Raw genomic sequence first — 231,891 nt, forward strand, 5'->3', positions numbered from 1 at the left:
GGCATCACGATATAAGGACATAAAAACTATTACAAAGTGCCCAAAGGAGGGCTACACAGATGGGGAAGGGTCTGAAGGGCGAGGCGCATGAGGAGGAGCTGAAATCACTTTGTTCAGCCCACAGACGAGGAGGCTGGGGGGAGGCCTCATGGCAGCCTGCAGCTCCCTCACGAGGGGAGGCCTCATGGCGGCCTGCAGCTCACTCACGAGGGGAGCAGAGGGGCAGGCGCTGAGCTCTGCTGTCTGGGTACAGCGACAGGACCCGAGGGGATGGCATGGAGCTGGGATAGGGGAGGGCCAGGCTGAGTGTTAGGGAAAGGTTCTGCACCCAGAGGTGGTCGGGCACTGGGACAGGCTGCCCAGGGATGTGGTCACGGCACTGAGCTGCTGGAGTTAAGGATCGTTTGGATAATGCACTCAGACATAGAGTTTGAATTTTGGTGGTCCTTTGGGACCAGCCAGGAATCAGACTCGATGATTCTTGTGGGTCCCTTCCAACTCAGGATATTCTATGATTCTATGAACTCCATGAGGTTCCTGTCAGCCCTTTTCTCCAGCCTGTCCAGCTTCCAGATGGCAGCACAAGCCATTGGTGTGTCAGCTGCTCCGTCCCAGTTTTGCGTCATCCGCAGATTTGCTGAAGGTGAGCTCACTGTGCACCACAGAGTAAAGAATGGTTCCTGATGTTCAGACAGAACCTCCTGTACTTCAGCTTGTGTCCACTGCCTCTTGTCCTGGCACCAGGCACCACAGAAAAGAGCCTGGCTCCAACATCTTTGCACCCTCCCTTCAGGTATTTACAGACACTGATGAGATTCCCGAGCTTTCTCTTCTCCGGGCTGAACAGTGCTGGCTCTCTCAACCTCTCCGCATATCAGAGAAGGTGCAGTCCCTTCAGCATCTTTATGTCCACCAGGCCCCCCAGGTCCATTTCTGTCAGGCAGCATTCTACCTGGGGGGCTCCAAGCATGTCCTGGTGCCTGGACTTGTTCCTCCCCAGGGGCAAGACTTTGCACTTCTTGATGAACTCCATGACGTTTCTGTCATCCCATTTCTCCAGCCAGTCCGGGTCCCTCTGGAGGGCAGCACAACCCCCTGGTGCATCCGCCACTCCTCTCAGTTTTGTGCCATCTGCAGACTTGCTGAGGTTACACTCTGCCCCATCACCCAGATCATTAATGAAGATATTAAACAGGACTGGACATGGTATTGACCCCCAGGACTCGTTACTGGCTTCCAACTAGCCTGCTGACTACTGACCCTACTCGCGCCACTGACCACTGCACTCTGTGTCCCATCATTCAGCCTGTTTTCGATCTACCTCACTGTCTGCCCATCCAGCCCATACATCGCCAGCTTGTCTGCAAGGATCGTATGGAGCACAGCGTCAAACGCTTTACTGAAGTCTAGGCAGACTACATCCACTGCATTCCCCTCATCTATCAGGCCAGTCACTTCATCATAGAAGCTTATCAAGTTGGTCAAGCATGAGTTTCCCTTGGTGAATCCATGCTGACTGCTCCTGATGATATTCTTGCCCTTCATGTGCCTAGAAGTGGTTTCCAGGATGAGTGGCTCCAGCACCTTCCCCGGGATCAAGGTGAGGCTGACCGCCTCTAATTTCCCAGGTTCTCCTTGCCCTTCTTGAAAACAGGACTGGCATTTTCTTTCCTCCAGTCTTCAGGCACTTCTCCCAGTTGCCATGATTGATCAAGGATTATTGAGAATGGCCACGCAATAACACTAGCCAGCTCCCTCAGCATTTGTGGGGGTACCCCGTCAGCACCTGGAGACTTTTACGTGTCTGGTGAGCTTAAGTGTTCCCTGACCAGTATCCTCTTCCACCAAGGGTACATTCTTCTTGCTCCAGATTTCCCCCCTGGTCTCAGGGACCTGGGATTCACGAAGGCCCGTCTTCCTGGTGAAGAGTGAGGCAAAGAAGAGCTTCAGTACCTCAGCCTTTTTCTTGTCCTCTGTCATCAGGTCCCCAACTCATTCAACAACAGGCCCACATTTTCCCTGGCCTTGCTTTTATCACCAAAGTACTCATAGAAGCCCTTCATGTTCTTTTCAACATCCCTGGCCAGATTCAGGTCTACCTGGGCTTTAGCTTTCCTAACCACATCCCTGGCTGCTCAGGCAATACTGCTGTGTTCCTCCCAGGTTACCCATCCTTGCTCCCAGCCTCCGTAGGCCTCCTTTTATGTTTGAGTTTGGCCAGGAGCTCCTCAATCATCCATGCAGGTCCCCTGGCATTTTGCCTGGCTTCCTGGCTGTTGGAATGGGCTGCTCTTGAGCCTGAAGGAGGTGATCCTTGAATCTAACCAGCTTTCCTGGGTCCACTCCTCTCCAGGGCCTATCCCACAGGGCTCTTCTGAGCAGGTCCTTGAAGAGGCCAAAGTCTGTTCTCCTGAAGTCCAGGGTTGTGAACATGCAGTGCACCCTCCTCGTTGCCCTGAGGATCTTGAACAACACCATCTCCTGGTCACTGCAACCAAGGCTGACTTTGATCTTCCCATCCCAACATGCCCCTCCTTGGTGCGGATGAGCTCCAGTGGAGCACCTCTCCTCATTGGCTTCTCTATTGCTGGAGAAGGAAGTTATCACTAACACACTCTGGGAACCTCCTGGATTACTTATGCCCTGCTGGGTTGTCCCTCCAGCAGATGGGTACAGCACAGCGTGGCACGGCTGTGGTACGTGTATGGGTGTGGGTACAGTACGGTGCATTCTGGTCTGACCCAGCACAGCAGGGCAGGGCGAGCACAGCCTGACATCAGTCAGCACAGCGCAGCACACACTGGGTGGTGCAGCACAGCACAGAGCAGTGTGGCATGGCAAGGCCTGACACAGCCACGGGCTGCCCCCCGACATCCGCTGGGACTCCCCTGCGGCCCGCCCAGGGCACCCTACTGGAGGCCCCACTTCCCCTGGGGGTGCTTGCCGCCATGCCCCAGCCTGTGGGGAGTAGCCCCCAGACCTATGTGGTAACCCACAGGGTATCCACAGAGGGATAGGGATTCAACTGGCAATGGGATGGAGGCAAGGACACATCACAGTTGTGCTGACCCCCCCACACTCCTTCCCCATCGCAACAGCCCTGGACAGATCAGAGCAGGGTCTCGGGGGCTCCCTGGCTTTTATTGCATGCTCGGGAAGCAGGAGGGGCTGCGGTCACTGCGGGCAGCGGAAGAGGTCGACAGCAATGCTTTTGGGGGGGGCAGGCAGGCGCGCCCCCAGTAGTTCGTCAACGCTGCGGTACTGGTAGTAGCTGTCCCGCGGAAGAGGAAGACGCCATCGGCAGTACACATGGCGCCATCCACACCATCGTGGGGCAGTTGCAGCAGCTCGCCCGCATGTCGCGGCATCTGTGTCAGGTCCACACGCCGCATGCGGTCCCCTGTCGGCACAGCTGCCGTCAACCGGTGCTGTAGGGCCAAGCCCGGGGACCCGGTGCTGCCCTGCACCCACTCTTGGCCCCAGCATGGTGCCGGCACACCCACTGCCCACCTGCGATGATGTAGAGCTCTGCGGAGCTGGGGCAGGTGAAGGCAGCGTCTGCAACAGGGACGCCCAGCTCATCCTGCAGAGCCTTTGGGTACCCCTCCACCTGCCGGTGGCCCTGGCCCGAGAGGTAGATGGAGACCTGGGAGCCCTGCGGAGAGTGGTGAAGGTGATGGATGGGCACGTGAATGGTCATGAATGTCCATGGGGACAGGGATGGGGCATGGGACAGGGATGGGGTGGGCAGGGACATCAGGGATGGGGAGGGCCTTATGGAGGCCCCCGGCTGGAGGCAGCTCAGGAGTGGCTGGAGGTGCTGGCTGGGGGCTGGGGGAGAGAAGTAGTCGTGGGTGGCACCGTGCCACTGCCTCCCCCTGCCCTGGTGCCAGCAGCAACGTCCCCTCAGCAGCCCCCATGCCAGGGGTGATGTCCTGAGCAGCCTGTGCCGCGGGGGTGTCCCACCTGAATCAGGTACGTGCTCCATCCCAGGCGAAGGCAGCATCCACCTCGCCCTGCAGCCCTGGCCAGCTGTGTCCCTGGGGCCAGGCGTGCCACCCGTCCCGCCACGAGTCCAGCCGGAACAACAGTCCTCCTGCAGGATGCATCAGCCACGGCCCTGCCCCACAGCCCCCTTCCCTTTGCCCCACAGCCCCATGGTGCAGCCAGGACCACAAACCTATATCCTACAGCCCACAACGCCCAATCCCACAGCCAAGCCCACAACCCATGGCCCCATAGAGCAACCAGGAGCACAGCCCTCCACCCCACAGCATGGCCCTGCAGCCCCCCGCATTGCCGCAGGCACTGCCGACCCCATGGCCCGTCAGCACCCCTCACCGCGGAAGGCGTAGATGCGGCCGGTGTCATCGGAGATGACGGCTTGGAAAGGCAACCCGCTGCAGCGGTCACCGGCATCCCCCCACGAGGCGTTCCCGTGACCGTGGCCTGTAGGGCAGTGGCAGCAGTGGCAGCAGGAACAGGGAAAGGGATGGGATGGGGGGGGGGGCCAGGACAGCCAGCAGGGACCCTGCTGCAGGGTGGGGACCTCAGGGTCCCTTGGCCACCATAGTCCTGGAGCCCTGGCACCCAGGGTCAGGGCCCTGCAGGGGGGAGGGGTCCCCAGAGTGCACATCGCAAGGGTAGGTCATAAGGGTGCAGGTCCCCAGGGTGAGTCCCCAGAGTGCAGGTCATCAGCATGGGACCATGGGATAGTGCCCAGAGCAGGGGTTCCCAGGACGTGGGACCCTGGGACTGTCCAGGAGGGGCCCTCACCTCGGCCTGGGCAGGGTATGAAGTAGTCGCGTAGGTCACGGGGGTACCCGGGGGGCACCTCGCCAGTGAGGGGGTCGAAGCGCTGGAAGCTGGTCCCCTGCAGACAGTAGTAGCGCTCCAGCCAGCGCAGCGCCGCGTCACAGGGCCCGAGCCATGGCCACGTGTGCTGCTTCGTCACCCGCAACGCCAGGTCAAAAGAGAAACACCTTGTCCCCTGCGCAGGGGAACGGCACGGCTCGTACAGCTCGGCACAGCGCGCAGCACCTGAGCCACTTCCAGCCCCTCCACGCCCCACGGTGCCCCCGCCACCACCCTCCCACCTGGGCCATGCTCACCCTTGAAGAAGAGGATGGTCCCCGCCACACTCCTCGGGATGACACTCCACAGCAGCGTCCAGGCCCCCGGGGACCCCTGGGAACTCGTCCCAATGCGCGGGGGAAGCCAGGGCGCAGCTGGCCCCCAGCATAGGCCCAGACCTGCTCGCCCTGCAACGTGCCCCACAGCCTGAGATCCACGGGTCTCATCCATGCCCCAGCCAGCCCCACAGGGCTGGTCACAGACAAGACCCCCAGCACCCAAACTGTGGGATGGGACCCCAGGACTGTCCCTGCCAGCACCACCCACCCACGGGCCAACCCAAGGGCAGTGATCAACACAGGGTCAATCCCCCTGACCCCAGGGAGCAGGACACCGGGAGGCCCCCAGCCCAGGCCCCCCCAGCCCGGGATGACCAGCCCGCAGCCGTGCCTGGAAGAGGTAGAGGTTCTGGTGCTCCTCAGGGTGCTGCCGGTGGTGGATGCGCAGCGCCGCGTCCACGGGGCCCTCCAGCTCCAGCCAGGACACAGCCAGGGGGTGGCCGTGGGGCGGGGTCCTCGCGGCGAGGTCTCCCAGACCTCCTTGCCTGGGCAGAGGCACTGTGCTTGCCCCACAGCAGGCGGCATGGGCCCTGGCGCTGCCCCCCCGCACCACCCCAAAGCCCTGCTCCTAGCCCAGCCTTGGCATGGGAGCACCCCCCCCCCATTTTCTCCCAGGGCCCCACCTCCACCCTCATTTATCACATGCCCTGTATCCTCTGGTCCCCACCATGATCTGCCCCTATGGACTCCAGCCCCCCCCGTTTCCTGGACACTCCCCCCACCTTCCTCCCCAGACCTCCAACCTCCCAGTGCCAGACCCACTCCCCCCAGCACCCACACCCCTCCTATTCCTCCACCTCCCCAAATTCCACTTCCCCACAGCCCATTACCACACTCCCGCTGCCAGCCCCATCCTCCCCAGACCACGTTTTCCTCCCATCCCCTGACCCCGACCCAGGTGCCCCAGCCCCACCTCTGAAGAAGAGCATGGTGCCGTTCTCGGTCAGTGCTGCGGCGTCAAAGCCACCCTCATCCCCACAGAGCTGGGCCAGGGCTGGGGGGCAGGGGGGCAGATGGTTGGCACGGACCCTGGGACTGACCCCCGGGTCCTGCCTGCTGCCCCAGAGCACCTAGCGTGCCCCATGGCACCGTGTGCCTGGACCCTCCCGCACCCCCCGTACCTGTGTGACCCCATGGCACCTCTACCCCCTCCCTCCCCACGGCTCTCACCGGTTGTCGTTGCCGGGGGACTCGGCCCCAGGGGGTGCCCTCCTCCAGACGCATCGGGTTTGCGGTGGGTCCTGGGGACAGGCAGGTGGGTCCTGGGGACGGGGGCGGCCGCGCACCCCTCCCAAACGGCCACATTCGCGCCCCGCGCTGCCCTGTAGCCCCCTGCCCCGCACAATCCCCGTCCCCACAGCCCTGCCCCGCGCAGCCCCCGCCCGCCCCTCACTCACAGGGGTCGGGCGCACCCCAGGGCCAGGGCGGCGGCCAGGCAGAGGGCAGCGGCGGGGACCCCCATGGTGTGCGCGGCCGCCGCCGCCGCCGCCGGCCCTATATAGGGGGGGCCTTGCACAACCTCCCTGCCCCATTGCTCAACCCGGACCGCCCCGCGCAACCTTCGGCCGGAGGGGCCGGGGCAGGCGCACCGGGTCGAGGGGGGAAGGGGAGGAAAAAGGGGGAAAGAAAACCGCAGCCCGGCGGGGGGGCACACGGGGGGCGCGGCGCGGTGGGGACCGGGGCAGCCCCCGCTCGGGGCCGAGCGGGCTGGGCAGGGCCGGGCAAGGCCCCCCCGCAGGTGCGCGGCACTGGCGCCGTCCCAGCCCCTTCCCATCAGCTGCCCCCGTGCTGGGAAGCGCCTGGCCCGGCTCTGTTTGCTCTGGCACGGCCCCGCGGGCAGGAGCCGTCAGCCCGACCTGTGCCGGGCAGCCCGGGGCGCGGCGGGGGGGCAAGGGGGCGGGGGATGGGTGGGGGGCACGGACCCCGCGGCTCCCGGGGCACCCCCGGTACTGCCACCCCCCCCAGTCCCGGGGTCCCCGGGGCGCACCCATCCCGGCAGAGCTCCCCGTCCCGTCCCGTCCTGTGGGATGCCAGCCCCGAGCCCCGCGGCGTGGGGGGGCCGCAGCCGGTGACACGTTCCGGGAGCGACGGTACCCTCAGAATACTTTATTTTGTACATACAGAGCGTGCGAGCGCGGCCGGGCGTGCGGCGGCAGCAGGGGGCTGCAGGGGGCTGCAAGGCCGCCCCATGCCCGCCCCACGGCCCCCTCGCCCCGTGCACCTCAGGGAGCCCCGCGGGCGCTGCCGTGGGGAGAACACGGCCACCCCCGCCCCACGCCAGCCATGCCCATCCTTGCCCTGCTCTGGGCCCGGCTGCCCTGGCGTGGGGATAAAGTGCACAAGAGGGGCAGTGCGGGCGGCGGGGGCTCCCGCGTGGGGTGGGCACCATTGCCCCCCGGGTCCCCGCCGCCCCTACTGCAGGTAGCGATAGGCCTTGAAGCAGTGGTTGCCCGAGTCAGCCACCACCACGTGTCCGTCCGAGGTGAGCGCCAGCCCCTGCGGCCCGTACAGGGGTCGGCCGCCGTGTTGATGTAGGAGAGGAAGGAGCCTGAGCTGTCAAAGACCTGCAGGGCGGTGCCAGAGCATGCTGTGATCCCGGCCCTGTGCCCTCCCGTGCACCCATCCCTGCCCCTGTGGTCCCACGGACCCGGGGATGGCCCTGCCCTGGCTGTCCAAGCCTGCCCAGCAGCCCCAGGGCCCATCCCCACCATGAGGGCCCCCATGGGCAGGATCCATCTCTGTCCTGCGGCTTCCCATGGGCACGAGGTCCCTACCCCCACCCCAATGGTCCCCGTGGGCACACACCCTTCCAAGCCCTTATATCCGTCATGGGCACACTCACCCATTCATGCCCCAGATGTCCCAGCAGTCCCCATGGATGTACAGAGCTTGTCACCGCCCCAGTGACCCCCCCCGTGTGGGTGCACACCCTGTCCCTGCTCTGCTCCCCGATCTGCCCTTTGTTAAGTCACTGTTCAGGGCCACAAACCCTGCTCTCTGCCCAGGACCCCCTGCTGGCAATGGGCTGTGGGCACAGGGATGGGGCTGCCCCAGCCCCCCACAGGCAGGACCCCGCGCTGGGGCCGCACTCCCACCTGGATGCGGCTGTTGCCCCAGTCGGCCACGATGATGTTGCCATTGGCGTCGACAGCCACGCCCGTGGGGGCGTTGAACTGCCCGTTCCCTCCCGTGCGACCCAAACTTGAAGAGGAACTCACCGTCCGCGTTGTACACCTGGGGACGAGGGTGTCAGTGGCTGCTGGCATGGGGCCAGTGGCACAGTGGGACGGGCACAGCGCTGGGGCGCCGCTGGCACTGCCTGCCGCAGCCGGGCTCACCTTCACGGAGTGGTTGTGGAAGTCTGTCACCACGATCTCGTTCTTGTTGTTGACCCCACGAAGTGGGGCCCTGGGGGAGCAGCGCTGAGCCCAGGTGGGGATGGGGACACCGGGCGCCAGCACAGGGGTCCTGCCCATGGGAATGGGGATGCCCGGGTGCTGTGCCAGCACCAGCACCAGCACAGATTAGTGGGGTTAGTGTGTACAGGCAGCCATGAGGCCATTGCAAGGGCGTTAGTGCAGGCAGTGCTTGGCCCCGGGGTGGCTAGAGAGGGTCCCAAGGGAGCCCAGACCTGAGGGGGACCCAGTGCCCCGACTGCCGGGGCAGAACCAGGGACCATGGCCAGGACCCAGAGCCAGAGCCCAGATCCAGGACCCAGAACCGGAACCTAGAACCCAAGCCCAGCCCCAGCATCAGAAACAGAACCCCAAACGAGGACCTAGAACCAAGGCCTAGAACCCGCACCACATCCAGAACCCAGGACCCAGAACTGGAACCTGGAGCCCAGCCCCCCCACCAGCGTCAAGACCCAGAAGAAGACCCAGCACTGGAACCTAGAACCCGGGCCCAGCACCAGCCTCACCACCCGAGCCCAGAGCCCACACCAGTCCCAGCCCCAGCCCCAGGTGCCGTGGTGCCGCTGGGTCGGCTCCCGCCGGCACAGGGAAGGCATGCAGTACTCACCCAGCCCGGCCCCGAGCCAGCGGGCAGCCAAAGGCATGCAGTAAGGAAGAGGGAACTTGCCCATCGGTGTATTACCATCGAGTGTACCTGCAAACTGCCGCTCGGCCGTGCCGCGGCTCCCAAACTTGGTGACCAGTTTGCCGTTGGACTGGAAGATGAAGACGCAGCAGGCCTTGTTGTCCACCACGATGATGTGCCCGTTGCGGTCCACAGCAACGCCCTTGGGGCCCATCAGCCGCCCGGCCCCGATCTTCGTCTGCGGCATCAGAGACATCAGGGGGGTCCCGAGCCGCGCCCCCTGCCCGGGCCCCCCCCTCACCTTGAACTTGCCCTCGGGGGAGAAGATGCTGACCCAGCGGTTGTCATAGTCAGCGATGATTATGTCCCCGTTCATGTCCACGGTGACGCCGGTGGGGCGCTGCAGCTGGCCCGGGGAGCGGCCTCGCACGCCGAAGCGCAGCCGGAACTGCCCCTCGTTGGAGAACACCTGGGAGAAGGGGGGGGCTCAGCCAGGGCGGGGGCCAGGGGCCCGCGGCGCGCCATCAGCTCCTACCTGCACGCACTGGTTATTGCTGTCGGCCACCACGATGCGGCCGGCACTGGAGGTGGAGATGCCCTGCAGGTTGGTGAACTCGCCCTTCTCCCGGCCGCGGCTCCCTGTGGCAGGGACACGCAGCTGTCAGCGGCGCCCCCCGCGCCTCCCGCAGCCCCTCCGCCACCGTCGCTCACCGACACGGAAGATGAGCTCGTCCTCGATGGGGTTCTCCTTCTTCTTGCCGCTGCTGTACATGCTGGAGGGGCGCCGGAACGGCTTCTGCCGGATGTGCCCGCTGCTGGGCGACTTCACGCGGCGCTTGACGTCGTCTGGGGAGGGGGGCACGTCGCAGGCCTGACAGCGCGGACGCGGAAGGGGCTGCCACGGATGGGCTGCCCGTAGAGGCAGGATGGAGAGCAGGGAAGTCGCCCTCGGCACGCGGCGTGTACAGCAGCTCGTAGGTGCCGTTCTTGTTGTCCAGCACCTCGCTCTCAGCCACGCTGCCGTCCGGCCCCGTCACCTGGAAGCGCAGGCTGGCGCTGCCGCTGCGCACCAGCTCCCCGTCCTTGTCCTTGGTGGTGACGCTGAGCGAGGCGGGCTGTCCCACCACCGCGTGCCGCAGCCCCTCGCCGGTGGCCACCGTCTTGTGCGCCGTGGCGCTGGTGGTGATGAGCACGCCCAGGTTGAGGATGGACTTGCGGACGCCGTCGGTCTCCACCACATAGTCAAGCTGGTCGTTCTCGTGCTGGTGCTCAGGGAACTCTTGGCTGGCCAGCTCGCTCAGCCGCTCGCATCTACTGTTTCTTCACCGCAGCACCTCGGGCGCCGTGCCGTGGTGCAGCGCCTGCTCAGTGAAGGCGCAGCTGCTTGAGGATGTTCTCCTGGCCCTGGCGCAGCGCGTCCAGCTGTGCCTGCAGCACCTGGGGACACGGCAGGGTCACCGGCAGCCACGTCCCTGCAGGTGCTGTGCCGTGACAGTGGCGGCTCAGGGGAGCATGGCAGGGGCGGGCAGCGCTACCTTCTGCTTGGCCCCGCAGATGGCCTCCAGGTCCCGCACCAGCAAGCCCTTACGCTGCTGCAGAGCCTTCTCCAGCTCCTCGAAGGTGCTGCCAATCTCGGACACGGCCTCGTTCTTGCGCTCCACCAGCTGCTGGCTTATTTCTGACACCAGCCCAATGGCGGCTGCCAGCTGCGGGAGCCTGCAGAGCCGGGGCTGGGCACAGGTACGCGGCCGGGGACCCCGGGGCCCCCACTCCCCCACCGTGCCCCCCCCACAGTATCCACCCTAACCTTCCCTGATGGCCTCCAGCTGCTGCTGCAGGGCCGCCTTGTGCTGCTCCACCACGTCGCGTAGTGGCACTGTGACATGCTCCCGGTGCTCCCCTTCCGTGCACTCATGACACATGGCTTGTCTCGCAGGACTCGCAGTAAAACTCCATCACCTGCGGCACCGGCACTCAGGGCCCCCCCTCACCGGTACCCCCTGCCCCCCCCTCCCGCGACCCACCTTGCCCTCGTGGTTGGGGCAGGAGAGGGGCTGGCGGGACGGCGCTGACGGGGGTCCAGCCCCTGGCCAAGGGTGGGGGCCACGGCTGTCAGGGTCACGCTGCAGGCACCCTCCATCAGGTTGGTGATGAAGAAGTTGTTCTGCAGGGCCGCGACGCCCCGCTCGGCAGGATGGAAGGTCTGGGCGGCAGACGGGGCAGGAGAGGGTCAGGCTCTGGGGCGGGATATAGTTCTGGAGACACCTGGGCAGAACGGGACAACGAGAGGGTCAGGGCCACCGCCATGTGGGCGCAGGGCAGTGTGCGGGGCAGCAGGATGGGCTGGGCAGACAGACAGGGGCCGGGGGGACAGGCGGACAGACATGGGGCTGTGCCACAGTGCACAGAGGCACACAGGGCAGGAGCCAGGGATGGGGCTGGGGACAGACGGATGGGGGCTGTGCCAGCATGCATGGGAGCATAAGGCAGGAACAGAGGAAGGGACTGGAAGGTCAGACAGACAGCGGGACAGGCAGATGGGGAGCTCCATCGCAGTGCCTCAGGGTGCACAGGACAGGAGCAGAGAAGAGGCTGGGGAACAGAAAGACATGGGGCAGAAGGATGGATAGGGCTATGCCACAGTGCATCAGGGTGCATGGGGAAGGAGCATGGAAGAGGGCTGGGGTATCAGACAGACAGCAGGACAACCGGGGGTGAGGGGGCACAGCGCTGCAGTGCCAATGGAGAGCTGGCCACTGGGCCCCGACATGGGACTGGACCCACAGATAGACACAGACAGGATGGGACAGGACCATGCGGGTAGGGACAGGGAAGCGCCAGGTGCTGCCAGGGGCCTGGGGGGCACAGAGAGAGTAGACATCAGTACAGAGTCCCCGGCCATGCCGCAGCCCCAACCAGCCAGACCCTGCACTGTGGGGCAGAAACAACCCCACTGCCCACGGGGTGAGGGCTGTGGGGGCAGTGTGGCCCCCACCCCGGGTGGGGGGGCTTTCACCCCATCTTGCAGTCGAGACATGCAGGGGGCACAGTGGGGCTCTGCTCCCCTCTGGCAGATGGGGGGCAGGCATACTGGGAGCATGGAGTGGCCTGGGGCAGTGCATGGGGTGCTGCAGTGCAGAGCAGTGAGGGGGCAGGGGCGTGTGGTGCTGCACAGCCTGGAGGCAGCAGTGCACTGCAGGGGTGCAGTGTGCAATGCAGCGGGGCACAGTGCGGGCCATGGGGACATGGTGGGGATGCAGCCTGAAGGCAGAATGGATGTGGCAGGGGGCAGTGGGGCAGTGGGAACGTAGTGCAGTGCAGCTGGGTGGCAGCAGGGATGCAGCGAGGCGCAGCGTGGGCTCAGCAGGGATGCAGCGGGACAGAGCAGCCCCAGCTCAGCTCCTGCAGGAGCTGCGGGAGGGGATGCTGGGGGGATGCAGTTGGGCACAGCACGGGTGCAGCGAGGGCGCTGCAGGTATGCAGCATGAACGCTACGGGGCGCAGTGACCCAGCCAACCTGCAGGAGGTGCAGTGAGGGAAGCGGCCAGTACAGCTGTATGGGGTACGGCAAGGGGGTGCAGTGGGGCTCGGGGTGCAGCGGGGGACACAAGCAGGGACACAGCTGGATGCAGTGGGGACACAGCGGGGATGCAGTGGGGCCCTGGCAGTAGGCGGGGGTGCTGCAGTGGGGAGCATTGGGATGCAGGGGGCCCATCAGGGGTCTGGACATCCAGTGCAGGCACTGGGGGTGCAGTGGGACCCTGGTTCAGCTCTGGCAGGAGGTTTGGGAGGGAAAGTGTTTCAGAAGATGCAGCACAGCACACGGTGAGTGCTGTGGGTAATGCAGCGTGGTGCAGGGGGAAGCATCAGGGCACAGCGGGTAGCAGTGGGCATGCTGTGAGAGACGTGCAGCGAGGCGCAGCAGGGATGCAGTGGGGCACAACAGGGATGCTGTGGGGTGAGGTTTGGGGGCAGCAGGACAGAGGGGATGCAGTGGGGATGCAGTGTGGGTGAAATGAGTGTGCAACAAGGTGCAGCGGGGATGCAGCAGCGCACAATGGGGATAAGGTGGGGTGCAGTGCGGATGCAGCAGGGGTGCGGTTCGGGGTCAGCAGGGCACAGCGGGATGCAGTAGGGCTGCACCAAGACGCAGCAGCGATGCAGTGGGGCACAACGGGGGTGCAGCAGGGACACCACGGCATGCGGCACAGCACCATGTGGGTGCAGTGGGGCACAGCGTGGACACCGCACGACTGCAGTGGGGAGTGCCAACCCCGCGGTGGGGTGTGGACGGGCACCGTGGGGCAGGCCTCACCTCTCGCAGAAGGTGTGCAGGCAGGCAGCACCTTGGGGTTGCGGTAGCGGTCGAGGCAGATGCTGCACACCAGGAACTGTTTGTCAATCTGCCGCACCACCGGGCTGGCGCTGGCCTCCCGCTTCGCCATGGCAGCGTTCCCGCGGCCCCACGGTGCTCGGCCTGGAGGCGGGGGTGGTCAGGGGTCAGCAGCCCCACGTCACCCCCAGCCCCACACCGGCCCCGTGGGCTGGGCACGCAGCATGCACTCACCCCGCAGGGCTCGGGGCAGCCGCAGCCCTCGCCCCATGCGCCATGGGCAGGCAAGGGCGAGCAGGGCCGCTGGCCCCCCCACTCCCACCCCAGGCGCAGCGCCCCACGGCCAAGACCCACAGTGCGGTGCCGGGGGCCGGCAGCAAGCACACCCCCCCCCGCGGAATGCTGCCCCCCACGCAGGACACCCACCCCCCGCCCCACGGAGCCCTGCGGCCCGCCCCCTCCCAGCCGCTCCCGGACCGGGGCCCGGGCCCACGCCCGGCGCCTTCGCCCCCCAAGGACAGCGCCGCCCCCCCGCCCGCCCCACGGGTGCCCGACCCCACGCAGGGGGGCCAGGCACGCACCCGCTGCGCCGCCCCCGCCCCACGACGAGGCTCCCCCCCCGCCCCGCGGCCCCGCGCTCCCCGCGCCCCGTGGGGCCCCCCACGCGCCCCCGCCCCACGGCGCCGCCCGACCCCCCCCGCCCCGTCCCCGCTCACGGCGCTGCGGCGGCCCCACGGCTGCAGGCCCCGGCGCGGCCCCGCCCCGACGGCCATTGTGCGGGCCCGGCACCGCGACGTCACCGCCCGCCCGCCCCGCCCGGGGGGGGCACGGGGGGCACCGGCACCGGGACGGCGCGGGCCTGGCCCTGGCGCTACCCCCCCCGCCTCCCCACCCCCGCGCCGGCCCGGGCCTCTCCGCACCTCCGCCGCGCTCGCCCCCCCACACGCGGGCCGGCGCCGCCCCGCATCCCCGCGCAGGCCGCCCCCCATCCCCACCCGTGCCAGCGCTGTCCCGGCCCCAACCCGTGCCAGCCGCTTTGCCCCCCCGCCCCGCCCTTGGCCGCCGCTGTCACCTTCAAGCCCGGCTCGGCTCGCCTCGGCTCAGCCCCCGCCGCGGGCAGCCGGAGCCGGCGGGCGGCAGGGCGCATCGCCGCGGCTCTGCGCTCGGCTCGGCTCGGGCCCGGCGCGGGCAGGGACTGCGCCAGGGCTGGGCACGGTCCGCAGGCCGCATCTGCCAGAGCGGCCCGCACCACTGCGGGGGGGGCGCCCGGCGCCGGCTTCTGGCACGGCGGCGCGCGGGCACCCCCCTCGCGGACCCCGCGGGGGCGGCAGCGCGCCCCAGAGCGCCCACGTCCCGCTGCCCGGCCCGGGGGGTCCCCGGGTGGTTCCCCGCGCGCTGCCGTGGGGAGAACCCGCGGGAACGCCCCCCCCGCCTCCCCCGCCCGCCAATGGTCGCGCCCGGGCTGTGGCTCTGCAGTGGGGGGGCTCCGGGCGCGCCCCCCCCCGCATCCCGGGGTACCGGCTGTCGCCACGGCAACCGCATCCCCGCCCCGAGAGCATCCCGAGCGGGGGGCTGCCGCCAAAGAGGGGGTGCGCGCCCCGCGCCCTGGTGCCGGAGCCTGCTGCTGGCCGCGCGTGGGGCGCAGCCGGGCAGTGGTGTGGGGCGCAGTGCCCCGCCTGCCCCCCGCTGCCCTCCTGCCCCGGCCCCCCGCAGAGCGCGGCAGTGCCGGGAGCACCGGGGTGACACTGCTGCCCCCCCCTGCTGCCACCGCCCCCCAGAGCCTCCACGCTGCTCCCGCTCACCTCGTGCGGCGGAGCCAGGCAGGCACGGCCAGGTCCTCGCCTGTGGGGACGGGAGAGTCCCCAGCCCTGGGACCTGGCGCTGCAGGTGCCAGCTGATAGCGAGGAGCAGGCAGGCGCGGGGTGGTTCAACGCGTGGGCTGCTGCCCCAGTCCCATGGGTGCTGTTGGGGCCGATCCCCACCAACGCCTTTGCGACACGGCCCTGGCCTGGGGCTGCCCAGGCCTCCGCAGAGGAACCGGCTGGGCGGCATTCCCACCCGTGCCACCAGCACAGCACCCGCCACTGCCACACCGCAACCGCCGCCTCTGCCGTTGTCCCCACCACCCATGCTGCCCCATGCGGCAACGCCATCGACTGGTGCCCTGGGCCCTCTACTAGCCGAACGTCTTCAGCATGGCCCAGTGCAGGCAGAGCGCCCACTCGTGAAGGTTATGGGTGACACCAGGGGCGTGGGGAAACTGCTCCAGGGTGCACCAGCTGGGGAAACTGTCACCAGGGCAAAGACTCCACCCCGAGGGCCTTGGGCAGGTGGGAAGAAGGGGGCCGACAGGAACGGCGTGATGTTCGTAGGGACGAGTGCCAGTCCTGCTTTCAGGAGGACACAGCCCTGTCACAGCACCGCCAGGACTGCCCAGCTGGGAAAAAACAGCCCTGGGGAAAATGTCCTGGGGGGTCTTCGTGGCAGCAGGCAGGACAAGGAGCCGCAGGACACCCTGGCGAGCAAGGAGAGCCTGGCAGCACCCAGCCTGTGGGCAACAGGGGCACAGAGATGCCAGGGGGGATCAGCCCCCTCTCCACATTGGCACCTGTTTAAACCACATCTGGACACTGCTGTGAGTTTTGGGCCCACAGCCATGAAAGACCCTCAACAAACTGCCCCAAGTTCAGGGGGGAAGGCATGGGGATGGTCATGAGCTGAACCTGCTCTAAACATCAGGAAGCACTTCTCTACTGAGGAGGCGATGGAGCCCTGGCCTGTGGGGTCTCCTGCCTTGGAGATCTTCACAAGCCACCTTGAAATGGTCCTGGGCAGCCTGCTCTAGGCGGCTCTGCTCGAGCAGGGGTTGGGGCAGATGACGTTCAGAGGTCCCTGCCAACCTCAACCATTCTGTCATTCTGTGATGCTGTGAGCACTTGCCCTGCAAGGAGGGAGCTGAGGAGAGACTGAGGCTTGCTCAGCCTTTAGGAGAGAAGCTTCCAACACAGCAGCAACCTGATGGCTCCGACAAGGAGGTTACTGAGTCAGAGCCAGGCTCTGCAGCGTGGTGCAGGCTGGAGAGCCCGCAGACAGAGGCAGAAAAGCAAGTTTTGGGCTGGATCTTGGGAAAGGCTTTCCCCACGAGGACTGTCCGGGAGTGGAGCAGGTTGCCCAGCGAGGCTGTGCAGCCTCCATCTGCGCAGGTTTTCAAGACGCTGCTGGATAAAGCCATGAGCAGCCTGGTCTGACCCCACAGCTGCCCCTGCAGGCGTTGGAGCAAAGCCCTCCCGAGGTCTCCAAGCCCCCCGCACTGGTACCCTGCCCAGGCTCCAGCTGCCTCCGGCCCCCGCCCGGCCCCTGCACCCTTTCCCTCCGGCCACCTCCGAGCGCTGCTGGGGGTCCCCGCGTGCCCTTCCCTCCCCCCCCGCAGCCGGGGCAGCAGCGGGGGGGCGGGAGGGGGCAGACGGCAGCGGCTGGGGCGGGGCGGGGGGGGCGCCCCCAGCTGCCCCGCACGGCCTGGCACGGCCGGGGCACAACAAAGGGCGCAGTGAGCGGGGAGGCGCAGCTGGGCCGGGGGGGCGCTGCCGGGCGCGCGGGAAAGCCCGCGGGGCTGCGCCGCTGTGACAGCGGCCGGGGGGGGCGCCGGCAGCGGGCGATGGGGCTGGGGGAGAGCGGGGGGGGGTGGTCCCACAACGTTTATTGGCACTCGGAGAACAGACGCGCGCACGGGGAAGGATAAAACCCGGTCGGCTCGGGGCAGACGCCGGCAGCCCTCGGCTCCCGCCAGGCCCTCAGCTGGGGGGGGCCCCGCGCGCCCCCCGGCCGCCAGGCGCCGCAGGAAGCCGAGCAGCGCCGAGCCCTCGGAGGGGGAGCGCGGGCCGGGCCGGGGGCGCCGGGCCCCTTCCGCTGGAAGAGCCCGGCCAGGCCGAAGAGGGGCGCGGGGGCTGGGCGGGCGGCTCGGGCTGCCGGGGGCTCGGGGCCCCCCCGCGGCTCGGGCGGCTCGGGCAGCGCGGGCAGCGCGGGGGCCGTGTGGCGCCGCTGCAGGGCCGGGGGGCCGGCGAAGGGCGGCGGCAGGGCGGGGAGCAGGGCGGGGGCCGCCCGGCTCCGCGTCCCGCGCCGAGCAGGAGGCGACGGAGCGGCGCTTCTGCCGCTGGAGCTCCAGCTGCTGCCGCCGCCGCCGCGCCTGCTCCCGCGCCCGGTTCTCCTGCGGGGGCGCGGCGGCGTCAGGGCGCGGCGGGGGCCGGGGGGGCGCGGGCGCGGGGCGGGCGGGGCGGGCCGGTACCTGCACGGCGCCGAGGAAGCGCCCCGCGAAGCCGTGCAGCACGGCGCACAGCTCCTGCAGCCCGCCCCGGCGCCGCCTCCTCGCAGTAGAAGTCGAGCGCGGCGGCCGCGGTGCGGTGCAGCCGCTCCATCGCCGCCCGCGTCCCGCGCAGCTCCTCCTCGGCCGCCCCGCAGGAACGGCGGCAGCCGCGGGCCCCAGCCCCGCCGCGCCCAGGCTCCGCGCCCCGGCCAGGCGCCCCGCCAGCCGCCGCGCTCCCCCTCCACCTCCGCCTGCTCGATCCTGCGGGGCGCGGGACGCCCCGTGGCACGGCCCCGCCTCGCCCGGTGCAAGCCCACGCGGGCCGCGGCCCGTTCCCCGCGGCAGGGCCCCGCGTGGCCCGGGAACCCCTTACCGCGAGGCCGGGCCCACGTGCGGGCAGCTTGCTCGGGAAGGTCCAGCAGGCTCCTCTGCATCCTCGCCGCCTCCTGCGGGGCCACGGCCAGACAGTGTGGCCCCCGCAGCACTGGGACAGCCGGGGGCACCCCCACCGCCAGGCAGAGCCGCAGCCCCACGGAGCAGAGCAGCGGCTGCCCACTTCCCCGTGGGGCTAGTGGCCAGAGCAGGGCGCACACCCCAGGGCCCCAGACAGATGCAACACGAGGATGGTGGCGGGCACGACCTGTTAACACCTGCACTGAAAGCAACTCGTGCAAGTAGTAGATTTGTTTGGAAAGGACAACATACCCTTAAGGGTACACAGGGATTTGGGGGGATACGTAGCAGCAGTGGCAGGACGGTCCACACCTGGCCACAGAAGAACAGACCACTGCCAAGGGACAGCACGGAAGTAGAGGGGTTGCAAGCATGCTACTGGCAGAGGCAAGGGTGGAATGGCTCTACATGGACAGAACTAGGGAGTGCATAAGCTAAAACACGTACTGGAGCTAAAGCACGTGCTGGAGCACATCTGCCAGGAAAACAGCCTCCTCCACATGTGCGGGCCAGGCGTATCCTGGCCAGGGCGGCATGGGAACGACCTTGGGCATGGCAGGGGAAGGAGTGGGAGGCTGCAAGCACACAGCGCAGCATGTGGGGACACTGTGCCCCTACTCCCGCTGCACCTCATGGCAGCCTGAGATGGAGCTGAGGCAGCACACATTGCTGCTGCCCAAGGTGGCACACGAGAAGTGCAGATGCCACTGCTGGGGTAGTGGGTTTGGACAGCAGGTCTGAGGAGAGCAGAAGAGCAGTGCAGGCAGTGAGATCATGCCTATGGCAGCCAGGCCTGGAGCTGCTCCAAGGGCCAGGGAGAGGAGCAAGGGGTGCGAGGACCCCTCAGCAGGGAGAAGCTCTCGGTATGAACCCCAGTGCTCTGCCATGAACAAGCCCATCACCTCTAAGCCCTTCCCCAGGAGCAGCGTGCCTAAGCTCACCATGGCCACGAAGTGCAGCAGGTCCATGCTGGCTCATTGGCCTTGGTGTCAGGCAGCTTCAGCAGCGAGGCGATGCGGAAGCCAACAGCGCTGCCGGCGTAGCCGCCCTGGGTTGGAGCATGGCAGTCACCACGGCCCTGCGAGCGCAGGGTGGGAGAGCGCCCGCAAGTGCCAGCTCACCGAGTTGAGGTGGTGTTGCCCGTGCTGAGGATGAGGTGGAGGATGGGTGTGCAGCTCCTCACACTCCAACAGCTCTGGGGAGGGGGCAAAGGGTGAGTGGGGCACAGGACAGTGCTCCCACAAAACCCATGACACGACTCACCCGTGGCGGCATCCGTCAGGGTCTGGATGGAGCGCGCGCAGGGCGCTCAGCCGGTGGAAGAACTCCTCCTGCAGCACGAGCAGCTCCAGGCGCTGGGTGTAGCTGGGGGCAAGGGCAGGGTGAGCGGGGGTGAGGACATGGCCCCCCCAGCGCGTGGGGACCCCCCGGCTCCCACCTGGGCAACCTCCGTGAGCAGCATCATGAAGAGCTCAGGGTCGGGGAGCTGCCAGGGCTGCCGGAGAAGGCGCGCAGCCGCGCCACCTGTGGGCAGAGGGGGCATCAGGTGGGGGGCGCCGGGGGCCCCCTGCTCCCCAGCCCCTCACCTCTGCGGCACCAGGCAGCAGCCGGGACAGCTCCAGCAGCTTCTCGGCCCCGTAGGGCGCCCCGATGCCCTTCCTGGATGTCCGCACGATCTGGCGCACCGGCCTGGGGGGGAGCGCATCAGCCACGGGCTGCTGCCCCCCGGGACCCGGACCCCCCCCCCGCTCCCGCCGGGGGCCACCAGGGAGCAGACAGCCCCGTGTGCCGTGCCCCTGCTCTCTCCCCACGCGTGGGGCCGGGGCGGCCACCTCCCGCCCCCCCCCGCCCAGCCGCGCGATGGCCCCGAAGGGGCGCAGGTTGCCGCCCGCGCTCCGTGTGCGGGACCGGGGCTGCCCGGGGGGTGCGGCGGGGCTCCGCTCACCGCTTCAGCTGCTTGAGGAAGACGCCGAGGGCGAGGCTCCGCTTGGGCTCCGCAGCGCTGCCTGCGGGGGCGCGGCGCGGTCAGGGCGGGCGGGGGCGCGACCGGCGGGGACCGGGGAGGGGACGGGACGGGACGGGACCCTCACCGCGGGCGGCGGGCGCTGCCCCGGGGGCCGCCCCGCGGGGCTCCCGAACAGCAGCCGCAGGCGGGGCAGGTCCAGCGGAGGCGGGGGGGGCCGCGGCGCCCACACCGAGCGGCGCCCCCGCCACCCGCGCCGCGGGCAGCGGCTCCCAGTGCAGCGCCCGCAGCCGCTCGCCCCGCGCGGCCGCCGGCGGGGAGGGCAGCGCCGGGGGCGGCGGGGGAGGCGGCGGTGGCGGCGGCGGCTCGGGGCGGCGGGGGAGCCCATGGCCGACGCCGGGGGGAGGCACGGCCGCCCCGCCGCTCTTACGGCCCGGCACGGCCCCGCCCGGCCCCGCCCCGCCGGGGGGCCGCGGGTGCCGGCCCCGGCCCCGGCCCCGACGGCACGGCGCGGCTCGGCACGGCCCCGGGAGGAGCTGCTCCTGGCCGAAGCCGCCTCGGCCGCCGCCCGCCGGCCCCGTCCGGGGGTGCCCTGCTCCGCAGCCGCAGAAAGCACCGGGAGCCGCCGGGGGCCGGGGGAGCGCACGGCGCGGCGCTCCCGGCGGAACGGGACCTCTGCCGTCCCCGCCTCCGCCCGCAGGACGGGAGCTGCCGTCACCAGCCCCGGGCCGGTCCCTGGAGGAGGGCGAGAGCGGCGGCGGGCGGGCGGGGAGAGGGACCGACCCCCGGGCCCTGCTCCCGAGGGCCAAGAGGCGCCCGGGGGCCGTCAGGGTGAGCGCGAGGCCCCCGCGATCCCATCTCGGGCCTGGGGGGCAGCGTGACCCCCGATGCTGCTGTGCCCCCGAAGACCCTCTGCTCAAGCCCCACAGAAGCGGCAGTGGGACACAAGCTGCAGCCTGCAGGAGAACCGGCCACTGCCATCGGGAACTGCTGGCACCCCGGGGAACCCCCAGGACCAGCCTCCAGCCTGGGAGCTGTGCCCACAGCACCACACGTACAGGCGAGCTGTATCATTATATTCTGTAGTTTTATTCTGATCCGTACCGTTTTATTCTGATTCGTACCATTTTCTTCTGGAGTCTTACAGAAGTGGAGAGGGAAAGAGGGGCAGACCTTCACCAGGAAAGGGGGGGTTGTCAAGATCCAGACATTAAATTACCAGGAATTAAATTAGCAAGAAAAACAAACTGTCTTGTCTCAGGAGAAAGTGCCCAAGTGCTGCATGTGGCCAGGGCGAGAAGCAACACTCAGCTGGAGCGGGACGAGCTCTCCCAGGCGTGGGACGCCGGCCGGAGCCCCAGCTCTGCTGCGCATAGAAACGCACCTGCGTCACACACACGGACATGCACATGCACCGGCCCTAGGACGTGGCCGCCCTTTGGTCCTTGGTTCAAGTCCTCGCCGCCCCTCAGTGGCAGCCAGGTCCCTGTGGGTGCTGGGGAGCGGGGCTGCCTGGCTGGCCCCGAGCAGAGCGGGGTGGGAGCACATCCACGGCTCCTCGGGACAGCAGCACCCAGTGGCCGTGAACACCCCATCCCCCGTCTGCCCACGGAGCTGACGCGCAGGGCCCTGGCCAAGGGAAAAGCAGGGATGGGCGCCGTGGGCATGGGAGGCAGCCCGGCACAAGCGGCCCCACCACGCAGGGGAGTGTAGTGTGTGGCCAGGGGCACCAGCCATGTCGGGGGGAGTGCAAGAGCAGCTGCCTGGGAACACCAGGGATCAGCCAGGAGAGACAGGGCAAGCCCAGAGCTGGGGGGGGACAGCACGAGCCCTGGCCACCTGCCGCAGTGGGGCTGGGACCCCCGGCCACCCCTCTCAGGGACTGGGAGGGGACTGGGAGTGCCAATGCTGCCCCTCTGCAGCTTCGTCTTCATTTCAAAATAAACTTTTTTTTTGCGAGGGGGCAGTGGTGTGCCTGGCCTGGCCCTGCAGAACCTGGCTCAGGGCAGCAGGGGAGGCCAGCGGGGGAAGCAGCAGGGACACGTGGAGCCCACGCACCCTCCTGCCCCGTGGGGAGGCAATGGGAAGCTGCAGTGAATCCCATCCCATCCTGCAAAGGTGCCTAGTGGGGTCTGAGCGTCCCACCCAGGGGAGGTGGGAGCTGTGGCCCTGTGGGGGGCTGGAGAGGGGTGCCCACCATCCCGCCAAGGGCTCTGCGCTGGGGAGGGAGCACGGGGCCAGGTAGGACAGGACTCTGCCCCAGGGGGAGGCGCAGGCCAGGGGAGCCCTGTCCTCTCCAGGCTCCTCTCCCCAGGCAGGAGCAGCGACCCACTCAGAGCCCCTGCCCGCACCCCACCAGGCTCCCGCCCTGTCGGCGCCCCCGGCTGCAGTCGCAGCAGGGCCGAGGCCGCGTCCCCCGCTCACCACTCGTGCACGCGGTCTGGCCCTGCACCAGCAGTCAGAGGTCTGAGTTCAGGCCCATGGCTTCCCCGGCCAGAGCACAAGGTGGGGCAGGCTGGGGGGCTCACTGCTCCTCTCCAGCCAGGAGGGCTTCTCAGCACCAGGGGTCTTCAGCTTGATGTTGAACTGCTTGAGGGTCTGCTCCAACTGCTGCTGGTTCCCAGCAAAGTAGGCAGAGATGGCGTTGTGAAAGAGCAGAAGCTGCTTGTGCATCACCTTGATCTGGGGAGAGCAGGAGTCAGTGTGCATCCTCCCAGACCCACTGCCCAGCACCCAGGGATGGTGGGAAGGGGCCAGGGCGTGACCTGCCCAGCACAGGGGGGTATGGGACGGGACCAGAGCTGCTGCCACCAGCCAGAAAGCAGCTGCCTGCAGTGGGCAAAAGGCAGGCGGACGGACAGGCGCTCACCTGCCCTTCCCCTCACGGCTCCCAGCCGCTGCATGGGCACTGCCCATCTGAAGATGCACCTCGGGCACACGGCGGTGAGGCCGCGCAGCCCACGAGACAGGGCCAAGGGACACGCGTGCGCAGCACAGTCCCATCTGGCACCCTGCGGCCCTCCCCACCTTGTTCTCCTCCAAGAACTTGAGCTTGATGGCCACATCAGCACGCAGCTTTTCATACTTGTCCTTGTGGCTCTGAAACTGGCTCTGGGCTGCGTCCAGCCGGCACAGGGTGCTGGCGTCCCGGGGACCCATGCTCAGCTCCTCCAGGTCCGTGCGGTAGGCGTCATACTCCAGCCTGCACAGGGGCAGCAACAGTCAGAGCTGCACAGTGGCCCCTCCGGCCACCTGCAGCAACCCAGCCCTGGTCCGTGCTGCTGTCCTACCTGGCTGTCTCGTACTGCTTGACCGTCATGAGCGTGTCCTCCATGGTCTTGTTCACCAGCGTGTTGATGCTGGAGACAAAGAAGTTGACGGCTCCCAGTAGTGTTTCTCCATTCTTGCAGAGCAGTTTCTGTGTCTCCGCATTGTAACCAAACTCCTCCTGGGGCAGAGAGGAGGATGAGTCAGGGTCTGCAGCAGCACAGCTTGCTGTGCCCCTGCCCTCCTCCCACGTGCCCAGAACCAGCTTGGCCCGGGCCGCACCAAGGAAGGGCTGTCACAAAGTCCTGCACCTCTTCCCAGCCCCGTGGCATTCACCAAGCGCAGCTGCCTCAGCCGCCTCCTGCTTTCCCCATGTGCCTGGGGGTGCTGTCCAGCAGAGCGCTGCCCAGGCTGTGCTGCCGACCCCGAGGTCACTCTGGGTCTCTCGGTCTCCTTCCCAGACACAGCAGACCACAGCACCAGCAGAGACAAGGCATGCACCACCACCCCAGCGGGCATACCTGCAGCTCAGGAGACTTCTGGCTGAGGTCCGCAAAGGCATCCCCCAGGGCATGCTGTGTCTGCACCAGGCTGTAGAAGTGGTTGGTGAGAGCCCGCGCAAGCTGCAGCACGCACTCGTACTTGCGCTTTGTCTCCCGAAGCAGCTCGATCTGCGTCTCCAGCTCCAAGTCCACCGTGCGGGAGCCCCGGCCAAACCTCTCCGAGATGAGCTGCTTGGTGCACTGCACGCAGAGGGAGGGGGTGTCAGGGCCCCGTCCCTCCATCCCTGTAGGTCTGCTGCACGGAGAGGCCTGGCCTAGCCCACCCCCTGCCGCGTGGCCGGGTCCCCCGCTCACCTTGTACGTGTTGATGCCCCACTTCTTGACAATGTCAAACTTCTCCACAGCGATACCACGGACGACCTCCTCCCCTCCAACTGGCGGGCTGGGATGGGGCTGGTGCAGCCCAGAGCCTGGAACAGACAGCGCGCTGGTGGGGCTCAGCGCGGGATGCAGCCGCAGGCCAGGCTGCCCGCTCCCAACCATGGCTGGCACCGAGGCTGCTCCCAGGGGTGGCACCGTGCTCCCTGCGGGGCTGCACCGGGGCCTGACAAAGCACAAGCGAAGAGAACTCAGGTATGAGCAGCACCTGGCGCTGCACAGCCCACACCAGGCGCCTCACCCCACATGGGGCAGGGCAGGCGATGGCTTTCCCCTGCCAGCTGGGCACCGTTACTGGCACTGCCAGAGCCCGCAGTGCCACACGCCTTCTAATCCGCCCGCAGGCACCTCAAGTACACAGCAGAGAACCTGGTGCCCAAAGCTCTTCCAGACAGGTCCCAACACAGGCTCCAGCGCCAGCAGCAGTGGCTGCTGCTCAGATGGGGTGTGCTGTCCGCACCCATCCACCTGCAGCGCTGCTGGTGGGACCAGCCCTGGCACTCCTCATGCCCCCAGGCACAGCGCAGGTGGAGGTGAGACCAGGAGACCGCAGCAGGCGCACGGTGCCTCCCGCAGCCAGGCACAGCTCGGCATCACCACCCAGCCACCGGGCTTCAGCAGCACCACCTGTGCCCCCAGCACCAGGACCACGGCCGGGCACAGCTGCTGGGGGTGGCGTGTGCTGGGGACGCTCCCCACCACGACAGGGGAAGAGGTGAGCTCTGAGGAACCCCAGAGCGCATCAGATGCCCCACGCCTCAGGCCCAAGGCGGGAAGACCCCAAAGGCCACGTGGTGCCACAGTTGGGCCGGGGTAGCCACAGTACCTGCTGAAGCACCAGCCTGGCTGGCCATCCTGCTGGCGGCAGATGCACTGGGGGAGACGGATGGTCCTCGGGGTGAGTGAGGTTGGACAAGACAGCCTGGAAATGGAGGGGCTGGCAGGAGGTGAGCAGGGAGGGAAGAGGTGGGATGGTGCGAAGGGCACGAGAGCAGGAACAGCCAGAACAGAGGATGAGTGTGCAGGGAGGACGGCAGCAGGGGAGCAGATGAAAGTGTGATGTGAAATCAGAACACACAGCTGGCTGCCAGACAGACAGCACCGCACCAGAGGTGCCCAGGCTCCTCTCCCGCTCCCTCCCCGCCCCTTGGCACATCCCTGTGCCACTGAGCTGAGAGCTGGGACAGGCCAGGGCTGACAGACATGGGGACGGCAACCACTGCACACGTTCTCCCTGCTGCAGCGGCCTGTCAGCAAAATCCCACGTCCCCTCCGTCTGTGCCAATTCACCTGTTCAGCCTGGCACAGCACGGAGGAGCCCGTAGTCAAGCCATCTGTTTGCTGAGGAAGGGATGCATCGGCCAAGAGCTGGGACACAGAGACTCACGCGAAATGGGGACAGGGCGAGAGTGGCCGCTGGGACCAGCCAGCACTTTCCCTGGCTGCAGGCATGTGGCACCAGCAGCAACCCGGCCCCCCACAGGCACTGCCCCAGGTGGTGCAAGGTGCTCGCAGCCAGGCTCTGCCATCGGAAGCACCCACGACCCCCAGGCTGGTGTCAGCCACAAGAGGCAACAACCGCAAGGCCTGGGGCTCAGTCACCCTGCCCTGTCCCCCCCCCGCCTGCAGGGAACCCCTTGTCCCTCAGGCACAGCCACCACAAGCCCACGCCAGCACTGTGCACTTCCAGGACCTGGGAGGAGCCGTGACACCAGGCTCTTCCCCACCACCAGCAGAACTCCCGAGAGCTGAGCCCACGTGCCACAAGCTGCAGCCCGGTGCTAGGGGAACCTGCCCAGGGGGCAGAGCCCCCAGCAGGAGCCCCACACCTGCGGAAGAGATGGGCACCAGCGGCCCGGGCCCATGGCACTGCTGTGGCTGCCACGGGCCCGAGAGCAGGGGCTAAGGCTTGGGGCTGGGGCACAGGCTGCTGCTACAGCCTGCCCTGGAGGGGGAGGCAGCAGGCACTTTGTGCCGGTGAGGGACATGACCCCAGCAAGGGGCCCCACCAAACAGCAGCTGGGCCGCAGCAGGGCCACATGCAAGGGCTGCGCTCTGCAGGGCCACGCCACCTCCCAGGGCGGCTGCGGCTTAGAACCGCCTCTGCCTGTGCCCCCGGCCTCCTGTGAGGCCCAGCTGCCCCCGCTGGGCGCCGCACCCCGGGGCAGGACCGGCCTCGACACACGCCCGCCCCCAGCAGCAGGCAGGACAGGCAGGCAGCGCGCTCTGCTCTGCACCCCCACCAGAGCCCTCCCCTCCGATGCCTGCCAGGCAGCCCACCCCTCTCCCAGCCCTGTCCCTGCCTGCCGGCACAAGGCCCAGCCTACCTTTGATCGTGCTGGTGGGGATGATGCCTTCGGCGGTGCCCCCCGTAGCCGCCAGACACGATGCTGGTTTCGTTGAGGTTGGGCCCTGACACCATCACCTGCTGCAGGTCCTGGGGGAGCAGAACGGGGTGAGGCGCAGGGACAGGGACAGGGCCTGGCCTCCGCAGCCACCGCAGCCCCCACGCGGGGACCTCGGGCCACGCACCCCTCGGCTGCCAGCGGGCCCGGCGCGTCCCCCCCCGGCCCAGACCTGCTCTAAGCCGTCGTCCTCGGGCAGGCTGCCGGCGTCCCCGTTGCTGCCGATGGGGATCTCCATGGTGGCGGCCTTGCTCATGATCCCCTCCGACATCGTCAGGGCCTGCGGGGACACAGAGGCCGCGCTGGGGGCCGAAGGCTCGGGCAGGGCCGGGGCGTCCCAGCCCCGGGTGCCGCGGGGACGGCCCCGCTGGGCTCCGGGCCCCGGGGCGGGGCGGCGGCTGCTGGCCCCGGGCCCGGCGCAGCGCCGGGAGCCACGTCGCGCGGCCGGGCCGGTCGGGCCCGTTGCGGGTGGCACCGCGGCCGCCCGTTAGCCGGGCCGGGCGCGCGGCCCGGGGGCTCCGGAGCGGCGGCTCCGGGCCCCGCGGGAGGCAGCGCACCGGGAGCGCGGCACGGCCGGGGCGCGGGGCCCCCCCCGGGCTGCTCCCGCGTCCTGCGGGGGGGCGGCCGGCCCGGGCCGCCTCCGGGCACGGCGGGGCCTCGCGGGGGCGGCCCCGTGTTCCCGCCCGGGGGCGGCAGCGACCGGCGGGACCGCCGCCCGCAGCTCCCGTGCCCGGCCCCCCCAGGCCGGTCCCGGCCCGGCCCGCCCCCCCCAGCCCCCCCCCCGGCCCGGTCCGGTCCGGTCCCAGCCCCCCGCCCCGCCCCTCCCCGCCCACCTGCGCCGCCCCGGCCCCGCCGGGCCCCCCCGCCGCCTCGGCCCCGCCGCCCCTCTCCGCCTCGGCCCGGCCGCGCCGGAACCGCCGTGACGCCAGGCCCCGCGTGCGGGACGCCGGGACCGGGGCCGGACGTGGCGTCAGGGGGCGGCCCGGGGCGGGCGCGGCCCTCCCGGAAGCGCGGGCGGCATGGAGCCGGCGGCCGAGCAGCAGCAGCAGCTCCGCAGCGTGAGGGGCGGGGGGGGGCCGGGGCCGGGAGGGGGTGGCCGGGGGGAGCTGGGCCGGGGCGGGGCGGGGCGGGCGGGGGTGCCGGGCCGTGGCCGGGGCCGGGCCGTGTCCGTGTCCGTGTCCGTCCGCGCTCTCGCTGCAGCGCCGTGTCTCCCGCAGCTGCGGGACTTCCTGCTGGTGTACAACCGCATGACCGAGCTCTGCTTCCGCCGCTGCGTCTCCGACCTCAACCACCGGCTGCTGACGCGGCGCGAGGTGAGCGGGGGCCGGGGGGCCGGGGGCCGGGCCGGCCCCGCCGCGCCGCCCCGCGCTGAGGCCCGTGCCCGCAGGAGCTGTGCCTGGACCGCTGCGCCGGGAAGCTGGTGCGCTCCAACCACCGCCTCGTGACCGCCTACGTGGCCCTGATGCCCGCCGTCGTGCAGCGCCGCGCCGCCGAGTACCGGGCGCAGGAGGGACCGGCGGCGCCCGCTGCCCCCGCGCCGCCCGACGCCTCCCCTGACGCCTCTCCTCCCGCACCGGCGGCTGCGGCCGGCGGCGGAGCCTCGGCTGGGCCCTCGGGTGCCAGCACGTAGCGGAGCCGCCAGCCCGGCTGCGGCTTCCATGGCAGCGGGGGGCCGGGTGGCTGCAGGGGGGCCATGGGCTCTGTGCTCGCGGTGCGAGATGTAGTTCCTGGGCTGCAGCAGCCCGGGCCTCCGCGCGGTGTTGGTAGCCCAGGTCTGGAGCAGCAGAGCTGCTCTGCGCTGGGGCCAGGCCTTGCAGATCCATGCCCTCTACCGCATCTACATTGACGGCGAGGTCTGCCTGTCCCCAGGGGCATCAGGGCAGGGACAGCCTCCTGGCCCTGAAGGTAACGAGAAAGGGATCTGCGGCAGCCGCCGTTCTGGCCGGGAAGAGCTCCCAGCTGAACTCTCCATTGCCTTAGCAACTCCTGCACTGGGCTCTCACGCTCCAGAACGGGGGTTCCTGTATTTCCAGGAGACCGTTTCCTGGTACAATTAAACACTCTCTTCATAATTGTCTCACTGCTAATATGTCACGAGGGAACGCAGGTATTGCTCCACAAACACTCCCCTGCACACTGCATCCTTCTGGGGCATGGGTGCTTTCCCTGGGGCAGGGATTCACGTTGCTCCCTTCTTTTGCCACCCTTCTTTTGTCCACATTGCGGCTCTGGCATTAGAATAGGCTGCAGGATGTGATGGCGCTGGGACCAGCCCTTTCTCGGGGTGCTGGGGTGCCCACTGCAGCATGGCTGGGCCCAGCCCCCAGCCAGGCAGGGCAGCGTTAGAGGTGGCTTAGCCTGGAGAGAGTGGGACCAGTTCCAGCACCCTGCGTGCCGCTACAGGGCTGCTGCCAATTGGAGTTGGCTGCATCCAGGTTATGAGGCTGAGGGTACACAGACGGTTCGTAACAGACACCTGGGATCAGCACTGCTGCCCACATAACACAGCACTGGCGTGAGCAGTGCAGGCTTCCTGCTCCTGCCTCAGTGGCAGGGTTGGCACAGCACGTGCAGGGGCAGCCTGGGGCTGTCTGGACCTGCCCTGCGGCTGCTGTCCCCAGACTCAGGATGTGTTCGAGGAGCGGCGTGGCCGCGGGCTGCAGGGCCGCACTGCCCTGTGGGGCCGGGCACATCCTTGCTGCAGGAGGTGTCCGCAGAGGCTGAGTGGTGACGTGGGAGTGAGACCTGGTGCCAGTGCTGTGCGAGAGGAGAGGCGGCCCTGGCTGTGCTGGTGGCCCAGGGTTGTGCCTGCCAGCCTGGACAACGCACCCTCGCGTGGGTTTACAGCACAGTAACAGCTAAGAAAGCAAAGTGAGTGCTTGATGTGATTTGATTGGCTTTGGGCAAGTTTTTAAGGGGAGCCTGGTCCAACTTGTAGGCATAGGCCACCAACAGTGGCCGCTGAACTTGCCAATCTATGAGACCTGTACCCCAGTCACTCCTGGAAGCCAAGGAAGAGCATTTATACAGAAGAGAGATTGGGGGAGCCTGGATCGTGCTCACACGGCTCCTTGTGCTCTTCTCTGCTGTCTCCGAGCCTGCCCTGGCCAGCCATCCTGGGGACTTTGCACCAGCTGTTTTCCTGGGGGCACAGACAGGGCCAGGACTTGCAGAATCACAGCATGTTGAAAGCTGTAGGGGCCTCTGGACGTTGTTTGGTCCAATTCTCCTCAAGCAGGGACACCCAGAACTCCCGTCAAACCCATCTTCCCAGATTATGGAATACTGGTGCAGGTGTTTCTGTGATGACGCCTCTGGAGCATGGTTGCTGCCTGCATCTGGGGAAATGTCCCCTAATGCCTGCAGGAGGACTGGGAAGCAGAAGCTTCTCGCACCCTGCTGCTGCACCACGGGGTTTGCTGAGCTCTGGCTTATTGCTCCTCTCGCACCTTGCTAGAAAGCAGGATTTGTGGCACAGTGCTTCTGCAGTTAACTGGCTCTAGGAATAAACATGGAATGTAAAGCCCGCCTTCTGAGTGGGGAAGAAATGCCTTTGAAGGGTGGGTGTGCCACATGTGTGGGCTGGGGGCACATCACCAGCAGGACATCTGCTGGTGCAGGACGTCGGTGCGAGGCCTGCAGTGAGGTGGTGCCGCGGGGGTGGGCTGCTTGGCCGGGGCGAGTGCACCAGGCTGGGCTCTGCGGGCTCGGACTGCAGCTGCACAGATCGTCCCATTCAGGAAGCCCTGGAGAAACAATGGAAAGAAGAATGCAAAGTTTGTGAAGACTAATGATATTTTCCAGAGCATCTGTTCCATGTTCTGGAAGGCCTGGTGGAGCCGAGTGCGGGTGGGTGGCAGCTGGTCAGAGCTGCGAGCCTTGTGCTGCCGGCTCTCGTCTGGGACGCACTCCGCTCCTGGCCCGGGAGCACCAGCCGTACCCATGGACTGGTTTCAGGGGTGCAGGGGGCGGAATGCAGCACGGCTCCTGTCCCCCCGCAGTGCCTGGGGGAAGCGGCTGCAGCAGGGGGTGCCCCTCACTGCCACGGGCAGGCACCGTGTCCCTGCCCAGCACCAGGCCCCTTTCCCAGGCCTGGCAGCACGTCACCCAGCCCCAGCGTAGCCCCAGCTGCCCTCATGGCACCCGAGCACCCCAGTGCAGATGAGGCTGCCCCAGGGGACAGGGCCCAGGGCGCCTGCAGCTGGAGGCTGCACAGGTCTGCCGAAAGCTGCGTCAGTGGCTCCTGGCATGTCCCAGGAGGTGACATCTGCACAGGCCGTCTTTCTCTCCTCTCATCGCAATAGTCCTGTCCTAGGAGCTCACGGCTGCCTCCTGCACTCGGTGGCCTCGTGGCCTCACCAGCAGCAGTGGTTGCAGGCTCTGGAGCTGCTTTCTGGAGTTGGCCTGTTGGTGCATCTTCTTGGTTGCTTTTTGTTCCAGACACCTCCCTTCTGTGAGGCTGTCAGTTTGCAGTTTGCATAGGCTGCACTTCCTTTGTTTTCCGTCTCATTTTTCTGAAGTCTGTCCGGAGGCTGCAGGTGATGTGTCCCACTGAGTATGTGTGACCACTATAGCGTGGTCACCATTATTTAGTGGCTGGCTGACTGCAAAATGGTAATTATACATTTTCATATAATTATAGAATGGTTTGGGTTGGAAGGCACCTTAAAGATCACCTAATTCCACCCCCCACCACAGGCAGGGACACCTCCCATTAGAACAGGTTGCTCAAAGCTCCATCCAACCTGGCTTTGGGCACTGCCAGAGATGGGGCATCCACAGCTTCTCTGGGCAGCCTGTGGCAATCCCCTAAGATTTTTTCCACGTTGTGAAAAGGTATGAGTTTAATATATTACCTAGCATATATGTAATTTGTCAAGGAAAGCATTGAGCGTTTGTGCCTGGGTGCTTGGGCTGTGCCTTGGTCCTCACCTGCTCCTGGCTGCCAGGAAGCCCAGTATTGCTGCTCTCTGTGCAGACGCAGCGCCCTGCCTGCCTGCTCAGCACCTCTGGCACTCTGGATTCTCCCACAAAGCTTTTTCAAAACACCCCTTTAATTGTCTTAAACCAGAGCCTTCCTCTGCAGCCACGCAGGACATTCCACCGCCGCCTTCCTCTCCACAGCTTGAGGCACAATCCAACCTTTGGAATGTTTTTGTCATTTTACAAGAGATTGCCTGTGTTCGCAGGCCTAACTGTGCAAGAGTGTACCCGAAGTGGTCAGGAATGCAAGCTCAGGCTGCGATATGCCGGGCTGCGTCCTGATAAACAGCTCAGCTGAAAAGGGCCTGGGAGTAACCATGGGAGCAGCAGCACGTTGGCTCCTGAGCCAAAGAGCAGCACATCCATTAGCGCCCGCAGGATGAGTGCCCCATGCATGACACCTCTGGCAGATGGTGCTCAGGGACTGGAGGGCAGTACAGAGAGGACTGGAGGTCTGATGAAACCCTGTTTGGGAACCAAGGGCAGACATACCAAGCATGGACTTGAGCATACTCAGTAGGTTTCGGCCAGGGAGGTTGCTCTAGGCAGTGTCCAGACAAGCATTAACTAGCTCAAAGGATGGAGATTTCCCCTTACTCATCTCCCTGCTGCGACATGTGACCACCCTTATGGTGAAAAAGCTTTTCTTTGGGTCTACGCTTAATATGGAAAAGCTTTTCTTTGGGTCTAGCAGCAATTTTCCATGTTCCGATTCATGTCCGTGGCTTCTCATCCTGCCACCAGGCATTCTTCATCACTGTCTGGCCAAATTACAGCAGGATTGTTCTTGTCCCCACACGGCTCCTCCAGCCTGCACTGTGCAAGATGTCCTGGCTGCCGCTGCACCGGAGCAGAGCCGGAGCCACCGGCCAGGACACAGATGGTGGATGGATGCCGGGGGGCTGTGAGGGGTGGCGGGGTCCTGCTGTCTGTGGGGATGGGCAGGTCGGTGCCCCTAGGGCACACGGCAAAGCCGGGGTTGTTGTGTCTGTGCCTCAGGCAGCCGTGCCATGGCAGCATGGCAAGCACAATGCCCTGTCCTGCGGGTACATCTCGTCTGTGTCCGTGGAGGCCTGTGCCATCCCGTGGCGCCTCAGCATCTCCCGGTGCGGGCAATGGAAGCCTGAGCTGAGAGCGCTGGGCACTGCTGGGGACACAGCAGCACGGTGCTGAAGGTGGGCAGCCGGGCACCGCTGTGCCCCCGGCCCCTTGCAGCGCTCTGCAGGGGTCCTGGCCCCAGGAGCACCAGGAGCTGGTGCCTGGGCTCGGTCAAGGCTGGTCCCAGTGTCTGTCCCTGAGGGACGCTGCCGCCTGTGAGACTGTCGTGCTGACCACTACCCTCTGACCCACGGGCTAGACAATTTTCCACCTATGTTCTTCTTATCAAGCTCGTATTACATCCATCTGTCTGCCAGATGCCACAAGGACAGGAAAAAGCATTGCTAAAATGAAGGTAAATGATATTTATCACACTCCTTCCCGCTCTGAATGCTGTTGTCTCCCTGAACAAGCTGTCCAGGGAGATGAACAGCTTCACTGAGTACTTCTTGAACCAGACCCGGTGTCTTTGTATTCAATAGGCTCAGCTAGATTTCTTTTTTTTCTTTTTTTTTTCATTAATTCATAGGTTTTCTTTTTGAATCAGAGCAAATTTTCATCATGGCACCTGCAGCAAGGTTGTCCAGGCTGTAGCTGGACTTTGCATGAAAACCATTGTTTGTTCTCAACTTGCCCATGACGAGCTCCACTTGAAGCCTTTTAACTCCTGTGTGGAAAGAGCAAATATTTGACTCCTCTCCACCCTCTCTCTTGTTCCTTCCTGGCTTTAGAGATCTCTTTGATCTTTACTGTGTTGATTAAATGAGTCACCTGCATTTGCAAGTTGTTCCTCGGATTCTTATTTTGTTGTTATGTGTGGCCTGACATCTTCTGGTACTTTCCATTTTCCTTACTTGGATTCAACTTCAGTTTCTTGAAAGATGCCTCCTTGACCAGAGCTGCTCCTCCGCTTTCAGCCATTTCTTCTGTGTCTTCTCAGGTCTCTGCCTGGAGCCTCCACTGTTACTGTCTGGAAGGATTTAACTCTTATTTTGCCCTGTGAGCATTTGTTTAAGACTAGATTCCTCATTTGTGCATTGTTCCCTTTCTTGAACCAGATCCCAAGATAGATGTTTGACATATGCATTCACGTGGGGGCCACTGGCTTTGCCAGGAGTTACTACAGTGTTGGCAAAGTGAGCACCTTGGATTGGAAATAACAATTGAATGTTATTACATATGTTTGGCTTAATCAGATTGCTCAAAATGCTCTGCAATCTATACAGCCAGATATCTTGTCTGGGCCATGTTTCTGAATTATCATTAGCACTCAGCTAACCATTACTCTGTGAACTGCAGCACATAGATTTGGGGTACGTAAAATCATAGTATCTCTGGCAGCTCATATTATTAGCATGCCATGTAAGATTCCAGAGTTCCAGACTATCAAAAGTATCTTTTGTAATTGCTGATTCATTACTACAGGTCCATGAGGTTTCCAGGTCAGAATCACTGCAAGCTCATGCTCTGTTGTTATATTTAAATTGGAACTGCACTTGGGTGCGATTGTAATGCGGAATGTAATTACAATTCCTTGCCCTCTCCAGCCAGGTTGAGTTTGTGCCCTGGGGCATTCTAATGCACCATGGGGCTTTGTAATACAGATGTGCCCTGAAAGGTTGTCATCGATAATTTGGAGGTGCTGGAGAGTAATGTGACAAATGAGGCTGATACTGAGATGCTTTGGGAACAGGTTCTGCCACCCAGGTTCAGCATCTAATGATAGAGGGTGGTGTAAGCACAGCAATCTGACTTGTTACCCACTTGAGAAACTGTACTCACAAATGCGATTGCAATACCATCCCTGGTACAAGGAAATGAGCATTATGCCAATTAATAGATATGACCCAATAATTACATATATATATATATATGCACACATATAGGTATATAAATAATTATGAAACAGAAAGGAACTTAAAGGCGTTTTCCTCAAGAACCCTTCTTAACCCTGGGATTCTTGGTTGCCCAAGACACTGTTTCCTGCTTGGCTTCCTGTCAAATGGCCAAACAAGCAATCAGGATGACAAACAAGGTAAGGCCAAGGAAGTTAATTTGTGTTCCTGGTTGCCAGTGTTGCAGCTGGGGGTAACCTCAAAGAAAACACAGAAACTGCTTAATTCCCTTTGGATATTAGATAGTTTGGATATCCACTGCTCAGAAGTGAGATGTTTGTTACCCTGGTGGCTGGGCACCTTCCACATGGCACTTTGCAGGGGTATTGGTGACGTGCAAGAAAAACTTCCTTTTTGCAGATGATTAACCTCGGAGGTTGGTCCAATAGATATTTGATTATTATCACATATGTCTGAAGTAACACCGCAGTGCTATGACAAGCTTTCCAGATCGGATGAGTGGCCAGGATCTGTTGATTGTTTAAAGCAGCAACTGCATCATCAGGGTCATGTCGTCACCTGTGGCACAGATGCGGGCTGAGGCTTTGGGCTCCCTGGTCTGACTGTGAATGCATTGCTGAGTTTTAAGATTTCCCTTCCAGCATTCCATAGCACCATTGCACTGGTGATGACAGAGGATGAGGAAAACCCACCTAATTCCATCTCTGTATAACTTTATTTTAAAATGTGATATGACTGAATCTCAGAGGGTAAAGGTAGGTGTGTAAATCATTGTTCTAATCCTCAAATGTCGTATTTTGCACTAGCTTGTGGGCACATATAGGCCAAACCTAAACTGCTAATAGTCTCTACCTCTATTAAAATATACTCCCATTTATTGGAAGTTCAGGATAGGGCTCCTATAAAATGTATTTTGGGGCTGCAACTGTTGAGGTTCAGGCTGGATATCAGGAAGAGGTTCTTCACTGAGAGGGCGATCACGCACTGGAACAGGCTCCCCAGGGACATAGTCACGGCACCAAGCCTGTTGGAGTTCAAGAAGCTTTTGGACTGTGCTCTTAGTCATATGGTCTGAATTTTTGGGCAGACCTGTGTGTTGCCAGGAGTTGGACTCAATGATCCTTGTGGGTCCCTTCCAACTTGGGATATTCTATGATTCTGTGATTCTAGATATTCACTATCCCTCAGGTTGGTCCACTGCCACCCAGCCAAAAATTTGGCTTGGGCTTCTGCATAAAATGGGCAGCTAGTTACAAAGTCTAGACATTGTGCTTTAGAAATGGGCTACCCTTGAAGGCCAAATAGTTGATACAGGTCCAGCCACCCATCTGTCATGTAGCTAACCCAGCATAGGGTCACAGAATCACCTAGGTTGGAAAAGACCTTCAAGATTGTGGTCGGACCATCAACCTGACCTGTTGAGTCCCATCACCAAACCATGTCCCTCAGAGCCACGGTCACGCAGCTCTTAAATGCCTCCAGGGGTGGGGACTCCACCACTGCCCTGGGCAGCCCGTTCCAGTGCTTGACCACTGTGAAGAAATTCTTCCTCCCATCCAATCTAAACCTCCCTGGCTCAACTTGAGACTGAGCATCACATGATCAGAGATGTGGAGAGTACATATATGTGGAAGAATTAAATCTCTGCTAGTAAATGTGTGCTTGCAGCCCAGAAAGCCAACCTTATCGTGGGCTTCATCAAAAGAAGCATGGCCAGCAGGTCAAGGAAGGTGTTGGACCTCTGCTCTTGTGAGACCTCACCTGGAGCCCTGCATTCGCCTCTGGGGCCCCCTGCACAAGAAGGACATGGACATGTTAAAACAAATCCAGAGGAGGCCACAAAGATGATCAAGGGGCTGGCGCGCCTCTCCTACAAAGGCTATGGGAGTTGGGGTTGTTCTGCCTGGAGAAGAGAAGGCTCCGGAGTGACCTTATAACAGCCTTCTAATACCTAAAGGAGGTGCCAGGAAAGCTGGGGAGGGACTCTGTCAGGGAGTGTAGTGATAGGAGAAGGGGGAATGGCTTTAAACTAAAAGGGGATAGATTTAGATTAGAAATTAGGAAGAAGTTCTTCCCTCTGAGGGCAGTGAGGCCCTACCCAGAGGAGCTGGGGGTGCCCCATCCCTGGCAGTGCCCAAGGCTGGGCTGGATGGGGCTGGGGGCAGCCTCGGCTGGGGGCAGGGGGCTCTGACCAGGGCAGGGGGGTTGGAATTAGATGATATTTAAGGATCCCTCCAACCCAAACGATTCTATGATTCTATTTCTAGATTGTTTAAACAAGCTATCTACTTCATGGTTCCAACTGCATCTCATATCTTTGCCCTTCATGCGTGCTGATACACACGTCGTTCAGAGAGGATTCCCGCTATCCTGCTCCTCTTGAGCTGTTACAGCTTTTATCACAATTCTTTTCTGCAGACTTCCCTTCCTTTGGTCTTCCACCTCCAGTCCCCAGCACAAACAGCCGCAGCCGTGCCTCACAGGGCCCCATCTGAGCTGACTGCCCAGCCCTGGGTGTCGGATGTGCTGCCAGGGGGCCGCAGCAGGGCCTCCTGCTCCTTTGGCCCCATCGGACGTCGGACCCAGGCTGCGGACCCGTTTGGGGCATGTCGCCCATGCAGGGGGTGCCTTGCCCCCACCTGCCATGCTGGGCACCAGAAGCCTCCGAGCTGTGGGGTGCAGCCGGTGTGCCCCGAGCCCTGGGGACAGGAACAGGGCCCCGGCTCTGGGGGTGCACCCCGTGCGGTGGGCTCAGCTCCCAGCTGGCCCTGAGCAGCCAGCAGTGGATTTTCCCCGGGTGAGCACCGTGCCCGGGAGCCTTGCGCCCTGCTGACCTGAACTGTGTGGAGTGCGTCAGGCCTCGTTGGGAACCCACTGCCGCAGTCCCCTCTGATAGCCTTTTTCTGCAAGTCCAGTACACAGGCTAAAGTTGGCCCTGGTACTATTGGGCCCATGGCCTGGTACTCTGAAACTCTCGGTATTAAAAAATTAAGGTCTTCTTTGTGAGTCACTGTCCATTCCCAAGCAGCATGCGCTTCTTCAACAGATCACGTCAGGGTTAGGCAGTTCTACAGCCCCCAGGATATGGGCTTGCCGGAATCCTGGCATTCAAAAGTCTCAGCAGAGCCCCTTATTGCAGGGTGAGCCACCTCGGCTATTTGCTATAAGGTATCAGCGGAACACACCACCTCACCTGTCAGCTTGTCTAGCGATGCCCAAATACCAAATTGAAACCCTCCTCCCCCAGAGCATACATCTTCTGAAGTCTCCCTCTCTGAGACCAGAAGAGTACGCTCTTGTTCTGGTGTTTGTGAAGCCGGGGTCTGAGGATGGCTTCTAGCCTCTGACGTGGCTCTGAATACGACCACGGCAGTCAAAGGCAGCTGCTCGTGCCTCTGACCCTTGGCTCACTGCTCGGCGGCTTACAGCAAAGTGCCTTCAGCTGCCAGTGCCTCTGTGAGAAGCCCAGCGCAGGGCCCCTTGATGTCTTTTGCTTTACATCTGGAAATCCCTTGCCACTTCTACAATCCTGCTCACGAGGTCTCCCACTCAAGACAGTTTTCAACAATCCATTTCCTCTCCCCTTGGTGTCTCCCATCCCTTATTCTCTGGGCATTTTTACTGGTCTCCTACAGCGTTCTCCCAGGCATCTGTGACCTGTGTATTTCTAGGAGCCCACTCCTGAAACCAGTTGTAGTGTCACAACCTGTAGGGGATACCCAGCCCACACGTACGTAAGGATTGTGACCGTGGGTCATGGGATTTTAACAGCTAAAAGGACACAGAGGTTTTTTTTCCTTGATTGTAAATTAATACTAGCAAAGCAAGTCCTTACTCATGATTACTCACTTACACACTTACCATATACATTATGTCAGGTGTTACCAGTGCTATGTGCCTCAGACTGCCCAGGAGCAGGGCTGGTTGACAGTGGAAATCTCCTGTAGATGATTGGGGTCAGAGGATCTGGAGGCAGCCAGGCATCCCCACAAGGCTCGGTCTGCCCAGGGGCCTTGCGCAGGGAAAACCACCCCGGGCAGGAGAGTGCTGCTCCTGTGTCTGTGGCATAGAGGTGCAAGGGGGCACAGGGCACCAGGGCCTGGAGCAGCTGTGGCTGACATCTGCTCTCGTTCTTTCGATGGTTTATTTGTTCTGCACTCATCAAGGACACCCTGGGCTTCCAGCTGGCCAGGGTGCCCTGGGTTCCCTGCTGAGGAGACATCTTCCTCTCCTGGTGTGTTTCCATTATGACTGTGTTGCCTTTATGCCTGCCCTGTCACACAGTGGGATTCGCCTCCTCTGAGTTGTGCTGCACCTACAGAAAGCTTCATGTATGTCGACCGTGCACCAGACAGCACCAGCCCAAGGAGCGCCACAGCTGAGCGCCACCCAGCCTGGGGTGCAGCCTCCTCCAGGGTCGGTTTCCCAGCTGGCATCTGAAGGGGAAATTTGGGAGGTAAGTGCTCAGCAGTGGTGCTTCATGGTCAAGGGATTACCCAGCACAGAGGGCAAGGAGGCCCAGCTGCAGATGGGGGTCTCTCTGGGAGCTGGCGTGCCAGGGGTGGAACGACCCCACTGAGGGTTTCAGCTTTGTCCTGCAGCAACACAAGTGCTGGGGGCTGCCTGCGGGGCTGGGGCCAAACTCAGCCAGTCTGAAGTGCTCTGTGCTGAGCTGCCGCTCTCAGGGTCGATGCTGCCACTGCTGTGTGTGGGAATATGCTTGTGTGCGGCCTTATGGACCCCCCTGGCAGTGTGAGGGTCCTGTCTCATGCATCATCCATTAAATCTCTTTGTGTTCAAGCACAAATGAGTGTTTATTTGTCTCCAGGGTGCAATAGCAATTCCCTGACACCCCTCTCCAGATTCAGCACATGGGGGCCCATTCCCAGGCACGCACAGTTTTTGGGGCTGGCGGTGGTGACAGCAGGGCTGCAGTGAGGAGCCTGGTGCCAGATACCAGAGAAAGCAGGCAAGCGACATGCTCAGCCTGGCCAGGACCCCTACATGGGAGATGGGCTGAAATGAAGCCAGCGTGCTTTCTTCTACTGCAGCAAATATTTGGGTTTTATATGGGGAGACTGGAAGCAGTTATAAAGGAAAAACATAAAAATAAAGTAACATAAACTTACAATAGGTTTGACGTCAGTCTCCAGTTCTGGCCATGACTAAGTAAACTTTGATGCATTTTCTGAATTCTTAATGATCAAGTATTTAACTTATCGCTTAGTGCAACAGAGCAGAAAACTTCCTGGGTTTTAGACTCGTGCTCACTCCCGAGCCCCACTGGCTCTCCTGCAGCTGCCTGAGCCACCTCAGTGCCTCCGCGCTGCAGTGCTGCCAGGAGCCACTCAGGGCAGGGAGGCTGCAGGGACAGCTTTGACAAGAACAGGGGAACTCAGGCCACTCGGTATGTTTATCTGTTCTTTCAAGTAGTCATAAACACTGTAAATAACACATCGGGAGCAGCTTTTGGCTCTGTGTACCATTTGCCTCTGCGTTTACTAACACTGTGCAGACTGAGTGCATGCATATCAAAACACGTGTTTTGTTAATAGATGGCTCTTTTATAAAGGGTGTTCATGCAGGGATGTGTGGAAGCAGTGTCTGCTCCTCTAGGGGTATTCGGGCACAGGCCGTTTTCAAGGCCATGCTGGACAACGGGAAAGGGAAGAAGCCATGAACAAGAACATACAGCACATCAGCCCTGACCAGCAAATGATAAGGAAGGTGGTGATGGGAACCAGACCTGGGCAGTCACACTAATTAGTGAGGGCACGTGAAAGTGTGAGAATGTTTATTCCAGCAAAGTTACCTGATCAAGGACCTTCTCAACAGGGAAACTAAGGGAAAAAAGGGGAAGGCAGAAACAGGAAACTAAAGGAAAAGGGAGAAGCAGCAGCTGCGTCCCCCGGTTTGGGCAAGGACCACAGCTCCCCCGGCACTGTGCTGGACCCCAGTGGCCAGGCAGGACTGTACTGAATAGCACTGATCTGTATTGGACTCCAGTGACTATGCAAGACTGTCCTGGTTGGCACTGGTCCATCCTGGCCCCAGCAGCTGGCTGGACTGTACAGAGCAGATGGAGGCAGTGGCTATGTTCCTGCCAGCCCTTGCAGTTTGGGCATCCGTCAGTCTTATTCCCTCCCCTGTTCCTCAGAGTTAGGTAAAAACTTTAAGCATGGACATGGGCTTTTCGTCCCTGGGAAGGGAAGGCATCACTGCAGTGCAGTTCCTCTTTGGCATGCAGTTACCTTGGATTTCCCATCTGTTGCATTTCAGGAACTAAGCTGTTGCAGATGCTGAAAATAATTCGTAGTTACTCCTTGTCACGGCACAGCACCCCCTCTGATATTTTCCAGTGGTCTTTGCTCCCAGAACAGCCTGCTGCCAGATTACAGCCCCAGCGAATGCTCAGAACTTTTGCCCCCCTCCTCTCCACTGCATCGCATGCCCCTTGCCTGCTCATGGCCACGGCTCCAGCAGGAGAAGCACCAGCACAGCTCCAGGAGCAGAGCATGGTGGGAGCTGCCCCACAGGCTTCTCCTCTGCCATGCCAGCTGTAAGGCCCTGGGCACACTGTCACGTTTTCCCTTGACCTCATGGTCTTCTCGTAGCTGGGTGATGCTCTGCCTGGGAGCAGCTCCATCAGGCTCCTGCTTTGCTCCCCTCAACACTCCCTTTGCTTCCACCCACTGCTGCTCATCTCACCAAGCCCAGCCGCCTCTGCTTCCTCTGCAGTGGTGCAAAGCCCTCCTGGGCTGGAAGGACATGTGGCAGCCAGGTAGGTGTGGGGGCAGCCACATGCTCAGCAAGCTGCCCCCATGGTGTGCACTGAGCCGTTGCCTCTGCAGAAACATCCATCTCACCCTGCTCTGCCGGACTTGCTGTGTCCCACAGTGCCAGAAAATAGAAAGTACTCATTTTTCAGAGATGAATGTAAGACTTGAAGATCAGACTTGAAAATACGTCAGAGTAAGTTAAACATGATACTAGCCCATACCTAGCGGTACAGTGCTTTTATGAGTGTTCTGCAGTATGCTCCCTAGACTCTTGGCATATTTCAGCCCCTGAGCCACATGAACTTGCTTCTGTGAACCCACCTACACCAGGGCTTCCATGAGGTCTAACAAAACCTTTCTCTCTCGTCCCCCTTTCCTATCAAAAATCCTGCCTCTGCCCTATACTGGTGCAGCACCTCTGGCCTGTGGGCTCCCTGTGCCTCACACCTCGTCAGCCCACGGCCAAGAGGCTGCAGGAAGTTCCACTCCACAGAGCGTCATACCGCATGAACCACAGCTGCCCTGGGACACGTGCCCATTGCAGGAGTGCAGGCATCACAGCAGCGCCCAGGTGCTCAGCCCTCAGCTGGTGGGGAGCTGGAAGCATCTTTCCCCAAGTGAGCTTTCAGGATTTGGTTTTGTGGTTTCCTCACCTGAGTGACAGATGTGCTGAGAAGCCCAAGGCTATTTGCAAGTTCATGGGAACGTTAGAGTCTGACCTTGGTAGGACTATGCTTTATCCAGCATCAGGCCTCCTTAAATCTAGGGTCATTCTTCCTTTCTGCCTTCCAGAAGCTGATTTTCTACCCAAAGGTGAGCTGTCCAGTAAGCTGTCTGAGATGCTGCCCTGTGCGGTGCTGAGCAGCAAAGCCTGTGTTGCTGTGCCACGTCAGTGCTGCATCTGCTGCCCTGTGCTGGAGGGTCTGCACTGCTGCAGTACTGCTGTGCACAGTGTCCAGCAGCTGCAGTCTTGTGCTGCAGGCTCAGCAGCGACTGGAGCATGGAGCTGGAGAAGGATGTGGAGGACAAGGAGCTGCTGACTCCTGAGTTGCAACCCCCAGAAATGGGCTGGTGGCCTGGGGCCTGTCCCACAAGGACTGCAGCAGGTGCTGGCTGCCAGTGCAAGGCTGGGGGCAGCGCTGCCACAGCAAACAGGATGCACCCTTCATGCACAGAGGGCACTAGAACGGGGCTGAAGAGAGCAGGAGGACTGGAGTCCCACAGCAGAGCCCGGCAGGCTCCCGCAGCCACATTTTTGTTGAAGTACTACAGCAAGGACTGTGGCATGTCCTTTAAAAGGTTTCCTTACTGCACAGCACTCTGAGGAAGGTAAGCTTGGAAGAGGAGACAACATTGCCCTTCCTGCTGGTCAAAAAGCAGACCAAGGACTGGAAAAAAAGAAAACATCTTGGAGGACAAACCAGAACATTGTTGCAGTCCATTCATTGACCTGGAAGAGGGTCAGAGAGCAGCAGCAAGGGTGGTAAACACCCTAGCACAAGCAAGCAGGATGCAAAGACTTGGCTGGAAAAGATGCTTGTTCTGTTCCTGCCCTGGATTCCTGGTCTGACCCACAGCCGAATGGGGCAGCACTTGCTTCTTCAGTCAGTCCCAGAGCAAGGCTTTAACAAAAACTGCTTTGTGCAAAGCAAATTACATAGGCCTCTTTATTTCAAAGAATTGTTATATTCCAGTGAGCGTTTAGCATCCTTCTAAGTTTCTTGTTCTTCTTTGCTTGCCAAGAATATACAGTTTCACAATCAAACAAGCTGAAAAAAAAAATCCCAAGTTTCTCGTGTCTGAAAATTTCCTCCTGCATAATTTTAATGCAGGTTCTCTTCAGCTGTGGAAAATTCATCTTTTTTTGCAGTGTCAATTACAGCTGTTGCTGGCTGCCCCATCCTCTGCTCACTCATGCAGATTGCAGCTAGAGTGCAGTCGCCAGCCCCACAGCAGCCCCTATCCAGGTAATCTTGCCTAAAACAATGCTTTATCTGCAGCACTTTTTGTGCTAAAAAATATGGATTAAAGTATTCCAGGCAATCCAGTGATAATTTAGAATCATAGAATATCCTGAGTTGGAAAGGACCCACAAGGACCATAGAGTCCAGCTTCTGGCTCTATAGAAGACTACCTAAAAATTAAACCATATTTATTCTGTGCAACTCCAGCATCCATCTCCCAGACTGAGTCCTCCTGTTACTACAAGATTTTGTTCTCCATATCACAGGCAGATGTTTGCAGAAAATATCCTCGCTCTCTTTCTTACAGACCACAGACCCAGCACACCTGTGCCAGATGTGTGGCTCCAAACTCTTGACACTAGAAAAGACATTGGTGTCTTTAATAGCAATTACGTAATTTTCCTCATGCACATACACTTATTTTAATCCACACTGTTGCTCCTAATCAGATTATCTGCAGAAACTTGGCAGGCCTATGTGTGAAGCCACGCACCTGGGACTAACACAAGACTCCTGATTGCAACCTTGCAGTTTGACAGCTGGCAGCGGCAGAGGAAAACCTTCCAGGCCTCTGCCATCTTTTGCAAGCTCCAGGCCTGCAGGGAGCAGAGCTCAGGCTGCTGAAATCCCTCCTCCAGAGGGCTGCCTGTTTTCCCCCTGATGCCAGCAGTCAGGCTGCCAGCCCTGTGGCTGTTTTCCCCCTGTGCTGCTGACGCTCCAGCAGCTGGAACCTTCCCAGAGGGCAGCAGTTTCTGCTGAGGCCAAGCAGGGCTGCCTGAGCTGTCCCTGCCTGCAGCCCTGCCAGGGCCCGACGGTGCCCAGGTCCCTGCTTTATGCTGGATGGCTTCGGGCTCCATTCTAATACGTGGCGATGATGATCTCTGCTGCACTGGACCCAATCCCCCACGTGCCACTGGTGCTGCCCCTGGCTCCCAGATGCACTGCTGTGCAGTCAGGGGGGCTGGCTTGCAGCACAGCTCTTCACTCTGCCCAGTGCCACCCATCTCGTGCCACTTCTGAGGACAACACTTTTAAGAGCCATGTTTTATGAGCTGTTGTGTTGGTGGAAATGTTTCTCTGTTGGGATAGAAGTGCACAGACCTCAGCTCCTATACAAAGGGCATCACTTACCAGTTCTATGGATCACTCATCATGTGGATAACCAGGAGCTGCTAGAGAGGGTTCCTAATTGCTTTCATACTTAAAAGAAAGGATTTGGAGCCATTGCAGAAGTCTCTGACAAACTGTAACATCCTCCATCAGGAAAGATGGGTTTTACCCATGAACAACTAAGAACAATGGTTGAGCCATGATCTTCTGACTAGGCTTTCATAGCATATGTTTAGGAAGAGCACAAAGATTCTTCTCTTGAACTCGGTTCCTTCATCACTGACATTTTGCAGCTGTCTGAGAAGGCAAAACTATCCAGAACAGTTGTGAGTAGGGGCCCTGGTGATTTATATTATTTGGGTGAAATAATTTACCCTACGGGCAAGCAGGCAGATTTGTTTGGCCACTCACTGCCAAATCACTTATGGTAACGAGCTGGGTGAGGGCAGCGTACAGCAGCTGATGACACAGCTTCATGCACTGCAGCTTACACAGCTGCTTGGGATTTTTTTTTTCTTACAGAAGATTTTGTTTAGTGCAACAGGAACTCACAGGCAGATAAGGACAGTCACGGCACAGCTGGTGACTAATTATTCAGGTGATTGTGAGCCTGTGACCTACCCAGCAATGCCAGATCTCACCCTGCTGCATAGACCTGCTGGTTTCTTGGCTAGGCTTTTCGCTGTTTCTTTTTTTGTCCTCCAGATAACAGCATGTTTCAAGTTCCTGGGCTTTTGGCTCAGCATATCCTACAGTAGCTGGCCACCCCTTTTTGCTCTGGATTTCACCAGGAGGCTGCTTCCCCCTCCCACCCTCCCCCAGCCTGCAAAGTCATCCAGTTCTCCAAAACTGGAGAACAGAGAGCAGTAGCTCACTTGATGAGATGCCAACCACCACCCAAACAGCTCAGTTTGCTTGTCTGAGGGCACAAAAATATATTGCATATGTGTGCAACCTTGTGATAGGCAAAGTTGAGTGAAAGCCCACCCGCTGAAGCACAAGGTTGGCTCCAGCCTTCCCTACCACAGCCTGACCTGCTCCTGTTGCAGGGGCTACCAATGCCCATGGTGCCAGGCTGTGGCACTGCCGTCGTCCCGTGTGTTGCTGGACGGCCAGAACCTTCCTTGGCCGGGTTATTAACAGTACCAACATCTTCACAGCTCATCTGCAGGCCACCACCAACTGCACTATTTCACCTGCACCCTCCCATCCTGCTCCCAGCTGTGCCACCGCCATCATCAGCACCAGGCACCACAGCCCACAGGACCCTGTGGTTGCTCTGCACCGCCCCTGCGGGATGCACGGCTGGCAGCCCACACCCTGCAGTGCCCGCATGCTGGCACCACCTCCTGCAAGATGCCTGGACTGGACGGTGCTCCTGCTGCGCACCCGTGGCCAGGCACTGAGCCAGCAGACATGGTCAGGGCAGCAGGGGCACGGCAGGGACTGCTGAGCTGCACAGAGCATGGCTACGTGCTGCTAACGCAGAGTCCCCAGCACCAACAACCCCGCTAGGCCCTGGGGGCCGTGCCTGTGCAGGCGCCCCCAATCCAGTCTCATGGCTGCTCTCCAAGCTCCACCATCGCACAGCAGCAGGAACTGTGCCTTCAGGGGCTGGGATGCTACAAACCAGCTGGTCTGACTCAGTCCCTTCTAGATGCAGAGTCTGTTCCTTATGGAAGCTTTATTCTGGATGGAGACGTAGCAGCAGCACAGAGCCTGGCTCAGCCATGCCCTGGCACTGCACCCCAGCTCCTGCTGAATCCCGAAGCCTCCTCACCCCTGTACAGGGCTGCCTCAACACAGGTAACAGTGAGTACCTACCTGGAGAAGGTGGGCGGCACGTGTATTTGGGGAAAGGCAAGGCTGGGAAAATGTGCACCTTATTAGCAATAATGCCTTTTGCAGCAGAATGAGCGAGCCGTCTGCTCTGCACTTTCTGCCTCCGCATCTGCCCAAGGATGGGGTGACTTCAGAGACCCAGATGTGCATTCAGCAACTCCTCAGCCCAGCAGCCATCCTCCTCTAGCATGGCCCAGGGCTTGTGGGATGAGCCGCTAGCAGCCCCAAGCTTCAACGCACTCTCCCATCTCCTCCGCTGCCAGCAGGCCTGGCTGCCTGCCATCCCTACCCAGACAGCGAGTGGCTTCCAGCAGAACGGGGACCGGTGCTGCTATGAGCAGGGCTACAGAGGGCAGGAGGCAGAAGCTATCTTCCACAAGAGACAACCCCAGCCCAAGCCCTGACCCTCGCACCAGCTCCTGCTGGAGGAGAGCGGACGCTCCCTGACTCTACGCACCAGGTGGAGGACCCAGCTACGTGCAGGACTGCCTGCAGCAGGGCCAGCCAGCCACCCCACAGCAAGGCTGCCTGCCTTGGCCACAGCTGTGCTGCACCTGCAGGGCCCAGGAAGTGGCTGGAAACACAGTGTAGTCACCACCAGCTGCTGCGCACCCAGAAGGGTGCTGCAGGAGGGCCGCCTGCACTGCATCCCACTCTGCCTCCCAGCACCCTGCTGCAGGCCCTGCCATGGGGCAGTCCTGGTGGCTCAGCAGAGCTGCACCAGCCCCAGCAGGGCGGCAGGCCTCACCACCCTCCCCTCAGTGGCTGATCTGCACCGCATGGGGCTCAGGATGCATTCGCCGCCAGACACTGCCCAGCCTGCTGCTGCCAACTGCACCCCATGCTCATTGCACTGCAGAACTTCTGTCCTGTCTGCTTCCCTCATCTGGGCCAGAGCAGCGCTGAAGGACGAACATCTACTCCTAGCACTGCTCCCTCTCAGACACAGTGCTGGGGCCACATCTTCCTGCAACACAGCTGGCCAGACAGCAGGCTGCACTACATGCAGTGCTACACACAGTATTGCCCTGCAAGATCTCCCCGATGCAGTGTGCTCAGCACCTTATGCATGTGGTCAGCTGGCCACTGTCCTTAATAAAGAAACCAGAGTCCACAGGCTAGGGGACTCCATGCAGAGGATGCTCCCCCAGACAAGAGCATGTGTGTGCAGGAAAAGAGTTGGTCTCAGAGGTCAGACCCTTAGGGGAGAGGCAGGAAAGTCCACACCATCCCTACTCCTGCCTGGAATCCAGAGATGCTGCAGCCACCAGTTGCTTCCCCGAAAGAGACAAGCTCTGGGAAGGAAAGGCTCATGGAACAGCAGGGGTGGAGAAGCAGGCCCCAGGTACAGAAATAAATCGATATATTAGTGTACAAAACATGCTGCTTCCTCTGTACAGTGCCCCAGCCGGGCGCAGGCTCCCCACAGGGAGTTCACACATATATAAATAAGGCCCAGACAGCTGCAAACAGTATTTACAGCCCGCGGGGAGCTAGCGCCTGCTCCGGGGCCAGCCCCACCAAGACCAGCTGCTACGCCCAGCCCGCGGGATCCTCCCTCCTAGCCTGCACCAGCCAGGTTCATTTCAGGTCCACATCGAAGTCCAGCACCAGCAGCTTGGTCTCCTCTGTCCCATTGCGGCTGCCCACTGCACACACGAGCTTGGTGTTGGAGGCACGGATGCGCCACACTACACCCCCGCTGCCCCCGCTCTCCAGTGCAACCAGGTTGCGCACAAATTCGCCCGTCTTGAGGTCCCAGAGCTTGACAGTACCATCATCCGAGCTGGTCACCACAAACTTGGAGCTGAACTGTAGGCAGGTCACCGCACTCTGGTGCTTGCTGGGCCCTGGAGGCAGAGGGTACCCGTTAGTCCTCCTGTGCTCCCACCTCCAGTCCCAGGCTCTTCAGATCACCCACTGCTTGGCTCTTCCACCCCTGGGCAGCATCTGTCGTGACCCTGCCACGTCTGGTGTCCAGGAACAACATGACGCTGCTCCAACTCCCCTAGCAAGGGAAGTTGTTCCACCCCCCTGCACTTACCCTGCAGTGTTTGCAGGCATTGGCCCGTCTTGATGTCCCAGATTTTCACCGTGGAGTCAGCATTGCCAGACACAAGGATGTTGTCACGTAATTCCATGCCACTAGTGAGCGACTGGTGCCCCATGAGCGTGTGTAGACAGTTTCCACTCTCTACGTCCCACACTCGGATTGATGTGTCCAGAGAGCCACTCACAATGTGCGTCCCATCAAACTGCCAGAGAGACACTGGTCAGCACGGCCTGCCTGGAAGGGGAGGCTTGTTCTCATAGAATCACAGAATATCCTGAATTGGAAGGGACCCACAAGGATCATCAACTCCAACTCATGGCAGTGCAGCACCAGAGGCTGGGGCAGGCCACGGGGCTCAGGTAGCACCCTATGGCCCAGCAGGGTGCACATGCCTTGGCAGTGCCCTCGCTCTAGGAAGACGACGTGGTTTGTGTGTTCCTACAGCGCACACACATGAGAGGGATCAGGGCAGAAAGGCAGAGCGCGTCGTATGCAGAGCACAGTCTGTGTGCCTCTGCAGCACATGCATGCAGAGGGGAGATGGCCTCTTATGTGCCAGAACAGACAGGCTCGTGTCCCTGCAGCAAGGGGAAGGGGCCAGGCTCTTACCTGCAAGGAGTAGACGCGGTTTGTGTGTCCCTGCAGCGTATGAGTGCAGCTCTCGCTCTCAGGGTCCCAGACTTTCACTGTGTAGTCATATGCGCCGCTCACCACCTTGTGCCCGTCGTACTGCACACAGCGCACGGCAGCCACGTGCCCCATCAGCACATGCAGACACTGCCCAGTCTCGATGTCCCAGAGGCGCAGAGTGGCATCCCGCGAGCCACTCACAACCCTGTGAGCAAGGGTGCACTTGGAGCCTGCATCAGCTCCAGACCTCACCCAGCTGAGCTAAGCCTGGGCATACCAGCTTTCTGAGGGGCAGCCCCAGCTCACCCTCCCCAGGGAGGCCTCTTCCCACCCAGCATCCTTTGGCGGCAGATCAGTGTAGGCCCAGAAGACCTCTGCGCTTTCACTTGCACCAGATCTGACCCCACAGACTGGCCCAGACCCTAATACTTCCTGACCTTCACCCACCCCACCCCACCGACCAGACCCCAAACACCTTTGACCCCATACCTGTTCCCATGCAAGTGCATGCAGCGCACTGTGGACGTGTGCCCATACAGCGTGTGCACACATTCGCCTGTGTCTGCGTTCCACACTTTGAGTGTCCGGTCCGTAGAGCCACTGATGACAATGCTGTCCCTCATCTGGGAAGACCAGACACCCCCTGTGTGGCCAACCAGCGTCTGCACACACTGCAAAGAACAAGGAGATGTGAGGCATTGCTTTGGGAAAGGCTGAACAACGCAGCAAGAAGGGACAGCAAAGAACAGGACTGCTCCTGGGCAGGAGACTGGTAAGGCACTTCAGGTCGGAAACCCACCTCCCTGCAAACTCAGGCCCCCACCAGAGTCCTCCCACAACAGCCACTTGCTGTTCTGAAACCAACCAAGTTTCTTGGCCTTTCCAGTCTTCAGGAGAGTGGTCCACACTTGCTGACCACTGGTGAAAACACGTGTGGCCAGCTCTTGCTCATTTGTTACTACACCAATGCTGACTCCTAGCTTAAGACAGCTCTTCCCACTGCTCCTGCAGTCACAGGATCTGCCAATTCCTCCCCCCAGCTGTACTTTGTCAGAGACCAGATAAACCCAACAAAATGGCCGTGATACCTCCCATACTTCCACCCTCTCTGCAGCAGTGCAGAGGAACGGCACAACTTTCATTGTGCCGGCGGAGCAGCCCTGTGACAGGATGTGGGACAACAGCTCACCTCTCCAGTGACAGCCGACCACACTTTGAGTGTGTTGTCATCTGAGCCACTGACGATCCGGTTGCCGCAGAACTGCAGACAGGTGATGACATGGTCATCGTGTCCCTTCAGCACCTGCACAGAGAAGACCATGAATGAGAAGGGAGGTGCGCAGTACAGATGGGTTCTTGTAACAACAGCCACCTCCCTGCTGCTTCTCTGCTGGGTAGCAGCTACAGAAAGAGCCAAAGGGGGCATTTGGGAGCTAATGCTGGGGGATGATGGGCTACAATGAAATTCCAACACATGGACTGACCCTTGTGGCTATTAAGGCTGCACTAGCAATCGAGCTCAGAGACAATGCTTTGTCCTAGATCAAAAAATGGTGTCCATGAGACAGAGCACATTTAGGACCACCAGCTCCACCTTCCCTGGGAGGCAGGTAGAACACAAACAGCTCTGCGTCCACTTCCACCTCCCTGAGCAGCAATGCAGCAGCAGGCAGAGGAGGCAGGCGATGGATGAGACCCCCTGCAGGGGCAGAGGATGTGCAGCTCAGGCAGGGCCCCCAGGCCAGGCAGACCTGGCCGAGCGCAGTGAGGAGAGGCTCGGTGTAACGGCCAGCCTGGAGCTGCCCAGTGCGGGGACGACACTGTGCGAGGGGGTGGTACAGGGCAGGCATCCCAGTGGCAGGGCCCTGGGGAGTTTTGCTCACAGCTGACGCAGTGACCAAGGGCATCAGGGGCTGAGGGTTGCTGCCACTACTGCAGTCCCCACAGCATGCCCAGCACCGCTGTTCACCGGGTGCTGCGGGGGTGTGGGGAAAGGGCTGGGGACACTGGGGGCTTGGAGAAAGTCTGGGGATGGAAAGCAGCAAGACAGAGACTATCACCTGCGGGATCGGCTGCAGGGGTGGCTGGGGCTCTGCTCTGTTTGCTGGATAGGGATGAGGGGCAGGAAGGGATCTCAGCAGAGAGAGACAAAACCAACATCAAAGTGCTCTGCAACACACTGCTATAGAATGTACTAGGGACAAGGCTTGGCTGAGCCTTAGGAGGGCTGTACCATTCCCTGCATGCCAAGGTTAGCTACAGCCCTGCAACACGCACTCAGAGAAGGGGTGAACAGGTGGAAAACTCCCTCTCTGGGGTTAAGGGCAACCCTTTTCCCACTGGTAGAGCTGCATTCCTGTACCATCCACTGTGGCAATCCCTGACACCAGCTGCACTGCCAGCACATGCAAAAGCTCCAAACAAGCTGTGCTGTGGATCTGCTCTCTGCAGGCAGGGACAGGAGTTGCAGGAAGCTGGCAGGACCTACAGCTTCAGGGAAGTTTAAATTCAAATACTTGCAGGTGAATTTCTCTGGCTTATGTCTCCTGAAGACAGGCGAGCCACCTGAATGTTTTCCCAAGACGCTTTTAAAATTTTTAATGATCTCATCCTGTTGGTCATGGATATTTTTCTGCTGCTTTTTTCTTGCGCCAGATTCCTACATGTCAAAGCTCTCGAGTCTGCTTCTCAGCATGCACTGCTGAAGGCACCTACCTTGGGGGCTTTAAGCTCCCCGCTGCGCCAATTCATGTCGATTTTGTGCTGCCGCATAAAGGCGAATTTCCAGGGGCTGTACATGAACCCAGGGCTCAGTAGGCGCCGCTTCCGTAGGTTCAAGGGCTCCTCAATGCCTGTGGGAAGAAAATGCAGCGTGATGCAGACTTCCTCGTGGCACACAGGTGGTCCGTGTCCCCACCCTGGCAGGAGCCAAGAAGATACACACACAGCAGTGAGAGCTGTGGGCTCCCCTACTGTGGGTACCATGGCTGCAGATTCCAGCCGCAGTGTGCCACATGCAGGACGGGTGTTTACCTTCCTCACGGCATTTCTCTCTCCAAAGCAGGTTATCTTCAGCCAAGACCCTCCAGTAGCGGCAGGTCTGGGCAGCACGGAGCAGGTCCCGAGGCTCCAGGAATGAGAGGACATAGAGTGCCAGCTGCGGGATCAGAAGCCAAGTTACAAGGGCACAGCAGGCTCCCAGGGTTGGTAACCAGCGCACGGCACCAGGGCGAGCCCGTCACTTGCTTCAACTCACCTCCTTGGGCAGCAGGGAAATGAAGTCTCTTTGGAACTGTGGTTCAATGACCTGCATCATGTACTTGATTTGTGAGGGCTCGCAGCGATCAATGAGCTCATCCAGAGCAAGCAGCTTCTCTGGGCCGCTCCACCGCTGAGGACAGGGACATCAGTCACATTGCCTGCACACATGGCAGGCCCTCACAGGCTCCTCTGTGGCTGCACAGGGCCCATGCCCACCCCAGCCGGGACACCAAAAGGCACAGGGGCACCTGAGCCGTAGGAGAGCAAGGCCTCTGGAGTCAGCCAGGGCTCCGGCACTTACACCCCAAGACAGGAGCCGCAGAGGTGGGGCTGGGAGCTCCACCAGTCACACACAATGTGACACAGGTGCTGTGTGATGGTGGACAAAGCAACACTGCCCCAGAGGACACACTGCCCAGCGGGAACAAGAGGTGGGCCAACATCACATCTGCGTTCCTTTAGCTAAGGGCAAAAACTCACTGAAACTCTACCGTGGGACCCAGAACCCCTGCCTACGGCAGGCTGCACAAAGACAGACTCTGCAGGGCTCAGCACCCTTTGTGCTGCCCTTCAGCCCCACAACTTCACGGTGCCACCCCTGGCGAACCCTTCGGCAAGGCTCTGTGCCTACCTGGAAGGTGCGGAGCCAGTCCTGCAGCTCAGGGGGAGGAGCAACAGAGGGGATGCGGCGGCGCCGTGCCTGGCCTGCCTTAGCATTGCGCAGGTCCCCAAAGGTGGTGGTGGGACTGGGCATGCAGGGACCCAGGGTCCTGGGCCGCAGACAGGGAGAGATGAAAGCAAAGGTGAGAAATGCCAGCACTACTTTGGGCCACGCTGTGTGAGCAGTTCTCAGAACGTCGGTCCCCAGATACTACAAACCCTGAGCCTCCCCTAGGCTAACTCCTTTCCCCAACCCTTCCACAGGGACCACGGCTACACACACGTTCCCCTTACCCTAACCCCCTCTACGGAATGACAGAATCACAGCGTGGCTGAGGCTGGAGACACCTCTGGTGCACCTACTCCCACCCTGCGCCAGCAGGGCCACCCAGAGCTGCTTGCCCAGCACCACGTCCAGGCACAGCTACTGGAGATCTCCAAAAAGGAGACTGCACCACCTCAGCAGGACTTCTAGACGACTGAGGGATGGGACTGCTGAACTGAGGTCCTCCCACTCCCCAGGCCAACATGCTGCTCACCACAGAGAGCACTCATCTTACCTGCTGTACTCAGAGCCCTTGCACAGCTTTTTACCAGGGGAGAGGGCCCTGCCGTCCAGGCCATTCTCCGACTTCCGTTTCATCTGTGAGGGGAAGGACAAGTTAAAGCAGGGTGGAGCACAGCCCTCTGGGCACGTTCTGGGTCACTGATTTTCTGCCAAGAGTGACAGAGTAGGAGACCCAGCCCAGCCAGTCTTCCAAGACCACGCTCTTGCTGGGAACCTGCAGAAGCTGAAGGCCAACTGAGCTCTAGAGCTGGCAGCAGAGTTAATTTCTGGGGGAAAAACAGAATTTGGTCCTCCCAAGGGCAAAATCAGACCCAACATGGAAAGGTTAACAGAGCAGGTGCACAGGGACAAAAGGAGTGGCTGAAAAAAACAGCAGGCCTGCTTTGCCCTTCTCTAGGCACAGTCCAGTGGGGAGCAGGCAGAGCTCCATGCACACTGCAGCCTGCTGACAGACAAGCCCTATAGCCAGGCCCAGAGCTCGGCACACCACGCTGCACCTGACAGCTACAGGGAGAGCCAGGCTGGGATGTGACAGACCAGGGCCGTGCCTGCAGCAGCGTTACCTTGGGCCGCACGTGGCGGAGGAGGGCACCGTCCTCCGTCCGCTGCAGGTAGTCTATCCAGCGCTCGCCAATGGTGTAGTAGAAGTAGACATTGCTGCCATCTTCTCCTTCCTCGCTGCAGCAGCTCCCCTCTTCCTCTTCTTCCTCCTCCTCCTCCTCCTGCTCCTGCTCCCCACAGGCCGTGGAGCTGACTGGCTCCTGCTCTTCTTGCCCGCAGGAACCATTGGCCTCTGGTCCTGACCCCGGACTCCCTTCCCCAGCGCGCTCCGGCTCCCAGGGGCCCGACACGTCTTCCTCCTCGGCTGCTGCCTGCAAGACAGGGAGACGCAGGATCACTGCCCCAGCCCTCAGGTGCCCGGGGGCACCAGACTGGGGGCGTGCTGTGGGGCTGAGGAGGCTGCCAGCCAGAGCAAGGGCCCAAGGCACACAGGGGCTTCCCTCCACAGTCCCAGGGAGGGAGCAATGAGCCGGGCACAGCCAAGGATGGGAAGAGGGAAGCAGACGACCAAGCCAAGGTACTCTTTGGGGACAGGCGGCCGTTGCCAAGCCAGGCCTGGGGACAGGATGCTTCCCAGCCCTAGAGGAGGGCACAGCTGCCACACGACCAAATTATGCAGCACCAGGCCACTCCACGGCTGGGCAGCACGCACAAATGTTGCAGGGTCAGGGGGTCACTGAACAATACTGAACCCACCAGTACTGGCTCCACTGTGCAGTGCCCTTCCCTGCTGCAGCGGGAGCAGCCCTTAACCTGATGCTTGGCAAAGCAGGGGTCAGAGCTGCTGCGTGCGTGGGCAGCACGGGCTGAGCATCAGCCTTCACGGCAAGGCGGGTGCCCCTCCAGCCCACCCAACCTGCAGCAAAGCCAGCGGAGGGTGCGAGTACTGCGTGCCCACCCAGCACCACCTGCACCCCTTCTCCCCAAAGAAAATAGCACTGTGATTAACTGCGAGCACACACACAAAAAGCAGAAGCACTCAGTAATTACTTGGAAGAAGCAGAACAATGCCCTTACATCACAGGAGAATGAGGAACTGTTTCCAGTACACCAAGAACACATCTCAATCAGCAGACCAGGGTAATCTGCACCAAAGTGTCCCAGTGAGTAGTACCAGCAGATCACTTGCCCACACCAATTATTTTTAATACATCTTGGAATACAGGAGGAATTGCAAGGACTGAGAGTGTGAAAACTGTGCCAAAACTGAGGAAAGCAGACGACTGAATCTTTACATGGTTTTATATCTGGTAATAGAGGGGCTGGTGCAGGATTCCACTGGGAAGATGACAGGGACACGCTTTGCACCAGCTGATGAGACTTTGAAAATGTCTTTTCAAATAAAGTTGATTTTATTCTTTGAAGTGTTACAGTTGGTTAACAAAAGCAGTTACATAAATCACATAAACGAGACGTACTCGTACACTGAGTGGGGCACAGCCTTCTGATCCCAACACTGGCACACCACAGCCTCGGACGTGCTGTTTGGTGAGATGGGTTAGGTCAAGGCAGCGCCAACGAACAGATCTCTGAAGGTGTGTGTTACTGGGAAAATTCACTTTCTGCTGATGGGCGGAGTGCAGGCCCACAAGGGGGAAAAAACACTGGTCAGTATTTGTTTTGCTCATAGTAAGGAAGTAGATTTTTTTTTCTGATTACATTTTGAGATCAACATTTGGGTAGGAGGCAAGGACGGGACAGCCACACAGTGATCTGCATCACTTGGTAAACTGGGCTCACTCAAATAAAATGCATTTCAGTACACTCAGAGACAATGTTCTCCATCTAAAGAGAAGGAGAGCAGGACCAGCAAGACACCAGGGACTGCGCATCCTGTAAAGCGGTGACTGAAAAGGACTGAGGGGTCACACTCCACACAACCTTCAGGCTCAAAAATCCAAACAGGGAAGAAATGCAAGCAGGAGTGCAACACTACCACAATGCCCAACCCATATTTTAAAACAGAATGCTTAAAACTAAGACATAGGCTGATCCTCTCCCCGACATGATTCAGAGGCCGGAGAAAACATCTCGTAGGAAAAGAAAAGAAATGGAGAGATGATTTGGTCACAATACAAAAATACACCTGTGGAAGGAAAAACTTTGGTGCTTTAAAGGGCTCCTGCCAGGCACTAAAACATTTAGGGCAGCTGGGGCTGGGTTTGCTTACATTTAGGAACAAGGCCTTGGCGTCTGTGTTCTCAGGAGACAGCCCGGGCAGGCTGCCCAGCCCTGAGGCTGGCTGCTTGCTGCCCCACGGCGCCCCCGACCCCTCTGCAGGCCGGCTGGGGGCAGAGGCAGCGGCCCAGGCCGGGTGCCCGGATCTGCCTCTCCGGGAGGCAGCACCGGGCCCAGGCTTCTCGATCAGCTCCTCTGGCATCCAGGCCTGGGGCTCAGGCCCGGGTCACAGCTAACAAGGGACACTGGGACCATGCTGCTGGGGTAGCACTGGGCACCCCGAGCTGTCACTGACGGCCTCCAGGCAGTCCAACACTTTTCAGCAACCCCCTTCCCCCCCCAACCCCGGCTCGGCAGAACACTCAAGGGCTTGGCCAGGCAGAGCTTTCCTGAGCCCCGTGGAGTTTCCTCAGCCCCACAGGGACCAGCAGCAGGAAGAGGCACTTCCTGAAGAAGTCCCCAGCACCAGGCAGGCGGCGCGTGGCCACTGCTCCCGCGGATGAGGACGGGAGGGCAGGGACCTTGGTGAGAATGGGCTCTGGCCTCCTCAGCTGCCAGCCCCGGGGAAGAACTTCCATCCACACCCAGTTCTGGCCTCTGATGATGAGCAATTATTGGAACTCAACAACTGGCTGCAGAGGCCTGCCCATGGATAGCTGCTCTGCAGCTGGGGGGGGTGCTGACAAGCCACAAGTGTCCTCTGGGGTCAGAGCACTGCTCCTCTGGGGACTGTGGGACAGATGCACCGAGCAGAGCAGCTCCCAGCAAAGCTTGCACCCAGGGGCCACCACACCCGCCCTACAGCAGGGCACACACAAAGCCTCTGCTCTGGGGAAGGTCTGGACAGCAAAATGCCACCTCACAGGGCAATTATGGACTGAGCGCTCAGTTGTTTGGGAAGGCGCAGCCTCCTCTGGACTGCCTTGTCGCAGAGACCAAAGCAGGTGTGTCTCCTGCCCAGCAAACCTCCCCATTCCTGCACCAGCTGTCCCCTCTCCCAACACAAGACACTTCTCCCCAGCTCCTGGAGGCAGGATTACATCCCTGTCACACAGAAAGGAGCCCTAACTTTCTTTTCCTACCTGAGGCACAGGAGCCTTACTGTCCCCCTGCAGACCAGGGCTCACCCTAGCAGCCTCCTCGCTGCTTGGCCTCCTTCTGCAAGTCATCCGCTGACTGTTCAGCTCCAAGATGCGGGTGGTGATACCTTTGACGTGGAGAAGGTCATCGAGTGAGTTGAAGCCCTTCAGTTCCTGTGAGAGGGAGAAGTAAGACTCAACGTGGAGCTCAGGATCAGCCTCCAGGGAGGACCAGGCTTACTGACACGCTCGTCAATGAGGCTGTTTCCCGGCAGTGACCAACCAGCTTCCATTTCATTTACACCCACAGCTCCAGTTAGTACTTTGAGGTGTTGGGGGAAGGAGGCTCGGGGTCCCACAACAAAGTGGCACCTTTGTATTTCAAGTCCTTACTACCGTACCCATCAGGAGTAAGGAATGCCTTCTGCCTAAAGCTGCTTCTCCCATGCAGTCCCTCCCGTTTCCACAAACTGCCCCTGCTCTGAGCAGCAGCGACAACGCCCAACCACACACGCCTGCAAGGAACAGCAGTAACACTAGAGCTGTTACTAGCAGGTGGAGAAGTCACCCAAAAGCAAACGACAAAAGCTCAGAAAGGGGAACTGCACCCTCCAGCTCGCTAGTCCCAAGGCCGGGTGCATTTGCTGGCCCACACAGTCAACCTCCAAGGACTGGAAACAGCCCCGACCTTCTGCCAGGTGTGTGCACACATGCACGTGCAGGGCACCGTTCGCTCTGTGAAACACCAGGTCAGGCACTGCCCGGCCCCGCAGGCACGAGGACCATGACTTACAAGGTATCACATCTACACCCTGCACAGCCTCCATGTAGCTTCTGCCACAAACCAAAGTCAAAGAGCCTAAAATCATCAGGAACAGTGGGAGCGTGATGTTACTGGCTAACAGAGACCTCTGGGCCAAGACAAGGCTCCTACCATCCTCTCAAAGCTGTCAGGCATCATTACAGCGCTCCTCCTGCTTATCCACAATAAACAGTTTCACCCCAAACCACTGCTCTGACGATAAGCCTTATTTCTATGAATTTTCCCTCACCTGTTCCCATACTAACAGCCCTGTGGCTGCCGAGCCCCGTGGCTCTTCTGCCTCCCTGGTGTTTACATTCCTGCTGTATTTATAGCTGGTGACCCTGCCACTCTCAGCCTCCTCTTTTCCAGGCCAAAAAAAAGTCAAGCCCTTCCAGTCGTCTCCTGTGAAACTGGCCTTCCATTTCCCCGCTTCCTCCTGCCTCGCTTCTCTGCCTCTTTCAGCAGGGATGCCATGTTTCAGCTACGATCCCGCCAGCTCTCCGTGGCATTAATTTTCCCGTCTCTGCTAAAAGCACGGTGACAGGCACAGCCTGTGACCACACGTACCTGTTTCACGGCTGTGTCACGCGGGCGGCTCAGCCACCCCGTGAGTGACTACGGCACGCAGGCTTTTCGCCGGCTCCGTCATTTCCCAGCGGCGGTCAGACAGCGCACGCAGGGGGCGCGGCAGGACCTCCGGCCCGCGGGGACCGCACCGGGCAGCTCCCGCCCCCGTTTCTGTTCCCGGCAGGCAGCAGCACCGCCGCCGGCCCACGGGACCCACCCCGGGCGCGGGGCGCCGCCGGCACACGGAGCTCGCGGCCGCGGCCCCGACCCCCTACGCGGCGGCTCCGCAGGGCCCGCACCGGCCGCCCCCGCGAGCGGCAGCCCCGACCGGGACGGGCTCCGAGGGCCTCGCCCCGCCGCAGGCCGCGGGGCCGCGCCAGGAGAGGCTGCGGAAACGGGCGGCGGGGCCCGGCCCGGCCCGGCCGTCCCCCGCCGGCAGCACCGACAGCGCCCCCGGGGCCAGGCCGCGCCGGGGCCGGCCGACGGGAACGGGGCCGCGCGGCGGGGCGCTCCCCTCCCGGCCCCCGCCGGCACAGCCGGGCCCGCCGCCCCGGGCCCCCCCGACACCCCCCCCTCCCCGGTCACCGGCCGCTCACCTCTCTCTTGCGCACGATGCCGCGGGCGCGGCGACGGCCGATGCCGCTGAGCGCCCCCTCGAGCTCGGCCACGCCGGCGCGGTTGATGTCCAGCTTCCCCCCGCCGGGGCCCGGGCCCGGCCCGCCCGGCCCCGACATCCCCGGCAGGAAACGCCGCCGCCGCCGCGTAGGCCCGCGCGCACTGCGCACGCGCCGCCCCGCCCCGCCCCGCGCGCGCCCCGCCCCGCCCCGCGCGCATCCCCCCCGAGGCGCCGGGAGCCTGTACGGAAACAGCGTCTTTATTAGAACTGCGCGTGCGCGGGGCGGGGCCCGCCGCCCCACTTGCCGAAGGCACAGGGCACGGCCCCTCCCCCCGCGCTCCCGGCGGAGGGCCCGAGGCTCCGCCCACAGGTCGGGGGCGCGCAGGCCCCGCCCCGCTCCCTGACGTCGGCCGGCCCCGAAGCCCCGCCCCCGCGGCGGCCCCGCCCCTCAGCGCCGCTTGTAGCGGCAGGGCCGCAGGCGGAGCCCCGCGCAGGCCCGGGGGCGCGGCGGGGCCGTCTTGGAGAACTCGAGGAGGAAGAAGAAGGGGCTGGAGAGGTCCTGCGGGGCACGGCGGGGCACGGCGTCACGGGCGGTCCCCCAGCCCCAGGCCCCTTCCCCGTCGCCGCCCCGGCTCAGCCCCCCCAGGCCGGGCCGAGGCACCTCGCCCCGCCGAGCCACCGCTGCCGGGACCCGCGGGCTCTCCCCCGAGCTCCCCGGTTCCCCCGGGGGAGCCTCACGCCCTGCGGCGCCCGGTGCGCTTGAGGACGCACCTTGGAGACGCTTTTGAATCCCAGCTGCGCCATGGCGCTCATGAAGGCTCGGATGTCCTCAAAGCGGCTGGCGACCTCAGCCACCAGCAGGGTACCGCTGTGGGAACGTCCAGCCATGAGGGGCGGCACTGCAAGCAACCCTGCGGCCTCCCCCCTCGCTGCCCACTAAGAACCCGTCCGTGTCCCTGGGGTTCACCCCTGCACCCTGTGTGCTTTGTTATCCCCGCGCCCAGCCCCAGCTGCACGCACGTCTCTGCCTACCCCTGTTTCAGCACACGATTTGCCTCTTCCAGGATCTCCTGCAGGTTGGTGCCCATCAGTGCTAGGCAGAAAACCGCAATGTCCACTGACTCGGCTTCCAAAGGCACCTATGAAACACCAACACAGAGACCAGCCCCAAAGGGGGGATGGCAACAGGGACAGGCAGCTCGTCCCTCTCTCTGGCACTCCCGTGGCTCTCGAATTCACCCAAGCACCTTCTCTGTGGGAGGAACAAACAGCGGTACCCCCGTATGAGAACAAACATATGTTCCTTTTCACACACGAGGTTCCCATCCATCCCACAGGTGCTCCCAACCACCTTCTCCTGTCCCCCACAACTTGACACCTCGGTCTGTACACCCTGAAACCTTCAGCAGGTTTTTCAGTTCGTGGCAGCTTCAACGCCACGAGCCACCATGAACATCCACATGGGTGCACGCTGCTCTCCCACCAAGCCTGGAGAGCCACAGAGCTCTGCCACCCCTCACACACAGCCTCCTCTCCTGCACCTCCCTGGCTCTGAGCACGTGTGCAGCTCGCTTACTCTGCACGATGTGGACCCTCATTGCTCAGTGTGCCACAGGCACAGCCCCAGCCCCCCTACCTTGGCCATGTCGCACACAGTGACAAGCGGGCTGAGAGGTACCAGGTCAAAAGAATGAACCTTGTTTCTGACACTGCTCGCAATCTTGCAGTCGCCGCATCCAAAATCTGCCACGACCAGAGAAGCTGGCCTAAGGAGGAGCAGAGAGCACAGACTGATAACGCCGCTCTGCCCACCACCTCAGCTCAGACCAGAGACTTCCCTGTGCCTGGCCCTCCCCACAGAGCCCCTGCTTCTGCCCACACTCACCTCTTGCGCAAGTAACGGATAATGCGATCCACGGGATTCTCCGGCCAGCGCCCCACTTGTTGAGCAAAGCCGCGGTGGTAGATTTGGAAAGCTTCGGGATCGTTCTGGAAGAGCTTTACAGCTTCCTGGCTGCTGGAAGTGTAGAGCTGCTGGTTGATGTACCGGAACCGGGCAGAGAGGAGCCGCTCTTCCATCCGTGCACGCAGGGCTGCCGACCTCCCCACAGGGGCTGCTTCCAGGGCAGGCGGCTCCGAAGCACCTGCTCCCGTGCCTGCTTCCACGTCTGCTTCCTTCTCCTCGCCAGGTCCTGCTTTGAGCTTATTCTTCTGGCGCCTTTTGTTCTTTTGCTTGTTTCTCCACTGCTGCCGAGTCAGCCTCCGGGCCGGTCCCGCAGCCGAAGCCCCTGTCCCCGGCCCCTCCGGCTGCGAGCTCCGCGCGGGCCGGTCCACGGGCGGCTCGGCCGGGACACCGGGAGGCACCGGGGGGGCGGGCACCGCGGCACGGCGGCTCTCGGCGCCGCTCCGGTCCCGCTCCGCGGCCGCGCGGCCTCCAGCACCGCATCTCCGCGGGGCGCGCTGGGTCCCGTTACCAGCGGCCGCCCGAGTCCCGCCCGTCCCGGTTGCCCCGGAGGGCGGCCCCGGGGGCGGCCCGGGACCGCCCCCGCCCGGGGCCTCCCGCCCAGCCCCGGGCTCCGCGCTGCCCGCCGGGCGCCCCTCCGCCTCAGCCCGGCACCCGGCGGCCTGCCGCCGCCTCCGGGGCCGCTTCCGCGCAGGCTGGCCGTCCGCCGGCGGGCACGGCCGGGTCCCGGCCGACGCCTCGAGGCGCTGCAAGGTGGCCAGGAGCCGCTGGCGCCGCTTCCGCTCCGCTGCGACGGGGGCCTGCGGAGCGCGGGGCGGCTCGGCCCGGCCCCCCCCAGCACCCCTTACCGGCCGCCGCGGGTCCTCGGCGCCGCCGCGGGGCCCCGGCGAGACCCGGGCCGGCGCGAGGCCGTCCGCCCCCTCGCTCCAGTCCTCCTCCGCGAACATGGCCGGGCCCCGCGGGTCCCGCCGGCGGCCCCGCGGCCCGGCACCGAAACCACGTGCGCCCGCGGGCCCCCCGCGCCTGCGGCCAGAGCGGCGCCGGCAGCGCTGCCGGGAGGGCGCCCCCTGCGGCCGGGAGGACGGGCGGCCAGGCAGCCCCGCCCCGCCCCGCCCCGCCCCGCCCCGCCCCGGCACAGTTAGCCACGCCCACAGGCACGCGCGCCCCGCCCCTTCCCACTTACCACGCCCCCGCCCCGGTTAGCCACGCCCGTGCCCATTTAGCCCCGCCCTGCCCGGTTGCCCCCGCCCCTGCCCGGTTCGCCCCGCCCACAGACCTCGGCCCGGTTGGCCCCGCCCGCGCCCGGTGCCCCCCCCCGGCACCGCCCGGTGCTGCCGCCCGCAGCGCCCCGCCCGGCGCTCCCGGTGCTCGCTCCCGTACCGGAGCTGTGCGCCCGGCGCGGCCCCGCGCGCGGGGTCTCGGTGCGGGCCGGCGGCTGCCCGGCAGGGGGCGCTGGCGGCGGCCCGGGGCGGAGCCCACGCGCCGTCCCGCGCCCGCCGACCGCCGCCCTGCGCCGCCGCCGGAGCCGGTAAGGGCGGCCGGGCCGGGCGGGGGCCGGGCCGCGCCGGGAGGGGGCCGGGCGGGGCCGCGGGTGGGCCCGGGCGGGGCTGGGCCGGGGCCGAGCGGGGCCGAGCGGGGCCGGGGCCGGGGCCGTCCGGCCCGGCCCGGGGCAGGAGGTGCCGGGGGGGGGGCGCTGCCTCCGGTCCGCCGCGGGGTTGGTTCTGCAGGTCGGGGGCTGCGGGTACGAGCGGGGCCCCGGCAGCCGGCGCCGGGCACGGGTCTGGGCCCCGACCCGACGAGCGGCGGGGGCGGCGGCACGGGGCTGGGAACCGCGGGCGGAGCGCCGGGAGCGAGGGGCCCGGCGGGGTGCGGGGAGCCTCGGGCCGGGCGGGGCCGGGCCGGGGCCGGGGGCAGCGCGGCAGCCCCGGGACGAGCAGGGCCCCGGGCCTGGGAGGAGGGGGGGGCGGCGGCGGCCGCGGCGGCGGGGTGCGGGACGGGGACGGGGACGGGGCGTCCCCGGGGGCCCCTCCAGGGGCGGGCGAGGACCCAGCCGGGGCAGCGCCGCCAGCTGCAGGCGGCCCGTGGGAGCCGTGCGCAGCGGGGCTCCCCCAGCCGGTGCGCCGGGCTGCCCGCACCGCGGCCCCTCGCGGGGTCTGTCCGTGAGGCCGGTCCCCCCGCCCCTGGGGCTACCCGCAGCGGGGCGCTGCGCTGCCCTTGTGCCTGCCGCTGCCACGGGCCGCGCCGGGGGCAGCCCCAGGTCCCCGCTTGGAGCCCCAGGGCCCGGGCAGGAGCAGTAGCGCAGCTCTGGGCCCGTGAGGCTGCTGGTGTCAAGGGGCAAACAGCGCAGGCAGGACGTGTGCTCCCCGCCCGGCTCGGGGCAGCAGCGTCCGGTTGTTAGAGGGATGTGAGGGAGCGTGGGGACCTTCAGGGTCCCGTTTCTCGAGCGTGATGCTGTGCCAAGCCCAGACAGGCCTGGCTGGGAGCAGAGGGACCCACGTGGGGCGGTGCTGGACCTCCTCCAGCTCTGCTCCCCAGCCCGCTCCCCCCGCAGGAGATGCGGGCGCCGGGGCTGGCTGGGCTCGCAGATAAGCCTGTGGATGCCGAACCCGCTTCCTGCGAGCGGCACCAGGCACCCGTGACGCTGGAGTCAGCCGTGAGCTTCCCCTTTGGCTGCACATCCTGCTCCATCGCCCGTCTTTGTCAGCCCCGTAGCTTTCCTCGGGACAGCCCAGGAGGGGTGCGAGCTCTTGTCCTCAGCCCCAGGGGGCAGAGGGGCTGTGGGAAGCAACATCTGGGTGCTGGGCTGGGCAGATGCAGGGAGCCCTGCTGTGCAGCAGGGCCCCGTGCCCTTACAAACCCCTCTCTGCAGCAAGAGCCGCGATGGACGACATCTTCACGCAGTGCCGAGAGGGCAACGCGGTGGCCGTGCGCCTCTGGCTGGACAACACCGAGAACGACCTCAACCAGGGGTGAGCAGGGGGGACCTGTGCCGGGGCTGCCCAGGCCCAAGGGCGCTGGAGCAGCTCCGGACTCGTTTCCGCTCCGTGTCCAAGGGAGGGGGTGGGATTCGGCTCCTCCCCGCCGGGAGGAAGTTACCGCATCGCAGAGGCATGAGGGCTGCACATCCTCCGGCCGCTTTCTCGGCCACTGCTGCTCCCAGCCACAGGCAGGGACGCATCCTGGCCAGGCTGGGGATCTGGGGAGACCACCGCTGCCCCAGGGTGGCTGCTGCGTCTGGGTGACCGCGTCCCCCATCCCCGGCCAGAACCTTGTGCCAACCCTGCCCGTGGTGCCCTGGGGCTGTCCCCCCCAGCACCCGCTGCCCCAGCAGCTCCTGCAGGGCTGTGTGGCCCCGAGCACTGCCCCCCCTCTGGGTTAAGGCCCGGCACAGCCGTCTGCCCTGTGCACCAGAGGCCCCACTTCCAGGCCACGGCAGCGCCTCTGCTGAACTCCTCCTGGGAAGAGGGGCCTTTCTGTGCCCTTGGGCTGTATCTTGCAGCCCCTCCCAGCGGATCCCAGTCACACGTGGCAGACTGGGGTGTACCTGGGGAGCTGGGGGTCACTTGCTGGGGCATTTGGGCTCCAGCTGGCTGTGCTGGTGTACCCCTGTCCTGTGGGGCCAGGGACTGGGGGGGTGGGGGGTGTTTCTGTTCGACTCTGGCTGCTCTGCCCTGCCGGAGGTGGTGACGGTGGGGATGCAGCGATGCAGCGTCCCCGCCTGCCAGGCCCTAGTCTCCTTTTAAGGCCTGGCTGGCGCCTCCTCCCTTACTTGGCCAGGCATGGCTGCGAGCAGATGGGGGGGGGGGGGGGGCGGAGGCTGGGGGGACCCAGCCCTTGCCAGCCTCTCGATGATGTAGCCCTGAGGAAGATGGGACTTGGCTGGGGCCCTCCTGGGGACGGGGCAGAGCAGGAGCGCTGCTGGGGTTGTCCCGCTTGCGGCAGGCACACAGGACTATGCCGTACCTGCCTGGTCAGGAGCTCGCAACCACGCGCTGTGGCCACCTGGCAGAACCCTCACTGCCCCTCTCTTCAGGGATGACCATGGCTTCAGCCCCCTGCACTGGGCCTGCCGCGAGGGCCGCTCCAATGTGGTCGACATGCTCATCATGCGGGGAGCGCGCATCAACGTCATGAACCGTGGCGATGACACCCCACTGCACCTGGCTGCCAGCCACGGCCACCGCGACATTGTGCAGAAGGTACCGGCCTCCCCAGGCCCTGCCCTGCCCCGCCATCCCCGCACCCGCTGGCACCTTGAGCAGCCTTCCCCACGAAGCCCCTGTCCAGCCTCAGCCCCCTCCTGACAGCTGTGCTGTGCTGTGGTGGCACTGCTGCCCTGCCCCAGTACAAGGTGTGGGGTGGAAGGGACCTGCTCCAGGTTTACCAGCACTGTCTTCCTGCCCCCAGCTGATCCAGTTCAAAGCAGACATTAATGCCGTGAATGAGCATGGCAACACCCCTCTGCACTACGCCTGCTTCTGGGGACACGACCAGGTGGCAGAGGTGAGCAGCAGCACCTGGACACAGGCAGGAAGGGGTCCAGGGCAAGGAGGGGGCATGGGGAGGGAGAGGAGGGGTGAGGCAGGAGTCTGGGTGCGTAGACAGAGGCTGAGAAGAGGACAGCGACAGCAGGTACTCATTATTTCCTCCCTCAGGACCTAGTGGGCAACGGGGCCTTGGTCAGCATTGCTAACAAATACGGTGAGACACCCACTGACAAAGCCAAGACGCCGCTGCGGGAAGTCTTGAAAGGTAGGGGGCTCCCATCCAGTCCCTAGGACCTGCCTCTGGCTCCTGCTGCAGCTCCCGTGCTCAGCACCAGCAGGCTCCTGCTCATGCTGCCCAACGCCTCCTCCCTCTCCAGAGCGCGCCGAGAAGCTGGGCCAGAGCCTGACCAAGATCCCCTACAAGGACACCTTCTGGAAGGGCACCACCCGCACACGGCCCCGTAAGGACAGAGCCTTCCCCAGCAGGGCGTGCTGCTCAGTGGGGGCACGGCTCTCTGCGGTAGGGCAGATGGGGTGGGGGGCAGCAGTTTCAACTGCACGTGGCTCAGTGGGGAGGGGAAAATCCCCTCACTGCAGGAGCAGGGCCTGGACCCTGCTGGTACTGCTGCCCTCTGTGGCCCGAGGGAGCGGCAGGAGGAAGGTCCCACAGCCACGGGCTGAGCTTCTCCTTTTCTTACAGGAAACGGGACCCTCAACAAACTTGCTGGAATAGACTTCAAACAACTGAGCTTGAGCCAAAAACTCAATGAGAACCAGTCAGGAGAGGTATGTAGGCTGTTGCCTCCCTAGGACAGGCAGCTGCGCCCCAACCCCTGGCTGGCTGCGTAGAGCAGAACCAAGGCACAACTGCTCAGGGGGCTTCCAAGCCTGAGCACAGGGACAGCCCACACAGAGGGCACCTGCACAGGTTTCCTCACGTACTTTGTCACACTCACTGTGCACCACTGCGGGCGTGCTGGTTCTAGGAGATCTGTGGGCCCCACAGCCCTGCATGAGGAACCAGCAGGTGCTCAGGGACCGCGTACCCCTCACAGTGACAGTGTCCACCTGTCTCCCTGCAGCTGTGGAAAGGACGCTGGCAAGGCAACGACATTGTCATCAAAATGTTGAAAATCCGGGACTGGACAACTCGGAAGAGTCGAGATTTCAATGAGGAGTACCCGAAGCTGCGGTGAGTGCCAGCATCGTTTCCCAAGCAACCAAAGCTTTTGAGGGTGGGCATCATCCCCAGTGGGGTGGGAGATAGGCAGGAGCCCACCAGGCCCACGGGGCTCCAGAGAGCAGAGGCTGGTGGGTGCGAGGAGGCCCCAGGAAGACAGAGCAGGGCAAGGCAGGAGGTGGGGGTGTGGGTAGCACCCCAGGTTTCAGGGCTGTCACTTCTCTTGCAGGATCTTCTCTCACCCCAACGTGCTGCCGGTGCTGGGCGCCTGCCAGTCCCCCCCCAGCACCCCACCCCATTGTCATCAGCCACTGGATGCCCTATGGATCCCTCTACAATGTGTTACATGAGGGGACAAGTGAGTGCTGATGGGGGTGACAGAGCTGGGGCAGGGGCTAGTCCCACTGTCCTTGGGGAGCTGCTTCTCCGTACGTTTGGGGCAGCAGCAGGGGCCCTTCCTGGGCATGGGAGGAGTTCAGTCTGCAGCCCGCATGCCTTCCACACACTCAGTCCAAGCACTGCCATTGCCACTCCCTCCCCACACGTGCAGCACTCCTTCCTCAGTGACCCTGATGCCACCTCCCTCCCTGCAGACTTTGTGGTGGACCAGATGCAGGCGGTGAAATTTGCCTTTGACATTGCACGAGGCATGGCCTTCCTGCACACGCTGGAGCCTCTTATCCCACGCCACCACCTCAACAGCCGCAGCATCATGGTGAGTGCCAGTGCTGAACGCCCCTGCAGACGGGGATGCATGGGCTGCTATAACCCTCCCTCTCTCCTCAGATCGACGAGGACATGACTGCGAGAATCAGCATGGCTGATGTGAAGTTCTCCTTCCAATGCCCAGGGAGGATGTACGCACCAGCCTGGGTGGCACCAGAAGGTGAGTGCCAGGTAGTCACGCCTCTCCTGATGCTTGCCCCCTTCCCCACCCCCTGCTTTGATGAGCCCCCTGTGCTGGATTCCCTGCAGCCTTGCAGAAGAAGCCCGAGGAAATTAACAGGCGCTCAGCTGACATGTGGAGCTTCGCGGTGCTGCTGTGGGAGCTGGTGACCCGCGAGGTGCCATTTGCAGACTTGTCCAACATGGAGATAGGCATGAAGGTGAGGAAAGGGCTGGTTAAATTGCACCAGTCCAAATCACATCAGCCAGGGCACAACTGGGCCTACAACCACCAGCAGGGATGGGGAGGCAGGGCCCAACAGAGGCAAGCCTGGCAGGGCCCTGTCCAGAGGTACCTGCACGACTGTCAAAGGCGGGACCGGGTCTGAATTTCTGATCCTGCTCTGCCCTGCTTTGCTTCCAGGTGGCACTGGAGGGGCTACGTCCAACCATCCCACCCGGCATCTCCCCACACATCTGTAAGCTGATGAAGATCTGCATGAATGAGGACCCAGCCAAGCGTCCAAAGTTTGACATGATAGTGCCCATCCTGGAGAAGATGCAGGACAAGTAGAGGGAGGTGCCTCCCAGCCACCCGATGCTGCCATGCTCCCTTCCCCGCCACCCCCAAGTGCCTTCTTTAACCCCAGAGCCAAGGCGGAGCAGGGACTGCCCCCTCCCCCTGAGCCAGCCACGGACACGGTACAGACAACGCTGCCTTCCCTGGAGCCACTCTGCAGGCTTTGGGCTCTGTAGCACCGATCTATGGCAGCACCTCCACCCTCCCTGGCAGCTGTGGGCAGACTGAGCAGGAGGCCTGGCCCAGGGCACTGAGTGCGGCTGGGCTCTGCCGCCCACGAGGCTGGGCTGTGCTGCACAGCCACCCTGCCCTCCCCGGCCCAGAGCAGCTCGCCCCCCCCAAGACAACGCCCAGCCCTGGTGCTCGTCCCTGCTAAGGACAGTGGGGTGAAGCTTGCCTGTTTGCGCCCAGCACCACCCCAGCTTCGCGCTTCACTTTTTATCGTTTCCATCCAGGCCACATGAAAAAGCCGCCAGCATCTGAAATAAACATTTGTTACGAAAACTGGCTGCTGGCAGAGGGGTGCATACTTGTGCAAGCTGTTGTGAAAGGGGGGGGGGGACTTGAGGCAAGGGTTGCCTAGCAGTCTACAGAGCCCTAGGCCCTGCAGCTGCTCCCACGTCAAACCTCCTCTGGTGCTGGGGCAAGGCGAGCACGTGGGCCTGGCTACAGCTGCAGTAGCATCTATGCAGGTCCCTGAGCATTCCTCTTAAGAAAGAAGAGCAGAGCTAGGGGGAAAGAAATGAAGAGGGTTGGGTACATCTATTCCCACCATGCCTAATTCCCTGCAGTGCCTTGGGGCAGGCTGAGACCTCCAGGAAAGGTGCAGCTGGAGTCTCTCTGCTGTGTCCCACAGCCAGCAGCTCTCTGCATCGGCTTCCAAAGGCACAGGACCAACTTCTGTTGGTGCAGTGAGAGAAGAAGCCCTTGCAGGCCAGCCAATGCTGTTTCACTTACTGCAGACAGGGCATTAGCACATGAGCAGGAAACAAGGTGTCTTTCCAAAAAAAAAAAAAAAAAAGACTACCGAGCTGTTTAATGGCACAGAAGCAACCCTAAAAAAGTTCCCAGAGACAATCCCTCAGTCTTTATGTGAAGTAATGTGGCTTTTTCACATTGATGCCATATTCTGCGAGTGCTGGTGTCAGGTCCTCCATGGTCAGCGTGTACTTCTTATCCTAAAGGAACAATGAGTAACATCAGTCACAGCAAGGACAGCTTATGCTGCCAGGTATTCCTCAGACTCTTGTCGGTTTAGGATTTTTCTCCTACAAGCTGTGGCAACCTGTACCTGCACAGTTCCCAGCAGCTACAGAACAGTGGTTGCAGCATTGACCAGCATTTAGCTACTGTAGGTTTCGTTTGCTCTGCCCCCAGTTGCAGAGAAACATGCTGAGCATTACCCAACGCTATGAAAATAAATTACGCGGCTGTCATGAAGCCCCTGAACCACAAATAGATGGTGAATGTGAGACTTCCCAGAAACTATTTCTCCACACTTTCTCCCTACACACCAGAGTCTGGTCCCTGTCAGAGGGGGTGGCAGGGCTAGGTAGCCCTCAGTCTGACCAAGCACAGCTCCCTGCATGTTTCTGCAGGGCCTTCAGGGCATGCCCTGTGCATTCCACTGCCCACCTCCTTTTCTCACCAGTGTCCCTTCCCAACAGCAGAGCCCTTACTCGTCAGTACACACGTTGACCTTTTGGGAGCACAACGGGTCAAAGATGTTCTACAACGCACACAGCCACATCTGATGGAAGAGCGTTTAGCTCCTGCAGCCCCGGGAGAGGATGCTCTCCCTCACCCCTGCAGCCATTTTCATTTTTCCTCACCTTGCTCTTATTGCGGGAGCTGCCCGAGGCTGTTCCCTTCATCTTGCAGTGCTGCAGCGCATCGTTGGCAATGTCAGAAATAAACTTCTGTGCGGCCAGAGAGATCAAACGGATGCTACCGCGCAGGAAAGGAGAAGCGATAACGTCAGACGGGGAGCACCGCGCACCGCTGGGACGAGGGGATTTCTGCAGGCCCCCCCCGGCCACCCGACCCCGCGGGGATCCCCAGGGCCGCTGCGCCGCACCCCCCCGCCACTCACATGCGCGGGTCAGAGGCCTCGAAGCCCGCTCTGTTGAGGTAATAGCCGGTGACGGCGTCCGGGATCTGCGCGGGAGAGAGGTCAGGAGCCCGCCGCCCGCCCCGCCGCCCCGCCCCACGGCCTCCCGCGTACCGTGGGCGTGTAGTCCTCCAGCTGCATCAGGAAGTCCACGAGCGGCGTGGTGGACATCACCGGCTTCACGTCCCCGTTGGCGGCGCTGGGCGGCACGTACACGCCGTTGGACATCGCCCCTTCGGGGGGAGCCGCGGCCACGGCCGCCGACACGGGCGCTGCGGGCAGAGGCACTCAGCGACCGCCGCCCCCGCCCCCGGCGCCCCCCAGCGGCGCCCCGCGGCTGCGGACGGGCCCGAGCACACCGGAACCGGAGGGGAACCGTCCCGCACCCACGGCCCGGCCCCGCAGCCCCGCTCCGCCTTTGCCCCGCTCCGCCTTTGCCCCGCGCCGCCACCCCGGCCGCTCCCCCCCCCCCGTGCGCTCACCCGGTCCCCTCCCGGCGGCCGCGCCGCCCTCAGCTCCCCGCGCCGCGCCGCCCACCGCGCCCGGGGGCGCCCCCGGGACGCCGCTGCCGCCCGCGGCCGGGCTGGGCTTGTTGTCGGCGGCGGGGGCGGGCGCGGGGGCTGGCGGCGCCGGGGCGGCCGGGGCCGCGGGCGCGGGGTCGGCCTCGGCGCTGCCGCTCATCGCCCGCCGCCGAGCGACGCCGGGCGCCTTCAGCCGCGCGCCTGCGCGCGGCGCGCCGCCCCATTGGCCCCGCCGCTCCCCTGGCCCCGCCGCCCGCCGCTCGCCATTGGCCCCACCGGCCCCACCGCCCGCCGCGTCCTATTGGCCCCGCCGCTCCCCTGGTCCCGCCCGCCGCTCGCCATTGGCCCCGCGCCCCCTGGCGGCGCAGACGGACACGGACACGGACACGGACGCGGAGGGGCCGGGCCGGTGCCGCGGGGCCTTTACTGGAGCCGCGCCCGCCCCGCCCGGCCCCGTCAGGCCTCGAGCAGGGCGCGCAGCAGGCGGGGGAAGTTGGGGGTGCCCCAGCCGGTGACCGGGTCCCAGGCGGGGCCGGCGCAGAAGCCCTGTCCCTGCACGGCGCCGTCCAGGCAGGAGAGGTGGCAGCCCTGCGTCACCTGCGGGGGGGTCAGGGCGGGCACCGGGACCCGCGCCCCCGTAAGAGGAACGGAGCCCGCCCCACGGGGGGAGCCCGGCCCCCTCCCCCGAGGCCCCCCGCCCCACTCCCCTTGGGCACGGCCCCGGCGCCGCCCTGTCCCAGGCCTCAAGCCCCCCCCAGCGCCCCCCCTGCACACTCCCCCCCCCCCGCCCCCCCCCCCCCCCCGCCCCCCCAATCCCCCCCTCCCCCCCCCCCCCCGCCCCCCCCCCCCCCCGCCCCCCCAATCCCCCCCCCCCCCCCCCCCCCGCCCCCCCCCCCCCCCTCCCCACCCCCCCCCCCCCGCCCCCTCCCTCCCCCGCCTCCCCTTCCCCCCCCCCCTCCCAGCCCCCCCCTCCCCCCCAGCGCCCCCTTCCCCCCCACTCCCCCGCAGCCCCGCTCACATCGTAGAGCGCAGCCCCGTGTCCCCGCTCCCGCAGCTGGTAGAGCGCGGGGTTGAGGAAGCCGAGGGGCGCCAGGCCGCGCTGCAGCCGCCGGTCGTTGACGAGCGCCAGCATGCCCGCCACCACCGGCGTGGACGCCTGCGGGAGGCAGCGCCCGCCTCAGCCCCGGGCCACCGGCACCGCGCGCGGGGCCCCGCCCGCCCCGTACCGAGGTGCCCGACACCCAGGGCAGCGGGATGCGGTTTGTCACCACCCAGTAGTTGTCCGAGAGCGCCGCCAGGTCGGGGTAGGCGCGGCCGCTGCTGTTGTAGTAGGAGCTGGGGGGCAGCTTGGCAGCCGAGCGCAGGAAGCTCCTCACCGCCGCGGCCTGGGGGCACAGCAGAGGGAAGGGCTCCCGCCCGCCCCGAGCCGCCCCAGCCCCGCACCCCCAGCCGCCCGTGGTGCCCCCACCAAGCCCCGCGCAACTCCGACCCCGCACCTGGTAATCGGGCATGGGGAAGACGTTGCTGAAGCCCCCGCCGCTGATGTAGTCCGTCACCTCCGCGGTCACCAGGAAGGGGTTCTTGAAGGATGTTCCACCCACGGTGGTCACATAGGGGCTGGGGGACAGGCAGGCTTTGGGGGCAAGCACACAGCACCCCACGCAGCAGCCCCTCCGGGAGCTGCTCAGCCCCCACCTCCGGGCCTGCCACCTTCCACCCCGTCCCACCACGTGGCTGTCCCGAGCCCCCACAGCGGTCACGAACAGCATTTGCAGCAGCCCAGCTGCAGGCCAAGGTGGAAGAGCAGACAGCAGCTCCTGGCGCCAGCCAGGTCAGTGCAGAGCCTCACGGACTACCCCGTGGTTACCTCGAGGCCGGGAAGCTGGGCCGGAAAGTGTGGTTCCCCCCCTGGCACTCTCCTGCAACCAGCACCATCATCACCTGCCAGCAGAAACAGGTGAGGTGGTGGCCTGCAAGCTGCCCCCCGGCCAGGGGGAAAGCTCCTGCCTCCCAGCGGGGTCCTGGCAGCAGCCCGTGCACCCACCCCACGCACAGCCACGTCACCCTAACAGCACCACACACCCGAGGCAAACAGCACAGTCAGGCCACGGGCAGCCGCCTTCATGAACTCCACATTCACACGCTGCAGGTAGGCCAACGACAGGCTGTCCTCGTCGTCCCCATAGCTGACGGAGTGCACCCACGGCAGCGATGACATGTTGCTGAGCAGCAGCAGCCAGGCCAGGAAGGGCTCCTGGCTTTCATGCCGCCCTGCAGAGACAAAGGGGCTGGTCCAGTGGAGTGGCAGGAGCCACCGTGCCTCAGCAGCACCAGCAGGAGCCGGAGGTCCTGCCGGCTCCTGTCCCTGCCTGCAGAGCACAGACATGCAGCACGGAGCATCTGAACACTCCCGTGAGCTCCTGCTGGCAGCAGGGGCAATGGCAGCACGGCTGACAGCGGGGATGGCTAGCTCTGCCCGTGGCTCTGGTCAAAGTGTGGCACCCACGGCACGATGCCTGCGTTCACTCGCTCTTTCTCTGAACACCTTCCACAGGGCTGTAGCCACCCTCGGCACCAGGCAGTGATGCAACCCAAGGCTCAGCCAAGCTCTGGGCCCTCCACCCATAACCACAGACCCCAAAGCAGCACGACACCAGCTCACCTCACCCTGCCCAGGTCCCTTCCTGCTTCTCTCCATGCAGCAAGGAGCGCGAGGCCTCAGCAACTCCTGCTGCCTCACAGCCGCCCAGAGGGGTCTCTCTGCCCCCTTCTCACACCACAGGCACCACAAAGGCAAAAGCCAAAGCCGAGCTGCTTGCGTCGGTAGACTTCACCAGCAGGATGACAGAGCCAGCAGTCCTAACTGTGCTGTCTCTCAGCCAGGCAGCTTCTGATCTGGACAGATCACACTTTATCCCGCAGTATAGCAGCTATTTTTGTGCAGGATGGTTTGCAACCTATGTTCCTCAAACTGCCTCACTCTCCTTTATCCACTCTACTGGCAGATTCACGGGCAAGAGATCATCTCTCTCTCCGTGGGAAGGCAGCGTAGTGAGATGACTGCTTTCCATTGTGCAGCCAGGGCATGGAAGTCCTTGTTGCAGGATGCTGTGGATGCTTTAAGTTCATGTGTCCAAAAGCAGCTATAGAAATTAATAGAAGATGAATCCCCTGACAGCCATTAGAAACCTGCTCCAGCTCTGGAAGCCCACATGCTACATGCCCACAGCAGCTGTGAAAGCACCGTACTGCACCCAGTGTGCCCCTGTGACAGGTACCAGATGGACTGGGTGCAGCCTGTTACGTGCCTGGCAGAGAGCAAGCACTTCCCTAAGCAGCAGTCTGATGCGTCAGTGCTACAGCAAGTGGGATGCATGGGAGTGGTCACAGGGCAGAGCAGACCAACTCTAGCAGGGGATCAGTACCTGCATTGCTGAAGACCCACGTGGAAATGTTGGCACCCGTGCTCATGATGTATTCCACGTCCAGGCTGGCCTCCAGCCCAGCCTTGCCCCAGCCCTGGTGCCCAACAACTTGGTCGACCTTGGAGTGGTGGGCAAAGCTGCTGCCAAAGAGCTGCATGAACTCAGCCAGGTCAGCCTGGTGGAAGTACTGTTCCAAGAACTGGTGGGGACAAGGAGGGACACTAAGACTTTTTTCCCGACTTGGAAAGTTGGCTCAGCATGCGTGTGAAATGCCAGCCCCGCGGTGCTCCCACAGCTGCGGAGGCCTCCCTGCAGCGTCCTGGAAGACCAGACCAGCCAAGTGCTGGAGGAGCACCAAGGTGCCCCACTCCCAGGCCTCTGCCCCCATCAGCTCTGGGAGCAGTTACCTGGGCGCAGGCCTGGCTGTTGTTTGGCAGCAGCCCAACATCTCCTCCTGTCATGTTGTATCTTTTCCGAATGACAGATGGCGTCACTCCCAGGTGGAAAGCCGCTCTCTGTCCATGGGGCTGTCCTGGCTCTGCTTGCTCCTTGGCCCAGGCTCTGCTGACCACGTTCCTCTCCGCAGGGAACCGATGCAGGCCACCCACTGATGCACAAGTAAGGAGAAGCAGCAGGTGCCAGGGCCTGCTGCTCTGGCACGACTCAGCGATGGCCCCATGCTCCCCCTCCCCACCCTCACTCAGGCTTCACGTCAGAGGCCTGAACAGCAGCAGGGCGCAGGAGGGCACCTGACCAGAGACTGCACCTTTGGGTGCCTCCCCAGTCCTCATAGGTGCTCCCAGGCTGCTCAGCCCCATTACCCCACTGCTGAGCCACTGTCACCGCTTGACACCCCTGCACTCCTTGTGCAATGACTGCGGTTTCCTGTTGTGAGGAGTGTTCCCGCCTCAGAGGCAGCTGCACACCCACAGACACCCACACAGACAGCACTGAGCACCCGGGGCCGAGAGCACTATGAAAAAAACACAGACTTCGGACGCTGCCTGCCCAGACCCTAGGCACAGACCTCCTCAGGAGGGTCCAGGGCAGCTGAGACCATGGGTGGAGGGCCAGCCACACTATCCTCTGAGGTACTGAGGTGGCCCCTCCTGGCTGGGCAATGTTCAACCTTGCACCTGTACCTGAGGCAGCACAAGCTCTGGGCAGCCTGAACCCCCACGCATACTGTACCGAAGTCAATGTGCTCAGCCAGATCCTCGGGGATGGTGTAAGGGAGCGGGGAGCGCACAACGCTGCGCTGGTCCTTCACGTACCGGTGGAATTCAGCCCCAGGCAAGAGGCGCTCAGCCGTGCTGCAACACAGGGACACACAGGGGCTCACGCCGCAACTGCTGCCAGCCTGGCCACCCGTGCCCATGCCCTGCTTCCCCTTTGCACCCCGCTTGTTGCTGGGAGGACACAGGGACGAGTGCCCCTTCCCATCAGCACAGCCAACCTTATGAAGCAAAGAGCACTCTGTACCTGACCCACTGTGTGTGTACTGTGACCCCAAAAGCGAGCAAGAGGAGGTGTGGGCTGGCCTGAGCACCTATCGCATATATGCACCTGGCCCCCAACGTTCCAAGCCGCCGGGCTGCAACTCCCCCAGCACTAGGACAGCACGGTGGCAGCCAGCTCTTGGCCACAGCCCCCGCAGAAGCAGGGCTCTGCCTCCCGCCGCTCGCCTGTGCCACGGGGGCCAGGGGACGTCCCAGCAGGCAGGGCAGGGTCTGGCATCTCCCGTCTTCGCAGGCAAGGCGCAGCCACCACAGCAGGGCCCAGCGCTGCCCGGGCTCACCTCGCCGGCATGTGGCACTGCAGGAAATCGAGCGTGGCAACGCTGCTGCAGCTCTCCACGCCGTGCCCCCGCAGCCACTTCAGCACCGTCATCAGCGTGGCGGGCGACGGCTGGACAAGGTCCCGCAGCTGCTCCAGGGACAGGAACCTGCCTGCGGGCACACAGCGGGCTCGGGTCACCCTGCCCGCGGGGCCGGGCGGCCGGCGGGCCTCGGGCGCGCAGCCGTTACCGTATCGCGGCGAGCGCGGGTCCGAGACGGCGCGGACGAGGCGGGCGAGGCGCGCGGTGCCCTGCTGCCGGAGCGCCAGGGTCAGCTGCACGTCGTGGACGGGGCTCACGCGGCCGGCGGGGGCCCAGCCGGGGGGCGGGCTGCGGACAGGCCGTGAGCGGCGGGCACCGGGCCCCGGGCCCCGGGCCCCGCGCCCCGGCCCGCACCTACCGGCACGGCTGGTCCCGCTCCAGGGCCACCCCCGCGGCGCAGCAGCTCCAGGCGGCCGCGCACAGCGACAGCACGGCGGGGAGCGCCCCGCACCTGCGGCGGGCCGTCAGTGCCGGGCGGCCGCGGGCCCCGCCGCGACGGGGAGCCCCGGGGCCGCCGCCCCCCCGCCCCCGGCCCCGCGCCCCCGTTACCGCCGCGCCATCCCGCCGCTGCGCCCGGTCACGTGTGCGGCGCGGGGCGCGTGACGGCCGGTCACGTGAGGAGGCCGCCGCCGCCGCCGGGGGGGGCGGGGCCGGGGGCGGGCTCTGGGCGCGGCCCCGGTGCCGGTCCCGGTGCGGGCGGCGGGGCCCTGCCCCCACTCGCGGGCCGCCCTCAGGGCCCCGCGGGGCCGCCGCGGAGGCGGCTCGGGGCACGGCAGTCCCGTGGGGCGGGCAGCGGCGGCGGCTGCCTCGGGCCGGGCCCGTGTGGGGCGGGCGGGTCCCGGCGGGGCTGCGGGCTCCGTGCGGGCCGGGGCCGGGGCCGGGAGCTCCGGGGGGTCCCGGGCGGGACCGGGCTGGGGGCGCGGCCGGGCCGGGCCGGGCCCTGCCCTGCCCAGCACCCGGGGCCGGGCCGCTGGCGGGGGGATGCTGCCCCGGGGAGCGGGCGGGGGGCGGGGCCCCCCGGGAGTGCCGGAGCCCCGCTGCAGGGACGGGGCCGGAAGCGGGAGCGGCCTCGGCGCTGCGCCTCCGCGCCCCGCGGCGTGGGGCAGGGGCCGGCCGGGAGGGTGCAGCCGGGGCCGGGCCGGCCGGGCCAGCCGCCCGGAGCCTCTGCGGGGGCAGCGGCAAAAGGCGGCCGCGTCCCCTCCGCGTCCAGGGCTGCGACCGCCCGGCCTCGGCGACGTTCGCACCGCTGCCGCCTGGCTGCGTGCGGGGGCCCGGCACAGCCGCGGGTGCCGGGTGTCCCAGCCAGGGGCGCGGGGGGGCTCGGACGTGTCCCTGCAGGGCTGCGGGCGGGGGCCGCGCGGCGCTCGTGGGTCGTGGAGTGAGCGGGGCAGCCCGCTGTCCCGTCCAGCTGGCACTGTCACCGGCAGCCGCTTGGCTCCCAGCGCTGCTGAGCAGCAGCTCTCGGCTTCCTGTGCTTGTTCCCTTGGATGCTTGTTCCCACACTAGGAGCCCTCCTAATTAGTATCACAAAAGTGGTATCATGATACTTGTGGTCTTGGGGTTGTGGAAAGTTCAAGCAATTATTGCCAGTGCTAAAGAGAGCTCTGGAAATGGTGCCGTGGAGTTTGTTACCCTAAAGCAGCCCAGGAGGGGCCGTCTCAGAGATGGCTGGTGAGGAATGGGGTGCTGTGACCCCATCTGAGCAGGCCAGCTTTCCAAGTCCAGGTCCCAGCCCTGGCCACATGTACAGACGTGCTGCATGCCATGGCTCCAGCAGTTCCCAGTTGCTTTCCTGCTTCTGCAGAGCAGAGTCCAAGTCAGAACGAGAGGGACAATGGGAAAACCTCCTGCCTGGCCCAGGCTGCCATCTCTCCCACACCAGAGCCGCACTGTGACTGTCCAGAGCAGCAGCTACTGGGTAGAGGCCAGAGGCATTCTCCTGCTGTGGTGTGTCATGAGGTACTGCTGAAGAAGCAGACTGATGCTTAAACTGGGGCAGGGTAGGTGAAGGTCCTTTGCTGGAAGGCCAGGGCTGTAGCAGTTCTGTTCTCCTTCCTGCCTTCAGACCTGCTGTGCATGCAGTGCTTTTTCACCTGCGCCATCTGTGCAGCAGGGAGGTGGAGATGCCACGTGCTCAGGCAGGCGGTGCCTGCCGCTGACTTTGGCCCCGCTCCCTTTGGGTGAGGTAAGGCAGCAAGGAGATCCAGTGGGGCTTGAGCAGCATCTTTTCTGTTCACAGAACAGCACTTAGCATCTCTTTGAATCTGGGACCTCAGCCCGTGTTCATCAGGCCCACCCAAGCTCCCTGTCAGGCCTTCAGGGTGCTTCCCCCACCACTGTGAGGCCAGGTCTCATCCTCCAGGAATCCCCTGCTCCGTCCCCATTTCCTGCGGGACTCCAGCACTCCTGCTTGGGTGTTGCCCATAGCGTGAGTGTGTGTGCAGAGCCCTAGGGCACTTCTGGTCCCTGAAATTGGAAGCACATGTGGGCCACTCAGAGTTTCCATGCATGCGGCGCTGTGTGGTTTGCAGCAGCTGCAGCTGGTTGCCCGCCCGAAGCTGTGCAGTTGCACCCTGCGGGGCTCGGGGGACGAACGGGGGAGCTGCGGGAGACAGTGGCCAGGGAACATGGGAAGGGGCTGGGCATGGTGGGTGCAGCCGACAGAAGACGCAGGGCCCAGCGCAGCAGGGAGAGCTCAGGGGGAACGTCTCAGCTAAGCCCTGTCCCGCAGCCCTGTTGATCACAGAATCACAGAATCGTCTAGGTTGGAAGAGACCTATGGTGGGATGAACTTTCTGCTGTGCCACAGGAAGGGTCCTGAACCACGCAGGGGCAGCTGTCTGCCAGGGCTGGGAGTTGCCTGTCCTCGCGTGTAAGGGTCTCCCAGCTGGAGGTGGCTCTGCTTACCGTCCCTTACCAGCACCCTGCAAGTGCTCAAGGCGTGCAGGGAGGTGTGGGCAGCAGCAGGGTGGGTGGCTGCAGGCAGAGCGTGGTCCCCATGCCCAGGCCATGCCCAGCGGCTCCCAGCTATGCAGCCCCAGCTACTTCCTTGTCCCACACCCAGGCACACAGCCCCGGCACATGCTGGCCCCCATCCTGTCCCACCCTGCCCCTCATCCAGGAGTGGCCCAGCACCCTGGTGCTGGCTCCTGGCTGTCCCAGTCTGCATGGACCTGACCAGCAGCTGCAGCCGCAGGGAAGGGACTCGCTGCTGCGCAGCCTTGACGCACATTGGCTAGGGGCCTGGGGCACTGGGAGGCGCTGCCAGAGTGCTGCAGCCCACCCAGCTGTCCAGCTGCTTACAGCTTTGGGTAGGGCTGTAAGTGGGATGAGATTTGCAGATTATTTCCTGGATCTGTCTGGCCTGCAAAGATTAGGGTGCTCTGACAGAGCTAATTACTCTAACAAGCTGTTAGTCTGACTAGCTGGTCTGCAGCAAGCAGGGGATGGGATCGCTGGAGCAGCCAGCAAAGCTGCCAGGGTGTCCTGGGCACACCCACCCTGGTGTGCCGTGGGTGCTGTTCCTGTGGATGGAACCAAGGGTGCCCTCGTCTCCAGACTGTCAGGGTTACCTGCAGTTGGGCAATGCTAGAGAGCAGTACCATCAGGGCCCTCCCTGCTCGCAGGGACCCCCTCGGTCTCAGTCACAGAGCAGCAAGCATGCCCAGCATGCCCAGCACGGCGATTATACCAGTCAGGGAGATGGAGGTGCTAGGTTATGTGATAAAGCACACCGAGAAGCAGTGGCAGGCAGGGGAACCCCGATAACCCAGGGAAGGGGATCCCTGTGCCCAGCTCCACCCAAGGCTGTCTCAGCAGCGGTCACTCCAGGTCTGAGGGCGGCGCCCATCACAACAGGAGCAGGAGTAGCTGCCCTGAGCAGCCACAGGTTTTGGGGACGCTGCCTGGGACATGGGGCATGTTGTGAGAGGCAGAATGCAGAGCATTTTAGGGTTGCACAAGACTTGTTATGGGATGTGTAGCAGAGGAACTACACAAGTGTAGCAGAGGTGGGGAAAGAGAGGGATTGAGGCAGCTTGGAGAAGAACAAAAGTGGAAAAAGAGGGAAAAGGATATAAAAGTTGATGGTTGCACGTAAATGGATTGGTCAGCACATGTGTCTGGCCATGCGCTGCGTCGGGTGACTGTGCAGCCTGTCCCGTCTTCTTAAACTCCACGGCAAAGTATTTTTCTTGGGGACCCTATTCTGTGTGCATGTGTGTCCATGGAGTCTAAGCGTCAGTAGCTGCAATCAGATCACAGGTCCCAGGACCTGTGGTGCCAGCAGCTGAGTGGGAGATGCAGGGCTGTCAGCCCCCGTCCCTGCTAGGGGGTGTCAAACCGGACTGGGCAGTGAGCAGCTGGAGTGGCCTTGGAGCCGGGGTGTGTGTACCTAGGGGCAAGCCCACAGCAGGGACTGTCAGAAGGACCAGGGGGTTCCCAGCCTACTGGCAGAGAGAGCGCAGAGTCTGGGCTCAGCTGAGCCCCTCGGGGTGCCTGTCTGTGTCTGTGTCAGGGAACTGCAGATGAGCAGATCCAAATGAGAGCTCCTGAGCTGGGGGCAATACCAAGAGCTGGAGTGGAGCTGTGCCTCAGGGGCTTGTATGTTGGGGTGCCAGCAACTGGGGGCAGCTGCTGGGCAGACTGGGTGTCTGAGCCTGGCTGCCAGCGGGACTCACCTTATACATGTGCATTCCCGATGACAGACTTTGTCAGCCAGAAAGGGGAGCAGGACGAGGCTGCAGTGCTGTCAGTGTGAGTGCTGAGCGTGTCTGTACGGTCCCGTGTGCCCCTCTGTGTGTGTCCACTTGCACACTGGCACTGGGCTGTATGGCTGTAGGGGAGACATGTTCAGCCTCGCCACTGGTTAGACCTGGATGCATGGTGTGGTGCAGCCTCACCTGCTGGGTTTGGCAGCTGCTAAGGGGAGGAACGTGCAAGATGCAGTGATGCACATGGGTGCTGGTGGCTTGGCCTGGGCAGCAGCCAAGCTGGGGCTGTGTGCGCAGCAATGCAGTGACAGGTGCGGCTGCAGCACACACTGCTGGAGGAGCTAGGCACCTGGGCCAGGCCCACAGTTTGTGATCAGGCTCTCAATGTCCTCTGCTGCACTAAAGCCTAAAATTGCTACACCTCCTGTGCTGGCCTGACAGATTGCAGAGGCCAGGAGGCAGGCAGCTGTGGCTGGGCAGCAGGGCTCCTTGTGCTGTCTGCCCCAACGGCACAAAGCGGTCTCTCTGCAGCCCCTGTGCCCCGTGTAGCCCCAGCTCTGCCACCCAAGCTGCTGCCCAGAGCCAAGCGCAGGGTGCAGGTTCCCCTGGCTGCCCTCAGCCCCCAGCACGTTGCCAGCAGCTGAGCCATGTGCTGAGCCCCCAAGTGCCACAGGTCTGTCCTCCACCCGCTGGCCCTGCTGGTGCTTCTCCCCAGTACCCACAAGGCCATAGTGCCAGCGCAGCACAAGCCCAGAGCAGCAGTGACAATGTCTAGCTCTGTACAAACAAGTGTGGTTTATTAAGGCATTTCTTTGAGAAGTTGGCACTTGGGTCCAGGCTGTGCTGGAGCGGCCCAGTGTGCAGGCCGACGAGCAGCGCCCAATACATGCAGCTCAGCAAGACACGATACAAAAGGTACAAACAAAGTAGAAAACAGGAATCGTAGTACAATGTGTAAAAATAAATAACTGGAGGCTTGGCTCCTGGCTGGGCTCAGCAGCACGTGGCTATATCCCCCCAGACAAAAGAGGGGCCATGTGTCTGCCCCTCCTACATGGCGTGCAGGGGGTGACCCATCTACACCCCACATCCTGAATGTGCAGAGGGGAGCAGGGCTGCTTGGCCATCCTAGCCCCATGCAAGGCTCACAGCACACCTGGCTCCTTGGGGGTGCCTCCCTAGGCTGTCCCTGTGCCACGTGAGGCAAGAACTGTCCTCCCCTCCCAGAGCCACCCTGGCTCCCTCATGGGCCCCAGACATGGCCCTGGTGCCACCACTGCTGCTGCAGATCCCAGCCCTGTTGTTGTCCAGGGCAGCTCCTGGGGCTGCCAGCACTGAGCACACACTTGCATGGGCATCACAAGGACCACGGGGGCAGGGGCAGCACAGTGCCGTGTGTGGGGCACCCATTGCATGGGCTGGGCTGGGACCCATGGCGTCTGGGGGAGGTTGGAGCTGAGACACTAGCGGAGATGTGGCTGCAGTCACAGGAGGTTCTGAGTGGGAAATGGGCAGTGGGCAAAAATGGTTGTTTGTGGTTGCTGTGATAAAACATTTGGGGCTGGGATGACAGATGGGGACGCAGCTATGGTGCTGACAGGGTTTGGGCTGAGGCTACAGAGCGGGTGTAGGAGAAGTGTGATAGGAAGGAAATTCCCAAATACAGTAAACAGCCCCAGGCCCCCTTCTCAGATGTCTGGGTGTCCTCCCAGGCTGACTGTGTAGCTGGGGCTGCCATGGTGCCCCGAATGTCCTGCTCCCAAGCCTCGCCCTGCATCCTGTACCACCTGTGTGTGGGTCACAGCGATCCTGAGCACCCAGGGCCATAGTGGCTGGCACAAGGACTGCACTCCCAAGGTGCAGGGCCATGCAATGCCCTGTGGGCTGTGGGTGAGCACTGGGGCAGGGGCTGGCCCCAGCATGAGCTGATGCCAGCTGCAAGCAGTGCTGGTGTGAGGATGGGGACCAGCCCCAAGGAAATGTGGCTCTCCCCCATGATCACAACACAACATGAAGGAGTGGTGCAGAGCAGCCCCTGCACAGAGGGCTGGGGGTTCTGGTAACCACTCACATTCTGGAGGTGTTCCTGGTGGCCCAGCCTGTACTGGTGAGCAGGTTGCACTGCAGGGCCCTGGGGGAGGCCTGCCACCCCGTATCCCATACTGTGGCTGCAAGACAACATGCTGTTTACCACCATGCCAGCCTCAGGCCATGTGGTTTTTCAGGGTACCCCCCCACCCCTGCTTCCTTGCAGCTGCAGGCTGGCCACCAGGCCTGGGGCAGACAGAGCGAGAGGTGGTCCCTGGCTTGTGTCCCTGAGCGGCCACATTGGTGCCTTTCCTGGGGGGCTTGGCATCCTGGGACCAGCTGATACTCTTGCCAGCCCTACCACAGCCTGCCCAGTGTCTGTGCCTGATGCTCCAGCCAGCCCACAGCTCAGAGAGGCACTTGGGCCTGGGAGCAGCCTCTCTGTGCTGGGTAGGGCACCCAGCCTCCCAGCCAGCCCCTGAGGAGCAGTGCCCTCCAGCAACTCTGGGAGGGAGAGCCCTTACAAGAGGCAAATGCAGTGGGGGCAGGTGGAAGGGCTTGAGGGACCTGAAAGGATCCCCCTTCCCCCCCATCAGCCATGGATAGGCAAGCAGACAGTGGGTGATGCCTTCTCCTCCCCCAACAGCTTGGCCTGGGATGCGTTTCCCCATATTATCAGCAAGCAAGTTCAGCCATCCCCATTCCCACAGGCAGCATGGGCAGACCAACAGGCAGCTGTGGCTGTGCCGTCTGAGCAGTGCATCCCTGTCCAGGGAGCATTCCTCCCCGGCCCCGTAAGCTCCCACAGAGACAGGGCCAGCAGGGATGGGCCAGCCTCCTACTGCACCCAGGGTGCTGCATGGCTTGGGCAAGCAGCCAGGCAAGAGCAGGGTCTGCAGTCTGCAGTGCCCTGGCCCAGCAGGGCAGGGAGCACCCATCTGCTCCTGGCCCCTCTCAGAGCACAGAGTACCACGAAGCACCAGCGTGCCAGGCGCCGATCTGAGACACCATGAGCAGTACAAGAAACCATGCCCTGGGGTGCTGGTACTAGGATCAGCAGTCCATAGGGCATCAAAACTAGCACTGAATCTGCCAGACCACAGGGAGTCACAGGAGCCGGCAGTCCCAAAGGACATGGGAACCTGCAGCTCATGGGGGCTCCAGGCCAGGCAAGGTGCTGGGAGAGCAGGATCAGCACCCATGCAGAGCAGCCCTGGGCTTGGCCCTGCTCCTGGCCCCATGGCTGCAGGTCTAAATCCTGAGCTCGGCCTCCTCAGGGGGCTCCAGTGAGTGCTCGGCACTGATGGCAGAGGCCGAGGGCCCCTGTGAGATGCCAAAGGGCGAGACCACGGGGGAGCGGGCAGCCAGCGGGGACAGCGAGGGGGAGAAGCTGGGTGACATGGCAGAGGACGAGATGGAGCCCTCGTGGCTGATGGGCGAGCGGCGCAGGGAGGAGGGGTGTGGGAAGGTCCTGCCTGCTGGTGGCTTGGGGGGCACAGACTTGGCACCTGGGTGGGCTACTGAGGTGATGAGGGGTGGGGGATCAATGCGGGGCTTGGGCTCTGCCTTGGGCTTGGTTGGAAAGGGCTTGCGCAGGGAGCTCTCATCCTTGAGGCGGGCGATCTCTGTGAAGACGCTGGCCAACGGCTGGAACTGGGGGCACCAGTTCAGCAGGTAATCCCAGTTGTAGCTGCCGCGGAGCTCCTCATCACTGGCCACGATGGCGGTGAGCGAGCCCTCCACAGAGGGCTTGCCATCCTCTGGGAAGGCATAGTCCTGGGGCTGGGAGGACACACTGAGGCCGCAGCGCACACCGAGGAAGGCGCTGCCTCCCCCATCCTCACGGTACAGCTGCGGGGGTGGTCCCGGCAGCAGTAGCCCGGAGCCCTTCTTGCTCTTGAACCACTGGGTGCTCTCCAGGGCAGCTGGCTCACAGGAGATGTCGGAGAGCTGGTCGGCATCTTGCTGGATGCCAGAGTCAGGGCCACGGGCAGAGATGTGCTCCTGCATAGAGGCCGTGATGCTGGCCACACGCGGGTACTCGTTGATCATCCGAATCTCGTCATCTTCAGCAGCCTCGGCAGAACCTCTGCCACTGGAGTGCGAGGGGTCCAGTGAGCCACCTCGTGTGTAGGGCCCTGCTGGCTCACCCCCGTACCCTGGCAGGGCCTGATGGTAAATGTGCTCACCCCCAGGAAGCGCCGGTTCCTCGCGGCCCAGCTTCTGCAGGGAGCCGCTCTGCACGCGGGCCAGTGGCCTGTCCCCCTCTGGCTTCTCATGGCCCCGGCGGTGACGGGAGCGGACCAGTGCCAGCACGATGGCCACAGCAGCCAGCACCACCACGACTCCCAGTGAAGCAGCCACAGCCACCAGCAGCAGGTTGAGGTCCGGAGCCAGGCCGAAGGAGGTGTGTGTGATGTCAATGGTGACCTGTGCGGAGGCTGAGCGGGAGGCAGGCAGGGGGCTGCGTGCCTGCACCTCCACACTCATCTCACGCGGCTCCCTCTTGGCGCGCCCAGCCCCAGCCTGGGGCTGGCTGTCCACACGCAGGTAGATGGTGCCGGTGGTTTGGTTGATGGCAAAGTACGGTGATGGCTTTGTCAGGGAGTACAGCACAACGCCATCAGCCCCCTCATCCTCGTCTGTTGCCAGCACTCGCCCAATGCTCTGCCCTTTGCGGGCACCCTCAGGGACCTCAAAGCTGAAGGAAGGGCTCAGGAAGATGGGATCATATTCGTCCTCCCCAGTCACCAGTACCCGCACAGTCACCGTGGCAGAAGCGTTGCCAGCATCGGTGGCCCTGACTAGGAGCTGGAAGGCTTTAGCTCGTTCATAGTCAAAGGTGAGACGTGAGCGCAGCTCCCCAGAGCTGCTGTTGATGGCGAAGGCATCCCGGCCCTCTGCCACACCAGGCTCCCCAACTGGCTGCTCCAGCACTGCATACCGAAGCTCCCCAAAGACGCCTGTGTCTGCATCGATGGCACGCAGGGTGGTGACCAACGTGCCAGGAGGCAGGTTCTCCCGCATGCTGGCACTCAGCATCTCCACTGGGAAGTACGGTTTATTGTCATTGATGTCCTTCACCTCAATGGCTACAGGTACCAGTGCAAAGTGGCCGCCCGGCTCGTCCGTAGCCTGCACCACGAGGGCGTGCAGTGACTGGGCCTCACGGTCAAGGGGCTGTGCCAGGCACAGGGCCCCCGTACTCTCATGAAGCTGGAAGAGCCCATGCTGGTCACCTGAGCTGATGGTGTAGTGAATGTGGCCGTGGGGCCCCGAGTCAGCATCATGGGCCACCACCCGCAGCAGCTCTGTGCCAGGGGGCACACTCTCACTCACTGCTGTGCGGTACTCAGCTCGGGTAAACACAGGTGGGTTGTCATTGACATCCTGCACAGTGATGAGCACAGGCACTGTGGCACTGCGCTGTGGCAGGCCCCGGTCCGAGGCTGCCACGGTGAGGTTGTAGACTGGGATGGCCTCAAAGTCCAAGGGCTCCACAAGCACCAAGGCACCCTGCGTGCGGAGGTGTCCTCCTGCCCAGGCCACACGGCTCTCCACCTGGAAGGCATTGCCACCATTGCCACTGACGATGGTGTAGTCAAAGCCAGCGTTCTCCCGGGAGAGATCGGCATCACCTGCCTCCAGTGTCAGCACAGTGGTTCCCGGGCGCAGGTCCTCAGGGACGCTGGCATTGTAGCATGGCACCTGGAAACTGGGGCTGTGGTCATTCACGTCGAGCACCTGCAGCTGCACAGTGGCCCAAGATGAGAGGCTGGGAGAACCACGGTCGCGGGCCTCCACCACAAGGTCCAGGGTAGGCTGGCTGGCATCGAATTCCACCCGCCGGATGGTGAACAGGGTCCCTGTGAGGGCACAAAGCCACAGTCAGCATGGGGAGCCAGCAGGGAGCTGGGCATGGTGTCCTGGGATGCTGTGGTGGTGGGCCTTGATGGCTGCCACCACTGTGTCTGCCTCCCTGACCACCCCAGCCGTAACAAGGGGCCAGCATGGGGGCCCCTCCCTCTGCATGCACTGTTGGATCAATCCACAGCATGAACCCTCTGTAGCAGCTAGCCCCACGCACCATTGCTGGGGTCGATGGCAATGTCAGGGCTGGGCACAGCCAGGTGGAAGGTGACATCCCCGTTGCTGCCAGAGTCTGGGTCAGTGGCACTCACAGTGAGAAGGATGCTGCCTGCAGGTGTGTGCTCTGGCAATGTCACCTGGAAGAGAAGAAAGCCCCAGTCAAAATTGTGTCCCTCTGTGGGCATCTGTTCCTGCTTGACTAAATCTGGCCAGCAGAGCTGGGAGAAGGTCTGGGCTGGCTAGGGCAGCCATGGCCAAAGTAGCTCAGTTCCTCACTGACCAGGGCCTTCCCACCTCTGTACCAGGGCCATGGTTGGCACACTTCAGGTCACCTGTCCCACATGCACAACACCTAGCCTTGTAAGTGTGACTTCTGAAAAACTTCAGCATCCAGTTATCGATCCTTTTCTCTACCCTCCTCTGCTATGCTGAAGAACTTATTAGCTGATTTTTTTTCTACAAAAGGTATTTTACACAACTCAAAACACCTCTCATCCTCTTGTGCCAAACAACATATACAAACAGGCAGTCTTCCACTGGTCTGTGCTCTCCCAACCTTCAAGCATTTCTGTGTCTTCCCAACTTCTTGCATCTCTGCTCCAGAGATACATCACACGGTACTAGTCAGCTTTTGTCCACTGACCTCCCTATGGGGCCTTCATCTAGGTCTCAACAGAAACACGTGTCAGCTTGTGACCCATCTCCCACCAATCTTGGCCTTCCTGCTGGTCCTACTTATTCTGGCACGTACCATCTGCATGCAGCTGGGCAGGCCTGCAGCTGCTGATCCCAGTGCTGCATGCCTAGTTTCAGCCTCCTGTTCACACTGCAGTGACAGCAGGAGGGGTGTCAGGATGTGGATAGAGGCTCAGGAGGAGAGGGGCTAGGATGGGCTCAGGCCCATCCTTGAGGGGATCTCTGTGCCTCATAAGGTCAGGTGAGCCAGGCAGTGTGCAGGAGCAGCACAGGGGCTTATGCAGGGGAGCCAGCACGTGCATGTTCAGGAGTGTGCGTGTACAGTACCTGGTAGAAGCCCTGGCTGAAAGACGGTGCGTTGTCATTCACATCCTCCACGACAATGGTGAGGTTGGCCTCGGTCTCATGGCGGGTGTCAGAGGCACGCAGGGTAAGGGTGTAGTGGCTGCGTTGCTCGTAGTCCAGTGGCCCCGTAAGGGCAATGCGTCCCCCATACCGCAGCACACCGAACGTGCCCACAGCATCACCATCCAGCACGAGGGTGTAGGAGAGTGTGGGGCCCGAGTCCACATCGTTCCCTGTCAGCTGTGCTATCTGGGTGCCTAGCAGTGTGTCTGGGGAGAGGCAAGGCATGAGCAAGCAGCCCCATCTCCTCAGAGAGGACCCAGCTCACGTGGGGGAACCAGCCTGAGCACCAGGGATAAGGGAGAGGTCCTAGTGGTCAAGGAGCAGGTCTTGGGAGCCAGGCAGGAGGACTGGGCAGGCATACCAAGGGCAGAGAGCCAGCAGGGCACTCGTGCAGCCAGAGCCCCCATGAAGCGGGCAGAGACCAAGGAGGAGTTGGGAGTTCAGCTGGTTCCCTCAGGACACAGCTGCTGCATCACAGCCAGCCATACAACCCCCGGCCCCAGGCCATCACAAACAGGGCAGTGCCAAAGGACTTGGGGGAGCTCAGCCAGTGGGTCAGCACAAGCCATCCCTCATCAAGGGAATGAGCAAGCCTCTCTGGGGGCTTCTCTCCCACCCACAGGTGTTCATCATGCCTCAGCTCCTGCCACTGGTGACGCGCTAACCTGTGGGGCTGAGCTGCACTTACTTTCTGGGACCCGCACCTCCCAAGGAAACGGGATGGTGGGGCTATTGTCATTGATGTCCATCACCACAACGGTCAGCGTGGCAGAGCCCACAAGAGGAGGTGTCCCTCTGTCCATTGCTGTTACCACCAAACTGTGGGAAAGCACAAGGGCATGGCACAAGGTTCACAGATGCGGCCATATGTGTGAGGGCCAGTACATGCATGCACAGCATCTGGAACATGGGGCAAGGGGGCACTGCACATGTGTGCAGGGTTGGAGTGTGTACACATGGTAGTAGAACTATGTACAGCATTTGGAGTATATGGGGCAATGGATATGTGCAGAGCATCTGGAGTACATGTGGGTCAGTGGATGTGGGCCCATAAGGAATATGGGGCAGCAGATGGATGTACATTTGGGGTGTGTGTTTGGAGTGCAGTGGGTTTGTGTCCAGCACCTGGAACATATGAGCAGGCAGGGAATGTGGGCACAAGAGTCTGGAGCATGCCCAGCCCTGGCATGTGCACATGCATGGTTGGGGGCTTTTGCAAGGGGGTTACAGTGGATGCATCCATAGCATTTTCAGTCTGTGCAAGAGGCAGGAGTCTGGAATATTGGTGAGAAAAGATGTGGACAGAATGTGTTGAGGCATCAAGGAGACAGGTGACAGCATTTGGAGCATATTTGGGAGCTGGGGAATACATGGAGCCTCTGTTTGTGTGGAGCAGTGATGTGTATGTGAACGGAACAAATCCCCTAGGCCTCCACATGCCTTGGAAGAATGAAGAGCATGCACACGACAGTGGGAACATAGCCTTGGTGAGGTGGATGAAGTTGTTCCTTGTATCTGAACCATGCATGTATAAAAAGGTAGGGGAGGACTTTAATTCATGGTTTGTAGCGTTTGTCATCATCTTACATACTTGTGGTTAGGCTGACTGGAGGATGTCAAGAATGTGCACATGCGGTGAGGGACCCAGAGGACTTGGGGTGAATGCAGAGGGACTTGCAAGAGGGCTGAGGCTGGTGCATAGCTTCCGAAGGGCATGTGGCAGGGCAGGAGGGAGCAATGTGTGGGAGTGGGAGTGGGAAGGGACTGAACAGATATGGTCTGGATTAAGCAGGCAGCAAAGAGAATGGATGCAGCTACTGACGAGTCCACTGCCCCCTTCACAGTCTTTTCAGATTTGTGAAATCCAGGCTGAACAGAGTGCAGGCTCATCTCAAGACTGTCTGCCATGCCCTCAGTGCCATTTGCTACCCATGCTACTACTAAGTCCGAGTTTCTGCTGTTGTTTGGCAATGGCTTTGGGTGGCACCACGTAACAGACTATCCTCTGCAGCCTTGGGGATGCTGCTCCTATGCCCCTCTCATACCTACGGTACAAGTTGGTCTGGCCCTACTCACCGGGTCTGCGACCAGATCTCCCTGTCCAGGATGGCAGCAGTAGTGATAGTGCCGGTCTGAGGATCGATGTGGTACAAGCCTGTCATTGGCAGGGATTGGTTAATGGCATAAGTCACCTGCCCATTCACTCCCTGATCCAGATCATCTGCCAGGACCTGCAAAGCCACAAGAGAGATTCAGCAGTGCAGTTGTGGAGCCCTACAAACCACAGCCCTCCAAGGCCAGACCTACGGATTTATAGGTGCCAGCCCCAGGCCCATGGCACAGCCCCCCACCTCCTCACCCTGGCAGGGGCAGCCAGGGGCCCGGATGTCCCTGTTTGTGCCCCCAGTGCTACCTGGATGACTGGGGAGTCATAGCCCTGTGATTCCCAGATGAATGCCACATAGTTCTGCAGCTGGAAGCGTGGCAAATTGTCGTTCACATCTTGCAGGTTAAGGTTTATGGCCATAAAGCTGAAGGAAGCTGCTGTCTCTGCCTGGACCACAAGGCGCAGCCGGGGGCTGGCCTCAAAATCCAGGCTGCTGGAGTCCTGAACTGAGATGGCACCTGGGGAAACAGCAGGGTCAGGGGGAGAGGGGGTGAGTGATGCACCAGCACACCCAGCCCCCATCTTCTCTTTTGTTCCCTTACACTCAACCCATCCCTCTGCCCATCCATCCATTCTCAAATAGAGAGAAATAGCATAAAGAGCTCCTCTGAGCCCTCTCCAAACTGAAAGCCTTCTCATCAGCTCTGGTGAGCTGCTCTGGTGATAAATCCTGAACACTGCTCAGGACAGACAGCTTCCCCTTACATTAAAGCATGCAATAGTCCACCCACTGGAGACACCATCTGGTATTGTCAGTTTAGAAAAGAACTGCCCCGTGTCAAGCCCCATATTTTGGAGCTAACTGCAGCTATTTGTCTAGGCTGAATCCATAAAAAGGCACTGAAGGACCTGCCAGCAGTTCGCCTGCTAGGAGCCTGAGGACAGACCCCCAGTCTTACCATTCTGAGCCACTGTACACATGGGATCTGGCAATGACAGAGTATTGCTGTCCCACCTAAGAAGGTAGTAGGCACCCTCAAAGGTCTACTAAAATAGATCTAAGATAGATTGGAGTATTGGGTGATCAGCAACAGCATAAAGTTCAACAAAGGAAAATGCCGGGTTCTGCACCTGGGACAGAGTAATGCTGGACACAGGACTAGAATAGGAGATGAATGGCCACAGAGCAGCTCAGCAGAAAGGGCTCTGGGGGTGCTGGTCAACAGCACACTCAACATGAACAGCAGTGTGCCCTGGCACCTGTTCCATGTTTCCTGTGAAGAAATTCTTACCAATATCCAAACTAAATGTCCCCTGGCACAACTTGAGCCCATTGCCTCGCATCCTGTCTCTTGTGACCTGAGAAAAGAAACCAACACCCTTCTTGCTGCAACCTCCTTTCTGCAGACTAAACAGCCCCAGTTACCTCAGCTGCTCCTCATATGTCTTGTTTTCTAGTCTTCACCAGCTTTGTTGCTCTTCTCCGCACACGCTTGAGCAACTCAATGTCCTTAGTGCAGTGAGGGGCCCCAACCTGAACATGATATTTGAAGTGCAGCTTCACCAGTGCTGAGTACAGATGGACAATCATTTCCCTAGTCCTGCTGGCTGCACTATGATGCAGGCCAGGATGTCCTTGGCATTCTTGTCTACCTGGGCACACTGTGGGCTCATATTCAGCCAGCTGTTGAGCAGCATCTCCAAGTCCTTTTCTGCTGGGCAGCTTTTCTGTCAATTTTCCCCAAGCCTATACCACTGCATGGGTTTGCTGTGACCCAAATGTAGCACATGGCATTTAACCTTGTTGAATGCCATACAACTGGACACGGCCTAGCTTGCCCGATCCCTCTGCACAGCCTTTCTACCCTCAAGCAGATCAACACGCCCACCCTACTTGCTGTCATCTGCAAACTTACTGAGGGTGAACTCAATCCCCTCATCAGTATCATTGATATTAAACAAAACTGGCCCGAGTACTGAGCCCTAGGGAACACCACTTATGACTAGACTCCAACTGGATCTAATTCCATTCATAATGACTCTTTGGGCCTGGACATCCAGACATGTTTTTACACACTGAGAGAGCCACGCTCTCTTTGCAGCTCTTTTCAGCCTCTACAGGCAACCACTGGGTAAACTAGTTGGGCGACAGGGATGCAATATCAGCCATGCAGAACAGCTATGTTGCCTTGGACAAGCTTGGCTTCTAAGGGCTCTGCTAACAGCTTTGCATGAGTTCCAATGCACACAGGCCATACATCCAGGAATAGAAGACACTGGTTATAGTGACCAGAATGGCAGCCTGGTTTGGAGAGCAGCTGTATGCTCACCACCTGCAATCCAAGGGCTGGGAGCCAGCTGGGTACCCCCGGGCCCTCTGGTACTGTTTGGCTTCCAGGGCAGGCCCTGCCTCCAGGGCTGGCTTGGCCCAGGGCGAATGCAAGGAAAGTAGCCAGCAGCAGTTCTCCATCTGAGGGGTTGTTCTTGCCCTGGACAGGAATAGTAGAGCCCACGGCACTGTTGTGTGGGACTCGGGATGCTTCTGGCCTTCCCCTGCTCTGGTCAGGCACTTTGGTGTGTAATCCAGTGAGCAAGAGTCCTTCTCCAGCACTAAGCTCTCATACATGGCCTGTGGACAAAACTCTGGTTTTCCCTGGAGAGGAGACAAGCCTGGGATGGCTGAGGACAGTGAAGGACTGGTGCCTATGCACTGGCTTGTTGCAGCAGAGCTGAAGGTCAGGGGCCTAGGCAACTGGTGCAGGGCTGGGAGCTGTGCTGTGCCAGCCCCCTCACTGTGGTGCTGCAGCACCCCACATCTAGTCATAGCATACAGCCCCTTGCGTGGAGAGAAAGCAGGGAAGTGTCTCACAGATGGATGCATGGTACTTGAGAAGGACCATGTTTTAAGGGAAAAAAAGACTGTATTCTGGGCACTTTGCTGGAGGGAAATGTTTCCTCACTGAGATGAAGCAATACTGCCACAGCAACTGAGGTGCAACCAGGATGTGTCCAGGGTGTTCAGGGCACCACTGGCAGACATGGCCCAAACACAGACAAGAAGGGATGTGAAAGGACTAGTATCACAGAGGTGCATGTGGCGTGCCATTCTGTTACCCTTACCAGGCCTTCCTGCAGCACACCATCACAGCTCACTGTGCAGACCAGTGCCACAGCCATGCACAGTGTAGCAGTGCCTTGCTCATACTGCCCAGGACATCAGAAAGAGGGGGTCTCACTGCGTGACTGATTCCACTAGGTCTCAGCCTCCTGCACTGGGGAACAAGATCCCTGTGCAGTAGAGAGGGTCTCGCTGCAGAGCTGGGTGGAAAAGCAAAGGGAAGGAGAGGGGCTCTGTGAGGTCTGTCCCGGTTGCATTGTCTGCATGGGGTTTCAGACCTGAGCTGCTGCAGTGGTGGTAGTACTGCACCGGATCTGCTCAGGGGCAGATCCAGGCAGCTACTGTTCTCGGACAGCCTGCCTGTGAACCATATGGAGGAGACAAGGAATGGCTCTGTGGGCAGCCTGGACATTGGGGGTTGCTTTCATCTCCTGACTATAATGGCAGCCCTGTAGGCATTGGCTAAGACACCTGGTAGACTGACTGCTGGCACAGGGACTAGAAGGAATTAGCCAAGGTGCCACCCTTGTCAGCCCCTCCTGCGTTTCACAGACATAGCAGCGCCACTGATACCAAATGCTCACTTCTGAACGGCAGCTTCAGACAGGCAGACTCCTACGGCACTGTGTTAAAACTGCCCCTGCACAGGTGGAAATCCCTGGGACCGAGAGCACACAAAGGACCAGCCCTGAGCACAGCCACTCTCCACAAAGACCTCTGTGAGCTTGACTGGGAATCTCTTGCATCTGCCCTTTGACTCAGGGTTTCAGGAACTGCTGAGTATCAGTTCCTGAGCTCAGTTTAGAATTGGGGTGAGTTCAGATGCTGGCATGCACCAAGTTATGGAGGAGTAGCAGTCAGACTGTGCACATTGCTTCACTGCAAGGTGGCATCCGGCCCTCCGGGCAGCCAGGGTGCAAGCAGCCCTGCAGGTCAGGCCTCCTGGGGCAGTTGCCATGCTGCAAGGCTGTAGCAGGAAGCCGTAGCTGCAGCTCAGGTTCCTCTGGGCTGGGACACCCTTCCTGACATGCTGTGTCCTGGTCTGGCCTCTTCCCAGTGATCCCTGTGTCCATGCTGTGGCTTGCTCACAGCAGAAGCACAGGGTGGTGAGTGGCTTGCAGTGACACTAGGGTGCTGAGGATACTCTATGGCAGCTGAAGGTACAGTGATGACAGTGGGCTGCCATAGTCACTGTGGCTTGCAGTGGCCAGTCATTAATCATGGTGCTAATGTTTTGCATGCCATGCCATACCATGGATGACTCACAAGGGCCGGCACAGTGGCCAGAGGCTGCAGAGGGCACAAGCACTGTGGCCAGAAAGACCTTTGACAGCCCAGAACCCTTTTCCAACCCCAACCATCCATCAGGCCACAAGAGAATGGCATTTTCTCAAGAAGCTCCAAGTTGACCTCTAGGCTCTGGGGACTTTTTCATACCCCAGCCTCTTCTAAACTACAGAGCAAGCACCAATGTCACAGCAAGGCATCCCTCACCCTGCCCTCAGCCAGGACTTCCCCGATGTCAAGGGATACGTAGCCTTTCAAATGCTGCCCTTTGAAGCTCATGGTGCAAACAATGCTTGCCCAGCATCACTGGGCAGCATCCTACAATCTGCCTCACTGCTCTGCCTGGGCTACCAGCCATCCACTAGCACCTCTACTATATTCAGCACCCACTCACTGCTCAGGGAATAGTGGTGCAGAGGGAGGGCTCTTAGAAATGCACCTTAGAAATACCCATGGGAGACTGAGTGGTTCCCCATTTGTTGTCACCTTTGGGACCACACAGAGACAGCCATCAATCCCCAGCAGCGCTGTAGTCATGGCAGCTGCATGCACACCTCTAAGGCCCCAACACAGGATGTCTCATTTAGCTGATCTTGCCATCTAAGGCCAGGGCTGCACCCAGATTGCCTCTTAGCAATGGCCCTGGCCTCTGCTAACTTCTGAACTGGGCCTGCGAATTTTTTGGGGAAAGATCCAGTTAGCAGGGACCAAAATTATGCTAAGAGCTGTGTTAGCAACCTCTGGACAATGATGGGATAGTGTCTATGTCCAAATCCTAATACCATTAAATTTACTGGTAGAGGTGTAGACTGTGTTCCTGTGCCTTTGGAGGGCTCTGAGATTTGTGATAGCTGAGCAGGCACTGACAGAGCACAAGTGACCTCCCCTTGCTGCTTCCCCAAGTGGTCCTGCTGCTGTACCTGAATTGGGCTGGATAAGGAAAGCATTCTTTTCGTTGCCACTGATGATGCTGTATGTGATGCGCCCAGAAGAGCCCCCTGTGTGCACAGCTTGGATGCTAGCGACAGCAGTACCTGTAAGGGAGGGAACAATGTTGAAGGGGCAGCAGAGTCTCAGGGCAGGTGCCAGAGGTCAGGGTGGTTGGTGGGCAGCACATGCTGTACCACAGGAACATGGCCCCGCCTGAGGATACTGCTGCCAAAGGAGGTGAGATCTAATGGTAAACTCTGAGCTGAGAGTCAGGACTTCCGGGGCCTGTCTGCGGCCCTTCTATGGTCTCACTGAACCCTGCAGACCTTCCAGGAGCATCTGTGCACCTGTGACCCACAGGATTACCACCCTCAATGCCCTGGGCACCAGTCAGGCCCTGCTATCCCCTGGATCTACACAAAGCATGATGACTTCCAAAAACCCTGCAGTTCTCCCCAGTCTAAACATCCCCCTTCCTCCCCATCCTCTCCCATTTCATCCCAGCCTGTGCTGGGCACTCTGCTTAGCTGATACCTGGGGCAGCATTTTCTGGCAGGGCCACTTCACTGGTGCTCCGGGGAAAGCGCAGCCCCCGGTAGGGCTCTTCCTGCAAATGGATCACCACCACACCAGTAGAGGAAAGCGCAGGTTGCCCCAAATCTGTGGCCAGGATGAAAAGAGTCCGCTGGCGCTGGCTGAGTGAGCCCAGGGGCTGCAGCAGCTGGATATCCCCTGTGTAGGAGTTGATTGCGAATGCAGAGTTGGGGGTGGCAAGGCGATACAGGATGGAGGCGTTGGCACCTGCATCCCTGTCCTCTGCCCTCATGGTGGCCACAACCTGCTTGAGTGATGTGTGGCGAGACAAGTTGACAGTCAGCGGGCTGTGCAGGAAGGCAGGAGCATGGTCATTGACATCCCGCACCGTGACCGTGACCCGCACAGCTGCACTCTTGGGTTCCCATGGTGCTGAGTCCACAGCCTTGGCAAGGAAGCTGTAACTGGCGTGGCGCTCCCGGTCCAGTGTCTGGGCACTTCTGATGCACCCACTCTGTGGTTCTACTTGGAACATGCCCAGTGACTCATTGCCCAGGTAGTAGGTAACCTGCCCATTGGTGCCCTCATCAGGGTCCTCAGCTTCCAGCTGCAGAACCAGGGCACCAACAGGCAAGTCCTCTGGCACCTCCACCACATAGCTGGTCCGAGCAAAAACAGGTGCATTGTCATTTAGGTCCAACACCCGCACGTTCACTGACATGGTGGCACTGCGCGGAGCGGTGCCATGGTCTTGCACCACCACTGTGAGGGTGTAGAAAGCAACTTGTTCCCTGTCAAGAGCACGTGCAGTGGAGAGGACACCAGAGACAGGGTCTAGGATGAAATCCTGCCCAGGGTCTCCATCTGGAAAAGAAGAGAGGGGACAGCAAGACAGCATTATTGTAACTTGAGGTTGGCACAAGAAGGGTCCTGACCTATGCTGCCTGGAGGGACAGTATGAAGTCCATCCCAGTGTGGCCTGCCAGAGAGGGTAGAGTGAGCTGTTCTTTGTAAGTCCCTAGTGGGACTTAAGTGGGACTGAATCTCCCTGGTCCAGATCTGTGTGTGTATGTGTAAGAACTGGATCCACCAGCTCACAGAGCAGTGCTGTTGCCACAGATAATGCCTGGTGTAACAACAAAGACATTTTATTTAACTATCTGTAAATTCAACAGGCCAGAGCAGGCAAGAGAGGTGTGGAACTAATTTGAGCCTGAGGAACCAGAGAGAGCCTGGGGAATGAGGCAATGTGGCCTGTACACATTCTGAGGTGCTCTTTACTGGGGGCAGTGAAACTAGAGGGATGAGAGGAAGGAGCAGCAACACATGGTCTGGAGCAGGAGAGAGCTGATGTGGAATGGGAATTGCCACAGACGATGCTTCCAAGAGCTCCTAGCAAGCCTGGGTGAACAGCTGCTACCCACCACCAAGAACGAAACGACAGAGCTCTCTCTGTTCCTATGCTCCTCACCTGCCACGTGGTACTCCAAGCGCCCATTCTCGCCTCCATCAGGATCAGTGGCCCGCAGGGTGTAGAGTGCTACACAGCTTTGGTTCTCAGGGACCTCCACAGAACAGGATTCACTCTCTAGGTGTGGTGTGTGGTCATTCTCATCCCCTACCGTTATCCGCACAGTTGCCTTGGAGAGGTTGGGGGGCAGGCCACCATCCCGTGCATAGACTGCAGGAACACAGCAAGAGTGCTGCAGAGTACCCTGCTAACTGGGAGCTACTACCAAGGCTGTCACATGCAAGTCACAGACAATCACAGGGGAGACATGCATGGGATCACTGGCATTCCTACATGCTCAAACCACCCAACAACCTTGCATGCTCTGCAATCCCTCATCACTTCCCATGGCCTGCCCGCCTCGCAACACCACCCTTTCCCAGCAGTGAGGAGCACCCATCTGTCTCCTCTGTGCTACCTATAACCCACCCTGCCATGTCTGCTGCTCCCTTTCACGCACTAGCACAGCCATACCCATCAGCACATGCTGCTCCTGCTCCTCCCGGTCCAGGGCATGTGTGGTGACAATAAGCCCCGTCTGTGGGTGGATGGAGAATGGTCCCCCAGAGAGACCCCCATAGGTCACCTGCCCATTGGCACCTGCAGGGAGGAGTACATTTGAGGGCAGCCCAGCAGCAACGCCAAGAACCTCTCACTTGGCTCCCAGCCCTGCACCTCCTTCCCCTCAGCCTTCCCATCCAGGGGGCAGACAGACTATGGAGGAGGATGTTCTCGCTGTCTGCCAAGTAAAGGTGTGGGTAGAGATGTGTGGTGGAGGGAGGTCCCAGCCCAGTCCAGCTTGTGGAAGGGAAAATGGGACAAGGAACCTCCAAGAAACAAAGCCCATTGACTTGGGAAGCAAAGGGAATCAATCTCTGTTCTCATTCTCAGCTTTTCCCAGGGTCCATCCCATCCCTCTTTACCAGGCCAAGTGATGGTTCCTCCCTCCATGGTCACCCAGGCTCTCCAAACCAGATGGGAGGGAGCAGAATGCACCTCGTCCTGCAAGTTGCATCCCCAGAAGGGCTCCTGACCAAACTGGGCAGCTCACCCTTGCCCTGCATCCTCACCCAGGTCCCGGTCTGTGGCCAGCACCTGCAGTACAGGGCTGCCAGCTGGCAGGTTCTCCATGATGTGCGCTTCATACTCAGGCTTCTCAAAACTGGGAGCCTCATCGTTGACATCCAGCACCAGCACAGAGAGTAGCTGTGTGGCCGAGCGGCGTGGGAAGCCATGGTCTGTGGCCACCACAGTCAGGTTGTGCTGCACCACCTCCTCCCGGTTCAGCGCCCGCACAACAGAGAGCGCACCTGCAGACAGGGGGAGAGGGATGATCTGGGACCGCATGCCATCAGGGCCAACCACTCCCAGGACAGAGCTGTCACAAGGCTGCAGGCATTGGGGTGAGCTTGAGAGACAGCAACGTCACACCAGCCAGGTGCTATGCTTGGGGCTGTCCACACCCCATAAGTCCTTCTTACCTCCAGGTGATCTGTACTCCCCAGCCCACACTCTCCTTCTGTGCACCATGCTACATCCCCACATGTGCCTGCACCCTCCTCAGACCCCACGTTCCCAGTGTTGCTGCTGCCCACCCTGCATCCTCCCAGGCCCTCACCAGTGCTGGGGTTAAGGTGGAAGCGGCCATCACTGTTGCCTGCTCGTAATGAGTAGCTCACTCGCCCATTCTCTCCCAAATCGTTGTCCTGGGCCACCACGTGCAGAGCCACGAACCCAGTTGGCTGATCCTCCATGACGCTGACAGCAGCAGGTGACAGAAACACGGGTGCATTGTCATTCTCATCAGTCACAAATACACGGGCCGTCACAGCTGCCGAGCGGCGCTGGCTGACATTGCGTGCCTGGTCTGTGGCCTCCACCACCAAGAGGAAGGAGGCAGCAGCCTCCCGGTCAAGGCCCTGGCGAAGGGTCAGCAGTCCTGATCGGCTGTCAAGCTGGAAGGGGGCCCCAGGGGGCTCCTGGCGCAGTAGGGCATAGCGCACCTGGCTGTTGGGGCCTACGCCATCCCCATCCAGCGCCTGGAAGGTGAAGATGGACGAACCAGCCTGCACGTTCTCGGGCACCACAATGGTGATGGGGTCTTCAGGGAAGGTGGGTGCCTGGTCATTGCAGTCCTGCACATGGATCTGTACCAGCACCAGTCGGCTGGAAGGATAGCCATGCTGTGTGTCCTCAGCACTCACCTGAAGCATGTGCCGTGCCCCGGCTTCATAATCCAGCTCCTGGGCAGCGTAGATCTCCCCTGTCACACTGTCAACAACAAAGGCGCCATCCCCACCACCTCCTACCACTGTGTAGGTCAGCTGTCCTCGTGCAGGGGCATCTGGGGGTGCCACTGAGCCGATCACAGACCCTGGCTTGACCCCCTCGAGAGGGTGCAGTGTCAGCACGGTGGCATCGGGCCGGGGCAGCACACGGGAGGATGGCAGCACCTGAGAGGAGAGGCAGCAATCAGGGGTGCATACCAGGATCTTGCATGTTGCGGAGGTGGGGTGGGGAGGGGGGCTCTTGGGGAGCCAGTGGGCATGGGGCCTGAGGAGTGCAGGTGTATGAAGGCAAGGTCACAGGTCTTGTGGCCTAACAGATGAGTAACAACTTGAAAAACATGCTGAGAATGAGCACAGGCTTGACAGGATGAAAGACAAGCTCCACCTGGGGAACTAGAGTAGGTAAGGACAGACAGAGCTGCTGAATGAGCAGAGAAGGCTCAGGTAGATCAATGTATATAAATATCTGAAGAGAGGGTGTATGGAAGATGGAGCCAGGCTCTTTTTTGTGGCACCCAGTGATGAGAGGAGGCACTGAGCACAAGGCTGTGAACCTTGTCTACCCTCCAGTTGGAGGCTGGTCACAAGTTGCATCCCTCTTGGCTCAGTATTAGGGCCAGTTCTTTTTAATATCTTTATCAATGATCTGGACAAGGGAAGTAAGTGCACCTTCAATAAGTTTGCAGGTGACACAGAGTTGGGCGGGAGTGTTGATCTGCTCATGGGTAGGAAAGCTTTACAGAGGGATCTGGATAGGCTGGATTGATGAGTCGAGGACAACTGTACGAAGTTCAACAAGGTTAAGTGCTGGGTCCTACCCTATGGGTCACAAAAACCCCATGCAATGCTACAGGCTGGGGGAAGAGTGGCTGGAAAGCTGCCTGTCAGAAAGGGACCTGGGGGTATTGGTTGATAACAGACTCAACATGAGCCAGCAGTGTGCTCAGGTGGCCAAGAAGGCCAATGACATCTTGGCTTGTATCAGAAATAATGTGGCCAGCAGGACCAGGGAAGTGATTGTTCCTCTGTATTCAGCTCTGGTGAGGCCACATTGAGTTCAGCTTGGGGCCCCTCACTACAAGAAAGACATCAAGGTGCTGGAGCATGTCCAAAGAAAGGCAATGAAGGTGGTGAAGGATCTAGAGAACAAATCTTATGAGGAATGGCTGAGGGAACTGGGGTTATTTAGCCTAGAGAAAAGGAGGCTCAGAGGAAACCTTATCACTCTACAACTACCTCAAAGGAGGTTGTAGTGTGGGGGGTCAGTCTCTTCCCCCAAGTAACAAGCAACAGGAAATAGGAAATGGCCTCAAGTTGCACCACTGGAGGTTAGATTAAATACTAATACTAGATTAATACTAATACTAGATTAATTAAATTAATTAAATTAATTAAAATACTAGATTAATACTTTTTTTTTTAGAAAATTTTTTTAGAAAAAAATCTTCAGTGAAAGGGTGGTTAGACAATGGAAGAGGCTGCCAAGGGAGGTGGTGGAGTCTCCATCCATGGAGATCTTCAAAAGCCACCTGGATGTGGTTGTTAGCAAGTGGCTCTGGGTGGCCTTGCTGGAGCAGGGAGGGGTTGGACCAGATGCCTCCAACCTCAGCCATGCTGTGATTCTGTGATTGGGTTAGACACTGTAATAGAAACAGATGCCAGCAGAAACAATTCTGCAAAACATAAGCAAGAGTGGGCAAGAAGAGAGGTAATGCTCATTCAGATGAGAGGTACAGAGAAGAAAGACAACCTAGTGTGACCTGAAGATAAATAAATACCATTACTACTTTTATTAAAGATTGTGAAGTTAATTCAGGGATGATGTACCGCTGTGGACAGGAGTGAGAGAAAAGTAATAGTGTCATCTGAAGGGAAAACATGTTGAAGAACTCAGTGCAGTCTTGTCAAGGAGCTGGGGAAAAATAAAGTCCATCAAAACTGTCAACTCAGAGGAGTATCAGAACTAGTGACTGCCAAGCAAATAGCTACGTTATGGGCATGCAAACAAGCACTTCAGGGACAAAAAGCATGTCAGCCTGGTCTCAGTACTTTGAAGGCCAAGGAAGAACTTGAAAAACAAGAACAGTTAGACATGGCATAAAAAGGAAATAGTTTTAAAACGTATTGTGGAATGGCTAAAGGCAGATGTGCCAGGCTAACACAGTACTTCTATCCTCAAACACAAAGGAAACACAGTAGATCTAATTTAATATAATAATAAAAGAAAGCTGTGTACGTTAAAGGTTTGCTGACAGAGTTAGAGGGCACTGCCAGCACAGAGAAAGAACAGAACATCAAACGAAGGGAGTCAAGTGACCATGGGAACTGCAACAATGGGGACAGGATGTGAAATGGTGTACCGTGAAAGCGCATTGACTGTGGGGGAATCAGAGTCTCTGCTGTAAAATTAAATTCATTACTAACAACAGAGAAAGGACTCAGCTATCTGAGCTAACACATCAGACGGTGAGTGCCAAAGCTATGCATACATGAAGAAATTCCTGCACATCAGGAGAAATGTTTTCAGTAGATGCTGGGAAGAATTAATGCCTCTGGGCAGGGGACTTCTAAGGTTGTCTCTGCAACAACGTGTAGGACTGGTATGGCTGTCCCAGTCTGGAAAAGACAAATGTTTACTACTAATGCTGATGCTGACCACTTTATGAATGAGAGCATTTACGAATGAGTGGCAGCTAGTCTCTTCCCATCCCATATTCTCCACCACAATGGTGGGGCTGGAGCAACAGTTGAGCAAGGGCAGAGGGTGCCCTGGGATGGAGGTGGTGGAGGGCAAGAAGGGTATGGAGGAAGGCTGCCAAGTAGCTGAATGGTGTCCTCCAAGAGATGAGCAAGGAGTGGATGGTACAGGGATGAGAGCAGCTGGGGTGCTGGATACCTGAATGCGGATGATGGCCGAGGTACTGCGGGGCACCGTGCCCCGGTCACTGGCTGTCACAGTGAAGATATACTCAGCACGGTCAGACCGGCGTAGCACTGTGGCAGTCCGCAGCTCTCCAGTGGCCACATGCAGTGTGAAACGCTCTGCCCAGGCTCCTGCAGAGAGAAGGTGAAATGCTGCAGGGAGAGGCAGAGAGGAGGGAGGGGCAGAGGACATGCTGGTATGGAGGAAGGACTGTGGCATGACAGGGCTGGGGCAGGGGTCACCCATCCGCCCAAAAGGGTCATGGCTGCACAAGAGAGAACAGTGCCAGGTAGCCAGGTCAGCAGCTCGTACCTATTAGTGAGTAGGTGATGGTCCCATTCTCACCCTCGTCAGGGTCCTTGGCCTGGAGGGAGGCAACGAGAAGTCCCGACGGCTTCTCTTCCAGCACCTGCAGCACAGCCCAGAGAGCAGCTGAGTGGCACAGGGCATCCTCCAGAGCATTCCCACAGACCCCAAGCACAGCATCTGTGTCTTCCTACACCCGTCCTGCACCTTGCCCAGGGCACAGCTCCCCAGCCAAGACCTGAGTCTGCACAACATGGGGAAGTTTGCAGCCAAGCAGGCAGACGGAGGTCCTGCCCTGCCATCCCCCTGTGCCGCCCAGCTTAACGCAGCTCGGCAGCCTTGGCGCATGCTGCAGCAGTGAGCTGCAGGGTGATGGAGGGACACTTCACCAATGTTACACCCAAGGCCTCTGCAGCAAAGAAAATCCCCTCTGCCCCCACTTGACCCCTTTGGAGGCAAATGGAAATGTTCAAGCTCTGACTAGTGCAGAGGCCACTCACCCTGGCAATGGAAAGGGTCCCCTCAGTTCCCACCAGCCAGCCCAGGGCAGTTCATGATCGCTGGAAACGCATCGGGCAGTTCTTCCTGCACCCAAACACCCCTACTCCTAGGGCTTTTCCCTTCTCTCCTTTGCTTCTAGTTAGCATTACTGACTGGCTGCCTGCGGGCACTTAAGACTACCATTCTGTGCCAGTGCATCACAGTACCTTTAAGGCATGAATTATGCACATCCTCAGCTAACACTACACTCTATGCTTCCTGACAGAGGCCACACATAACAGCATTGCATGGAAACTCCTAGAATCATAGAATCATGGAATATCCCGAGTTGGAAGGGACCTATAAGGATCATTGACTTCAACTCCTGGCACCACGCAGGTCTAACCCCCAAAAATTCAGACCATATGACTAAGAGCGCCGGCTCCTTTAGTGGATAACTATCCTAATGGATAACTATTCACTCCTTCCGTGGATAGTTAGGGAAGTAGACACATCCCCATTACTGCCCCTCACCATCCATCAGTGTTAGGGGTACCCTCAGCAAACAACCACACCTGCTGGCAGACCCGTCTCTCCTCCAGCGCTGACTATTTGCACCCATCAACACCTCACCAGTAGAGCAGGCACCCCACTTGGCACAGATTCTGTGATCCCTTTCTCACCAGTACGATGCTGTCACAGACCAAATTCACATCCTACAGCACAAATCGCCCTCACAGACCCAGCTGTGCTCTCTGATCTTTGTGTGGTACCGCTTCAATGCATGCATACACAGGACAAACACAATCCAAGAAAGAGTCCAAGGAAAGAGTCTGCAAGCTTTTGAGTGGAGGCAAGTGTTAATGTTGTTGCACAAGCTGCTGGCACCACGCTGGTGGCGCTCACAGAGGGGGAGCGGGGGCGGAGGGGGACAACAACCAGAGGAGCTGGACTTGTTTAGCCGGGCCAAAGAGTGATGTGACTGCACTCTGTAAACACTGAGGAAAGGGGAGGGAAATTCCAAGGAGAGAGAGGAGCTATTTAAGCAAAAACACAATATTGGCACAAGAACAAATGAGTATAAAGTGGTCAGAAATTAGTTTAGGCTGGAAATTAAGAGACGGTTTCTAACTACCAGATCAAGGAATCTGGAACAGCATTTTACAGCAGTGATGGAGGCAGAGGACCTTCTAAATATAGCTCAGCTGTTTATGAAAAGGACTATCTATGTGGACACCTCTGAGCAGGGCCATGCTTAGGAGGCCCCTTCCAAGCCCTCCTCTGTAGCAGGCTGGGACAGGGCTTGCCCCCATGCTGTTCATAATCACCTGCAACCAAGATACAAGGGGTTCCAACTTCATGCACATGGTCTCACTGCCCGTCCACCAGAAATCAAACCCCACTTGAGGAAAGCAGTGACTCAGTGGGTGAGTTAAAAAATCAGCAGCCACACAGGCTCCATTACAAATGTCATTTCAGGTGCACAAACAGAGAAATAAATAGCAATAGAAGTGGTCCTGCCTCTGCAAAAACCTCCACCTTAGTAAAATTACCACCAGGCAGGCTTCTCCAGGTCAGATGTCCACCCTCCAAGAAGGCTGCTGCAAATTCCAACCCGGTCCAAAGAGAACTGTCTCAACTAGAGGCACAACTCAAACAGTGGCTGGCAGTGGATAGAGAAGATGCAAGAAGTAGGGTACGTATGGAATAATTCTCCTGTGAAACCTTCCCAGCTTCCAGCAGTCTGTGGCTAAGTCACTTCCTGAGCCACAGATCGTACTTTTGTTCAACAGCCTTTGATGGATTTTTTTCTTTCCATGAATTCATCTAACTTTGAACCCATGCAACTTTTGGCAATGACTTCACATTTTAATTACGTTCTGCATGAAAAAGTACTGCCTTTGTTTATTTTAAACCTGCTGCCCGGTCATTTCCTACGAAGCTGCCTAGTTCTTGTATTGTGAAAAGTGCAACCTCTAATTTCCCCATGACTCTCTCTGTGCCACTCAATGCACACCTCTGTCATATTCCTGAAGTATCTATCATGCCAAAGAATGTTCAAGTATTTTCTCTCTGCATGGAAGCCATTATCTACTAGAGATCACATTAACACTCTTTTCTGAGCCTTTTATATCACTATTGCTTATTCAGTGGAATGAATATAACAACTGCTTGAGAGAGTCCAGCCAGAGCCACAAGGATGATTAAGGGAGTGGAGCATCTTCCTTATGAGGAAAGGCTGGGGGGCTGGGTCTCTTTAGCTTGGAGAAGAGGACACAGGAGTGACCTTATTTGCGTTGATATGTATAAATATGTATATGTAAACATATACCTATATATATATATATAAATATGTATAAATATGTAAAGGGAGAGTGTCAGGAGGATGGAGCCAGGCTTTTCTTGGTGACACCCAATGATAGGACAAGGGGCAATGGATGTAAGCTGGAACATAGGAGGTTCCGCTTAATTATGAGACAAAACTTTTTCACGGTGAGGGTGACAGAACACTGGAACAGGCTGCCCAGGGGGCTTGTGGAGTCTTCTTCTCTGGAAACATTCAAAACCCGCCTGGACATGTTCCTGTGTGACATGATTTAGGTGTTCCTGCTCCGGCAGGGGGATTGGACTAGATGATCTTTCAAGGTCCCTTCCAATCCCTAACTTTCTGTGATTCAGTGAGTCTGTGAAGGCACAACAGAGTGTACACAGAGTTTTTCTCTCAGTCTCTGTTCCTTTTCTAATAAAACACAGCATTTGATTCACCTTTTTGACTGCTGCTGAGTCCTGAGATGAAATTTTCACAAAGCATTTACAGTGATGCCCTGAGATTCTCCCTAGACTTCAGTTGCCATTTCAGAGCCCTTCACTATGTAAGTGAAATTCATATTGCTTTTTGCCATGTATATTAGCACTTTCTAGTTAGCAACAATGAATGCCATCTCCCATCTTCTTTTCTCTCATTGCATTTACCTGCCCTCAGGACTCCAAATACACCTCAGCCTTGCTGTGTCTCCTCAAGGATGCACATGCTTTTGTGGTACCTTTGCAAGAGAAGAGACCTGAGCTCCAGCAGAACACTCCCACTGTTTCATGGCCCAGACGCTAGAATCCACTGCAGCACACTTGTGCTGCAGGTGTCCACACACATGAGCAAAGACATTCAGCAGACTGCAGACAGGGAGTGCTAGCAATGCCATTCTGCAGAGCCTGTTCTATTACACCCAGCAGTGTAATGGCCAGCTGGCCCTGGCCTGCAGGAGTGACCCAAAGGCCAGTGCTCAGAGAGAGCATGAGACTAACTCTGCCTTCCCCTGCCTCCACCAAGCCCTGAGAGATGCCACCATACAGTCCACGCCTTGCCAGACAGTTCTGCATGCAGAGTGTCAGCTGGACAGGCACGAGAAAGTCTGGGCAAGGGGAGCTGTGGATGGAGCAGGAAGGGAAGCAGTAACCATCAGGGCAGGCCTGACCAGAGCTGTGGCACCCCAGGCCATGTCAATGGCCTCCCAGCTGCAGCAGCGGCCAGCCAGCACAGCCTGGCCCAGGCAGAACCTGCAACACGGGAAAGGCTCCCATCACTGGGATGTTTAAAACCCAGTGGGACACAAGTAGCTTTGAGCAGGCTGCCTGAAATGCTGTAAGGATGCATGCAAGCGCATCCTTTCAGTTGTAGGTGCTCCCCACTCCATACAGAGATGAGGACAGGGTCTACATCGCCCACCCTGCCCTCCATCACTGCTGGTGTCCTGGCCACATAAGCTGCTCCAGAGGGGCCACAGCAGAGCAGGGCTGGGAGATGAGGTCTGGTCCTTTTCTTCAGCAGCACAGACATAGCTCAGTCCATACCACACTGGGAGCATGGGTGACCACAGCCACCAGGCCATACTGAGAGGGAAAGTTGGGTTGGAGCCCATCAAAGATTCTCAACAACCTGGGCAGTGCTTTCTTGACCTCCCAGAAACCTCAGTGGCTATGCTGAAAGTCCTGAGACCCAGAAGATAAATGCTTGTGAGTGTTTTACTCCTGGCTCTGCTGGCTCAGGTTTGGGGCTCCCCTTCACCTTTCCTCCTTGCAGGCAGCTGTGAGCCAAGAGCTTCTGCCTGCTGCTCAGTCCTATTGGCACCAGAGCCCTTTGCAGTCCCCACTCTGTGTACAAGGAGACCTCTATTTCCTAAGGGCATGCCCATCTTACCACATCTCCCTCAGATTTGCCAGGCTGCCCTGGCTGCTGCATGGGTGCAACCTGTGACTGTTTCTCTCCCACTCTGAGACTCCGCTGTGTGCCCTTCCCCTATCTGCCCCCAGGCTCAGAGGCTACCACGCTGCTGCCCCACTAGGACCTCAGCCTGCTGCACCTACCTGCACAGGCAGTTCCTGACCACTGGCCACATGAAGGAAAGCAGGAGTGTTGTCATTTTCATCCAGGACAGTGACATAGATGGTTCCTGTGGCACTGCGGGGTGGTGCTCCCCCATCCTGCACAATCACCAACAGTTGGTAGCTGGACTGCTGCTCCCGGTCCAGGCTGTGCTTGGTGCTGAGCTCTCCTGTGAGGGAGAAATCCTCTTTAGAGAAGGGCCTGTGCTCAGGTGTGTTGCTGGGGAGCCCAGCACTGCAGGGGTAGGAAGATGATTAATTTGTTGTGATACTGGCCTGGCCTGCATCACTTTTGACCTGCCCTGGGTATTTTCCCCAGCCAGTCCCAGCCTAAGAAGCCAGGGGGACTCTCACCTGTCTGTGTGTGGATAAGGAAGTTGGGCTCATGCTGGAGCAGACGGTAGGTGAGACGGCTATTCTGTCCAGCATCCCGGTCACTTGCCATCACCCTTCCCACACTGCTACCAGGAGCTTGATTCTCAGGAACAGTGAAGAAGTAACGCTCCTCACTCAGCCGAGGGCTGTTGTCGTTCTCATCAGTGATGCTGATTCGTACAGTGCTGGTGCCTGTTTTCCGGGCTTCCCCCCCTGTGGCACTGCCTCCTGCCGATGCCAGCACTGTGAGCACATACAGGTCCCGTGTCTCCCGGTCCAGGGCACTTTTGACATATAGCCAACCGCTCTCAGGCATGATGCCAAAGCTGGCAGCATCCCCATCTGCACGCAAGTGGTAGGTAAGGGTCATGGCTTCTGCATCGCGTGCCAGGGCCCGCACCTGCAGGAAGCGAGTGGAGACAGGCACACCTTCCCGCACCTCCACACGATAGGTGAGTGTGTCAAAGATGGGCCCATTGTCATGCTCAGCTTGCACATGCACCAGGAGTGTGAAGGTGGAGCTGAGCTGGGGAACTCCACTGTCTCGGGCCACAATGGCCAGCCTGTATGCTGCGCTGGCTTCATACTGCAGTGCTCCGACCAGTCGCACTGCCCCTGATGAGCGCTCAACACTGAAGGTGCCATCACCTCCTGACACCAGCTCAAAATTCACCTGACCATTGGCACCGCTGTCGCGGTCCTCAGCCTGCAAAGTGTACACTGTAGTCCCAGGCTCTGTGGCCTCTGGCAGCAGAATGGAGTCAGAGGTGGCTGGGAACACTGGTGCATTGTCATTCACATCTGACACAGAGATTTTCACACGGGTGTTGCTATATGCAGGGGGTGAACCACTTCGGGCCTGGACATCCAGAATGAGGACTGCCTGAGACTCGTGATCAAGAGGCAGGCTGGTGCGGAGCTGCCCAGAGCCAGAGTCAATGGAAAAATAGCCATGAGGATCCCCCGAGGAGATGGAATAAAAGATGTCATCGGCATGACCTGCAGATAGGGAAATGAAGACAGGAGGAATGATTTGTGTACCTGGCCCTCCTCCTCAGCCTGCTACAGACAGCATCAGGGTTGGACATTGCTGTCTAGGGCAGACTCTGGTCTGGAGATACAGAGCAGCACTCTGCATGCTTGTGTGCATGGGCACAAGTGTGTGTACACACATGTAAGCATGTGTGAGAGTAAGTATTGGAACAGAGTGACAGTCCTGGGGTGCACATTCAGATGTGCATGCCTTTGAGCATGCATGGAGCTCCCAGAATGGGGTTGCTTTCTGAGGAAGTGTGATACCAGACTTTCAAAACAATGCAGGAACAGCAGAAAGTGACTGCATATAAAAGGGCCAGGCCCATACCTGGAGGATTCTGGGCATGGACAGCCCCCACGTTGGTGCCCTGCAACATGTCCTCGGGCACTGTGAAGAAGTACTGGGCTTGCTCAAAGATGGGGGGCGAGACTGTGCCCTCTACGATGCTGATGTTCACTCGGGCGTTTGGCTGTGCCTGTAGGCCCCCTCCATCTTGTGCAGAGATCACCAGCTGCACCAGGGTGTTGGCTTTACCACTCAGGGACCATGAGAGGGAAATGACACCTAGGGAAGAAAGACGTTCAGAGGGTACTAAGCCTGCACCCCTACATCACGTGGCACCAGAGCAACAGGACAAACTATAAGCTTGAAATCGTAGAATCACAGAATGGCGCTTGGGTTGGAAGGGACCTTAAAGATCATATAGTTCCAACCCCCGTGCCATGGGCAGGGATGCCACCAACTAGATCAGATTGATCAGGAAATGAAAGACCTAAAAGGGTAGCAAACAATGTGTGTCACAGGGCAACTTGCCATGGAAGAATTGGAGTAAAGAATAGGAACCCTGCTGGGAAAGGCTCCCCAGATTCTCCGTTCTCAGCCTCAAGTCTAGTCCTGAGCTAAGCAGCAATGAAGGCTGTGAGAAGCAAGACAGAGAGCAGAATTTGGGAGAGGGGAAGGAGGGAACAGGACTTCTGATGTGGGGCACAGGGCGATGGTCAGGGCGCAGCAGTGGCAGGTGGGATCTGGGCTGTGAGTAGGCTCCTGGAGGAAATGCAGAACTGCAGAACCTTCCAGGACAAATCCTACAAAGGAGGTGGCCCTGCATTAGGATGGCCAGTAGGCCTGTTCTCATCCCAGCCAACTTTTGGCAACCTGGGGACCACTGTGGGCAGACCCTGATGCCTCTGCTAAGCACAGGACACCACCCTGTCCCACTGAGGGCTCCTGGCACCACACACCTATGCACACACCTCCCCAGCAGAAACTGCTCTGACTTTGGTGGCCAAAGAAGGCAAGAGACAAGACAGGCAATGAGAAAGGTTGGACTTTGTGGCACATAGAGTTATAAGGGAAGAGAGTAAATTGAGCAGGGGAGAGGAGGCAACTGGGCAGGGACAAGAAACTAAGCAGGATACAGCCTGATGAGACAAAACAAGCAGTGTGCAGGAGGAAAGGTGCAGTGAGTTCATAGAATCACAGAATCATAGAATATCCCGAGTTGGAAGGGACCCATAAGGATCATCAAGTCCAACTCCTGGCACTGCACAGGTCTACCGAAAATATTAGACCATGTGACTAAGTGCACAGTCCAATCGCTTCTTAAATTCAGACAGGCTTGGTGAAGTGACTACTTCACTGGGGAGCCTGTTCCAGTGTGCGACCAGAGTTAGGGATGACAATGAAAGTGAGGAAGAAAGAGGGGACAAATAAGGAAGAGAGCAGGGAGCAGAATCTAGGAGTCAGAGATTGAGTCTCAGAATGGGCAGCTGGGAGATCAAGACACTGGGACAAGGAAGAAATGTCCAGGAGAGGAACAGACATATTCTGGTGGCACTGCTTGTATTGTATTATTTTTGTATTTTATTATTTTTTTTGTATTGTATTGTATTGTATTATTATTATTGCTTGTATAATTGCTTATTATTGCTTGTATAATTGTATCCCACTGCTCTGGCTGATGCTTCCTCTGGCTGGCCCTGAGCTCTCTCACCTGTGTCCTTGTTGAGAGAGAAGAGAGGGGGTGAGTTCCCCAAGACAATGCGGTAGGTCACTTTCCCATGCAGACCTTCATCCTTGTCATGGGCAGTAACACGCAGCACAGCTGTACCCGGCATGCTCTGTGTGCTAATGCTGGCAGCATACTCTAGCGGGTAGAACACTGGCCGATTGTCATTTATGTCCTCCAGGAAAACCTTCACATACACCATCGAGTTCAAGCCACCCTGTGGAAAAAAAACAGATCAGAGATGGGGCAAGGAGCAGGGGCAAGGACAATTGTATCCCCTGCACAGTGCTGAGACAGCAGCATTGCATCCCCATTGGCATCTGCAGCACTCACCCCATCAACAGCAGTGATGGTGAAATCATAGGCAGACGTGCCCTCATCACGGTCCAGAGGCTGCACTGTACACAGTTGCCCCGTGTTCTTGTCGATGCTGAACTGCGTGGGGACCACACTGCCAATGCCAGAACCAACGGAGTAGGAAAGGGAGCCGAAGAGGCCGCTGTCAGCATCGGTGGCTGTCACCTGGATAGGAGAAGGCACTACTTAAGCAGGGCAGCACTATTGAGACCACCAGCCTAAGCAGACAGACCCAGCCCACCACCTTTATAACCCAGTACTGCCCCCTACTCCACAGCCCACAATTACTGCACAGCCCCCAAAGCTGGCCACAGCAAAGCAGACTGACTGTTAATGCCTCAGTCCTGACATCCTTGTCCCAGACAAGATGACTCCCTCTGCAGCATTCTCTGCAGGAGGACAGGTCCTGCAGGGTCACACGGATTCAGGTGGTGCCCTATGCAGTGGCAGGCAGCAGCAGGCACCCCAGGGTCAGCCTACACTGGCACATTCCAGGAGGGGACACAGGGCTGGGGAGCACAGCCTTGCAGACTTGCAAGAGCTGCACCATGCTTGCTGTCTACAGTGCTGCCATGGGTGCCTACATGCCAGAGGTGGCTTGTTCCAGGTGAAACCTCCCTTCTTGCAACCCTGGGGCAACATCCACTACCCAGGTCTACAGACTTCCCTTAGCAAAGAAAAAGGCTGTACAGGGAGGGGGGGGTGCAGAAAGGTGCAGAGATGCCAAAGATCTATCAGACAAGCGTCCCCACTGCACCCAGCTTGATCGGCCAGCCAGAGACAACCCACACTCTTGCAGCAGCTGGCCTTGGCCCTCTGCTCTTTCTCTTCTGCAAGGACACTTAAGACAAGCTGGGAAACAAACCAGACCCTCCTTACCCATGTCCCAGGCTCTGCCTCACTCTCAGAGCTATGTGCCTGGCAGCCCTGGGCTTTGAGAAAAATGCCTGGGGGTGGCATTGCCCTCTGACAGCCGGACCTACCAGACCCTGGGGCACAGGATTTGCATTAGCATCTACAGACACAGCAGGAAGATTAAAACTGCTCACTGTCTGCAAGGTCCTGCTCCACCTCTGGCTCTTTGCAGCTCAGCTCAGTAGAAAACAGCTTCTTCCCCCTGACCGCAGCATCACTGCCCACGGCTCTTTCACCAGCTGGGAGCTCAGTGTGGAGAACAAAGCTGGAGGACGGAGCCAGGAGGGAGGCAGCTGGGCCAGGCCCGGGTGAAGTGGAGTTCAGGCCTCGTCAGCCACAGCTCCTCCCAGCAGCAGCGCTGGGGCCTCGGCTCCCGTGAGCGAGAAGCACAGGAACGTTGCATGCGCGCCAAGGAAAGGGCCCAGCTGGGGGCTGCAAACAGCTCCTTCCTACGGGCAGGGCCCCCAACCTGAGCCACCACCAGACCCTCAGAGACGGATGAACAACCAGAGTGAGCACAGAGACTGCTGGGCTAGGGAAGAAGGAATAAAGTGGGAAGAGGTAGGACCTCGTTATGCTCTCACCCCAGGAAGGGGAGGCAGCACCTGAGGGAGCCCCTTGCTGGTTCTCCTGCCTGGCATCCACAGCCCCCCCCAGGGAGGGGAGGCAGCACCTGCGACATTCCCCCGACAGCCCTCCTTCCCCAAGGCCTGTGGGCCCTTTGCAAGGGGATGCTGACGAAGAGAAGCTGAGTGCACATTGACAACAAGCACAGTGCTCCCTTCAGAGGGGATTTGCTCCCCAGCCATACAGCAGCTGCTGGAAGAAGTGCCATGGAACAAGATCTCCCTCCCTGCTCCAGCTGCAGAGCACTCAGAGACACAGGTGCCATGACAGCAGCCTGGCTACGTTGGGGAACTGGCCCCACCTGCCACCACCTCTGTTCAACCTCCTCCCTCCATCTTGCCTCAGCTCCCTTTGCTGTGTCCTCCTTGCTCCTGCAGCAGCAACAGCATCTTGGACATGCCAGGAGCTCCTGGCCTGAGGAAGCTTTGGCTCAGGGGTTCAGAGCAGGGCATGGCTGGCTGCAGAGGGCTCATGAAGTAGGCTGGGACGGGGCCACTGAGTGGAAGTGGTCACTGTGTGCAGCACAGGCTGAGTATCTGGTTGGCAGGGCCACAGGTGAAGTGCAGCATGAGGGCCCTCAAGTCTGGACGTGATGACTATAAACCTGCATCATTCAGATGAGAATCCATCTAGAGCCCCAGATATCAAGCTGAGGCTGTCAGGGAGCAACAGGAGGGTGTTAAGTCAGAGATAAATGATAAAGACAGGTAGCTGTTGGAGTTGTTCATATGAGAGTATAAATCTGACCTGTCGTAAGACAGACACCTACAGGGGAAGTTATCAGGAACTCCAGCTTTCTGCCACAGGAGCTGGGTGGGGTTTTGGGAATGGGAGGAACAGATGACCTGTCACTATCGTACAATACAGTACCATCTCCCTGCCTGCTCCCCAGTACCCAGAGCCATCTCCCTGTAGGAATGCCTGATGGAGCCAGAGTTTGGCAACAGAGGCAAACCTAGCTGTAGAGCCAATGCAAGGGATCCTAAGAGAAGTTCCCCATTCATGTGTATCTATCACTCCACCTCCCTGTCCTGTTTTAATGGCTTCTCAAGAAGCAGGGAAGAGGTCTAGCACAAACACTTTGTGCACAAGCCCACATAGTGTCCAAGAGAGGTTGTGTCACTGCTATACCAGCTCTGGAGACTTGTGTCTGGTCCTTGTCTCACTTGGAGTTGTGGTGCTAAACCAGAGTCTAGAGAAAAGCCACAGGAACAGCAAAACAGCCAAAGGAGCAGCTAAGCATGTTAGCTCAGTGTGGGGCTGCTGTACAATTCACATGGTGTCTCTGCCACTGTATGGAGAGGGCACAGGACTGTACCCAGTGACCCCAGCCCAAGCCCTCCTGCCTGCAGACCACTGATGCCCTCTGCCTGCCTCCTGTGGGATGGGGCTGGCTGCTTGCCTGTAGCTAGCCCATGCTTGTGGGGCCTGACAGCCCCTGAAGGCCAGCACAACGCTGTCTCTGGCAGGGGCTGCTGCAGCCTGGGCACTTCTCCAAGTGGCAGTGCAGGGTTTGATCAGCCACTAGGTATGGCAGACACCACAGTCCATCAGGCATGCACAGCTGGGATCCATGGCTGCAGACTGCAGAGCACAGGCAATCTGGGACACACTGCACATTTTTATCTGTGAGGTTAATTAAGCACCAAAATGGCTCAGCAAGGCCTGTGGCAAATTCACCACTCCTGGAAATTTTTAAACCAGGTCTGGACGTTTTTCTACGAACTTTGCTAAAAGCTAATCCAGAGCAGCCCCAGGCTCTCTATTTAGTGCCCACCCAAAATCTTGGAACAGCTGGATTTACTGTAACTTACTTAGGAGGCTCCTCACTTTTGCCTGAGAAACAAGAGGAAAATGGGGTCAGCCTGTCTATGGGAGAGCCCAGGAAACCCTCCACTTGGGGTTGTGCAAGGCCTGCTGCTTGAACATGTGTCTGCAGGAGTCAGAGCTCTGAGCGTGAGTGGATCCTCTGCAGCAGCCCTGCCTTCGACTTCAAATATCCTGCAGAGCCAAGACTGGCTCTTCCCAGGAGGAGTTCATGTGGGAGGAGAAAGGAGAGGAGAAGGCTGTAGCTGGGAACAAGACACCTGCATGAACTTGCAGGGGCACTGTGTGAGTATGGGAAATACACTAACCTGCAGGATCACAACACCAATATGAGGTCCCTGCATAAGCTCACAGGATCACTGCGCTTTTGTCCAAGACACTTGCGTGTCCCCACGTGCATAAAAGACACCTGCATGTGCTCAGAGGGTTGGCCTGAAGATACGAGACGTGGACAAAGCTGTGGGGTCACTTCACCTGTAGAGAACACCTGCACAAGCTTGCAGGATCACCATAGTTACACTAGGCACAATGTGTAGAGCCAAAGTGCATGCTGTGTTTCTGTCCAAGACTACAGAATGTGCAGCTACAACCCTATATGCTAAGAAGAGATAGTGTTCCCTTCAGGTATTTACAGACACTGATGAGGTTCCCGAGCTTTCTCTTCTCCGGGCTGAACAGTGCCGGCTCTCTCAACCTCTCCTCATATCAGAGAAGGTGCAGTCCCTTCAGCATCTTTATGTCCACCAGGCCCCCCAGGTCCATTTCTGTCAGGCAGCATTCTACCTGGGGGGCTCCAAGCATGTCCTGGTGCCTGGACTTGTTCCTCCCCAGGGGCAAGACTTTGCACTTCTTGATGAACTCCATGACGTTTCTGTCATCCCATTTCTCCAGCCAGTCCGGGTCCCTCTGGAGGGCAGCACAACCCCCTGGTGCATCCGCCACTCCTCTCAGTTTTGTGCCATCTGCAGACTTGCTGACGTTACACTCTGCCCCAGACCATTAATGACGATGTTAAACAGGACAATACTCAGACATACAGTTTGATTTTTGGGTGGTCCTGTGTGAAGCCAGGATTTGCACTCAGTGATCCTTGTAGGTGACGGTGCCAAACTGTAGCTATTTTGTTTTAACATTTCACATTTTTGTGTGTTTTTCAATTAGCACATTTCTCCTGCTAACATGCCTTTTACATACCAGTATTCACATGACTGTTGTGATATTTCTAGGTCTGAGCATACAGTATCTGGCTAAACACTTAATATTCACAGTTCGGCCTGCATACAGACGAGAACACGTTCAGCCTTTTTACTGTGGTCACACACAAGCCCTGTAGATGCTGAGGTGCTGTCTGATGCACAAAATGTCCTGCTGGGGTTGTCTGTAAGGCCTTGCTGCCCACTCAGCTGCTGTCAGCATTTGAGTGCCTTCGTCCCCTCTCTCCCATCCTGCTTTGGAACACGGCAGCAGAACTGATGAACAACTACCCATACTGAACATTTTCTCTCCAAAGTCTGCAGTGAAATGCAGAATCCCTTAAAGGTACTGTTTGTTTGAGGCCCTGAGGTCAGTCTTCAGCCCCCGGTCTCCTGCTGGATCTCCAGGCTGTCTAATTCCTTCAGTAGCACTAGGATGCTCGTCAGTGTTTCGGGTTGGTCCACTGTATTGAAGAGGCATACTCTCCCTTGCTTCCTCCTGCCTCTTCTGCCTTTTGCTTCACTTATGTAGGAAGCAAAATCTTAATTTCTCCTCCATCAGCTTTTCCTCTGCAACCCAGCTTTTGGTCTGTGCTGCTGCACAGTGTGTTGTTGGGGGTAGTCTCTCTCATATTCTATTATTTCCCTCGTCTGATGTAAGAAGGAAATAGAAAACAAACAAACAAACACATACAAAACAAACAAACAGACCCCACAAGCATGCTGCCTATTTCCAAATAACCTTAGAATTGCCAGCCTGTCTTTTTAGGATTCAGATATGAACTAGGACTGGATAATTAATTAATTACGGGAATAGGATCCTTCTGAACACTGCCCTCTGTGCCTGAGCTGCGTGGTCTTGGCTGAGTGATACCTGCTACAGAGTAATTGGAGCTGACATTGCCTGACACAAACTAAGACCCTCCTTAAAGAGGTAGATGGTGGAGAATCTGAGCCCTAAGGGTACTAATAGGCTTTAATGGCCCTGATCAGCCACAACCAGGGAACCTAGCCCACACCTTCTGTCCATGGCTCTAGGGGCTCCATTCAAGCTCAGGTCTGGGCGCCCACGCCTGGCCAGAGCTATGTTAGTGTACTCATCTCCAGCGCTGTGTCTAGTCCTGCCTCCTAGATTGACCCCAGACCTATGCTGTAGGCAGCTCATCCCTGGACAGACCCCTCAGATGTATATTGTAGCCTTAACTCCATCTCTCTCTCTGCCCCATCTACATTTGGCCTTGACCTGACTCTCTGGAAGGACGCTGAAACTGGCTCTTGCTTGCTTTGCCCAGGACTGTCAATGGACCACGTTACCAGCACCTGGCTCTGCTCATTAGGTTTGGATTGTGTGGGACCACAGCCATCAGTGGGGTCACTGCCTGGGTTGCATGTGGGTCCTGGCTTGCCTTCACTTAGGGAGCATTCAGCCTATGCTGTTTGCTGGCGGAGGGGTGGCTGTGGCTCTCTACAAGCCTTGCAGCCTGGGTCTGACAGCGCCTAATCCAGCAGGGTCTGGTGACAGATACAGGCTAGGAAGCCAATGCTGCATCTTTAGCTTAGTATAAACCCGTTCCAAGCCAAATACAGCGGGTCTCTCATGGCTCTTGGGAAAGTGGTTCCTGCTTCTTTCTTATTTTCTTCACCAGGGAGTATTTTCTCTCTTTGGCTACCTATCACCTGGAACTCTCAACATGTGCCAGCAAGAAGAAGCTTTACCCTTGCAGGATGCCAGGATGGGAAAGAGTGCTATGAAAAATAGGCCCCTGGGAATGCTGGAACTGTGAGAACACCCGAGACAGACCATGTGTTATACAAAAAAGAAGTTTAGGACATGCTAGAGATAGGCGAAGGCCGAGTACAGGTGGTCAGTGAAGCTGAAAATGCACTGCAGGAGAGACAGCCTGCAGACAACGTTAAGGGAACAGAAAGTGAGCACAGGAACATGTGCATATTCTGCTGTGTGACACTGGTGAGTAGAGGCTATGTGAGATGTAATATACTGAATCACTGCTGTTGGCAGTGGGCATGTTTATGTGTCTGGGAGATGCAGATTCTGTTGGAAAAACCTCCTCCTGGGAATCTGTGCCTGTTGCTGTTCCCCACAGGACCTCAGCATGCTGTGACTCCTGCTGTGGGTTATGAACAGAAGTGGGGACAACTGCAGACCCCCATGGTGGGTCATGCATGTGCGGTGAGTCACCATCCCATGAGGTCTTTAAAAGATGTTTAGATTTAGAGCTTAGTGATATGGTTTAGTGGAGGACTTGTTAGTGTTAGGTGAGAGGTTGGACTCGGTGATCTTGGAGGTCTCTTCCAACCTAGATGATTCTGTGATTCTGTGTGATAGGATGCTTTATGTTTTCAGCTTGTCACAAGGCTCCTGCCTTCTTGTAGCAATGCAGGTATGTGAGGAAAAAACAGCTAGTCCTGCAAACCCCTGCCCATTAGATTAACAGGCATCTGGGGACTGTGTTGCTGGAGCGCTCCCAAATGCCTTGCATTTGCCCAGCCCAGTGGACACAAGGAAGGAGTGCACAGGAGGCTGCACAGCCTCTCTGGGCAACCTGCTCCACTACCGGACAGTCCTCATGGGGAAAGCCTTTTCCTAAATCCAGCCGGAAACTCATTTCCACCTCTGCCAGTGGGCTCTCATTCTCCAGGGCTGTGGTGCTCCACTTGGCCCCCGCCTCCAGGCATAGCACAGCTCATGAGTCACCAGTCTCTGAGCCCAACCATACAGAAACCTACTTCTTACCCACCTGGTTGTGCAGCTCTCCAAGCCATAACCTTCTCCTTGGAAGAAGGTGTCAAAATCCTTGTTAAAGCCAAGGCAGTCAGCGTCCACTGCTCTCCCTTCACCAACAGATTCAGGCCATGAACCACAGAAAGCAAACAGACTGCTCAGTCGTGATTTAGTCTTGCTCAGTCTTTGCTGGCTGTTGCCTTCCCAGTTTCCCCTGTGTGGCCAAACACATGCTCCAAGAGGACTAATTCCATGATTTTTCCAGAGACCAAAGTGACGCTGACAACAGGGTAGGCTCTCCAGATAATCCCTTTGGCCTTTTTTTGAAGCTGGGGTGCTTTTCCTCCAGTTGTCAGGGATCTCCCTTGGTCTCCACCACATTTGAAAGAGCAGTTCTGCAAGTCCATTTCTGTCAGCACCCTTTGATGCAGCCTGTTGGGTCCCATGGATTCATACGGGTCAAGGTCACTGAAGAAATACTGACTCAATCCTAAACCCTGTCAAGAAGCTCTCCAAACCCTTTCAATAAGCATGAAGGGCCTGAGAGGGCTTGTTGGTGAAGACCAAGATAAAGGAGGCATTGAGTGTCTCAGTCTGCTGTCCCTAAATCACCCACCCCATTCAGCAGTAAGTCCTTATTTAGCCTCCTGCTACCAATATAGTGGTAGAAGCTATTCTTACTACCCTCAATTTTCCTCACAAGTCTCACCTGAAGTTTAGCTTTCTTGATATGACCCCTATACGCCCAGGCAATGTTTATAAACTCTTCTTTTGTAGCTTGCTTCTGTGTCTACCTTCCATACGCTGCCTTTTTGCAGCTTAGCCCAAAGGTTTCTGCTTAGCCAAAGCAGTCTCCCGATATGTATCCTTGTTTTCCTGAGTGCTGGGATGGACTGTTCTTGTGCTTGGAAGATGATTTCCTAAAGGCTTACCAGCTTTCCTGAGCTCCTTTGGTCTTCAGACCTGCTTCCCATGAGAACCCTTCCACCTAACACGTCCCTGTAGAAGCTGAGGTCTTGCTTGAAGTCCTTGGTCTGTACTACTCTCCTTCCTCACTCCCTTTAGGATCCTGAAGATGACTATTTCATGGTCGCCTGAGCCAAGGCTACCACTGATTACCACATCCTCAGGCAGTTCTTCCTTGTTAGTGAACAGCAGGTCCAATTGTGTGTCACCCCTTGTTGGCCTGGGAAATCAAAGTTCTCTGTGAGAGCCAGGGTCTATGATCCAGAGATTTCCCTCAGGTACTGCCACCTCCTTGGCACACTGTACCAGCCTCAACTCAGACTTATTGGATTAGCACTGATGTCTTTGTGTTTAAAGCGTGTGGTGGATTTTTCTCTGTGAATGTGGGTATTTACTTTTTTAATTTACACAGTTTGATATCACAGTACCCAGAAGTAAGGAATTCCAGAGCAGAGTGCATTTTTCTTGAACTCTGCACTGCTGGAAAGCAATCAGCTCTGGCTGGCCCTGAAACAGGGTGCTGCCAGCATACCCTGACAGTTTGGGACCATGCTGCGCTGTCTTGCTGGCTGCCCTGCAAGGTGGGTGGCAGACATGAAAAGAGGCCAGGAGTGCCCCAAGCCGGTGCTGGATCTGTACATCCCTCACAGAACTGTGAGGCAGCACTGGATGGCTGGGGAGGTACCGTGGATAAGGGGTGGTGGAGGAAGATGGCAATACAGCGAGGTGATGGAGGTATCACTGTGGATGACAACAGAAAGGTGCCAATGATAGCATCCTTGGGAGCATCTGTATGGGGCCTAGGATATAGTGGAACAGTATGGGGCACAAGAGGCAGATAAGGATGGGGTATGCTGTAGGACATGGGAGAGGTGTATTAGCCTGTTGCAGACTAGACCTGGCCATGGCTAGCACAGTGTGCAGGGGGGGGACACTGGTGCACCCTGGGCTGAGAGAAGGCTGGGTGAAGGCTGGGTTGTTCCAGTAGCATGCTGTAGGCAGAATGAGAGAACAAGGCATGGAGGGAGTGTAGCAGAAATAATGCTATGTCTGCCGCACACAACTACAACAGGTTACAGAGAAATACCATGTTGCAGCCAAGCACATCTTAACAAAACCCAAAGACAAGTGGGAGCACTGGCACTGCATTGCTCAGAAGCCCTGGCTTCATTCTGGACCACAGCAGGATGGGTCTCAAATCTCCCTCTATCTTCAAGAGCAAGGAGCTGATTGCTGACAGAAACATTTCCCATACACAATAGCAGGATGCATTCATTAGCTCCTCATGGCAAAGGATTTCTCTTTAGAGAATGGTATTCTACAGGCTAGAACAGGAGAGCTGCAAGTTGGAAAACTCTCTCTGAGCATGTGGCTGTTTTGTCCAGGGCGGAGGTGGGTTGTCTAGTCCACTCACCAGTACCAACAAAGATAGAGTTTCTGAGAACTGCCACCTCTTAGTCTTAAAAGAGCACAATCAGACTCCGAGGTAGTAGCAGTAATGAGAAATAGATCTACAGGAATGGATCACAAAATCAGCAAAATGGGGCTTAACCAGGGTCATGTCCAGCACTTGCATGGAGGCAGGGAAGTGCCTACAAGGCACCATTATGGAGAAATCTCCCAAACTATTTCTATGCTGGGATGCTTCTCTTAAGTGCCTGTACACTAATGCACACAGTATGGGCACAAAAAACCAACATGATGAGTTAGATGTGTGTGTACAATTGCAGGGCTATTACTATGTTGGGATCATGGAGACATGCTGGGATGGCTCCCGTGACTGAAGTGTTGTAATGGAGGGATACAGGCTCTTTAGGAAGGACAGGTTGGGAAGATGGGGAGGGGTCATTGCTCTCTGTATGGGAGAGCAGATAGAGTGCATGGAGCTTTGCCTGGAGATGGATGAAGAGCCAGATGAGAATTTATGGGTTAACATTAAAGGGAGGGACTGGAAAAGTGATGCTATAGTGGGTGTCTGCTACAGGCCACTTGACCAGGAAGAACAAGCAGATGAGATCTCTGTAGACAGATAGGAGGGGCAGGACCCTCATGGGGGACTTCAACCACCTAACTTACAACACCAAGTTAGGTGCATGTGTCGATCTGCTCGAGGGTAGGAAGGCTCTGCAGGATGATCTGGATAGGCTGGACTGATGGGCTGAGGGCAACTGTGTGAAGTTCAACAAGGCCAAGTGCCAGGTCCTGCACCTGGGGCGCAACAACCCCAAGCAGCGCTACAGGCTGGGAGATGAGTGGTTGGAAAGCTGCCTGGCAGAGAAGGACCTGGGAATACTGGTTGATAGTCGGCTGAATATGAGCCAGCAGTGTGCTCAGGTGGCCAAGAAGGCCAATGACATCCTGGCTTGTATCAGAAATAATGTGGCCAGCAGGACTAGGGAAGTGATTGTCCCTCTGTATTCAGCTCTGGTGAGGCCGCACCTTGAGTACCGTGTTCAGTTTTGGGCCCCTCGCTACAAGACGGATATCGAGGTGCTCAGGCGAGTCCAGAGAACGGCAGCGAAGCTGGTGAGGGGTCTGGAGAACAAGTCTTACGAGGAGCGGCTGAGGGAGCTGGGGTTGTTCAGCCTGGAGAAGAGGAGGCTCAGGGGCGACCTTATCGCTCTCTATAGGTACCTTAAAGGAGGCTGTAGCGAGGTGGAGGTTGATCTATTCTCCCACGTGTCCGGTGATAGGACGAGGGGGAATGGGCTAAAGTTGCGCCAGGGGAGGTTTAGGTTGGATATTAGGAAAAACTTTACCGAAAGGGCTGTTAGGCATTGGAATGGGCTGCCCAGGGAGGTGGTTGAGTCACCATTCCTGGAGGTCTTTAAAAGACGTTTAGATGTAGAGCTTAGTGATATGGTTTAGTGGAGGAGGTTTAGCGGAGTTAGTGTTAGGTGAGAGGTTGGACTCGGTGATCTTGGAGGTCTCTTCCAACCTAGATGATTCTGTGATTCTGTGAATATCTGCTGGAGGGACAACCCAGCAGGGCATAAGTAATCCAGGAGGTTCCTAGAGTGTGTTAGTGATAACTTCCTTCTCCAAGCAATAGAGAAGCCAATGAGGAGAGGTGCTCCACTGGAGCTCATCCGCACCAAGGAGGGGCACGTTGGGAATGGGAAGATCAAAGTCAGCCTTGGTTGCAGTGACCAGGAGATGGTGGCATTCGAGATCCGTAGGGCAACGAGGAGGGTGCACTGCATGTTCACAACCCTGGACTTCAGGAGAACAGACTTTGGCCTCTTCAAGGACCTGCTCAGAAGAGCCCTGTGGGATATGGCCCTGGAGAGGAGTGGACCCCAGGAAAGCTGGTTAGAATTCAAGGATCACCTCCTTCAGGCTCAAGAGCAGCCCATTCCAACAGCCAGGAAGCCAGGCAAAAATGCCAGGGGATCTGCATGGATGATTGAGGAGCTCCTGGCCAAACTCAAACATAAAAAGGAGGCCTACAGAGGCTGGGAGCAAGGATGGGTAACCTGGGAGGAACACAGCAGTATTGCCTGAGCAGCCAGGGATGTGGTTAGGAAAGCTAAAGCCCAGGTAGACCTGAATCTGGCCAGGGATGTTGAAAAGAACATGAAGGGCTTCTATGAGTACTTTGGTGATAAAAGCAAGGCCAGGGAAAATGTGGGCCTGTTGTTGAATGAGTTGGGGACCTGATGACAGAGGACAAGAAAAAGGCTGAGGTACTGAAGCTCTTCTTTGCCTCACTCTTCACCAGGAAGACGGGCCTTCGTGAATCCCAGGTCCCTGAGACCAGGGGGGAAATCTGGAGCAAGAAGAATGTACCCTTGGTGGAAGAGGATATGGTCAGGGAACACTTAAGCTCACCAGACACGTAAAAGTCTCCAGGTGCTGACGGGGTACCCCCACAAATGCTGAGGGAGCTGGCTAGTGTTATTGCGTGGCCATTCTCAATAATCCTTGATCAATCATGGCAACTGGGAGAAGTGCCTGAAGACTGGAGGAAAGAAAATGCCAGTCCTGTTTTCAAGAAGGGCAAGGAGAACCTGGGAAATTAGAGGCGGTCAGCCTCACCTTGATCCCGGGGAAGGTGCTGGAGCCACTCATCCTGGAAACCACTTCTAGGCACATGAAGGGCAAGAATATCATCAGGAGCAGTCAGCATGGATTCACCAAGGGAAACTCATGCTTGACCAACTTGATAAGCTTCTATGATGAAGTGACTGGCCTGATAGATGAGGGGAATGCAGTGGATGTAGTCTGCCTAAACTTCAGTAAAGCGTTTGACGCTGTGCTCCATACGATCCTTGCAGACAAGCTGGCGATGTATGGGCTGGATGGGCAGACAGTGAGGTAGATCGAAAACAGGCTGAATGATGGGACACAGAGTGCAGTGGTCAGTGGCGCGAGTAGGGTCAGTAGTCAGCAGGCTAGTTGGAAGCCAGTAACGAGTCCTGGGGGTCAATACCATGTCCAGTCCTGTTTAATATCTTCATTAATGATCTGGGTGATGGGGCAGAGTGTAACCTCAGCAAGTCTGCAGATGGCACAAAACTGAGAGGAGTGGCGGATGCACCAGGGGGTTGTGCTGCCCTCCAGAGGGACCCGGACTGGCTGGAGAAATGGGATGACAGAAACGTCATGGAGTTCATCAAGAAGTGCAAAGTCTTGCCCCTGGGGAGGAACAAGTCCAGGCACCAGGACATGCTTGGAGCCCCCCAGGTAGAATGCTGCCTGACAGAAATGGACCTGGGGGGCCTGGTGGACATAAAGATGCTGAAGGGACTGCACCTTCTCTGATATGAGGAGAGGTTGAGAGAGCCAGCACTGTTCAGCCCGGAGAAGAGAAAGCTCGGGAATCTCATCAGTGTCTGTAAATACCTGAAGGGAGGGTGCAAAGATGTTGGAGCCAGGCTCTTTTCTGTGGTGCCTGGTGCCAGGACAAGAGGCAGTGGACACAAGCTGGAGCACAGGAGGTTCTGTCTGAACATCAGGAAGCATTTCTTTACAGGGCACGTGACTGAGCACTGTCACAGGTTGCCCATAGGCATTGTGGAGTCAGGATTTTGGGCAGCCAGCTCTGAGTAGCCCTGCTTGAGCAGGGAGATTGGATTAGATGATTACAAGAGGTCCCTTCCAACCTCAGCCTTTGTCATTCTGTGATCTGCAGCCAAAGGCCCTTCTGAACATCCCAGAACTCCAGTCAGCTTTAGTCCTTCTGAAAGAGTGGCTCTGCTCCATCAGCCCTGCACACAGCCCTGGGACCACTGTGCAGCAGCATCTGCTACCTGACTCTTCTTTCCTGTTTGGTTCAAAACTTTGCTTGTGTACCCTGCAGCCACTTGTCAAGAGCAGCTGGGCAAAAGGGTACCCATGAGACTAATGCAGTCAAAGTAGCAGCAGTGGATGGAAAAGAGCAGCAAGATGTTGCAGGGTTAGGGAGAAAGAAACCACAGCACTAATCTCAGGGAGCTATGACTGCTTTGAGCAAAGGACGGCAGATGCTGGGAAGGTGTGCCTCTCCACACGGCATGGAGAATTGGCAGGACAAACATGGCCATTGAAGCTTTGAGGTCTTGTTATTTCACCATCCTCCTACTACCCTGGCAAGACAAGATGCAAGGAAGTGGAACCAAGGCACCACAAAGCTCTTAGGTTCTTCCAGAGCAAAGGATGGATGGAGAAGCAAAGCCGCACACTGGAGTCCTCAGCTGCATCACCTGGAGTCAAGGCTTTTCCCTCCCACAGATCCATCTAGAGGGCAACACCAGAGCCCCTTGAACACAGCCATCTTTGTCCTCCCAGCCTTACTACTGACCCCTCTACTCCCCTATGCAGTCCACAGTGCATGAACAGGATGGAGTGCCTCTCAGCAGCCATTCTCTGGCTATCCTCCTGATCTCCAGCAAGCACAGTCAGCAGGCAGGGAGCTCATCTGGAGCCCTGCCCCGGCTGGATCTCTGCTACGCACATGTTACGCTGTGGCTTTGGCAAACATCTGGCTCTGGGCTCCCGCCCCTCAGAGTGACGGCTCTTGGTGGGAGAGGAGGGGAGGCTGGCGCCAGTGTGGTCAACGATCCCACGCACGGCTCCCTTTGCCTGAGTGTGTGCCAGGCGTCCTGCCCTCCCCAGCCCTGGCACAGCTGCTGACCAGCTAAAAGCAGCCAGGGAGCGGCCACGGCTGCTATTTCAGGAGCTGTCTCTGGCTCCCGGGTTGCGTCTCAGCCTCCTGCATACTCAGGCCTCAGGGGAGTGTGTGGGGTCAGGGTTCGGCCCTTGTGATTGTCCAGCACGCGTGGCTGAGGCGAGGGTCAGACCCTGAGGCTGTGGGGTGTGCCACGTCCAGGGAGACCCCTCTGCACAGCTGCAGTCACTGCATGCCTGCACCGCTGGCTCCTGCAGCCCAGCAGCTACAGGACATGGTGAGGCTCTGGCTGGCAGCTCCACAGCCACAGCCAAGGCATGGGCAGATGCAGGGCTGCTGTATCCATATGCAGATAGGTATGGAGCACAATGGCAGATTGTGACATCCAAAAATTGAAAGTGATGGGGCAAAGCCCTTGGTTTTGAGGAGGAAGGGAAGCAGTTTAATCAAAGACACTGTCAGGGTGATAAGACTGTGGCGGAGGGTGAGGCTGGGCAACTGGCTACAGGAACCTGAGGGTGAGTACAAACTTTCTGGGAGTCCCAGTACCTCCAGGAGCAGGGGCAAAGTAAGGAGCAGAAAGAGTAGAAGAAAGGCTCACACACAAGCACCCAGATGTCTGCTCTCTTAGAGCAGCAAGGAGTTACAGGGCACTGGGAACCTCAGCAGAGCAGAGGAGTTTGGGCGTTGAGCAGGGAGAGCAGAAGTCACGACCCTGCAAAGGAAGAGTGCTCAAGGGAGCTCGAGTGGGGCAGCAGCAGTGCAGGGTAGGAAGTGACCAGCTGGAGGGCACTGATGCCAAGGACTCCAGAGAAGGGTGCTGAGCTGAGCTTTGGCTGCACAAAGCTCAGCTAGCGAGAGCTTACAGAGTGGGTCTGCACAGCAGGATGGGGCATGACGATGCAAGACATGCAGGTGATACTGGAGCTTGGGGCAGCAGAGTAGGGAGCAGGACAAGCAGGGGAACACCAGGCAGGAATGGGGAGCAGGAAGAGGCTGGGGTGCCTGCCCCATGGCCATGCCCATGAGGGAGAGCACTGTCAGTGAGATCTGCCCTGGAGGCAAAACAGCGAGGGTCCCTGGGGGGCAGATGACAGCAGCTGGCAGCAGCCAAGGGGTGTGGAAGAACAGGAGGGAGCAGAGACTGAGGGAAGGGGAGGGGGAGTGTGCTGGCAGGCTGGGGCTCCGGGAGGGGAGGAGCAGTGCCGGGCACTTTGGGGGATCAGTGCGCACAGGTGTGGGGCTGTGGGCAGCATGGAGGAGGGAGGGTGTGAGCAAGGACTATAGGAGGAAGGGGAGTTCTAGGGGGGCTGGGGCCAAGCAGAGGTGAGGGAAGAGGGGCAGCTGTGAGGGGGCTGGAGATCAGCGCAGAGGAAGGAGGGAGCTGTGGAGGGGGCTGGGGGAGGAGCAGAGTATGGGGGGAGAGGAGCGCAAGGGGCTGGGGCCTCTCGGCTGCAGTGGAAAAGCTGCTGCAGCTCCAGGGGAAATGCTACTTGAATTAATCATGGCGCTGGCTGCTGTGCCAAGCCCAGGAGGAGGCTGCTGGCAGCGCAAGGAAATAACTTTCACAGGAATTTGGAACAAATGCAGCTCTTCTGGCGGTAACAACAGCACTCACCTCCCCCACAACCTCCCCATGTACCAGCATCTCCCCCATGTCCCCAGTACCTCTATACCCCCAGACTCGCTCTCCCAGAAGCATGATGCACTCCCTCTCCTCATGCTGATCCCTAAGGAGCTCACAGGCATCTCCTGATCTTGTCTCGGGAAACTTGTCTTCTTGTTTCAGAGCAGGAGGAGGCCTGTTCTATGTCGTGCAAAGGTCTGAAAATAGGTTAATGCTAAATCCCTTGTCCCTAGAAAATGAATGAATGTAACGATGTCCTTCCACCACTCTCTCTGTCAGCAAAGTCAGTGAGTATTAGTCCTCCTGCTGCTCCAGTCCCAATGTGTGGCTACTCGCTGTGTCCTCTCACAGCTGTCCCCTTCAGTACCATAACTGATGCATCAGGATTATCCCTCAGGACTCTCTTTTTGTAATACAGTTCCTGCAGCCTGATCTAGCATAGAGCACTTCATGCAGGCCATGGTGCAGCCCCAGAGGCTGTCCCAGTGCTGTGCATGCAGCATAGCCAGTCCCACAGAATCACAAATCAGTACTCAAACTTAAAAGCTCATCAGACCTGTCCTCAAAATTTTAAGATATGGATATACGTTGCATGTGTTGCTGGTCAGCTTTTGATTGGTGATGTTCTTCTTCCCCAACAATTGTGTGTATGGGTGCAAGGGAAATATGTAAACCCTGACTCCAAAATTATTAATATTGGATCTATGCAAGAATCAATAATCCACCATCTCATCTCATTCACATTTCAGTCAAATCAGCCACCACTCACAACATGGGGGTTACACAGCTCTCTCTGTGCTTTACAGTGGCTGCTAGAGGACAGACAATACTTGATTTAGCATGAAAAGTTAGAAAGGCCCAGAAAGACAATATCTGACCATGCATGCAGCTTGCTGGTACAAAGTCAATCCAACAGAATATTTAAAGCAAATTTAAGCCAGCAGGGTGAATTTATACCAGAACAGTGCTTTGCATCATATAACTATAGCACTTGAATGTGGTCCAATGAGCCCTAAAGCATCTATACTATCAACTCATGGCCACAGAGAAACAGAGACAATCAATTATTGACTATCCCTTGCTCTCTTGCCTGACGTTGCTGTGTCCACTGATTCCCTGGGCTCCTTCTCTACTGGCATTTCTCTCTCGTCTGAGACTTGAACTGTGAGTTTGCTGTTTCCTTTGGTTAGGGCTTATGCAGAGTCTGCTACCGTGAGACCTGGCCCATGATAAACAAAAGTAATAAACAAAGTTATGAGATTCCTTTTTTCTCTGGAGCTCAGGCCAGCAACCTGTTCTGCTCAGCCCTGTTCGTACACCAAACACGAAGACCAACCTGGAAGAGCGGATGGCATGTGCGGGCATGCAGGAGACCTGCAGCTAGTCTCTCCTGGTCACTCACCTTGACTCCGCACTTTCCCATCATTCTGTCCTGCCCACAGAGGGCAGATATCAACATCTGAAAATAGACCTGGTCCTCCCAGGGTTTCTTGCTTAGAAATATGGTGGTCCAATGGAGAACCAAACCCTTTTTCTCGTGCTGGCCTTGGCAGCTGTGTCCTGCACATCATGCTGGCAGTGCCTGCCCATGGTCTGGGCTCTTGTGAGTATTACATGGGTCTGGACCAAATCCAGACCTCACCACAGACCCTTTCACCTCCTGAGGCAGGACAAGCCCTGATGCTTGGAGGTCACAGACAGATGGAGTCAAGCAGGGGGCACACAGGGGCTGACATGAGCAACCCCATGGGACATGGTGCCGGCTGCTGGCCACTGTTGACCCCAATGGCTCCTTGGAAGACTCTTCTGCGGGAGGGGTGGCTTGAACTGGCAGGACAGCCTCAAGACCCAGGCTCCCCACCCCAGATTTGCCCAGCTCCCCGACCTGGCCCACTCCAGCCACGGCCCGGTGCCTAGCCGGCAGCCTGGCCAGCCTCCTTTCCCATCCTCTCACGTTTCCCGGCTCAGAGGAAGCAGCAGCAGATGTGTGAGCTGTTTGCTTTGTGCTGGGGCCACGCGGGAGTTACCTGCACTCAGCCCAGACGCACTGCTTCCAAACGAAACATGAGGGCTGAGCCAAGACCATCGAAATCTGGCCAAACCCTCAGTTGCTGCTGGCCTCCGGGCCAGCGCCTCCCCCTGTGCTGTGCAAGCCGGGCTGGCCCCCACGCTGCACCGGTCCTCACCGTGGCCAGGCCCCGCACACCCAAAGAGCTTCTTCATGCCATCCCTGTGGCTCTGCGCTACCCCAGCTCCTCTGTGGATCCCGCTCTCCCTCCTGCCTCTCCCCATGCTTGTGGCCAGGAGCCCAGCTGCCATCACCAATTGCGTTTCCAGAACACCTTCCTGCCCAGCAAGCAGCACTGAGCCGGATGGCACAGAGGAGAGGGGACGTCCCCCTAGGGCTGCTGCAGCCAAGATGTCCCTGTGCACACCTGGGGCCTCCACACTCACCAGAGCTGCTCCACCCCTGCCCTGGCCCTGAGCCCACTCCCACCCTTGGCCCCTGCCCCATCTCTATCCCCAGCCCTGGCCCTAGCCCCACCCCACCCACCTGGGACAAGGCAGCGTGTTGCCCTGCACAGACCTTCAGAGTCATACAAATGGCATCACTGCTATGCACCCACAGAACCTGATAGAGGTGCACGAACCCTTCAGGCCTCACCTGAGACCTCTTACTGCTCGAAGGCTGATGCAGTGTGTGCATCTCAGTTCAAATTCCGAAGATGCTGCTTCCAAGGTAATATAACAATAGCAATCATGCATAATTAATGCTAATATTCACAACTAGCCTTTCAAACACTGATGAACTTCACCTAATCATCTCACAGGGGTAGAGAGAAGTTAGCAGCTTCCTACAGATTTGACCCTTGTTCCTAAGCACCATTTCTAGTATCCTGGCCTGCAAGGCTGCTCCACCCTTGTGCCAGCAACGCCTTGTACAGTGGGGCACAATGTTAGCTGATGCCAATGAAGTGCTTTGCACAAAGGAATTCCTTGAGATTTGCCCACAATATCAGCGATATCACTCAGTACTTGCATGCAGAAAGGGTGTAACGCTGTTCTGCCCCATTTCCCACTCGCACTGAGTAGGGATTTCTCTGTTCTAGCATTCCTGCTGCCATCAGGACCTATCTAAGCCATGAAAACTGCACTAAACATCCTTCAGTGACAGGTCTCCCATCCCAAACCTCTCATAGCCTTGGCTGTGCCCTCCTCAAAATCAACTCCTGAAAGTTGTACCTACCTGTAAGAAGCAGGTCCCAACGGGGGTGTTCTCCTTTAGGGACACATTGTAGAAATTACTCCTGAACACTGGCTCATTGTCATTGACATCCTGTAGGGCCACATGCACCACGGCTGAGGAAGAGAGGGCAGGAGTTCCCCTGTCCGTGGCCAGCACTGTCAACTGAGGTTGAGGATCCTTCTCATAATCCAGTGGAGCAGCAGTAGTGATGATACCTGTAGCAGGATCAATGGCAAACCAGCTGGAGTGGGTGTCATGGCCATGCATGATACTGTACCGCACCTCCCCATTGGGACCCTGGTCTTTGTCTCGAGCTGTCACTTGCAGGACAAAGCTGCCTGGGTACACAACCTCAGGAATGCTCTGTTTGTACTCCTGTTGGTCAAAGAGTGGAGGGTTGTCATTGATATCCACCACCTGCAGCACAAAGGTTGATTCTGCCCGGAGTGGAGGTGTTCCTGAATCAGTAGCTGTCACCCGCAAATCATAGGAGTCTCTTTCTTCACGATCCAGAAGCTGGTCCACACAGATAAGGTAGATGATGTTGTCCTTGGTAGTGAGGGCAAACTTACCATCCCCTCCCTCCAGTGTGACATTGACATTGGAGTATTCACCATAATCTGGGTCAGAAACAGAGATGCGGGCCACATACTGTCCGGGCTGGGCTCCCTCAGAGATCTGAGGGGAGCCATCTTCACTCAGAAAGATGATAGTCATGGTGGGCTGGTTGTCATTGTAGTCACGCACATGAATAGTGACAAAAGCTGTAGTGACCTCAGGATGGACAGCCTTATCCCGTGCCTGTACCACCAGCTCATGTACCTTCCTGACTTCATAGTCCAGACCCTTGTTGAGCTTGATGACTCCAGTTCGGGAGTCAATGGTGAAGTACTGGTCAGGATCACTCTGTCGACGGTTGATCTCATAAACCACATCCCCATTTTCTCCTTCATCTGCGTCAGAGGCAAAGACCTGAAGGATGCTGCTGCCAGGCTTCAAATTCTCTGATATAAGAGTATGATAGCGGCTCTGGTTGAAGGTAGGAGCATTGTCATTGATGTCCTGGATAGATATATCCAGCATCATCTGGGTGCTCCTGGGAGGAGAGCCACCATCATAGGCTTCCAAAAGCAAGGAGTATGATGATTGGTTCTCCCGATCTAAGACATTGCTGACCACCAGATCCAAATACAAGACCCCATTGGGTCCTCGCCGTGTTTCCAAGCGGAAGGCCTGCCCCACATTGTCACCCTTAATCACATAGCCTTGGGTATTCAGCAGGCCACTGTCAGCATCAAAGGCTGGGTCCAAGGAAAATCTGCTGCCAATGGGTGTGTGCTCTGGAATCTGGAAGGTGCTGTGTTGCTTGGGAAAGGCTGGAGCATGATCATTGATGTCATTAACTTGGATATTCACTTCTACTGTGATGCCCTCTGGAGTAACAGCAATGAAGCTGTAACGGTCCCGGGTCTCTCGGTCCAGGACACGGGCTGTTTTGATGATACCCGTGTTCTCATCTATTCCCAAGTCAGTGGCAACACCACTGCCCTCCTGTGCTGATATAAAATACATGTAGGCACTGGTACCGGGTGGCAGGCCAGCACTGATGTCCCCAATGATGGTGCCAGCTGGCTGCTCCTCATCTATTTGTAGATCCAGGGTACCCAGGACGGCAGAGCCCTTCCCTGCTCTCAGGCCCCCAAGGATTAGCAGCTCCAGCAGAAGCATGGCTGACCCCTTCATATGCTCCATTACTAGGGACTTGCAGAGCAGAAGGTTGCTCGATCTTCTTTGCAGTATGCTTTAATCCTGCAAGGAATGCAGACCAGAGGTTGGTTAAGAGGGAGCAGCAAAGGAAGGACAAAAGAAAAACATGAGGAGGGAAAGCCTACCAGGTATCTCCTGCCTGATTGCTCTCTATCACTTATCCCTCATGAGATAAAAAAGTGTTAGAGCAGAGGGTGCCCAGAATGAAGGCCTAGGATAGCACCTTAAGTCAGATAAGCAGAGCACACCTGACCTCTTGCTGAGGTTACTAGCTGGTACCCTATCACATAAGCTATTTTCTACACAGCCAAGCATTCTTCCCAACCACCAGCTCTCCTGGCAACACTGGAGCCAGCTGCCCTACAGCAGAGGGTTCCTGTGCCTTTAACAGCTGAATGTTTCCTGTGAGGCTGAGAAAGGCTGTCTGCAAGACCACAGAGGTTTTTGGACAAGCAGCAGCCTAGCACCTCTCTATACTGAAAAATACAATCTTAAACTGGGAGAGAGCCCAACAAGTGACCCTGCTGAATCCCCCCTCTCCAGTAGCATGCTTTTCAGGACAACAGGGATTTAGGCTCAAAAAAATGTGAAGTGCAAATCGGGTGTCCCTAGAAGGGAGCAGCAGAACTGGAGTGGGCTTACATCCAGTGAACAATAAATCAGAATGGCTCTTTTGCAAAGGACATACCCACAGCTGGGAATGCCCAGGATAAAATCCTGTCCTCCTAGGGCAGACAGGGCCCATTGTTTGGCCTGGCACAGAGATCTGTGGATGCCCCAAGCTGGTACCATGGCGGGTGGTGGTGGTACAGTAGGAACGCAGCAACTCCCTCTGAACTGCCAGCTGCTCTGGCTCCTTCCCCGTCCCACACCCTCCCCTGCTCACTCTCCTCCTTTGTCTCCTTCTCACTGCTCCTTGCTCATTCTGGCTCCTTCACTCCATTTCCCCCTGCTGTAGCTTCATTTCACTGCAGCAGTGGGGGAGGGACGAGCAGGGAGGAGCAGCTCCCTGCAGCAACACCACTACTGGACACGCTGGACACACTCCCGGTGCCCAAAGGCAGTCAGCCCCCAAGGGCTCTGCCCACCCTCCCTGCGAGTAGCCAAAGCAACTCAGCAGTCAAGGAGCTTGTGAAGAACACCAGCCCCAGTGCTGCTTTTAGCCCCCGGTAAACGAGGCTTAGTGGTCTGCAGGGATGGCGGCAGCATGAGCTCACACTTGGACTCTCTTGAAAGCATTTGCTGCTGGTCCCATAACCACACTCAGGAGCCGCTCATGTCAGACATAGGACGGCAGGAACCTCCCTGTCTTGGGGACGGAGGTGGCTGATACTGCCTTAGTTTAGGGACTAAGAATGGCAGCCCTTGGTCTACAGAACCCTACAGCAGTGTTAACCCTTTCCAGGGGATGTAGTATGGTTATTGTTTGGTCTTCTTTTCCACCTCAGGACATCAGTTTAGGCTGATTTTTCCTGTGGAAATCTTGGGTTAGTGACAGAAATAAAATTTTTAAAAAGTGTTTTCTTCATATAAAGAAGTATCTGTTTACTTCAATGGGCTATACGAACTAGAAACCTATGTATACACCTGGTGCCTGACATCATCCATGGCAAGTAAAGCCATGCACTGTTCTTGCACCTAGCAAACATGAATCCTCATTATCCTTCAGGAGCAGAAGTAAAAAAAAGTTACATGTACTTGTGGGCTGCTAGCTGGTGACCTGCACCAATTCAGTGGTCCTGGACAGGTTCATCTCTTTCTATTGGAATTAATTAAATTTCTACAGCCGAAGGGGTAACTAAACACATCCAGAACTGGAGGAATGGGGCCCAAGTTTGCTTCTGTGATGAAACTGCATCATCCTAACTGTGACCCAGTTGCCCAGGTCGTGGGAAGGTTCAAGGCAGAGGGCTCAAAGCCTTGGCAGGTGAGTAGATGAAAACTTAAGGAAAAGAAGGGTAGAAAAACTAGTAGACAGACATACAGAGAGAGGCAATGAGGCGATCTCTGTGGCTGAGGACAGGAGTAAGCTGAAAGGTCTTGGATAGTGCCCAGCACAGATCAGGGCACAGATATGGGAACCAAAAAAAAAAAAAAAAAAAGGTTTGATTATTAATATGACTCCTGGGAAGCAGAAGGGAGTGCAGTGAGGCTTTGTGGGCTGCTTGCATGGAGGCAGGGAAACTGGTAAGTCAATCTGGGGAGTGCAAAGAGCAGTTGAGAGCACTGGGACAGCCGAGGAACAGAGACTAGGGTTCTTGGGGTGAGGAACAAGCATTCTTGGGGTGATGAAAGTCTGTGTGAACTTCTCCCTTTCTATCCTCCCTGGATGCATATGGGTAGGTTCAGAGCCTAGCTACCTCTTAGGCAAAAGACGAAACTGCAGGTTGCCAGATTGCACGAGTCCATGGTACTAACAGCCCTCTGTTCCTATGAAGTTTGCAGGCTTGGGTCGGCAAGGAAGACAGACGGCAGTGACCTCAGTGCATGCAGAGTCACCAAATCCAAACAGCTGCTTCCAATTAGCAGATAGCTCAGTGCTAGGGGCTGGCTCAACTGGTCCAGGCCCAGCCTGTGTAATGTGAGCCAGACTGCCCTGCTCCCTCTCTGTCCCTCCCACCACTGGGCACTGAGTTCCCTAGTAACAATTGGCAGCAGAAGCCTCTGAAAAAAACTGTTAGCATCACAATCTGTCCAAGGAGGAGACTGGGGTCCAGAGCCAAGTAAGGAGGCTGACAGGAGGGGTGCTGCAGTATACAGAGGCATCCCCAGGCCTAGGGCTGATATGCCAGGGCACCAGGAGAGCCAAGCCTAGGCTTATGAGATGTCACATTTAGAAAAAAAAAAAGATAAGGAATTACAGAAGGGCCAATGCATACATCCCTTTCTGCCTACCAGTGGCATCAGATCTCATGTCAGCCATGAGGATGGGAAAGCAGGCCTACACTGGCCCCAGCAGAGAAGCTAGAAATGCGCCCACTGTGCATGCCACAAACAGATGTCAGAGCGCTTGCTGTGCAAAAGCTCCATCAAAGCTGCAGATGCTGCTGATGCCATACCCAAAGCCTCACATGAGAGGCCATGACTCATATAATGATGTTTTTGAGACTCCAGTCCAGATCAGGAAGGATGCAGAAGCCTGTTTAATCTTTGCTGAGTACCACTCCGCTTTCCTGGAACATGTTCTTCTCTTCTACATTCACACAGGTCTCTCTGAAGACTTTCAGATTCTCTGCCTTCAGAGATAGACACAGTCCAGCCTCACTTGCAGCGCAGCCCAAGGCTAACAACTCACTTTCAACCTCTATTGTCTACCATGACCTACAGTTAAGATGCCTCCTGGCCATCCCATCTCCTCCCACCTGGCCCTCCTGCACCAGCATTTCAATCCCATTCCCTATTGCTCGCTCCCTGCCCTGCCACACAGCTTTATTTCCCTCTAATATCAGACCCAAGTAATGATGAGTCTCATGAGGATGCAATCAAGCTCCACTTCATCCCTGGTGTATCCCATTTCTGTGCCACGCCAGGGCTCCCTTCAGCCTGTCCTGTCTCTGAAAACACTCCCCCACAAAGGAAGCATCTCTAATAAAAGTTCCTCACGCGATAGCCAGTTCCCACAGTCTTGGCCCACAAGCATCTGAGCACAGGCTGGGCCCCTGCCATAGTATATGCCCACGGCAGAGGTGGCCCATGTCCTTGGCTGCTTGCTGTCCAGTGGGTTCCCTGGTCACTGGCACTCCCAGGCTGCCAGGGTTCTCTGTCACTCAGAGCTCCTGGGCCGTTTGACCCCGTGCTGTTGGGGCCCCTGGCCCCTCAGGGACTCCCAGACGTCGGGCGCCCCCCCGCCTGCTGGTGCTCCCGGTCCCCGTGCACAGCCCTATTCCCTGGTGCTCCTGGGACGCCCTGCACGGTGCAGTCCCCGCGCCGGAGCTATGCCAGCTCCGGCCCCGGCCCCGGCTCTACTCGGGCCCGCAGCCCCCGCCCGGCGCCTCCGCGGCTCCTTCGCCGTGACCACTGAGCGCCCGCCCCGCGGCGGCTCTGCCTCTGCGGCGGCACCCCCGGCGCCCGCGCCCGCACCGTCCCGCTCGTCCGCTCCCAGCGCCGGCCCCGCTGCCGTCGCGCCGCGGGCGAGGCCGGTCCATCCACGGATCCGCGGTGCTGCGCCGCGGGCGCCCCCGCCCCCCCGCCCCCCCCCCCCCCGCCTCATTGTCTGCGCAGCGGAGGCAGAACAAAGCGCCCGGTCCCGGTCCGGCCCGGCCCGCCGTGCGGCGATGCGGACGTGCGGAACACCGGGCGAAGGCGGCGGGGCAACGGGCGCGGGTCGGTCCCCGGCGCTGGCACTTACGCCGTGCGTCCCGCGCTGGCGGCGTTCACATCCCGCAGGATACGGCCCCGGCGAGACGCCCCGCAGCTGCTCCGCTACCCCGGTGCTGCGGTATCCCGGTGCTCCGGTGCCGCAGCCGCTCCGTTACTGCTGGCCGCTCCGGTACCTCCGGCGCTACGGTGCCCTCCGGTGCCGCGGCCCCCGTGGTGCTGCGGTGTCCCGGCCTCCCGCTGCCGCGGCCGTCCCGCTGCCGCAGCCGCCCCGCGGAGAGCTCGGCGGCAGGCGGCGGGTCGGCGCTGCCTCGGCGCGGAGGCTCCTGCTGAAACCCGACCCAGCGCCGCCCTCAGCCCCTCGCTCCCCCCGCCGCCCCCATCCCCGCCCCGCCACCGGAGCGCGCCGGCGGAGCGCGGCCCCGGAGCGGCCCCGTGCCGGGAGCCGTGGCGGTGGGACGGTGTGGCTGGACAGGGAGCACGAAGGGGCCAAGAGAGCAGCGGCGGGGAGAGGGGCTGCCCGGAGGGGGAGGAAGGGCTGCAGCCGGGATAAAGAGAGATGGGGAGGAAGCAGTGGGCGCCGGGGGCCCGGGGAATGGGAAGGGGTAGGAAGGAGCAAAGCGCAGGGAGGTGGTGCGATGGTACGGGACAGAGGGCTGGGCAGAAGGAGATGGAGAGAGTCGGTGGGTGGCATTGGAAGGATGTGGGGACAGGATCACAGAGGCACAGCCTGTTCTCTGGTCTTTACCACAGCTACTTTCTCAAGTGCAGGGCCCAGGGTACAAGATTCTGTAATCTGCTAACACCTTGTCTCACATCAGGGCTTGTAATGTCTGGGCTGGACAGTACTTATCTGTAGTGCCTGCCATGCAAGTGATTGGGGCCCCACTAGTCTATACTAAGACAGAAAACAGGACAAGAGTGGGTTACTGTCAAGGCTGCTCCACTAGCGGATGGCTCCCTGTTTTAGCCAAGCATTGATTTGGGAGCTAATATTGTTCAGTATTTTCATATCTATGATGACACGAAGTGCAAATTTTCAGGTGGTACTTAGGAGGGGCATCTGATATGTTGCACAGCAGAACTTCAATCCAGAGAGAAGTTTTAAGAACTGAGTCAGCAGAAGCCTCATTAAGTTCAATAAAAGTACAAAGCTCTGCACCTGAGGCAGAACAACCACATAACTGGTACAGGCTGGGAACCAACTGGCTGAGTTGCAATCCTGCTGAAATCTACATGGAGTTGGGGTGGACACTGAATGAAGTCAATAGTATGCTTTCATTGCAAAGAAGGCAATCAACACACTGCAACATTAGGAGAAGGGCAAGCAGCAGGTCACAGGAAAAAGTCATCCCCCTCAGCCTGGCATACGGGGAAGCCACACCTGGACACCTATCTACGGTTTTGGTTCCCTCCATTCACGAAGGATATTGAAAAACTGTAGGAGATAGTTAGGGGCCTGGCACACAAATTTATATGGACAGACTAAAGAAGCAACCCTAGCTGTACATACAGACTTGGGGATGAGAGGCTGGAGAGCAGCCCTGTGGAAAGGAATCTGGGGGTACTGGTTGTCATCAATTTGAATCTGAGTCAACAGTGTGCCCTGGCAGCCAACAGGGCCAATTGTGCCCTGGGGTGCCTCAGGCATGGCACTGCTAGCTGGTCAAGGAAAGGGATTGTCCCACTCTGGTCTGCCTGGTGCAACCTCACCTTAAGCACTGCATGCAGCTTTGGGCACCACAGCATAAGAAGGGCATAAAAACTATCAGAGAGCAGCCAAAGGAGGGCTATGAAGAAGACGAAAAGTCTGAAGGCAAGGCATACGAGGAGTGGCTGAAGTCACTTGGTTTGTTCAGCCGAGAGAAGAGGAGACTGAGGGGAGGCCTCATGGCGGCCTACAGCTTCTTCACGAGGGGAGAGGAGAGGCAGGTGCTGATCTCTTCTCTCTGGTGACCAACAATAGGACCCAAGGGAATGGCATGGAGCTTCATCAGGGGAGGCTAAGGCTAGATGTTAGGATAAAGTTCTTCACTGAGAGGGTGGTCAGGCACTGGAACAGGCTCTCCAGAGAAGTGGTCACGGCACCAAGCCTGGTGGAGTTCAAGAGACACTTGGACAATGCTCTCAGACATACGGTCTGATTTTTGGGTGGTCTTGTGTGGAGCAAGGAATTGGACTCGATGATCCTTGTGGGTCCCTTCCAACTCAGGATATTCTATGATTCTATTATGCTGTGATTCTAAGCAGTGCTTGCTTAGTCTGGTGATAAGTATGCTAAGGGGCTTCGTAATGGCATCCTACTGCTAGCTGAAGGACAGGTAAAAAAATGACAGAGCCAAATGCTTCTTCATAGTGGTAGACAACAGAACAAGAACAATCACCATAATTACAGCTTGTGATATTCAGAGTGGACATTAGGAGAAGTTTCTTCACTGGGGAGCTGTGCAACACTGGAAAAAGCTATTTACACAGACTGAATCTCCACCCTTGCAAGTTTTCAAGGCAGATCTGACCTAGTATTGTTGACAGTCCTGATTCAAATGAGAGGTTGGACTATGCACCTCTGGACATCCCTTTTAACAGTGAAGGAATAGTCTACTATGAAATTACAGTTTTCATACCATTTTTATTATAAATAGAAATATTTCTATTTATAGAATAATAGAATATTATAGAATATAGAATAAATAGAAAATATCTATAGAATCGATATATATCTATATATATATCTATAGAATAAATAGAAAATTTCTATTATAAATAGAAATAATCTTTTATCTATCCTTAATAATATCTTTTTTCTTTTATGATGTTCTAGTCACCCTCTATACTCACAAGGCCTCTTTACATTATTTCACTGATCAACCTTATCAGTATAACTTCCTCGCCGAAGACCTGCAAAAAATGAAATAGATGAGCTCCAAAACTGCATCTTGAAAACACAGTGCATTCCCTCAAGTCTAGAAGTTCTGATTTACTGATAATCTTGCTATTTTTTTTGCCAGTCTTATACATCTTACAGTTTTTTTATTAATTTCTGTCTTCTCCACCTGAACAAATAATTTCTCATGTGGCATTATAGCATTGCAGTTCAGATAGTCTGATCTACCTTTTTTCCTGCTCCGCCTAAAAGATCACTTATAAAAAAAGTTGTCTAATGTGCTAGTGTGACAAACTTGCTGGATTTTATCACATTTGCCATTTCACAGAATCACAGAATCGCATAATCACAGAATGGGCGGGGTTGGAAAGGACCTCTGAAGATCATCTAGTCCAACCCCACTACCAAGCAGGATCACCTAGAACATGTTGTGCAGGACGGCAGCCAGGCGGGTTTTGAATATCTCCAGAGAAGGAGACTGCACAGCCTCTCTGGGCAACCTGCTCCAATGCTCTGTCACCCTCACAGTAAAGAAGTGCCCCCTCATATAGAACTGGAACCTCCTGTGCTTCAGTTGTGCCCATTGCCTCTCACCCTGTCGCTGGGCACAACTGAAAAGAGACTGGCTCCATCCTCTCAACACCCTCTCCTCAGATATTTATATACATTAATGAGGTCTCAAATTTATTGTCATCTTATCAAAATCTACACTGAAACCCCTGTAAACTTGTACAAGCAATCTGCATTTGCCTAGATCATTCACTTCAGTCCTTTCTTCAGTATCTGTGATGTTTGTTATTCTTCAGTCCCTTGACATCAACTCTGATCATTAAACACTTCTCTTCTTAGACCAGCAATTCTTACACAAATATCACCTCTAGCTAGAGATGGAAATTGGTCCTTTTGGTCTAATTCTAATAAATTAGAATTTATTACTATATATATTTTTGAGCCCCTTGGCAAGGGAGGGGAGAACAGGCCCATATCATGTGCTTGGACTTTAAGAGAGATCTTGGACAGTCTTTCTGATGTGCAGGTATCCTTGGAGCTGCATGTGTCCAGGTAGAAAATGTGAGTCGAGCTATGCTTTGCAAGTGCAACTAAGACACAGAAGCAAGAGTAGAAGTACGCTATTCAACTATATAAGACAGAAGATGACTGGTAGTAGTAAGGGTTGGGACAGGACTATAAGGCTCCCAGCTGTATCATGCCTTTTGATAGAATTATTAGTGATGAGGAAACCAGAGTACGGAGAAGGGAGCAAAATTTGAAGATGATTAACTTATCTGGATTAATCAGTGCTTTGGTGAACTTCAGAAATAACTTAGGGACTGGTGCGATATGGCACACTGAAGTCAGTAGTGAACAAAGCATAGCTGGAAGGCAGCACAGAAAACATGTTGTCTGCATGCTTTGTGTTTCTCTAGCTCTATAGGCAAATACTGCAGAGTCATGTGATGCCTCATGCCTATCCCTCATGTTACTGTTCTGCCACTACAATGACCTTGATCCTGGAGTCCCACACATCCCTACCCCAGAACTGACTTTGCATGTTCCCACCCTCATCAACAGCATGTGGAGAGTGGTCTGGCAGCTTAGCACCTTCCTGCTAGATGGCATTGTACGGTGTCTTGCTGCTAAACTAGATAGAAGCGATCTGGCAGATAGCCCAGGAGGACTGATTAAGTTGCTGGGCTTCCACTCTTGCATGTTCGAGTCTGGCTCGGAAGTCCCAAACAGGAAATCCTTCTAGGATGTGCTTAGGCTCCGACTCTCGGATGTTCACAGCAAGCAAAGGCTTCCTGCATTCAGAATGGAGGTTAAAAATAAAAGAAATCGGGCACCTGCTAGGAGCATACACGGCAAAGAGGGGTAGGATGTGGGGGTCAGGGGTACAGCTCTCTCTAAGACATGCGTAAGTGTTTTCAGTTGAGTTCCCAAGTCTAACTGTGCCATTTGGAATGCCTTTGAAATCCATGGAGGATATGGAAAGAGATGCAAGGTCATTTCACCTGGCAAACAGCACTGTTATCTCAGCTTTGTGGCTTTATATTCACAGCCTGGTTAAAAAGAAATGCTGCTGGGGCACTGATGCTAGATATAACCTGACTAGCTGGATTTGAACCTTACAGTGAAATAGTTCTTCTTCATCTCCTACTTTTTCTAAATGGACACTAAGCTCCTGTCACATAACGTTCTTGCAACAGGCATATTTCGATGCCATGGTTTTATTCATGAGCAGCCTTGAATGTAAGTCCCTTTGTTGGTCTGCTTATGACGCATGGTTTTAGGGTAGAGCAAGAAGAAATCATGGCTTCCATTCATTTGTTTCTGAGAATGTTTACAATCTAAGAAATTTGGCAGTCCTAGAAGCAGCTGGACTGAGCAGTGGTCTTAACACCACAATTACACTACATCATGCTTAAAGTAAGGATGCCCCGCCATCACCTTCCCATTCGTCCTATCCTTCTCATAGTATCCTGGATATGACTATGACAGTCTGTGTTCTTTTCAGGGCTCTATCCAGCACAGCCCTAAATGCCCTGAGCACTTGATTGTGAATCCTTTCTCCCTTTTTAGTGGACTTCTCTAGCACAGCAAAACCTTTGAAATAGCTGGGTTTAAAATGTTGCCCTTTACTACCTCTGTTTCTGCCCTGGACTTCTCGATTTTGCCAGTTCCATGGATTCCCATCCTGCAGTTCTCTTGTAATTCAACTTGGGACTTCTCAGACAGATCATTTGGTATTATTTAAGTTATAGCAACATCTAAAGGTAAAGATTTCAAGTGCAGCAATAAGACAATTCATGCCCAGAAGACAAAGTAATCAAAAGTGAAAACAAGCAGGTACAATAAAGAACAATGGAAGGATAAGGCTGCAAGTGAGGTAGTGGTGTTATTCTTTGCAGCTAATTTGTAAACAATGTAGAATAGGCAGATATGAAACAGTAGAAAAAAAAAATCTAGGGCTGTCAACTGCTTCATTCCTATACCTCAAAGAGGGTTCAGAAGAACCCAGAAGTGCCTGTAAGGCTCAGCAGATGTGCATCTAACCACTTCTTGAAGCTCTCCCATAACAAACATTTTATAAATTTGACAGACAATCTATTCAGTGCTAAATTTATTCACTATTATTTAAACCCATTATTTCTTGTACTATCTATCATGAACACTAGAAGTAGATTGTTCTCTTTGCAACTGTATTCTACAAACAAGGGCAGTTATCATATCTCTTCACTCTTCTTTAAGAGACACTACCCCAGAGCATTTAATATTTCCATATTGCATTTTCTCAACCTCTAATCATCTCCACTGGACCTTCTCAGATTTGTCTATGTTCTCTAAAGTGCACTCACTAAGACTGGGTGCAGTACTTCAAGTAAGGGCCTAATCACAGCAATGTAGAGCCAGAGAGGCTACTTGATGCATCTTGCAAGTCATATTCCTGATTATACCATCTTATATGATTTTTATTTGTTTTTCATTTGAGCGTGCCCTCAGCTGATTCATATTCTGCCTAGAGATAACTCTAAACCCAAGATTTTTCTGGAGAACTACTGTTTGGACCATTATTTCTCAGTCTATATTGGTACAGCTGATTATTCTTGCACCATAGATAATCTTCCTACCAAGGAATAATAACATTTTTTTTATTTCTACCCAGCAATAATAGTAATTCTTATTCCTATACAATATAATAACAACAATAATTCCAACTACAAAATAATTTGTAACAACTCCATTAATAGTTTTATTACATCTTATAGGATCTGCCTGTCATGCATAAACAAACCTAGAAGAAGGCCAAGATTCTTTCTGTTTGTTTTAAAACTCATCAAAAATATGTCAGTTCTTTAGGTCATGTGGACAGCTGAATAGATTGTTTCATAAAACACTACCAATCCAGAGGCACGAATATAAGTCATAGTAAGAATGCTTTAAGGTGAAACACTTTTAGGTTACATTTTGATTTTGGACTTGGAAGTCAAATGTCACTGAAGATAATGTGGCCAAAACACTTCCCGCTAGCTGCAAAAATTGCCAGTGAGACAGAAAGGCTTTGATTACTTGAAATGATAACAACAGCAATGCAAATAATAATAATAATAATAACAACAACAACAACAACCAACAATAATAAATCAGTCTACTTGTTAATATTTCCAATGACTGTTTAATTTGTTTGATATATGCATACATAGATATAACAGATCTCTTTAAGGTGTTTTACCTAGGTCTTCGTGAGAGACAGATCAAAGCAAGATTAAACAGCATACTCATGTTCCGTATTACAACACATGATTAACTGCAAATGAGAAATTCACCTCCAGCAGTTTTCCTAATGAGGTTTTGCACAGAATTCTCTATAGTCCAATGCTTTTTAGTATCTTCACTAAGAATAATCTGCAAGGAAGTATCAACTGCCTAAAAAAAAGTATATGGAACAATAGGGAAATTATGTTATTGCAATTTTAGTAATATGTTTAGTGTTCAGTATTTATAAAGACTGTAGAAAACTCAAAGTGACCTCAAAGTCACAAGAATGAGTCAAAATCCAGAGAACAAGTTTCAACATGGATAGCTTTAGAAAGATAAGAAAATGAAGTGAATTCTAAGGATTTGTAAGAGACAAAAAAATAAATTGCATATTATTTTTGAATCTAGAAAATGAAGGCAGAACAGGAGCAATAGAATGGAACTAAAATTGTAAAAACTGAAAGAAAAGAGCTGCTATTCAATGGAGAGAGGAATTAATCGCTAGAATAACTAAGACAAGGTCATAACAGGTACCTAGCAGACAGGATTACCCATCTTTATTGAGAGATGTGATAGTTCAGCAAAAGGCGCACGGTTTGAAAGAGAAGTCTCTCCTTGAGGTTCTGTGGGTTTTGTGATTCAGAAAAGTCAGTGTCACCCAGTCCCAGTCTCTGAACTGCCCTTTGTGTGCTGCTTGCCCTGTTACACCCTCCTAAAGAGATGGCTGAACTGTATCAAGCCATGGAATGATTCTTATGATGAGAAAAGGGAATGAGAAAATTATGAGAAGGAAACTATCTAACACATTTTAGTCCGTGAGCCAAGACAGAACTGAAATCAACATTTCCAGAGAGGGAAGTTGACTGAGCTGAGCCCTGTGCTACTGACTGCTCTACTTCCTGTCCTGGCTTCTTCCATCCTCCTGGAATCTCTTCATCCACGTTTCTGCAGCAGGGTGACCTCATTTGGCAGCAACCTCTGAGAGCTTACACTGACTAAAGTGCCTCATTCTCATAGGTGCCTTTTAGAAAGTTGCTCAGTAAGGCCTGGACTTCCTCCCTGGTAGCAAACAAGTCTCCTTCTGTTCCCCTGAAAATCAGCTGGGAGGAAGTGAGATGGGGAGGTGGTTTCCGAAATAGTGTGGATTGTGATTACAGACATAGTCTCAAAATCCATGTGATGGGGGTAGGGAGCACAGGACCTGCATGGGGAATCCAGATTATTTTTGTGTGAGCTGAACATGTGCCTTTGATCAGCACTGTTCACAGACAGATAAAAACCTGACAGCAAAGGGCTTGCTGGTGTTTTGTAAAAGGAAGAAAACAATTTGAGGGATATCCCTTTCCAAAGAAAAAGGCTTTTGCTTTGGAGGAGGTGGTGCTTTCTATATATAGTGAGGTGATTATTTCAGAATGGAAAATGTTTGTTCAGGAAGGAAAGGCTCTGAGATCAGCAGAGTCAAGTCTCACCCACATGCTGTTGGCTCCATTGGGCTCTTCTGCCTAGCAGCAGAGAACTGGGAGGAGGAGTCTGCAAGGACAAGTCGGCTGTCCAGGAATCACCCATCTACACTTGCACACTTACCAGGACCTTGGGTTCAAGCTCTGGTGTGTCACAGAGGGACAGGTTCTGAAGTAAGATCTGATGATTCCTACAGGAAGAAGAAAACTGAAGATGGTCAAACATCCCTTTTGTCTTTGACAAGTCAAGGTTATCATCTACAACCAATGCACACTGGAATGCTCTGGGATATGCCACAAATACACTATATGTGCCATCAGCTAAATAGCAACAATGTACACTCCAACCCAACAGTCCATTATTCCATTGTAAATACACCACATGCATATATGACACTGGAACAGCACTAAACATACCTGCCACAAAGAGACACAGGAAGCTGGGTTTCTTAACCTAGAGAAGAAGACATACATAAATACACGCACGCACACGCACACATGAATGAACTGGTATGATACAGCACCATCTAGTGGAAATTTATGTATTACACAGTCTTAATCTCTAAAAATATTAGTGTTGTTTGTTTGTTTGTTTGTTTGTTTGTTTTGGTATTGTAGAATTGTTTATGAATCCTAGATACAGACCAAGAAAACTTTGTGTGACACTTATCATGTTTAAAATATTTTAAAAAGTGAAAAAAAACACACCACACATAAACTTTCAGTGTAGGCTACTGTGATGACCATAACACAGATGTCGCCATTGAACTCAAATGGTTTAATCTATCAAAATCATTCATAAACCAAAACCAGCCCAGAGGTTAGAAATGAATATATAAGCCTACCACATACTTTAAAAAGTTACTCAGACCAGGTTAAATCACAGCTGCCTATCTTCTCCAGCAACAGAGTCAGACTATGAAAAGAAGTTTAGTTGATTCTGCTTTACATAATACTTAAAGACCATATCTGACCTAGCAGAAGCAAAAAAGAGACAGAAAAAGTTTGACATATGAACCACCTTAACGTGTTTTAAAAGTCTAAAAATAACACAGGCCACTGTGAGGCATACAAGAGGTAGAAGAAGGGGCAGGTGACCCAGGGGGAATATATCTAAGCATGCGGTTATGGGGTAGGGAAAACTAAAGTCCATCTTACTTGAATCTGGAGGGAGATGTGAAGTACAACAAGAAAAGCTTCTACAAGTACATCATCAGCTAGAGAAAGACTGAGGAAAATGTAGGCCCACTGATACATGGGATAGATGCCCTGCTGACAAATGACACAGAAAAGTAGCCTTCAGGAATCCCAGGTCACTAAGACCAAAAGCAAACTGCAGCAAGGAAGACTTAACCTTAGGGAATGATAGCCTTCTGCATTGAGATGGCTGTATTGGTATAGGAGGGGAGAGCAGTGGATATTGTTTGCCTCAACTTTAGTAAGGCTTTTGACACTGTCACACATAAAATCCTCATAGAGAAACTGATGAAGTACTGGGACAGTGAGGTGGACTGAAAACTGTCTGAAATGCCAGGACTAAGGGTCACGATCCATGGCATAAAGTCCAGCTGGAGACCGGTCACCAGTGGAGTACCCTGAAGTCACCAGTTTGTCCAGTCCCGTTTAACATCTTCATTAATGATCAGGAAGATGGAGCAGCACACACACTCAGCAAGTTTGTTGATGACACAAAACTGGGAAAAGTGGCAGATACTCCAGGGTGTTGTGCTGTCCTCCAGAGAGGAAGGCAAGAAGGTTACCAAGAGGTCAGTGGGGCAATCACTCTTCTTAAGCCAGAAGTGACAATGCCATATCTGGAGTGCTGTGTCCAGTGAGTCCAGCAAAGGTCCACAAAAATGCTTAAGAGACTGAAAACTCTGTCTATATGAGGAGAGGCTGAGAGAGTTGGGAATGCTGAGCCTGGAAAAGATATAGCTTAGGGAGATCTTACCAATGTGTATAAAAACCCAATAGAAAAGAATGAAGAAGAGGAAGCCAGACTCTTCTTGGTAGTGTCCACTTTTTCTTTTTTTTACTTTCTGTTTTTTAACTTTTTTTTTTTTTAGGAAAAAAGTAGGAAAGTAAGTGAATGGAAACATTGTTTGTTAAAAGACTGGAAACAGAGAGAAAGACACAGAATCACGGAAGGACAGAATGGATGAGGTTGGAAGGGACCTCTGAAGGTTATCTGGTTTAACCCTCCTGCTCAAGCAGGGCCACCTTCAGCAGGTTGCCCAGGATCATGTCAAAGTGGCTTTTGAAGATCTCCAAGAAAGACTCCAAATTGTTGGATCATTCCACTAGGGAGGCTGCCAGTGCAGAATTACAGGCTCTGTACTAGGACCTCTGCTTTCAGCTTATCTATATTCAGGATGCAAAACAGAATAATCCGTGAGGCAGCATTTGTGGCTGATCCTAAGTGTTGAGGGAAGCATGGATGACAGACTGCTGAGGGAGAACAGAATGGCCTTAGGAGACTGTGCTACTTCATAATAAAAGTGGCAGACAAAATTCAGCAGCGGCAAATCTAAAGTGGAGCCTAAGGGAAAACAATCTCAGCTTCACATGTCAAATTATGGCATCTGAGATGATTACCACAAAGAGAGTGAAAGCTTCGACTTAAAAGGGTCTGGTGAAAACGTCATCCTAGTGCTCAGCAGTCAAAAGAGCATACGAAATATTTGGAGCAATTAGGGAAAGAAAATCCAAACCCCAAACTGAACTGCATTATTTGACTGTGCAAACTTTTAATTGCCATGCATCTTGAATGCTGTGTGCAGTTAATGGCCACTGTATCTCCAGAAGGTTACAGAAAAGCAGGAGAAAGTTCAGAAGACGGCAGCAAGGATGACCAAAGGTCCAGATCAGCTTCAATGCAAGGAACAATTTAGTCTCCATTCTGGAAAGGAGACAAATGAGGGCAATGTGGAAGAGGATAATGAAATCACGAGTAGTCTGTGGAGGGTGATTTTGCTCAGCTCTGTGGAGCTGATTTTGTTCATACACTGCCTCTTCTGATATAAAAGATGTATGAAATAAGGCTAACAGAAGCCAAGATCAAAACAAACAAAAGAAGGTGGTACTTCATATGAGGAGCCATGGAACTGAGGAACTCTTTGCCATAGAATGCTGTGGATGCTCAAAATTTACATTGGCTCAAGGGGTAGCTGGATTAGTTCACCTAATAGAAATATTTGAGGATGCCTGAATAGAGGAAACCCCCTCCACCTCATGAACTCTGTGAGTCACAAAGTGTTGGGTCTGGGGGTGTACTGAGGTGAAAACCTTATGAAACATGCTTTTCCTGTTCTTCCACACCTTCCTGTGCATCTATTTGTATTCACTCTTGGAGGCTGATGCAAGACTAGAGGGAGTCTTGAGCTTTCTCAGTATGGCTGATTCCAAGAAAACTTTTGTGGCTATTTGCTTCATGTTCTTCAGTCCTTCAGCAACTCTCATGACAAAATTAATACCAGAACAAGATACAGATTCTAGTCATTTCTTCCTTCTTCATGCATCAGGGATATCAAGGACAATATGAAGGGCTTCTTCAAATACATCAGTAGAAAAATGAAGACTGAGAAAATGTAGGCCTGCTGCTGAATGGGGTGGGTGCCCTGGTGACAAAGGATACAGAGAAGGCAGAGTTGCTGAATGTCTTTTTTGCTTCAGACTTTACTGCAAAGATCAGCCCTCAGGAATCTCAGACCCTGGAGACAAGTTGGGAAGCCCGGAGAAAGGAGGACTTTCCCTTGGTCAAAGAGGATCGGGTCAGAGATCATTTAAGCAAACTTGACTTCCACAAATCCATGGGCCCTAATGGAATGCACCCACAGGTGCTGAGGGAGCTGGCCGACATTACTGCTAGGCCACTATCAATCATTTTTGAAAGGTCATGAAGAACAGAAGTGCCCAAGGACTGGAAGAAAGCCAATGTCAAGCCAGTCTTCAAAAAGGACAAGAAGGAGGAACCCGGCAGCTACAGGCCTGTCAGCCTCACCTCCATCCCTGGAAAGGTAATAGAACAGCTCATCCTGGAGGTCATCTCCAAGCATGTGGATGATAAGAAGCTGATCAGGATAAGTCAGCATGGATTCACCAAGGGGAAATCATGTTTAAACAAATCTGATAGCCTTCTATGATGAGATGACTAGCTGTGTAGATGAGGGGAGAGCAGTGGATGTGGTCTACCTTGACTTCAGCAAGGCTTTTGACACTGTCTTCCATAAAAATCCTCATAGACAAGCTCAGGAAGTGCAGCCTTGATGAGTGGACATTGAGGTGGATTGGTAATTGGATGGATGGCAGAGCTCAAAGGGTTGTGCTTAGTGGTGTGGAGTCTAGTTGGAGGCCAGTAGCTAGTGGTGTCCCCCAGGGGCCAGTACTGGGTCCAGTGTCGTCCAACCATGGTAGTCAGGCAAAGTCCCTGGTGACTGGAAAAAAGGAAACATCACTCCCTTTTTAAAAAAGGGTACAAAGGAAGACACGGGGAACTACAGACCAGTGAGCCTCACCTCTGTGCCTGGCAAGATCATGGAATGAATCCTCCTGGAAGCAATGTTAAGGCACATGCAGGACAAGGAGGTGATCCGAGACAGCCAGCATGGCTTCACCAAGGGCAAATTGTGCCTGACCAATCTGGTGGCCTTCTATGATGGAGTGACTGCATCAGTCAACAAGGGAAGACTGACTGATGCCATCTACTTGGATTCTGTAAGGCCTTTGACACAGTGCGACACCCTGCCGCACACTGGAACAGGCTCCCCAGGGATGTAGTCACAGCACCAAGCCTGTCAGAGTTTAAGAAGCATTTGGACTGTGCTCTTAGTCACTTGGTCTGAAATTTTGGGTAGACCTGTGTGGTGCTAGGAGTTGGACTTGATGATCCTTATGGGTCCCTTCCAACTTGGGATATTCTATGATTCTATGATTCTATGGTCCCACATGACACTCCAATCTCTAAGTTGGACAGATATGGATTTGAAGGGTGGACCATCCGGTGGATAAGGAATTGTCTCAAAAGCTGGACCCAGAGAGTAGTGGTGAATGGATCTATGTGCAGGTGGAGATCAGTGATGAGTGGTGTACCTCAAGGTTCTGTCTTGGGACCAGTACTTTGCAATATCATCATCAATGACATAGAGGATGTCAAGTGTACCCCCAGCAAGTTTGCTGATGATGCCAAGCTGAGTGGTGTGATTGATACCAAAGAAGGAAGAGATGCCATTCAAAGGGGCTGGAGAAGTGGACCCATCTGAACCACATGAGGTTCAACAAGTCCAAGTGCAAGGTGCTGCACCTGGGTCAGGGCAATCCCAGACAGGAGTACAGACTGGGAGAAGAACACATTGAGAGCAGCCCTGAAGAGAAGGACTTGGGGATTCTGTTGGATGAAAAGCTCAACATAAGTTGGCAGTGCGCTCTTGCAGCCCAGAAAGCCAACTGCATCCTGGGCTGCATCAACAGAGGTGTGACCAGCAACTTGAGGGAGGTGATTGTCCCCTTCTACTCTGCCCTTGCGAGGCCCCACCTGGAGTGCTGCATCCAGGTTTGGGGCCCCTAGCACAAGAAAGATGGAGAAGGACTCTTTACTTGGATAGATAATGATAGGACAAGGGGGAATGGTCTTAAACTAAAAGAGGATAGATTTATACTAGACCTTAGGAGGAAATTCTACACTGTAAGGGCAGTGAGGCACTACTACAGGTTGCCAAGAGAAGTTGTGAAAGCCCCATCCCTGGAGGTGTTCAAGGCCAGACTGGATGGGGTCTTGGCCAACCTGATTTCTGTCAAAGTCCCTCTGGATGGCATCCCTAACCTCCAGCGTGTCGACTGCACCACACAACGTGGTGTCATTGGCAGACTTGCTGAGGGTGCACTCAACCTCACTGTCCATCTCACCAACAAAGATGTTAAATAGTGCCAGTCCCAATACTGACCCCTGAGGAACACCACTCGCTACTGATCTCCTCTTGGGCATTGAGCCATTGACTGCAACTCTTTGAGTACGACCATCCCCCCTATGTGGTCCATCCATCAAATCCATGTCTCTCCAATTTAGAGTCACCATACCAAAGCAAGTGTTTTGTTTTGTTGTTGTACAGAGGCCTAATACCATGTTTTCATAGGCTAAGGCATCAGATTTCCCTGGATGAATAGCCACTTGGAAAAGATGATACATTTAGAATCTATAGAAATGGGAAAGACACTGATTTTTACACCTGAGAAACATGGTATCAAAAACAGAGGTGCTACTAGGAATAAGGATATGGAAATGATAATTTCTCAGATTAAAACAATTAGATTTATTTTTAATTTAGTTCTTACTAAATCTCCTCATCTCCTCTCCATCCCAGAAGGAAGGAATGGGCATATGTATCTGAAGCAATTGTTAATGGAGGCAATTTTTAACCAGTTCTGCCACATTAGAGGTGAAATATTTGGTAAATACCAAATGCATTATCTATATTTAAGAAAAAGTATTTTGAACAATTATAGGTCTGTTAGCTTGCCTGTAACAGAATGCACAACGGTCCTGGATGGAATGCTAAGAAAGAGATCAATTTAACTCAAATGCAGAATACAAACTTTTAACAGCCCAAGTAATTAACAATATGAACAAGCTAATCGTGTGAATTTCTGGTCATTGGTAATGTCTGAATCAAAATCTGTTTGTGTGTCCCTTCCCTTCCCTTCCCTTCCCTTCCCCTTCCCTTCCCTTCCCTTCCCTTCCCTTCCCTTCCCTTCCCTTCCCTTCCCTTCCCTTCCCTTCCCTTCCCTTCCCTTCCCTTCCCTTCCCTTCCCTTCCCTTCCCTTCCCTTCCCTTCCCTTCCCTTCCCTTCCCTTCCCTTCCCTTCCCTATTCAGTTACATTACTATGGATTGAAAAAAACAAAACAAAACAAAACAAAACAAAAAATGGTAATTAAGCTGTAATTATGGGATCATGACTGCTTTTGGCATGTCAAATCTGTATCCTGCAAATAGAAAAGGAGGCAATTGCGAAAGGAAAATAGGTAATTTCTAAGTGGCACAATTCCCCTAGATCATGTAAAACTGAAGCAAATGAAAAAGGAAAGGAGAAAATATACCTCACTGGTATATTAATATTAGATAATAAAAACATGTTTTTGTTTTTGAAGTAAACTAAGAACAAAATAAATCCAGCATAGGGCAATCTGTTATGTGGCTATAGTTAAACTGTTAATGATGTCAAGAAGGAATAGTTGTTCAGTTATTTTTTTTCTATGTGTGAAATATGAGATGAAAATATAAGGTGATAAACAGTGGTCTAACAATAACATTTTTTTTTAAATCGACTGACCAGTCATTTGCACCTCTCAGTCTAAAGAAGCTCGAGGAGGAAATATCTTTGGTTCACTGACCTTGCTTGAGCAAGGAGCTTTCACAAGACGACCTCAGAGGACCCTCCCTTCTCTATGATTCTGTGGTTCTGTAATGAAGGGAAAAAATAATCTTAAACAACTTAAGCATTCTCCATTCATCAGGCATCAGGCAAATCTGAAAAAAAAGTGTTCAAAGTAAAATTATGTGAGAAAGGGTCACAATAACAGAGAAATCAGAAGAATACATTTTTTTTTACTTTAGTAGATGATTGCTCATCCCTGTAATTCCACCAGCAATTTGAGTATCATTTCTAACTCTTCAGAAGTGTATTACCATAGCAAGTGTAACACAGTGAAACTGCACTAATTTCATTAAAGCAAACTATTTATCCAAGAAATGGCTGAAGCTTAACTTTCAGGTGTTCTTTCTCCTGCCACCATCTCCAGTAATCACTATGATTTTAACAGTCTAGGCCTACACGGGAGGTATCTCTGTGATGAAAACACAGACGGCTTTTTTTTTAAGCTGTCTGGAAGATTAGATGACTTACACAAGAAAAACTTCACAGCATTTCTCAGGAGCTTGCGTGTTTGCGTTATACAAAAGGGAGAGCTGGTAGATGTATGCTTATATATAAAAATAATACCCATATGTATATAAACATATTATTCTAATATATATTTCATATATTATAAACATATTATATATATTACTAATCATAGAATTATAGAACCAAAGAAGGCTTGGGTTGGAAGGGCCTTAAAGATCATCTAGTTCCAACTCCCCTGCCATGGCCAGGGATGCCACCCAGTAGATCAGGTTGCCCAGGGCCTCGTCCAACCTGGTCTTGAACACCTCCAGGGATGGGGCAGCCACAGCTTCTCTAGGCATCATGCTAATCATGTTAAGTTAAACCAAAGATCCTGCATATCAGGAAGAGGTTCTTCACCAAGAGGGTGGTCGTACACTGGAACAGGCTCCCCAGGGACGCAGTCACGGCACCAAGCCTGTCAGAGTTTAAGAAGCGTTTGGACTGTGCTCTTAGTCATATGGTCTGAATTTTTGGGCAGACCTGTGTGGTGCCAGGAGTTGGACTCAATGATCCTTGTGGGTCCTTTCCAACTCAGGATATTCTATGATTCTATGACTCTATGATTCTAGTACTTTCCCAGGACTGTCATATCTGATGTGCATATCCATACTCATCAAGACAGCATATCCAACTTCAGTCACCTACAAAACATAGGGACTCATAGTGGCTTTAGGATCCTCTACCATAATAATGTGACAGAATGAACAATATGTAGCTTTTAGAAGCCTGGAATTCTGAGAAACATTATCCTTCCCCTCCATTCCACACAACTATAGGTTTTCTGTTTTGTGCTTGTTGATTCTTTATTTCTCAAGTAAAGAAGCAAAATATAAGGCTTGTTTATCATTTACAGAAAATTAATGCGTCTGACAGTACAGATTACAATGGGAAAGCAAAAACAAAGCAGAGAAAGGATCTAACAAAGATAATGTGAACCACTAACAGATAATGGCAACAAGATGGAGAATTAGCATAGGAAGAATGAAAAAGTAGGAGCAGCATGTAAACAAAAACGCTCCCCCCCAAAGCATTTGAAAAATACTGATCAGATAATTTTCATACCAGGAACCTAAAGTGCTTGACTACCAGGCTACACTGAAGAAAAACAGGATGGTTGCAAGGCAAGGCATGAAAATGAAGACAAGAGCATCTTCCACATGCTTGAAACATTCCCTGCTAGGTTATGAACTGCAGTAGCCCAGGTTGTACATTAGTCTTTACGATGTCTTAGAAGGACAATACCAGAATGTCATGTCACCTCAGCTGAGAGATGGAAGAAAGGTGAGAAAAGCCTACTGTGCTTCCCTTCCATTTCTAATTGGTGTTTGCTTCTCTATTGCTTCAAGCCTGAGAGAGGAAGTCCTTTCTTCCTAGGAGCAGGTCCATTCTGGGTCTTACTAAGAACTCCTCTTATCCTCCAACAAAGACCCCTTTCTCTTGGGGTAAGAACATGCTCCTTTCCTGCAGCCCTTCTTGCTGTAATGGACTGGACTGGGACTGCACTGTTCATCAACTCCTGCAATAGTACAGCAGGCTGGTTGCTTTGTACTGATGAGAGATAATTAAAACCTTCCCTGGTATTGCTTTCTCCACTCAGAATAGAAAGTGCCTCCCTCTCCATTGCGAAAACCATTCCCAGCTCAGAACAAAGGCCAGAAGTTTCTGGCAAGTAGAGATCTCACCACAAGAAAGCAGGGCCTAACATAATTTATACTGTTTCCTCCCTTGCCATCTATGTGTGGGGCCCCAATGTGATGACATCCTGGTTCAGATGCTATAAACAAGGCCAAATTCATGGACCAGAGACTCCTGGAAAATGGCTAGATGTGTGTTAGGTTACGAGTTCCTGGGAGCAAAGATAATAGTGAAGCTGATAAAGGAAAGGTGAAGAAATGGGGCTTAAGACACTGGAGAGATACTTTTCCTTTGCTAGTGCAGTTCATCTGATCTTCTTATAAAGAAATTGGTGAATGTGATTCTAGTTTTAACACCACGTGGACGAGAAGATCTGAAGTGGGGAAAGCAACACCATGTCTGATGGAAAATGTGCCAACATGCTGCTTCCTGAAACATCAGGAGATTGGCAAGAAATAGTCATCTGTTAGAGGAACATGGAAGGCATCGTACTTAGAACGCTGACAAAATTTACTCACAGTCCAAATCCAGATCGGACTTGACTTTCTGAAAGCCCCACTGTGGATACAAAGATAACTTTACAATCATTTCAAAACTAAAGAGACTGTGTGCCTTCATTCTCTGATTAAAAGGGAGGTCTCAAACCAGAACTCCTTACAATTTAAAACCAGAATGGGTTTAAGTGCTGATCTCAGAACACTGACATTATGCCAGCAATTATTCATAGAATCATAGAATCACTCAGGCTGGAAAAGACATCAGGCTGGAAAAGATCATCTAGTCCAACCTTTAACCTAGTACTGACAAGTCCACGCCTAAACCATGCTACTAAGTTCTACATCCAGACGTTTCTTGAAGACCGCTAGGGATGGTGACTCAACCACTTTCCTGGGCAGCCTATTCCAATGCCGTATAACCTTTTCAGTAAAGAAATTTCTCCTAACATCCAAACAAAGCCTCCCCTGGCACAGTTTGAGGCTATTTCCCCTCATCTTACCACTTGGTGCTTGGGAGAAGAGCCCAGTCCCAACCTCGCTACAACCTCCTTTAAGGTAAATATAAAGTACAATAAGGTCTCCCCCGAGCCTTCTTTTATCCAAGCTAAACAACCCCAGCTCCCTCGGCTACTCCTCCAAAGAATTGTTCTCTAGACCCTTCACCAGCTTCGTTGCCCTTTCATTGGACATGCTCTAGCACCTCAATTTCCTTCTTATAGTGAGGGGTCCAAAACTGAACACAGTATTTGACGTGTAGCCTCGCCAGAGCCAAGTAAAGAGGGACAATCACTTCCCTATTCCCCCTGATCACGCTATTTCTGATACAAGCCAGGATGTCGTTGGCCTTCTTGGCTACCTGAGCACACTGCTGGCTCATATTCAGCCAGCTATCGACCAATACCCCCAGGTCCCTCTACGCCAGGCAGCTTTCCAGCCACTCTTCCCCCAGCCTGTAGCGTTGTATGGAGTTGTTGTGCCCCAAGTGCAGGAACCGGCACTTGGCCTTGTTGAACTTCATACAGTTGGCCTCAGCCCATAGGTCCAGCCTATCCAGGTCCCTCTGCAGAGCCCACCTCCCCTCAAGCAGATCAACACTTACGCCTAACTTGGTGTCGTCTGCAACTTATTAAGTGTGCACTCGATCCCCTTGTTCAGGTCATTGATAAAGATATTGAAGAGAACTGGCCCCAATACTGAGCCTTGGGGGACACCACTCTTGCCTCCAGCTGGATTTAACTCCATTCACTACAACTCTTTGAGCCCAGCCAACCAGCCAGTTTTTAATCCAATGAAGCATACACCCGTCCAAGCTTTGAGCAGCCAGTTTCTTCAGGAGAATGCTGTGGGAAATGTATATTTCATTACACCAGTGAAATATACATAAGTAGTACCAATCATCCTTTGTACATGATATTTCAGCCTGAAGAAGAGAAGGCTCCAGTGAGACCTCATTGCAGCCTTTCAATACTTAGAGGGTCCTATAAAAAAGATGGAGAACAAATTTTTACTTGGGCAGATAATGATAGGACAAGAGGGAATGGTTTTAAACTAAGAGGGTAGATTTAGATTAGATATTCAGAAGAAATTCTTTACTATGATGGTGGTGGGGCAGTGAAACAGGTTGCCCAGAGAAGTTATGAGTGCCCCATCCCTGCAAGTTGTAGTGGGTTTACGTGGCAAGGTTTTGGTAGGAGGGGGGCATAGGGGTGGCTTCTGTGAGAAGGATCTAGAAGCTGCCCCATGTTTGGTAAGGGCCCCACTGCTGACCAGAGCTGAGCCAATAAGTGATGTTGTTTTGCGCCTCTGTGAGAGCATATTTAAGACAGGGAAAAAAGAACGCTGCGTCACATAGCAGCTGGGAGAGTGCGAGGAGTGAGGAACACTGCCTTGTGCCTTGCAGGCACCAAGGTCAGTGAAGAAGGAGGGGAGAGGTGCTCCAGGTGCCGGAGCAGAAGTCCCCTGCGGCCTGTGGTGAGGACCATGGTGAAGCAGGATGTCCCCCTGCAGCCCATGGAGTACCACGGTGGAGCAGGGTTCCATGCTGCAGCCCGTGGAGGAGACCACGGTGGAGCAGGTGGACCTGCACCGATGGAGGCTGCGGCCTGTGGAAGACCCCTGCTGGAGCAGATTCTGGGCCGGACCTGTAGCCCATGGAGAGGAGATCACGCAGGAGCAGGTGAGCTGGCAGGAGCTGATGCCCGTGGGGGACCCAGGTTGGAGCAGTTCGCTCCTGAGGGATGGACCCCGTGGTACGGACCCATATCTGGAGCAGTTCTTGAAGAGCTGCTGCCTGTGGGCAGCCCACGCCAGATCAGTTCACCAAGGACTGCATCCCATGGGAGGGACCCCACAGCACAGGGGACGAGAGTGACTGAGAAGGAGCGGAAGAGAAGAAGCGCTATAGACTGACCATAACCCCCATTCCCCCGTTCCCCTGTGCCGCTCGGGGGGAGGAGGTGGAAGAGGGTGGATGGGGGGGAAGGTGCTTTGGGTTTCTTTCCTTTGTTTCTCACTTCTCTAGCTTGTTAGTAATAAGCAATAAATCTTACTATCTCCCTATGCTGAGTCTGTTTTGCCCGTCACGATAATTACTGTACGATATCCTCATCCTTATCTCAACCCTTGAGCCCTTTTCACTGTATTTTCTCCCCATTCCTCTTTCAGGAGGGGGAGTGAGAGAGCGGCTGTGCTGGAGCTCGGCTGCCCACCCGAGTAGAACCAACACAGTTTAAGGCCAGGTTGGATGGGGCCTTGAACAACTTGGTCTACTGGAAGGTGTCCCTGCCCGTGGCGGAGGGGCTAGAACTAGATGATATTTAAGGTCCCTTCCAACCCAAGCTATTCAAAGATTCTGTGATTCTGTGACATTGCCCTTTTTATGTACTCTTCAAAATAGATTTTGGTCTAGCTATATTATCTAGTTATATCATCAAACTGAGAACTCATATTCTATTGGTCATCTAATGCAATCAATAAATCCTTTAATTCCTGCTTTCCAGGACACAGCTACCACTCTGTAACCATGACCTGCTTTGTGGGACTCCCATTGAAATAACCCTGATGGATGACAATTATCCGCTGTTACATACAGAAACATATTTTAAACCAAAAGTTTAAAAACACTGCTCAGTGTTTCATCAGCTCTTAGAATCATAGAATCTCCTGAGTTGGAAGGGACCCATAAGGATCATTGAATCCAACTCCTGGCACCACACAGGTCTACCCAAAAATTCAGACCATATGACCAAGAGCATAGTCCAGACACTTTCTTAAACTCCGACAGGCTTGGTGCCGTGATTATGTCCCTGGGAAGCCTGTTCCAGTGCGTGACCACCCTCTCGGTGAAGAGCCTTTTCCTGATATCCAGCCTGAACCTCCCGCCTGAACCACAGCTTGACATCATTCCCACAGGTCCTATCGCTTGCCACTAAAGAGAACAGATCGGTGCTTATCCTTCCACTCCCCCTCGTGAGAAAGCTGTAGACAGTGATGAGGTCTCCCCTCAGCCTCCTCTTTTCCAGGCTGAACAGGCCTAGTGACCTCAGCTGCTCCTCAAATGTCTTACCCTCTAAGCCCTTCACTATCTTAGTAGCCCTTCTCTGGACATTCTCCAATAGTTTCACGTCCTTTTTGTACTGTAATGCCCAGAACTGCATACAGTACTCGAGGTGAGGCATCACCAGCGCAGAGTAGAGCGGGACAATCCCTTCCCTAGACCGAATAGCAATGCCATGCTTGATGCACCCCAGGATTTGGTTGGCCCTCCTGGCTGCCAGGGCACACTGCTGGCTCATATTCATCTTGCTATCAACCAAAACTCCCAGATCCCTCCCTGTAGGTCCAGCGTCTCATCTTCCAGTCTGTACGTATAGCCAGGGTTGCCTCGTCCCAGGTGCAGGACCCAGCCCTTGCTCTTGTTAAACTTCATGTGGTTGGTGATTGCCCAGCTCTCCAATCTGTCCAGATCTCTCTGCAAGGCCTTTTGACCCTCAACAGAGTCAACAACTCCTCCAAGTTTAGTATCATCAGCAAATTTGCTCAAAAGACCTTCTAGCCCTACATCCAAATCATTTATAAAGACATTGAAGAGAACTAGCTCTAAAATGGAGCCTTGGGGGACCCCACTAGTGACCGGCCACCAGCCTGATACGGTCCCATTTACCACAACCCTTTGAGCCCTGCCCGTCAGCCAATTGCTCACCCATCGTATAATGTTTTTGTTTAGCTGTATGCTGGACATTTTGTTGAGTAGGATCCTATGGGAAACTGTCAAAAGCTTTACTGAAATCCAAAAAGATCACATCAGCTGGTTTCTCTTGATTGACGAGACGGGTGATCTTATCATAAATCAAGTTAGTCAAACAGGACCTACCCCTCGTGAACCCATGTTGGCTGGGACCAATGACCGCATTGTCCCCCAGGTGCACTTCAATAACTTCAAGGATAATCTTCTCCATAATTTTACCAGGTACTGAAGTCAGACTGACAGGCCTGTAGTTACCAGGGTCTTCTTTCTTGCCCTTCTTGAAAATTGGTACATTTGCCAGCTTCCAGTCTACTGGGACCTCTCCAGATTCTCAAGATCATTGAAAAATAATTGAGAGGTCCCACAATGACATCAGACAGCTCTCTGAGCATCCTGGGATGAATCCCATCCGGACCCATGGACTTGTATGGATGCAGGTGGAGCAGCAAATCCTGCACACGTTCAGGGTCGATTAGGAGTTTATCATTCCCGCCGCCATGGTCTTCCAGCTTAGGACTCCCAGGGTCCCAAGGCCCATCATCGGCTTTGAAGGCAGAGGCAAAGAAGGCATTAAACGTCTCTGCTTTGCCTATGTCCTTGCCCGTGAGGTAACCTTCCCCATCAAGTAGCGGACCTATGTTTTCTTTGATCCTCCTTTTTCTATTCACATATTTAAAAAACAAACAAACAAACAAAAACAACCTTTTTATTGTCTCCCACAGACCTGGCCAGCTTCAACTCTAATTGGGCTTTGGCCGCACAAATTTTCCCCCTACAAATGCAAACAGCATCCCTGTATTTCTTCCATGTTGCCTGACCCTACTTCCAGCAGCCATACACTTCCTTCTTCTGCTTAAGCTCCAGAAGAAGATCCCCGGTCAGCCAAGCCAGCCTTCTGCCCCGCCTGCTTGACTTCCAATATCTTGGAATTGCCTGATCCTGTGCTTTTAGGAGGCAGTGCTTAAAGATTGACCAGCACTGATGAACACCAATGCCTTCAAAAGCAGCTCCCCAGGGGACCTCGCTAACTAGTACCCTGAGCAGCCTAAAGTCTGCTCTCCCCATACCCAGGGCTGAAATTTTGGTGGCAGTTTTCCTCCTGTCACCAAAAATTTTAAACTCAAACGCTTCATGGTCAATATGACCAAGACGTCTGCCAATTGCCACATCCCCCACAATATCCTCTCTATTCTCCAGCAACAGATCTAGGAGGGCACCTTTCCTAGTTGGCTCCCTTAGCACCTGCACAAAGAAGTTGGTCTTCATACACTACTGCCAAATACCTTATCGAAATCCTGTATCTGTCTCTAACGAGCCAAAATTCCTTTATTTTTTTCTCATGTTCTCCATCTTGCAAGTAAGAAAATTGTTATTACCTCCATTCTACAGATGGGAAAATTTGATACAGAGATTTGAGGAGGAAACAATGTAACAGACAGATATTTGAAGGCTTTCTCACCAGAGAAATTATGAAACAGACAGTTTCATTTTTGCACTTGGAGAGAAGCACAAGGCAGTGTCCTTGTCTCTAAAATACAAAGTGAGTTTGGAGATGCTCAGGTCTGACGATTAAAGCGGCTGGTGGAGCAACACCCCCATACATCAGGACTGTAAACAAAGGCAGAAAGGTTACTTCTGAAACTTCCCTAAACAGAAATTGGAGTCCAATCTTGCTCATACCTTTTTGAAAAACGTCACACTGCGCAATAAATGAGTTTGAGCTGTTTAGAGAGAGAAAGCAAATTGAGAAGGTGTGATAAGGTCTTTGAATAGCATAAACATAAGTGGAATGCAGCAAAAAATGCCATATTAGTTTATCAAAAGTATCATGGGTGCTTTGCCACAATCCATGTTTATTCACAAAATGTCCAGAGAATCACCGAATGTGAATACAACAGACATATTTGGTAATGTATTACTTAAAATGGTGAAAGCAGCAGGTAGTATAGGAACTCTAATGGTGGGTTATGAGATGAGGAGTGCCTCCCACCAAGAAGACAAAAGCCAGAGTGGGGGGTCAGTATCACTTGCTGTGAAGCATACAAGCATCTTCCTGCAAAGAGAAGACTTCAAGACATTTTTCAGCCAGCTTAGGTATTTTTTAAGAAAAACTGACCACAGCATTGCCTGAGATCAAGCTTTTGTCCTTCATTATGGAATGGACAATATAATTTAATGAAGTTCTAAATTATTAGAAAGGATATTTTAAAAGACCACAATATTGCATGGGAATAAAACAGGGAAGCAAACCTCCTAGCATATCAACATATCTCCACTGGCATTACAAACACACTTATTCTCTTGCTCAGAAATGTATAATGCTTGTATAGTTAATGACAACCATTGCTCCCTCTCACAGTGTGTAGCAACCTTCCACCATTTTGCCCAGGGCTGATACTGTATTAAGGGTACAACAATTTCACAAGATTTGCCATTTTCATCCTATAAATATCAGTGCACTTGTAATTGCCCAAGATCCCTTGGTCCAAGATCTCTGCAAAACAAAAACAGAAGAAAAACAAAACCATACCTCAACATTCTTTGTCCTCACATCTCCTCAGCCAGTTCTTTTCACCCTCCTTGTCAATTCACAAATCTTCATCCATTATAACACTGCTGCAAATATTCTCTCTCCATGCTAGTATAGCTACATTTCTACCTTAGTTCCCCCTTCTCTACTGCAGTTTCTACAAGGTAATAAAGCACACTACTTCTTTTGTCTTTTAAGAGCCCTCATAACTGTCCTGTGTGCTTCTTAACTTGTCACAAGACATAGGATAACTATTTCTTCTCTCCTTTTTCATCGTCTCTGTCATTAGTATCTATTGGTATCTTCTGAACTTCATTCCATAATTCTTTTTGAAGAAGAGAAAAGATTTCGCTGAGCACTACAGTGAAAAAAATCACAGTATCTTCCTTGGCAGCAGATTATTCTGGATTATAATGTACTGTTCTGGTTCTTTTTTGAAATTCTTAAAAATGACTAGGAGTTGGCTCCTGTAATTGTAGCTTGTTTTGTTAATCATTGTCTTTGATAACCCAGTTGTATTTTGTTAAGTATTTAGGTTGTATGCTCAAGTGTTGCATGTGTATACGTATAGGACTTAGAAGTTACGGTTAGAAGTTATGGTCTCTAAATTTTGCCATATTGGCCTTAGCCTGACAAGGCCTTGCGCTGTCGCTGAGACCTCTCTGTGATATTACATTATAATAAAATGATTGAGATCCGAGATTCATACCATATGTTCTCCAGGATCTTATCATGTTGCCCTAGATTAGCAGATGAGCCCAGCCCTTCCCTGTTGCAGTGACTGGGAGCAACAGGACAATATAGGTAATGTAAGAATCAAGTATTTTAACTAGCAATGTTGTTCATGCACAGTCCTACTGGATAGCACAAGGCAGATGTGTAACCATTTTACCATTCCTAGAGCTGCTTCGCAGATGCAAGCTGACACAGAGACTGTGCTGCAACTGATAACCTGCAGCATGCATCCAAGTGATTAAAATGGCAGGACAAATAAGGGAAAATGCTTCACTGTAGATCAGAAGCACATATTTTGTGTTGCTCAGTCAGTCCATGGAGAGGCCCCAACGTCTTTGGACCACCTAGAACTGACGCCAGAGCCTTGACTCATGTTGATATAGTGCACCGTTCTGTGGGAGACAACACCTCCCATTTACCTCTTTTCTTGGTGATGCTGATGCCCTGCAACTTATGCTCCGTATATCCTGGCCGTGCTTCTCCCTCTAGAGCACTCAGTTACTCATCTGGGGCTCTCTGACGTCAGCTCTGAGGTCAGGCAGGCAGGGCCACGCCTGTCCCTTGCCTGCTCCCAAACAAAAGACTATAGATAGCTGCTGCAGCAAATGCTTTTCATTATGCGCTCCCCTCTCCTCAGACCGCCCGCCTGGCTGGGGGTGGGAGCAGCATGGGGCCCCGAGATGCTTGTGCTGCTCTGCGATGTGTTTTATGTTAAAGGGGGTGGGTTGTGCATTCCTCACAGGCTTTGAATGTCATGCAGAGCCCCAGGGGAATCCTCAAAGGAGTGGAAGGAGAGAGCAGGCGGGGAAGGTTGCCCATGCACATCAGGATGAGGCATCCCTCCCCCGTGTCAGCCTGCAAAGATGTCCAAACCAGAGGGAATCACAGAATTGTAGGTGTTGGAAGGGATCTCCAAAGATGTGGCAGTGCTATGGCAGCACACCCTCTGCACACAGCATCCATCCCCTCTCAGAAATGCATTTAAAAGCCTTCTACTTCCCACCAACAGAACTTGCTTAGCTAAGCTTAGTCTGGCAAAACACAGACCAAGTGGTGATAAATTAGTCTGCTTGTACACTTGGAGTCAGTGCCAGAAAGGTAAAGGAACCATTTCAGATTAAGACTAACCGTGAATCTAGATGGATATACGATGGCTATTAATACATGCAACAAGAAGTCTGGATGAGTTTTCTAGCTATTACAGCGATCAGGCTCTAAAACATCTTTGCAAAGTAAGAAAGAGATAGAAGCAAAAATCCCAGTTGCTTCTAAACTAGAGCCTGATAAAATTAAGAGTGATTACAGGATTTTATACCTGTGGTGGATAGGGTTTGGACACAAAGGCCCAAGAATGGCTGCACACCATCTTCTCTTCCTTCACCACAGAAATCCAATAAAGAGCCTCCCCTCATGGAGTATGCATGCGGTACCTTGTCCTAAGGACAGGAAACTAATCTCCCAGTCCCCCTACCCCTCAAAGCTATTTGGGTCTGTCTTCTTGTGTTAAACCCAAGATGTCCACTTCATGTTTCAGTGTCTTTTCACAGAGCTTGCACAGAAGATTATGGATATAGAAACGTAGGACTGGAAAGGACTTTCTGGGACAGCTGGATGCAGTAAATTGAGTAGCCATTCCCCAACTTGCTGCCAAGCATTTTTTTCCATCATCATTCTCAGGATGCTTGTAGAATTAGAAATACTGCAGGACCTGAAGTGCCAGCAGGATGGGCTAGCATTCCCTCTGAGTGTTAACTGCAACTAAATCAAAATATCATCTCCAGATTCTAGAAACATGACAAGCCCAACAAAATGATGAACAGCTACCAAAAAGGGAACCTGGAGGGAAGGAAAGCCTTGATCTCTGCAGAAACTGTGCATACTTCTAGAATACAAACACACGTATGGGAGCTACGGGCTACTTCGAGTATGCCAGGAATCACCTAAGAGGTAACACTAATAAAATAAACCTCAGAAAAAAATTTACACATGGTTGTTGATAAAATGCTAACAGTGGGTTGAGGGTTGAGCTGGGACATGGGACCCAGTCAGAAATATGCATACTGATCATTCTCTGTAAAAGTGACATTTTCAGATTCTAACTTATTGAATGCACAATATACTAATTTGTGGAGTCAAATATATAGAGAGAGACATTGAGTAGGATGCAAGCACAGTACTCGTGACACCTAAAAGCTCAGGCTACCGTGGCTCTTCTAGAACTCCTAGCACAAGCCCTGAAGAGAAACAACATGGAACATTCACCTCCTCTACCACAGACTCCCCCGTGCCCCTGCCTGTCTGTCGTGAAGACTGCCAGATTGTGAGCCCCCAAGAAGCTATGTCCCAAAACACGTGCAGTCGCCGGTGTCAGTTCCAACTCAAGCGCCGCACGGAGTTCCGCACCGCTCCAGCGAGCTCTGCGCCCCGCCGGGGAGCTCACCGCCCCGCGCGGAAAGCTCAGCAGCGCGCCAGAGCGCTCCGTGCGCGGCCACGGCGAGCCCGGCGACACCGGGCACCTCTGCGTCCTGCTCCGGAGAGCTCCACGCCCCGCCAGGGAGACCGACAGCCTCAGAGCCCTCCGCACCGCCAGGGCGATCGGCACCCTGCGGGCAGCCCGGCGCCCTGCCCGGGAAGCGCCGCACCCTGCTCCTAACGCGGCTCCCCCCGCCCCTCCGCTTACCGCGCGGAGGCTGCCCGTTGCCATGGCGACGTGCCTCTGGCCCTCCCTCGCTACCGGAGCCAGGTACGAGACCGCACTCGCGATCCGCCGAGCGCCGCGGCGGCAGCGCGAGGCAGTGCGTCGGGCCCGACCGCGGTCCCACGGGGGTGGCCGCCCCAGGCCGGTCGCCGGGGGGTGGGACCGCGGGCCGGGCCGGGACGCCAGGGGGCGCGCTCCACGCTCAGCGTCCCGCCCCTGACGCGCCGCGCGCTGCGACGCGGCCTGCGCCCAGCGCGCGCTCGAGCTGCTCGGCGATGCCGGCCGGTGCGGGCGGGATGGGCCGCGGGCGCCCGGGCGCCCCGCGCGACGCCGCCGTGAGTGTGCGCCGGCCGGGGCGATGCCTCCCGGGACGTCTCCGCGCAGGCGGGACCTCGGCCCGGCCGGCGGGGCCTGGACGGGCTTCGGGGAGGGGGGAGGCAGACCCGGGCGGCGAGAGGCTGGGGCTCGGCGGCGCCGGTGAGAGCTGCCCAGTCCTCGGAGCCCCTGGGCGCTGCTTGGCCATGTGCGGCCCCGCCGCCCCGCCCCGGTGGGCCCGGGTGTCTCTTGGCCGTGGCGGGGAAGCGCCCGAGTCTGTCAGAAGCGCTAGCGCGGTGTCCTTGTCCCGGCAGGTGCAGGGCACCGGCGGCAGCAGCGCCATCAGCAAGTGCTCGGCGGCGGAGCGGGGCTACATCGAGGACCGGTTCCTGCCGCTCCTGGCGGGGCGGCGGCGGCGGCGTGCGCCGCTTGTCCACCGGTGAGGAGCGGGCGGTGCGGGGGTGCCTGGCGTCACGATTCCAGCGAGGGATTTGATGGCTTGGAGGAGCAACAGAGCATATAAGGGAGTTAATTTCATATTGTTATGCTGTCTGATTTGGGAGAAGGAGCTCATATGTTGGCCACCCACATTGTAGGGAAGCATCCAAACCATCTGGATTCATACTTTTCACCCGTTGAATATTTATGCATGCAAAATGGAACAGGTCCAGTTAGGATATCTACATGTTTTCTCTGGGTTATCCATAGTCTTGATGGTTAAGACACTGAATACTGGAGTTCTGTATATATTATCAAGGTCTAGATATGACAAAATTGTCAGACATGGAGAAGCTGAGAGAGAAGGTAAGTTTTTTGAAACAGGGTGCCAGTGTTGGAGAAATAATTGAATTTCATTCCACAGGGGTTATTATATCCGTGCCCGTGCTGTAGATCACTGTGTTCAAGACTTTCTGCTGAAGACCCAAAGCTATCCTAGGACACAGGTACAGTTTCTTTGGGTATACTGGTAGTTTCCACTGTACTTGTGAAAAATATTTTTTGCATCTTGGCACTTTTAGCTTATTAGTGCATCTATTGTAATCCTTCCCGGAAGAGCACAGAGAATCTGACTGTCACTACTGGCTCTCCATTTGTCACTCTGACAGCAATATCTGGGAGGGGACAATATCTATACAATATTCTACCTCTTTTGGTAGATTGCCTGTTTTTGTCATTCAACAGGTTGCGTTCTTGAACTTGAATATTCTTCACAGGTAGATGCTCAGGGTGCTGCTAGAGTTGAATATAACTTTTTTTCTGATACTTTATCTGCAGATCCTGTCTTTAGGTGCTGGCTTTGACTCCTTGTACTTCCGTTTGAAAGACATGGGTCTTCTGCATCACACTGTGATGTATGAGGTGGATTTCCCAAATGTGGCATGCCAGAAAGCTGCTCTGATCAAAACAGCAAAAGAGTTATCAGCACTTGTGGGAGATACTGAAGGGGAACAATTAGGTATGATACTTCTGGAACATGTTGTGGATACTAAATGTTCAGAAGAAACAAACAAAGCTTCAGCCTTTTAAAAGTTAGGCATGATGTCAGAGGAACTAGGAAGTTGTATATGTTCATTTTCTGGGTAAAAAAAAAAAAGGAACAAAGAAACCATTTGTAAGCATTGGGAGATAACTAGAAGATGCATAGCTGACAATGGATTTGTGAAGAGCTCAGTTTCGTTCTGTGACATCTTTTGAAGTACTATGTCCAACTTTGAGCTTACCAATACAAAATGGCAAACTGCTGCATACTCTGTGATAGGTCAGGAGAATGATTAAGGACTGAAGTATGTTCTGGAAAATGTGGAATGAAATACAACAGAGACATATGCAAGCCACTACATTTAGACTGTAATCTGCAGTTTAAATACAGATGGAGAACAGCTACCAAGTTAAGTAGAACACAAGTTCCTGCCTCCCATGAGCAGTTGAACACGTCTTAGTGAGTAGCTCTTCCATAAGCTGGTCCAGTTTCCTCTTGAATCCATCCTCATTTTTAATATCTACAACGTCCTATGGAAAAGAATTCTGTCCATACTAGTAACTTTCAAGATACTTGAAGTAAAAGACACTTGACAAAAACATATGGCAATACCCTGTTCTCTGTGTCCAGAGGACAAGAAGTGAAGGGTAGGCAAGTTAGATATTAGAAGAAAATAACAGGGAACACTGGCATGGGATGCTTATGAAGACCATTTAACCTCCATTAATGGATGCCTTTGAGAACAGTGTAAATTAACAGCTCTCAGGACAGGTGTAATTGTTGGATTGCACTAGTATAGAGGCATAGAACAGGCAATTTCTAAAGTTACTTTACAAACTTGTTAGTTTATGATCTGATTTTGGTTGAAAAGGTTCAACCAGCATACAGCTTATATTCTTATGAAGTACAGAGGTATGCCATGATAATGTGAGTTGACAGTTATTTCTGAGAACAGTGATCTATAAGACTAGTCCTAGTATTTGCAGAGAGTTAGCATGTCCTAGTTCAGAATCCAGTACCATTTTACAAAAATGAAGTTTGGTTTTAAAATAGTAATAATAAAAGAACAAAAAAAACACACCAAAACAAAAACACCAAACCCACAACTAAATTTAAGAATATTCTTATAGTTGTGAGGGAAAACGTTCGAATTGTAACAAAGCAATGGTACTTTCTTAGCCTGAACTGAAAGGTCCATAAATGAGAGCTCTTGATTCTGAATGATAGTGGTAATATAAAAATGTTATTAAAGTAAACATAATAAAGTTTTATTGTAATAGTAAATATAATTCTATTGGAAATCAGTAGGTGAGCTTTGTATAAGGAATAATGGAATTCAAGGTCTGAGTTTAATGGGTCTCTTACTGACGCTTCTTGTTGCAATCCCTTTGTGGTTCATTCAGTTATGGGGTTTTCTTGTATATGTTGCAGAGAAATTGAGTTGATGGGCACAGCCTTATAAATGATTGCTGGTGGAGCTGATTTTCCTGTTTGTCCTTTTTGTTTTCAGTACTGCATGAACACTGTAGTGAGTTTGTATCATTTTTGTCCCACAGGAGTCACTACCACCTTTTCTGGAGAAGATTATAAATTACTGGGAGTGGATTTATCAGAGTTGTCTAAGCTGAGTACAGCCCTAAAAGAAGCAGGACTGGACAATGAAGTCCCCACCCTTTTCATAGCAGAGGTGGTGCTCACTTATATGGAAAACAGCAGGTCAGTTGAGTTATCCTGTGTTAGCTAGGTGGTAAAGTGAGAATAAGCAGCTTCATTGTAAGTCATCTTGGGCTGGGAGACCTGCCGTCTTGTAAGCTCACGGATTCTGTGCAAGTCCCAAACAGCTCCTTATATCATATGTATGATGTGGTAGTATATTTCCAGATGACATGAGAACAAGAGGCCATGGGCACAAACTGAAACATAGGAGGTTCTGTCTGAACATCAGGAAGCACTTCTTTACTGTGCAGATGATGGAGTACTGGCACAGGTTGTCCAGACAGGCTGTGGAATCTCCTTGGAGATCTTCAAAAGCCATCTGGACATGGTGCTGGATGAGTGGCTCTGGGTGGCCCTGTTGGAGCAGGGATGTGAGCAGATGCATCCAGAAGTACCTGCTGCCTCAGTTGTTCTGTTACTCTGTGAACCTTCTATGGTTTTTTATTTTCTTTAAAAAAAAGGAAAAAAAAAAAAGAGAAAAACCTCAAATGATTGATTTTTGATTTATTTCTTCACACATGGCGGAGGACATGTTCATAGGTCCCCAGCACAGGTTTCTCTTTTGTAAATTATCTCTGTCAGGATGCCTTAATAGCATGCTTTATGATGTTGCAGGAAGATGTATTGCATGTGCCATATAATAACTGGGCCCACAATTATTTAATTATTCTTATGTACATCTGCCTGACAGGTCAGATGCCTTGATTCAGTGGGCAGCAGAGCATTTCTCTCAGGCATGCTTTCTGCTGTATGAGCAGATGCACCCTGAGGACCCCTTTGGACGTGTCATGCAGCAGCATTTTAGCCAGCTGAACTCTGCACTTCATTCTTTGTCACAATACCCTGATTGTGAGGCTCAGCAGAGGCGCTTTTTTGAAAAAGTAAGTACCTGCAGCCCTAGGGCACACATGAAACCTGATTTAGCTGGGAAAGATCATAGAATGATAGAAATCTTGAGTTGGAAGGGACCCATAAGGATCATCGAGTCCAACTCCTGGCACCACACAGGTCTACCCCAAAATTCAGACCAAGTGACTAAGAGCACAGTCCAAATGCTTCTTAAACTCTGACAGGCTTGGTGCCGTGACTGCATCCCTGGGGAGCCTGTTCCAGTGTGCGACCACCCTCTCATTGAAGAACCTCTTCCTGATATCCAGCCTGAACCTCCTCTGTCACAGCTTGACTCCATTCCCTTGGGTCCTATCACTGGTCACTAAAGAGAACAGATCGGCTCCTGCTGCTCCACTCCCCCGTGTGAGGAAGCTGTAGACCGCAATGAGGTCTCCCCTCAGCCTCCTCTTTTCCAGGCTGAACAGACCAAGTGACCTCAGCCGCTCCTCATACGTCTTCTCCTCTAAGCCCATCACCATCTTAGTAGCCCTAAGATTGTAACTTTAAATTATTTTGGAAGTCATCATCTGGGCCACTTATGGGTTGGAGCAAACAGGGACAAGGCGAAGCCACTGCCCTTTCTGGTAAACATGGCTAGTCATTTGAAGGTCTCTGCACCAACTTGCAGCCTATGTTCTGGTATGGAATTAAAGCAAGATGGGTTCCTCTGAGGCTTTTAATGTAATTAAGTTTTTCAGAGTTTTACAGGCAAGATGTCTATTCTCATCGCAATGTGGGCTGCTGCTGTTTCAGGCTAGACAGTCCTAAAGGCTCATGCAGGCACTTTATTTAAGGTCTTTATTTTCTTGTGGGAAGTGAGTCTCTATTCTTCCAGAAGTAATGATTTTGAGCGATTTCTGTTTTAGGGCTGGACTGAGTGCAGTGTCATGGATATGAATGAGTTTTTCACCTGTTGTACTCCAGAAAATGAACAACAAAGAGTGCAGGCTCTGGAGCCTTTTGATGAATATGAGGTAATCCTCCTCAAGTAACATTGGAAGAAGACTCTCTTCTGTATTAGAAAAGCTTCTTATTCCTTCCTCAGTGAGTGATCTGAGGAGACAGTCTTAGCGTAGCAAAGTAGCTGGTGGTGTAAGGGATGCTGTATATACTAAAAGTTCGCATGGGTTCTTTTAATGAAAGAAATCAATTGAGGATTATTTAAATACATAAAAAATATACCTGGTGTAAGGTTCCTGACCTGCAAATGTCTGGGAGCTTTCCTGGGTGGAGTATGTGCTTCTCTTGCATTTTCCTAGTCAACTACCATTTGTCATTGTTGAATACAGTTTACTAGCTTCAGATATCTTTTAGTCTGATTTTGTGATGCCATTCCTATAATTGAAATTCAACTATGACTGTATTCTATGCCATTTTTGTGTTAACTGCTAGCAAATTTGCAACTATTGGAAGTCTTGGAGAGAAGATAGGACAAGGACAATGAATAACTTTGAGATAAATATTGTGTAGGATACTTACTAGAAGTTTCCTTTTCAACCTTGTGGTTCTCTATTTATAATTCTTTCTAGAAATTTAATAGCACACAGTATGAAAACAATTTAATGTACTTGCATTTATTTTGCCGCCACGCAGGATCTGCTGTGCTACATGGACAAAAACATTGACTGAGAGATTCTGGCAGATTTGCGAAGTAGTGTAGCAATGTCTACAGTAATTATTGTAGATCAAGGAAAATACTCATACAGTGAGAAAGTAAAGACTTTTTACCATTTCCTTATAGAGGAGGTTTACAAGTCCACATCAGACATTCTGCATAAGAGTAAGATACATATAAGCAGAGAGCTCTACAATTAACCTTTCAGATCCAGGTCTTATTGGCAATAAGCTTGATAGAATTAGAAATGCAAAATACATACTTACTGCTGAGGGTGACTAGTTTTTGGAATAATTTTCCTAGAGACAAATAGTGTATTCTTCCACTTTAAGTATTTTGTGGGGTTTTTGGCCTTTTAAATTCATGTTTGTGCTTTCTTGTCACATAATTGGCTGAATTATTCAATCCTCTGGGAATGAACATATTCAATTCCTCAATGTGCACAAAAGCCAGGATGTAGTTTGGTATTGCTGCTAACTTCCAGTACAGTACTCTGCTTGTGCTTCTGCCTTTGAGTGATTCCACGGCGAAACTGTAAATCATATTTAGGTATTGTCGACCGTCAGAGACCATGTTGCACCTTTGAACATTTGTGATTTCTTTGGAATCACTTACATTCCATGACCTTTATGAAATCTTAAATCCGCTGGTATACAGCCTGCGGTCTTTTTTTATGATCAGAACTGGGTAGCATAAAAGGAAGCAGGTTCCAAAAAATCGTGTTCTTCATGCAATTTGTAATGAAGCTATGGAATTCCTTGCTGTAGTATGTTACAGGTGAAGGAGGTTTATGTGAGTTTAAAAAGCAACTGTATAGGTTCCTGGATGAGAAATCCAGGGGCTGTTTGATAACACAGAAAAGCCCTGGGCTGTAAATTTTTGGGAGAGGGGAAGGTATTACTGTATACGTACTTGTTCTTTCTCAGATTCAGCTTTAGGCCTTTTATTTTGGCAACTGTTGGAAACACTGTTAAGCCATGTTGATTTATGACTTTATCACTCTGGCCATTCTTAGATCCTTACTGCTACTTGCTCTGAGATTCTTGAGAGCCCTTGTTTGTTTTTGTTTCTTTGGCTTTCTACAGGAATGGCATCTGAAATGTTCTCACTACTTTGTCTTGACTGCATCAAAGGGGATGGAACCTTCCTGGACTCCATTTTTATCCAGTATGACAGGTACATACTGACTAGTTTTTATAGTCTTTTATCTCATGCAGGCCCCTGTGAGGAATTTTAGGAGACAGTAAAATTCTGTAAGGAATGAATGCAATGCTACCACCTGATTAGCTTTCTCCATCCTCATCACAATGGTTTCACACTCTTCAGCGAAGCCAGAGCCATGTCCTGGCTGGTGGTTCTGATCAGTTTCATTCTGTTAATTTATTGAACATTACAGTCCTAACAGTTCTTCCTTCTGTTTATAGATGACTGCAACACAAGGCTACCCTGCTCTTCCTCCTATTTTTGGGATCCACCAGACTGTCTTTTCAATTTATTCCCGCTTGCCTCCATACATGGCTCTCTGAGCCATTCTATTCTTCCAGGATAGGTTGTTATATGTTATAGCTAGCGCACCATCAAAACAGTCCAGGACAGCACTCAGGACTGTGTAACACAAGTTTTTTTGTTGTTGTTGTTTTGTTATCTCCTGTGGGTGGAATTGTGTATGTAGCATTTCTGTTTCTGAAATGTTCTTCTGTATGTTGCTTTTTTTTTTTTAAATGGGAGAAAAGTGGTACAGCAGGAGTAAAGCCAAGACCAAGGCTGTGTTTCCATGTTTCCATGATAAAAAAGACTTGGCAGCAGTAGCAGTCCAAGAAATTCCTGCATTTGGCTGCTTGCTTCCTTTTTCAGAGTGGAAAGAAGATTATTTTTAACCTGGTTAAGATCACTGGTCTTGTTCGCAGTACAGCACCACAAGCAGTTCTGTCTGCATCTGAAGGTTAAAATCTGTGTTATAGGGAGCAGAAAGGGCTGGAAAAGAATCATAGAATCATAGAACGGCTTAGATTGGACGGAACCTTAAAGATCATCTAATTCCAACCCTCCTGCCATGGGCCCGGACACCTCCCATTAGACCAGGTTGCCCAAAGCCCCATCCAAGCTGGCCCTAAACACTTCAGGGATGGGGCATCCACAACTTCTCTGAGCAACCTGTTCCACTGCCTCAACACCCTCAGAGTAAAGAATTTCTTCTGAATATCTAATCTAAATCTACCCTTTTTTAGTTTAAAATGATTACTACTTTTCCTACAGTCCCTGATAATGAGTCCCTCTCTTGCCCCCTTTAGGTACTGTAAGGCTGCAATGAGGTCTTCCCAGAGCCTTTTCTTCTCCAAGCTAAACAGCCAACTCCTTCAGCCTGTCTTCATAGGGGAGGTGCTCCAGCCCTCTGATCATCCTTGTGGCCCTCCTTTGGGCTCACTCCATGTCCTTCTTGTGCTGGGCACCCCAGAGCTGAACGCAGTACTCCAGAAGGGGTCTCACAAGAGCAGAGTAGAGGGGGACAATCACATCCCTTGACCAGCTGGCCACACTTCTTTTGATGAAGCACAGGATATGGTTGGCTTTCTAGGCTGCAAGCACACGTTGCTGGCTCGTGTTGAGCTTCTCATCAACCAACACCCCCAGGTCCTTCTCCTCAGAGCTGCTTTCAATCCATTCTCCACCCAGCCTGTATTCGTGCTTGGGATTGCCCTAGCTCAGTTGCAAAGACTTTGCGCTTGGCCTTGCTGAACTCCATGACATTTGCACAGGCTCACCTCTCAAGCCTGTCGAAGTCTCTGGATGGCATCCCTAACCTCCAGCGTGTTGACCGCACACAGCTTGTTGTCATCGGCAAAGTTGCTGAGGGTGCACTCAATCTCACTGTCCATGTCACCGACAAAGATGTTAAATAGTGCCAGTCGCAATACTGACCCCTGAGGAACACCTCTCGTTACTGATCTCCACTTGGATATTGAGCCGTTGACCGCAACTCTTTGAGAGTTACCATCCAGCCAATTCCTTACCCACCTAGTGGTCCATCCGTTAAATCCATGTCTCCAATTTAGAGACAAGTTGACACAGGGTAGTGTAAATCATTACAGCTTGATTTCTAGGGCATGTCAGATTGTCAATTGGCAGTATCAACTTGCTTTGCAATTTTTTCTTTTTGAAAAGATGAATAGATGTGCTTAATCTGTCATTTTAAGTGTGGGTGTTGCTTCTTTGTATGAAATTTAACATGCTTTGTTTCTCATTGCCTTCAGTTCCTCATCATCATGGTCCTGTCAGGATGGTTGGGAGTATCAATGCATTGGTGTGTGAAGTGCACTCTGAAACTTCTGGCTTGAGACGTTACGGTCACCACTCTGCTCTTATCAAACCCAATGTAATTCTAACCACTGGAGGCTTTGGGGAGGAGAATGGACAGCACTGTCGAATGAGAAATTTTCATGTGCTAATTAAGCATGCAGGCTACTGGAAGGCTGGATGTGTGAAAAAGGAAAATCCCGATAAAAGATGGGGTGAGTATCACAAGTTGGGTATCGATGGCAAGGATAAGGAGGATGTTTTTGTGCTGGCTGTGAAATAATGTCTAGTGGAAAGTGACGTCAGAGTGCAATTATACTGGCAGTCAAAGAGATGTAAAGGTTCTGAATTTCATGGAAGATCAGTGTGAACTGTGATGTCTTATATCTCTACAGATGAGCGATTGTACCATACTGTGTCATGTCTCTCAAGCAGTCTGGCCCTGGTGGTAGGAGGACGAACATCCCCATATGCAGCTTTGGGAATGCTGTGGCTAAAGTTCCCCAAAACCTGTAATGACTTGGATCCAAATGACATTACAGTGGAGCTTGTAAGTCTGCAGCCTGCTGCTGAACCATTTGCTTTGCGCTGGAGACACAGTACAACTGAAGTAATATTCAAAGGTAAAAATGGGAAACCCGGGCTACGGTCATTCCATGATGCTTTTTCTCCACCGTTCCTTCACTGACACTCTCTTCCCCTGCTCCAGCATGGTGTTCCTCCCACAGGATGCAGTCCTTCCCGAACTGATCATATGTGAGCTTCCCACAGGCAGCAACTCTTCAAGAATTGCTCCCATATGGGTCCATACTATGGGGTCCATCCTTTAGGAGCAAACTTTTCCAACAGGGGTCCCCCATAGGTGGCAGCTCCTGCCAGATCACCTGCTCCTGCATGGGTTCCTCTCCACAGGCTACAGCACCAGCACAGATTCTTCTCTGGCAAGGGCTCTCCATGGGCCACAGCCTCCTTCAGGACATATTCACCTGCTCCACCATGACTCCTCCATGGGCTGCAGCATGGAAATCTGCTCCACCATGCTGCTCCACCATCTGCTCCACTCCGTGGGCTGCAGGGGGATGGCCTGTTCCACCATGGGCATCTCCACAGGCCATAGGGGAACTTCTGCTCCAGCACCAGGAGTAGTTCCTGTTCTCCTGCACTGACCTTGGTGTCTGCATGGCTGTTTCTCACTCTTCTCTTGGGCTACTTTTGCGCAGGAGTTTTTTTCCCTTTCTTAAACATGCTCTCACAGAGGCACAAACAACATCACATAGTGTCTCGCCTCTGGCCAGCAGCAGATTCCTTTTTGGAGCTGGCTGCAACTGGCTCTTATTTGACATGGGATAGCTTCTGGACTCTTCTCACGCTTGCACCCCCCTGCTACCAAAACCTTGCCACATAAACCCAATACAGGGGGAAGGTGTTTTAGTTTGCTTTTAGTTTCTCACTGTTCTAGCCTGTAAGTTATAGGTTATAAATCATATTAACCTCCCTATGCTGAGTCTGTTTTGCCCATGATGATAACTGGTGAGTGATCTCCTTGTCCTTATCTCAACCTTTCAGCCCTTTCCATCATATTTTCTCCTTTTCCTTTGAGGAGGGGGAGTGAAAGAGTGGCTATGGTGATTTCAGCTGCCCATCAGGGTAAAACCACCACACACTCCTAGTTTTAACACAACTATCACAGAATGAGTACCCTCTAAAGTACAAAAGAAATTAAAAAGGGCTCTTCTTGAAACGTGAAATGTGATAATTTCTGATCACATATGCCATGTAATCCCCAGTGGTAAGTAGGATTTAAACCTAGGTATATAATTTGTTTTGGAAGACTGATTCTTTGAGATCGTTTATGGCTGAAGTGATTCATGATTGATCATGCCAGAAAAAAGTTTCAGGACTTCCTCTCTGAAGAGCAGTGTTTTAATTTTAGAGCATTATGGAGTAGGATCCCTAGCTCTTTTTTTTGGAAGAAGTGCCTCAGAAGAAATGTTGCACTTCTGTTAGCAGTTGATAACTATTCATTAGTTGTGAGGTGTAGAATCAAGACCAGCAATGGCACACTGAAGGTTTCTCTAGTAAAGATAATGACTGTAATGGATGAAAACTAGAGCAGTTGTTAGCTAGTCAGTGGTGAGACTGAGAGTGGAATTCAGGAGGTTAAAGCTGTCCTTTCTTAAGCTATGTCATTCTCTACTAGCTGGCAAGGTGTTACTGAAGGAGAGCGCCAGGGGAATTGCTAAGCAGTTGTTAATCTAGTCTATAGTATAAGCATACTTTGAATTTGTGGGGCAGTGTTTAATTAAATGGATAAATAAAATGTTATGAATAATACAGTGCTTTTATCTTTGTTAGATTGTATTGTGTCATCTTATTTTGCCTTGATTTTGCTTTTCAGCAAAAGTAATTGATCAATACTTGTGTTACTTGCACAGTCCATTATGAAAATGTGATGCACATTCTTGACATCTACCCAGACTACTAGTGCACCTTTTGTACCTCCTTTTTGAGGCTTCTCTGGATTCTCCAACACACTTAAATTACCTTGATCTCCCTTTTCTGTGAAAAAATGCGTTCTTGCTGTCTTAGGAGGATTCATCTCTTTTGTTGTTTTCTGTCAATCCATGTCATTGTGTTGCTATGATTTATGTTCTTAGGGTTTTCTAGAGGTGTCATCTTTCCATTGTCTGAATTTTCATTCCTTAACTCCATTATTTGTATTTAAAAACATGTTTGTTCCTTTTGGTTTTGTGACTGTGTTGTGTGAATTACATTCAGACTTTAAACATTCAGACAGTACATAGTGTAAGTGGGTGATGGGGGGTGTTCTCAATGATCACAAACATGAAGTATATGGCATCTCAGTGAAAATATTTTTAGTTCTACAAGTGCTTTATAAAAAAACTAGATAAAAGAGTGATGCTTGTATCTATTAAACAATTTATTGCATTTATTGTTAAAATTTGGAAATGTTGTGAAATGTTAATCAAGTTGCTGTATGTCTTCATATAAACAGTGTATACAGCTGCATGACCAGCTATCTCAGCTCAGCTTTCCTTCCATGCAAATAGAAATTTTTGCTTTTGTGACATTGCAAATTCTAACTTCTCTTTCCCCCTCATTCTGTTTTTCTGCAGGTGAGAAGTACCTCTTTATGTATGGAGGCCGCTCTCCTGCACAGCCAGTGCTAGGAGATTGGTATTTCCTGCACACTCCAGAAATTTCCTGCACTGTGGTAAGAACATAGGGAGGCCCTGGGGAATAGAAAGTGCTGCTCTATTGGAAGCTCAACTAAATCACAGTGGTATCACCGTACTTAAGCAGATGGTAGACTGCATGATTCCAGACTGCATGGAGGAAATTCTGTTCACAGTTGTTAGAAGTAGCGGTCACTTCCAGCAGCCCTGGGCTTGGAAATTCCTCCTTACTGGCCACTGGAATCCTCTCCAGTGTTCCCAGAGACCTGGGATGTATCTGTCCCAGGCTAATAGACATGGCAGCTGTTTTCCTGTGTGCAGGTTCAGCCGGTAGTGAAGCTGACTGTATATCCCAGAGACACATAGATATGTGTATGTATAGAATGCACTGGCATGGCCAGCTACACTGACTGCTACAGATAAGATGATGCTTTCAACAACACCCATGTATAACATTACCAGGACTCACATGAAATGCAGAGGGTCAAGTGCCTTTAGTTCCCTCCCTCCTCTTTGGCTGATAAGGAAGTTCACTAGTCAGAGCACACATGCCTCTACTCTGTAGATTGACAGGCATTTGTGCATTTGCAATTCCCTCAAGTATCAGTACAGTCCCTCTGCACATCTGAGATGCCTGCCCGGATCCTGAGCTCTCTTACCTGCTCTGTGAGTCTCCTGATTGCCAGCTAGTACAGCTTGAAATTTGCTAGCAAACATTTGTGCACACTTATATCTTACAGAATCACAGAATGGGTGGGGTGAGAAGGGACTTTCTGAAGATCATCTAGTCCAACCCTCCTGCCGAGCAGGATCACCTAGAGCACATTGCACAGGATAGCAGCCAGGCGGGTTTTGAATATCTCCAGAGAAGGAGCCTCCACAACCTCTCTGGGCAACCTGCTCCAATGCTCTGTCACCCTCACAGTAAAGAAGTGCCTCCTCATATTGAGCTGGAACCTCCTGTGCTTCAGTTTGTGCCCATTGCCTCTCACCCTGTCGCTGGGCACAACTGAAAAGAGACTGGCTCCATCCTCTCGACACCCTCCCCTCAGATATTTATACACACTGATGAGGTCTCCCCTCAGTCTTCTCTTTTCCAGGCTAAACAGGCCCAGTTCTTTCAGCCTGTCCTCATACAACAGGTGCTCCAGTCCTCTCATCATCTAAGTAGCCCTCCTCTGAACTCACTCCAGTAGTTCTATGTCCCACTGGTACTGGGGAGCCCAGAACTGGACACAATACTCAAGGTGTGGCCTCAACAGGGCTGAGTAGAGGGGGAGGATCACCTCCCTTGACTCACTGGCAACACTCTTCCAAATGCACCCCAGGATACCGTTGGCCCTCTTGGCCACAAGGGCACATTGCTGACTCATGGTCAGCCCGCTGTCGACCAGGACTCCCAGGTCCCTCTCTGCAGAGCAGCTCTCCAGCAGGTCAGGTCCCAGCCTGTACTGGTGCTTGGGGTTATTCCTCCGTAGGTGCAGGACCTTACACTTGCCCTTGTTGAACTTCGTGAGGTTCCTCTTGTTCCAACCTTCCAGCCTGTCGAGGTCCCTCTGAATGGCAGCACAGCCCTCTGGGGTATCAGCCATTCCTCCGAGCTTTGTGTCATCAGCAAGTTTGCTGAGGGTGCACTTATCTCACAGGCACCCTGCAGTCATTGATCTCTTGAATACCAGCATGTCTACTACCTCTGCCTAAGCCCCTAGACCTCCTGCTAGAGGTGGGAGGCTGCCTAGACCAGCTGGCTGGACCAGCTGAAAGTTTGCTAGTGAATCAGAGATGTGTGCATCCCATGCACATGTGGTTCAGGAAAGATAGAAACACACTGGTTCCCTCTCCATCAGCTGGCATCTGGGCACATGAGCCCTGGTCCTACTCATGCAGCTGGTGCTGAGACTCTGACTTGGTTCAGTTACCCAGGTTCCTCCATGTAGTTGCATTTGGGACATACACAAGTCCTGTGACCTGTGGTCTTGTCCCATTAGCTGAAGCCAAAAACCTCACTTGCTGCAGTTGCTGCCCGAGGCTCACACTCATACTGCAGGGCCAGGGGTACCTACAACCCCTGTTTGAATCCAGCTAGTGGTTCCAAATTCACTCTCACTGGTCCCTGCCAGTATCTAGCAGTCTGAACACAAAGCCTTTGAGAGCCGTGAAGGTGCTCACTAGATTTGTGGCCCCTCCAACTGCTGATGCTAAGACCCTCACTTTTTCTAGTTGCTAGCACTGAAGGCCCTGGAGTCCTTCACCGTTGCTGTGACTCCATTTGCTTTGCTGGCCCCATATTTTCTAATGTGCGCCTCTGCAGTTGAAGACACCTATTTCTTGCATCACTCTGGTGTATGGTGTAGAGAATGGGATGACAAAAAAGATAGTTAAGAAAGTATTTAATCACAAGATAAGCTAGGTTGTGGTGATCAGGCACAGGGCACGTGTGCTGGCCAGTAACTATTATTTACATGCAACCAGTCCCTTTTTATTTATTTCTCATGTTTGTTCTCCAACAATCCCCTTTCCCTAAAAATTCCTTAACAAGTTTTGTGTAGTCCCGCTGGCACCTCACCACTCCAAGTATCACAAATTCTCATTTTCTTAATTTCTTCCCTCTTAGAATTGTTGTGAAGTCCAGGCTGGCCTTCTCCAAAGCTATGCTCGGAGTTTCTTAATGGCCCATGGATTAGCGATTGGAGATTTTTGGTCTATTTTATTAACTAACACAATATTTTTGGTTTAGCTTTTTAAAGATGGAGTGTATTTTAAAAATAGTGAATAGCACAATTATAGGGTGAGCTACCCATAATAATAGGAGATCACAAGCTAAACGTGAGTGAGTAGTATGATGCCTTTGTGGAAGACCTGAGCTAAATGGTAAGGTATATAACTAGGAATGTTATCTGTAAGACACGTGAATTGGTGCTTCCATTCTATTCAGTGCTCTTAATCTGAGCAGTACCCTTGCATAACACGCAAAGCTGATTATTGAGAAAAATCGTTGTGCCAGGTGGGAATCCCTCTTGGCTGATGGTGATGGGACTGGGGATAACCAGACCTAAACCACAAAGATTCAGGTGTTTGCATCAAAGGGTCAGGGTGGTGTAAGCCAGCAGGCAGTGCATGCTGACAGCTGAGGAAGGAGATGGGAGCATCGGAAACACTGAAGACTGCAGTAGTGCCAGCACTCAGAGGAGGGGAGGGAGCAGAGTGCTTCACTGTGCACAACTAAGAATTGTGAAGATAGTGAAGTGTTGCAATAGACTGCCAAAAGAGGTAAGAAATTCTTGTCACTGCAGACTTTCAGAATTTCAGAAATTATTAGATGACTGTCTTGCCAGATGATAATAGATACAGTGAATAGTTAGTTACAGTTACACAGCCATAGGATAAAGGGATGGACCACATGGCCTCTTAAATTTTCTTCACAGTTTATTTGTTATGATATTCCCCTTGATATTTTTTCCGTTAGTGCTTGCCCTAAAGGTTTTCTTTCTGCACGTTTGTCCTGCAGCTCAGTATTTTGTCTTGCTTTTTGCTTTGAACCACTAATCACCAGCTTTGCCTTCGGAGGGCCAAGGAGAATCTCCATCCTTTACTGGACATAGAGGGTAACATGACTACTGAGGATAAGGAAGAGACTGAAGTTCTTAATGCCTTCTTTACATCTGTCTTTACTAACCAGATCACTTATCTTTGGAGTACTCAGCCTCCCAACCTAGAAGTCTGGGATGGGGAGCAGAAGAAACCCCCCACAGTTCAGGTGGAAACAGTTCGAGACCTGCTGCTTCACCTGGACTGTCCATGGGGCCAGGTGGGATCCACCTGAGGGTGCTGCGGGAGTTGGTGGATGTGATTGCTGGGATGGTTTCCATCATCTATCAGCGGTCATGGTCATCCAGAGAGGTCCCGGATGACTGGAGACTTGCTAATGTGACACCCATCTATAAGAAGGGTTGTAAGGAGGACACGGAGAACTACAGGCCTGTCAGCCTGATCTTGGTGCCAGGGAAGGTGATGGAACAGGTCATCTTGAATGCAATCACACAGCATGTGTGGGACAGCCAGGGGATCAGGCCCAGTCAGCATGGGTTCCTGCAAGGCAAGTCATGCCTGACCAACCTCATCTCCTTCTAAGACCAGGTGACCCGCCTGGTGGATGAGGGAAAGGCTGTTGATGTAGTCTACCTAGACTTCAGCAAGGCCATTGACACGGTCTCCCACGGTATTCTGGAGAAGCTGGCAGCCCATGGCATGGACAGGTACACTCCTTGCTGGGTTAAAAACTGGCTGGGCGACTGGGCCCAGAGAGTAGTGGTGAACAGAGTGAAATCCAGCTGGCAACCAGTCACCCGTGGTGTTCCCCAGGGGTCGGTGTTGGGATCCATCCTCTTTCATATCTTTATTGATGATTTGGATGAGGGAATTGAGTGCACCCTCAGTAAGTCTGCAGATGACACCGAGTTGGGGGGAAGTGTCGATCTGCTGGAGGGTAGGAAGGCCCTGCAGAGGGACCTGGACAAGTTGGGTCAATGGGCAGAGGCCAAGGGATGAGGTTCAACATGGCTCAGTGCCGGGTCCTGCACTTTGGCCACAACAACCCCATGCAGCGCTACAGGCTTGGGGCGGAGTGGCTGGCAAGCTGTGCAGAGGAAAAGGATCTGGGGGTGTTGATTAATGCTCGCCTGAACATGAGCCAGCAGTGTGCTCAGGTGGCCAAGAAGGCCAACGGCATCCTGGCTTGTGTCAGGAGTAGTGCAGCCAGCAGGAGCAGGGAGGTGATCGTCCCCCTGGGCTCTGCTCTGGTGAGGCCGCACCTCAAGTGCTGGGTTCAGCTTTGGGCCCCTCGCTACCAGAAGGACATCGAGGCCCTGGAGCGTGTCCAGAGAAGGGCTCCGAAGCTGGGGAAGGGCCTGGGACACAAGTCCTGTGAGGAGCGGCTGAGGGACCTGGGGGTGTTTGGTCTGGAGAAGAGGAGGCTCGGGGCAGACCTTATTGCTCTCTGCAACTACCTGAAAGGAAGGGGTGGTGAGCTGGGGGTCAGCCTCTTCTCACAGGTAACTAGTGATAGGACCAGAGGGAATGGGCTCAAGTTGCACCAAGGGAGGTTTAGGTTGGAAATGAGACATTTCTTCTTAGAAAGAGTAGTCAGGCATTGGAATGGGATGCTGAGGTGGCATCACTGTCCCTGGGGGTGTTTAAGGAGAGGTTGGACTTGGTCCTTAGGGCCATGGTTTAGTGGGTGACATTGGTGGTAGGGTGATCGTTGGACCACGTTATCTTGAGGTCTTTTCCAACCTTAATGATTCTATGATTCTATAATCCATGTGTTTGTAAACTTAAGGTTCACAGGTGTGTCTTGAACAGAGAGCAGCGTGCAAGAAGGAAAACAAAGTTACTTCTAATAAATGTGCAGAAATAAAACTCTATAAAGGCTGAACAATATTAAATAGGAGCCAGAGAAATACTGAAGACAGTGTAGATGGAAACACTTCTATGTAGCCATCCTTAGAGGAAACCCCCATGTGTGCAGCTTGAGGGTTTTTTTATTCTTCCCTATTTACTCAGGCATATAATGATAGGACAAGAGGGAATGGTTTTAAGCTAAAAGAGAGTGGATTTAGATTAGATGTTAGGAGAAAAATCTTTACTTGGGGTGGTGGGGCAGTAGAACAAGTTACCCAGAGAAGTTGTGGATGCCCCATCCCCGGAGGTGTTCAAGGCCAGGCTGGATGAGGCTTTGGGCAACCTGATCTACTGGGTAATATCCCTGCCCACGTCAGGGGGATCAGAACTGGATGATCTTTAAGGTCCCTTCCAACCCAAGCCATTCTATGATTCTTTGATTCTCTGATTCTACGATTGTGCTTATTCAGTCTGTTCCCCTCCCCAGCTGTACCTATCCTATGGCAGGAAGGAAAGGAATATTATATCCCACAGAAGACAGAATGGGAAGAGAGGCAACCTTCAGGCTTGGACTTATGTTTTCTTAGATTCCTGTTGAGGGTCCAGTACCAGAAGGCCGTCACTCTCACAGTGCCTGTAGTTGGAAAGGAGGAGTGCTAATTGCAGGAGGTCTGGGAGCAGCTGAGCAGCCCTTAGGTTCAGTTTTCTTTCTGAGGGAGGCTGAACACGGCTTTCAGTGGCAGACAGTAGAGACACACCCTCCTCTCATCCCAAGGTAAGTAGAAGGTGTTCAGCAGTGAATCCTTGGCCTGCCTCTTGCTGTCTCCCATTATTAATGGAGTTAATCTAATTTTGAACTCACAGGTATTCACATACTGCTCACGTGCATGATGGAAAACTTCTGCTTGTTGGCGGAGTGTGGCTTCACTCATTCTCTGTGCCAGGCATCACTGTCATTGACTTAATAACTGGTCTCTGCTTGGACTACGCAATTAATGTGGTAAGTACTGAATTTTTTCTTTCAGGGTAAACAGTGTTGTGTGAAGGAAGGTGGTAACTTCAGGGCCTTTTCTTGAAATGGAATAGGGAATGCAAAGGAGTCAAATTTGTGAGTGGTAGAATTTGAGATTCTACCTGTTTGTGGTAGAATCAAATTCTGAAGTGCTTTGACCAGCCTTGAGAACATAATCGTCTTAAGAGAGGGAGAGTCTGAGAGTGCAAAAAACAGAAGGGCACAGAGCGGCACTATTTCAAGACTGGGAGCAGAACTGAGATGTGCACAAACATAGCAATTTCAGGATGTCAGTGGATGATGAGAATAGATAAAACCAGAGCCTCAGTTAGTCTTTACGAAGGTCTGTGGTATTATTTCACTAAAAACTTAACAGTGGAAATTGCTGAGTGCTGTAGCTGCTGCTTGAAGTACAAGAAGAAAACAGCATGGAAGTACTGGAAACTCCAATTAAATATAAGACAACTTTTTGCTGTAAGGGTGATTGAACATTGGAACAAGTTCTTCTGAGTGTGGAGTCTCCATCCTTGGAGATAATGCAAAACCTGACTAGGAAAGGTCTTGAGCAACTTGCTGTAGTTGAGCCTACTTTGAGCTGGGGTGGTTGTACTAGATGATACCCAGAGGTCCCTTCCAACCTCAACTTTTCTGTGATTCTTTTCTGTAATTCACTGCAAAGCAATCATAGAATCATTCAGCTTGGAAAAGACCTCAAAGATCATCTAGTCCAACCTTTAACCTAGTACTGACAAGTCCACCCCTAAACCATGCTACTAAGTTCTACATCCAGACATTTACTGAAGACCTCTAGGGATGGTGACTCAACCACTTTCCTGGGCAGCCTATTCCAATCCCATATAACCCTTTCTGTAAAGAAATTTTCCCTAAGATCCAACCTAAGCCTCCCCTGGCATAGTTTGAGGCTATTTCCCCTCATCTTACCACTTGGTGCTTGGGAGAAGAGCCCAGTCCCAACCTCGCTACAACCTCCTTTAAGGTAAATATAAAGTACAATAAGGTCTCCCCCGAGCCTTCTTTTATCCAAGCTAAACAACCCCAGCTCCATCAGCTGCTTCTCATAAGCCTTAATGTCTCAAACATAAGACCTAATCTCCTCAGTCATACAAGTGTGCTTGTTACACAACAGGATTTTGTCATTGTCTGGGCAAAACTTGCCTAAATCTGAACCTGTCTATGTGAGTAGCCCTCATCTGTGGTAATACTGGCTGGAGAAAGCTCCTCTTGCTTTAAAAGCTTTTATTTTTCTTTTACATAATGTAACAGATTTCCTGAGAAACCAAGGATAGGATCCACATGTACAGATGAAACTGAAGTTTGTAACAGATTTGTTTTTTATGATAGGCAGTATGAAGACATCTGGCTGACATTGCAGCTTTTTCCATAGCAGTGATAATGGTACAATAGTAATGAAGTTTTATCTAAAATAATAGAGCTATATAAAAAATATAAGATAAAATTTAATGTATATGACATCTCTCGTATGATTCTGTAATGTATGTGACCATGGTAACTCTGTGCATGGCTACTTTAAGCACATAGAGAGTTACTAGCCAAAAACTTTTGGCGCCGTCACCTTCTAACACATGTATAAAAGCAGTAATACTAATAGTATCCAGTACTGCACAGAAAACCAACGTTTCCAGTCTTTCAAAAGTTGGGACCAATCTACATACGCTACACAATACTGTCAATACTTGAGAACAGAACTGGTAGGTTCTAAAGCCTACAGATTTGCACTTAAGTCAAGCCAAACAATTCATGAGCAAAAACAGCTACCGATCTTTCTGCATCCATATTATAGAATTGCAGAATAACTGAAGTTGGAAGGGACCTCTGGAGGTCATCTGGTCCAACCCCTGCTCAAGCAGGGCTACCTATAGTCACCAGAACCAAGTCCACTTGGCTTCTGATTATCTCCAAGGAAGGAGACTTCATAACTTCTCTGGGCAACCTGCACCAGCAATCCATCACCTGCATAGTAAAGAATGCTTCCTGATGTTCAGACAGAACCTCCTGCATTTCCGTTTGTGCCCACTGCCTCTTGTCCTGGCACTACCACAGAAAAGAGCCTGGCTCCAGCATCTTTGCATCCTCCCTTCAGGTATTTATAGACACTGATGAGGTTCCCCTGAGTTTTCTCTTTTGCAGGCTGAACAATGCCAGCTCTCTCAACCTCTTCTCATAGCAGAGGTGTTATACTCTCATTAGAATCCTTGTGGCCCTATGTTGTACTCTTTTCAGTGTGTCCATGTCTTTCTTGTACTTGGGGCCCCAGCACTGGACCTAGCACTCTGGGTGTGGCCCAACTAGTGCTGAACAGAGGTGCAGGATCACCTCCCATGACCTGCTGCCAATTCTTTGCCTAATGCAGCCCAGGATATCTGGCGCTTTCTTTGAAACGAGGATGCATTGCTAGTTCATGTTCAGCTTAGTGTCCACCAGGACCCCCCAGGTTCTTCTCTGCACAGCTGCTTTCCAGGTGGGTGACCCCCAGTATGTCCTGTGGCCTGGGGTTGTTCCTCCTCGGGGCAGGACTTTGCACTTCTCCTTGATGAACTCCATGAGGTTCCTGTCAGCTCATCTCTCCAGCCTGTCCAGGTCCCTCTGGATGCTAGTATGCCCCCCTGGTGTATCTGCCACTCCTATCAGTTTTGTGCCATCTGCAGACTTGCTGAAGATGCGCTCTGCCCCATCATCGAGATCATTAATGGAGATGTTAAATAGGATTGGACACACTGTTGACCTCTGTGGTAGAATGCTAGTTATTGGCCTCCAGATGAACTTTGTGCCACTGATCATCACTGTCCGGGCTTGGCCATTCAGCCAGTTTTCAGTCCACCTTACTATCTGCTCATCTAGCCCATAGATCACCGGCTTGTCTGTGAGAATATTATGGGGGATAGTATCAAAATAAGATAAGAGGTGATCTGAGACAGTCAGCATGGGTTCACCAAGGGTAAATTGTGCCTGACCAATCTGGTGGCTTTCTACAATGGAGTGACTGCATTGTTTGACAAGGGAAGACTGACCGATGTCATCTACCTGGACTTCTTCAAGGCCTTTGACACAGTCCCACATGACATGCTGGTCTCCAAATTGGAGAGGTATGGATTTGATGGGTGGACCATTCAGTGGATAAGATGTTGGCTTGAAGGTCACACCCAGAGAGTAGTGGTCAGTGGCTCTATGTCCAAGTGGAGGCCGGTGACGAGTGGTGTACCTCAAGGGTCTGTCCTGAGGCCACTACTATTTAGTATCTTTTTCAATGACATAGACAGTGGGATCGAGTGCACCCTCAGCAAATTTGCAGTTGACACCAAGCTGAGAGGTGCGGTTGATACGACAGAAGGAATGGATGCCATCCAAAGGGACCTGGACAGGCTGGAGAAGTGGTCCCACGTGAACCTAATGAGGTTCAACAAGTCTAAGTGCAGGGAGCTGCACTTGGGCCAGGGCAATCCCAGACAGGAGTACAGACTGGGAGAAGAACTCATTGAGAGCAGCCCTGCAGAGAAGGACTTGGGGGTTCTGTTGGATGAAAAGCTCAAAATGAGCCAGCAGTGTGTGCCTGCAGCACAGCAGGCCAACTGCATCCTGGGCTGCATCAACAGAAGTGTGACCAATGGGTTGAGGGAGCTGATTGTCCCCCTCTGCTCTGCCCTTGTGAGGCCCCAGTTGGAGTACTGCATCCAGGTCTGGAGCCCCCAGCACAAGAAGGAGGTGGAACTGTTAGAATAGGTCCAGAGGAGGGCCACAAAGTTGATCAGAGGGCTGGAGCACTTCTCCTATGAAGATAGGTTGAGAGAGCTGGGGCTGTTCAGCCTCAAGAAGAGCAGGCTCTGGGGGGTGACCTCATTGTGGCTTTTCAGAACTTACAGGAGGCTTATAAAAAAGATGGAGAGCAACTCTTTGTTCAATCAGATGTTGACAGGACGAGGGTGAATGGTTTTAAACTAAAAGAGGGGAGATTTAGATTAGAGGTTAGGAGGAAATTCTTCATTCAGAGAGTGGTGAGGCACTGGCACAGGTTGCCCAGAGAGGTTGTGGATGCCCCATCCCTGGAGGTGTTCAAGACCGGGTTGGACCAGGCCCTGGGCAACCTGATCTAGTTGATGGCATCCTGCCTATGGCAGGATGGGTTGGAACTAGATGATCTTTGAGGTCCCTTCCAACCCGAGCCATTCTATTATTTTATGGTTCTGTGAAAAGCTTTACTGAAGTCCATGTAGACAATATCCACTGATCTCCCCTCATTTACCAGGCCAGTCATTTCACTGTAGGAAGTCATCAGGTTGGTCAAGCATGACTTCCCCTTGGCGAATCCATGCTGACTACTCCTGGTGATTTTCTTATCCAGTAATTATAGAGGCCTGGAGAGTATGAAGACATTCTCTCATTCAGAACCACTGAACTGCAAGTTGTTCAGTGAGTGGAGTATCTTAGAAGAGTACATCATGGTTTCCTTGCTCTTACGTTCTTCTCTAGGTATCTGTTTTTGTCCATATTTGTAGTTGGTGTAGTTGACTAAATGGTCACCCATTGTGGTTGTCCTTAACTTTTTAATGAAGGTATCTATATGAAGTATCTCTATAGCATTGTATGAAGTATACATCTGTTGAAGTCCTGTATGTTCAAAGATTACTTCCGAAGTCTGATCCAGATTGGTGGAAGCAATAATTGGAACAGAATTTACCAGGTGCCTAAGTGGTGAACTTACTCCATTTCCATTTGCTCCCTAGTATGGAAAAAAAAAAAAGTCCCACCCTAAGATGTTGGATTTCTGAGTCATTAGAGAAGCTACTAGTTCTCATTCCCTTTCTGAATTTTGAGTACTTTGTCCAGACATCCTACTCCTCTATGTCCAATTCCCCATCTTGACCTTTGTGTACCTCTCCAGAATGTGACTGGCTGGTGTCCCCCAGACTACACAGGCTTCTGTTTCAGGCTAAGGACTTAAAATCTTCTCTTTCTTTTCAGGAGCATTTGGAGTGGCCATTAATGCTGCATAATCATAGTAGTGTTTTTCTGCCAAATGAAAAGGAGTTGTTGCTTATTGGTGGTGGTGGGAACTGCTTCTCCTTTGGGACACACCTGAACCCAAAGCCCATCTCACTGAGCCTCAGAAATATTCTGACCAGCCACTAATTGGGACCAAACAGGACTGAACAGTGCCACTGCATCATGGTGAGACAGCTATTTGCTTGCAGATCCAAGAACGAAATGTTACCACAAAGGTTTTCTATCCAGAATGCATTTGTAAAGGTGGAATAAGGAGAAGGGTTTAGGAGGTAAAGTTATGACAAGCATGCATACTTCATTGATTTTTTTTTTAATTTTATTTATTCTTTGTTTTGCTGCAAATGAAGTGTCCCGGAAGTAGCTCTGTGGTGGTAGCGGTAGCCCTTAGAGGTAAAATGAGGACCAGTGCTGTGTTCAAAAGGGACCTAAGTTTGCACAGTGCTGACTTGGAAGCAAAGTGAAGCCACTGAGTTAAAAAGCCATTGGAAATATGCAGCCAAGCATAATTAAATAAGTGAAACAGAATGTGTCATAGGTCATATTTGAACATTTCTAAAAGTCACACCAGAGAGATGAAGGAATTAATTATACCTCTGCCTCATCCTGTGAGACCACAAGCCATTGAGTAACTGTAAGCTGGGATTCTCAGAAGACATACTGAGAGTCTTGGGTTCCTTCTCTGCTTGCCACCCAAGGCCTTACGGATGAAAAATTTTAGGCTTGATGTTTTTCCCTTTGAAATACCAAAAGCAATATTGAGTAGCCTACTTCCGGTGTCTCTGTTGGTAATAGCTGCATACTTTCGCACCTATCCTCGTGACTTTCCCTTTCAAATACTGGAAATGCAGAGACCGTTAAACAGTCATCTCTGCTATGGTGTGTTTTGTTTTTTACTTCCCCAAACCAAAAATGTCATAAGCCAGTAACAGTAAAATTTCTATTACTCTCAGTCGTCCTTGTCGTCACAGTTGTGCCTCTGTTGTGCTCCTTGGCCAACCCTCTTGATCATCCTTGTCCTGCTCCCTGCCCCCTGGGTGGTTCTTCTGTCCCTTTGCCCCGCTGTCTCTTTTCTCTCTCGCTGTTTGTGTCCTGCTTGTGCCCTTTTCCTTCGTTTTTCTTCCTCCTTCTGTGCCTCGTCGCAGCCTGTGGCCGCAGGAGGCAACGGTTCCCCACGGGACGGATGGAGAGATGGACAGAGGGAGGGACGCTGTTTTGTGCCCGAGCCCCGTGGCCCCCCAAGGGAAGGGGAGAATGTACGGGCAGGGAGCCCCACTGCAGCCTCCCTCCCTCCTAGTAGTCCTATGCACAAGTTAATAGTTTGCCTTCTGGCTTGCACTCCCATCTGTGTTTGTAGCCCTGTGTCCAGTGGCCATCACCATGTCTGTGGGTGCAGGTTCCGTAGCAGGGTGGGTGCAGGGGGGCAGGGCCTTGGGGGTTGACCCTGTTTTCAGCGGCCGCGGGAGGGGTGTTGTCGGTGGATGCAGACGGCCCCTCTGGGTGTGGAGGTCATCTTGCCAGGGGGCTGCAGGCTATGGGGCCAGCGGGGCAGGAGGGTAGTGGGGCAAAGGAAGGGGGGCGGTTAGGCCTGTGCTGTCTTTGTGCCCTGGGGCAGGTGTGATGGGGGGGCTGGGGTTCCCCAGCAAGGAAGAGGGGAGGGGAGAGTGTCAGGGAGGCTGGGGCCCGCGGGATCGGCAGCTGGGGCAGAGAAACAGCCGGCGGTGGGGGGCAGCCGCGGAGCAGGAGCGGGGTCGGGACGCCGGGCTGGCCGTGCCGGGGGGCGCAGCGGGTCAAAAAGCCCGGGGCTGGCTCCGGGGCATCAGCAGGGCCAGGTGGCTGTGAGCACCGTGCCCCACAGCATGCCGGGAGTTGTGGTCTTCGGGCTCCGGGCTTCCAGTCGGCCACTTTGGTTTCCGGAGCTTGCCGGGAAACGAAGTTTCGCGATGCCGCTCGGCCTCCAAGCCGGGAGTGGCACTGGGACAGCTAGGATGGGCAGTTACTTCCTCCACGCCAGTGGAGTGGGGTGCCTTCTCTTGCCGTTCCCGTGTGGTTTTCCGCGCAGCTCCCGCTGCTTCTCTTAACGAACAGACAACCTGGGAAGCCTGTGCATGCCGTTTCGCTTTTGCGCATGCGCAGAGCAGGCTGACTCGGCGCCGCCGCCGCGTCTGGTGCCACCTGCTGGTCGAAGTGCGGTACTGCAGGCGGAGAGGAGCCGCAGTGACGCTTCGCTCTCTGCTCCCATCTGCTGGCGGAACGCGGGTACTGCAGGCAGAGTGGAGATGCGCATGCGCTGTAGCGGAGCGTCTCTCTCTGCTCCCACCTGCTGGCAAGTTGTCGGTACTGCAGGTGGAGAAGCGCCGCGCATGCGTTGTAGCAGTGGCCAGGCCTCGTGCCCCCAGCATGGCGTGAGTTGTGGTCTTTGCGATCCGGGCTTCCGGTACACCACTTTGGCTTCCGGGGCACGCCGGGAAATGTAGTTTCACGCTGCTGCTCGGCTTCCAAGTCAGGAGTGGCAAGGAGACAGCTAGGAATGGCAGTTGCTTCCTCTGCACCGGTGGAGCAGGGTACATTTTCTTACCGTTTCCGTGTGGTTTTCCGCACAGTTTCAGCTGCTTCCTTTAACGAGAAAACCGTTTGAGAAGCCGTGCCTAGTTCCGCGCATGCGCAGAGGCGGCCAGACAAAAAGTACCGCCGGCGGAGGGCCGGTGCGCATGCGCAGTAGTGACGCGTCGCCCTATGCCGCCACCTGCTGGTACTGCAGGCGGAACGGCTGGGCAGGGAACGCCCCGGAGGGGCGGGGCGGGACTACAGAGCAGGCGCGGGGCTGGGGGCGCCAGGCTGCAGGTCAGGAAGCCTGGGCTGGGTGTCTGTCAGCAGGTGGCGAGCAATTGCATTGTGCATCGCTTGCTTTGTAACATCCCATCAGCAGCAGCAACATCCTTATTATTACTTCCCCACCTTTTCTGTCCAATTAAACTGTCTTTATCTGACCTCATGAGCTTTGACAATTTTTTCTTCCCAAGTCTCCCACGGTGCTATTTGCTCTAGCCACTTGCCAGGTTAAGCCAGAACAAGAACACAGATGGGAAAGAGTAGAATGCGCACCTCCTCATTTGGCTTTCAAAAATAAACGGACTAACAAGTTACTCTAGCGAATGGTTTGGGGTTGATTGGGCAAGTTCTTTGGACTTAGGGAACTTGTCAGGACTACCAGTCTTCTCTTTCTAATGTTATTTTTCGTAATACTCACCACAAACCCTTGTTGAATTTGAAGAAGTTACAGAGAGTTGGCATGTGACGTCTTAGTGTCTCTCTGGAAAGGGGGAATGCGTTTGTGAAGAGGTGTGACCCTTTCTGTTATCTCTCATCAAAAACTTCCGCGTAAACGCATTCTTCAGCCTGTTGGATACAGATGCCCTGCGGAGTTGTCTGCCATTCCCACAACAGGGATAGCTGCAGAGGGTACTGAGCGGGAAGGAGATCCAAGCGACAGCTAATGTTGCCACTGAGAGCACCGTGGGATGGGAGCAGCTGAGGACAGGACGCAGAGGGAGAACTCGATGAGAAGGAGCTGCTCTGGAAGGTAGAGGCAGGCAGCGACCCAAGACGAGCAAAATCAGCAGGGGAAGATGGGGGGGGGGGGGGGGGGGAGGAGATGTTGGGAGAGGCGGAGCAGCAGACAGGAGTGACTTTTCCATTTCCTGCAAAGGGAGATGATGATGTGAAACCTGTCCAGAAGAAATGCTTGCTGTTTGCAGTTCAGACTGTAAAGCCGCTTGTCTTCCTGAGAACGGCTGCATGCACATGGCGTCACAGGCTGTGAGGGCTCGGGCAAGGATCTCTCTGTGCAAGAGAGATCTCTCCAATTGCAAGGGAGACTAAGGGCCTCTCCATGCAGTCTTTGGGAAAGCCATCATCTACTGGAAGAAAGCCCTGGGGGGGACTTCTCAGAGGTAAGAAGCCTTCAATGCATGGGGACCCCTAACTCGTGTGTCGAGCGTGCGAGACAAATGTCCGTGGCACAAAGATCGTGGATGACTTCCCAGAGGTAAGCAGCTTTCCCTTTGTTCCCCTGTCCTCTCAGGAGCCCTCCTTACTCTCTTTGCACATGCTTGAGGCCCACAATACTCAATTTCTCCTCTACTTAGCATTCCTAGTCCCTGCCTTACCTGCTCTCAACCCTCCTTCCTCCCAAAGAACCTGTGTGCTCTGCTCAGGTCCCTCCTGAGGTCCTGCAGGTCTTTTAAATGTCACTATTTTTTCTCCTGCACCCTTTGAGGGTATCTGTATCCTTTTCAGATCTTGATTGTTTTTTTTTTTATTATTATTTTTGACCCAGCTGCATAGCCTTTTGTTTTCAGATAGCCTACTCAAGTGCCTGATTTCTCCTGTGAGTCGTCATTACATTGAATTGATTTTTTTGGTGTGTAATGTTACCCTACTAGACTATTTCTACCTATGTAAGAAAGATTTGAGCTAATTATAGTCAAAAAAGTTTTAGTTATATACTTGGTCACATTGTCTTTTTGATATTAAAAGCTGAAGCAAAAGCACATGAATTGTTGCTTCTAGTAACACTGCAAGCTGCTGATCTAACGCAGACATTTAACACAGCTGCTGCTCCTCCTGCTCTCTCTGCCTTCCCGTGCTTTGCCCCTCCCCTTTTCCAGGCTATTGGGGCAGGGTGCTGGGCGGGGCCTAATGGTCTATGAGACCCAGGCATCCCATCAGAGAGCTCATTCTGCCTGAGCTGCTTTTAGGGGTAAGTAAGTTGACTTTCCTTCAGTCAGTTGCGTTTTTTTTTTTTATGGTAGGTCAGAGTCTATAGGCTGATGCGTTTCAATGTTGAGAGAGGTAAGCCCATCTTTTTGGGGGAGCAACTAGCAGGATCATTTAGAGTAAAGCCATCTGTATAGTAGTAGGTGCCTTTATTGCATACCACTCCAACAAAGGGGCAACCTCTGCCCTAAGTTGTATAAACGCAGAAAGCTGTGTGTTTTGTTGTTGTTTTTTTTTTAAGCTTGAACAGCAATGCTGCTCCAGGAAGCCATGCCTATGATTAGAGAAGTTGAGATAAAGGAGGAATAAAATGCAAACAGACCATTTTATGTATAGGACAGGAAACAGATGTATGGACAATATATTTCAAATAGGACATTGGAGGACAATATATCTCAAACTGGACATTGGAACACAAGATAAAGAAATAATTAGCAAAAACCAGTCCTTGCGGTTAGGAAGAAAGCAAACTCAGCAGAATCCTGACCAAGGGTAAAAAGTACACTGTGAGGAAGACTTATGGCCTTCCTCTCTGAGACCACCACCCACAGCCCGATGACCACTGCCCAGAATTGATGAGAGGATCTGCGCAGACGCAGGACACAAAAAACTAATTAGCATGAGAAGCGAGAGTAGGCGGGGTTAGATAATGAATATGTATAGGCGTTAATAAAATATTCATCACTCTGCTGTATAAATTTGGGATGGCTTTTCACTTCAGGTATGCACGATAGGCGGAGAGATCCCCCGTGCATCCAGCGCTGCAATAAAGAATATACCACTTAAAGAAATTGGACTATCGATCTTTGAGTCACCTACTGCTCTGCTTCTGTGCATGTGCAGAGCTGACTGAGAAGCGAGAGCCAAGCAATGCTGTAGGGCTGGCGCTGCATGTGTGCAGGAGGGCCCCTGGCCATGGCAACATGGCAGCACCCTTCTCCAGAGCAGGAGCCGTGCTGGGCTCTGCTCGGGACGGCATGGTGAGGCACGGTGCCGCAGTGAGGTTGGTGGCCAGGGCTGCCCAGGGATGGTGTGCGGGGCAAGGCGGTTGGGTGGTCAGGGCGCTGGGTGGTTAGCGGCTTCTGGGGAAACAGCCCTTGTGCAGGGCAGGGCGTGCGCTGGAGCAGATGCAACAGGCGGGGGGGGGGGGCTGTGCTGGGCTTTGGGGATCTGGGGGCGAGGGGGGAAGAGCATCTAGAGGTGGCGGGGGGAGGGGTGCGGAAAGAGAGGCAAGAGGTGGCGGGGCTGTGTGTGTGCAGGGTGGAGTCCCCTCTGGGGTTGGATGGACTGCTCCGTCCCGAGGCATGCTGGGAGCTGTAGTTCTGTGGTGCTGGGCAGCCATGTTGACCCTGGGGTGTGTGGCTGCGGGTGGTCTTTCCCCCAGCTGGGGCCCGGTCATGCACACCGGGAGGTGGTGCAGGTTCCGGCCGGCTGTGTGCGTGGTTGCTGATGGTGAGACAAACGAGAGCCTTTGGCGGTGCTTCCTGGGAGCTTTGGCCTGGGAGGTGCAGTGGCTGGAAGCAGGGGTCTTGCTGCACTTGATTGTCGTACTTTCTCTAAGAGGTTTTTCTTTGCCTGTTTCTGACAATCAGTTCTCTCCTTTTTCTGCGGCTTATCAGGGCAGAAGCAGCTACCTGCCCCTAGGACCCCTGTGGGGTTTGTTGCTGAGCGAAGGTGGCGCACCAGGTGAAATGAGGAAAGCTGCAGCTGACGTGCTGCAGTAACAGGTTTCCCAGGAGAAAGAGTAACCTGTCTGTCCTGACTGTGTAGGTAAGTCATAGCAACCTTCAGGTGAACTCCAGGTTTGCTCTTAATCTATCTGTGCCCCAGACCTAAAGGCTTAATGGAATTTGCAGAACTGCAAATTGCTCGGTGCTGGGAAGCAGAAAGGAAAACTGTGCGCCTGTGAAGTTGTAGTAATTTTTAAAACTAGAATTAATTGACCTGTCAAACTCTTTTTGTTACTTATTCTTTTGTACAAGAGCCTAAGCTTTGTCCCACTTCAGCTTTAAGGACTTTCTAGTGTGCTAGTTGTGGTTGGTAAAGAAAGACTTGTGAGAAAATTTCTTTCTACCTGTACAGCTATCTACTTATTATGTCTGAAGGGTTTTGCTTGAACTGTGTGCAACAAAAGAGGCCTAAGGCCCGTATTGAACAGCAAGAGAAAGCAAAACTCCAGGTAAGTGCCGGCTGTTGCAAAGTTGATTGGGAATTGAGTGGCTGGGGGTCTTTCCAACAGAACTCGGTATGCAGACAGAAATGTGACCAAGGTCCTTGCCTGTCTTCTGATGAAGCTGTGGTATTTGTAATTTGTGACCCGTAACTGTATGGAGTTGCTAAATCATTAAGGGATAATAGAGACATCCCTGGTTCAGCTTCTACCACGGTCATTGCAGCATTTGTTGATACACTGCTGGGCTCTTCCTGTAAAGATATATATCTGGGGGTGTGTTATCCCGAGGATGCTGATGTTCACTGTCATGGTTAAAGCGGAAGACTTTGTGGCTAGGGAAGAATGTCATGGACATGTTACTGCTCACTCTGTTGCATGTGAATTTGATCAGTTGGGTTTAGCTGTTAATGACTGGAAGAAATCTTGGAAAAGTGAGTATTATCCTTCTCTTTAAATTCACCTTTTAAAGTATTCTTTCTGCAGACTCCTGTCCGTGGTTTACGTACTTGATTTGCATGAAACAGACCCAGACTTTTCTATTCAAGTGTCCAGATTGAAATTACCTGTAGTCATAGAACAAGAATTATAAATGATGCTTGGCAGATTAAAATCTCTTGGTTTCTACGAAGGTTAAGTTGCCAAAATGAATAGGAAGTAGCCTAAATTTCAGTAAAGACGTTGAATAAAAGGTCCTCTTCTCGATAGGAAAAGAGCTTTGCAAAACATAAACTCTGTTTCCAATAGGGCTCCCTATGTACTAGTTCACTAATTGTAGGCTTTGAATGGTCCCCTCGGGTACAATATTGCACAAATGTTGTGCTGCAGACAGTACCTTAGCTTACTTTCCGTCACATCCTGGGTTGCTTGTACTTGCAGAAAATTTACTTCAGCGTCAAATAAACACACAGGGAAACATCCCCAACTCATGCCAGTAGGACAATCCCCTTATGGCTGGTAAAATCCAAAAACTGTATGATGCTTTGAAGAACTTACCTATTGAGGAGAAGGGCTATGTCCTGTAAGGCAACAGATTTTTGAGATTGGTTCCTGCCCCCCCCCACCATGCATTTAGAAGGAGGCAGTCCCTAAGCCAATGCAATCTAAATGCATTTAAACTGTAGATTGTTATTTCCATAAAATACAAATTAATGTATTTTTTAAATTGAGGCTCGTGTGTGTTTGGCTTGTCCCAATAACTGGTGTGGTTATCGGTACAAGTATTTTTTGGTCACGTGACCAATGTTGGATTTGTCCCTTGGTAAAGGACTGCATCCCGTATGTTCAGCTTTTCTTCCTTACCATGTCTTATTTATTCATTTCTGAAAGAAAGTGTGAATTTTTTATTGATCTCTTTGTGAGAATATCAAATAAGGTTGCAGTAAATATGTATAAGCAAGTAGGCTACAGTGTGTACTGGACAGTATTAGAGTACTGTTCTGCTAGCAGTGGAGAGCCAGATGAACATATCCACAGTAAGGGCTTGTTCTGCCTCAAGTTGAATGGAAAGATTCTGATGTTAAGTGTTAAGCATCCCAGGGAATGTTTGTAGGACTGTTTTTATATGATAAAAGTTCAGATGGTTGTCAATGAATGGGATTTTGTTTGCTCTTTTAGATAGCTATTCCTACTGAAGATCACATCAGTTACAAAATGTAACCATGCGGTTTATACATTTTGTAGCATCAGTAGCAAAATAAACAGGCAGATGAATAAATTAGCAGGTACAAATACATATTATTCTATAGATAAGATTAAATAACATGCAGTTACTTCTCTGTTTTATCTTTCAAAGCATGTTCTTGCTGAGTTCCTGAGCTTTTTGCTCACGTTATTGAGGAAAGGAATGGCTGTGCTTCTTCCCCCTTCACCCTTCTTTTTTTTTCTGTTCTTCCTTGTTAACAGGGACTTAAAATGGTTTTCTCAGATGTCCAGATGAAAATTTAAAAAAATGCTAATGGTCAACACTGACAGAATTGGGTGACATTTTCAAGGTAAAGGGTGAAGAACATGGAAATTTCTAGTATGTTAATGTTACTCTGTTAACAGAACTGATGTACTAGCTGCTTAATATTTCTATTTTTTTTGTTTCCCTTTAAGGATGCTCCACAAAGGCTTTTGTGGACACATTGTGTATCTTTTCTGTTCTTCCACTATTCATTTCTTATGAAAGATTACTATGAAATACAAAGGCTGTAGACAACCATCTACTGTTGTTGCAGATGCACCCCCGTGCATTCTCTTGGTTGGGCGACAGCTGAGCCTCCAGATCCTTACAGAGGAGGAAGCCAGGGGAGAGAGCGAGCGAGAAGCGTCTGAACCGTGAAATCCTCCTGGCGGCGCCCAGAGTGGGAGCTGTGGTAAGTGCCAGGCCCCTGGGGCTGTGTCCCCCCCTGTTCTGCATCCCAGGCTGCCTTTGCTCCCCTTTGCATCTGCCACCCCTCCCTGTCCCCCATCTCCTCTTAGCCTGTCCATCTCTTTGGCCTGCTTTGCATTCCTCTTCCCTGTCCTGCTTGTTTGCTCTCCGCATGGCCCGCTTCCCATGTGCATGTTTTACTGCATCCTGCTCCGTCCTTTTTCCTCTGTGTTGCTGCCTTTCCCAGATTCTTTCTTCTCTCTGTCCTGCTCCCCTCCCCAACTTCCCCCTTCCTCTCTCTGCTCATCCTAGGCTTTTCCTTCTCTGTCCTTGTTGTTCTTTTCCCCACTTTGTCTGTTGTTCCGTCTTTCTCAATTACACACCAACTCCTCCCTGCTAATGTTTCACTACCTGCATCTGCCCTGCTCTTTGCTCTTGTGGTCCTTCCGCACCTTGTCCTACCCGTCTGCATGTCTCTGTCCCATGGCCTCTGCCATCGTGCCATCAAGCCCTCTGTCCAGCTTGCTCACCTTTTTCTTTCCGTGCCTCTGTCCTTCTCCCCTTCCCTTGACGCTCTTTTGCCGTCTCAGCCCTGCTCCACACTGCTCTCTCCTTTCTCATCTCTGTCCCATTCTGAGACTCCTCAGTCTCAGTGCTCTGGTGTTCTCCTCCCCCTGCCCACTCCCTCTGAGAACTTCTCAGTTCTCCATCTCTCAGTCCTGTTGCCCCAGCAGTATTTGATTCTTCTCAATCTTTCTTTCCTGCTTCTTAGGTTCTTCACCAAGAGGGTTGTTGCACACTGGAACAGGCTCTCCAGGGACACAGTCACAGCACCAAGCCTGTCAGAGTTCAAGAAGCGCTTGGACTGTGCACTTAGTCATATGGTCTGAATTTTTGGGTAGACCTGCGTGCTGTGAGGAGTTGGACTCGATGATCCTTATGGGTCCTTTCCAACTCGGGATATTCTATGATTGTATGATTTTATTTCTCTCTCAATTTCTTTCTGTCAGTTTTTTCCCACTTTGTCTGCCTCTGCTTTTCTGTGTTGTTGCATCCCGTTCCACTCCACTGTTTCGATTGCGCTTCCTTGCTCTCTACCCCTCTATTTCAGTCCATCTGTTGTGCTCCCTGTCCCCTTTCCCAGTCCAACCCTATGTCCCTGTGCTGGCCTTTCTCTGCATCCCACACCCATCATGATTCTCTCTCTCCCTCTTTCTCGTGCCTCCCCCCCTCCATTCCTCTGTCCCTTTCCTCGTATCCCTTTGCTTGCTTTTCTCTGTCACTCTGTCCTGCTTCCCCTGCCCCTGGTGTTCCCTGATACACCTCTTCCTGTGTTTAGTCTCGCTTCTGGTCCCTCTCTGTTCTGCTTCCTGTCCTTGTCTTTTCTGTCTGTCTCTCACCGTGCTGTTCCCTATTTCCTCCTGATCATCCCTGTCCTGCTCCCTATGTGGTTCTGTCCCTCTGCCCTGCTGGTTCTCTGTCTACTTTCTCTCTTCCTGCTTGTGTCCTTTTCCTTTGCCCTTCCTCCTTCTGTGCTTCAGAGCCCATGGCTGCAGGAGGCAACTATTCCCTGTGGGATGGATGGACAGAGGGAGTGATGCTGCTCGATGCTGGAGCCCTGTGCCCTCCCCCCCAGGGGAAGGGGAGAACACATGGGCAGAGAACCCTGCCACAGCCTCCCTCTGGGGAGTCCTGCACATGAGTTAATAAAGAGTTTGCTTTCTGGCTTGCGCTGCTGTCTGTGTTTGTGGCTGTGGGTAAGTGGCCATCCCTGTGGCGGTGGGTGCAGGTTCCATAGTGGGGTGGGTGGGAAAAAGGTGCGGAGGCTGGTCCCTAGTTCCTGGAGCAGGGCCCCAGCTGATTCTGTGGGGGCTGATGGATGTGGACTGCTCCTTGGTGTGTGGGGGCCATCTTCCCAGGCAGCTGCAGGCTGTTGGGGCAGGGGAGCGGGGGGGGGGAAGTGAAGGCAGCAGAGGGGTAGCTCTGTGCTGTCTCTGCTCCCTGGGCTGGGTGTGCTGGGGCTGGTCTGCATGGATGGAGTGGTTGGCAAGCGTGGCCGGGGCTGCTTCTGGTTGTGGGGGAGAGGTGAGGGTGTTGGGGAGGCTGGGACAGGGAATGCATCTGGCGTGCTTTGGCGGAACCGCGGGGTGCGGGTGTGGGGCTGGCCGCGGGGGTGGGGTCAGGTTAGAAAGCCCGGGGCGGCCGCAGGGTCAGGTGGCTGTGAGCGCCGTGCCCCGCAGCATGCCGGGAGTTGTGGGCTTTGGGCTCCGAGCTTCCGGTCAGCCACGTTGGTTTCCAGGGCAAGCTGGGAAATGTAGTTTCACATTGCCACTCAGCTTTCAAGCCTGGGGTGGCACGTGCGCAGTTCGGAAGGGCAGTTCCTCCCGCGTTACTGGAGCGGGGTGCCTTTTCTTACCGTTTTCGTGTGGTGTTCCTCGTGGTTCCCGCTGCTTCCCTTAACAAGCGAACGGTCTCGGAAGCCGCTGCTGCAGTTCTGGTTCCGCGTATGAGCAGAGAAGGCTGGCGGGCGCCGGGACGCTATCTGGTGCCACCTGCTGGCCGAAGACCGGTACTGCAGGCAGAGAGGCGCCACAGCGGCGTGTCGCTCTCTGCTCCCACCTGCTGGACAGAAATAGGTACTGCAAGCAGAAATGTTAAGCGCACGCGCAGAAGCGGTCCATCGCTCTCTGCTGCCGCCTGCTGGAGAAGAATCAGTACCGCAGGAGGAGAGGCTTTGCGCATGCGCAGTAGCTGTGGCCAGCCGTCATGCCCCACAGCATGCCGGGAGTTGTCGTCTTTGGGCTCTGGGCTTCCGGTCGGCAATGCTGGTTCATGGAGCATGCCGGGAAATGTAGTTTTGCGTTACAGCTCGGCCTCCAAGCCAGGAATGGGACGTTGCTCTGGGCAGTTACTTCCTCCCCTAGACAGTGTGGTGTGCATTTTTTCTGCTGTTTTTGAGTGGGTACTGCAGGTTGAGCCGCGCCGCGCATGCGCTGCGGCGCCCTCTGCCGCCACCTGCTGGTGAAATGTGGGTAATGCAGGCTGAGCAGTACCACGAATGCACGTTTTTTTTCCTGCGAGTGATGTTACTATATTGAATTTTTGGGGGGGGCGTGTAATCTGTTATGCTCCTAGATTTTTCTTCCTGTGTAAAAGAAAGGTTTGAGCTAATTCCACTTGAAAAAGTTTCAGTTACTTGCTTGGTCATATTGTCCTTTCAATATTCAAAGCTGAAGCAAAAGCACAGGGATTTATGCTTCTAGAAACACCCCACTTCTCATCTGCACTCTGCATGCTGTTGAGCTAAGCTAGGAAAAAAAAAAAAAACAACAAAAACAAACACCACAGCTGCTGCTCCTCCTACTGTCTTTCTACTTTCTTGTGTTTTGCCTCTCCCCCTTCCCAAATGATTGGGTTTGGGTGCTGGGTGGGGCCTAATGGTATATGAGCCCCAGGTATGCAATCAGGGAGTTCATTCTGCCTGGGCTGCTCTTTGGGGTAAGAGCTTTGTTTTTCCTTTAGTCGGTTGCAGGGTTCTTTAGGTGGGTGAGAGTCTATGGACTGATGCGTTTCCAAGTAGAGACCGGTACACGCTTCTTGAGGTAACAACTAGTAGGATCTGTTAGAGTAAACCAATCTATATAGTAGTAGGTGCCTTTATTGCATGCATCTCCACTTCAGGTGAGTAATTGTTATAGCATGTTTATGGATAGGTTGTCAATGTTACTTTGTGTGTTTGCTTTGTCATTCTAGGTCCCTTATGATTTTTGCAGGACTACAGGGCAGATGCTATGTAGTATGCTAAATGCATACTTCTATACATTTATGGCCTTCTGGCATTTTTGGACTGCGGGAGGCTGCTAGGTCTACCCGTGTGTTTTTTTTTTTTTTTCTTTTTTTGGGTGGCTGCCAGTTCAACCTATTTTTTTTTTTTTTTTTAAGGGGGCGGCTGCCAGGTCTACCCGGCAGCCAGTGAGGGCGGAAGCAGCCATGTGAATGGCAGGGAACCGAGGGCGGAAGTAACGGCAGGGCGTGCCTTCACTGAGGGCCAAAGCGGCTCCGTGATTGGCTGGACCATGAGGGCGGATGTAGCGTCAGGGCGAGACTTCACTGAGGGCAGAAACACTCCGTCATTGGCTGGGAAACAACGGCGGAAGAGACGTCAGGGAGAGGCTTCACTGAGGGCGGAAACGTTCCATCAATGGCTGGGAACCGAGGGCGGAAGTGACGTCAGGGCATGCGTTCCCTGAGGGCGGAAATGCTCCGTGATTAGCTGGGAGTAACACAGGGCGGAAGTGGCATCACAGCATGCATTCACTGAGGGCGGAAACACTCCATGATTGGCTGGGATGAACCCGGGGCGGACGTGACGTCAGGGTAAGCATTCACTGAGGGCGGAAACACCTCGAGATTGGCTGGTGGAACCCAGGGCGGAAATAGCGTCACGGTGTGCATTCAGGAGGGCGGAAGCACTCCCTGATTGGCTGGGAGGAACTCAGGGCGGAAGTGGCGTCAGGGCGTGCCTTCATGAGGGCGGAAACACTCCGTGATTGGCTCGGAGGAACGCAGGGCGGGGGTGGTGTGCAGGGTTTGTCGGCACTGAGGGCAGAAGCGGTCGGGCCAGGCCAGGCTGGGACACCGAGGCGCGGTGCCGCAACGAGGTTGGTGGTCGGTGCCGCCCCAGGGCGGGCGGGGCCGGGCCGGGCCGGGAGGGGTCGAGGTGACGGGCGGTCGGGGTGCCACGCGGTCGGCGGCTTCTGCGGAAACGGCCCTTGTGCGGGGCGGGGGCGGCGCCGTGCCGGACCAGACCGGACCGGGCGTGCAGCGGGGTCTGCACTGCGCGGGGCTTTGGGGGGCTGGGGGAGAGGGGGGCGGAGCGGCGGGGGGCGGCGCGGGGGGGGGGGGGGGGCAGTTGTGTGCGCTTGGCCGACTCCCCTCTGGGTTGGATGGACTGCTCCGTCCCGAGGCATGCTGGGAGCTGTAGTTCTGTGGTGCATGTTATAAATTACTCTCAGTCGGAAGAATTTGAATTAAGTCGATCAATTTATTGAGTAAGCGATCAGCAAGCAAAACAGCGCTGGGCGGCCGGGGGAACTCGTGCTCCTCTAAGCGGCGCGCAACTCCCCCCCCCCCCCTTGCAGTCCCTTTTTATTATTCAGTTCTTCCGGGTTCCGCTGCGTCAGTTGTTGCTAGGGGGTTGTCCTGTCTCAGTCACTTCTGTCCCTCTGGTGGTCGCACGGATGAAGACAGCCATCCTTCTCTCTCTTCCTTATTCGGTTGTATTAGTCCTTGAGACAGGGAAGTACGTTACCGATTTAGCAACCTATTATTTACACAATGTTCTCTCCGCCATGGACCTGAGATATCCTGTCTCTGGGAAATGTCTCAGCATTCCAGCCACTGTTTGGATAACTCCCTTCGTTTCTTTAATGTAGCAAAATAATGAACAAACATTCTTGCCGTCTATCACAATCCCTCCTTTTTCTTTTAGTTACTCATTTTGTTCATTAATTCTATGTATGCCTGGTGGCTGGGTATTAAAGCTTCTGCGTCCTCATCTGTATTTACAGATTCATATTTAGTACGAATAAGCATCAAATGCGCTGACTCTAAACGACTTTTTACAAGTGCAATTACCTTATTAAAAATACATGGTCCAAAGGTTAATCCTAGCACTAACATCAATAGAGGTCCTGCTACTGTTGACAGTAAGGTTGTAAGCCAAGGTGAATAATTAAACGAAGACTCGTACCAATTCTGTCCAGCTTCATTTTCTCATTTTCTCTTTTCCAATCCTTCTCTAAGTTTTGCCATTGTGTCTCGTACTACCCCAGTATGATCTGCATATACACAACACTCTTGTTTTAAGGCTGCACATAGCCCACCTTGTTGTAAAAATACCAGATCTATCCCTCTGCGATTTTGTAAAACAACTTCTGATAATGACCTTACAGATTTTTCTAGGGCAGTAATGGATCGTTCAATTCGGGTTAAATCCTCGTCCACAGCCACGCGCAGGGAGGTAAATTCTTGGCTTTGTTTAACTAAGGAGGCAACTCCAGTACCTACCCCAGTACCTCCTAAAATTATCAACGTAGCCAGGGTTACAGCCGTAATTGGTTCTCTCTTTTTTAAATGGTAATCCATTACTGTATGTTGTGTATATACATATTCCTCAGAATGGTACAGAATTCTTGGTACAATTATTACCTGTACACAGAAATTTTTAGATATATTAAAAAGCTTAAGTGATAAGCAAGGAGTAACACCCACCGACGAACAGATCCATCTAGTATTATTCGCTGGTATTAACCATCCTCCTTTGTCTAATTGTGCAACATTTTCTATAATACCACATAGATGGAGCTTCGTACTAGGGACTGTACCTATACACCTGCCACCCCCGGTTACTTGTGTTAACGTTATTCCTACGTCCCTTCCCCAATTACATTGCGGAGGGTCGGCTTCGTTCGAACGGGTGATCTCCCCCAGATCTCCAATAGCATCGTAATATGGAGGCCTTATATCAAGGCATAACCAGCAAGGTTTGAGCACATTTGGATTTGTTTGGTTTAACAATTGGTAACTAGCGTTCATAATTCTCCATGTTATTCCCAGTCATCCCTTCATTTCCCACTTCGTACTCTGAATCCGTAGATTTGCTAGTAGTCTTTTCCTTTTTTATATAGAATATACCTCCCCTGTCAGTCCCGCTTTCATAAAATCTGATTCCCCATTGTTGTCCTAAAATCCATCTTTGGTCGTCTGGCTGAGTTACATTGATGTACAAAAAGCTGCAATTTCCTGGGATAGTCCTTCCTGTTGGCAGATGAACCCCATTCATCCTACCTAATTGCATAGTACGTCTATAACGGCGTGTACATCCCAATGGTCCATATCCTACCCTCAGGTATTGATCTCCACCAGTTTCCCAATTTGTGGCAATAGTTTCACATCCCCAGTAAGCACAATAGTATTGATTTGGGTAATTACAATATGTTTTCCCGGGGTTAGAGCGTGGGCATAAATAAAAACTCGATTGATTAAAACACCTACGGGTCCAATCATGGCCCCACGTCACCAGATCACATAGTGAGACTTTGAAGCTGGGGCTTCCAGTTGTGGTTATTTGCTGAATAACGTAGTGATCTTCCCATCTACTTAGGCTCCATTTGAAGGGTTCGTGAGGGTGTGCAGATACAGTGGAGAGTATTGTACCCATTACTATGTATTGCAAAAAGTGGCCAGAGCCCATTTTTCAGAGTCCTTTACCTAACCGCATGATTCCCCACTGTTTCACTCTCTGCCTTACTTGTCAGTTCGGTTGCAACGAACTACAAGATATAGGTTCTTCTCGGCAGCAGTAGTGTTCTTCAGGGGATTTTCTCTGTAACCACAACCTTTCTCCGATCAAGGTCCCTATTCCCTCTTTTTACAATACATAGCAACACATAGGTAGTTAAATTATACTTATCGGGTTCGTTTCAACGTGAGCTTTAAGTCATCAGGGCCTGCAACCGCTTTCCATTCACTTGTCTGGATCGGTCCTTTCACACAACTGGCATGCGTCCACCCCCTCTCAGCCATCCAGATAGCCGTGTCTGTAGTGAGTAAGACAACATAGGGGCCTTCCCATTGGGGCGTTAAAGACATTTCCTTCCATGTCTTAATTAGAACCCTGTCCCCAGGTTGTATTCTATGAAGTGCTATATCTAACGGGGGACGCTGTGCCACTAATCCTTTCGCCTGCAACTCCCTTCGTCGATTCATAAGCTGTATTAAATAGGGTTTTAATTGGATATCTTGTACTTGGGGATGATCGGGTGGCATTTCTAAATCGTAAGGCATACCATACAACATTTCGAAAGGTGAGACTCCGACATCGGCTCGGGGCTGCATTCGTATATTTAACAAAGCAAGTGGCAAACATTTCACCCAAGAGGTTTTTGTCTCCATCACAAGCTTTGTTAGTTGTCTTTTAATTTCCCCGTTCATTCGCTCTACCTTCCCAGAACTTTGAGGGTGCCACGGAGTATGATATTCCCAACTTGTTCCCAGAGCTTTCATAGTCTCGCGGGACACTTTTGACACAAAGTGAGGACCTTGGTCAGAATCAATTGTTTCTATAATCCCATACCTCGGAATAATATTTTCTAATAATATTTTCACCACGGTGTGGGCCGTTGCCCTCGCTGTTGGGAAAGCTTCAACAAAGTGCGTGAGATGGTCTACAATTACCAACAAATATTTGTACCTCCCTACTTTTGGAAGTTCTGTGAAATCTAATTGGACTTTGGCAAAAGGTCGGTGTGCCAATTCCCGACCTCCTAATACCCTTTTTCTCATATGCCGGGCGTTCACTCTTTTACAGAGAAGGCAGTCATTTACAACTCGTTTTGCTACATTATATATTCCAATACACATATATTTAGTAGCAAATTGATCTACTAATGCCTGAGTTCCCCAATGAGTGTTTTCATGAAACCTCCGTAGCACTCTCAAAGCTGCAGATTTAGGAAGCATCTCTCGTCCGTCAGGCAATACCCATTTACCTTCATCTGTCTCTTTTATACCCATTTGAGTCATCTTATCCTTTTCTAGCAGTGTAAAACAGAACAATGCATATATAGGTCCGTGCAAGTAGCAATGCGTATCGCACTATACCATTGATCATCGGGATGTAAATGACTTAACAGGGTATGGGGATTAGCTGCTACCGGAAATCTAGTTACTGTTCTCTTATTAATTTCTCTTAAATCATGAACCAATCGATATTTACCATCTTTTTTCTTCACTGGTAAAATTGGGGTATTAAAGGGGGACATACAGGGTTCTAACAACCCCTGCTGTAGCAATCTCTCGATCTCAGGTTTTAACCCTCGTCTGCCTTCCTCAGACGGGGTATTGCTTTATTCGTATCGGTACACCTGGGTCGGTTATAGTTACCTTGAAAGGTGTAATCTTTAATCTCCCTACACTTTCTGGGGTATACCAAATCTCAGGGTTTATATCCTGCTCATCTTCTACTCTAAGGGGGCACAATTTAACCTTTAATTCCTTATCTACTACTTCCAGACTTATACCTAACTCTATTATCAAATCCCTACCTAACAAATTATAATCTGCCTCAGGTACTAAAAGTAAAGACCCTATTCCCAGTTTCGAATGTGATTCGATCAGCACCCCCTTTATAATGGGGACACCAAACGGTTCCCCTTTTGCTCCAATTACTTGTACCTTCTCCTTCGATATTTTACAACCCTGAGGCAGAACTTGTACCGTAGATCTTTCAGCACCTGTATCTATAAGAAATTCCACCTCCTCTCGCTGGGGACCTACTTTCAATTTTATCAAGGGCTCACTCTTTTTCTGGGTCCCCAGCAAATAGAGCCCCTGACACCCCTAATCTTCCTTATACATCCTCAATCCTCTGTCGGCATTCCCTTTTCATGTGACCTTTCGTATTACAATAAAAACAGGTCATATCCCTCAGTCTCCGATCAGACAGTTTATCTTTTCCCACCAGCCTCTGATGACTCCCTCCAGACCCCGTTTTATACTAATTTCTCTTCTGTCCTTCCCTGACCGCTGCCACCATCATTCGCACCTGCTTTCTCTCCTTCTCATCTTCCCTCCTAACAAACACGTTCTGCGCCTCTCTTAGCAATTCATCCAAACCACGATCTTGCCAACCTTCTATCTTCTCTAATTTCCTTCTAATATCCGTCCAGGATTTCGCTACAAATTGAGTTTTCAACAGGGCCTCTCCAACAGGAGTCCCCGGATCCACCCCTGAATACAGCTGCAGGCTTTTACGTAGCCTCTCAAGCCATTCTGTCGGAGTTTCATCCCTTTTCTGTTGTTCGCTAAAGGCGCTGTTAATGTTTTGACCTCTTGGGACTGATTCCCTGATTCCTTGTATAATAATAGTTCTCAAATCTTGCATGTGACCGCGGTGTACGGGGTCCTGATTATTCCAATTAGGTCTCTGCAGTGGCCATTTAAGATCTGCAGCTGGGCCTTGTTGATGCTGTTGATCCCAGATTCGCATCCCTGCTCTCCTAATCATTCCCCTCTCTTTCGAAGTAAATAAAATCCCCAGTATAGATTGCACCTCCTCCCAAGTATACACGTTGGGCCCCAGGAATTGATCTACTCGTTCCACCACCCCAAGAGGGTCTTCCAATAAATTCCCCATTTCCTTTTTAAAATCGCGGACATCCCTGGAATTAATGGGGACTGCCACATAACCCATTTCAGGTTGCGGGCCTCCCATAGATATTTCTCTCAACGGGTAAAGCCCCCCCACACTCTCAGATTTCTGTTTCCTCGTTCGGCTCCTAGTTACTGGTCCTTGGATAATTGGATCAGCCTCACGGTCCAATTCCCCTGAGGACTGTGAGCTAGTGGGCCCTGGAGGGGCTGTGGGCACAATATAAGGAGGTGGTGATGTCGGGATCTCCAATTCCCGATTCTTTTTCTTACGTTTTTCCTCCCCTCCTTTTTCTTTTAAAGGATACAAGTTAACTCGATTCCCCGAGCCAATCCAAAAGCTTGCATATTTGCTCTCCTCCTGACAAAAAGGTTCCTTTGTGTTTACATAAGCGTTTAAGGCTTGGCAAACCCAGTCTTCAAATGATCCAAATATGGGCCAATAAAGGTTGTCACCTTGATTTTGTCTACCCCCCCAGACTTCAACACAGTAATGAATCATTTTTACTTCATTCTTTCCCCGCCTAGAAGGGGAATCGCTCCAATTCTTAATCATTAACCCCAGCGGGCTTTCCGGGGGAATAGGGGGCAATCTAACCCCACCCATGGGATCAGAAGGCTTACTCTTCTTCTGTCCCATCTTCCGGAGCACCTTCACACACACACACAACCGCTTCCCCCTGGTCGTGGCCCAGTCCCTCGCGGGATGTGGGAACCGCACTACTGAGGGGTCCGCACTCGGTTCGTCCGCAATTGGACGTCTCACACAGGCACACTCCGGGATCACCAACCCCAACTGAACGGATAACCGGCCTATACTTACCCACCCCGTGGGTCTTCGTTCGGCCTTCTTGCACAAAGATTACCTATGGGTTTTGCCGGCTTTATTTGCTTGCTGCCCAGATTTAGGGTTCGTCGGTAAAGGTTTCGAATGGGAAGAATCCTGGCAAAGGCCGCCGAAATTGGCGGGGCACCCCCTTCAACGAGTCCTCCCAGTCAAATTGCCTTTATCCAAGTCTCGGCACCAAATTGTTATAAATTACTCTCAGTTGGAAGAATTTGAATTAAGTCAATCAATTTATTGAGTAAGCGATCAGCAAGCAAAACAGCGCTGGGCGGCCAGGGGAACTCGTGCTCCTCCAAGTGGCGCGCAACTCCCCCCCCCTTGCAAACATTCTTGCCGTCTATCACAGTGCGCGGCCGGTCTTTCCCTGAGCCGGGGCCGGGCCGTGCGCGGCCGGTCTTTCCCTGAGCCGGAGCCGGGGCTGGGCCGTGCGCGCCGGGAGGCGCAGGTTGCTGGTGGCTGCGAACGCGGTTGCCAGCGGTGAGGAGAGCGAGAGCCTTCGGTGGTGCCTCCCCGGAGCATCGGGCCGGGAGGGGTGGGGGGTGTGGCGGCCGGGCACAGATCCTTGCTGCGCTTGATCGTTGGGCTGCGCCTCGGAGGTTTTCCTCTCCCTGCGTGCTGACAGCCGGCTCTCTCCTTTTTCTGCGGCTCACCAGGGCAGAAGCAGCTCCCCGCCGCTAGGACCCCTGTGGGGTTTGTTGCCGAGCGAAGGTGGCGCACCAGCTAAACCGAGGAAAGCTGCAGCTGGCGTGCTGCAGTCGCAGGTTTCCCAGGAGAAAGAGCAGCCCGACTGTCCAGGTAAGTCACACCAACCTTTGGGTGAAACCGAGGCGTGCTCGTAAACTTCCTGCAGCCCAGGCTCAAAGGCTTAATCGAATTTGCAGAAGCGCGAACTGCTTGGAGCGCAAAGGAAAGCCACGTAGTGCCTGCCAAGTTGTAGTAGCTTCTTAGACCTAGAATGAATTGGCCTGTCAAGCTCTGTCTCTTTGTTGCTCAGTCTTTGGTACGAGAAGCTAAACTTTGTCCCGCCTCAGCTTTCAGAGTTGTCCTAGAAATAAACCAGTGCTTGCGGGGCTTTCCAGAATGCTGGTTGTGGTCGGTCAAGACAGACGTGAGAGGCAATTCCTGTCTGTCTGTCTATTGGTTATGTCCCAAGAGTTTTGCTTGAACTGTGTGCAATAAAAGAGGCCTTGGGCCCGTACTGAGCAGCGAGAGAAAGCAAAACTCCAGGTAAGTGCTGGCCATGGCAAAGTTGCTTGGGAATTGAGCGGCTGGGGGTCTTTCCAGCAGAACTCGGTACGCAGACAGAAACGTGACCTTCGAGGTCCCTGTCTGTCTTGCGTTGAAGCTGTGGTATTTGACCCGTAACTGTATGGAGTTGCTAAATCCTAGAGGGGATGATAGAGTGGTCCCTGGTTCAGCCTTTTTTGCCACAGTCATTGCAGAAATTTTCAAAAAGTGAGTATTATCCTTCTGTTTAAATTCACCTTTTAAAATATTCTTTCTGCAGACTCCTGTCTGTGGTTTAGGTACTTGATTTGCGTGAAACAGAGCCAGACTTTCCTATTAACTAGCACCCCGATTGAAATTCCCTGTCGTCGGAGAACAAGAACTATAAGTGATGCTTGGCAGTTTAAAATCTCTTGGCTTCTATGAAGGCTAACTTGCCAAAGCGAATAGGAAGTAGCCTAAAGTTCAGTAAAGACGCTGAATAGAAAAGGTCCTCTTCTGGACGGGAAAAGAGCTTCGCAGAACACGAGCTCTGTTTCCCGTAGGGCTCCCTGCTTACCCACCCATTCAGCGATTATTGCAGGCTTTGACTGGTCCCCTCAGGTCCAATATCGCACAAGCGTTGTGCCGCAGATGGTACCTTAGCTTACTTTCCATCTCATGCCGCGTTACTTATACCCGCAGAAGACTTACTTCAGCGTCGAATAAACCCCGTGCGAAGCGTCCCCGACTCATGCCGGTGGGACCATTGCGTTGTGGCTGGTAAAATCCAGGAACAGGACGATGCTTGGAAGAACGTAACCTATGGAGGAGCAGGCAACAGTCTCCTGTTAGGCAACAGGTTTTCGAGACTGGTTTTCCCACCCCCCTGTGCATTTTGAAGGAGGCAGTCCCTAAGCTGATGCAATCCAACTGCATCTAAGCTGTAGGTTGTTACTTCCATAAGCTATAAAGGAACTTAACGTGTTGTTTTTTGTTTTTGTTTTTAAATCGAGGCTCGTGTGCGTCCGTTTGGCTTGTCCCGATGGCTGGTGTAGATGATCACTCACGTGCCCCAAAGCTCCTTGTGCTGATGTTGGATGTGCCCCTCGGCAAAGGACCGCATCCCGTGTGTTCAGCTTTTCTTCCTTACCGTGTCGTATGTATGTATGTATTTATTTACTTTTCTCAAAGAAAGGGTGGATTTTTCATGGGTCTCTCTGTGAGCGTATCGAACAAGGCCGCAGTAAATACGCGTAAGCGAGCAGGCTGCAGCGCGTACTGGACGGTATCAGAGCGCTACCCTGCTAGCAGTGGAGAGCCAGGTGAATGTGTGCAGGGTAAGGGCTTGTTCTGCCTCAAGTGGAACGGAAAGTTTCTGAAGTTGAGCATCCCGGGGGATGTTTGTACGACTGTTGTTAGACGATAAAAGTCCAGATGGCTGTCGACGAAGGGGATTGTCCTGGTTTCAGTTAGGACAGAGTTAATTAACTCTGTCCTAACTGAAACCAGGACAGGATTTTGTTGGCTCTTTTAGATAGCTGTTCCTACCAAAGATCGCATCGGTTACAAGAGGTAGTAGTAACCTCGCAGTCTCTACGTTCTGTAGCGTCTGTAGCGAAATAAACTGGCGGATGAATAAATGAGCAGGTACAAATACGCGTGACTCTACAGCTGAGATTAAATAACGTGCAGTTTCTTCTGTGTTTTGTCTTTCAAAGCACGTCGTTGCCGAGAGCCTGAGCTTTTTGCTCGCGTTACCGAGGAAAGGAATGGCCACGCTTCTTCCCCCCTCATCCCTCTCTTTTTTTTTTCTCTCCTCTTCTCCCTTGATGACAGGGACTCGAAATGTTTTCCTCGGATGTCCACGTGAAAATTTAACAACAAAAAAAAAAAAGGCGACGGTGAACACCGACAGAATTGGGTGACTTTTTCAAGGTAGAGGGCCAAGAACGCGGAAATTTCTAGTACGTTAGCGTTACTCTGTTAACAGAACCAACGTACAGGCCGCTTGCTGTTCCTAGTTTTTTGGTTTGGTTTTCCTTTCAGCAGTCTCCCCAAAGGCTTTTCTGGACACGTTTTGTATCTTTTTTTGTTCTTCCAGGATTCATTCGTCAGCAAAGACGACCATGAAATCCGAGGGCTGTGGACAACCATCTACCAGATGGTTGCTGCAGTTGCCTTTGGTCCCGTCATTCGTGCTTTTAGCTCGCCCTTTCCTTTATCTGGAGTTGAGTTTTTCTTGCAGCGCTATGTTTGCAGTGGTAACATTGCTGCCGAGGTGTTTTTTGACTAAAAATGATCTTAACTGTAGTAGTGAATTCACAGAGTGTGGCTTTGTGTAATGACTCCCATGATCACAACTTTTTTTTTTTCCTTTGTCACAGATAGGAGAAAAGCTTTTTCCAGAGAGATGGAGAAGGAATTAATTAGACCTCTGCTTCATCCTGTGAGACCAGAAGACAATGACTGACTAACTGTAAGCTGCGATTCTCAGGAGTCGCATGGCTAAGAGTCTCGGGTTCCTTCTCTGCCGGCCCCCCAGGGCCTTAGGCATGAGAAATCTTAGGCTTAATGTTTTTGCCTATGAACAACTGTCGCGTTAAGGGGCATAGCTGACTACCTGTTACGGTTCTGGTCGGATTCAGGGTACTGAACTGTCATGGTCACGGATTCACCTAAATAACGTAGCACACCCTCGCTCTAGTCGCGTTCAATGAGAACTGTCACGGCTAGGAGCAATGCACTGAACAGCAGTTTATTACAGCAACAAGGACACAGGTTCTTTGGATCGCCGGCGGTAAAGTCACTGTCCGCGAAAGCAAGCGAGCACACGTGCTCAGCGCTCAGTGGTCGCACCTTGGAGGCACGGAGCTTTTGGGATGGAGGTGTGTTTTGATCTTATGATGATACTAGAATGAGCAAAAGTTCCCTGGAGTACAGTGTTTTGTTAAAAACATGACAGGTCGTTGGCTCAGGGTAGCAAACGTGCAGCTTATCGCTCTCAGTGTGCACAAGAGCATCGGGTCCCCATCTGGTCGCAGAGCCTATCCGTGTTGTTTCCACTCCGCCTTACGCTCCGTCCTGTTCCTTAGAGTCAGCACACCGCGTTCCCCTAGTGCGATAGCATGTGAAGTCGGAGGCCTAGGGAACGCTTAGGTAGCGCAGCTGCCCTCCACCCTGAAAGCTTCTTCAGTGCTGTATGCTTTCTTTAAAAGGTGAATGAATATGAGTTTAATTGGCCTAGTTACTTCAGGCAATTACTCCGCAACTACCCAAAGCAGCGATAGTGAGAAGCCCACTTCCAGCATCCGCTCCCCACGCAGGGACGGACGGGTGGACAGACGGACGCCGCTCTTTGCCTTGCCCGCCAGGGGAAGGGGAGAACGACCGGGCAGGGAGCCCCACCGCAGCCCCCCTCCCGGGAGTCCTGCACAGCAGTTTAATAAAGTTTGCTTTCCGGCCCGTGCCCCCTTTGGTGGTTGCCGCCCCGGTAAGTGGCTGTCGCCGTCTGCGTGTGGGTGCAGGTTCCGTAGCGGGGTGGGTGTGGAGGGGGCAGGGGCCCGGAGGGGGGGTGGCCCCGTGTCCGTCGGCTGGGGTGCGGGACCAGCCCTGCCGGGTGGGGGGGCAGCTCGGTGCTGTCTTTGCTCCCTGGGCTGGGGGGGACTGCTCTGTGTGGTGGGGGCTGCTTGCAGAAGCGCAAGTGGGGGGGGGGGCTGGGGGTTCCCGGCAGGACCCCCAGGGCAGGGGATGGCGTTGCGGAGGCCGGGTCCCGCGGATTGGCGGCTGGGGCAGGGAAAGGCCAGGCAGGGATGGCACGGGGTGGCAGGCACGGGTCTGCGGGTGCTGGGCTGCGGGTCGGGAAGCCCGGGGCTGGCTCCGGGGTGTCCGCAGTGTCAAGCCGCCAGGAGCACCTTCTCCCCCAGCAAGCCGGGAGTTGTGGTCATTGGGCTCTGAGCTTCCCGTTGCCCACGTTGGGTTCGTTATTATCATCTCCCTGCCTTTTTTATGCTGGTAAAAAATGTACTGTTTCAGCTTGCCGTCGCTCAGCTTCCCAGCCGTGAGCGGCACGTTGCCCAAGGCAGATCCTGAGGCCTCCCTGAGGCGGCGTGCAGTGCAAATTTCTGCTGTTTTCGTTTGTGCTTCCTCTGGGATAATGGTGTGGGAAGCTGTCCCTGCTGACCGCGGGGCGCCCCCTGTCGGGGGAAAGCGGGTACTGCAGGCGGCTCTGGTCCGCGCATACGCGGTGGCGCCCCCGGCGCCCTCTGCCGCCCCCTGCTGGGGAAAATCGGGTACTGCAGGCGGCGCGGGGAGACGCATGCGCGGTGGTGCCCCCGGCGCCCTCTGCCGCCCCCTGCCGGCGAACAGCGGGTATTGCAGGCGGCGCTAGTCTGCGCATGCGCGGTGGCGCCCCGGGCTGCCCTCTGCCGCCCCCTGCCGGGGAAAAGCGAGTACTGCAGGCGGCGCGGGGCAGAGCATGCGCGGTGGCGCCCCCGGGCGCCCTCTGCCCCCCCCCCTCCCGCCGGCGAAATGCGGGTACTGCAGGAGGCGCGGGGCGGCGCATGCGCAGTTTTTTTTTTTCCTGCGAGTGATGTTACTACGTTGATTTTGTTTTGGGGGTGTAATCTGTTATGCTGCTAGATTTTTCTTCCTGTGTAGAAGAAAGGCTGAGCTAATTCCAGTTAGCTTCAGTAACTTGCTTTCTCGTATTGTCATTTCAATATTCAAAGCTGAAGCAAAAGCCTTGGTATTGTTGCTGCTAGAGAGACACCAGTTCTCCTGTCTGCACTCTGCATGCTGTTCAGATAAGCCAGAAAAAAATAAAGGAAAAGAAAAACAGCTGCTGCTCCTCCTGCTCTCTTTCTGCTTTCTCGTGCTTTGCCCCTCCCCTTTCCCAGGTGATTGGGTTTGGGTTCCAGGCAGAGCTTAATGGTAATTGAGTCACAGGCATCCCATCAGAGAGCTCATTCTGCCTGGGCTGCACTTTGGGGTAAGTGCTTTGGTTTTCCTTCAGTCAGTTGCAGGGGTCTTTAGGTGGGTCAGAGTCTATGGACTGATGCGTTTCCAAGTAGAGATCGGTACGTCCTTCTTTTTGAGGTAACAACTAGTAGGATCTGTTAGAGGCAGTTCTGCGGAGAGCTGACAGAGGGCCCGAGACTGATTAAAGAGGCAGGATCCATGAAGTAGCGGGCAAGGGAAGAAGGTAGGCACTCCGGGTTTAGGAATTGAGCCGGTAACTCTGTGCAGAGACCAAGGTAAGAAATATTAAGTATTGCCTTGGGGGTCGGGTGAGACTCCGTGTGATGTGTGACTGAGACATACTTTTGTACGAAGCGAGTGTGGAGAGTCCTGATCCGCGGTTCCGTAGCTCCGCGAGGGGCGTGGCCGGAGACAGCCGAAGTGTGAGATAAGAGAGAGAAAGGAAGCGTCTCGGGAAATTTGGTGTACGGTAGCCCTTGCACGGGGAAGTGCTTGGCAGTACACCAGGGAAATTTGGTGTACGGTAGCCCTTGCACGGGGAAGTGCTTGGCAGTACGCCCCCATTTTCCAGAATCGGAACGTTAGTGTGTGGTACCCTGCAGGAGGGAAATTTCTGTAGCAGCACACTGACAAGGGCTAGGAAAAATGGGAAATATGAGTTCCAGGGGACAGGGAGATATCCCTGGGGGAGTGCCTGCCGACAGGTCTTCCTGAAGAATGATAAGAAATTGGAAAAATAATATCAAAATCAGAGGAGATGATAAAAGAAAGAAAAAAAAAAAAAAGGTTAAATATTGTGTATCAGTCAGGACAAAAGAACCAATTAAGGAAACAGCAGTATTTTGGCCAAAATACGGGTCTGATGAAAATTCAGGCTTTAAATTTATACGTAAACAATAAGATTCCTTTTTTGGAGAAGGAGCCAAGTTACGCTCCCTATAATCCTAATATTGCACCGGTGGCAGCAGCAGTCGCTCCAGGAAGGGAGACAGGGACTGTAATTAACACTATCCCTAGAGAAGGAGCGTACTCTAGGCTCTGGCAAGAATTAGAACAAGGTAGAAGAGATGCTGAGAATTTTGCCTTCCCTGATACTAACAGTACTAACGCTGTGTATCCTCTTAGGTGAACTCCCCCCTCTCCTTACTGGCAGAGAGGTTAGGAGTCTTAAGGAGGAGACGAGGTCCTTAGCTGAGGACCCCAACAGGCTAGCTGAACTCTTAGACCAGTTCCTAGGACCTAAACTACGCTCTTGAGGGGGAATTATGTCTATAAGTATGTTGTTTACAGGGAAAGAAATGGGAATGATCGGGAGGAGAGCTGCTATACAAAAATGGGAGAGAGCTCATCCTCCAGGACCAGGGGTAATACCGGCAGGGTAGAAATACCCACTTGCTGATCCTGGCTGGAATAATAATAATAATGCACAACACAGAAATCATATGAGAGATTTGGGGTCAGAATGAGAAAGTACTCGTGGATGAATGCCAAGGACCTGGTATCCCAAGGTCTCTTGAAAGTTCATTTTGTGATTAAAGCCTGGCAAGATACACAGAAAAAGCTCCAGAAGGTGGGGGGAAGTAGTGAACAGTCACTGTGGGGGGCCCTCCTGCGGGAGGCCCTGGAGGCGTATATCGGGAGGGGAGATGAGAAGGAAAAGCAGAGCGCGAAACTAATGGTATTGACGGTGTAGCAGGTAGTGAGGCGGAGGGTTGGAGAAAGAGGAAGAAAATCTTCAGGGGGAGTCAGGGCCAGGATGGAAAGGAGAGGAAGAGAGATGAAGGAATGGCAGGCAAGGAAAGCTCAGGGACAGGCTTTGAAGCGTGGCCAGGCTGGCCACTTCAAATAGCAATATCCGGAGTGGAAGAAGGAGGAGAGAAGGAAAATGGGAAAGTACAGGCTGGAGAAAGATAGAAGTGTTAAAAAGGGTTATTGAAGGTGTTAAAGGTGTGGTATGTAGTGTTTGACAGAGCTGTTTGAAGTTGAACGAGTAGGGAAAGAGGATGAAGGCATTATCTAAGTAACAGTCTAGAAGTTTTGGTACATTTGCTGTGGTGTTTGGTCAGTTTCCCAAGTACTGGGGGCGGGGGGGGGGCGGGGGGGGCAGCCTGCTTCCCCCCCCCCCCCCCCGAACCTTGCTACGTGAACCCAATACACTGGGGCAGCTAGATCATTACTGGCTTGTAAAGTATCAGGGATTAAATTAACTAATGAAACCCTAAAAGTGATGGGGGTAGAAGGGGCTGGGATAACAGTGCCACTTTGGGGGGATACCAGGCTGAGAGTAGGGGATTAAATGATCGCTGGGCAATTACTGTATGTACCAAAGGCAGGGACTAACTTGTTGGGAAGGGATTTGATGATGACATTGGGCATTCAAATGGCAAATTGTTAGACTGGAATAACAGTGTTATTAATGGAGTGCTCTCAGGCCCTGAGAGCAAAGATCTATTCACCTCTGACTGGAAAGACCCGGAAATGGGGGCGGAAGCAACAATACAGGCGGACAGTTTTACCTCAGGGGTTTACAGGGCCACCAATTTATTTGGGCAAGTTCTAGAACAGATTTTGGAGCGATTACAACCTCCCGAGGAGGTATTACTGTTACAAATATGCAGATGATCTTTTATTGTCAGGACAGGAGAAAACAGTTGTGAAGGAAGCTACTGACAAGCTATTCGACTTTCTGGGAAAGCAGGGCTTGGGAGTATTGAAAAATAAATGACAATATGTAGAAGGAGAAGTCAGGTATTTAAGGCATCTAATGTCTGAGGGAAAACGAAGAGTAAGTCCAGAGAGGATTCAGGGAATTGTTGAAAACTAAGACAGAATTAAAAAGTTTTAAGAGAGAGATTTTTTTTTTTTTTTTTAAGGAATCAGGAGCCACGAAGTCTGAGGGAAAATGGATGCTCCCTGCTGGGAGAGAAATGCTGAATAAAGCACCAATGAGGCAAATATTAACTGTCTTACATCAAGAGAGTCATTGGCAGGTGCAAGCAATGTGTGAGGTTGTGCTAAGAAAGTATGTCTGCGTAGGAATATACACTTTAGCGAGGCAAATATGCAGAGGATGTACCATATGTCAAAAGGTAAATAAAAAGGTCATCCGTAACCCACCTAGAGGGGGACGGGCGCCAGGGATTCGACCGTTCCAAAGCATACAGGTAGACTTTACCGAATTACCTGAAGCAGGGAGACTTAAGTACTTGTTTGTCCTAGTTGAACACGTGACTGGATGGGTGTAAGCTTTCCCCTCGGTATCTGCCACTGCGAACACGGTGGCTAAGGTATCACCGGAGCAAATAGTCCCTAGATGTGGGATAGTTGAAAACATTGATTCAGATCAAGGAAGTCATTTCACTTCACAAGTACTGCAAGGGTTAATGCAGGCCTTAGAGATTGAATGGAATTTTCACACCCCCTGGCACCCCTCCTCTTCTGGGAAGGTAGAGCGAATGAACCAGACATTAAAGAAGCAATTAACTAAATTAGTGTTAGAAACCCAACTTCCTTGGGTAGAATGATTACCTTCAGCACTCCTCCAGGTTCAAACAGCACCGAGAAAGGATCTAGGAATTTCACCGCATGAGATGCTGTTTGGATTCCCCTATCTGGGCAGAAGGGATGAGATACCGCAATTCGAAACAAGAGAGAGTTTTCTTAAGAACTGTATTCTGGGGTTGTCCTCTTCTTTGTCATCTCTCAGAACCTGTGGGTTGTTGGCTCAAACCCCATCTTTGGAATTCCCCATTCTCCACCATCAGCCAGGAAATTGGGTCCTGATTCGGACCTGGAAAGAATCAAAACTCCGGCCTGAATGGGAAGGACTATTCCAAGTACTACTAACCACTGAAACAGCCGTAAGAACTGCAGAAAAAGGCTGGACTCACTATACTCGAGTGAAGGCGTCCGTCGACCCTGGTACCTGGGAAGCTGTTCCTACAGAAGACTTGTTGGAAGTTGAAATCGAAGAGAAAAATCTCGTAGCGGACTCTGAGCAGGATAAAAGCTTACAATTGTAAACTAACCTTTTATTTTCACAGGTAACTAATGAGTGTGACTCGTGATTGAGAGAAAGGACTGGCCTATGGCGAATCAAAGTGCTCCCAAGGGGTTTTTGTTCTAGTAGTAGTGTACATGTATCTTACTCTTTGTATTGGTAATTATTTGGAAACCTAAGGGTTAACAATAATGACAGGGAAAAATCAGCTATTAATTTTGTTTCTAGTGATTGTGGGCCTCAGAGAAGGCCTTGGTCAATTGGCAACTTGGAAAAGGCATGACCAGATAATAGTAAGACGGGATACCCCGTCAGAATAGGGGGTGAATGTGACAGAGGGTTATGTACCACAGTCTGTCATGTTTGATGCTTGTGAGGTGTCAGCTTGTGGAGATTTAAATGCCCAATGACAATTGAGCAGAGAGAACAAATAACTGGGAGAGACCCAACAGCCAGATTGAGAACAGCTGTATGGAAACGATCCTCTATTGCCATCAGAGAAAGGGAGAAGCTCAAGGAGAAAACAGGAGAGAAGACAGGAGGCCCTCTTTGAAATGTGGCAGTTCAAACATTTGAGATTGAAACAGGGTATGGGGATGTGAATGCCTGGATAGAATGGGTCAAATATACTGTCCAGAGTCTCAACCATAGCAATTGCTATGCTTGTGCCTCGGGACGACCGATTGCCCAGATAGTGCCCTTCCCATTGGGGTGGACCAGGGATTCCCAGGGGATGCGATGTATGATTGCATTGTACCAAGAAAAGACTGCCTGGGGAAATGAGGCCTGTAAGTCTCTCTCTTTGCTGTTCCCTTCCTTGCGTGATAGCAGTATCAGGGTTTCCCCTGCATTCTCTACAGCTATAGGTAACCATACAGCTTGCCTATCACGGCATGTGACTATGTGACTAGCAGGTGCGCTCCTGCTTGTGGGACGCGTGCCATTGCGATCGTGAATAAATTACTACTTCACTGAGATCCTCGCCTGAGCCTAAGGTACTGGCTACGGAGTGTTTCTCACACTCCCTGCACATAATCCTGGCTACAATATACCGTGTTATCGAAGGTGCCTTTTAAACAACATTGATAGAAACTCGGGGGCGATAGTACTGACCCTGGGTGTGGAACTATCCATACAGGGAATAATCCATACTGTACCAAATATGGTAGCCACAGGAATGCTAATATACGTAGCGCACACCAGATGCAACATGAGAATCCTGTAACTGGATGGCCTGTCCCAAATGGCAAGAGGTGGTACCGGCTATGTGGCAATAAAGCCAGGAAGGTGTTTCCCCTGGGATGGAAGGGAGCTTGCACCCTGGAGGCAATAATTCCAAATGTAACTATTATTGAAGACCCACAAAGCCAAAGCCCCCTTGAGACCACACGCAGGATTAAGCGGACTCCAGATAATTCTCTAGTAAAATTCTCTAGTATTTCACAGCTTTGCAAGGTGGTTTTTACCTTGGTTAGGAGTGGGTGAATTAGAAAAAGCTATTGTAAATATCTCTGCTATGACTGAAGAACTAGAAAATAAGTTTGCTAAGTTTGCAAAAATAGTACTGTAGAATCGAATAGTATTAGATTCATTAATAACCTCGTAAGGAGGAGCGTGCACTGTAATTAATGCTTGTTGCTGTATATACGTAGATCAAATGGGACGAATTTGACTGATATTTGGGGGGGAAAAAAAAGTATATTGGGGGGGCGTGGGGGGGAAAGATCCTACATAGAGTAGCTCAAGATGACAGTTCCTGGGCACTTAGAAACATTTGGGAGAAACTAACTTCGTGGTTACCTGAATAGAATTGGCACAAACAACTATTTGTTGGTATTGTAAAACTAATGGCATTGTACACCTACCACCCCCCGTGACATCCAAAGAAGACTATTGCGCCCTTAATGTTGGAAAAACTCAAGAGTGCGGTATGTGAAGAGGTGCAAAAACAACTGTAGGAGTAAGGAAAGAAGAGGGGGGAATTGTGAGAAACTAAGTTGTGTTTTTGCAGTAGAGAACTAATTTTCTGTATTCCAAGGTAGTTGTGTAGTCATAATAAGGAGAAATGCTACGTGGGTAAGTGGACAGTGGAAGGCCTCACTGTTCCAAAATAAGGCAGAAACTTGAGGAAAAACAGGCTGAGCAGTGTGGGAACAGTAAAACAAAGATCACAGGTTCTTGAAACATAAGAAAGGGAAAAAAAAGAAAATAAGACAGGAGAAATTAAAAGGTTGAAAAAGAAGTAAAATTGTACATATATGGTGTAGAGGAGCGTCGAGTAGCTTGTGAACCTGTGGTACTTGGCCAATGAGGAAACAGGGGAGGTGACCAGGTGTCAGGGAATAGGGAATAAAAGTCGATGCTTTGCTTACTGTAACGCGCTCCTAATTGGCAGGACGCCCGCCACTGCAACCGCGAATAAAACAGCCTCACAGAAGATCGTGTGTGAAGAAAATTATTTGAGATGTTTCTCGCAGATATACCTGATGAGAGGGGACCAAGAATACCCGGGCCTTCTTTTTTTTAAAAAAAAAAAAAAAAAAGGCAACACAGGGGCAACCTCAGGGTCGCCGTCCCACAGGGAAGCGGCGCAGTGATTGGCCGGACCCTGAGGGCGGAAGTGGCGTCAGGACATGCCTTCCCTGAGGGCGGAAATAGTCCGTGGTTGGCTCGGAGGAACCCAGGGCGGACGTGCCATGCAGGGCTTACCGGCACTATGGGCGGAAGCTGTCGGGCCGGGCCGGGCCGGGCTCGGCTCGGGCCGCAACGAGGTTGGTGGTCGGTGCCGCCCCGGGGCGGGCCGGGCCGGGAGGGGGCGAGGCGGCGGGCGGTCGGGGCGCCACGCGGTCGGCGGCTTCTGCGGAAACGGCCCTTGTGTGGGGCGGGGGCGGGGGCGGTGCCGCGCCGGACCGGACCGGGCGTGCGGCGGGGTCTGCACTGCGCGGGGCTTCGGGGGGCTGGGGGAGAGCGGGGCGGAGCGGCGGGAAGCGGCGCGTGGTGGGGGGGCGGGCGCAGAGAGGGCGGCGGGGGGGGCGGTTGTGTGCGCTTGGCCGACTCCCCTCTGGGTTGGATGGACTGCTCCGTCCCGAGGCATGCTGGGAGCTGTAGTTCTGTGTTGCCGGGCGGCCACATGGGCTCTGGGGTGCGCGGCCGGTCTTTCCCCGAGCCGGGGCCGGGCCTTGCGCACCGGGAGGCGCAGGTTGCCGCTGGATGCAAGTTTAAGCTTGGAAATAAAGGGGGAGTGAGGGAAAAAAAAAATCAAAGCCTTACAGAGCCTCAGCTCCACCTAGGAACAAATAACGGTCTGTCTGCTTCTGGAAGAACTTCCAACCGCTGAGGACGGATGGGGCGGACCCCAAAAGCTAGATGGGGTTGTGTGAGAGGTGGTGATAGTGCCAGCAGGACTCCACAGCCGACAAGAGACATCGTTGGCCTTGATGTCCGTCACAACGGAAAATGCTCGTTTAATCCAATTTGGGGAAGTCTGTCAAACTCTCAGACAGAAACAATAGCAGTGAGACTCTTATGCAGTCATGGTGAAACTTTAGCATAGCGAAGAAACAGTGTGTATTAGGTAAGGTGACAAATTGAGTCACACCTCCCAGAAGTCCCCGTTTGTGGTCTTTAAGCTTTTTTTCCTGTTGGGGGAAGGCGGAGAGAGCCGAATATTATCCAGAAAGGTGACCAAATCCGTGCCTAAAAAGCTCAGCTGCTAAAGGTTTTATAGATGATCTTTGCACTGCACGTTTCAGTTTTCATGAAGCCAAATTGAGATAAATCCGAAATTTTCTACGGATTTAAAAGAATGCTTACTAAAATATTCTTGTCATTCACAGTAATAATGGAGTGAGTGAACATGTTCCACACAGTGACCTTACTTTATTATTTTGTTTGTTGTATTCCAGCAAACTGTGTACGATCCTGGGGAGCATAGGCACAGTCTTGTGTAGCACTATCATTCTGCCCCACCTCTCTGATATCTAACAAAGTAATATATTCTGGATGTTGTCTACAAATTCTTTCCTTCCTTATGTAAGAGGTCGATGCGTGTGTCACCTAGTTTTTCACAGAGCGTCACTGAAGTACTGTTTTATTTGTATTTGTGAAGACAGCAGAATCAAAGACAGCAGGTCAGTGACTCCCACTGAGATGGTCGCTAAGATAAAACAGTGAAGTTTCTAGCATATATTAAAAAGCCTGGAGGAATTAGCACAGCTTGCAGGAAAGCGTGCTGGAAAGAGATGATATTTGAGAGCAAGCGTGAAAATGTCTTTTTACCAAGACTGATGAGAACTGATGCGTCTGTCCTGCGTTTGGATAGGTAAGTGAGTTAAGAGGAGCTGAGCGTAGAGTCTGCAGGGGAATTGGAAAATGAATGAGATAATTTAACCTTTTTTCCGTGCAAGCGTGTTTTTGTTTTGTTTTTTAAATCCCATACTTTTGTTATTATCCAGAATTTTTAATATAACTCTGTATTTTAACTGGTCTGGGTTTATGGATAGCAGCTAACTATAGAAAGAAATAAGATCTGAAGCGTCCCTGGAGCCGCTAACTCTACCTCTTTATCTGTTCCCTAAGAAGATGCCCTGGATTTAAAGACGGTGTGTATTAAATGAAGTATGAGAAGAAACAGCTTCTTCGGACACTTGCGCTCCTCTTCTTCAGCTCGTGGAGAAGGCTGACAGCCTGTCTCACTCTCGTCAGTGCTATCCCACCAGCTCCTTTAGGAGCCCAGCACCGCGTTTGGCCTGTTGCGATCTTCCCGCTCCCCTCATTTCTGTGCTGCAACGCCACCATCCACGAGAAGTCAGGTAGGATCTGAAGACCTTTGACATTGCTAAAGAATCAAACCTCAGCTGTCAGTCAGTTTTAGCCCTTTGTATTCCAGACGTTTGCTTTGCTGGATGATGGTTTCGTTTTTGATTTTGTAATACGTTCTTTGTAGAGGTTATTTTAAGCAGCCAAGTAGGTAGCCTCCTTCCCTCGGTGGATTTGTGCGAGTTTTAGCTGAGCTTTGCACATCTGAGCGATTTCCCAGTGGCTGTTCTGGTCTTGACGCGTCCCTAAAACCTTTGTCCGCCTCGCCCCTCCTCTTTGTGTATTAAGATGCACGTTTGCGCAAAAATTATGTACACCGTGCATAAGCCCCCCAGTGGTTATGGGGCATTTTCAGCACTTCACAGATAAGGCTCCGTGTTTACTTAATCACTTAGGCATAGTCCTGGCTTTCAGTGTAGGCATAGCTAATGATTGTTACTCAAGTGGTTATAAAGTTCCCAACGTTTGTTTGTATATATATATAGAGAGAGAGAGAGAGAGAGAGATACATACCCATATGTATATGTATGTATATACATAAATGAAACTGAGTCTGTGGAGTAAAAGACTTTTCTGCTTGCAGTATATACTCACGTATCAGCAGACTCATACGCAAGCTGATCCAAACTGGGTGCCAAGCTGTGCCTTTTTTGTCGCCTGGAATATGCAATCTGTGCACCTCAGGTGTACCTTGTCTATTAACTATCTCTTACATTGTGCCACCCCATTAATATCAGTGGATGCACCCAGCACCACCTTGGGGCTACACAGAACGTGGAAATTTCTAGTATGTTAATGTTACTCTGTTAACAAAACTGACGTACTAGCCGCTTGCTGTTTCTATTTTTTTGTTTTTCTTTTCGGTAGTCTCCTCAAAAGTTGTTGTGGACACGTTGTGTATCTTTTCTGTTCTTCCAGGATTCATTCTTCAGGAAAGACGACCATGAAATCCGAGGGCTGTGGACAACCATCTACCAGATGGTTGTTGCAGTTGCCTTTGGTCACGTCATTCGTCCTTTTAGCTCGCCCTTTCCTCTACCTTGAGTTGAATTTTTGTGCAGCGCTTTGTTTGCAGTGGTAGCCGAGTTTGCAGTTTGCGGCCGAGGTGTTTTTGATTAAAAACGATCTTAACTGTAATAGTGAATTCACAGAGTGTGGCTTTGTATAATGACTCCCACGATCACATAACATTTTTCTCCTTTGTCACAGACAGGAGAAAAGCTCTTTCCAGAGAGATGGAGAAGGAATTAATTAGACCTCTGCCTCATCCTGCAAGACCAGAAGACATGGAGTAACTGTAAGCTGCGATTCTCAGGAGACATACTAAGAGTCTCGGGTTCCTTTTCTGCCCGCCCCCCAAGGCCTTGGGCACGTTGGGTTCACCCTGGGAAGGGCACGTTGCTCAGGGCAGTTATTTCCTCCCTGAGATGACGTGGGGTGCATTTTTCTGCTGCACTTGTGGCTTTCCACCTGTGGTTTTTCACTTGTGGTTTTCCACGTGGTTCGCACTGCTTCCATTATTGAGAAAACGGTTTGGGAAGCTGTGTCTGCCACTTCTCAGGATTTTCTGCCACCACCTGCTGGCAAAAAAAATCAGTAACGCAGGTGGAGCCATGTAGGACTTCTCATAGGTAAGCCTTCAACGTATGGGGACCCCTAAACTCGTGAGCCGAGCACGCAAGACAAATGTCCGTGGCACAAAGATCAAGGACGACTTCTCAGAGGTAAGCAGCTTTCCCTTTGTTTTCCCGTCCTCTCAGGAGCCCTCTTTATGATGCTTGTACACACTTCAGGCTCACAACGCTCATTTTCTCCTCTACTTAGTATTCCTAGTCCCTGGCTAACCCGTCCTCCCTTCCCCCACTTTCCAGAGACCTACGTGCTCTGCTCAGGTCCCTCCTGAGGTCTTACAGATCTTTTAAATCTGCTCAGCGTTCTTTCCGGCTTGTTCTATGCCATTATTTTTTCCCTGCTCCTTTTGAGAATGTCTGTACCCTTTTCAGATCTCGATTGGGTTGGCTTTTTTGAACCCATCTGCATAGCCTTTTGTTTTTTAGATAGTCTACTAAGGTACGTTACTTCTCCGGTGAGTTATTTTACTACATTGAATTGTATTTTTGTGGTTTGTAATCTGTTACACTCCTAGATTATTTCTACCTATGTAAAGAAAGGTTTCAGCTAATTACAGTCAAAAACAGTTTTAGTTACCTACTTGGTCATATTGTCGTTTCAATAATCAGGACTGAAGCAAAAGCACAGGAATTGTTGCCTCTAGTAACACTCCACACACTGTTGAGCTAAGCCAAATAAAAAACGCAGCTGCTGCTCTCTTTATCCCTTCCTGTGCTTTGCCCCTCCTCTTTCCCAGGTGATTGGGGCAGGGTGCCGGGTGGGGCCTAATGGTATATGAGCCGCAGGTGTCCTGTTAGAGAGCTCATTCTGCCTGAGCTGCTCTTTGGGCTAAGTGCTTTGTTTTTCCTTCAGTCAGTTGCAGGTTTTTTTTTTTTTTTAAGGTGCGTCAGAGTCTAGGGGTTGATGCGTTTCTAAGTTGAAAGAGATAAGTACATCTATTGAAAGTAACATCTAGTAGGATAATTTAAAGTAAACTAATCTATATAGTAGTAGATGCCTTTATTGCATGCAGCTCTTCTTCAGGTGAGTAATTCTTATAGTATAAGTAATTCTTTTCCCATGTTTTGGTCACGATGTTTGTAGCGTGCCTTTTTATGTGTGTGTTTGGCCTGGAGCTGTCCTGCCTGGCAATTAGTGATGGTAGCTAACGTGGTGGTTCATGTTCATCAGTGCAATAATACATTGTCCTGACTCTTTTGGGAAAGACATCTGGTCTGTCTCTGGGCGAATACTCAAGCTCTGGGCGAGTACTCAAGGGCAGCTGGCACAGAGTCTTTTTTCTTTTTTTCGCAGCAGTAGGTAAACCTTAGGAGGAATCGGTCAAAGGAAACAGCAACTGTCAAGTTCTTGTTCGGCAACTCGGTGACTGGTTTGATCTACTTCTCAGATGTAGAGGCAAATGGACTGCTCTTTTGAAATGATAAAATAAAAAACATGAATTTTGTCAAATGTGGCAGTGCCTGTTTGCAGTCTGTTGCTTTTGCCAGTGGTAGATAACACTTATAAGGAATCGGTCAAAGGAAAGAGCGCCTTCTGGAACTGCGAAGCTCTGTGTTGGCAACTCGGTGACTGGCTTGACCTACTGTCCATCATCAGAGGGAAGCGGACTGCTGTTTTGAAAATAAGAAATAAAAAAAAAAATTAAAAATTTAAAAAAAATTAGGGTGCTGCTCTGTGGCACCTGGAGGACTGCCACTCCGTGTGGCAGTTAAAAGAATGTGATTTGGAGATGGAGAGCAGCAGAGGTAAAGCAGCTGGGAAGATAGGTATAGGTATTGCAGTAGGTAGGCTGTGGTTATGAGGTGCCTCAGGGTGTGCTTTTTGTCTTGTTTCTGCCCTTCCATAGTGCAGCCTTGGAGAGGTGAATTCCCCATGTTGTGGAGTGGTGCAAAAAGGTGAGAGGGCTGTCAGCCCGATGAGTTTCCTTCACCAAAGCTAAGGCAGGTCTTTCAAGAGAAACAGCCTGGTTGCCTGTGCTGTACTCTGCACGCTGTTGACCTAAACCACACCAAAAACAGGGCTGCTGTTCCTCTTGCTCTCTTTACGTCTTGTCATGCACGGCCCCTCCCATTTCCCATGTGATTGGGGTGGGGTGCTGGGTGGGGTGCAATGGTATATGAGTTGCAGGCATCCCATCAGAGAGCTCATTCTGGCTGGACTGCACTTTGGGGCAAGTGCTTTGGTTTTCCTTCAGTCAGTTGCAGGGGTCTTTAGGTGGGTCAGAGTCTATGGACTGATGCGTTTCCAAGTAGAGAGCGGTACGCACATCTTTGTGAGGTAACAACTAGTAGAATCTGTTAGAGTAAACCAACCTAGTAATAGGTGCCTGTATTGCATGCAGCTCTTCTTCAGGTGAGTAATTGTTACAGCATGTTTACGGATAGGATGGCAATGTTACTTTGTGTGTTTGCTTTGTGGTTCTGGGTCCCTTATGATTTTTGCAGAATTAAGGCAAATATTATCAAAGTTATAACGTTGGTGGCAAAGTGATGGAGCAGGGTTTAGGAGACAAGTATCATCGAAGCTCCCTGTATAAGCATGTATCTGAAAACAGCAGCAGTAGGCGTGTAAGGTGTAGTCTTTTTCAGGGTTAGGGACAGTTTGTTCTATTTTTGGAGCTTTTGCCTGCGGTTTGGCTGGCTGTAGAGTCTTTAGACCTTGCAGCCTTGTAGATATGAAGTGCTTGGAATTCATACGATAGAGGTATGTTTAGGAGGTGTTGCCGGCTAACTTGTTTTTAAGAAATGGTGGGGTACGGTTCCTCGACCGCATAAGTACGGTAGTATTACCGAGAGACTGAGCAGGGTCACCTTTTTCAGCTGTAAAGGGTAAGTCTGTGATTGCTGCTGCCCAGGCACATGTTCCTGCCCATCACTACAGTTATTTTACTACATGAAATAGAGTAAAATTCCAGTTTCTCTTTTAGAGGTGCTATAGGTAGCTTCAGAGAACGGGTGGAAGCATCTGCCATGTGGGGTAGGTAAGCAGCTGAGGTAAAGGAGCGGATGAAAGTAACTGTCCTAAGGGTGCTGTGGTTTTTGCTGCAGTGGTTGCTTTCTCTTCTGTTTATCAGGTGCCACAGGCAAGGTGGGCTGTGATAGTGTTTAGAATAGGAGCAAAGCAGGTCAGTTGAATGCTGTTTGGTTCCTGAGACAGGTGTTGTAGAGGACAAAGGTTGTCTGGCGTGGCAGTTCCTGATGGTGGTCTTCTTCAGTAGGTGAAGAGGTGCCTGAAGCCCCATCCCGTGTAGCCTGAGTACGTCTCGCTGAGGATGAAGCCTGCTTTCCAGCAGTTCCCAAAGCTGTGTTGAGGCTGAAACGCTGTGTCTGTGTTTGGGTTGCACCTTGGTGAGTGTAGGGATGGGTTTTAAGTCAGTGCAGCAGAGGGCCAGGCTCCAGTGTCCTGTAGTGTGTTTTGACCCATCAGCGTAGCCTTTTGGTTTTCAGATAGCCTACTCAAGTACGTGATTTTTCCTGTGAGTGGTGTTACTACATGGAATTGATTTTTTTTTTTTTTTTTTTTTTTTGGCGTGTAATCTGTTATGCTCCTAGATTTTTCTTTCTATGTAAAGAAAGGTTTGAGCTAATTCCAGCTGAAAAAATTTCAGTTGCTTGCTTGGTCATATTGTCCTTTCAATATTCAAAGCTGCAGCAAAAGCATGGGGATTGTTGCTTCTAGAAACACCCCAGTTCTCTTGTCTGCAGTCTGCATGCTGTTGAGCTAAACCAGATTTAAAAAAAAAAAAAGTAAACAAAAACAACATACAAACCACCACAGCTGCTGCTGCTCCTGCTCTCTTTCTACTTTCTTGTGCTTTGCCCCTCCCCTTTCCCAGGTGATTGGGTTTGGGTGCGGGCAGGGCCAAATGGTATATGAGCCCCAGGTATGGCATTAGAGAGTTCATTCTGCCTGGGCTGCTCTTTGGGGTAAGTGCTTTGTTTTTCCTTCAGTCAGTTGCAGGGTTCTTCGGGCAGGTTGGAGTCTATGGATTTCTAGATTTTTAGTGCTTGGAAATCACTTACTAGAGGGATATTTAGCAGAGGTTGCTGGCTCACTTTGTTTTTGGGATGGTGGGATACACTTGTGTTTTTGGGTTATATTTGAAACTCTAGATGTATCAAGCCACTTGTGTAACTCTCCGGAGGACTAAAACGAGCTTGATTACACGCTACAAGAGGCTTGACCACATAGGCGCAGTATTACCAAGAGACTGAGCAGGGTCATATCAGAGTCACCTCTTTCATCTGTAAAGAGTAAGTCTGTGATTTGGCGCGGCGCCGCCCGGGCAGCTTTTGGCGCGGCGCCGCCCGGGCAGCTTTTGGCGCGGCGCCGCCCGGGCAGCTTTTGGCGCGGCGCCGCCCGGGCAGCTTTTGGCGCGGCGCCGCCCGGGCAGCTTTTGGCGCGGCGCCGCCCGGGCAGCTTTTGGCGCGGCGCCGCCCGGGCAGCTTTTGGCGCGGCGCCGCCCGGGCAGCTTTTGGCGCGGCGCCGACCGGGCAGCTTTTGGCGCGGCGCCGCCCGGGCAGCTTTTGGCGCGGCGCCGCCCGGGCAGCTTTTGGCGCGGCGCCGCCCGGGCAGCTTTTGGCGCGGCGCCGCCCGGGCAGCTTTTGGC

The 231,891-nt window shown here is 54.3% G+C and overlaps 10 protein-coding genes across 21 annotated transcripts; 3 read left to right on the forward strand and 7 right to left on the reverse strand.

The window, feature by feature from the left end:
• Window positions 1-2,747: 2,747 nt before the first annotated feature.
• Window positions 2,748-6,815, reverse strand: HPX (hemopexin). The gene is given in 15 exon segments (XM_040544681.1): window positions 2,748-3,278; window positions 3,281-3,400; window positions 3,511-3,655; window positions 3,967-3,986; window positions 3,989-4,096; window positions 4,342-4,449; window positions 4,777-4,990; window positions 5,089-5,131; window positions 5,133-5,201; window positions 5,203-5,261; window positions 5,524-5,642; window positions 5,645-5,672; window positions 6,101-6,186; window positions 6,363-6,433; window positions 6,590-6,815. Coding segments are annotated over 15 exon segments (1,359 nt in total). The 5' UTR covers window positions 6,655-6,815; the 3' UTR covers window positions 2,748-3,174.
• Window positions 6,816-7,283: 468 nt separating this feature from the next.
• TRIM3 (tripartite motif containing 3) lies at window positions 7,284-18,026 on the reverse strand. The gene is given in 22 exon segments (XM_040544680.1): window positions 7,284-7,702; window positions 7,705-7,756; window positions 8,288-8,378; window positions 8,380-8,426; window positions 8,531-8,589; window positions 8,592-8,600; window positions 9,291-9,471; window positions 9,535-9,702; window positions 9,769-9,872; window positions 9,945-10,103; window positions 10,106-10,163; window positions 10,166-10,618; window positions 10,620-10,670; window positions 10,769-10,953; window positions 11,044-11,158; window positions 11,160-11,192; window positions 11,258-11,365; window positions 11,368-11,439; window positions 11,441-11,498; window positions 13,549-13,573; window positions 13,576-13,710; window positions 17,849-18,026. Coding segments are annotated over 22 exon segments (2,391 nt in total). The 5' UTR covers window positions 17,979-18,026; the 3' UTR covers window positions 7,284-7,604.
• Window positions 18,027-21,350: 3,324 nt separating this feature from the next.
• ARFIP2 (ADP ribosylation factor interacting protein 2) lies at window positions 21,351-27,784 on the reverse strand. Its single transcript, XM_040544689.1, is given in 9 exon segments — window positions 21,351-22,964; window positions 23,310-23,484; window positions 23,573-23,730; window positions 24,071-24,292; window positions 24,407-24,522; window positions 26,818-26,860; window positions 26,862-26,927; window positions 27,068-27,175; window positions 27,729-27,784. Coding segments are annotated over 8 exon segments (1,089 nt in total). The 5' UTR covers window positions 27,167-27,175; window positions 27,729-27,784; the 3' UTR covers window positions 21,351-22,754.
• Window positions 27,785-27,824: 40 nt separating this feature from the next.
• Window positions 27,825-28,967, forward strand: TIMM10B (translocase of inner mitochondrial membrane 10B). The gene is made up of 3 exons (XM_040544692.1): window positions 27,825-27,953; window positions 28,113-28,208; window positions 28,283-28,967. The coding sequence occupies exons 1-3, from the start codon at window positions 27,915-27,917 to the stop codon at window positions 28,523-28,525; spliced, it is 378 nt and encodes a 125-aa protein (XP_040400626.1). The 5' UTR covers window positions 27,825-27,914; the 3' UTR covers window positions 28,526-28,967.
• Window positions 28,968-47,873: 18,906 nt separating this feature from the next.
• RRP8 (ribosomal RNA processing 8) lies at window positions 47,874-61,898 on the reverse strand. 4 transcript variants are annotated; one of them, XM_040544682.1, is made up of 16 exons: window positions 61,391-61,898; window positions 61,142-61,271; window positions 60,538-60,644; window positions 60,277-60,373; window positions 57,521-57,691; window positions 54,263-54,571; window positions 53,692-53,774; window positions 53,103-53,241; window positions 52,467-52,601; window positions 52,244-52,367; window positions 51,926-52,062; window positions 50,400-50,513; window positions 49,700-49,881; window positions 49,190-49,415; window positions 48,572-48,782; window positions 47,874-48,377 (listed from the first exon to the last, which is right to left on the reverse strand). In XM_040544682.1, exons 1-16 carry the CDS (start codon window positions 61,582-61,584, stop codon window positions 48,109-48,111), a joined length of 2,628 nt encoding a protein of 875 aa, XP_040400616.1. In that variant the 5' UTR covers window positions 61,585-61,898; the 3' UTR covers window positions 47,874-48,108. The 4 variants fall into 4 exon arrangements, with proteins under 4 accessions (XP_040400616.1, XP_040400617.1, XP_040400618.1 ...); XM_040544683.1 differs by lacking the exon at window positions 61,391-61,898 and having other exon boundaries at window positions 60,538-60,757; window positions 61,142-61,269; XM_040544684.1 differs by lacking the exons at window positions 60,277-60,373; window positions 60,538-60,644; window positions 61,142-61,271; window positions 61,391-61,898 and adding an exon at window positions 59,486-59,676.
• Window positions 61,899-62,889: 991 nt separating this feature from the next.
• On the forward strand, window positions 62,890-69,099 carry ILK (integrin linked kinase). The gene is given in 14 exon segments (XM_040544688.1): window positions 62,890-62,996; window positions 64,338-64,437; window positions 65,502-65,667; window positions 65,876-65,971; window positions 66,124-66,220; window positions 66,333-66,416; window positions 66,656-66,741; window positions 67,038-67,147; window positions 67,365-67,413; window positions 67,415-67,493; window positions 67,729-67,850; window positions 67,922-68,021; window positions 68,111-68,241; window positions 68,445-69,099. Coding segments are annotated over 13 exon segments (1,359 nt in total). The 5' UTR covers window positions 62,890-62,996; window positions 64,338-64,348; the 3' UTR covers window positions 68,595-69,099.
• A 523-nt stretch (window positions 69,100-69,622) lies between these two features.
• On the reverse strand, window positions 69,623-71,391 carry TAF10 (TATA-box binding protein associated factor 10). Its single transcript, XM_040544690.1, has 5 exons — window positions 71,193-71,391; window positions 70,825-70,982; window positions 70,693-70,757; window positions 70,433-70,547; window positions 69,623-69,778 (listed from the first exon to the last, which is right to left on the reverse strand). The coding sequence occupies exons 1-5, from the start codon at window positions 71,389-71,391 to the stop codon at window positions 69,689-69,691; spliced, it is 627 nt and encodes a 208-aa protein (XP_040400624.1). The 3' UTR covers window positions 69,623-69,688.
• Window positions 71,392-71,631: 240 nt separating this feature from the next.
• TPP1 (tripeptidyl peptidase 1) lies at window positions 71,632-77,137 on the reverse strand. The gene is given in 14 exon segments (XM_040544687.1): window positions 71,632-71,828; window positions 72,250-72,387; window positions 72,458-72,616; window positions 72,728-72,848; window positions 73,099-73,139; window positions 73,141-73,172; window positions 73,314-73,502; window positions 74,657-74,855; window positions 75,064-75,263; window positions 75,848-75,969; window positions 76,455-76,605; window positions 76,684-76,823; window positions 76,894-76,986; window positions 77,085-77,137. Coding segments are annotated over 14 exon segments (1,737 nt in total). The 5' UTR covers window positions 77,096-77,137; the 3' UTR covers window positions 71,632-71,687.
• A 4,886-nt stretch (window positions 77,138-82,023) lies between these two features.
• Window positions 82,024-166,487, reverse strand: DCHS1 (dachsous cadherin-related 1). Of its 4 annotated transcripts, XM_040544695.1 has the most exons (25): window positions 166,308-166,487; window positions 153,431-153,498; window positions 146,464-146,500; window positions 146,171-146,237; window positions 131,362-133,170; window positions 112,084-112,272; window positions 111,736-111,967; window positions 110,070-110,306; window positions 108,686-109,705; window positions 108,314-108,501; window positions 103,478-103,574; window positions 103,139-103,296; window positions 99,573-100,407; window positions 99,025-99,264; window positions 98,429-98,554; window positions 97,916-98,125; window positions 96,445-97,308; window positions 95,901-96,014; window positions 90,882-91,093; window positions 90,545-90,699; window positions 89,157-89,287; window positions 88,388-88,674; window positions 87,363-87,501; window positions 84,534-87,141; window positions 82,024-84,417 (listed from the first exon to the last, which is right to left on the reverse strand). In XM_040544695.1, the coding sequence occupies exons 5-25, from the start codon at window positions 133,111-133,113 to the stop codon at window positions 84,114-84,116; spliced, it is 10,098 nt and encodes a 3,365-aa protein (XP_040400629.1). In that variant the 5' UTR covers window positions 133,114-133,170; window positions 146,171-146,237; window positions 146,464-146,500; window positions 153,431-153,498; window positions 166,308-166,487; the 3' UTR covers window positions 82,024-84,113. The 4 variants fall into 4 exon arrangements, with proteins under 4 accessions (XP_040400629.1, XP_040400628.1, XP_040400627.1 ...); XM_040544694.1 differs by lacking the exon at window positions 146,464-146,500; XM_040544693.1 differs by lacking the exons at window positions 146,171-146,237; window positions 146,464-146,500; window positions 153,431-153,498; window positions 166,308-166,487 and adding an exon at window positions 137,477-138,198.
• A 51-nt stretch (window positions 166,488-166,538) lies between these two features.
• LCMT2 (leucine carboxyl methyltransferase 2) lies at window positions 166,539-191,234 on the forward strand. Of its 6 annotated transcripts, none has more exons than XM_040544698.1 (14): window positions 166,539-166,660; window positions 166,955-167,079; window positions 167,503-167,584; window positions 167,916-168,096; window positions 169,677-169,836; window positions 170,528-170,717; window positions 171,594-171,701; window positions 173,428-173,518; window positions 175,594-175,851; window positions 176,032-176,259; window positions 178,774-178,871; window positions 184,821-185,008; window positions 185,098-185,233; window positions 190,244-191,234. In XM_040544698.1, the coding sequence occupies exons 1-14, from the start codon at window positions 166,601-166,603 to the stop codon at window positions 190,409-190,411; spliced, it is 2,073 nt and encodes a 690-aa protein (XP_040400632.1). In that variant the 5' UTR covers window positions 166,539-166,600; the 3' UTR covers window positions 190,412-191,234. The 6 variants fall into 6 exon arrangements, 5 of the variants coding, with proteins under 5 accessions (XP_040400632.1, XP_040400634.1, XP_040400635.1 ...); XR_005816214.1 differs by lacking the exon at window positions 166,539-166,660 and adding an exon at window positions 186,608-186,669 and having other exon boundaries at window positions 166,766-167,079; window positions 190,244-190,350; XM_040544700.1 differs by lacking the exon at window positions 171,594-171,701 and having other exon boundaries at window positions 166,550-166,660.
• Window positions 191,235-231,891: the final 40,657 nt, after the last annotated feature.

The sequence above is a fragment of the Cygnus olor genome, chromosome 1, assembly GCF_009769625.2.
Source record: "Cygnus olor isolate bCygOlo1 chromosome 1, bCygOlo1.pri.v2, whole genome shotgun sequence".
Classification (NCBI taxonomy): domain Eukaryota; kingdom Metazoa; phylum Chordata; class Aves; order Anseriformes; family Anatidae; genus Cygnus; species Cygnus olor.

Coding starts and splice junctions, on each gene's coding strand:
- RRP8 (XM_040544682.1), bottom strand. CDS start 61,584: ATGGAAGAGCGGCTCCTCTCTGCCCGGTTCCGGTACATCAACCAGCAG. Junction 48,783..49,189: donor ACCGCGTCTACTCCTTGCAG/GTAAGAGCCTGG, acceptor TCTCTCTGGCAG/TTTGATGGGACGCACATTGT. Junction 48,378..48,571: donor ATGCCTGCAAACACTGCAGG/GTAAGTGCAGGG, acceptor CTCTGCCTCCAG/GGCCCAGCAAGCACCAGAGT.
- LCMT2 (XM_040544697.1), top strand. CDS start 166,847: ATGTGCGGCCCCGCCGCCCCGCCCCGGTGGGCCCGGGTGTCTCTTGGC. Junction 173,519..175,593: donor ATTTTTATCCAGTATGACAG/GTACATACTGAC, acceptor CATTGCCTTCAG/TTCCTCATCATCATGGTCCT. Junction 176,260..178,773: donor AACTGAAGTAATATTCAAAG/GTAAAAATGGGA, acceptor GTTTTTCTGCAG/GTGAGAAGTACCTCTTTATG.
- TAF10 (XM_040544690.1), bottom strand. CDS start 71,391: ATGAGCGGCAGCGCCGAGGCCGACCCCGCGCCCGCGGCCCCGGCCGCC. Junction 70,548..70,692: donor GAGGCCTCTGACCCGCGCAT/GTGAGTGGCGGG, acceptor CCTGCGCGGTAG/CATCCGTTTGATCTCTCTGG. Junction 69,779..70,432: donor GCTCCCGCAATAAGAGCAAG/GTGAGGAAAAAT, acceptor TTGTTCCTTTAG/GATAAGAAGTACACGCTGAC.
- TIMM10B (XM_040544692.1), top strand. CDS start 27,915: ATGGAGCCGGCGGCCGAGCAGCAGCAGCAGCTCCGCAGC. Junction 27,954..28,112: donor AGCAGCAGCAGCTCCGCAGC/GTGAGGGGCGGG, acceptor TGTCTCCCGCAG/CTGCGGGACTTCCTGCTGGT. Junction 28,209..28,282: donor GGCTGCTGACGCGGCGCGAG/GTGAGCGGGGGC, acceptor CCGTGCCCGCAG/GAGCTGTGCCTGGACCGCTG.
- DCHS1 (XM_040544694.1), bottom strand. CDS start 133,113: ATGGAGCATATGAAGGGGTCAGCCATGCTTCTGCTGGAGCTGCTAATC. Junction 87,142..87,362: donor TGCCATCGACCCCAGCAATG/GTGCGTGGGGCT, acceptor GTGCCCTCACAG/GGACCCTGTTCACCATCCGG. Junction 84,418..84,533: donor CCTGAGGAGGCCGAGCTCAG/GATTTAGACCTG, acceptor CATGAGCTGCAG/GTTCCCATGTCCTTTGGGAC.